The sequence below is a fragment of the Callithrix jacchus genome, chromosome 9 (assembly GCF_049354715.1).
Source record: "Callithrix jacchus isolate 240 chromosome 9, calJac240_pri, whole genome shotgun sequence".
Lineage (NCBI taxonomy): Eukaryota > Metazoa > Chordata > Mammalia > Primates > Cebidae > Callithrix > Callithrix jacchus.
In genome coordinates this window covers 126,331,933-126,565,859 of record NC_133510.1, presented here as the reverse complement: position 1 = coordinate 126,565,859, position 233,927 = coordinate 126,331,933, and the positions used below count along the sequence as shown (strand labels likewise).

General features: G+C 44.1%; 4 protein-coding genes across 78 annotated transcripts; 3 read left to right on the top strand and 1 right to left on the bottom strand.

The window, feature by feature from the left end:
• The first annotated feature begins 14,918 nt into the window (after positions 1-14,918).
• SBNO1 (strawberry notch homolog 1) lies at positions 14,919-96,136 on the top strand. Of its 26 annotated transcripts, none has more exons than XM_035258059.3 (36): positions 14,919-15,090; positions 17,517-17,607; positions 30,380-30,511; positions 32,395-32,499; positions 35,056-35,365; positions 38,910-39,010; positions 43,440-43,536; positions 45,580-45,740; positions 47,217-47,350; positions 48,145-48,235; positions 50,418-50,579; positions 51,287-51,422; positions 51,502-51,607; positions 51,735-51,888; positions 52,938-53,120; positions 53,660-53,757; positions 55,678-55,829; positions 57,918-58,115; positions 58,575-58,742; positions 58,830-59,005; positions 59,398-59,529; positions 61,982-62,117; positions 64,642-64,754; positions 64,857-64,928; positions 66,725-66,824; positions 69,725-69,799; positions 71,132-71,278; positions 71,407-71,501; positions 71,592-71,684; positions 77,848-77,985; positions 79,139-79,215; positions 83,265-83,458; positions 85,473-85,611; positions 95,338-95,457; positions 95,731-95,835; positions 95,999-96,068. In XM_035258059.3, exons 3-36 carry the CDS (start codon positions 30,380-30,382, stop codon positions 96,051-96,053), a joined length of 4,455 nt encoding a protein of 1,484 aa, XP_035113950.2. In that variant the 5' UTR covers positions 14,919-15,090; positions 17,517-17,607; the 3' UTR covers positions 96,054-96,068. The 26 variants fall into 26 exon arrangements, with proteins under 26 accessions (XP_035113950.2, XP_035113948.2, XP_054095038.1 ...); XM_035258057.3 differs by having other exon boundaries at positions 35,053-35,365; XM_078337628.1 differs by lacking the exon at positions 14,919-15,090 and adding an exon at positions 15,490-16,384.
• Positions 96,137-110,867: 14,731 nt separating this feature from the next.
• On the top strand, positions 110,868-122,489 carry CDK2AP1 (cyclin dependent kinase 2 associated protein 1). Of its 10 annotated transcripts, XM_078337621.1 has the most exons (5): positions 112,817-112,903; positions 113,609-113,801; positions 115,734-115,831; positions 117,641-117,767; positions 121,682-122,489. In XM_078337621.1, exons 3-5 carry the CDS (start codon positions 115,763-115,765, stop codon positions 121,747-121,749), a joined length of 264 nt encoding a protein of 87 aa, XP_078193747.1. In that variant the 5' UTR covers positions 112,817-112,903; positions 113,609-113,801; positions 115,734-115,762; the 3' UTR covers positions 121,750-122,489. The 10 variants fall into 10 exon arrangements, with proteins under 10 accessions (XP_009003096.1, XP_035113947.1, XP_035113946.1 ...); XM_009004848.5 differs by lacking the exons at positions 112,817-112,903; positions 113,609-113,801 and adding an exon at positions 110,868-110,951; XM_035258056.3 differs by lacking the exons at positions 112,817-112,903; positions 113,609-113,801 and adding an exon at positions 110,950-111,138.
• A 2,386-nt stretch (positions 122,490-124,875) lies between these two features.
• MTRFR (mitochondrial translation release factor in rescue) lies at positions 124,876-148,658 on the bottom strand. Of its 6 annotated transcripts, none has more exons than XM_054239060.2 (4): positions 148,586-148,658; positions 146,286-146,407; positions 129,620-129,929; positions 124,876-125,985 (listed from the first exon to the last, which is right to left on the bottom strand). In XM_054239060.2, the coding sequence occupies exons 3-4, from the start codon at positions 129,899-129,901 to the stop codon at positions 125,755-125,757; spliced, it is 513 nt and encodes a 170-aa protein (XP_054095035.1). In that variant the 5' UTR covers positions 129,902-129,929; positions 146,286-146,407; positions 148,586-148,658; the 3' UTR covers positions 124,876-125,754. The 6 variants fall into 6 exon arrangements, with proteins under 6 accessions (XP_054095035.1, XP_054095036.1, XP_054095033.1 ...); XM_054239061.2 differs by lacking the exon at positions 146,286-146,407 and adding an exon at positions 139,449-139,499; XM_054239058.2 differs by lacking the exon at positions 146,286-146,407 and adding an exon at positions 130,506-130,622.
• A 321-nt stretch (positions 148,659-148,979) lies between these two features.
• Positions 148,980-233,330, top strand: MPHOSPH9 (M-phase phosphoprotein 9). 36 transcript variants are annotated; one of them, XR_013522195.1, is made up of 24 exons: positions 148,980-149,043; positions 152,343-152,600; positions 157,089-157,198; positions 162,148-162,237; positions 163,067-163,590; positions 166,188-166,311; positions 171,299-171,389; positions 174,274-174,380; positions 189,129-189,254; positions 189,415-189,875; positions 190,180-190,335; positions 195,023-195,110; positions 197,853-198,068; positions 207,886-207,933; positions 209,495-209,559; positions 212,515-212,616; positions 218,064-218,198; positions 220,299-220,474; positions 221,653-221,799; positions 222,871-222,991; positions 223,814-223,891; positions 224,623-224,870; positions 225,159-225,227; positions 231,880-233,330. XR_013522195.1 is itself a non-coding variant. In XM_035258030.3 (24 exons), exons 3-24 carry the CDS (start codon positions 157,142-157,144, stop codon positions 231,979-231,981), a joined length of 3,357 nt encoding a protein of 1,118 aa, XP_035113921.1. In that variant the 5' UTR covers positions 148,980-149,043; positions 152,343-152,600; positions 157,089-157,141; the 3' UTR covers positions 231,982-233,330. The 36 variants fall into 36 exon arrangements, 17 of the variants coding, with proteins under 17 accessions (XP_035113921.1, XP_035113920.1, XP_035113922.1 ...); XR_013522194.1 differs by having other exon boundaries at positions 157,045-157,198; XM_035258030.3 differs by having other exon boundaries at positions 223,788-223,891.
• The last annotated feature ends 597 nt before the right edge of the window (positions 233,331-233,927 follow it).

The following is a 233,927-nucleotide window of genomic DNA, read 5'->3' as shown; positions in this document are numbered from 1 at the left end:
ATTTCAAATTCTCTCTGTTTTCCTAACTGGACAATGACTGACAGAAAGGCCCTAGTAAGACTTAAGATTTTTATTCCAGTCCAATGGGAAGCCATTAAATGGTTTTAAGCAAATGGTAGATTGATAGATTGGCAAATCTGAATAGTAGTTTATTGCAAAGAGTACATAAATTATAAAAATTGACACTGGGCACTGTGCCTCATGCCTGTAACCCCAGCACTTTGGGAGGCCCAGGCAGGCAGATCACTTGAGGTCGAGTTTGAGACCAGCCAACATGGTGAAACCCAGTCTCTACAAAAACAAAAAATTAGCAGAGGGGGTGGCATACACCTGTGACTCCAGCTACTTGGGATGCAGAGGCAGGAGAATCACTTGAACCCAGGAGGCAGAGGTTGCAGTGAGCTGAGGTGGCACCATTGCATTCGAGCCTGGGCAACAAGAGTGAAACTCCGTCTCAAAAAATATAAATAAATAAATAAATAAGCCTGGGTGCAGTGGCTCACGCCTATAATCCTAGCACTTTGCGAGGCCTAGGCGGGCAACTTGCCTGAGGTCAGGAGTTTGAGATCAGCCTGATCAACATGGAGAAACCCGTCTCTACTAAAAATACAAAATTAGCTGGGCGTGGTGGTGCATGCTTGTAATCCCAGCTACTCGGGAGACTGAGGCAGGAGAATCGCTTGAACCCAGGAGGCAGAGGTTGCAGTGAGCTGAGATCATGCCATTGCACTTCAGCCTGTGCAAGAGTGAAACTCTATCTCAAAAAATATGGATAGAAGGTATGCAACTATATATAAATATATATAATTATCATGTTTTTTCTTTTTGAATAGAGACCAGGTTTTGCTATTTTGCCCAGGTTGGTCTTGAACTCCTGGTTTCAAGCGCTTCTCCAACCTTTGCCTCCCAAAGTGCTGGGATTACAGGCCTGAGCCACCATGCCTGGCCTAAAATTCCCTTTCTATATATACACACATATATTAATATGTTTAATATATATACACACAATATGCTGGCATGGTGGCTCACGTCTGTGATCCCAGTACTTTGGGAGGCTGAGGCAAGGGGATCACTTGAAGCCAGGAGTTCAAGGTCAGTCTGGCCAATGTGATGAAACCCCATCTGTACTAAAAACAAAAATAGTTCGCCAGGTGTGGTGGTATGCACCTGTAGTCCCAGCTACTCAAGAGGCTGAGGCAAGAGAATTGCTTGACCTGGGAGGCAGGGTTGCAGTGAGCTGAGATCACGCCACTGCACTCTAGCCTGTGTGACAGAGCAAGACTCTGTCTCAAAAAAGTAGATAAATAAATAAATATTATATATATGTGTGTGTATGTGTGTGTGTGTGTATATATATATGCTGGGAACTAAAGCACATGGGAGTAATACACTAGTGTCTGCCTCATAGGATTACTGTTAAAATGAAATGAGAGAATGACTATCAAGCATATGGGTATGTGGAATTTGAAAGTGGTAGCCATTTAACAGTGAATAAAGTTGCAAAATTTGTGAATCACTGCACTTTGGAGTTATTAATAATTCCTTTCCTGTTCTTTGGTTTCCTCAGAAGGAGACCAAAACTTGTCAAGTAAGTAGCTTTTCAAGAGAGTTTCAGTGGTCTGGCTTCTTGTCCTTGGAGTGCAAAGAATGAAGCAAAAGGCCAGGTGAAGTGGCTTACATCTGTAATCCCAACATTTTGGGATCCCTTGACACCAGGAGCTGAGATTACACCACTACACTCCAGCCTGAGCGACAGAGCGAGACTTCGTCTAAGAAAATATGTATATAAAATACAAAAAACAAAAAAGCACGGTAAAAAAATATATGTGTATATGGCCGGGTGCAGTGGCTCACGCCTATAAGCCCAGCACTTGGAAGCAACACGGCAAAACGCCATCGCTAAATAAATATATATATATATATATGAATATTAGCTAAGTGGGGTAGCACATGCCTGTGGTCCCAGCTACTTGGGAGGCTGAGGTAGGAGGATTGCTTCAGCACAGTAGGTCAAGTCTGCAATGGTCGTGGTCCTGCCATTGAATTTTAGCCTAAGTGACAGAGCAAAACCCTGTCTGAAAAAAAAAGAACAAAAAAGTTTGGTGTCATGACAGGTGCAGTGGCTCACTCGTTTAATCTCAGGACTATGGGAGGCCAAGGAGGGCAGATCACCTGAGCTCAGGAGTTCAAGACCAGCCCAGCAACATGGCGAAACCTCATCTCTACAAAAAATATGAAAAATTCGCTGGGCTGGGCATGGTGGCTCACGTCTGTAATCCCAGTACTTTGGGAGGCCAAGGTGGGTGGATTCCTTGAGGTGATGAGTTCAAGACCAGCCTGACCAACATGGTGATACCCCATCTCTACTAAAAATACAAAAATTAGCCGGGCATGGTGGTGGGCACCTGTAATCCCAGCTACTTGGGAAGCTGAGGCAGGAGAATCTCTTGAACATAGGAGGCAGAGGTTGCACTGAGTTGAGATCATGCCACTGTACTCCAGCCTCCTCAACACTGCGAGACTCCGACTCAAAAAAAAAAAAAGAAAAGAAAAAAAAATTACCCAGGTGTGGTAGTGCAGCTACTTGGAAGGCTGAGGTGGAAGGATGGCTTCAGCCCAGGAGGCAGAGACTGCAGTGAGTTGATATCATACCACTGCACTCCAGCCTGGGCAATAAAGGGAAACCCTGTCTCTAACTATATACATACATATACATTTTTTAATATAAAAATGTATAATATATGTATATACATACATATTTTTTAATATAAAAATATATATGTTTTGTGTATATATAGAGTCAAGAGAATACATTTGGCACCAGATGATATAGATCCAAATGAAATTTGAGACAGGGTCTGGATCCAGCACTTTGGGAGGCCGAGGTGGGTGGATCAGGAGGTCAGGAGATAAGACCATCCTGGCCAACAAGGTGAAACCCCGTCTGTACTAAAAGTACAAAACTTAGCTGGGTGCGGCAGTGCATGCCTGTAATCCTAGCTATTCAAGGGGCTGAGGCAGAAGTGCTTGAACCTGAGAGGCGGAAGTTGCAGTGAGCCGAGATCCTGCCAGTGAACTCTAGCCTGGTGACAGAGAGACTCTGTCTCAGAAAAAACAAAAAAATGGGGGCGGGGGGCGGTTGCGGTGCCTCACGCCTGTAATCCCAGCACTTTAGGAGGCCGAGGCCGGCAGATCATGAGGTCAGAATATTGAGACCATCCTGGCTAATACGGTGAAACCTCGTCTCTACTAAAAATCCAAAAAATTAGCAGGTATGGTGGCAAGAGCCTATAGTCCCAGCTACTCGAGAGGCTGAGGGAGGAGAATTGCTCGAACTCAGAAAGTGGAGGTAGCGCCAAGATTGCACCACTGCACTCCAGCCTGGGTGACAGAGTAAGACTCGGTCTCAAAAAAAAAGACAGGATCTTGGCTGGGCGCAGTGGCTCACACCTGTAATCCCAGCACTTTGGGAGGCTGACGCAGGTGGATCACCTGAGGTCAGGCATTCAAGCCCCACCTGGCCAACATGGTGAATCCCTGTCTCTACTAAAAATACAAAAATTAGCTGGGTGTGGTGGTGTATTCCCAGCTATTCAGGAGGCTGAGGTGGGAGAGAATCGTCTGAACCCTGGAGGCGGAGGTTGCAGTGAGCCAAGATTGCACCATTGCACTCCAGCCTGGGCAACAGAGGGAGATACCGTCTAAAAAAAGGGTCTCAGCTGGGAGCAGTGGCTCATGCCTGTTGTCCTCCAGCTCTCTGGGAGGCCAAGGTGGGCGGATGATCAGAGGTCAGGCATTCAAGACCAGCCTGTCCAACATGATGAAATCCTGTCTCTACTAAAAATACAAAAATTAGGGCCAGGTGAGGTGGCTCATGCCTGTAATCCCAGCACTTTGGGAGGCCGAAGTGGGTGGATCACATAAGGTCAGGAGTTCAAGATGAGATCAGCCTGGCCAACATGGTGAAACCACCACATTCGGCCTGAAAAAATATAAAACAATCAGCTGGGTATGGTGGCTCATGCCTGTAATCCCAGCTGCTTGGGAACCTGAGGCAGAAGAATTGCTTGAATTTAGGAGGCAGAGGTTGCAGTGAGCTGAGATTGAACCATTGCACTCCAGCCTGGGCAACAATACCTAAACCCTGTCTCAAACAAACACACACACACACACACACACACACACACACACACACACTAGCCAGACATGGTGGCACACACTTGTAAGCTGAGCTACTTGGGAGACTAAGGCAGGAGGATCACTTGAACCCCAGTGAGCTGAGATCTTGCCACTACACTTCAGCGTGGGTGACAGAGTGTAAGACTCCATCTAAAAAAAAAAGACAGGGTCACGTTATGTTGCTTGTCTTTCACTCCTGGACTCAAGCCGACTCTCACGTTGGCCTCTCAAAGTAGTACAATTACAGGTATGAGCTACTGCATTCAACCCCAACTAGTTTTACACACAATGAGGCTTTTTATCTCTCAAGTGGATATAGCTACTTTTCTCCACGTTTTCTCTTAAAGAAAAAGTATTATTAAACTAGTTGTACAATATATTGGGAATTCCTTTCCGTTTTAAAAATTACCATTTTGGTTGGATAATAGGATTTGGTGGCTCACACCTGTAATCCCAGCACTTTGGGAGGCCAAGGTGGGCAGATCACAAGGTCAGGAGTTTGAGACTAGCCTGGCAAATATGAGGAAACCCTGTCTATATTAAAAATACAAAAAGTAGCTGGGCATGGTGGCGCATGCCTGTAGTCCCAGCTACTCCAGAGGCTGAGGCGAGATAATTGCTTAAACCCGGAAGGCAGAGGTTGCAGTTACCCGAGATCCTGCCACTGCACTCCAGCCTGGGTGACAGAACGAGACTGTTTCTCAAATAAATAAATAAATAAATATGAAAATTATAATTTTATGGCTGGGCACAGTGACTCATGTCTGTAATCCCACCACTTTGGGAAGCCAAGGCAGGTGGATTGTTTGAGGTCAGGAGTTCGAGACCAGTCTGGCTAACATGGTGAAACCCTGTTTCTACTAAAAATACAAAAATTAGCCGAGTGTGGTGGCTCACACAAGTAGTCCCAGCTACTTGCGGGGCTGACAAAGGAGAATCGCGTGAATCCAGGAGGTGAAGGTTGCAGTGAGCAGAGATCACGCCACTTCACTCCAGCCTGGGCAACAGGGCGAGACTGTCTCAACAAAATAAAAATAGAAAATAGGCCAGCCGCAGTGACTCATGCCTGTAATCCCAGCACTTTGCGAGGCTGAGGTGGGTGGATCACGAGCTCAGGAGATCAAGACCATCCTGGCCAATGCAGTGAAACCCTGTCTCTACTAAAAACACACACACAAAAATAGCTGCGTGTAGTGGTGCATGTCTATAGTCCCAGCTACTCAGGAGGCTGAGGCAGGAGAATTGCTTGAACCCAGGAGGCAGAGACTGCAGTGAGCCAAGATCGCACCACTGCACTACAGCCTGGGCAACAGTGCAAGACTCCGACTCAAAATAAATAATTAAATTTTAAATAAAATTGGCCGGGTGCGGTGGCTCACGCCTATAATCCCAGCACTTTGGGAGGCCGAGGCGGGTGGATCACGAGGTCAAGAGATCGATACCATCCTGGTCAACAAGGTGAAACCCCATCTCTACTAAAAATACAAAAAAATTAGCTGGGCATGGTGGTGTGCGCCAAGGCCGAGAGCAACGTTAATGACCTGGTGTCAGAATACCAGCAATACCAAGATGCCACAGCTGAGGAGGAGGAGTTTGAGGAGTGTGCTGAGGAGGAGGTAGCCTAGAAGATTCCTTTTCTAGGTAAAGGGGGAAGCAGTGTGGATTGTTTAGTGTGTTCTGATAGCCATTGTCACTATGCTCTTCTTCGAGTCTTTACATCTCCTCCTGCTGCATTTTAAATCATTTTCGTAGTAAGTAGTTTGGCCTAATAAAGCACTTTCATAGCAAAAAAAAAAAAAAAAAGTAGTCCCAGCTTCTTGGGAGGCTGAGGCAGGAGAATTGCTTGAACCCAGGAGGTGGAGGTTTCGGTGAGCCGAGATCGTGCCATTGCACTAGAGTCTGGGTAACAGCGAAACTCCGTCTCAAAAAAAAAAATTAAATTAAATTAAAAAATACAGTCAGGCATGGTGGCTCACGCCTGTAATCCCAGCACTTTGGGAAGCTGAGGTGGGTGGATCATGAGGTCAGGAGTTCAAGACCAGCCTGGCCAAGATGGTGAAACCCTGTCACTACTAAAAGTACAAAAATTAGCTGGGTGCCGTGGCAGGCATCTGTAATCCCAGCTACTCAGGAGGCTGAGGCAGGAGAATTGCATGAACTTGGGGGGCGGAGGCTGCAGTGAGCTGATATCGTGCCACTGCACTCCAGCCTGGGCGACAGAATGAGACTCCATCTAAAAAAAGCAATAATAATTAGGCCGGGCAAGGTGGCTCAAGCCTGTAATCCCAGCACTTTGGGAGGCTGAGTCAGGTGGATTACAAGGTCAAGAGATCGAGACCATCCTGGTCAACATGGTGAAACTCCGTCTCTACTAAAAATACAAAAAATTAGCTGGGCATGGTGGCGCGTGCCTGTAATCCCAGCTACTCGGAGGCTGAGGCAGGAGAATTGCTTGAACCCAGGAGGCGGATGTTGCGGCGAGCCGAGATCGCACCATTGCACTCCAACCTGGGTAAGAAGAGCGAAACTCCGTCTCAAAAAAAAAAAAAATTAAGAAATAAAATAAATAAAAAGAATTATTTTACTATAAAATCAGATGGAAAATGTATTTATTGATGAGCAAGGGCATTTTGTTTTTGTTTTCAAGACAGGGTCTCACAATGTTACCCAGGCTGTGGTGCAGTGGTGTAATTACAGCTCATTGCAGCCTCAACCTCCCTAGCTCAAGTGATCCTCCCACCTCAGCCTCCTGAGTGGCAGGGATGACAGGCGTACAGCACCACACCTGGCTATTTTTTGTAATTTTTGTAGAGACAGGGTCTTGCCATATTGCCCAAGCTGGTCTCGAACTCCTGTCCTCAATGATCTGCCCACCTCCACCCCACAGCATTCTGGGATTACAGGTGTGAGCCATAGCTCCCAGCCCAGAATGCAATTTTTTCTTATTTTTCCTGTGTGGGTTTTCATTTATTTATTTACCTTAAATTGGTGAGTTTGAAGGAAGGAATGACCATCATTTTGGTTCTGGGAGATGTTCTTAATAGATGTATGATTTGCTGGTTACTGTAACAAAGTGGCTTAAACCATAGAAATGTATTGTTATTGTGTCTAAACATCCTACTTATACCACAAAGAAAGAAAAAGACTTAAAAAAAATGTATTGTACAGTTCTGGGGGCCAGAAGTTCAAAATCAAAGAGTTGGTGGTTCCTCCCTCCTGAATGCCATGAGCAATGGCCTCTCCCATAGCTTCTGGTGATGAGCAGACAATCTGACATTCCTTGGCTCATAGAAGGTAGAAGTATCTTTTTTTTGTTTTTAATTTTTTTTTTTTTTTTCTTCACAAAAACAGAAAACCAAGAAGGTAGAAGTATCACCCGGATCTGTGCCTGCATCTTCACATAGTGTTCTCCCTCTACAAGGACACTGTCATGTTGGATTAAGGCCAATGACCTCATTTTAACTTGATTAGATCTGTAAAAACATCTCCAAATAAGGTCACATTCTGAGGTACTGGGGGTTAGAAGTTTAACATATGAACTTGTGGGGGACATAATGCAACCTATAGCAAGAGTGTTATTAAAAAATAATTTAGGGCCAGGTGCGGTGCTCACCTGTAAGCGCAATACTTGGGGAGGCTGAGGTAGGTGGATCACGAGGTCAAGAGATTGAGACCATCCTGGCCAATGTGGTAAAACCCCATCTCTATTAAAAATACAAAAATTAGCTGGGCATGGTGGTGCATGCCTATAGTCCCAGCTACTGGAGAAGCTGAGGCAGGAGAATCATTTGAACCTGGGAGGCGGAGCTTGCAGTGATCCGAGATTGCACCTCAGCACTCCAGCCTGGTGACAGAGTGAGACTCCATCTCAAAATAAAATGATAATTATAATAATAATTAAGGTATTTTAAGTCTAAGTGTGGTGGCTCACACCTGTAATCCCAGTGCTTTGGGAGGCTGAAGTGGGAGGATCACTTGAGGCTGGGAGTTCAAGATCAGTCTGGGCAACATAGTGAGACTCTGTCTCCACAAAAAAATCTACAAATTTGGAAAGGTGCAGTGGCTCCTGCCTGCAATCCCAATGTTTTTGAAGCTGTGGTGGGCAGATCACTTGAGGCTGGAAGCTTGAGACCAGACTGGCCAACATGGCGAAAACCCATCTCTACTAAAAATACAAAAATTAGCCGGGTGTGGTGGCACATGCCTGTAATTCCAGCTACAGGAGAGGCTGAGGCACAAGAATTGCCTGAACCTAGGGTACAAAGGTTGAAGTGAGCTGAGATCGCACCACTGCACTCCAGCCTGGATGACGGAGTGAGACTGTCTCAAAAAAAAAAAAAATTAGCTGAGCATGGTGGCAGGTGCCTGTAATCCCAGCTACTCAGGAGGCTGAGACAAAAGAATCACTTGAACCCAGGAGGCGGAGGTTGCAGTGAGCTGAGATTGTGCCACTGTACTCCAGACTGGGTGACAGAGTGAGACTCAATCTAAGAAAGAAAGAAAAATTTACAAATTAGCCAGGCATGGTGACACATGCCTATAGTCCCAGTTACTTGGGAGGCTGACGTGAAAGGATCGCTTGAGCCTCTGAGTTCAAGGCTACAGTGAGCCATTATCTCACCACTTAGTCAAGAGCCTAGGGGACAGAGCAACATCCTGTCTCAAAAAACAAAATGTTTAGATTTTTAAAATGTGATTTTTAAAGGCAAAGTTTATAAACATTAACAGCAATGTTTCCGTTATAAAAATATAAAAGTAATTTTCAGGTTTCTTTTTTTTTTTTTTTAAGCAGAGTCTTGCTCTCTTACCTGGTAGCATGATCTCATCTCACTGCAACCTTCACCTCCTGAGGTTCAAGCGATTCTATGATCCCAGCTACTTTTTTTTTTTATTTGAGACAGAGTCTGGGTCTTTTACCAGGCACCAGAGTGGAGTGCAGTGGCAGGATCTCGGCTCACTGCAGCCTCCGCCCCCTGGCTTTAAGCAATTCTGCCTCAGCCTCCCGCCAGCTACTCTTGACTCAGCCACTTGGGTAGCTGGGATCATAGGTGCATGCCACCATGCCTGGCTCATTTTTGGATTTTTAGTACATATAGACAGGGTTTCACCATGTTGGTCAGGCTGGTCTCTAACTTTTTTTTTTGAGGTAGGGTCTTGAGTAGTTCGGACTACAGGTGCTATGATCATGCCACTACACCCCAGTTCAGCCTGGGCAACAGACAACCGACAGTGGGAAAGCCTACTTTCTTGTGACAATTTGAGTTCATATCAGTCCAGACTCAAAAAAGGTAGATAATCGGGGCCAGTAAAAATCTTTAAAGCTTAGGTTTGAAGATTTAAGTTTTAAGCCCAGGCTGGGTGTAGTAGCGCAATCTCAGCTCACTGCAACCTCTGCCTCCTGGGTTCAAGAGATTCTCCTGCCTCAGCCTTCTGAGTAGCTGGGATTACAGGCACCCGCTACCACACCCAGCTAAGTTTTGTATTTTTTGTAGATGGGATTTCACTGCATTGTCTAGGCTGGTCTCCAAGTCCTGACCTCAAGCAATCTGCCCACCACCGCCTTCCAGAGTGCTGGGATTACAGGCCTGAGCCACCGTGCCCAGACTTCCTTGCTGTTTCTTCTACTGGCTTTGCTTTGCTCTTCGCTGTCTCAGGCCCTTTGCATGTGCCATTTCCTCTTGGCAATGCATTTCCTTCTCTTTACCGAGTTACATCTACTTTTCACATTTCAGCACAGTCATCATTTCCTGAAGGAAGTCTTCTTTTTTTAAACCAAAGTATTTAGAGATGGGGTCTTGCTATGTCACTCAGGCTGGATTACAGTGGCTATTCATAGCCACAATCATAGTACTTTCCAGATTCAACCTCCTGGCCTCAAGAGATCCTCCTGCCTCAAGACTCCCAACTAGCTGAAATAGCTAAGGAAACATTTGACTTTCCCAATCAGGCCAAATTTCTCTATAATAGTCTCTGTTAGCTACTTTGCAGCATTATGACGATTGCAATTTTTTTTTTTTTTTTTTTGAGACGGAGTTTCGCTCTTGTTACGCAGGCTGGAGTGCAATGGCGCGATCTCGGCTCACTACAACCTCTGCCTCCTGGGTTCAAATAATTCTCCTGCCTCAGCCTCCCAAGTAGCTGGGATTACAGATATCTGACACCATGCCCAGCTAATTTTCTGTACTTTTTTTTTTAATTGAGACGGAGTTTCGCTCGTTACCCAGGCTGGAGTGCAATGGCCCGATCTCAGCTCATTGCAACCTCCGCCTCCTGGGTTCAGGCAATTCTCCTGCCTCAGCCTCCTGAGTAGCTGGGATTACAGGCACGCACCACCAGCTAATTTTTTGTATTTTTAGTAGAGACAGGGTTTCACCATGTTGACCAGGATGGTCTCAATCTCTTGACCTCATGATCCACCTGCCTCGGCCTCCCAAAGTACTGGGATTACAGGCGTGAGCCACTGCGCCCGGCCAATTTTTTGTATTTTTAGTTGAGACAGGGTTTCATCATGTTGGGCAGGCTGGTTTTGAATTTCCGACCTCATGATCTGCCCACCTCAGCCTCCCAAGGTGCTGAGATTACAGGCGTGAGCACTGCACCAAGCCAATTGTCTTGTCTTTCAAAGATGCTTTATGTACATGCAAACAAATCATATATAGTCAGTCTTTCACATTATGTGGGTTCTGTATTAGCAGATTTAACCAGCCTTGAATTACAAATATTAAAAAAAATTAATAAACATTTACATTGCATTCTGTATTAAAAGTCATCTAGAGACGATTTAAAGTATACAGGAGGGCTGGGTATAGTGGCTCATTTGTAATCCCAGCACTTTGGGAGGTTGTGGAATGCAGATAGTTTGAGCTGAGGAGTTTGAGACCAGCCTGGGCAATATGGTAAAACCCTGTGCCTACAAAAAAAATACAAAAATTAGCTGGGTGTGGTGGTAAGCATCTGTAGTCCCAGCTACTCAGGAGGCTGAGGTGGGAGAATTACCTGAGCCTGGAGGCAGAGAAACTGAGGCTGTGGCAAGCTATGATTGTACCACTGCACTCCAGCCTGGGTGACAGAATGAGACCCTGTCTCAAAAGAAAAAAAAAGTATACAGGAGGATACACAGGTTATAACACAGGTTATATCCTAATACTATCCCCTTTTATATAAGGAACTTCAGCATCCTTAGATTTTGGTATCTGCTGGGGGACCCTGGAACCCATCTCCCCACAGATGAGGGATGACCGTGTTGTGCGCGCGTGTGTGTATCACACACACTCAATAGAGGTGCCTCATTCTTTTGAGCTTTTTTTTAAAAAAAGTTTACCTTTTTAAGACGAAATCTTACTCTGTGCCCAGGCTAAAGAGCAGTGACATGATATTTTGGCTCACGGCGACCTTCACATCCCAGGTTCAAGCAATTCTCCTGCCTCAGTCTCCCAAGTAGCTGGAACTACTGGTGCATGTCACCATTCCTGGCTAATTAAAAAAATTTTTAGTCTGGGCGCAGTGGCTCACACTTGTAATCCCAGCACTTTGAGAGGCCAAAGCAGGTGGATCACGAGGTCAGGAGATTGAGACCATCCTGGCAAACATGGTGAAACGCCGTCTTTACTAAAAATACAAAAAAATAAGCTGGGCAGGGTGGCGAATACCTGTAGTCCCAGCTACTCAGGAGGCTGAGGCAGGACAATTGCTTCAATCCATGAGGTAGAGATTGCAGTGAGCCGAGATGATGCCACTGCACCACAGCCTGGATGGCAGTATGAGACTGTCTCAAAAAAAAAAAAAATTTTTTTTTTTTTTTAGATAGAGTCTTGCTCTGTCACCCAAGCTGCCAGGCTAGAGTGCAGTGGCATGATCATGGCTCACTGCAACCTTGACCTCCCAGGCAAAAGTGATCCTCCCACCTCAGTCTCCCGAGTAGCTCAGACTACAGACACACCCCATCATTTCTGGCTAATTAAAAAAATATATATATTTTTTGTAGAGATTTCTCACTACATTTCCCAGGCTGGTCTTGAACTACTGGGCTCAAGTGATCCTCCTACTCTGGCCTCACAAAGTGCTGGGATTATGGGCATGAGCCACTTTGCCTGCCAACAATCTTGTATGTAACATTTGCTTATATATATGTCGTGATATATATTTCCTGAAACATCATTTTTCACTTTGGTTCAAGGTGAAGAGATTATGCACAGATGGCAGCAAGGATCTGGTTTGGATGCTCAGCAAGCACCTTCAAAGGTGGTAGTATCTATGTCAGTTCTCACTTTCAGAATCTAATACTCATCTAGTCTTGCTGTGCAACCAGAGCCAGAAGCCAACTGGAAACTGAATTGTGCTAACCAAGCTCTGAAGTCACTGCTGCATTAACTACAATGCCTTAGTTCTCTTTACTGCATTTTTCCACATTTCTTTCTCCTTTCATAACATACAGACTTGTGGCTGGACATGGTGGCTCATGTAATCCCAGCACCTTGGGAGGCCAAGGCAGGTGGATCACCTGGAGTTTGAGACCAGCCTGGTCAACATGGTGAAACCCCGTTTCTGATGAAAAAAACAGAATACAAAAATTAGCGGGGCATGGTGGTAGGCACCTGTAATCCCAGCTACTTGGGAGGTTGAGGCAGGAGAATTGCTTGCCCCTGGGAGGCAGAGGTTGCAGTGAGTCAAGACTGTGCTACTGCAATTCAGCTTTGGCAACAAGAGCAAAACTTCCTCTCAAAACAAAAAAAACCATATAGACTTGTAACTGATTGCTTGTTGTCATCTGCACAAGGCCATAAGCTAGTGATTTCAGTGGACAAGACAGATGAGGTCCTTGTTTTTATGAAAAAAAAAATTTTTTTTTTTTTGAGATGAAGTCTGGCTTTGTAGCCCAGGCCCGGAGTGCAGTGCAACCTCCACTTCCCGGATTCAAGCGATTCTCCTGCCTCAGCCACCAGAGAAGTTGGGGCTGCAGGTGAGCGCCACCATGCCCAGCTAATTTTTGTATTTTCAGTAGAGACAGGGTTTCACCATGTTGACCAGGGTGGTCTGGATCTCTTGACCTCAGGTGATCTGCCTCCCTCGGCCTCCCAAAGTGCTGGATTACAGGCATGAATCACTGAACCCTCCTATTTGTATTTTGAGCAGAGATAGAGTTTGGCCACGTTGGCCAGGCTGGTCTCCAACTTCTGACCTCAACTGATCCACCAACCTCAGGCTCCCAAAGTGCTGGGATTACAGGCGTGAGCCACCGTACCCAGCTAGAGAATATATATATATATATTTTTTCCCCTGAGAGGGAGTTTCGCTCTCGTTGCCCAGGCTGGAGTGCAATGGCATGATCTCGGCTCACTGCAACCTCTGCCTCCTGGGTTCAAGCGTTTCTTCTGCTTGGGCCTCCAAGTAGCTGGGATTACAGGCACCCGCCACCATGCCAGGCCTGATATTTTTCATTATTTTTGTCTTTACAGGTTTCTTTCTGTTTGTCAGAGGATTAAATGAAATAATGTGATTAGTAAAGCGAATAGTCAGCACTTAAAATATTTGTTAATGTACACACAGATATATAATACGTATTTATATATATATATATATATATATACACCAAAGTTTCCCATTCTTTCTATGACTGCTTTTTCCCCCCCTTTCCCCCCATACTTTGTCTCTTGAAAAGTTCACACTGTAACCTCCAACTTTTCCAGGTACTTGGTTTGCTTTCAGCACGAAGCTTGTGGGATGCGCAGCCAGTAGGGGGCAGGAATCACCCAGGCGTGCTTATTACCCAAGCAACGGAGTCAAACAGCACTTTCAGAATGACTTTACAAAAGGGTTACCAACAAGGTAATATGTTTATTGGGTTAGGTCGCTTAATAATAACTAAAAGATGAAAACGAGGAAGTGAGCAGTAGGGACAGCCTTACTCTTCAGCGTTCATTAATTGGGAGCTCCGGTGTGCTTGGCTTGCGGGTGAGCATGTAGACAGGCGGGGGATGGCCGAGCTCACAAGCCTCAGGCTCAGATCCTGGCAGTGGACGAGCCGAGGGCTCCAGATTACTAGCGGTTTCACTGCCAATAAAGTGCTTTGGGCAAGCCTAACAAGCAATGAATATGTAAACATTTTGTTTCTAGGACTAACTAGATGATGACGAGATTTTCCAAGTGACAAAAACGCCGGTGGCTAACTTCCTGGGCCTCAGCTCCCCACCCTAACAGGTTCTGAAAATAGCTCCAGGCCCTTCCTAGCGGGAGTTTGAAAGCAGGCGCGGTGCGCATGCGCGCGGCCCACCGGGCGACCTCCCGGTGGCCCCGGCACGCGGACCTTCTTCCCGACAGCCCGCGGGGGAAACAAGGGCGGGGAAACGGAATTACCGCGAGCTCTCCTTGAGCCGGCGGAAACAGTAATCACGTGACTCTCCTAGGCGGCCATCGCTTTCCCCCTCCCCCTTCTCGGAAACCCGGCCCCCTCACCCCTCGCCCACCCCAGAGCCGCGGTAATGGACCGTTTGGGTTCCGGAATTCTCTTGGATCCAACAACTGGTACCGGGCCTAGGAAAGCCGGCGGAGTCCGTTTTTGGCGAAGGCTGGGGGGTGGTCAAGATGGGAGAGAAATCATCTTCCTTCACCTAGGAGGGAGGCAGGGCGGAGACGGGCACCGAGGAGCGGGTGGGGAGGAGGAAAGAAGTCACGTGAGGGCGCGGCGCGCGCTGCGTGTGCGCGGCGCCTCGTCCGTCGCCCCTCCCCCAGCCCCTCCCGGCGGGGAAGGGGGGCTGGGGGAGGGGCGTCAAGATGGCGGCGGGGAGGTAGGCAGAGCTGGACGCCGCTGCTGCCGCCGCCGCCGCCACCGCCGCCTCCGCTCCAGTCGCCTCTGGTCCTTCAAACTCGCACCTCCCGGGAGGAGCTGTCTTGGCGCCGGGTTCCGCGGGGAAAGTAAGTCCTTCCGTTGGCCCTTTTCTCCTTCCACACTCCCCCCTCCCGGACAGCCTCCCACTCCCACCCTCCTAGGGGGGCCGTGTGGGGCCAGGCTTGGGGGGGGCAGCCACCTAGCCCCGGCTTGGGGCCTCCCTTCCTGCTCTGTCCCCCGCGGCCTCGCGCTCCCGGGCCCTCGGGGGCATGGTACCGGCGGCGGCGTCGCCGCTGCACCCGCTTCCTCCGCCCGTCAGAGCCGGGCCCTGCTGTCGTCGCTCGTGGGGCTTTTGGGCTCCTGGAGCCTCGCTGTCCCGGGCCGGAGGCACCCCCTCTTGGACCGCGGGGCAGAGTCCGTGCTCGTTGGGTTCGCCCCGTTGGCTTTTGCCTCACAACCCGGGGCTGCGGGTCCCGGACCCGCGGGGAAAGTATGGTCTGGATCCTTCCCAAGTCCTCTCTCCTGCCCCAGCTTTGCTCCTGGGTGTGGGCGAGGGAGGGAGGCAAGCAACTGGGTCGTCCTTCCTAAATCTGAATCCCATATCGGCAGTTCCGTGCACGCCCCACTCTTGAGGCGGTGGGGAGTCCGCGGGGCGCGGGGGACACGTGCAGGCTTCCTTCACGCCTCTCCGGGCGACTCGCGTAGTTCTGCCTCGGCGTCACCTCCCAGACCCTAAGGAAACACACGGAGGGGAATGGCAGTTAGAGATGTGCTTACTTTGAGGGCGTCTGGCGTAACGAGCATCCAGAGTTGCCCACAGCAGTGTATGCTGGTGGTTTCCCAGAAGTGGTTTGGGGTCGGTTTAACCGCTGAGGAGATTTGGTTGTTCCTAAACCCTTGTGATTGTTTCTTTCTTGACCCTGGCATCCAGCTCCTCCCCTTCCCACCCCTGCTTTGTGCTTCTGTTTGGTTAATGTTTGCGGACCACTAACTTGATCCTCGCACAGAGAAGCTCTTTTTATATGCGTGCTCGGTTTACTGTGGGAGGCTTTTGTTTTGGGGAGTCGCTGATTGAGAAACGTGGGAAAAGAACGGGCGAGAAAATGAGAGACAAATAAAGCAACGTTTTTATCCTTTGAATTGCGCAGCCAATTGTAAGTGCACCCGGAAGTTTGTACTGAACACGTGTTAAGGGAAGGTTAAAAACTGGTCCCCTCTGACCTTTGAAAGTTGGTTATTAGCATTTTGTGTTAGGTATTTCATATTCTCCAGACAAGCAGAATTAGGTAGAGAGTATGGCTTCTGAAGAGTCAGCCAGGAGGTTCCAGAGAGCTGTCAAACCCGGAGGTGCCCTAGCAAGAACTGACTTAGCACTTGCTGGTAAGTCTATGAGCTGACAGTACAGAGGGATTCTATTTTCCATTATATTTTCTAGCAATCATAATTCATTTTCATAAGCCTGGGGAAAGCTATCATGGTTGCACAAGAGATAGCAGAATTTCCTACTATCTGGTGATTTTAGTAGGACATTAATTTTGCAAGCAAAGGAACATTTTCTCTCATCTTTTAAAGAAGTTGTTTCCAAAATTTTTCGGATGGGAGACGACTTTGCTTTTTTCTTCTGGCTTCTGCTTTTTATTTTCCATTCCAACTATATTTCATATAATTGCCTTTAGAATATTTATGTTATTTTTTAATTTTTGAGACAGGGACCCGCTCCGTTGCTCAAGCTGGAGTGCAGTCAACGTGATCATAGCTCACTGCAGCTTGAACTCCTGGGCTCAAGCGATCCTCCCACTTTGGCCTCCGGAGTAGCTGGGACTACAGGTGTGTACCACTACAGTGGCTAATTTTTTGACTTTTTTTTGTAGAGAGACTGGGGTCTCACCATGTTGCCAGGCAGGTACTGGCCTTAAGTGATCCTCTGGCCTCCGCCCCCCAAAGTGCTGGGATTACAGGCATGAGCCACTATACCTGGCCCCATCAAAATCTTTTTTATTTTATTATTTTTATTTTTTTGAGACGGACTCTCCATTGCCCAGGCTCCGTTGCCCAGTGCAGTGGCACAAACTCGGCTCACTGCAACCTCTTCCCCCTGGGTTCAAGCAATTCTCCTGCCTCAGTCTCCTTAGTAGCTGGGATTACAGGTGTGCACCACCACACTCAGCTCATTTTTTAATATATTTGGTGGACACAGGGTTTCACCATGTTGGCCAGAGTGGTCTCACTGCTTACCTCAAGTGATCTGCTCACCTCGGTTTCCCAAAGTGCTGGGATTACAAGTGAAGCCACCATGCCCAGCCCCGCCTTCAGAATCTTAAATAAAACTTCACTTTAGTTGCTGAAGGGGGAGAGACTGAGTTAGTGGCCTGCTGTTCATTCATTCATTCATTCATTGAATGCTATTATATATCAGGCAATTTTGTATGTTTTAAATGCCCTGCTCAAAATACTATTTAGGGGCAGCATGCAGATTCATTTTATGGTTTAAAGAGTGGTTTGCCTTCACCAGGTGAGGTGGCTCAAGCCTGTAATCCAGCACTTTGGGCCACGAGGCGCGTGGATCACTATGTCAGGAGTTCCAGACCATCCTGGCTAACAAGGTGAGACCTCTCGTCTCTACTAAAAATAGAAAAAATTAGCTGGATGTGGTGGCATGTACCTGTAATCTCAGTTACTTGGGAGGCTGAGGCAGGAGAATCACTTGAACCCAGGAGGTGGAGGTTGCAGTGAGTTGAGATGGTGCCACTGCACTCCAGCCGAGGCGACAGAGTGAGACTCCATCTCAAACAAAACAAAACAAAAGTGGTTTGTCTCAAGGAGTTTAGCTATAGATATGTTTGGGCATTTCTTAGCATCTATTTTTTGTTTTTTATTTTTATTTAATTTCTTAACATCTAAATTGAGCTTACATTTGTTACTGGCCACCTGTGAAGATGGAGAACACTCAAGTCTGGTCTTACTGAGTAACCTCACTTTCGCTCTGGCTCTGTGAGTTCACATGCTTTGCCTGTCAAAACCTGTCGTAAAGATACTTTTTGGTCTTTTTTGAGATGGTGTTTTGCTCTTGTTGCCCAGACTGGAGTGCAGTGGTTCGATCTTGGCTCACTGCAAGCTTCCTCTCCCAGGTTCAAGAGTTTCTCCTTCCTCAGCCTCCTGAGTAGCTGGGATTACAGGTGCCCGGCACCACGCCCAGCTAATTTTTTTGTATTTTTAGTAGAGGAGTTTCACTATGTTGGCTAGGCTGGTCTGGAACTCCTGACCTCACGTGATCCCCCTGCCTCCGACTCCCAAAGTGCTAGGATTACAGGCGTAAGCCACCATGCCTGTTCAAAGATAATTTTTGAGAGGAATTAACTTTTTCGTTGAATACCAGTTAATAGCTGTCTAAAGTTTTTGCAGTTCTTTTTGTTTTTGTATGCTAATTGACAGATCCAGTTTACTGTGGCTTGAATTCATGAAGTATTAAGACAGTCTTAGGAATACCACTGAAATTTCATTAAAAGAAAATTAAGATACAGGTCGGGTGCAGTGGCTCACACAGTAATCCCAGTACTTTGGGAGGATGAGGCAGGCAGATAATGAGGTCTGGAGATCGAGACCATCCTGGCTAACAGGGTAAAACCCTGTCTCTCTAAAAATATAACAACAGCAAAAAAATTAGCCGGGCATGGTGGCATGAGCCTGTAGTTCAAGATTGTTGGGAGGCTGAGGCAGGAGAATTGCTTCAACCCGGGAGGTAGAGGTTACAGTGAGCTAGGATTGTGCCACTGCACTCCAGCCTGGATGACAGAGCCAGACTCTGTCTCAAAAAAAAAAAGTATGAAACCCATCAAATGAACTTGCTTCTTTGTATCTTGGGAGGTAATATATAGATTAGAGCCATGGTTTTCTTTTTTTCTTGTTTTTTTTTTTTTTAGACAGAGTCTTGCTCTGGTGCCAGGTTGGAGTGCAGTGGCATGGGTTCACTGCAGCCTCCACCTCCCTGGTTCATGTTATTCTCCTGCCTCAGCCTCCCAAGTAGCTGAGATTACAGGCACTCACCACCATGCCTGTCTAATTTTTGTCTTTTAGTAGAGACAGATTTTCAGCTTCTTGGCCAGGCTGGTCTTAAACTCCTCACCTCGTGATCCACCCGCCTCAGCCGCCTCCCAAAGTGCTTGGATTACAGCTGTGAGCCGCCTTGCCTGGCCAATTTCCTGTTTTATACACACACACACACTCTCTCTTGCTCTCTCTCTCTCTCTCTATATATATATACACACACACACATACATATATAAATATATGTACACATAATACATATACATATATAAACAAAAAATATATATACACACATATACGTATATGTGTGTATATATATTTTTTGTTTTTTTATTTGAGAAGGAGTCTCGATCTGTTGCCCAGGCTGGAGGGCAGGGGTGCAATCTTGGCTCACTGCAACCTCCTGGACCCAGGAAGCTCCAATTCAGCTTCCTGGGTTCAAGCGATCCTTTTACCTCAGCCTCCTTAGTAACTGGGATTGGATTACAGGTATGTGCCACCATGCTCAGCTAATTTTTTTTTTTTTTTTTTTTTTTTTTTTTTTTTTGAGATGGAGTCTCGCTCTGTCACCCAGGCTAGAGTGCAGTGGCATGATCTTGGCTCACTGCAACCTTTGCCTCCCAGGTTCAAGTGATTCTCCTGCCTCAGCCTCCTGAGTAGCTGGGACTACAGGCGTGTGCCACCTGCTAATTTTTTGTACTTTTAGTAGAGATAGGGTTTTATCATGTTAGCCAGGATTGTCTCCATCTCCTGACCTTGTGATCCGCCCATCTCGGCCTCCCAAAGTGCTGAGATTACAGGCTTGAGCCACTGTGCCCTGCCCAGCTAATTTTTTTGTATATTTAGTAGAGATGGGGTTTCACCATGTTGGCCAGGCTGGTCTTGAACTCCTGGCCTCAAGTGATCTCATCTTGGCCTCCCCAAGTACTGGGATTACAGGCGTGAGCCACTGCACTGGACCTATACCGAAATATTTTAAAATGCTGATACACTAAATTGATTTGACAGCCTGCTAATGTGTTGTGATCGGTAGTTTGGAAAGTAGGTTTGGAAAGGGTTGAGAGTACAGGATCTTGAAGGGGCGTGGCATCAGACTTCCTGAATTTGTAATTCTGCTCCAAGCCTGCTTTGTTGTTACACTGTTGTATTTTATCTTTCTAAGCCTCAGTTTCTTAACTGTGACAAAGGGAATATGGGTAGCATTTGGTAATCATGGGTTATCTTTTTTTTTTTTTTTGAGACGGAGTTTCGCTCTTGTTACCCAGGCTGGAGTGCAATGGCGCAATCTTGGCTCACTGCAACCTCCACCTCCTGGTCCTGGGTTCAGGCAATTCTCCTGCCTCAGCCTCCTGAGTAGCTGGGATTACAGGCACGCACCACCGTGCCCAGCTAATTTTTTGTATTTTTGGTAGAGACGGGTTTCACCACGTTGGCCAGGATGGTCTCGATCTCTTGACCTTGTGATCCACCCGCCTCGGCCTCCCAAAGTGCTGGGATTACAGGCGCGAGCCACCGCGCCTGGCTATCATGGGTTATCTTGAGGGTTAAAAGAAAAAAACCCACTCGAGTATGGGTTGAGCATCCCTAATCTGAAAATTCAAAATCTGGAATGTTCAAAATCTGAAAATTTCAGCACTGACATGATGCCACAAGTAAGAAATTCCACTCCTGACCTCAAGTGAGTGAATGATCACAGTCCAAAACACCATCAAAACTTTGTTTCATGCACATTTTAAGATACTGTATAAAATTACCTTCAGGCTATGTGTATCAGGTGTATATGAAACATAAGTGTATTTCGTGTTTAGATTTGGGTCCCATTTCTTAAGATGTGTGCGGGTATTCCAAAATCAAAAAAAACCCTGAATCACTTCTGGTCCCAAGCTTCAGATAGGGACACTCAGCCTGTAGTGAGAATCAAGACAACTGGCCATCTGAATTTGACTAGTGATAATCAAAAAAGTTGTTTCATTCCCCCCATATCAATTATTTGTGTATTGCTTTTGTAAAGGATTTTTGTGGTTTTGTATATAATTTGCACATTCCTTTGTAAATATCTTGCTACAGGTTTTGCAATGGGGGGCACTTTACCTAACAAGATCCTGTGAAGGGTAGGTGTTGAAAAGTACAGATTACATTCTTTTTTTTGCTGTTTTGTTTGTTTGTTTTGAGACAGAGTCCTGCTCTGTTGCCCAGGCTGGAGTGCAGTGGGACAATCTTGGCTCACTGCCACATCCACCTCCTGGGTTCCAGCAATTCTCCTGTCTCAGCCTTGAGAGTAGGTTGGGATTACAGGCATACACCATGCCCGGTTAATTTTTTTATTTTTAGTAGAGGCAGGGTTTCACCCTGTTGGTCTGGCTGGTCAGATGTTGAACTCCTGACTTCAGGTGATCTGCCTGCCTCCGCCTCCCACAGTGCTGGTATTACAGGCCACCATGCCTGCCCACATTACCTTCTTTTAGGTAAAGGAAATTCTTTTAAACTAATTTTTGTAGCTGCTGTTTCTTCCTCCTGATGTTCTTAAGGAACCTGCGCACAGTAGATGCTTAATATTTGTTGATGAACTATATCTCTAACTGAATCATTATCCTTTAAGCTTTTTTTTCTTTTTTTTTTTTTTTTAAGACAAAGTCTCACTCTGTCACCAAGGCAGTGAGTGGCGCCATCCTGGCTCCCTGCCCTGCAACCTCTACCTCCTGGGTTCAAGTGTTTCTCCTGCCTCAGCCTCCCGAGTAGCTGGGATTATGTATGCGCCACTGTACCTGGCTACTTTTTTGTATTTTTAGTAGAGACGGAGTTGCACCACGTTGGCCAGGCTGGTCTTGAACTCCTGACCTCAGGTAATCCGCCCTCTTCAGCCTCCCAAACTGCTAGGATTACAGGACAGGCATCAGCCACTGCGCCCAGCCATCCTTTTAAGTCTTAAACTAAATGTCAGTCATTGTATCACAGCTGCATAAAAGCAAAGATAAAGCTGAATCTTGAATGCTTAGCACTCTAAATAAGGAGAAAAAAATTCTTTTTGTTATTAGCTAAGTTGAAGATATATTTGCTAAGTGATATTACGTGTGTATATTTTAAAATGTCCACCAGTTCCTTCTAGATTTAATAACTGATTGGTCAAGTTAGATATTTAACAGTAACACTTTTAGATAAAAAAGGGAACTAGTATTTTATATAACTAACATGGGCAGGGTGTGGTGGCTCACTCCTGTAATCCCAGCATTGTGGGAGGCCGAGGTCGGCAGATCATGAGGTCAGGAGTTTGAGACCAGCCTGGCCAACGTACTGAAACCCTGTCTCTACTAAAAAGAACCGGGTGTGGTAGCACTCGCCTGTAGTACCAGCTACTTCGGAGGCTGAGGCAGGAGAATCTCTTGAATCTGTGATGCGGAGGTTGCATTGAGCTGAGATCACGCCGCTGTAGTCCTCCAGCCTTGGCAACAGAGCAAGATTTCATCTCAAAAAAAAAAAAAAGAAAGATAGCTAATAGCTAGTAGCTAACATTTACTCCAGGTACTATCACATTTACTTGACACCACAATCCTACAGAGGAAGCTTTATTTGTATTATTTTAAAGTGTAGAAACTGAGTCGGAGAGGTTCTCATTTGACCATATCATACTACTAGTGGGCCCTGCAGCCAGTATTTGAACCCAGGTATTCTGTCTGACCCCATAATCTCTTCAGCCACTGTGGTATGCTCCTACTGCTATTGCATACATGTCTGCTGAGAGCTGTAGAGATTTATTTTAGGGCTGAGCAAGAGGAAAATTGTCCCTGTTTGTAAGTTTCAGTGTTGGTATTTTGAATGGGAACCGTATCCTTTCATTCTTCTGGTTAGCTATTGTTTTTCAGTATTCTCTTCCTGCCAAAACTTGCTCTTAGTTTCTATCTACTACTGTGTCTTTGTGTCTTATTTATCATAGAAGTTTTCATAGGTGTATTATTTTGAAATAGGTCATGTTTTCAATTACACTTTCTTTCTTTTCTTTTCTTTCTTTCACAGAGTCTCACTCTGTCACCCACGCTGGAGTGCAGTGATGCGATCTTGGCTTACTGCAACCTCTGCCTCCCAGGTTCAAGTGATTCTCCTGCCTCAGCCTCCTGAGTAGCTGAGACTATAGGCATGTGCCACCACACTGGCTAATTTTTTATTTTTGATAGAGATGAGGTTTCACTCTGTTGGCCAGGCTGGTCTTCAACTCCTGACCTCTGGTGATCTGCCTGCCTCAGCCTCCCAAGTGCTGGGATTACAGGCATGAGCCACTGTGCCCGGCCTTATTTTAATTTTTTTAAATTAATTGATTTATTTTTTTGAAACTGAGTCTCGCTCTTTCACCCAGGCCGGAGTACAGTGGCGCCATCTTGGCTTACTCCAGCTTCCACCTCCTGGGTTCAGGCGATTCACCTGCCTCAGCCTCCTGAGTAGCTGGGAACATAGGCGCATGCCACCACGCGTGGCTAATTTTTTAATTTTTCATTGAGATGGGGTTTCACTGTGTTAGCCTGAATGGTCTTGATCTCTTGATCTTGATCTCTTGATCCACCCGCCTCGGCTTCCCAAAGGGCTGGGTTTACAGGCATGAGCCATGGCACCCAGCCAAAATCCTGTTTCTTTTTTGTTTGTTTTTTGTTTTGTTTTGTTTTGTTGTGTTTTGAGACGAAGTCCTGCACTTGTCCCTCAGGCTGGAGTCCAGTGGTTCGATCTTGGCTCACTGCAACCTCTGCCTCCTGGGTTCAGTCAATTCTCCTATTTCACCCCGAGGAGTACCTGGGATTACAGGCACCCACCAGCATGCCTGGCTAATTTTTGTATTTTTAGTAGAGGCAGGGTTTCACCAGTCGGCCAGGATGGTCTTGATCTCTTGACCTTGTGATCCACCCACCTCAGCCTCCCATAGTGCTGGGATTGTAAGAGTGAGCCACTGTACCCAGCCAAGATCCTGTTTCTTTCTTTCTTTTTTCTTTTCTTTTCTTTTCTTTTCTTTTCTTTTTCTTTTCTTTCGTCTAGCTCTTGTCCCCCAGGCTGAAGTACAATATTGCTATCTTTGCTCACTGCAAGTCTCTACGTCCGAGGTTCAAGCAATTCTCCTGCCTCAGCCTCCTGAGTAGCTGGGATTACAGGCACCATCCACCATGCCTGGCTAACTTTTGTGCTTTTAGTAGAAATGGGGTTTCACCAAGTTAGCCAGGCTGGTCTCAGACTCCTGACCTCAGGAGATCCACCCGCCTTGTCCTCCCAAAGTGCTGGAATTAGAGGCATGAGCCACTGTGCCTGGCCACTTCTGTTTCTTTTTCTTTTTCTTTTTTTTTTTTTTTGACCACCATGCCAGGATGATCTCGATCTCCTGACCTCATGATCTGCCCATCTTGGCCTTCTAAAGTGCTGGGATTATAGGCATGAGCCTCTGCGCCTGGCCAATCCTGTTTCTTTAAATAAAAAAAAAAAAAAGGCTGGGTGTGGTGGCTAATGCCTGTAATCCCAGCATTTTGGGACACCGAGGCAGGCGGATCACGAGGTGGATCAGATTGAGACCATCCTGGCCAACATGGTGAAACCCTGTCTCTACTAGCAACACTGTCTCTACTGAAACTACAAAAATTAACCGGGTGTGGTGATGTGCGCCTGTAGTCCCAGCTACATGAGAGACTGAGGCAGGAGAATCACTGGAACCCAGGAGGCGGAGGTTGCAGTGAGCTGAGATCGCGCCACTGCACTCCAAGACTCCGTCTCAGAAAAAAAAAGAGTACTTTTTTTTTTTTTTTTTTTTTTTGGTCCATTGAGAGAGAGACCTTCTGTGGTTAGTAACTTTTGGGTTAGACTGCTACTTAGTAAATGTCATTTGAGGTCTATGAACTCCTTTGTAGACGAACTAACACAGTTCTCTAATACGTAACAGTATTTACTATTTATATTGTGCTTTGAGGCTTCAAAATGAAAATGTTAAATGTTTTTCCTACTATGAGTAGGTCTTATTTGTAAAATGAGGAGGAGATTGACTAATATAACTTTTTAATGGCTCTCTCAGCTTGAGCAACAAAATTCTGTGATTCTGTAATAGTTTCAGAATAGAGATATGATTAAATACTAAGAGTTTTGCCTAATGGAGTTACAGAATGGGATAGATGGTCTCTCTCTATCCCTTTCCCTCCTTCACCCTGCAAAAAAAGAAAGAGAATTTGTGCCCATTTGACTGAGAAGTGATTTCTAGTATTCCACTTTATATATAAGATGTATTTAAGATTAAAATCCCTTTTATTAATAGATCATAAAAGACAATGTCTTTTATAGACATAGTTATTCCTAGTTCATTAATCAGATGAGAGGGTCTTAAATTATTTATTTTAATTGACCAGTAAAAATTGTCTGTATGGTGTACAGCCTGTTTCAGTATATATGCAAATACAGTATATATATGAATTGTGGAATGGCTAAGTCAAATTGTGATTCTTATGGATGAATTCTAAGCTGGTCACTAATAATGTTATTTATAACTGTTACTGTTGTTTCTATATGAATATCAAAAAGTTTTGGGCCGGGCGCGGTGGCTCACGCCTGTAATCCCAGCACTTTGGGAGGCCGAGGCTGGTGGATCACGAGGTCAAGAGATCGAGACCATACTGGTCAGCATGGTGAAACCCTGTCTCTACTAAAAATACAAAAAAACTTAGCTGGGCACTGTGGCGTGTGCCTGTAATCCCAGCTACTCAGGAGGCGGAGGCAGGAGAATTGCCTGAAGCCAGGAGGCGGAGGTTGCGGTGAGCCGAGATCGTGCCATTGCACTCCAGCCTGGGTAAACAAGAGCGAAACTCCGTCTCAAAAAAAAAAAAGTTTCTTACTAGGATTTTTGTACTTTTGTTTGTTTGTTTGTTTATTTGAGACGGAGTTTCACTGTTGTTACCCAGAGTGGAGTGCAATGGCATGATCTCGGCTCACCTTCTGGGTTCAAGCAATTCTCCTTCCTCAGCCTCCCGAGTAGCTGGGACAACAGGCATGTACCACCATGCCCAGCTAATTTTTGTATTTTTAGTAGAGATGGGTTTCACCTTGTTGACCAGGATGGTCTTGATCTCTTGACCTTGTGATCCACCCGCCTCAGCCTTCCAAAGTGCTGGGATTATAGGCGTGAGCCACCGCGCCCGGCCAAGATTTTTGTACTTTTAATGCTCATTAAGAAAATATATTTTAGAAAGCTCTCATGAACTCAATAATACTTTGCAGTGAATATGCATTTCATTAATTAATGGCATTTCTACACTTTTAAGTATTATTAATGGGGCTTGGTGTATAATTAATGGACTGGTGGATCCTGTGGCCTGCAAGGGCTCTATGGGCTGTAGTTTTGGAAGTCACTGTTTTAAAACAATGTACTTCTGTTTCAAATGTAAGTAAGTCATTTCCCATATTTATTAAGATGACACTTTTTAAAAAAATTTTGTTTTCCATCAGAAAGATGACACATTTTAATAGTCTCCGGAGTGCTGTTAATCTGGGTCAAGATTTTATCTGTAGCTGGTAGGCCAAGGCCCCCTGTGTTGTTTTCTTTTTTCTTTTTTTTTTTTCTTGATGGAGTCTTACTCTGTCACCCAGACTGGAGTACAGTGGTATGATTTCAGTTCACTGCAACCTCCGTCTCCCAGGTTAAAGAGATTCTCGTGCCCCAGTCTCCTGAGAAGCTGGGATTTCAGGTGCACACTATCATGCCTGGCTAATTTTTGTATTTCTAGTAGAGATGGGGGTTTCATCATGTTGGCCAGGCTGGTCTTAAACTCTTGACCTCGTAATCCACCCATCTCGCTCTCACAAAGTGCTGGGATTAAAGGTATGGGCCACCGTGCCTGGCCTGTATTGATCTTAATGAAGTATTTTATGGATTGAAAATGTCTTATTTAGAGCTCTAAGTACTTCTTTGTTTTATGCAGTAGGATAATTTGTAGAAGTATGATCAAATCTGTCTTTATTAGAGAAATTAGTTAATTTTGTCTTTTTTTAAAGCATAAGTCATCAGGCAAACAACTTTATTTTAAATCTTTATTGGGACATTTCTCCTTTCAGATGTCATTCAGTTCCTTCATGTTATTTCCATCTTGCTAAATACATTATCCCCCCTCCAATTTTAATCTCAATCCGGCATTTATTCTGAAATAAAATAATGAAGCATCGGAGTTTACCAACATCAACTTTATTACTCTGCGGAAAGAGAATTTACGGACTTTGGGAGTTTCAACTATCTAGTTCCTAATCTTGTACCACTCCCTGCGTGAGTGAACTTGGGTAGATAATTTTTTTCTGAGACTCAGTTTCAGCCCCAAAGTTATATTACCTGTCTCTCTCAGGGTTGTTTTGGGCTTAAATGTGGTAATGTTTATGAAGAGCTTAACACTGTGTTGAGTTTGTTTCCTTCCTTCCTCCCTCCCTGCCCAAAATGTTTTAATTCCTTAGGTTGCTTTTCTTTTTTCTGGAAAATTCTGGAGAAATCTCCTTTGAGAGGCTCGGCCGGGTGGGTTGCCTGATATCAGGAGTTCGAGACCAGCCTGGGCAACAGGGTGAAACCCTATCTCTACTAAAATACAAAAAACTAGCCAGGCGTTGGAGCATGCGCCTGTAATCCAAGCTACTTGGGAGACTGAGGCAGAATCGCTTGAACCTGGGAGGCGGAGGTTGCAGTGAGCTAGATTGCGCCACTGTACTTCTGCCTGGGCGACAGAATTGAGACTCTGTCTCCAAAAAACAAAAAAACAAACTAAACAAAACGTATCTTTGGGGTATCTGTTCTTCCTCCCACCCTTCTACACAGTGGTATTCCTTAAGTTTCATTCTGGATATCTGGTTTCCACTCACGCATTTTTCCATTAGAATATCTGTCCAAATGATACACAAACATAGATGACATAGACACAGTAGAGGATTTCTTTGTTAAATCCTTTCATCTGAACTAGTTCTTACCTGCTAGAAGTCATGCTCAGGCGGGGTGCAGTGGCTCATGCCTGTAACCCCAGCCCTTTGGGCGGATCACTTGAGGTCAGTAGTTGAAGACCCTGCCGGGCCAATGTGGTGAAACCCCATTTCTACTAAAAAAATATGAAAATTAGCCAGGCATGGTGGTGGTGCCTATAATCCCAGCTACTTGGAAGGCTGAGGCAGGAGAATCAGCCCAGTAGGCGGAAGTTACAGTGAGCTGAGACCGCACAATTGCACTCCAGGTTGGGCAAGGAGTGAAACTTAGTCTCAAAAAAAAAAAAAAAAATTCATGCTGATTATGCTCTTGGCTAATGCCATTTTGTAGGATATCATGAAATACTGACATTTAATTTTATCACAGCCTGAGAACAAATGGACTACCTGAAAATTAGTATATTCATGTAACGTGAAATTAGTTTTGTGAGAAGAGTACAGATTTTTCATAAGTATGTTTGTATATGTAAATTGGTTATTTCAGAGAAATTAATGAGAAAAGTTAAAATTGAGAAAGCCCTTTTCTCCCCTATAAAATGGGTAAAAATCCATGGTAGCAGAATATTTTAGTCTGACCCCTGAGACTATAGTTGGAAAAACCCCCAAACTAAAATCTGTTTGCTTGAAATTGGTTTTAGACCACCCCCCTCCCCACTCCATAAAACACATCCTTCAGGTCTTCCGGATTCAGCATTTATTTTTTATTTTCTCTTGGCTTAACTCTAACCATTCATCAGCTCATACTTTTTCTCTGGTGTGCTTCATATTCTCACTTCCATTCTGAGTTTTTATTTAAGCTAAGTCTGTTGGATTCTGCTCCCTAAATGTCTTAGATTCCATTTCCCCTTCTTTCTGCTCCATACAGTTATAATACGGCTCTCTCATGGTCTGTTGTGGCAGTTTCCCAAGATGTCTTTCTGCTTCTGGTCTTATTCTGTGTCCCCTCTTAGTGTTTGTTTTTACATTGCTATTGAATAATAAACTTTTTTTCTTTCTTTACTGAGGGTGGGGGTCTTAACTCTGTAGCCCAGGCTGGCGTGCAGTGGTGATCACAACTCCCTGCAGTCTCCAACTCTTGGGCTCAAGCAATCCTCCCAAGTAGCTGGGACTACAGGCATGCACCACCACACTTGGCTAATTTTATTTATTTTCTTTTTCCTTTTTTTTTTTCTTCTGAGACAGCGTCTTGCTTTGTTGCCCAGGCTGGAGAGCAGTGGCACGATCTCAGCTCACTGCAACCTCTGCCTATCAGGTTCAAGCAGTTCTCCTGCCTCAGTCTCCCAAGTAGCTGGGACTACAGGTGCATGCCACCATACCCGGCTAATCACACTTGGCTAATTAAAAAAAAAAATTGTAGATATGGGGTCTCCGTATGTTGCCGAGGCAGGTCTTGAACTCCTGGCCTCAAGCTAACCTCCTGCTAACCTTCATTTTGGTGCTAGGATTACAGACTTGAGTCACAGTGCCCAGACAAAATCTTTCTAAATCATAAATCTGTGTCAAGTAATCTTCCATTGGAAAACTTGTCAGTAATCCCTGTTTCCCACAGGAGCAAGTGAACTTTCTAGCATGTTATACAAGGCTACAGGTGATAGCTTCATCTCTTGTCATTTCCTGTCTGAGTCCCATACTTCTGTTCTGAGCTTCCATATTGATGTTGAATTAACTCCAGCCAGAGGTTTTTTTTTTTTTTTTTGAGATGAAGTCTTGCTCTGTTGCCCAGGCTGAAGTGCAGTGGTGCAATCTCAGCTTACTGCAACCTCTGCCTTCCAGAATTCTCCCGCCTCAGCCTCCAGAGAAGCTGGGATTACAGGCATCCGCCACCACGTTGGGCTAATTTTTGAATTTTTAGTAGAGGCGAGGTTTTACCATTTTGGCCAGGCTGGTCTTGAACTCGTGACCTCAGGTGATCCACCCACCTCAGCCTCCCAGTGTACTGGGATTACAGATGTGAGCCACTGCACCTGGCCTCCAGCCATAGTTGTTAAAGCGTGTCAAATTCTTTCCTGTCTCCATGTTTTGAATGTGTAGTCCAGAGTATCCTTGTCCACCTGATGATTACTTCCCTGAGGCTCTGCTGCTTTGTAATCTTCATAACATCTCTGCTTCCACAAAGTTCGGTATTTCCTTCTCTGTTCTCATAGCCATTTGTAGACATATGCTTGTCCTGTGATATATGTAATTCTCTATCCTTTTTATTTTAGAGTGAGCTTGGGATCCAGGACTTTTGTCCTCTTTGCCTGACACATGGCAGATTCTTCATAAACACTGAATGAATGGGTCTGGTAGAGATTGTTGGATTGTTTAGAGGGGACTTAATATTTGTTGCTTTTCACTTTTTATGTTAATATTTAATATTTCGTTCTAAAGATGGTGGAACCAGGGCAAGATTTACTGCTTGCTGCTTTGAGTGAGAGTGGAATTAGTCCGAATGACCTCTTTGATATTGATGGTGGAGATGCAGGGCTCACAACTCCAACACCAACCCCTTCAGTTCAGCAGGTAAGTTTTCCAAAGCCTCTCTTTCTTAATTTGTGATTTCCACTGACAGTATTTTTTAAGATAGAGGGTCTTACTCTGTTGCCCAGGCTGGAATGCAGTGGCACAATCATGGCTCCCTGAAGCCTCGACTTCTGAGGCTCAAACAGTCTTCCTGCCTCAGCTCTCCAAGTAGCTGAGACTAAAGGCACGCACCACGACGCACAGCTAAGTTTTGTTGTTTTTGTAGAGATGGGGTTTTGTCATGTTGCCCAGGCTGGTCTTGAACTGTTGAGCTCAAGCGATTGCTTGCCTCAGCCTCCCAAAGTGTTGGGATTATAGGTGTGAGCCTAATTTAAATATACATGTGAAGCCTTAATTTTAAATACAAGTGTGAATGTTATTTTTTTATTTTTTATTTTTTTTCTTGTTATGTGAATGTTATTTTTGTGTTGAGTATTCGTTTTGATTTATTGGGCAGAAAATAATAAAACCAAGACATTATTTTCTGCTTTGTTATTATATATATGTACAGACAATGTAAGAGTATCTTTAATACTGTGGGAGTATCTTTAATTTCCCTAATAGTTGTGTAATTATTTAGGGATATTCTTATGTGATTTCGCTGTATACATTCTCTGAAAGCAAAAATGTAATATTCTAGCTGGGCACAGTGTCTCATGCCTGTAATCCCAGCATGTAGGGAGGCTGAGGCTAAAGGATTGCTTGAGCCCAGGAGTTAGAGACCAGCCTGGGTGACGTAGCGAGGCCTTGTCTCTACACAAAGTTAAATTAGCTGGCCGTGGTTGTGTGCACGTGATGTCCCAGCTACCCAGGAGGCTGAAGTGGGAGTGTTGCTTGAGCCCAGGAGTTGGAGGCTGTTTTGAGTTACCGTGCCACTGCACTCCAGCCTGGGTGACAGAGCAAGACCTTGTTTCTGAAAAATAATAGACTGGTCTGAGTGCAGTGTTGTTTACAACTAATTGATCACAGCCAGTTACAGATTTCTTTGTTTCTCCTCTACTCCCACTGCTTCACCTGACTAGCGTTAAAAATAATAATAATAATAAATTAATTAATTAATTAATTTAGAGACAGAGTCTCACTCTTTCACCCAGGCTGGAGTGCAGTGGCATGATCTTGGCTCACTGCAACCTCCATTTTTCAGGTTCAAGCAATTCTCCTGTTTCAGCCTCCTGAGTAGCTTGAATTATAGGCGCCCGCCACCATGCCCGGCTAATTACTGTTTATTAGTAAAGACGGGGTTTCATCATGTTGTCCAAGCTGGTCTTGAACCTTTGACCTCGTGATCTTCCTGCCTTGTCTCCCAGAGTGCTGGTATTACAGATGTGAGCCACTGTGCCTGGCCTAAAAAATTCGTTGTTGTTTTGGTTTTTTTTTTTTTTTTTTTTTTTAGATGGAGTCTTCCTCTGTCTCCCAGGCTGGAGGGCAGTAGCTCAATTTCACCTCACTGTAACCTCCATTTCCAAGGTTCAAGTGATTCTCCTGCCTCAGCCTCCTTAGTAGCTGGGACTATAGGCTCATGCCACCACGCTCTGCTAATTTTTTATATTTTTAGTTGAAATGGGGTTTCACCATGTTCGCCAGGATGGTCTCAATCTCTCAATCTCTTGACCTCGTGATCTGCCTGCCTCAGGCTCCCAAAGTGCTGAGATTGCAGGCGTGTGACACTGCACCTGGCCAAAAATTTTTTTAAAAAAAGAATTGTTAGTATAGTTTTGTGGAATTCTCGTGCTCGCAAAGACTGTTACATTATATCTTCTGTTAGTGATTTTATATCACTTTAAATGTTAAGCTTGATATTTTTTAATAAATCCAACTCTTGTTCTTGAAACAGAATTTACTGCTGTCCTTTGTTTCTTTCTCTGATGTTGTTTTCTCTCCAGTCAGTGCCACTTAGTGCATTAGAACTAGGTTTGGACACCGAAGCAGCAGTTCCTGTAAAACAAGAACCAGAGACTGTACCTACTCCAGCACTGTTAAATGTGAGGGTAAGAATTATTTAGATTTGGTCTTCTAAAATAGTTTAGAACTGTAGTGAGAAAATAACCTGGCCAGGTGTGGTGGTTCACACCTATAATCTCTGCACTTTGAGAGGCTGGGGCAGGAGGACTGCTTGAGCCAAGGAATTCAAGACCAGCTTGAGCAAAATGGCAAGACCCCATCTCTACAAAAGACGAAGAAATAGGCTAGGCATGGTGGGTCATGCCTATAATCCCGCCTCTTTGGGAGGCCAAGGTGGATGGATCACTTGAGGTCAGGAGTTTAAGACCATCCTGGCCAACATGGTGAAACCCCATCTGTCCCTCCTAAAATTACGTATAGGTGCATGCCTATACTCCCAGCTACTTGGGAGGCTGAAGCAGGAGAATCTCTTGAACTCAGGAAGTGGAGGTTGCAGTGAGCCAAGATCATGCCACTACACTGCAGCCTGGGTGAGACTTTGTCTCAAAAAATAAAAATTAAAAAAAGGAAGAAATGGATAATTAAACAATAATAAAAAATTTCAAAAAAGAACCGTTTAGTGTGAAATAGTTTTCTCTAGTTCTGCTTTTTGCCACTATCCCAGTATTCTACCCTTACCTTCTACTTTGTAACACATTTGTTTCATTCTTTTGGTACTTGTGCTGACCAAAAGATAAAGCAGAACCTATTTTGTTTATTGCAAATGATATAAAATTCATGAAACAAAGATGAAATGCACCTTCCTATTTTCATTTTTTTGTTTATTTATTTATTTTTGAGAAGGAGTCTCACTCTGTAGCCCAGGCTGGAGTGCAGTGGCATGATCTCGGCTCACTGCAGCCTCCTGGGTGCCTGTTCAAGCAATTCTCCTACCTCAGCTTCCCAAGTAGCTGAAATTACAGGCACCAGCCACCATGCCCGGCTAATTTTTATATTTTTTAGCAGAGACGGGGTTTTACCATGTTGGACAGTCTGGTCTTGAACTCCTGACCTTGTGATCTGCCTGCCTCGGCCTCCCAGAGTGCTGGAATTACAGGCATGAGCCACCATGCCAGGCCTATCCTACTATTTTCTATTTTGCTTATCTATTTCAGCTTTTGTCCATTCACATAAAATTTTTTTTTTTTGAGATGGAGTTTTGCTCTTGTTGCCCAGACTGGAGTGCAATGGCGGGATCTCGACTTACTGCCATCTCTGCCTCCCAGGTTCAAGCAATTCTCTTGCCTCAGCCTGCCAAGTAGCTGGGGTTACAGGCATGTGCCACCATGCCCAGCCAGTTTTGTATTTTTAGGAGAGATGGGGTTTCTTCCTGTTAGTCAAGCTGGTCTTAGACTCCTGACCTCAGGTGATCTGCCTGCCTCAGCCTCCCAAAGTGCTAGGATTACAGGTGTGAACCACCGTGCCCAGCGGCATATATAATTTTTCTGTGATTGTAATTGTGCTTTAAATAGAGTTCCTTTGGTCTAACCTTATACGTAAAAATTCTTTATTTTTTTGAGACAGGGTCTCACTCTGTCACCCAAGTGGAGTGCAGTCGTGTGTTCTCAGCTCACTGCAACCTCTACCTTCCAGGCTCAAACAACCCTCCCATCTCAGCGTCCCCAGTAGCTGGGACTACAGATGTGTACCACCACAATTTTTCTGAGACAGTGACTCACTCTGTTGCCAGGTTGGAGTACAGTGGCACCATCTCAGCTCACTGCAACTTCTGCCTCCTGGGTTCAGGTGATGCTCCTGCCTCAGCCTCCTGAGTAGCTGGGACTACAGGTGCCCACCACCATTCAGCCTCCTGAGTAGCTGGGACTACAGGCGCCCACCACCATGCCTGGCTAATTTTTGTATCTTTAGTAGAGACGGGATTTTTACCGTGTTGGCCAGGCTGGTCTCAAACTCCTGACCTCAGGTGATCTGCCTGCCTCAGTCTCCCAAAGTGCTGGGATTACAGGTGTGAGCCACTGCTCCCAGCCACACAAAGATATTTTTAAAAACAGATTTGTGGCCGGGCATAGTGGCTCACGCCTGTAGTCCCAGCATTTGGGAGGCCAGAGCAGCTGGATCATCTGAGGTCAGGAGTTGGAGACCAGCCGACTAACATGGTATATGTTTTAACAAAGTTGTGTGTTTTAACTTTGTAGTTTGCAGCTAATCAAATCAGAAATGAAGTAACAATATTTACGCAAAGCTAAGCACAGTGGCTCTTGCCTGTAATCCCAATACTTTGGGAGGTTGAGGTGGAAGAATGGTTTGAGCCCAGGAGTTTGAGACCAACCTGAGCAACATAGCGAGACCCTATCTCTTAAAAGATTGGCTAGGCATGGTAGTGTGCACCTGTAGTCCCAGCTACTTGGGAGGCTGAGCTGCAAGAATCACTTGAGTCCATTTGGGCAAGGCTGCAGTGAGCTATGATCACACAACTGCACTTCAGCCTGGGTGACAGAATGAGACTATGTCTCAAGGGAGGGAAAAACAATAAAGCAATAAGTCCATTTTAGATTTTTAGTTGCCCTTCCAGGTTTATGAATATAGCTTCATTAGAGAATAAAGCACTTTTCAGTGGCATATTGTTTTTTGTTTTCTAGCAGCAGCCTCCATCTACTACAACATTTGTGCTGAATCAAATAAATCAGCTTCCACCCTTGGCATCTACAATTGTAATGACTAAAACACCACCTGTAACAACCAACAGGCAAACCATCACTTTAACTAAGTTTATCCAGACTACTGCAAGCACACGCCCTTCAGTCTCAGCACCAGCAGTACGAAATGCCATGACTTCTGCACCTTCAAAAGACCAGGTTCAACTGAAGGATCTACTAAAACATAATAGTCTTAATGAACTCATGAAACTAAAGCCACCTGCTAATATTGCTCAGCCAGTAGCAACAGCAGCTAGTAAGTCTGTTTTCAGTAGTCTTAACTTTCTGCCTTTGGTAAGCTATGTCAGCCTCTTTTTTAAACGATTTGCTTGGATTTTTAAAGAACTGGGCATAAAAGGGTGTTATCTGTGCTTGAATCTAGGAGGTGGAGGTTGCAGTGAGCCAAGATCTAGCCACTGCACTCCAGCCTAGGCGACAAAGTGAAACTCTGTTTAAAAAAAAAAGGCGGAGGTGGGTGGGTGTTATCTGCATTATTTTGTGTAGTTATGCTCTTTAACACAATTCAAGGGAAGCAAAAGTTTAGCTGCCTTGGGTAAATTGTGTAGCTTTGAAATGAAATTTGTGGGATTATCAGGTAGCTACATTAGTAACATGAGATCTTACTGGTTTTATATATTGTGGCTAGCGCAGTTAATGTTTTTCTTAATCCTTTACAAATCAGTGCATCTTATACTTCATTTACCTATGAATTATCTATAGATCTTGTTTGAAAGCAGAATCTAATTCACAGTAGACAATAAAGCACTTTATTCTCTACAATATGTTGAATTTTTTTTTCTTTTTTTGAGACGGAGTTTCACTCTGTCAGACTGGAGCGCAATGGTATTATCTCTGCTCACTGCAGCCTCTGTCTCCCAGGTTCAAGCAATTCTGCCTCAGTCTCCCAAGTAGCTGGGATTACACGCACCCGCCATCATGTCCAGCAAATTTTTGTATATTTAGTAGAGACAGGGTTTCACCATATTGCCTAGGCTGGTCTTGAACTCCTGAGCTCAGACAGTCCACCCATCTAGGCCTCCCAAAGGGTTGGGATTCCAGGCGTGAGCCACCACGCCCAGCCTGCTTGAGTTTTTATGAAATAGAGGGATAGGAGCATTCTAAAAGAATGGGCAATATGTTTGTAGGAAGATGTAGAACCTATCTCAAGTGACAGTTGTGATTAAAATTTTCATATAATCTAATTTTTATGTTTGTGTCCTTGTGGCTATAGTTTTTTATTTTTTTGTGGGTTTTTTTTTTTTTTTTTTCTTCTCAAGATCATTGTCCTGAACTGACTGCAACCTGGCAGTGAGATGCCAGTTGGGAAATCATTTTAGCTGTCTTAGGACTGATTCCTTTTTCTGCTGTGGAGTGCAGGACTGTGACCTTGACCTAGCTGAGGCGCAGGGCAGCTTCTGGAATCACTTGTCAGGACTTAGGGATGGTCGACAGTTTGTGGAAGATGCTTCTGGTTAGGGTCTTTGGATTTAATGAGGAAGCCTGTTGCTTATATATGAGTGGCTTCCTGAGGATTGTACTCCTCACATCAGCATATGCCCTCATAAATTAAAGGAGTGCATGTATGCCATTGTGAGGAAAGAGTTTAGAAAACAAAACAAAACAGGATAGATTTGGAGCTGAAGGAGACATCTAGGACAGTAAATTCTCCCACACTGAAGGGAGTAATTTTTAAAAGACAAATGTAGACATTTAAGGCTGCAAATCAAGACTATCCTTGTATGGAAGCCTGAGAAACTGTTAGACTAGATCAGGACTGAGAGATGGTAAATGAATGCTGAAGATAAGCAAAGGTTTGTGTTGGAGATGGTCCTCTTTACTGACTGGGAAGAACATTGAAAATATGAAACTGGCTGGGCGCGGTGGCTCACGCCTGTAATCCCAGCACTTTGGGAGGCTGAGGCAGGTGGATCACAAAGTCAAGAGATCAAGACCATCCTGGTCAACATGGTGAAACCCCGTCTCTACTAAAAATACAAAAAAGAATTAGCTGGGCATGGTGGTGCGTGCCTGTAATCCCAGCTACTCAGGAGGCTGAGGCAGGAGAATTGCCTGAACCCAGGAGGCGGAGGTTGCCATGAGCCGAGATCGATCGCGCCATTGCACTCCAGCCTGGGTAACGAGCGAAACTCCGTCTCAAAAGAAAGAAAATATGAAACTGCAGAAAGCAAGGTGTTGCATGTTTTACCTTTTATCTGTGTGGACGTTGCCCCTTTGGATTTCTTTTTTTTTTTTTTTCCTCAAGTCTCTGCTGCAGCCTCCCGAGTAGCTGGGACTACAGGCGCATGCCACCATGTTCAGCTAATTTTTGTATTTTTAGTAGAGACAGGGTTTCACCATGTTGGCCAGGATGGTGTCAATCTCTTAACCTCCTAATCCTCCCACCTTGGCCTCTCAAAGTGCTGGGATTATAGGCATGACCCACCACGCCTGGCCGCCCCTTTGGGTTTCTAATCTGTCAGTTTTACTCCAGTCTTAAAACAATGAGCTGATTACTGGCTTTTCCACAGTTAAAATAAATGAATCATGCCCCTACATATCATCTCTGTTGTAATTTTCTTATTTTGTTAATACTTTATTTTTATTTTATTTTTTGTGTGTGTGTGAGAGAGTCTCGTTCTGTTACCCAGGCTGGAGTGCAGTGATGTGATCTTGGCTCACTACAAGCTCTGCTTGCTGAGTTCAAGCAATTCTCCTGCCTCAGACTCCCGTGTAGCTGGGATGACAGGTGCTTGCCATCATGCCCGGCTAATTTTTTGTATTTTTAGTAAAAACAGGATTTCACCATGCTGGCTAGACTAGTCTCAAACCCCTGACCTCATGATCTGCCCGCCTTAGCCTCCCAAAGTGCTGGGATTACAGGTGTGAGCCACCGTACCCAGCCAGTTTTGTTTGTTTTTAATGAGTCAAGTGAAGAGTCTCAAAGTAATACTGGCTTTTGGTGTTTTCATTAAACTATTAAATAGTCGTGATTAGGGTATCTTTCTGATAATTTTCAAGTTTCCCATGCACACATTGTTTGTGAATTACTTGTTTTCAGAAGTTTATTCTTTTTTGAGACAGAGTCTCTCTCTGTCGCCTAGGCTAGAGTGCAGTGACACGATCTTGGCTCACTGCAACCTCCGCCTCCCAGGTTCAAGCAATTCTCTGCTTCAGCCTCCCGAGTAGCTGGGATTACAGGCACCTGCTACCATGCCCAGTTAATTTTTGTATTTTTATTAGAGTCAGGGTGTCATCATCTTGGCCAGGCTGGTCTTGAACTCCTGACCTCGTGCTCCGCCTGCCAAATTGCTGGGATTACAGGCGTGAGCCATCACACCTGGCCAAGTTAATTCTTTACTTCCATAAAGACACAAGGGTTTGAATGTTTTCATGCCTGTGCTTAATTTAAAAGAGTCTGGCTATGGTGGCTCACCCCTGTAATCCCAGCACTTTGGGAGGCCGAGGTGGGCAGATCAGCTGAGGTCGGGAGTTCAAGGCCAGCCTGACCAACATGAGAAACCCCATCTCTACTTAAAAAAAAAAAGAGAGGAAAAAAAAAAATTAGCCGAGCACGATGACGCATGCCTGTAATTCCAGCTACTCTGGAGGCTGAGCAGAATTGCTTGGGCAACAAGAGAAAAGCTCTGTCTCAAAAAATTAAGTAAATAAATAAAAAAATAAATTAGTAATAGATTGACATTCTTTGGTTTGTGAAATGGGTAAAGTTCTGGATTTTTAAGTAATGAGAAAATAAGTTGAGAATTTTTTTCTAAAATATAAATTGTCTTTTTTCTCCTCAGCTGATGTAAGCAATGGTACAGTAAAGAAAGAGTCTTCTAATAAAGATGTAGCAAGAATGTGGATAAACGACATGAAAATGAGGAGTTTTTCGCCAACTATGGTGGGTTTCAAATAGCTGTGTCTTTATTTTTGTATAGTTTGAGAGTATACTCAACTAAAAGTATTCTATCTGGAACACCCCTCAGAGAGCTGTTTTTGGGCGGAGGAGAAGCTACATAGGCATTTAAACTAATGGATGAGCTTAAATCTCAGTGGAATAATCTAATAGGTGCTAACCAGGTGGTTAAAACTTGCAGATTTGATGGAATGTGGTACTACATGGAGTACTGATATCTTAGTGTTAAAAAATCTCATTTGAGCAGAAAAGAAGACAATGTGAGGTTAACAAAAACGATTTGATGACTCTGTTCCTTTTAGGATTGAACTTGAATACATAGCTCATACATAATGGTTATTCTTTTGTTTTGTTTTGTTTTTGAGACAGAGTCTCTCTTGCCCAGGCTGGAGGGTGGTGGCACGATCTCGGCTCACTGCAACCTTCATGTCCCAGGTTCAAGCGATTCTCCCACCTCAGCCTCTCAAGTAGCTGGGATTACAGGCACGTGCCACCATGTCTGGCTAATTTTTGTATTATTAGTAGAGATGGGGTTTCACCATGTTGGCCAGGCTGGTCTCAAACTCCTGACCTCAGGTAATCCACCTGCCTCGGCCTCCCAAAGTGCTGGACTTACAGGCGTGAGCTACCACGCCCAGCCTGGTTATGAGTAATTCTTAACATTTTGAAAATGCTGTATGCTTTGGATCAGTTGATTCCATACATTTATTTAATAAATTCTCTCTGTATAACATTGTTAATATGAAGTAGGTTTCTACAAGAAGTATACTCTGTGATTCCACCTATGTAAATAAAATTTGACAACCATCTGGATTAAGGAGTAATAATGAAAATTATATCAGGCTGGACTCAGTGGCTCATGCCTGTAATCCCAGCACTTAGGGAGGCTGAGGTGAGCAGATAACGAGGTCAGGAGTTCAAGACCAGCCTTGACCAAATGGTGAAACCCTGTCTCTACCAAAAATATAAATATTAGCTGAGCATGGTGGCACGACCCTGTAATCCCAGCTACTGGGGAGGATGAGGCAGGAAATTCGCTTGAACCCAGGAGGCAGAGATTGCAGTTAGCCGAGATCACACCACTGCACACCAGCCTGGACTACAGAGTGAGGCTCCATCTCAAAAAAAAAAAAAAAGAAAGAAAGAAAAGTACATCAAAAGTTGTAATGTGCTACTCACAGTAAAGGTTAAGAATTTGGAGGAAGAGGAGACCTTCATGAACTCAAGTGGCCTGGTGCACGTTATGGAGGAGGAGTAATTCAGCTTGAATTTTGAGTATGACGAGACTTTGAGATAGGATTTTAAGAAGTGAGCTAAAGAATTAATAGGCACAGAGGAGGCAACGACTATGTGCTTAGGTGAAAATAAGCCAGGAAGCTTGGCTTGCAGAAAGAATTGGGAATGGCAGATGTGGGCTCCATGGAGGATCCTCAATTGAGAGTTTTTCTCTTTCTGTTTTTGTATTTTTGAGATGGAGTCTTGCTCTGGAACCCAGGCTAGAGTGCAGTGGCCTGATCTTGGCTCATTGTAACCTCTGCCTCCCAGGTTCAAGTGATTCTCCTGCTTTAGCCTCCTGAGTAGCTGGGATTAAAGGTGCATGTCTCCAGACCTGGCTAATTTTTGTATTTTTAGTAGAGATGGGGTTTTACCATGTTGGCCAGTCTTCTGGTCTCAAACTCCTGACCTCAGGTGATCCTGGAGGCCAAAGCACCTTGCCCTGAATTGAGTTTGAAACACTTTGGACTTAGTCCAGCACCATTGAGCCAGTAGACGTGGAGGGACCTGTTAGTGCTTCAGGATAAGTTGGGGTAGGGCAGGCAGAGATTCGGGATGAGTAGGGTTAGGGAAGAGAGGTTGAAAAGTTGGTTAACTTAAAGGGGAGGTAAGAACAAGTATGCTAGAGGCCTTGCGGAGGGGATTGGAAAAGGGAGAGGGGAAAGGAAAAAAGGAGGAAAATATGATATGACTGTACATAACGATACCAAAAAACGTGGTTTTTTTTGTTTTTTTGAGACAGAATCTAGCTCTTGCCAGGCACCAGGCTGAAGTGCAGTGGCACAATCTCAGTTCACTGCAACCTCTGCCTCCCAGGTTCAAGCAATGCTCCTGCCTCAGCTTCCCAAGTGGCTGGGACTACAGGCGCACACCACCACATTCAGCTAATTTTTGTATTTTTTAGTAGAGACGGGTTTCACCATGTTGGTCAAGAGGGTCTCAATCTCTTGACCTTGTGATCCGTCTGTCTCGGCATCCCAAAGTGCTGGGATTACAGGCGTGAGCCATGGCGCCTGGCACCAAAAAACTTGAGACTTGGTTCTGAAATATGGAATTGGAAACAGTGCAGCAAACTGTAGCTGAGATTTTGAGTGTGGACCAGAACAAGTGCTACTGTCAGTACCCAGTTTATTTAGTGATTGTCTACCAGCAGCACTTGGAAGGTGATTTTTTGGAAACTAAGAATGCATATTTCTTGAAGAAATGTTTTAGGTGGTTCTCATGTTTCTGTTTCAGCCTATTATGTACCAAAAGTATTTTATTTTATTGGCCTAGCAGTTAAGTAACACCTCAGAGAGACTGCACACTGGTAGCCCAGGAACCAAACTAGTTGACAAATGTTTGTGTGTGGTTTTTTTTTCTTGAGAGAGAGTTTTGCTGTATAGCCTAGGCTGGAGGGCATTGGTGTGATCTCGGCTCACTGCAACTTCTGCCTCATAGGTTCAAGTGATTCTCCTGCCTCAGATTATTATTTTGAGAAGGAGTTTTGCTCTTGTTGCCCAGGCTGGAGTGCAATGGTGCGCAATCCTGGCTCACTGCATCCTCCGCTTCCCAGGTTGAAGCAGTTGTCCTGCCTCAGCCTCCCAAGTAGCTGGAATTACAGGTGCCCGCCACCACGCCCAGCTAATTTTTATATTTTTAGTAGAGAGGGTTTTGCCATGTTGGCCAGGCTGGTCTCGAACTCCTGACCTCAAGTGATCCACCTGCCTTGGCCTCCCAAAGTGCTGGGATTACAGGCATGAGCCACTGTGCCTGGCCACCCCTGGTGATTTTTAAAAAACTCTAGGTAGGGGAATAAAAGATGGAGTGAGAAAGGAGATTGGTTATCTTAGCATATAATTCATTCCTATTTTATAAGAGAGGATAGGGTGAGAAGTTGGAGGTGGAGAGGACCCAGAATTTATGTTATTTGCCTAAATTAAATAACAGATGACACAATTAAATAACAGCATAATTGGGATTCAGGTCTCTTCCTTTGACCAGACCTATTTTGCCTCGAATTTCTGAAATTGGGTTTTATTTTAGCAAAATTTCTGAGAACATTTGAAGTTCTTAGATTTTATCTAAAGACTCCATGGGTTAATTAATGTTGATCGGATGGTTATGTCCCACCTCTTTTCTGTTTCACATTTATCAGGTATGTATTTGCAACCATATTCTGCTCTAGATTCTGAGGTAAATGAAAAAAGAATCTGTCCTTACCTTTCAATGCTGTCTTGACCTTGCCTTAATTTGCCTTAACCTATAAGTTTTTGTTGTCCTCTTCCCTTGGTATATTGAGTTTCACAATAGTTTTTTTTTTTTTTTTTAATATATCCTTCCCTGAACAAGTACACTTTAATAAACAGTTTCCTAATGATTAAACTGGTAATAAAAATTCCTTTAAGATCCCGTAGAGGAAGAAAAGGAAAGCATAACTATGGTGACCATACTTGGTTTGTCGAAGACAGTCTGGGTTTACTCCTGTTTTCTCAGTGTGATTTCTAATAGCGCCCCAACTCAGATGTGCCGAGGTTTGGAGAATAAGTTATATGGCCATCTTACATATGATCATGATTGTACCTGTGGAGACACGGAAGTCTGAACTAAATTTTCTGTTCTTCATAAGAGCCTTTAAACTCCAGTCTTCTGGGGTTTTAGTATTAGAATATGTAGAAAAGTAGACAAATGGAAGTGAACTGAGAAAAAGGTGGGATGTGGTGCTGAGAGGCACTTTGCTGGGGTTCACTCTAGTTCTAGCACTATGAAGAGCCAGCCACAGTGCTTCCTCTTTCTCCTGAAACTAGAATGAAGGGGCGGTCTGAGTGCAGAGAGAGTTCTGGGCATCAAGGAGGGGTGGTAGGCAGCATTGAAGGGGAAAGTAGCTTAAGATGATGGCGGCTAGAAGGACGTGGAGCCCAGTGGTGACCCATTTATGGGTAAGGGACAGTGTAGGTCCTTGTTGTCTGTGCTCATTATCAGAGAAGCAGGAAAGCCACGAAGCATGGCCCAGATTTTAGGGATTATTGAGGTGGCACATTGTGTTTCCATGATGGAAGATGGTAGTCGTTCCTACAGGAGAGTTTTTCTATGTGTTGGCTGGGTGTTCGGTCCCTGAATTTGGGATCGATTATGCTCTTGTGGTCCTTCTATGTTGCAGAAGGTCCCTGTTGTAAAAGATGATGATGAACCAGAGGAAGAAGACGAGGAAGAAATGGGTCATGCAGAAACCTATGCAGAGTACATGCCAATAAAGTGTAAGTCTTTGGGATTTGTCAAATATTTACATCAAAGTTTTACTGTGTTTTTTTTTTTAATTTTTTATTCATTTGGTTCTTTTTGTTTTGCTGTTTTTTTCCCCATATAAATTAAAACCTTGTTTTTGGTCAAAGTCATTTAAAATTCAAACTAAAGAACCTTAGATTTTATTTTAAGTTAATTTTGTTCATAGGAGTAGTGATTATAAATATCAAAGCTAATTGTAGAGATGTATAAAGCTAAGATACATATTTATATTATATACAGCTTGTCTAAAATTGTAAAAACATTGAAATTATAAAAATGATTTGTGCTATTTGAATTCCGTAGTTGTTAATTTTATTTCTCCCTTTTGTATAACCATGATTTTTGTTTTTTGCAGCCACTATGTGAAGTAGAAAATTAGGTTTTTAGTATTTGCATAATATTTTCACTTTTTTATTATAGGAAACAAATTTGTGTCTAGAATTTGTCTTTTATGTAGTATTGGTTTCTGTAAAAAGCCAGTAATAGGCCAGGTGTGGTGGCTCACACTTGTAATCCCAGCACTCTGGGAGGCCAAGGCAGGCAGATCACGAGGTCGGGAGTTCGAGACCAACCTGGCAACATGTGAAACCACGTCTCTACTAAAAATACAAAAAAAATTAGCCAGGCGTGGTCGCACATGCCTGTAAACCCAGCTACTTGGGAGGCTAAGGCAGGAGAATCCCTTGAATCCAGGAGGCAGAGGTTGCAGTGAGCCGAGATCATGCCACTGCATGCTAGCCTGAGCAGCAGATTGAGACTCCATCTCAAAAAAAATAAAAGCCACTAATAATACTATTTGACTTGAACTATAATTCTCTTTTTATCAACTACTGATAGACTCCAAGATTCCATCAGCCTTTTCTGGTCATGTATAATGAGTTTTAGGGGGCCTACCTGAACTTCTTGTTTTCTTTCTCCCATTACTAATAATCATTTTGCAAACATATTGAAAGAGTTGGGGCTGGGCGCGGTGGCTCACTCCTATAATCCCAACACTTTGGGAGGCTGAGGTGGGTGGATCACGAGGTCAAGAGATCAGGACCATCCTGGCCAACATGGTGAAACCCCATCTGTACTAAAAATACAAAAATTAGCTGGGCATGGTGGCTCATGCCTGTAGTCCCAGCTACTCAGGAGGCTGAGGCAGGAGAATTGCTTGAACCCAGGAGGCAGAGGTTACAGTGAACTGAGATAGCGCCACTGCACTCCAGCCTGGCGACAGAGCAAGATCTCCTCTCAACAAAGCAAAAAGAGAGTTTATGGCCCTTTAAGCCAGAGGACAGCAAACTGAATCTGGACCACACCCTCTTTTATAGTAAATAGTTTTATTGGAAAATAGACATATTCATTGATTTACTCATTCTATGGCTGCATTGACAGTATAACAGCAATGTTAAGTAGTTATACGAGACAGGATGGCCTAAAAAGACAAAATCATTCTCTGATCCTTTACAGAAAAAGCTTCTAGATCATTATTTTAATATATTCATGTTGTATATTTGGGGGACTTGGTTGTTTTATTTTTTTTTCTTGAGGTGGAGTCTTGCTCTGTCACCCAGGCTAGAGTGCAGGCGTGATCTCGGCTCACTGCAACCTCTTGTCTCCTGGGTTCAAGTGATTCTCGTGCCTCAGCCTCCTGAGTAAGCTGGAATTACAGGCATGTACCAACATGCCCAACTAATTTTTGTATTTTTAATAGAGACAGGGTTTTGCTATGTTGACCAGGCTGGTCTCGAATGCCTGACCTCAGGTGATCCCTCCACCTCGGCCTCCAAGAGTGCTGGGATTGCTGGCATGAGCCACCTGTCTGGCCCAAGTCTCTTTTAACCATATGTAGTTTATAAATCATTTTAGTCAAATATGGATAGTACTTTTATCATCAGTGACTTTTTATAGAATCCCAGAGTGAATACTTTCTAATTATTTTTCTTTGTCATAGGAAAAATATTGCAATAGCCTGTAATGAAACTAGCAATGTTTTTATTTGGAATAACTATTTTTAAATTTTTATTTAGTAAAAATTGGCCTACGTCACCCAGATGCTGTTGTGGAAACTAGCTCTTTATCCAGTGTTACTCCTCCTGATGTTTGGTACAAAACGTCAATTTCTGAGGAAACCATTGATAATGGCTGGTTATCAGCATTACAACTTGAGGCAATTACATATGCAGCCCAGGTAAGCAATAATATTTCATAATTTACATAATTATTATTTTATCCTACTCTAGATAACGTAGTTGTTTCAATCTAAAGGTAATTTTTCCTTGCATGAAAAGCTTGTAAATGTGATTTTTATGAACATTTTATGTGTTGGAAAACTAAACTTAGAAGTGTAGCAGAGATGCAAATAGTGTATTTCCAGTGGAAATGACAGATGTCATAACTTTCTTGGAATTTACTGGGAGTATCTATTAAAATTTAAAATGTGTATATCGACTGGGCACGGTGGCTCATGTCTGCAATCCCAGCACTTGGGGAGGCTGAGATGGGCAGATTGCTTGAGCCCAGGAGTTCAAGACCAGTACGGGTAACATGGTGAATCACCATCTCTACTAAAAATACAAAAAATTAGCTGGGTGTAGTGGCATGGGCCTATAGTCCCAGTTTCTTGAGAGGCTGAGGTAGGAGAATCACTTCAGCTTGGGAAGTTGAGGCTGTAATAAGCCATGATCATGTCACTCCAGCCTGGGTGATAGGAATGAGATCCTTTCTCAAAAAAAAAAAAAAAAAAAATTATATATTTATGTGTGTGTATATGTCCATTCCTAGGAGTGTGCTCCCTAGAACTCTTGGAATGTATGCAGAAGGGTATTTGTTGTACCTTTTGTTCCCCCCAGCTGGAAAAGATTTGAGCATCCACATTGTTGGGGGATGATTGTATAAACTGTCATATTATTGGACTGTGAAGTGTTGTGTGGGCTTTTAAAACTATGTGAGATAGAGTTAAACTGTGGTCTTAAAATGATTTCAGTCATACTCCATATCTGTAAAATAAGTAATATCCAAAATAGCCATTTATCCTCTATATTTTGTGTGATGTAAAATGTTTAATTTGGCTGGGCATGGTGGCTCACGCCTGGTAATCCCAGCACTTTGGGAGGCTGAGGCAGATGGATCACCCTGAGGTCAGGAGTTTGAGATCAGCCTGGCCAACATGGTGAAACTCTGTCTCCACTAAAAATACAAAATTAGCTGGGCATAGTGGTGCACGCCTGTAGTCCCAGCTACTCAGGAAGCTGAGGCAGGAGAATCACTTGAACCCAGGAGGTGGAGGTTGCATTGAACTAGAGATTGTGCTACTGCACTCCAGCCTGGATGACAGAGTGAGACTCTGTGTCAAAAAGAAAACAAAAAAACTTCCTATTTGGTTTTGCAAGTGCTGATAGAGGTATGGTGGGCTCCTCACCAATTTGTTAACTTTAGTTATCTGGTACATGGAAGAGTAGCAGGAGATAATATATAGTAAAAATGTAGAAAGTATCCACATTAAAAGCCAAACTGTGTGAAATTTAAGTAAAAATAAATAATGTTACAAAATATATATACAAAACAAAAAACAGATAACGTGAACATATTTGTAAAACAGTGTATAAAAGACTGATCACCAAAATACCTAAAGGATTATGTTAATTACCAGCCTTTTGTTTTTCAGCAACATGAAACTTTTCTACCTAATGGAGATCGTGCTGGCTTCTTAATAGGTGATGGTGCTGGTGTAGGAAAAGGAAGAACGATAGCAGGAATCATCTATGAAAATTATTTGTTGAGTAGGAAACGAGCATTGTGGTAAGTGTTTAAAAATTGGCCTCGGAAGCTTTTATTAGTGAATAATTACTTTAGCATGTGAGGATGAGATCCCCCCTCCTGATCAAGACAGGGTCTCTGTCACCCAGGCTGAAGTGCAGTGGCACATTCACGGCTCACTGCAGCCTCTACCTCTGGGGCTCAAGTGATTCTCCTGCCTCAGCCTCCTGAGTAGCTGGGACTACAGGTGTGCACCACCATGCTTGGCTAATTTTTTTGTTTGTAGAAATGGGTTTTGTTGTGTTGCTCAGGGTGGTCTCAAACTTCTTGGCTCAAGCAGTTCTCCTGACTCATCCTTTCAAACTGTTGGAATTACAGGTGTGAGCCACTGCACTCAGTGGGGTGGGTTGTTTGGGATTTTTTTTGAGACAGAATCTTGCTCTGTTCCCTGGGCTGGAATGCAGTATTCGATCTTGGCTCACTGCAACCTCTGCTTCCCGAGCTGAAGTGATTCTCCTGCCTCATCCTCCTGAGTAGGTGGGACGACAGGAGCGCACCATCATGCCCAGCTAATTTTTTGTATTTTTAGTAGAGACGAGGTTTTACCATGTTAGCCAGGATGGTCTCAATCTCCTGACCTCGTGATCCACCCACCTCAGCCTCCCAAAGTGCTGGGATTACAGGCCTGAGCCACCGTGCGTGACTTTTGAGATGGGTTTTAATTAGTAGGGTTTTTTAAAATTTTTTGTTTTAAGTGTCACAACCTGGCTTTATTTATTCCTGAATTTTGTAATTACATAATTTGTATTTAATTTTTGCTTTTTTTATTTTGGCAGGTTTAGTGTTTCAAATGACTTAAAATATGATGCTGAAAGAGATTTAAGGGATATTGGAGCAAAAAACATTTTGGTTCATTCATTAAATAAGGTATGAAAGCTTTTTATTCAGTTGGTTATTCAGTAAATATTGACTCATCTATGAGATGTCTATATAAGGGAAAACGTTGGACAACTTTGTACGGTTTTCATGTTACTCCACAGAAAGCATAGTGAGTGCAGCCACTGTTGTTGGTTTGTGGATTCCTGTGTGCTAAACACCGTGACAAGCAGTAACCATTCATCACATGTGGCTGTTGAGCAGTATAAATGACCAGTCCAAATTGAGATGTGTTGTAGGTGTACAGTGCACGCTAGTTGATTCTCTCAATAATCAGTGCTATTTTTGTCTTTCTTTTGAAAGTTTACATACCATAAGGATGCAATGTAGATAGGTGGCATACCTTGCACTATAATTGACCAAATCATGTGTGGTGTAGGTAGTTATGGCTTGGGCAGACTGCTATTTGTATTTGTACAGCTGATGGACTTGAGTTACCCGTACCTCTTCTCACATGAAAACAATTTTGTAAGGTGAAAGAAAATGTATGCCAGTGTGTTTCAGAATGTTAAGGTTCAGTGCTGGACGTGGTGGCTCATGCCATAATCCCAGCATGTTGGGAGGCATAGGCAGGTGGATCACCTGAGATCAGGAGTTTGAGATCAGCCTGACCAACATGATGAAACCCTGTCTCTACTAAAAATACAAAAATTAAGGCCGGGTGCGGTGGCTCATGCCTGTAATTCCAGCACCTTGTGGAGGCTGAGGTGGGTAGATCATGAGGTCAGCAGTTTAAGACCAGCCTGGCCAAGATGTTGAATCCTGTCTCTACTAAAAATACAAAAATGAGTTAGGCATGGTGGTGCCCGCCTGTAATCATAGTACTCAGGAGGCTGAGTCAGGAGAATTGCTTGAACCTGGGAGGCAGAAGTTGCAGTGAGCTCAGATCGTCCCACTGCACTCCAGCCTGGGCGACAGAGCGAGACTCTATCCCAAAAAAAAAAAAAAAAGTGTTAAGGTTCATTTAGCAAATCTTTATTGACCTACTATGCCTGAACCAGTTGTTGGTGTTATGAGATTAAAATAGACTGATATGGTTCCTGGAAGTACCCCCTGGTAATTCTTTGAAAATAGGTAACTGTAAATCTACTTCCCATGTGAGTCCTAAGTTGAATTCAGTGTTGCCCTGCTCATCAGTGGCTTGTTAGGATGGGTTTTACTGGGTGAATTTGTAGTTATGAAGTACTGGTGTCTTGAATGACTTTATACACTTCAGAACTAAAAGCATGTAACCGGCTCCTAGAAATTTTTTTAAATTTCAGATTGGTATTAGAAGGGCACATTAATAATTACTCAATTCTTTTTTTTTTTTCTGAGATGGAGTTTCGCTCTTGTTACCCAGGCTGGAGTGCAATGGCACGATCTTGGCTCACCACAATCTCTACCTCCTGGGTTCAGGCAGTTCTCCTGCCTCAGCCTCCTGAGTAGCTGGGATTACAGGCACATGCCACCATGCCCAGCTAATTTTTTGTATTTTTAATAGAGATGGGGTTTCACCATGTTGACCAGGATGGTCTAATAATTACTCAATTCTTATATATTCCTCAGAAATTAATCATGGTATTTTGCATATAGTAAGTGCACAGTAAATACTTGTAAATTGTGACATTTTTTTCTTATGGGGGAGTTTGGTATTCAGTATTTTTTCTTGATGATAAGAGTTTTTAAGACTTTGAAAACTGGATTTTTTTTGTCTTACCACGATCTCAACTCTCACCGAGGCTGGAGTGCAGTGGCACGATCTCAGCTGACTGCAACCTCCGTCTTCCAGGCTTAAGCAATTCTCCAACTTCAGCCTCTGGAGTAGCTGGGACCATAAGAATGTGCCATGACACCTGGCTAATTTTTGTGTTTTTTATAGAGATGGGGTTTCACTATGTTGGCCAGGCTGGTCTTGTACTCCTGAGCTCAAGCAATGTATCTACCTTGGCCTCCGAAGTGTTGGGATTGCAGGCCTGAGCCACTGTCCCCTACCAAAAACTAGATTTTTGTACTATAAAGTTGAGTGCTTGTGTTGTATATAGCTATACAAAAAATTTGTCTGTCTTTGTACTTTTGTGTTTTCTGAAGCCTGTTAAGGGCCTAATGAGTTCCTACTTGGAATGTTTGGTAGGGATAAATGTTTCCGAGAGAAAGGTATACTAATTAAATTCTTCTCTTCTTTTTCTTTTAGTTTAAATATGGAAAAATTTCTTCCAAACATAATGGGAGTGTGAAAAAGGGTGTTATTTTTGCTACATACTCTTCACTTATTGGTGAAAGCCAGTCTGGCGGCAAGTATAAAACTAGATTAAAACAACTTCTACATTGGTGTGGTGATGACTTTGATGGAGTGGTATCCTTTACGGAAAATATTTTTTTATTTTTTAATGACAGCAAAATTATAAAAGGGGAGACCTTTGGGAAACAGGAATCCTAAAATTTAATGAATTGGTGGAGTGAAAACTTTAATTAATGATAAGCTAGAATATCCAAAGGGATTAGAAAGTTAATTGTTTTTTTACCTGTTAGGAGACCAGTATTTAACCTCATGGTTTAGAAAAATATTAATTAGCTATGAGGAATGCTGGATACTATATTCCCCCTTTGGGGATTAACATTGTATATTTACATAGCAAAATACCTGAGAAGGCTAAGGGAAAGAACACTGTTAGAACTTAGTGAGCCCAGACTTCCTTGTTTACAGCATATCTCTGAACTGTCTTGTGTGAGGAACACCACTCTGAAATACTGCTTAAATTGGTTACCCATCATGCTTCTACTTACACAAGTTACCAAATAATAACTTCTTGCTGCAGTGGGTTCTTTTCTCTGTTTTACTTTAAAAGCAAATAGCTGGTTTAGATAAATTCCAAATTCAGTGAATGCCTTTGAGGCCTGAGAGGGAGGAGGATGTAACTGGGGAAAGGCACATAGGACTTCTTTTATATTTGCAGTCATAAAGTAGGCAATTAGAAGGCCTTGGAATAAAAGTTAACTCTTCTTCAAAGACTAGAGACACTTAATAGTAATGTGATACATTCCTTAATTCATTCCATTTAGATAGTGTTTGATGAGTGTCATAAAGCAAAAAACTTATGTCCTGTTGGTTCTTCAAAGCCAACCAAGACAGGCTTAGCTGTTTTAGAGCTTCAGAACAAATTGCCAAAAGCCAGAGTTGTTTATGCTAGTGCAACTGGTAAGTAGTTATTTATTTAAAAACATACATTGCAGGTTATTTTTTCAACTATAATTTATTTGATTTGTGGGTTTTTCAGGTGCTTCTGAACCACGCAACATGGCCTATATGAACCGTCTTGGCATATGGGGTGAGGGTACTCCATTTAGAGAATTCAGTGATTTTATTCAAGCAGTAGAACGGAGGTAATGCAGTTTATAGTATATACCGTTCTCAGTAGCAATCTAAGTAATGTGTTACTCCTATAGCTCGTTCTCTGTATGTTAAAGTTCTACTTTATTGGTAGTTACTGTATGTTTTAAATTTATTCAGAGGAGTTGGTGCCATGGAAATAGTTGCTATGGATATGAAGCTCAGAGGAATGTACATTGCTCGACAGCTGAGCTTTACTGGAGTGACCTTCAAAATTGAAGAAGTTCTTCTTTCTCAGAGCTATGTTAAAATGTATAACAAAGCAGTCAAGCTGGTGAGGAATTTTTCTTAATTCCTGTGTTTATTTTATGTATCTCATAATCTGTCTGTTAGGTTTGGCAATTGTGATGGCTCCTGCCCAAGGGAATGTTTCTGCTCTAAACCAACAGATGAGGCCTTATGCAGTGGCTCACACCTATAATCCCATCACTTTGGGAGGCCGAGGTGGGAGGATCGCCTGAGGTTAAGAGTTCAAGACCACCCTGGCCAGCATGGTGAAACCTCATCTCTACTAAAATACAAAAAAGTTTAGCTAGGCATGGTGGCCTGCACCTGTAGTCCCTGCTGCTTGGGGAGACTGAGGCAGAAGAATTGCATGAACCCAGGAGGTGCAGGTTGCAGTGAGCTGAGATCACACCACTGCACTCCAGCCTGGGCGACATAGGGAGACTCCTTCTCAGAAAAAAAAACCAAAAAACAGATGATACACTGTTTAACCGAAGTAGTTTTTTTGTTTTTGAGGGTCTCTCACTCTGTCGCCTAGGCTGGAGTGCAGTGGTGTGATCTCAGCTTACTGGAACCCCCACCTCCCAGGTTCAAGCAGTTCTCCTATCTCGACCTCCTGAGTAGGAGGGACTTCAGGTGTGCACCACGTTGCCCAGCTAATTTTATGGTTTTTGGTAGGGACAAGGTTTTACAGTGTTGCTCAGGCTGGTCTGGAACTCCTAGGCTCAAGGGATCCGCCTGCCCTCAGCCTCCCAAAGTGCTGGGATTATAGGCATGAGCCACTGTACCTGGCCTGACCAATGTTCTTATATTTCAGATTTTTGAAGTTTTCATTTTGTTAAGGTAATTCATAACTTATAGTCATATATTTCAGTTGCACAGTTTTAAGAATCACATTATTTCCTAAAATGACTGCATTAGATAATAAGAAACTTGAGACAACTGTGAATGCTGAGAAACAAATTCCAAGTTTCTAAAGATGAATTATTAGGTTAATATTAAATGGCCTTGCACTTAACATTATTTTGATTTAGTTGATATTTTTAAATAACTACACTCAAAGATGAAATGTCTGAAATGTTGTTTGTGTATCTTCAGTGGGTCATCGCCAGAGAGCGGTTTCAGCAAGCTGCAGATCTGATTGATGCCGAACAACGAATGAAGAAGTCCATGTGGGGTCAGTTCTGGTCTGCTCATCAGAGGTTTTTCAAATACTTATGTATAGCATCCAAAGTTAAAAGGGTTGTGCAACTAGCTCGAGAGGAAATCAAGAATGGAAAAGTAAGTCAAATAACTCATTAAGAAATTCATTGTTTTGGAGTTATGTTGTTTAGTTTTTGTGGATGCTGAGGTTTTTCTGCTTGCAAAATCTGGTTTTCCTAAATAATAAATTTCTTAAAGTTATAAAGGAAATGTCTGCTTGGAGAATTTAGAGAACTCAGAAAAGTATCACAAAGTAAACATCACTATTATTAGTCATCGGTAGCTGGTACCACTGGTAACATATGATTGTGTATTGCATTAAGGTTTTTTCTTTTGGTGAATATCTACTTAAAGCATTAGGTACTATAAACTCTGCAATGGCAGGGACTCCACTCACGCTTACTACTGTTTGTAATTCTGTCTCCTGCATAATAAGGTTTTGACACATAACCTGTCTCAAATACACAGAAGAAATAACTAAAATGAATGTGTGTTTTATAATACTGAGGACGTTGTTGTTTGAAATTTTTGTTTAACTAAATATTTAAAATATGTATTTGTAAGAAGCCACAAACATTATTATTTGTAATTAACATGTTTTCTTTTTTTTTGTCCAGTGTGTTGTGATTGGTCTGCAGTCTACAGGAGAAGCTAGAACATTAGAAGCTTTGGAAGAGGGCGGGGGAGAATTGAATGATTTTGTTTCAACTGCCAAGTAATGTTTTTTGTTTTTCTTTTTGAGTTCTTTCTTAGATTGGTTCTAGTGTAGGCATTTCCTGGATACAAAACTTTTGATTCACCTACATCCTCTTTAAGTTTTGTTGATCTGAGTATTTGGAATGTGCTTTTCTGTAACAGTATATTTATTAGAAAACAGTAACAGAAATCTCATAATCCTAATATGTTAAGCATTTTGCCAGTATTACACAGAGTATATGACTTAACAGAAGGGCTTAATTTTGTTTGTTTTACATACTGGAAATGTGTGACAGCTTGGTTTAGTTTCAGTTTTAGCATTCTGTATTTGAAATTACCATTATCCAGAGGAGCAGTAACTATAGTTTGTCCTAATATAATGAAGTCTGTTTTATAAGTTGGCTGAGCATGGTGGCTCACACCTGTAATCTCAGCACTTTGGGAGGCTGAGGTGGTCAGTTTGAGACCAGCCTGGCCAACATGGCAAAACCCCATCTCTACTAAAAATACAAAAATCAGCTTGGACTGGTGGCACTTGCCCTATAGTTCCAGGTACCTGTGAGGCTGAGTTAGGAGAATTGCTTGAACCCAGGAGGTGGAGGTTCCAGTGAGCTGAGATTGCACCGCTATACTCCAGTCTAAGTGGTAGAGTGAGACCCTATCTCAGAAAAAAAGGAAAAAGCAACTCTACTTTAAAAGTTGAGAATTAAGCATGAGATCTTCAAAAAATAATGCCTACAATGTTTTAGGTATTGTTTTTGGTTTGCCTAACCTGCAAATTCTAAGTTTGGTAGTAAATTGAGCAAAGTAAACTTGCCACTTAACTATTTTGTACCTCTGGATGCATTCAAATGCTCCTTTTAAAAGCAAAACATGGGACTCACTCCTGTAATCCCAGCACTTTGGGTGGCTGAGGCGGGCAGATCACTGGTGGTCAGGAGTTTGAGACCAGCCTGGCCAACATGGTGAAACCCTATCTCTACTACAAATATAAAAATTAGCCAGGCATGTTGGCAGGCACCTGTAATCCCAGCTACTGGGCACATTGAGGCAGGAGAATTGCCTGAACTCGGGAGGCAGAGGTTGCAGTGAGCCAAGATTGTACCATTGCACTCCAGCCTAGGCAAGAAGAGCAAGACTCCCATCTCAAAAAAGAAAAAAAAAGTTGACAGGGCATGGTGGCTCATGCCTATAATCCTAGCACTTTGGGAGGCCAAGTCGGATGGATGAGGTCAGGAGTTCAAGACCAACCTGGCCAAGCTGCTGAAACCCTGTCTCTCGTAAAAACACCAAAGTTAGTCGAGCCTGGTGGCGGATGCCAGTAATCCCAGCTACCCAGGAGGCTGAGGCAGAGATTTGCTTGAACATGGGAAGTGGAGGTTGCAGTGAGCTGAGATTGTCTAGCCTGGGCGACAGCGAGACTCCATCTCAAAAAAACAAAACAAAAAAAATGCATGCACCTGCTAATATATATTTTTCTGTACATAATTGCCCAGCACTACCCTGTCTGTAATGGCAGCCACTTGTCACATGTGGCTATTGAGAGTTGAAATGACTGGTCCACATTGAAATGCTATATGTGTGTACTAAGCCAGGTTTCAAAGACTCCTTAAGAAAAAATAATGTAAAACATATGTATTGCTGTGGTATATTGAGTTAAATAAAATGAATTACTAAACTTAGTTTCACCAGTTTTTTTCTACTTTTTAATGTAAGCTACTAGAAAATATAATAATTGTGTATAATTATATATGTAGTTTGGCTTGCCTTCTTATTTAGTTGGACAGCCTTGAGCTAGAAAATTAAAATTTGAGCTCATTTATCAGTATTTTGTAAAATTGAACAAGATGTATTTCAATTTGTTTCATAAGACTTTACATATAATTATTTTGTCAACTGAAGCAGTAATTGTTAATTTGTTGCTTTTTCTCTCCCACAGAGGTGTGTTGCAGTCACTCATTGAAAAACATTTTCCTGCTCCAGACAGGAAAAAACTTTATAGTTTGCTAGGAATCGATTTGACAGCTCCAAGTAACAACAGTTCACCAAGAGATAGTCCTTGTAAAGAAAATAAAGTAAAGAAGCGGAAAGGTGAATACTTTTTAAAAAAATAGTTGACGTTGAAAATACCATAAATGTAAGCATTTTAAAGTGGCTGTATTTTGGTAAAAAATGGTTACAAATTTTCACTTTCACTTACACAATTTTGAATGCACAATTAGGACTTGAACAATTCACTGGTCGTTGGCAGTATGTTAATCACTTGCCTATATACATTCTACCATTTAACCTGGCAGAGGTCCATATGAAATTAGGTCTTATTTTTCCAGATTTATAAACAGAAGTCACTAAAGCACAGAAAGATTTAAAAGTTAAAGAGTTTTCCTGGGTTCACAGAGGTAGTTTATGATGCATGGGTAGTAAGACCTGTGTCTTTCTATTGTCAAACCTATTTCTTAGTAGATGTAGAGTTGGGTGTTTCAGTAGTCTTCTTTAAAAGAGCATTTTTTTGAGGCAGGGTCTCCCAGGCTGGAGTGCAGTGGCGCCATCTTGGCTCACCGCAACCTCCGCCTCCCGGTTCAAGGAGCTCGGATTACAGGCATGCACCATCACATCCTGCTAATTTTTTTTTTTTTTTTTTTTAATTGAGACGGAGTTTCGCTGTTGTTACCCAGACTGGAGTGCAATGGCACGATGGCTCACCACAGCCTCCGCCTCCTGGGTTCAAGTAATTCTCCCGCCTCAGCCTCCCTAGTAGCTGGGACTACAGGTGCGCACCACCATACCCAGCTAATTTTTGTATTTTTAATAGAGACAGGGTTTCACTTTCTTGATCAGGATGATCTCTATCTCTTGACCTCATGATCCACCCACCTCGGCCTGCCAAAGTACTGGGATTATAGGCGAGCCACCGCAGCCGGCCAATTTTTGTGTTCTTAGTAGAGACAGGGTTTCGCCATGTTGGCCAGGCTGGTCTCAAACTCCTGGGCTCAAGCAGTGCACCGCCTCAGCTGCCCAAAGTGCTGGGATTGTAGGCATTAGCCATCACCCAGACCTGTTTGGCTTTTAGAAGTTAACTTCAGCTGGGGGCGGTGGATCACCTGAGATCAGGAGTTCCAGACTAGCCTGATCAACGTGGAGAAACCCAGTCTCTACCAAAAAATACCAAAAAAATTAGCTAGGCATAGTGGCGTATGCCTGTAATTCCAGCTACTTGGGAGGCTGAGGTGGGAGAATCGCTTGAACCCAGGAGGCGGAGGTGTCAAGATCATACCATTACACTCCAGCCTGAGCTATAGAGAGAGACCCTGTCTTCAAAAAAAAATAAACAAATAAGTTCTCAGTCTGGGCACAGTGACTCATGCCTGTAATCCCAGTACTTTGAGAGGCCAAGGCGGCAGATCACCTGAGGTCAGGAGTTCACAACCAGCCTGGCCAACATGCCAAACCCCGTCTCTACTTAAAATATAAAACAGCTGGGCCTGGTAGCAGGGGTGCCTTATAATCCCAGCTACACAGGAGGCTGAGGCAGGAGAATCGCTTGAACTCAGGAGGCAAAGGTTGCAGTGAACCAAGATCATGCCACTGCACTTTAGCCTGGGAGACAGTGTAAGACTGTCTGGGGAAAAGAAAATAGCCGGTCATGCTGGCATGTACCTATAGTTCCAGGTAATTAGGAGGCTGAGGTAGGAGGATCACTTGAGCCAGGGAAGTTGAGGCTGCGGTGAGCTATGATTGTGCCGCTGCACTCTAGCCTGGGCAACAGAGTGAGGCCTTGTGTCCAAAAATAAAAAGGTTTTATGAATCAATTTTCTGAGTATGTCTATAAACCTATAATTATTAGACCTCTTCTCAAATAGGACACACAGTCAAATTGTGACTGTGCCAGAGGTTCTGCTTTTACTCTGTTGTCCTGAATTTGTTTTGAAACTTGTGTGCTTGAAAGCGATCTTGACTTAGTACTTAATGTATCTAATTTTTTCTTGAGAATAAATGCTTATAACCTTATTTCTTATGGGAATCCAAAAGGTTAGCACTGATTTTTGAATTCTGTTTGTTCTTTGACTTAAATAACTGCTTTTCCTCTGCACTTTTCATTTGAATTAATTCATGAACTAAATATGTACTGGATCTTAAGAACATTGAATTTGGGCTGACTCTTGATTGTGTTGGGGGTAGGTGAAGAAATAACTCGAGAAGCCAAAAAAGCGCGAAAAGTAGGTGGACTTACTGGTAGCAGTTCTGATGACAGTGGAAGTGAATCTGATGCCTCTGATAATGAAGAAAGTGACTATGACAGCTCTAAAAACATGAGCTCTGGAGATGATGATGATTTCAACCCATTTAGAGATGAGTCTAGTGAGGATGATGAAAATGGTAAGTTCATCAATATATTAAATATATACTAAAGCATGATTAATATTTTAGTGTATTTAAAAATGGGATATTAAACCTTCTTTCTATGCAGTACAAGTGATCACACAGATTCTAATCTTTCCTTGGTGGAAAGCTCCAGGCTTATCTACCTTCTGGAGGTTCTCTCATATATGTAAGAAGATAACCTCAATTTTTGTGCAGTTATTTTTAACCTGAAAACATGGATTTGTACCCCAAGTTTTATCGATGGACCAGTATAGGTGGTGATAAGTTATCAGTTATAAGTTATGCCACTGCACTTTAGCCTGGGAGACAGAGTGAGACTCTGTCTGGACAAAAAAAAGATTAGCTGGTCATGGTGGCATGTGCCTGTTGTCCCAGGTTTCAAAGGCTGCTCCCTTTAGAGAGTCTGTACTTTTTTAACAAATGATTTGACATATATCTTTCCTTAATGCTCAGATCCCTGGTTAATCAGAAAAGATCACAAGAAAAACAAAGAGAAAAAAAAGAAGAAAAGTATAGATCCAGATTCTATTCAAAGTGCCTTATTAGCATCAGGTCTTGGATCAAAACGACCCAGTTTTTCATCTACACCAGTTATCTCACCTGCTCCTAACAGTACACCAGGTATCCACCTAGAAACCTTCTTGTTGAAATACGCTTTTAAACAAAAATAAACTTTGTACTGACTTTTAACGAATGTTCTTTATCTAGCTAACAGTAACACCAACAGTAACAGTAGCCTTATAACAAGTCAGGATGCCGTGGAAAGGGCTCAACAGATGAAGAAAGACCTGCTAGATAAACTAGAGAAGTTAGCTGAAGACCTCCCCCCTAATACCCTGGATGAACTTATCGATGAACTTGGTGGCCCTGAGAATGTTGCTGAGGTAAATATGCCTGTATGTCTTCATGACATCTTTGCCATTTGAACCCCTATAAAATGAGTTGTATTTTGAGTATTATCACATAATAATCTACATTTTTTAGATCGTAGATTTCTTGTTCTACTTTAGTTGCCATCCTAGATCCAGTGAAGTGCTGCCTCCAGTATCTGAGTGTCTGTCCCAAGCCACTGTCCTGGTTACTGCACTTGTCACACAGCTTTTGTGATCGTGACCACATGTCAGCTTTTTCCAGGGACTGTGTTGTACTGTTCTGTATCCTCCAGTGCCTGGTGCAGCACGTGTGCTTTTATTTCCCAAGTGTCTTTAAGGAAAGAGGCACTGAGTCCATGCCCCACAGTCAGATACCTTCATTGTAATGACGTTGGCTCCCTCAGATGACTGGCCGCAAGGGACGGGTTGTGAGCAATGATGATGGAAGCATATCTTATGAGTCAAGATCTGAACTTGATGTGCCTGTGGAAATACTAAACATCACGGAAAAACAGCGATTTATGGATGGAGATAAGGTATGTTTTTCTGGGATGCTTCTCAGTGAAAAGAACAATGCCCATATATTGAGATTATCTTTAGAAGGGATTTTTTTTTCCTTTTAATACAAGTTCATTGAGTATTGTCATTCTGTATTCTTCAGTAATTACACATGCTGAATATTTTACCTGTTTTTATTATTTTATCATTGAATATAGTAAGTATTGGCCTGGTGCAGTGGCTCAGGGCTATAATCTCAGCACTTTGGGCTGAGGCAGATGGATCGCTTGAGGTCTGGAGTTTGAGACTAGCCTGGGCAACATGGTGAAACCCAGTCTCTGCTGATAATACAAAAAATTAGCCGAATGTGGTACTGCATGCCTGTAGTCCCAGATGCTCAGAAGGCTGAGGTAGGAGGATAGCTTGAGCCTGGGAGGTACAGGTTGCAGTGAGCTGAGATCACACTACTGCCCTCTGGCCTGGGTGACAGACCTATTATGCAAATGTTTTTAGTAATTGCACATACTCATTGAATATTTTACATGTTTTTATTACTGTATCATTGAATATAATGAGTGTTGTATATTATGCATAGAATTAGATCTGACTCTTGAGTGCTTTGGGGGCTTTTGAAATATTTAATCGTGTTATAAAAATACTGTGTTCTCTTAGTTCATCTTGGTATTGTGATATCTATTGTTAACTCTAGTGTCATTCTGATTTTGAGTCTAAAATATTTATGCTTGTCCATATTAGTAACTTTGGTTTCACTGTTTATTGCTATATCATGTTATATTAAGATGATTTACTATAAATGGCTTGTAGAGTAGACTCTCATATTCGACCGTTGCAGAGATTTTGGGTGCCTCCAGACAGTCTTACTGTGTCGCCCAGGCTGGAGTGCACTGATATGATCTCAGCTCACTGTTACCTCCACCTCTCAGGTTGAAGTGATTTTTGTGCCTCAGCCTCCTGAGTAGCTGGGACTACAGGCGCATGCCACCATGCCTAGCTGATCTTTGTATTTTTTGATAGAGAGAGGTTTCACCATATTGGCCAAGCTGGTCTTGAACTCCTGACCTCAAGTGATGCACCCACCTTGGCTTCACGAAGTGCTGGGATCATAAGCATGAGCCATCGCTCTTGCCCAGAGACTCTTGCTGTAGACTTTTTGTTTGTTTGTTTGAGACAGAGCCTCACTTTGTCCCTAAGGCTGGAATGCAGTGGCGTTATCTCGGCTCACTGCCATGATCTCAGCTCACTGCCACCTCTACCTCCTGGCTTCAAGAGATTCTTGTCCCTTAGCCACCTGAGTAAGCTAGGAATACAGGCACATATCACCACACCTGGCTAATTTTTGTACTTTTAGTAGAGACAAGATTTCCTTAATATTGGCCAGGTGGGTCTTGAACTCCTGACCTCAAGTGATCTCCCTGCCTCAGCCTCCCAAAGTGCTAGGATTACAAAAGTTCAAGACCAGCCTGGGCAACACAGTGGAACCCCACCTCTACAGGGGAAAAAAGTCATGTAATGGCAAGTGCCCAACAGTCCCAACTACTGAGGAGGCTAAGGTAGGAGGATTGCTTGAGCTTGAGAGGTGAAAGCTGTAGAGAGCTGTGATTGCACCACTGTACTCCAGCCTGTGTGACAGAGTAAGACCCTGTCTCAAAAAAAAAAAAAAAAACATATATATATATATATGTAGATACAAAAGATAATGTTACATATTTTCAAGATTGTAAGTAGAGGTATTAGTTATTTCATATAATTGCTTCACAAATCTAGGCCCATATACGCATTAGGCATTACATTAGTTGGAATTAGTTTTGGTTGTTAAATAACAGAAAATGCAAAGTCTATTAAGTATTGACTTCAATAAGATAGATGTGGCCAGGTGCAGTAGCTTACACCTGTAATCCCAGCACTTTGGGAGCTCAAGACGGGTAGATCATCAAGTCAGGAGATTGATACTGTCCTGGCTAACACAGTGAAACGCTGTCTCTACTAAAATACAAAAAATTACTCTGGCTAACACAGTGAATACTCCTTCTCTACTAAAAATACAAAAAGAATTAGTTGGGCGTGGTGGCACGTGCCTTTAGTTCCAGCTACTTGGGAGGCTGAGGCAGGAGAATTGCTTGAACCCGGGAGGCAGAGGTTGCAGTGAGTTGATATCACACCACTGCACTCCAGCCTGGGTGACACAGAGCCAGACTACGTCTCAAAAAAAAAACTGGGCAGGGCATGGTGGCTCAGGCCTATAATCCCAGCACTTTGGGAGGCCTAGGTGGGTAGATCACGAGGTCAGGAGTTTACCTACACCCTACTGGCTGGAGAATGTTCACACTTATCTGTAAGGAACACTGGGCAATAAAATTGGGAGTCTTTATTGAGAAAGGAGGGAGTAAGTGGTTTGCTAAAGAACTTCTTTCAAGACACTGGCCTGCTTGTTATGCAAAGGTGATTTTATTTCTCTTATATTTGATACAGAATATTGCTATCATCTCAGAAGCTGCCAGCTCGGGTATTTCATTACAAGCAGATAGGAGAGCTAAAAATCAAAGGCGAAGAGTTCATATGACTTTAGAATTACCTTGGAGCGCTGATAGAGCAATTCAGCAATTCGGTAAGTTCCTACACTTGAGTTTACTTAATGAATAGCTAGGAATCATTGGATCATTGGGTAAATTTATGCATATTAAAACATAGGTTTAGGCTGGGCACAGTGGTCTGTAATCCCAACACTTGGGAGGCCACTGTGGGAGGATAACTTGAGTCCAGCAGTTTGAGACCAGCCTGGGCAACATGGTGAGACCCTATTTCCACTAAAAGAAAAAAAACAGCCGGCCGGGTGCCGTGGCTCAAGCCTGTAATCCCAGCACTTTGGGAGGCCGAGGCAGGTGGATCACGAGGTCAAGAGATCGAGACCATCCTGGTCAACATGGTGAAACCCCGTCTCTACTAAAAATACAAAAAATTAGCTGGGCATGGTGGCACGTGCCTGTAATCCCAGCTACTCAGGAGGCTGAGGCAGGAGAATTGCCTGAACCCAGGAGGCGGAGGTTGAGGTGAGCCGAGATCGCACCATTGCACTCCAGCCTGGGTAACAAGAGCGAAACTCCGTCTCAAAAAAAAAAAAAAAAGAAAAAAAACAGCCGAGCGCAGTGGCTCACACCCATAATCCCAGCATTTGGGAGCTGAGGCTGGATCACTTGGGGTCATAGTTTGAGACCAGCCTGGCTAACATGGTGAAACCACGCCTCTACTTAAACTACAAAAAATTAACTGGGTGCAATGACACATGCCTGTAATCCCAGCTATTCAGGAGGCTGAGACAGGAGAATCACTTGAACCTGGCAGGTGGAGGTTGCAGTGAGCCAAGATCGGTACACTGCACTCCAACCTGGGCAACACTGAGAGACTCCATCTAAAAACAATAAAAATTAATAAATAAATGGGTGGATGGATTGAATGGAGAAGCTGGCTGGGTGTGGTGGTGTGTGCCTATAGTCCCAGCTACTCAGGAGGCTGAGGTAGGAGGATTACTTGAGTCCAGGAGAAGGTTGCCATGAGATATGATTGCATCACTGCACTCTATCCTGGGTTGTGGAGCATGATGTTCTCACAAAAAAAAAAAAAAAACTGAAACAAAAATCTATGTTTAATGTCTTTTCAATTTTTTTTTGACGCAGAGTTTCACTCTTGTTGCCTAGGCTGGAGTGCAATGGCCCATTCTCAGCTCACTGCAACCTTTGTCTCCTGGGTTCAAGCAATTCTCCTACCCCAGCCCCTCAAGTAGCTGGGATTACAGGCATGCGCCACCACATCCAGCTAATTTCTAGTAGAGACGGGGTTTCTCCATGTTGGTCAGACTGGTCTCAAACTGCTGACCTCAGGTGATCCGTTTGCCTCGGCCTCCCAAAGAACTGGGATTACAGGCATGAGCCACCGCACCCGGCCAGTGTCTTACATCTTATAACTCGAAATCTCAGATTTTGTCTTTAAGGAGTGTTAGATATACCTTATAGTATATGGTGCATTATGAATTCAATTTTTGTCTATTTGCAAGTTGTAAAAAAATACATACATGATGGTGGGAATTTGTGGGGTCCAAGAACAGGGCTCCTCATAAAACTTTAGGATGTATTAGGTCTATGTCAGTGAAGTTGCTATTTCCATATACTTTTCAAACTTCAGTAGCTTTACCAAAGGCACATAGCTCCTCCCTTCCATCTTTATGTTCTTGTGACCAGTGATTTGAAAAATGATCTGGGGAAAATCATGATACACATAAGCTGTGTATCAGCTACGTGATTAACCAAAATTGGGGTAGCAATGCTAATACTTCTATCATTGAGCAGTTTTTTTATTTTTTTGAGATGGAGTTTTGCTCTTATTACCCAGGCTGGAGTGCAATGGCGCAATCTCGGCTCACCACAACCTCCGCCTCCTGGGTTCAAGCAGTTCTCCTACCTCGGCCTCCTGAGTAGCTGGGACTACAGGCTGCGCCACCATGGCCAGCTAAGTTTTGTATTTTTAGTAGAGACAGGGTTTCACCATGTTGACCAGGATGGTCTCGATCTCTTGACCTCGTGATCCACCCGCCTCGACCTCCCAAAATGCTGGGATTATAGACGTGAGCCACCGTGCCCGGACAATTGAGCAGTTTTTATGAGGTTTAGTGTTACTCTGTATATGGATCTCTTTCAAGCCAGTGTTTTCGTCATCGTCTTTTTTTTTTTTTCCAAGACAAAGTCTTGCTTGCTCTGTCCCTCAGGGCAGAGTGCAGTGGTACAATCTTGGCTCACTGCAACCTCTGCATGTGCTCCCACGCCTGGCTAATTTTTGTATTTTTAGTAGAGATGGAGTTTCACCATGTTGGCCAGGCTGGTCTCGAACTCCTGACCTGGTGATCTGCCTGCCTTGGTCTCCCAAAGTGTTGATATTACAGGTGCGAGTCACCGTACCCGGCCCTGTTTTTGATTTTATAATTCTGTTGTGTTTTGGTAAATTTTACATTCTCTGTAAGTTTTCTTGTTTAATGGTTTCCCATTGCCAGTTTAGTGTTAAATGCCAGGAATACATCTCAGAATATTCTGTCTCTGTCCAGTGAACACAATCAGTGATCTTTAAAAACAATTTTGTTGCAGGACGAACTCACAGATCAAACCAAGTTACTGCTCCTGAATATGTCTTCCTGATTTCTGAACTGGCAGGAGAACAAAGATTTGCATCTATTGTTGCTAAAAGACTTGAGAGTTTGGTGAGTTTTGGAGTTGTGTGGCTTTGTGTAAAAGATGATCTCTGGTACCTGTTTTCTGCTAAAAGGTTACCTATGCCTTGATTGAAATTTTTGTTTTGATAGGGAGCACTTACACATGGTGATAGAAGAGCAACAGAATCTAGGGATCTGAGCAGGTTCAACTTTGACAATAAGGTACATTTCAACTTTCAGTATCTCTGATAGTGTATGGTGTCTGTAGGGAACAAAAAAAAAGTAGTTACTGTCTAAAACAAAACTGCCTCTTCTGTGGGTTTGCTTTAAAATCATGGCTCCCTGTAAGACATAGAATTTCACAAGTAAGTTAGAGCACATGTGAGTGATCAGTACAGCAATATAGTTGTCTTTTCATTGCTTTTGAAAAACAGGAATAAATGGAAATGAATTAACTGAGTTCTCAGAAGTAAAGGAAGTTATTTTTTCTCGTGTTTGTTATATGCAGAGGCATGAACTAGCAGTATAAATAAAATATACGTAACAGCCAGGCAATGTGGCTCACACCTGTAATCCCAGCACTTTGGGAAGCCAACGTGGGTGGATCACCTCAGGTCAGGAGTTTGAGACCAGCCTGGCCAACATGGTGTAATCATGTCTCTACTAAAAAAATACAAAAATTAAGTGGAGGCGTGGTGGCTCATATCTGTAATCCCAGCACTTTGGGAGGCTGAGGCAGGCAGATCACCTGGGGTCAGGAGTTCAAGACCACTCTGGTCAACATAATGAAACCCCATCTGTACGAAAAATACAAAATTAGCCAGGCATGGTGGCACCTGCCTTTACTCCCAGCTACTTGGGAGGCTGAGGCAGGAGAATCACTTCGACCCAGGAGGCAGAACTTGAAATGAGCTGAGATCGGGCCACTGCATTCCAACCTGGGAGACTCTGTCTCAAAAAAAATATACCAAAATTAGTCGGGAGTGGCCATGCTCGGTGGATCATGCCTGTAATCCCAGCACTTTGGGAGACTGAGTCAGGCAGATTACAAGGTCAAGAGATTGAGACTATCCTGGCCAACGTGGTGAAACCCTATCTCTACTAAAAACATAAAAAATTATCCCTTTGTAGTGGCACGCACCTGTACTCCCAGCTACTCAGGAGGCTGAGACTGGAGAACCTCTTGAATCCAGGAAGCAGGGGTTGCGGTGAGCCGAGATTGTGCCGTTACGCTCCAGCCTGGGCAACAATAGCGAAACTCTGTCTCCAAAAAAGAAAAAATAATAAACATGTATAAAGATAATTGAACTGATTTTTTTTTTTTGAGTCGGAGTTTTGCTCTTGTTGCCCAGGCTGGAGGGCAGTGGCTCGATCTCTGCTCACTGCAACCTCTGCCTCCTGGGTTCAAGCGATTCTCCTGCCTCAGTCTCGAGTAGCTGGGATTACAGGCATGCGACGCCTCACCCAACTGATTTTGTACTTTTAGTAGAAACCAGGTTTCTCCATGTTGATCAGGCTGGTCTCAAACTCTCGACCTCAGGTGACCCGCCCACCTCGGCCTCCCAAAGTGCTGGGATTACAGGCATGAGCTACTGTGCCCAGATGAGAATTGATTTTTGAATCTTTGGTACAATAATTGTTTTGTTTTGAGACGGAGTTTTGCTCTTGTTGCCCAGGCTAGAGTGCAGTGGTGCAATCTTGGTCAGATTGGTCTTTTTTAATAAAGACGGGGTTTCACCATGTTGGTCAGGCTGGTCTGGAACTCCCAACCTCAGGTGATTCGCCCGCCTTGGCCTCCAAAGTGCTTGGATTACAGGCATGAGCCACCACGCCCGGCCAAGGTCGGGTTGGTCTTGAACTCCTGACCTCAGGTGATCCAAAAGTGCTGGGATAACAGGCATGAGCCACCACACCCTGCCAGTAGTTTTTATAGTGTTTAGGTGGGGTCATGTGATTAAAGAGTATCCGAATGCTGAAACTGGTTAAAGGTTTGGATTTTTTTTTTTTTTTTTTTGCAGTATGGAAGAAATGCTTTAGAAATTGTCATGAAATCCATTGTGAACTTGGATTCGCCTATGGTATCACCACCTCCAGACTATCCCGGAGAATTTTTTAAAGGTAACTTAAAAATATTCATTATAATGACAAAGATATACTCAAACCTTTTCTAACAGTTCTAACATTTGCTGTCATTTTAGTTTTTTTCTTTGGACATAAATTGTATAAAACTTTCTAATTAATGGTTACTAGTACACGTAAGTGTCTTATTTTAAATAGCTTTATTAAAACAAATTTTACTCAAATGAAGGTCCTCTTACTCTTGATATAGTGAAGGCATGTTTGTCTGTTAATAGATTTAATAGAAGAAAGTCATTTTAGTACATTCAGTAAAATCACTTTGCCAAATAGGTTTTAAAATTTTATTTTAAAGTTGAAAAAGTCCCTAGGTAAATCATTTGTGAGAGTTGATTGGTGGGGATGGGAAGTTTGAATGAAACAAAATTGGCCATGAATTCACAATTGTTTAAACTGGGTGAGATAGATGTGGCTAACAGATTTTTTTTTTTTTTTTTTTTTTTTTGAGATAGTCTTGCACTATTACTTGGGCTGGAATGCAATGGTTTGATCTCAGCTCACTGCAACCTCCACCTCCTGGGTTCAAGTGATCCTCCTGCCTCAGCCTCCCAAGTAGCTGAGATTACAGGCACCCACACCACACCCAGCTAATTTTTTGAATTTTTAGTAGAGATGGGGTTTTACTATGTTGACCAGGCTGGTCTCAAACTCCTGACCTCGTGATTCACCTGCCTCAGCTGCCAAAAGTGCTGGCATTACAGGTGTGAGTCACCATGCCTGGCCGGAAATTTCCATGTTTTTTGAAAAGTATAGGATTTGTAATATAGATCTGATAATTTTTATTTTATTTTTATTTTACTGCCTAAGACTTTTTTATATTTACAGTACAAATCTTGTATATGCAATATCTGTAGAATAGATTATAATCTACCCCATAAGTGTAAGTAGTCTAGATGAATTTGGTAGTCCAGGGAAACTGAATATACTTTCTACAATTAGTAGTTGTAAGATATGGAGACAGAGTCTTCCTCTGTCGCCCAGGCTGGAGTGGTGTGAACTCAGCTCACTGCACTCTCCGAGACCAGGTTCAAAGGATTCTCCTGCCTCAGCCTCCCAAGTAGCTGGGATTGCAGGACCTGCCACCATGCCTGGATCATTTTTGTATTTTCAGTAGAGATGGGGTTTTGCCATGTTGGCCAGGCTGGTCTTGAAATCTTGGCCTCACGTGATCTGCCCACCTTAGCCTCCCACAATGCTAAGATTATATATATGAGCCACCACACCCAGATGGAGTTAGCATTATTCACTAGAAAATCCTTTTGGTATATTAGCACATACCAATATGTGTTATTAACAATTAATATTAACATACTAGTTAGGGGTGTTCATCATTACTCTTGGCTTTCTACAAAAGCAATAAAATATTGACCCTACACCTTCTCTCCTTTCGATTATAAGAGGGAAAAAGAACTGGGTGTGGTGGCTCATGCCTGTAATCCCAGCACTTTGGGAGGCTGAGATGTGAGGATTTCTTGAGCCTTGGAGGTGGAGGCTGTAGTGAGCTGCGATGGCACCACTGCATTCCAGCCTGGGTGACAGAGATCCTGTCTCAGAAAAAAAAAAAAAGAAGAAAAAAAGACTCCTTGATTTATTTCTAACTTCTTAAAATTACACATTATGGCTAGGCGCAGTGGCTCACACCTGTGACCTCAGCACTTGGAGGCTAAGGAAGGTGGATCATTTAAGCTCAGGAGATCAAGACCAGCCTGGGCAACATGGTGAAAACCCATCTCTAAAAAAATAGAAAAACGAGGCCGGGCACGGTGGCTCACGCCTGTAATCCCAGCACTTTGGGAGGCCGAGGCGGGTGGATCATGAGGTCATGAGATCAAGACCATCCTGGTCAACATGGTGAAACCCCATCTCTACTAAAAATACAAAAAAAATTAGCTGGGCATGGTGGCGCGTTCCTGTAGTCCCAGCTACTCCGGAGGCTGAGGCAGGAGAATTGCTTGAACCCAGGAGGTGGAGGTTGCGGTGAGCCAAGATCGCACCATTGCACTCCAGCCTGGGTAACAAGAGCAAAACTCCGTCTCAAAAAAAAAAAAAAGAAAGAAAAAAGAAAAACATTAGCCAGACACAGTGGTGCATACCTATAGTCCCAGCTACTCCGGAAGGTGAGGTCGGACGATCCTTGAGCCTGGGAAGCGGAGGTAATAGTGAGCCAAGATGATGCCATTGCACTCCAGCCTGAGGAACAGAATGAGATCCTATCTCAAAAAAAAAAAAAAAACGTGTGTGTATATATATATATATATATATATATATATATGTATGTATATATATAGATGACTTGTTGTAATGAAAATAATCTCACAGCTGTGCGAGGTGGCTCAAGCCTATAATCCCAGCACTTTGGGAGGCCAAGGCAGACAGATCACCTGAGGTTGGGAGTTTGAGACCAGCCTGGCCAACATGGCGAAACCCTGTCTCTACTTAAAAATACAAAAATTAGCCAGGTGTGGTGGCATGCACCTATAGTGCCAGCTACTTGGGAGGCTGAGGCAGAAGAATCACTTGAATTCAGGAGGCAGAGGTTGCAGTTGCATTGAGCTGAGATCTCACCACTGCACTCCAGCCTGGGTGACAGAGCAAGACTCTGTCTCAAAAAAGGAAAAAAGAATCTAAAAGTAGATAATGAAGAGAGTTAATAATATGGTCCCCACAATCCTTCTTCCACCCTCACTTTCCTAGGTCACAGATGACAGTGTGAACAGGGGCAGTCCTCTCCACATTTTCTCAATGTTTATCTAAAACACCAGGGGTTGGTTGTTTTTTTTTTTTAATGGCATAATATTACTTACAACATACTTTTCTCACTTAACGATACATTGCAGACATTCCTTGTCATTTGTGAGTCAAAATTGATCCTGTTCTTACAGATGTTCGACAAGGACTGATAGGAGTTGGTCTGATAAATGTAGAAGATCGCTCGGGAATTCTTACTCTCGATAAAGGTACTACTATTAACTTTGTGTAGGCATGTAACTGTTGCTATAGTACTAAAGTTCATTATGACATACGCTTTTCAGCTGAAGGGTATGCTTCATGTTTCTGAAACATTCTGGGTGATTTTGGCTATTGTAGGGTATTCATAAGAGATCCATAAATAGAGCAGCGGTTTTCAACACTGGCTGCTAATATGATGAGTTCTCAAGCTTTTAAAAATTACTGAAGAGGACTGAGCATGGTGGCCCACGCCTGTAATCCCAGCAGTTTGGGAGGCCGAGGCAGGTGGATCATGACGTCAAGAGTTTGAGACCAGCCTGGCAACATGGTGAAACCCATCTCTACTGAAAATACCAAAGAAAATTAGCCAGGCATGGTGATAGGTGCCTGTAATTCCAGCTACTCAGGAGTCTGAGGCAGAGAATTGCTTGAACCTGGGAAAGCGTAAATTGGAGTAAGCCGAGATCGTGCCGTTGTACTCCATCCTGGGCAACAAGAGGGAGACTGTGCCTTAAAAAAAATATTTACTGAAGTCAGGGATGGAACTCAGACACTGGTGGCAAAGCTCCAAACTAATTGTGCAGCTACAATTGAGAATTTGGTATTAGAGAACCAACTTTTCTTTTCTATTTTTGAGGTGGAGTTTCACTCTTGTTGCCCAGGCTGGAGTACAATGGTGAGATCTCAGCTCACCGCAACCTCCACCTCCCGGGTTCAAGTGATTTTCCTGCCTCAGCCTCCCAAGTAGCTGGGATTACAGGCATACACCACCACTCCCAATTAATTTTGTATTTTTAGTAGAGACAGGATTTCTCAGTGTTCATCAGTCTGGTCTTGAACTCTCTACCTCAGGTGATCTGTCCCCCACAGCCTCCCAAAGTGCTGGGATTATAGGGATGAGCTGTTGTGCCTGACCCCAACTTTCTTATATACCAAATTGTGTCCATACTTTGCTTTATTTTTATTTTTATTTATTTATTTTTTAAAGACGGGATTTCACTGTGTTGGTCAAGCTGGTCTTGAACTCCTGACCTCAGGTGATTCGCCCGCCTTATCCTCCAAAGTGCTTGGATTTACAGGCGTGAGCCACCACACCCGGCCCCATACTTTTCATAAATAAAGCTGAAGATGCAAAAATTCAATTTGACAAACCTTTTGAGCATGTACTGCAGTGGTGCTAATTGCTAGAGAGAGAAATGGGCAGATTATAGCCTTATTGTGAGGAAAATGCAAGAAAGACTTTTAGAAGAGAAAATGGGACTTGAACTAAGCCTAGATGAATAAAAAATTTTAAATTATTCATTTGAATGCATGAAATCATTCATCTTTTGTCATTACAGATTATAACAACATAGGAAAATTCTTAAATAGAATTTTAGGCATGGAGGTACATCAGCAGAATTCATTGTTTCAGTATTTTGCGGACACGCTTACTGCAGTTGTCCAAAATGCCAAAAAAAATGGAAGATACGATATGGGAATCTTAGGTAAGTAAGGAACATTTCGCCTCAACATCCCCAGGGAACATGTGGAATAGAGAAATTGTTTAAACATGTGTGTACTTGATAAAAATGTTCTTTTTACTACATTTGTATGTTTCTTTTTCTTGTTCAAGATCTTGGTTCTGGAGATGAAAAGGTGAGGAAAAGTGATGTTAAAAAGTTTCTGACTCCAGGATATTCAACCTCGGGCCATGTAGAATTATACACAGTAAGTTTAGAAAATGTACATGTGGAAGTGCTGTCTTCCCACAAGAGGCATTTACAGAAACGAGTTTAAATTTTGTTATTTCCTTTACAGATTAGTGTAGAGAGGGGAATGTCATGGGAAGAAGCTACTAAGATTTGGGCCGAACTGACAGGACCAGACGATGGCTTTTACTTGTCATTGCAAGTACGACTTTTCCTTTACATGCTAGCTACTCAGATACATAATGCTTCTTAATGGCCAGCATTGTAATTGTCTCTTCACTTTGTGCCTGTTTCCTGTTGTGTTTAGCTTTCTCTGTTTTGGTAATTTATCATTGTAATGGTGGGTCTGTCCATTTGTATTACATTTTCACTTAATGCATTTTAAAGGATGTTACTAGATGCAACTTTAGAAATGTTAAATTTTTTTTTTCTTGTTTCAGAATTCCATTCTTTTCACCCAGACTAGAGTGCAGTGGCGCAATCTCAGCTCACTGCAACCTCGACCTCCCTGGATCAAGCAGTCCTCAGTAGCTGAGATTGCAGGTGCCTGCCACCAGCCCAGCTTTTTTTTTTTTTTGTACTTTTAGTAGAGACTGGCTTTCACCATGTTGGCCAGGCTGATCTTGAACTCCTGACCTCAAATGATTCACCTGCCTCGGCCTCCCGAAGTGCTGGGATTACAGGCATGAGCCATTGCACCCGGCTGAATTGTTAACATTATCTTAAATTAAGCCTTTTTTCGTAAGACAAGAGACTTGCTTTAGTCTTAATAATACTTTATATCTTGAAGACTCATTTTTTAGTTAATAAAACAGCTAAGTCTTTTGGTTATGATATATGTCTCTGGACAGAACTTAGGGGTGTGTGTGCACACCCATATCTGTACATATTTGTGTACACATATATGTATATACACACACACACACACATTTACATATGGAACAGTATCTTCAGTTTTATATTGATTTACCGTATTCAAATCCAAGACTACAGAATTTTTATTTCACCAGTTCTCTAAGATATTTGGTGGTGGTGTTTTTTCTGTTTGTTTGTTTTGTTTTGTTTTTGACAGAGTCTTACTCTTTTGACCAGGCTGAAGTGCAGTGGCGGGATCTCGACTCTCTGCAACCTCCACCTCCCAGGTTCAGGTGATGCTCCTGCCTCAGTCTCCAGAGTAGCTGGGACTACAACTGCCTGCCACCACACCCAGCTAATTTTTTGTGTTTCTAGTACACAGGATTTCTTTGCCAGGCTGGTCTCGAACTCCTGACCTCAGGTGATCTGCCTACCTCAGCCTGCAAAGTGTTGGGATTACGGGCGTGAGCCACAGTGCCCAGCCAAGTCTTTTTTTTATACAAGAATCCTTGTTCTCCAGGGCACACAGGTTGATAAAATGTTATACTAGATTTCAGTATTCATGAAAATAATGTGTTTAAAAGGGCTGGGCGCGGTGGCTCACGCCTATAATCCCAGCACTTGGGGAGGCAGAGGCGGGTGGATCACAAGGTCAAGAGATCAAGACCATCCTGGTCAACATGGTGAAACCCTGTGTCTATGAAAAATACAAAAATTAGCTGGGCATGATGGCGCGCACCTGTAGGCCCAGCTACTCAGGAGGCTGAGGCAGGAGAATTGCTTGAACCCAGGAGGCGGAGGTTACGGTGAGCTGACATCGCACCATTGCACTCCAGCCTGGGTAACAAGCAAAACTCCGTCTAAAAAAAAGGGGGGGGGGGGTAAAAAAAAATTTGTTTTTTTGTTTGTTTGTTTTGAGATGGAGTCTCGCTCTATCAGCAGGCTGGAGTGCAGTGGCCCGATCCTGGCTCACTACAACTTCTGTTTTCTGGTTTCAAACAATTTTGCCTCAGCCCCCTGAGTAGCTGGGACTGCAGGTATGCACCACCACACCCCACTAATATTTTTTGTGTTTTTAGAAGAGATGGGATTTCACCATGTTGGCCAGGATGGTCTCGATCTCGACCTCGTGATCCGCCTGCCTTCGGCCTCCCAAAGTGCTGAGATTACAGGTGTGAGCTGGTGCACCTGGCCAAAACTTTTGTTTTTGTATATGCTTCTCCCATCTTAATTGTTCTGTTTCTGCATTGTCAGAGCATAGAGCAATGATGTAATGTGTTCTGCCTTTGACCTTCATTTAGTCTCACTTCTACAGGTAATTACATTTAGTGCTCATCACTCACTCCCTAGTCCTTAGGTTAATCTCTCTCTAATCATGTTGTCTCAAGCAGTGGCCTCAATCAGTTGAACTATTTTATTCATTTCTTTTTTTGTGTCTATTTTATTCATTTCTTTTTTCTGTCCCTCACTCAGCCTGTTGGGCTCAAATGTTCCTCCTGCTTCAACTTCTTTAGTAACTGGGACTAAAGGTGTGCACCACCATGCCTAGGGGCTAATTTTTTAATTTTTCTTTTGTAGAGATGGGGTCTCACTATTTTGACCAGGCTGGTTTGAAACTCTTGGCCTCAAGAGATCCTCCCACCTCAGCCTCCCAAAGTACTGGGATTAAAGATGTGAATCACACTGTGCCTGGCCCCTTTGTTTCTGTTTTACAAGGCTGAGTAATATTTCACTGGTTGTATATAATATATTTTGCTTTCTATTTACAAATATATATGGAATGACTGACTAAAAATAAGGTTCCTGGTTCTTGCTCATGTGAAGTAACTACATGTATGGTGATGCCACAGACAGGATGAAGTCATGAATGACTGGAGTCAGGAGTCTCTAAACCTGTTCTGTGAAGGCCAGATATGTATGGTTTTGTAGGCCATATGTGGTCCACCTCTGTGTTTTCCTTCCTTCCTTTTTTTTTTTTTTAACCACCTTCCTTCCTTCCTTAAACTGTACTTTAGTTTAGGAGCCCCAGGCTAGATTGATTCCACAGGTCTAAGCTGCTGATCCTTGATCCAGAGAAAAGCTCTCAAAGGATCTGGCTCCTAGTTGAGTTGGGGTTTTTTTTGGTTTTGTTTTGTTTTTTTGTAATGGGATCTTGCACTGTCACCCAGGCTGCAGTGCAGAGGCATGCATGATCACGGCTCACTGCAGCCTCAACCTCCTGGGCTCAGACAATTCCCACCTCAGCTTCAGGATGACAGGTACACTCCACCACACTTGGATAGTTGTTTTGTTTTTTGTTTTTTTTTTTTTTAATCTCTGTGTTGTTCAGGCTGACCTCAAACTCCTAGGCTCAAATGATCCTCCTACCTCGACCTCCCAAAGTGGTGGATTAATTACAGGTGTAAGCCACTGCACCTGGCTGGCTTTGGAGTTTTTGAAATACTGATTGAACTGTAGGTTCATTTGCATGTCATATAAGAAACCGTACTGATAAATATTTTGCAAAACTGTAGCGTAATATCACAACCAAGATGTTGACATTGGTAGAATTCACATATTTTACTCAGCTGTCCCCCATAGATGCAATTTTGATTGGTCCACATAGGGTTTTGTTACTGTTTTCAAGACAATCTCAAGCTCCTCCTGGGCTTGATGCACCTCTCACCTCGACCACCTGAATAGCTGGGATTACCAGCATGTACGACCACACCTGGCTCTTGGTTATGATTTTTAATTTGAAATTATTGCCAGAATATTAGTGTTGGTAGATTGTGATGAAAGTCCTGATCCCCAGCTTCCCTTACGTTGAAGGATGTGGTAATGCTGGTCCTTCATTCTCTGTATGGCAGCAGGCGGCTGGGCATGAGGAGTGGTGACCCTAGAGAGTTCATTCCTGGTCTTTGTTTGCCTTTGAGCCTCCATTGCATTAAACAGCAATACTTTTCAGTGTGTAACCTGTACTAACTTTAGGAAGACAATGCAGAATCACTTTCTACTCTTCTGTGATGATTTATAATTAACCTGACACTGTCAAGACAGAGCCCATTGTTAAATGTCTTAAACGCTATCCTCTAAGTTTGGATATTTCCCATCAGCTGATAAACAATTTTTTTTTTGAGACGGAGTCTCGCTCTGTCACCAGGCTGGAGTGCGGTGGCGTGATATTGGCTCACTGTAACCTCCGACTCCTGGGTTCAAGCGATTCTCGTGCCTCAGCTTCCCAAGTAGCAGGGTCAACAGGCGCGTGCTACCATGCCTGGCTAATTTTTGTATTTTTGGTAGATAGGGGTTTTACCGTGTTTGCCAGGATGGTCTCGATCTCTTGACTTCATGATCCACCTGCTTCAGCCTTCCAAAGTGTTTGGATTATAGGCATGAGCCACCACACCTGGCCAAAAATGTAATCTTCACCTTACCCATTGTTTTATGACTTTACAGTAATTACATAAACAATGTTTCTCAAATGCAGTGGCTCACGCCTGTAATCCCTGCACTTTGGGAGGCTGAGGTGGGTCAGGAGATGGAGACCATCCTGGCTAACACGGTGAAACCCCATTTCTTCTAAAAATACAAAAAATTAGCTGGGCATGGTGGTACGAGCCTATAGTTCCAGCTACTTGGAAGGCTGAGGCATGAGAATTGCTTGAACCCGGGAGGGGAAGGTTGCAGCTGGGGGAGGTTACAGTGAGCCGAGATTGTGCCACTGCTCTCCACCAGCCTGGGTAACCCTGTCTGTCTATATATATATAAAGTTTCAAATCGTTGGAACAAGTAAAAGACCAAGGGTCTTTAACATCCACGCAGCAGAAAATAAAATGTGTTTTTTATTATGAGAATTAATATAAAAAGTTAATAGTCCTGCAAACAATGATATATTGTGTAGAGGGCAGGAAACTCCTTTTACTTTGAAACTTTTTTCCTTCAGTTTAGCTCCAGAAATGATTGTTTAGAAGCTGATCAGTCTTCATTAAAGAAGAAAGGAACTTTCCAGTTATTTTCCCTTGTGTTAAATGGAGTTTTAAGAGTAACTCCTTCCTCTTAAAGTTTCTCTTATAAATCCAACACTAAAAAGTTAAAAATATAGGCTGGGCACGGTGGCTCACGCCTGTAATCCCAGCACTTTGGGAGGCGGAGATGGGTGGATCACGACGTCAAGAGATTGAGACCATCCTGGTCAACATGGTGAAACCCCGTCTCTACTAAAAATACAAAAAATTAGCTGGGCATGGTGGCACGTGCCTGTAATCCCAGCTACTCAAGAGGCTGAGGCAGGAGAATTACCTGAACCCAGGAGACAGAGGTTGCGGTGAGCTGAGATCCGGCATTGCACTCCAGTCTGGGTAACAAGAGCGAACCTCCGTCTCAAAAACAACAAAAAAAGTTAAAAATATATACCTGAATCCAGCATTTGTCTAATGCTTCCCTTTCTTCCATTTTTACCTCCATATGTGTGGATAATTTTTTCAACATTTTAGCTTTTTGCTGTCACACATAGCTTTGCTGTTTACAGACCACTTTATCATGTGATCTCTCACTTTGCCCTTCAACACCCTGTGAGGTAGGGAAAGACAGTACTAGGCCAGGCGTGGTGGCCTGTAATCCAAGCATTTTGGAGGTCAAGGCGGGCGGATCACCTTAGGTCAGGAGTTCAAGACCAGCCCAAACAACATGGTGAAATCCCGTATTTAAAAAATAATAACAGCCAGGCACGGTGGCTCAAGCTTGTAGCACTTTGGGAGGCTGAGGCGGGTGGATCACGAGGTCAAGAGATCGAGATTATCCTGGTCAACATGGTGAAACCCCGTCTCTACTAAAAATACAAAAAATTAGCTGGGCATGGTGGCGTGTGCCTGTAATCCCAACTACTCAGGAGGCTGAGGCAGGAGAATTGCCTGAACCCAGGAGGCGGAGGTTGCTGTGAGCCGAGATCGCGCCATTGCACTCCAGCCTGGGTAACAAGAGCGAAACTCCGTCTCAAAAAATAATAATAATAATAGACAGTACTGATGGAATAGACCCGTGCAGAGGACTGGGGCCATCCAAGGCATTCTCTTGGAGGGATGTTAATTCTATTGAAAGGACAGTAACTTTTTTTTCATTTTACTGAGAAATGTTAAATACATACAGCAGAGGTGAAATAATTTTCTATGAAGACTACCCAGATTCTACTGTTACCATTTTATTATGCTTGGTTTATCTTATCTCTCTGAGGCTGCCTGACTGGTATTCTAGGTACAGGAAACAGAAGAAGCTAATTTCAAATAGTTATCTGAAGATAACATTGGCCTTTAACCTTCATCTTTAGCCAGAATTAAGGTCCAGTAACTGCCCTTTGGATGTAGCTTTGTTAAAGTCTTTGAAACAAGTAGTTTCCATTCTTTCTTGAAGTTACTTATCCATGTACTTAGTGTTACAGTCTCAAATGATTATATTTGCTGATGTGATGGTACGAAAACATGTCTTAAAGTGTGTATTGAAAGTGTTTCTATTTTGTCATTTTTTTAAAACAGATAAGAAACAACAAGAAAACTGCTATCTTAGTTAAAGAAGTGAACCCTAAAAAGAAACTTTTCTTAGTTTATCGACCAAATACTGGGAAACAGCTCAAATTAGAAATTTATGCTGATCTAAAAAAGAAATACAAGAAGGTATTTTCTAATTTGTACATTATGTTATATAAGAATACTTATTTTGTCTGGGCACAGTGGCTCACACCTATAATCCCAGCACTTTGGGAGGCCAAGGCAGGTGGATCACCTGAGGTCAGGAGTTTGAGACCAGCCTGGCCAAAATGGCGAAACCTCGTCTCTACTAAAAATACAAAAAATAGCCAAGTGTGGTGGTACACGCCTGTAATCTCAGCTGCTTAGGAAGCTAAGGCAGGAGAATCACTTTAACCTGGGAAGCTGGGTTGCAGTAAGCCAAGATTGCACCACTGTACTCCAGCTAGGGCGACAGAGTAAGATACCATCTCAAAAAAAAAAGAAAAAAGATACTTATTTTATAATAATATGTTCAAGCTGTTTAAGATAGTTGCTCTGGACATGAAATTACTTTTTTCTTATTTGGTTACTGTTTTTTAATGAGGTCTCCTATGTTGCAGAGGCTGCATTGGTCTGGAACTCCTGGGCTGAGGCAATCATTTCACCCCGGCCTTTCAAAGTGCTGGAATTACAGGTGTCAGCCACTACAACCAGCCTGGTTTAAGGAAAATGTCAACTTTTGTTATACTAATACCACAGTCTTAATGTTATCAGCCTTCAACTTTTAAGATGTCTCCTGCTCTTTCCCAGGCTGGAGTGCAGTGGCTTGATCTTGGCTCACTGTAACCACCTCCCCAGTTTAGGTGATTCTCATCCATTGCACTCCAGCCTGGACGACAGAGCAAGACTCTGTCTCAAAAAATAAAAATAAAAATAAAAGTCCTTTTCACTACCTTAGTTTTATTGTGAGGATGCCTCTGTGTTTATATTTTGCAGTGATTTATAGAAAACAGTGAGTGACTATTTTTCCTAACATTTACTATTTCGTTTAATTTTATTAATATTACCTTATGTTACTATACCTAGCCATTCTCATTTGAAAACAATTATAGTTAATTTAGTTATTTGAGAACTTTATTACATAAGAGAAACCAGCATGATAGAACTTTTCAAATGGCATTCAGATTCAGCTAATAGCGAGGGTTAAGTTTTTTTGGGTAGAGATTATTTTAAATTGGCTGCCTCTAGAATTACCAGATTAGTAAGCATTTTATTTAAAGCAATGCTGTTTTCAATGAAATTTCTCTCATTTTTACAGGTTGTCTCAGATGATGCCCTGATGCACTGGTTAGATCAGTATAATTCATCTGCAGATACTTGTACTCATGCTTATTGGTTAGTATTTTCGTGTTTCCTACCATGATTTCCAAAATTTAATCGAGATTTAAATGCACCTTCACTCTTTACCGGTGTGTCCATGAATTAACGAACAGATTAAGTATTGCCAGGCATGGTGATTTCCATGAGGAATATTTACTGGACAGTTGTAGACCGGAAACTAAGTTTATATACCTTCTTACTCTTCACTGATGCTTTTTTATTTCCAACCGTTTTCTGGCAGTATGAACATAACTGTCATCCTTTATATTAGAACTTCCTTACTCAGCTGAGTGCAATGACTCACGCCTGTAATCTCAGCGTTTTGGGAGGCCTGGGTAGCCCAATCACCTCAGGGCAGGAGTTCGAGACCAGAATGGCCACCATGATGAAACCGCATCTCTACTTAAAATACAGACATTAACCAGTTGTGGTAGCAGGCGCCTGTAATCCCAGCTACTCAGGAGGCTGAGGCAGGAGTATCATTTGAACACTGGAGGCAAAGGTTGCAGTGAGCTAAAATCATGCCATCGCACTCTAGCCTGGGGGACAAGACTGAAACTCTTTCTCAAAAAAAAAAAAAAAAAAAAGCCAGGTGCAGTGGCTTATGACTGTAATCCCAGCACTTTGGGAGGCCAAGGTGGGCAAATCACCTAGGGTTGGCTATTTGAGACCAGCCTGACCACCAAGACGGAGAAGCCCCGTCTCTACTAAAAATAGAAAATTAGCCGGGTGTGGTGGTGCATGCCTGTAATCCCAGCAACTCAGGAGGCTGAGGCAGTAGAATTGCTTGAACCTGGGAGGTGGAGGTTGCAGTGAGCCAAGATCATGCCACCGCACTCCTGCCTAAGTGACATCGAGACTCTGTCTAAAAAAAAAAATGTTTTAAAACTTTCAAAAGTTAACCTACAAACATTTTCTTTTCTTTTCCTTTTTGAGATAGGTCTTGCTCTGTTGCCCAGGTTGGAGTGCAGTAGCACAATCTTGTCTCACTGCAACCTCTGCCTCCCAGGTTCAAGCGATTCTCCTGCCTCAGCCTCCCAAGTAGCTGGGATTACAGGTGCCTGCCACTACACCCAGCTACTTTTTGTATTTTTAGTAGAGATGTGGTTTCACCATTTTGGCGTGCTGGTCTCCTGACCTTTGTGATTCACCTGCCTGGGCCTTTCAAAGTACTGGCATTACAGGTGTGAGCCACCATGCCCGGTTTGTACAAACATTTTCTAAAACATTTGCACTGGGGACAGTGCTGAGGCTTTTAGCACTTTGGGAGATCAAGAAGGGAGGATTGTTTGAGGCCAGGAGTTTGAGACCAGCCTCCTCAACACAGCAAGACTTCATCTCTGCAAAAAATTGAAAACAAACATTTGTTTTGAATTACAGCAAGAAGATGTCCTGTATGTGTACATTTAACACTGTATATTTATCTTGAATTAGTGCTAACCAGAAGGACATCTTTATTGATGAATTATAAAAATAATTTTAACCATAAAACAAACATTGGTGGCATTTTCCCTTATTCTCGTTTCTTTTTTGTTTGTTTGTTTGTTTCAAAGGGAGTCTAGCTCTGTCACCAGGCAAGAGTGCAGTGCAGTGGCACAGTCTCGGCTGACTGCAACCTCTGTCTCCCAGGTTCAAGCAATTCCCCTGCCTCAGCCTCTTGAGTAGCTGGGACTATAGGCACACACCACCACGCTCGGTTAGTTTTTTGGATTTTAGTAGAAACAGGGTTTCGTCGTGTTGGTTAGGATGGTTTCCATCTCCTGACCTCGGGATCCACCCACCTTGGCCTCCCAAAGTGCTGGGATTATAGGTGTGAGCCACCACGCCCAGCTTTATTTCTTCTTAAATTTAAGTGTAGTCTCTCCCTCCCCTCCAACCACCCTTTTCCATCTCCTCTCTAGATTGCTGAGTCCTTCCCACCAATGTGATTTTAAAACAGTATATTATTAATTTCATAATATAGAAATAACTGGCAGGATCTTTGCCCCTGCCCCTTCGCTTTGCTTCTCTTTCTTTTTTTCTTTTTTTGAGACAGGGTCTCACTCTTGCCCAGGCTGGAGTGGAATGGTACAGTCTCAGCTCACTGCAACTTCCACCTCCCGGGTTCAGGCAATTCTGCCTCAGCTTTCTGAGTAGCTGGGTTTACAGGCGCGTGCCACCATGCCCAGCTAATTTTTGTATTTTTAGTAGAGGCAGGGTTTCACCATCTTGGTCAGGCTGGTCTTAAACTCCTCACCTCGTGATCCACCCGCCTTGGCCTCCCAAAGTGCTGGGATTACAGACGTGAGCCACTGCGCCCGGCCCCTTCTTTTCTTTTATGCAAGTGTTGTTTGTTTTTTCATGGCAGCATCTTTTTTTTTCTTTTTTGAAACCGCGGGCTCGAGTGCAGTGGCACCATCTTGGCTCACTGCAACTTCCTCTTCCCATGTTCAAGCGATTCTCGGGTCACAGCTAACCTGAGTAGCTGGGCTTACAGGCATGAGCCATCACACCCAGCTAATTTTTTTATTTCAGTTGAAATTGGGTTTCTCCCTTTTGGCCAGACTAGTCTTGAACTCCTGGCATCAAGTGATTCACACACGCCTCAGCCTCCCAAAGTGCTGGGGTTACAGGCATGAACCACCATGCCCATTCTTGGCTAATACTTTTTTCTTTTTTTTTTCCCCTGAGACGGAGTTTTGCTCTTGTTACCCAGGCTGGAGTGTAATGGTGTGATCTCGGCTCACAGCAACCTCCACCTCCTGGGTTCAGGCAGTTCTTCTGCCTCAGCCTCCTGAGTAGCTGGGATTACAGGAACACGTCACCATGCCCAGCTAATTTTTTGTATTTTTAGTAGACACCATGTTGACCAGGATGGTCTCGATCTCTTGACCTCGTGATCCACCCACCTCCCTCCCAAAGTGCTGGGATTACAGGCTTGAGCCACCGCGCCTGGCCGGCTAATACTTTTAAATGTTTTGTAGAGATAGCGCCTGGCCATGTTGCCCAGGCTGATCTCAAACTCGGACTCAAGCAGTACTCCCACCTCAGTCTCTCAAAGTGCTACGATTACATGCATGAGCCACCATGCCCAGCTAACAAGATAATTTTATAAACTAGCAATACAAATAATGGATATTAAAATAACAAATCCTTCAACAGTTAGCAAACATGATAAATTCAACCTTTTTTTTTTTTTTTTTCTTTTTTTGAGATGGAGTCTTGCTGTGTCGCCAGGCTGGATGGAGTACAGTGGCACAGTCTTGGCTCACTGCAACCTCCATCTCCCGGGTTCAAGTGATTCCCCTGCCTCAGCCTCCTGAGTAGCTGGGACTACAGGTGTGTGCCACCACACCTGGCTAATATTTATTTATTTATTTATTTATTTATTTTGCATGTTGGTAGAGATGGGGTTTTCACCATGGCCAGGATGGTCTTGATCTCCTGACCTCATAATCCACATGCAGCAGCCTCCCAAAGTGCTGAGATTACAAGCGTGAGGCATTGTGCCCAGCTAATTCAACCCTATAGGGAAGCAGTCCCCTGAAAAAACTGTTCATTCGAAACCTTACCTTAAATTGGAAACCAGTACCTTAAATTGGAAAGGAGAATTCAACATGCCAACAGAATTATAATCTAAGAAATAATAAAGACAAATAATTCCAAAACATTGTTTATTTGAAATTTGCGTCCTGGCACAGTGGCTCACACCTGTAATCCCAGCACTTTGGGAGGCCAAGGTAGGTGGATCATGAGGTCAGGAGATCAGGACCATCCTGGCCAACATGGTGAAACTCCATCTCTACTAAAAATACAAAAATTAGCCAGGCGTAATGTTGCATGCATGTAATCCCAGCTGCTTGGGAGGCTGAGGCAGGAAAATTGTTTGAACCAGGGAGTTGGAGGTTGCAGAGAACCAAGATCGCGCCATTGCACTCCAGCCTGGTGACAGGGAGACTCCATCTCAAAAAAAAAGAAAAAGAAAAAAATTTGATATGACTTCATAAACCTTGTAGGGGGTGTGTATGTGTGTGTACACATATACTGACAAACACTCACATATATGTATTTCCCATTTTTCTTAGGCGTGGCAATTGCAAAAAAGCAAGCTTGGGGTTAGTTTGTGAAATAGGTCTTCGTTGCCGTACATATTATGTATTATGTGGTTCAGTGCTGAGTGTCTGGACAAAAGTTGAGGGTGTTCTAGCATCTGTCAGTGGCACAAACGTGAAAATGCAGATCGTCCGGCTAAGAACGGAAGATGGGCAACGGATAGTAGGTAAGTCTAATTTTTGTTTTGGTTTGAATTGCAGGAAAAAAATCAGATCCTACTTTTTTTCTTACTGCTAATGTCTTAGCTCTATTCCAAATACATCTAACATTTCTTCTGGTAGTGAGTATGGGATCTGTTTATATTTCTTACAAGGTTGAACAGAAGTTAAGACTTCAAACAGACATTGTTGGTTCTGGTTGAAGTTATGATAGTCATCTCTTTGATGGGGTTCTCAGCTGCTCTTGCTCTCCTTCTCTCCTGTTGCTGTCCGTGCAGGCTCCCTGGTGTGAAGACATCTTAGCCTCCAGCCCGGGAGTTCTCTGTTGAGCTAGCTTAAGACTATGGAACTCAAAAGCCACTGTGCACAGAGGATGGCTTGGTGTCCTGCAGGGAGCAAAGGGCAAACGAGGCCAGCTGTTCTCACCATGTGCTCAACTATAGGTGTCCAGTAAGCCGGCCAGCAATTGGACTCTGTTTGCTTATCTTGGTTTAATTTATAGCAGCCTTCCTCTATATTGGCAGTTCATGGGCCAAAGCCAGTCTCTGAACTCTTTTTTTGACACTTGAGTATTGTGGAATGTTGTAGGTTTTCATTTGAATTAATTATTTATTATTATTATTTTTTTTTTTTTTTTTTTTTGAGACTGAGTCTCGCTCTTTGCCCAGGCTGGAGTGCAGTGGTGTGCTGCTATCTCTTTGCAACCTCTTTCACCTGAGTTCAAACAATTCTCATGCTTCAGCCTTCCAAGTAGCTGGGATTACAGGCATTCACCACCATGCCCGGCTGATTTTTGTATTTTTTTAGGAGAGATGGGGTTTCACCATGTTGGCCAGGCTGGTTTCCTGACCTCAAGTGATCTGCCCACCTCAGCCTCCCAAAGTGTTGGGATTACAGGTATGAGTCACTATGCCTGAGCCTCATTTGAATTAATTGCCAACAGGCCGGGAGTGGTGGCTCAGGCCTGTAATCTCAGCACTTTGGGAGGCCGAGGCAGGTGGATCACCTGAGGTTAGGAGTTCAAGACCAGCCTGACCAACATGGTGGTGAAACCCTGTCTTTAAAAAAAAAAAATAATAATTAATTGCCAACATTTAAAAATCAAGAGGCTTCATATAAAAGTCTGGATTTTGGCCAGGTGCAGTGGCTCACGCCTATAATCTTAGCACTTTGGGAGGCTGAGGCAGATGGATCACGAGGTCAAGCGATAGAGAGAAATTCCGCCTCTACTAAAAATACAAAAATTAGCTGGGCATGGTGGCGCGTGCCTGTAGTCCCAGCTACTCGGGAGGCTGAAGCAGGAGAATTGCTTGAACTCAGGAGGCGGAGGTTGCTGTGAGCCGAGATCGCACCATTGCACTCCAGCCTGGGTAACAAGAGCGAAACTTCGTCTCAAAAAAAAAAAAAGTCTGGATTCTAGTTTAGTTAAACAACCATAAAAAAAACACCCCATCAGCTGGGTATGGAGAAGTGCTGGAGGCCAGGGGTTTGCGACCAGCCTAGGCAACACAGCAACACTTTGGCTCTATTTAAAAAAACGCAGTTTATCTGGAACATTGAGCCTTCAATCCCACATGGCAGGAGTTAAAGTTCCCTTAACCAGCACCCAGAGAGTATCCTTTCTAGTTTGCTAGTATCTACTCTTCAGAGTTGCTAGTTAGCATTTGAATTTGCAACTTTTGTTCTGTGGTCTTTGTGGTGCATTAGTACATGTAGAGGTAATATTTGCATGTTTGTGGAGCTTAAAAGATAATAGAAAAGTACTATTTTTGACCTCCTATTCCTTCGGCAAGATGGCATTACACTAAACACGTATGTACGCCTTAGGTATTTATAAGAAATGCTGTTGAAAAATCAGACTACATCTCAATGGGCCATTTCATTTGTTACATAGCCATTTAATTTTTGTGTGAGGTTCTTGCTTATCGAACTTAATATTATGCCTCATTTGGAATCTGCTGTGAAGCTGTACAGTGTGGTTTCTTCTGGACATAACTTTATAAATTGTTGTACTAATTACAGGTTTGATCATTCCGGCAAATTGTGTGTCTCCTCTTGTAAACCTCCTATCAACTTCAGACCAGTCTCAACAGCTTGCAGTCCAACAGAAGCAGCTATGGCAACAGCATCACCCTCAGAGCATCACCAACTTGAGCAACGCGTAAGGAACAGACAGGTTTCAACATGGATGTATCTGAAATGCTGTTGAAGCATATCATTTGCATAAAAATCAGGGACAGTTTCCAAAGAATTATATATTTTTTTCAGTTGTGCTCTCTCTAGTTAGTTTTTTTTTGGGAGTAAGGACAAACCTGGAATAGATAGCAAAACTGAAAATCAGCAGTGCTGATGGTGGTACATATGTCTTTCCTTTTGCTTCTCCCCTGGTACTTCCCATCTGCTTTTACTTTGGGTGAGCAGAGGGGGATGTGTGTGTGCGTGTGTGTCAGTTCGTTTGTGAGTGTGTTAAAGGCTACAGACCACAGTTGGTTTAAAATGCTTGGAACTTCCCAAACTGGCTTTACTTTTATGTTTATACAGTGCTCAGGGTTAACGCAGTACATCCATGCCATTGCTGTGGGAGGTATCCCCGGATGCATGTGTTTTGAGTCTATAAATATAGAAAATATATATTGGTTTCTTTTTCCAACTTAATAGGTTTATTAAAGCATGAGATGAAAAGTTGCATACCATGCATTCAGGTTATTTTCTAATTTTTGTTCTGACAGTGCATGTCTTTGAAAGCATGCGTAAACAAGATTAACACAGAAGTTGAGTAACAGAGAGAAACATTTGTTAGATGTACAGCATTGGTTATTGCATTTTTATAGTGTTTATACCTGGGTATTGCTTCTAACCCTGCAGACCCCTCCTGCTCCTTTTCCTCCCTGCCCTCTGTTTCTGGTCAAGGTAATGAGTACAAACATTTTTCTGTGATAAAACTCTTAAAATTTAATTTTAATGTATTAATAGTATTCCTAATGTGTGCTGCAGAAATGGCTATAAGCCTCTTAAATTTACATTTTCAACTTAAAGGTAGTTTTAGAAGGAAGTACAAATTGGCTTTCATCCTGCAAATAATTGTTTTTTACTTCATTATCTTAATTTGCTTTGTCACTCTTATAAAGGAAACCGTACTTGAGCTGTAGACAATGAGGAAACATTTGAGACTTCTGCTGTATGTTTTTTGTTCCTGTTGTTATTGTTGTTACTCAGTAACTTGAATATTGTTTAATGTGTTGTAAGACATTGTAGAGTTTATCTCAAGCTGTTAAAAATGGTAATGTACAAATGTGAATAGACACTTATCTATATAATATGGGTAAGTTTTGTTTTGCCTATAATAGATGTTTATAAAAACAAGTGAGGGGACAGTTGGTCTTTTTATTTCCTTTTCCTTCTTTCTTTTGCTTGCACAGGTTGCACTATTGAAAAATCGAGATTGTATAAACCTGGTAAAAAGCTGCAAGATGCCAAAATCTTGTAGATGTCAAATAAAAAGTTATTATACTAACAAGAAGTGGACTCACTGGTGACCTTCAGAAGTAGTCTGTAACGGGGACGCTGCAGAACTCGTGTGGTGCCTCAGCATTCCAGTTAGCCTTATAGTTTGGCTTAAAACCTATTGCTAAAATTTGAGATGGCATTGAGGGAAGGGGTAAAATGATAGGACAAGGGGTAAAATGATAGGACTTCGAATGTTTTTCAAGTTGAATTGTTCGCTTTGTTAACTTTGTAAACTTCTTGCAGAATTGGGTGAGATGTGTGTTAGCTGACAGAAACCTGGCAGAAAGCTTAGGGTGTTCATCATTTGTGTCTCCTTTAGCCTGAGTTCGGTTATGTCAAGCTTACCGTAAGTTTTCTTAGTATTTATTTATTCATGGTGCCTAAAAGAGTAAGTTGAAAGTACTTTCTGTTCTTTGGCACATTTTGCCCAGTGGATGCAACTTCTCTCCTCAGTCCAGTTCATATATCTCAGGCAGTGATACATTTTCTCTCCCTTGTTAGGGCCACTAGACCTGGCTGGCAGCCAAGAGCAGCACTGTCCCCACCTTCAGCAGAACTTCTCAGCTCGTGTGTGTTTTTAAAGCAGTAGTCAGCTTCCATCAGCAATGCAGGTGTCCCCCATTCCAGGGGAGGTACAGTCGCTGGACCTGAGGAAGGGAAGAATTACAAATCCCCCTCCAGTGAGACAGAGTGGCAGGATTGGGAAGGATCTTCTCTTGCAGGCTGTTCGCCCAACTCTTCTTTCTGTGTTATGAGGGCATCTTAGTTTTTTATGGTGTTTTCAAAGCAGCGTATACGGATTCCTTAGCATGCAGCTAATTGACATATCCCCATGGCTCATAATGTAATAACGTTTGCTCTGGACTAGGCATTTTTATACACAGGAGCATATGTATCTTAATGTTCTTGTAGAACAGCTTCCCCCACCCCCCCGCCCAATTAAAACAAAAAGGGCTCTGAAAGCCCTCTCAAAGCAGACCTCAAAAAGGCAACCCATGTGAATGGATGGGAGCTGGGGTGCTGCATGCCCAGGCTGGTCATGGTGTGTGCACTTCCCAGAGTTGCACCCACCCCTTCAGGTGGATATCCAACCTTTACACTGTGCTCTTACAAAAGTCAGCAAGTTCGGGTCAGCTACCCTATGAAGCTTCAGTATTCAAGGTCCTCTTCTATTAAAACCCTACTCTTGGCTGGGTGTGGTGGCTCACACTTGTAGTCCCAGCACTTTGGGAGGCTGAGGCAGGCAGATCACTTGAGGCCAAGAGTTCAAGACCAGCCTGGCCAACATGGCGAGACCCCATCTCTACCAAAAAATTAGCCGCTAACTTCTGTAAAATACGTCCATTTATTCCAGGCTCTAAATGCCACACCTGAATCCAGAGGCCTTGTTTAACCTCATGTCCATTTTGCCTCTGCAATGCCTTTTTCTTCTTTTTAGCAATATGGCTCTGAGCACAAAGATTTGATTGGAAATCATGTTAGTGTTTTCAGAGTTTACAGTGTCAGTTGTACTGAAAACCACTTCCAGAGTCTAAAGCAGCTCAGATGTTATTTTTGGGGGAATTAGTGTTCTCCTAATTTAGCAGCCTCCGTACCACAAGGTCTCTATCTGTAGTTACTGAGATTATCCAGATATACTATCGATGATACAAATCCATAGAAGTATTACACATTTCTTTTAACACAACTTGACTAAGAAGCAGATCTGTTAAGCAGTTTTCTTATTCTGCTAAATTGCAGTTAGACACTTCAGTATCTTCTCTTTACATGTGTATATAAATTAGCAGGAACCTGCATCCAAAGCAATGTAGTAGTGTGTGTGTATCTATGTATATTTATTCTAACTCAGCACTTCAGAAGCCTTTTTGAGTTACAACAATAAATCTCTTAGTTTGCTTCCTCTGTAGAGGTAAAAAGTTCTATATTACCAAGCTCCACAGGAATATAATATTTTAGAGGCACAATTTTCTGGCTGTAGCCCCTGGGGCATTCCTTTGCTGGCCTGCATGGGATGCTATTAGAACAATTGTTCGCAGGCAAGAGAAGAAAGGGTACCAGGACAGCATACACAGTTGTAGAATGGGAGCTTTCTTCCTTCTCCCCTCCACTTTCATTTTAGCATGAAAGAAAAAAAGAAAAAAACAATAGATTCGAAATGATTGTTGCATCTCACTTCATGAAAGTAGGGGCAGAAGTTCCCTTTGGATCCTTTTCTTGACAAGCAGTCAAGAGGAAGGTCTTCATAACACACGTACCTGTGTGGTATTCGGTAGTTTCTAAGATTGGTGCTACGTAAGTGTTGCTGTTAGGCTGGGATGCTGTTAATGAACGTTTGGTTAGTTCAGGCCTCCCAGTGGCAAAGGCAGACACTGTGGTGATGAGCATGTACTGACTCCCCTTCTGTGTGACTTCGGTGGCCCTGGGTAATACCACATCGAGGCTTACTGCACTCAGCCCACTTTGCTGCAGAAATGTAGCAAGCCTTCCATGTCTGGGCTACAGCTGAGAGTCAAAACTGTGCAAAAAAAGGTCTCATTGGATGCCAATTGTCTGATACAAATGCAGTGTCTTAAGTGACAGAAACACTCCTAAATACCTGCAACTCAAGCTCGCTGGCATTTTTGTGTGTGTGTGTGTGTGTGTGTGAATACTTGAGACAGAATCCAAAACCCACCCTCTAATTTTATGCTGTAATTATATATATGTACATAAATCTGTATATATAGAAATGTTGAGCTCTTCTGGATTCTGAATGTAAATAATTCTTGTAAATTGGGACTCCGCCCACCTGTTTCTCCCTTTTCCCTCTTTCCTTCAGCTCTATTTATTCTTTTCTTGACTTTCCCATATGGGTCATCTTAGGACTTTTTTTCATTTAGAAAGTATGGGAAACTTTTCATTTAGAAAGTGTTTGTTTCTGTATTTTAGAATTCAGTTTTGCATCTTTGCTGTAGAATTCCTGTCTGTTTTGTGTTAATGGTTTTTAATATGTCTGATTGTGTTTTACATTTTTATTACTATTTTTATTGTGTGCAATGCATCGTACTGGGGCTGTGCACTTGAGTGCTGTTTCTGATACTGTCATTGTATGACTGGTCTTGCTCATTTATGTTGTTCTTTGGAAGCTGTAGTGAGCCTGATGTTTTCACATTTTAAAAAATGCTTCCTGAGACTTCTTTAAGCTCCTCTAACTTCTTCAGTGCATTTGGGATCAAACTTAGCTCTTAGATCAGCAAGCCTGACTTGCTCCTACTTTTGCAATTTTTCAGGCCTGTACCATATTTCTTATCTTTGGCTTCCCACCTGATAGGAAAATCTTGCAGATTTGAAACAGTGGTTTCTGGCCTGCTGTTGCTGCTGAAATCCCTACGTTTATTTAAGAAGTTGGACCTATACCTCTAACCTATAAATAATGAGTAGTTTCCTTTGCAATGAACACAGGTAGTCTGCTGCTGTTAACAACCTGTCGAGGATGTTTATAGCAGGCAGAAGGCAGGCCTGATGCATTATTGGCAGTTGACTTTAGAGAATGTACATTAAGGAACAATTGTCCTCCAAAAGAGAGCCAGGCAACTGCGGAGCCTCCTGGGCTGACTATGTTGGAGGGTTAGACAGGTGTGTGCCCACTGCCGTGCTGGCCCATGGGGTCCCTGAGCAGCTGTGCTCTCCACTCTTGTATTGGTGAGTGGATCTTGACTACATCAGTCAGAAGCCTAGAAGCGGAGATAGATGGAGGCATTTTTAGTAATTTGAGTTGGGAAGACCTGGACGGCTTATGAAAATGGTGGTGATAAGCATCCGGGAAGCAGACATTGGGTTGTTCACAATTTTGCACCCTGCAAGAAAATGTTCCTCTGTAACTTTCAGGGAGGATTGCTGTGAGCCTCTCTGGGGCCTTTCATTCATGTACAAGTTTCATTCATTGCTATTCAACTTGGTAGACTTGGTGAAAATGTAAAAGCATTCTGCATTTGGATCAGTCTTGGGAACTAAATTTGTCGTGAATTGGGGCCTGTCACAGATTGCCTCCAGTGTGAATCCCCCACTCAGACCCTCTTTGCTTAGCCTCCCTCTGGAGCCCATGGGGAAGCTGCACTGTGGTTGGCAGTGGGGCCATCTGGGCTGCAGCAATGTGGCAGGGCACAGTCCACCAAGCCTGCGTCTCAGTGCAGGGTTGAACAAGGGAAGAGGCAGGAAAAGTTGGTTCTTTTTGGTACTTAAAATTCAGGCATTCTCCAGAGTGAAGGCCACTCTGCAGGCCCCTGGTGAGAACCTGCCTGGCTTTTCCATTGCAGGCCCCTAACCAGTACCCTGCCCTTGTGGCCCATTTGTGCCTGGGCAGCTGTTTCTGGCCAGCAGACACTGAAGGCCTTTTTGCTATGACAGTATTTATGGCACTGAAGAAGATAAAGAAGCTTGAGCCCTCTTTCTGACTCCCACTTTATGGGACAGAGAGAGCTTTTTTTCTACATAGCACATTGCAGTCTTACCGCTATCAGAAAAATATCCTGTTCATGGTTTATACTGATATTTGCAAACTACTGATATGATTTTTCAATAACCACTTGTATCTTCCATCGTCCATGAGAGGTGGGAAGAGGTACACTGTATCTCTGCAATAAAACTTTGACCAGGTTCTACCTCCTCTGAGCAAAGGATACTTTTCTATGTAGGCGTAGATTGTTCTCCTTTCCTAATCTGACATGGTGCATCTGGAGACAACATCTGATGGAATCCAAAGACAACTTGAAGCAAAGGTGGATGTCAGCTCTTGGTTTGTTTTCATTTCGTTCTCTTTTTTTAAAGTCTCCCTTTTGCTATGGCTCCTGCTGTGGAGTATCCATCAGCGTATGAAGGGTCCGCCCTGTTCCAGTGATACTGCACTGCTGCATCCAGCTTTTCGTGGGAACACAGTACCAAGCATCTGGAATTGATTATCCCAAACATTTTTGATATGTAACTTAAAAATTTGGTCTCATGCAATAAAAATGTACTGGCTGCATTTTAGCAAGGTTTACTCTTGCAAGTGAAAATGATCAACCGTGAAGCATAACAAATTCTGTATTTAGTTTTTGTTGTTGTGGTTTTTGTTTTGTTTTTTGTTTTTGTAAGATTCTTAAATAAATTAAATAAGAGTCACTGGTTGTGCTTTCTTTGTCTGGATGCTGTCTTTGCAGATCTCATGGACGTCTTCATAGTGTCTTTATAAAAGTGTTAAGTGCTATCACTGTGCCTTTGCAGATGGCACAGACACTGAGGGAGCCAGCCAGGGTGGGGTGGTACCCAGGCCAGGTGCAGTGTGTGGGCCCGGAGTGGGCTGCTGTCTCAGACTGCCGCGGAAGGCGTTGGAAGGGAGAAAGGGGTGGGATGCAAGTGGATATCTGAGCAGCATTTACTGCATGGCTTGTCTGGGAGCTTCTCTGTGATGTTGGAAATACTTTGGAGAGTCTAGGCCCTGTGACTCACTCCTGTAATCCCAGCACTTTGGGATGCTGAGGCAGATGGATCAAGAGGTCAGGAGTTCAAGACCAGCCTGGCCAAGATGGCGAAACCCCATCTCCTAAAAGAAAACACAAAAATTAGCCAGTCGTGGTGGCACACACCTGTTATCACAGCTGCCCGGGAGGCTGAGAGGCAGGAGAATCACTTGAACCCAGGAGGTGGAGGTTGCAGTAAGCTGAGATCGCTCCATTGCACTCTATCTAGCCTGTGTTCTAGAGCAAGACTCCATCTCAGAAAAAAAAAAAAAGACTAAAAGGAATACTGGGAGAATCATATTCAGTTTGTAGCCTAATGTACATAAGGGTATTAATAGTGTTAATGTTTAGGGGGGATTTAACCTCCCAAATATATGAAATAGTTGAGGATGGAGGACCAAGTGAAAAGTGAGTGTTTTAACTACAATTTGACCAAATATTTATGTGTTGAGCTTGAAAACTGAAAAACAGGTTTTTAAATTTATAACCTTAGTAAATTGGGTATTGGCTAGGCGCAGTGGCTGACTCCTGTAATCCCAGCACTTTGGGAGGCCCAGGCAGGCAGATCACCTGAGGTTAGGAGTTCAGGACCAGCCTGGCCAACATGGTGAAATCCCGTCTCTACTAAAAATAGAAAAAAGTTAGCTGGGGGAGACAGCAGGCGCCTGTAATCCTAGCTACTCAGGAGGCTGAAGTAGGTAAATAATAAATTGGGTACTAACTTGTTTTTGTTTTGTTTTTTGAAACAGAGTCACTATTGCCTAGGCTGGAGTGCAGTGGTGTGATCTCAGCTCACTGCCATCTCTGCATCCCGGGTTCAAGTGATTCTTCTGCCTCACCCTCCCAAGTAGCTGGGATTACAGGTACCCGCCATCTCTCCCACTAACTTTCTGTATTTTTAGTAGAGACGGGGTTTCACCATGTTGGCCAGGCTAGTCTCAAAACTCCTGACCTGAGGTGATTTGCCCGCCTTGGCCTCCCAAAGTGATGGGACTACAGGTGTAAACCACTGCACCCTGCTGGGTATTAATTTGAATAAGAAATAATGGCCAGTCCAGGTGGCTCACGCCTATAATCCCAACACTTTGGGAGACCAAGGTGGGCGGATCATGAGGTCAGGAGTCCAAGACCAGCCTGGCCAATATGGTGAAACCTCTACTAAAAATACAGAAATTTAGCTGGGTGTGGTGGCATGTTCCTGTAGTCCCAGCTACTTGGGAGGCTGAGGCAGGAGAATTGCTTGAATCCGGAGGCAGAGGTTGCAGTGAGTCAAGATCACGGCACTGCACTCCAGCCTGGCATCAGTGAGACTTCATCTCAAAAAGGCCATGTGCAGTGGCTCACACCTGTAATCCCAGCACTTTGGGAGGCCAAGGAGGGGGGATCACTTGAGGCCAGGAGTTTGAGCCCAGCCTGGCCAACATGGTGAAACCCTGCTTCTACAGAAAATAGAAAAAAATTAGCCAGGCATGGTGCCATGTGCTTGTTGTAGTCCCAGCTACTTGGGAGGCTGAGGGGCAGGAAGATTGCCTGAGCTGGGAAGGTGGAGGCTGCAGTGACTCATTTTTACCCGCTGCACTCCAGCCTGGGTGACAAAGACCTGTCTTAGGGGAGGAAAAAGAAAGAGCAAACTGGATTGGCCCCCTTGTGTTTTGCTGTTCCAGGCTGCTTTGACCTTCCCTCAGGGTTTTGTTCTGTGGTCTGTTTCTGCTTCACCTTGGGTTGGCCTGGGACTGCGCTCTGTTGACATTTGGGCTGGGTCATTCTTTCCTGTGGGGGTCCCCTGGGCACTGTGGGATGTCGAGCAGCACCCCTGGCTTCCACCCACAGATGACAGGGGCACACATCATCCCCACATTTGTAACAACCCAAAATGTCTCCGGACATTAGCAAATGTCTCCTAGAGGCAAAATCAACCCTGGTTGAGAATCACTGCTCTAGGCAAAGTAGTCATAGTGGAGAAAGCTGATGTGTGTGTGTGCGCCTGTGTATGTGTGTGTACACGTGCATGTGTGGTTTGTTTTTTTTTTTTTTGCATGTGTGGTTTTTACATAGAACAAGCCTCATGAACAAAGGGCACCACCCCCGAGATACAGAAAATACAAATGGGGTTTGGTGTATGTACAATACAATTAGCTGGCTGGGGTTTGGTGTATGTACAATACAATTTCCATAAGTATGAATATTTATCAGCTAGTCATTTGAGAGCATGATGTAAAGAAGCCATCTGTGGAGGCCTTTATGAGAGAGAAGAGGCTAAAAGAAATGTGCAGAATGCTTATTTTTAGAGTCCAATTCTCAGCAAGTTGGCTTCATCCTCTAAAGCTGCCCACTCTGGGTGGTAAGTACCTTACTGGGTTAAGAGAGGCAAGTGCCACATTATTGGGTCCAAATCATCATCATCTTTTTTTTTTTTTTTGAGACAGAGTTTCACTCTTGTCACTCAGGCTGGAATGAAGTGGTGCGATCTCAGCTCACTGCAACCTCTGCCTCCCAGGTTCAAGCGATTCTCCTGCCTCAACCTCCTACACTACAGGTGCCTGCCACCATGCCCAGCTAATGTTTGTATTTTTTAGCAGAAATGGGGTTTCACTATATTGGTCAGGCTGGCCTTGAACTCCCGACCTCAGGTGATCCCACCTGCCTCAGCCTCCCAAAGTACTGGGATTACAGGTGTTAGCACCACACCCAGGTTATGTTACTTTTTTGATTGACCATTTCCTGTACCTACCAGCACATGACAGAAGACAACAGGCAGGTGAGAATACACAGTGAAAATTGTTTTTCTTTCTGCTCCTGCCACCCTGCCCCTGGCCCCTTTCCAAGGAATGTTTCTCCATTTCTTCAGTGTCCCTTCTTGGGAAACTTTAGAGAGCAATTTTTTTTTTCTTTTTTTGCAACAGGGTCTTACTCTGTTGCCCAGGCCGGAGTACAGTGGCACAATCATGGCTTACTACAACCTTGACCTCCTGGCCCCAAGAGATCGTCCTGCCTCTCAGCCTCTCGAGTAGTTGGGACTACAGGTACACACCCCCATGCCTGGCTAATGTTTTTGTATTAAAAGATTTCTAGGATGGGGTCTTGCTGTGTTACCCAGGCTGGTCTTGAACTCCTGGGCTCAAGCGAACCTCTGGCCTCAGCCTGAGCTACTGCACCCAGCCAGTGTAAATTCTTAGGAGTCACAAAAAATGCTTGAACTTACGTTGCTCACCTTTGGTTTTGGGTAAGATCAGTTTTCACAAAGATCGATGTGCAAGCCTTTAATGACTGGAGAAACCACCACCATGTGGTTGTAGGAAGCTCAACAGCAGGAAGCTGAAAGTCAGGTGTTCTGTGAAGATGCCTCCTAGTCTTAGGAACGAGAGGTCCCTGCAGTCTTTCATCTCCTCTGCTAGATACAGGTAACTTAGCAAAGCTCTAAATTCCTGCATTGATGCTGGATTTCGGTTTAGCTTTCTGTTCCCACAGTTTGTACTTTTTTTGTATATGTCTTATTTGGCAGTATTGATATGAAGATAGGTTTATTACGTCCTCAAATGTCCTATTTTTTTCCCCTGCCTATAGGGAAACAGGCTTAAGAAACAAACTTGTGGCGGGGCGTGGTGGCTCACGCCTGTAATCCCAGCACTTTGGGAGGCTGAGGCGGGCGGATCACCTGAGGACATGAGTTCATGACCAGCCTGGCCAACAAGCTGAAACCCTGTCTCTACGAAAAATACAAAAAATTAGCTGGGTGTGGTGGCAGGCGCCTGTAATCTCAGCTACTCGGGAGGCGGAGGCAGAAGAATTGCTTGAAACCAGAGGGTGAAGGTTGCAGTGAGCTGAGAACACACCACTGCACTCCAGCCTGAGCAACAAGAGCAAGACTCCGTCTTAAAAAAAGAAAGAAACTTGTGTGGACTAAAACGGATTGGCAAACTATGGCCTGTGGGTTACGTCCAGCCACCACCTGCTTTTCATTGGCTTTGCAAGCTGAGAAAGGTTTTGAGAACATTTTTAAGTGGTTGGAAAAAATAAAAAGAATATTTTTTAACGTGACAAATGCGTGAAATTCAAATTTTAGTGTCCATAAATAAAGTTTTATTGGAACACAGCCATGCCCATTCTCTTATGTATTGTCTCTGGCAGCGTTAGAGCTACGACAGTACTGTTGCATAGTTACAGAGCCTATATGGCCTACAAAGCCTGAAGTATTAATACTTGCGTTCCAACCCTTTATGTAAAAGGCTTGCCAGCTCCTGGTCTAAAAACAAAAATAATGGCAGAAAGAAAACTAATAATTAGGGCTGGAAATGGTGGCTCATGCCTATAATCCCAACACTGGGAGGCCAAGGCGGATGGATTGCTTGAGACCAGGAGTTCAAGACCAGCCTGGGCAACATAGGAAGACCCCCTATCAATACAAAAAATAAAAACGGGCATGGTGGCTTACACTTGTGGTCCCAGCTACTCAGGAGGCTGAGGTAGGAGGATCTTGTGAGCTCAGGATGTAAAAACAAAAAATAAGAATTTTTTTTTTTTTTTTTTTAGTAGAGACGGGGTTTCACCTCAGTCAGGGTGGTTTTGAACTCCTGACCTTAGGTGATCCACCCACCTCAGCCTCCCAAAGTGCTAGGATTATAGGCGTGAGCCACCATGCCCAGCCAAAAGCATTTCTTTAGAAAGACTGGTCTCTTTCTTTTTTTTTTTTTTTTTTTGAGATGGAGTCTCGTACTACCACCAGGCTGTAGTGCAGTGGCTCAATCTCAACTCACCGCAATCTCTGCCTCCTGGGTTCAAGCAATTCTCCTGCCTCAGCCTCCTGAGTAGCTGGGAATACAGGCATGCGCCACCACGCCCAGATAATTTTTTTGTATTTTTAGTAGAGGTGGGTTTCACCATGTTGGCCAGGATGGTCTTGATCTCCTGACCTCATGATCTGCCTGCCTCAGCCTCCCAAAGTGCTGGGATTACAGGCGTGAGCCACCGCACCCAAATACCTTTTTTTTTTTTTTACAGGCGTAGACCCCTGATCATAGCCCATGTTGATAAAAGGGATGGGTGTATGTTCCAAGTACACAAACCACATGGGAATCAGTAACTGTGAGGTCTTAGTCATAATGCTTCATCCACAGCTTTTTAGGCTGTCAGATGATGGGTCTGGCCACCTACATGACTAGTTGTTTTTTTTTTTTTTTTTTTGAGACAGATTCTCATTCTGTCACCCAGGCTGGAGTACAGTGGTGTGATCTTGGCTCACTGCAACCTCCGCCTCCCAGGTTCAAGCAGTTTTCCTGCCTCAACCTGAGTAGCTGGGACTACAGGCATATGCCACCATGCCTGACTAATTTTTGTATTTTTTGCAGAGATGGGGTTTCACTATCTTGGTCAGGTCTTGAACTACTGACTTCATGATCCACACACTTCATCTGCCCAAAGTGCTGGGATTACAGGTGTGAGCCACCACACCCGGCTTATGACTAGATTCTTACATCAGTGGTCTTCAAACCTTTTTGGTCACATATTCCAGATATAGAAGATTTCTGGACCAGGTACAGTGGCCCATACCTGTAATCCCAGCACTTTGAGAGGCTGAGGTGGGTGGATCATGAGGTCAGAGGCTTGAGACCAGCCGGCCATCATGGTGAAGCCCCGTCTCTACTTAAAAATACAAAAATTAGCCGGGCATAGTGGCACACACCTGTAATCCCAGCGACCTAAGAGGCTGAGGCAGAAGAATCGCTTGAACCCGGGAGGCGGAGGTTGCCATGAGCTGAGAGCACGCCATTGCATTCCAGCCTGGGCAACAAGAGCAAGACTCCATCTCAGAAATAAATAAATAAACAAAATAAATAAATAAAGATTAGGTGGACATAGTGGAGCATGCCTGTAGTCCCAGCTACTTGGGAGGCTGAGGCAGGAGAATCACTTGAATCTGGGAGGCAGAAGTTGCAGTGAGCCAAGATTGCGCCACTGTACTCCAGCTTGGGCAACAGAGCTAGACTCCATCTAAAAAAAAAAAAAAAAAGGCGGGGGGGTCAGGCACAGTGGCTCCCAGCACTTTGGACGGCCAAGGTAGGTGGATCACCTGAGGTTGGGAGTTTGAGACCAGCCTGACCAACATGGAGAAAACTTGTCTCTACTAAAAATACAAAATTAGCCAGGCATGGTGGTGAATGCCTGTAATCACAGCTACTCAGGAGGCTGAGGCAGGAGAATCACTTGAACCCAAGAGACAGAGGTTGTGGTGAGCTGAAATCATGCCACTGCACTCCATCCTGGGCAACAAAGCGAGAGTCCATCTCAAAAAAAAAAAAAAAAAGATTTCTGGGCTGGGCGTGGTGGCTCACGCTTATAATCTCAGTACTTTGGGAGGCCGAGGTGGGAGGATCTCGAGCCCAGGAGTTCAAGACCAGCCCGGACAACATGGCAAGAGCCCATCTCTACAAAAATGCAAAAATTAGTTGGGTGTAGTGGTGCACACCTGTAGTCCCAGCTACTCAAGAGGCGGGGGTGGGAGGATTTTTTGAGCCAGGGAGGCAGAGGCTGCAGTGAGCCGAGATAGTGCCGTGCACTCCAGCCCAGGTGACAGAGCAAGGGACACTGTCTAAAGAAAAAAAGTTTCCAGGGCATACCTCCACCTCTAGTATTGCTTATGAATTTACTTATAAGCTATAGTGGGCTACTGTCCTGAAATGGACGCTGTATACCCCACATAAATAGAATCTCTACTGTTCCCTCCTGTGGGTCACCTTTCTCACCCCCTGGTGAAGGCACAGCCCATATTGGAGCTGATTGCTTCAGTCTTGGAATCAGTTCCAGAATAATTTAAGGGCTTTCTCTCTTTTTTTTTTTGGAGCCTGAGTCTCATTCTGTTGCCCAGGCTGGAGTGCAGTGGCACAATCTCCGCTCACTGCAACCTCTGCCTCCCAGGTTCAAGCGATTCTCCTGCTTCAGCCTCCCAAGTAGCTAGGATTACAGGCACGTGCTACTGCGCCCAGAAAATTTTTGTATTTTTAGTAGAGCCAGGTTTCACCATACTGGCCAAGCTGGTCTTGAACTCCTGACCTTGTGATCCCCCTGCCTCAGTCTCTCAAAGTGCTGAAATTGTGTGAGCCATCAAGCCTGGCCTGGGCTTTTTTTGTTTGTCTGACACAGGGTTTTATGTGTTGCCCATGCTGGAGTGCAGTGGTGTGACCTCAGCCCACTACCACCTCCACCTCCCAGGTCGAACTGATCATCCCGCCTCACTCTCCCGAGTAGCTGGGATTACAGGCATGTGCCAGCATGCTCAGCTAATTTTTGTGTTTTTGGTAGAGACAGGGTTTTGCCACATTGCTCAGGCTGGTCCAAAACTCCTGAGCCTAAGTGATTTATACACTTTAGTCTCCCAAAGTACTGAGATGTCAGGCGTGAGCCACTGCTCCTGGCCAAGTGCTGGTGTTGTTAGAGAAAATGGCACATGCGTTACCTATCTTCTAAGGACATGAAGTGTTGAGAGAATTCTTAGTGATCCAGCCTATCAAGCCTCCCTGATCTTACAGATGAAACTAAGACCTAAGGAGGTCAGACAAATTCTCTGAGGCCTAAAGAAGTAAGGTTTATGGTAGATCTGGAACTAAAGCTTGTGTTTCCTGATGTTCATGCTACCCTCATTCCCTGGGCTTCCTTCTCTCGCCACTGACCTGCTTGCTCCCTCCCTGGTAAACCACTCTGTGAAATAGCCATTGAACCAGTCAAGAACAACTCTAGGCCAGGCACAGTGGCTCACGTCTGTTATCCCATCACTTTGGGAGGCGGAGGCTGGAAAATTGCTTGAGCCCAGGAATTCAAGATCTGCCTGGGCAACATGGTAGAATCCCATCTCTACTAAAATTACAAAAATTAGCCGGGCATGGTGGAGCACGCTAGTAGTCCCAGCCACTCTAGAGGCTGAGATACCAGAATGGCTTGAACCTGTGAGGCAGAAGCTACAGTGAGCCAAGATTGTGCCACTGCTTTCAAGCCTGAGCAACAGAGCGAGACCCTAGAAAAAGGAGGATGGGCCTGTAACCCCAGCACTTTGGGAAGCCGAGGCGGGCGGATCACCTGAGGTCGGGAGCTTGAGACCAGCCTCACCAACATGGAGAAACCTTGTCTCTACTAAAAATACAAAGTTAGCTGGGTGTGGTCACACACGCCTGTAATCCCAGCTCCTTGGGAAGCTGAAGTAGGAGAATCGCTTGAACCTGGGAGGTGGAGGTTGCAGTGAGCCAAGATTGCGCTGTTGCACTCGTGGGCAACAAGAGCAAAACTCCATCTTAAAAAAAAAAGGAAAAAGGATTTGACTGTCAGTGCTCATGATGGCTCACGCCTGTAATCCCAGCACTTTGAGAAGCCAAGGCGGGTGGATCACCTGAGGTCAGTAGTTCAAGCCTAGCCTGGCAAACATGGTGAAACCTGGTCTCTCCTAAAAATACAACAGTTAGCTGGGTATAGTGTTGCATACCTGTAATTCCAGCTACTTGGGAGGCTGGGGCAGGAGAATTGCTTGAACCTGGGAAGCAGATGTTGCAGTGAGCCGAGATCACGCCACTGGACGAGAGAGTGAGACTTTGTCTCAAAAAAGAAAACCTTTTGACAAAGTCCAACAACCTTACATATTCAAAATATTCAACAAACTAGGAATAGAAGGGAACTTCCAGAGTTGGGCGCGGTGGCTCACACCTGTAATCCCAGCACTTTGGGAGGCCGAAGCAGGTGGATCACAAGGTCAAGAGATCGAGACCATCCTGGCCAACGTGGTGAAACCCCGTCTCTATTAAAAATACAAAAAATTAGCTGGGCATGGTGGCGCGTGCCTGTAATCCCAGCTACTCAGGAGGCTGAGGCAGGAGAATTGCCTGAACCCAGGAGGGGGAGGTTGTGGTGAGCTGAGATCGCGCCATTGCACTCCAGCCTGGGTAACAAGAGCGAAACGCTGTCTCAAAAAAAAAAAAAAAAAATCAACAAACTAGGAATATAAGGGAACTTCCAGAGCTGGGCATGGTGGCTCATGCCTGTAATCCCAGCACTTTGGGAGGCTGAGGCAGGCAGATCACTTGCGGTCAGGAGTTCGAGACCAGCGCAGCCAACATAGTGAAACCCCATCTCTACTAAAAATACCAAAAAATTATCCAGGCTTGGTGGTGGGCACCTGTAATCTCAGCTACTTGGGAGGCAGAGGCAGAATTGCTTGAACCCAGGAGGTGGAGGTTGCAGTGAGCTGAGACTATGCCACACTACATTCCAGCCTGGCAACAGAGACTCTGTCTAAGAAAACACAGAAGGGAACTTCCTTAAAGAAATCTATGGAAAGCCCACAACTAACATCATACTTAGTGATGAAAAGCTGTTATCTTTCCCCCTAGGATCAAGCACAAGACAAGGATCTCTCCTCTCCCCACTTCTATTCACTATTGTACTGGAGGTTCTAGTTCAAGTAATTAGACAAGAAAGAGACATAAAAGATACCTAATTTGAAAAAGAAGTAAACTATTTGCAGATGATGTGATGTTATATATTGAAAACACCAAAAATCCAAACACACAAACTGTTAGAACCAACAAGTGAGTTCAGGAAAGTTGTAGGAGACAAGATCAATATACAAAAATCTGCTGTATTTCTATACACTAGCAATGAACAATAAAAAACAAATTGGCCGGGCACAGTGGCTCACACCTGTAATCCCAGCACTTTGGGAGGCCAAGGCAGGCAGATCATGAGGCCAGGAGTTAGAGACCAGCCTGGCCAACATGGTGAAACCCTGCCTCTACTAAAAATAGAAAAAGTTATCGGGAGAGGTGGTGGGTGCCTGTAATCCCGGCTACTCGGGAGGCTGAGGCAGGAGAATCACTTCCCAGGAGGCAGAGGTTGCAGTGAGCCTAGATCATGCCATTGCACCCCAGTCTGGGCGACAGGGCGAGGCACTGTTTCAAAAAAAAAAAAAAAAAAAAAAAAGGGGAAAAAGTAAAAGGCCACTTGCCATTGCTCACGCCTGTAATCCCAGCACTTTGGGAAGCCAAGGTGGGCAGATCACGAGGTCAAGAGATCGAGAGCATCCTAGCCAACATAGTGAAAACCTGTCTTTACTAAAAATCTAAAAATTAGCTGGGTGTGATGGTGTGTGCTACTCAGGAGGCTGAGGCAGGAGAATCGCTTGAATCGGGAAGCAGGGGTTGCAGTGAACCGAGCTCTCGCCATTGCACTCCAGCCTGGGTGAATGAGTGAGACTCGATCTCAAAAAAACAAAAACAAAACTTCTATTTACAATAGCATCCAAAATAATGAAATATTTAGAAATAAACAAAAAATAAAGGCAGTATGCTGAAAACTATAGAACATTGTTGAAGTTAAAAAAATTAAATAAGACCTAAAATTATGAAAGGAGATCCTGTATTCATGGATTAGAAGACAAAATTGCAATTAAAATAGCAATACTCCCTAAATAAACACACAGATTCAATACAAGCTCATCAAAATTCCAATTGTTTTTTTTTTTTTTAGACAGGGATAAACTGATCCTAAAACTCATATGGAAATAAACGCAAGTAACCCAAAATAGCCAAAAACAGTCTCGAAAAAGAACAAAGTTGCGGGCCGGACGTGGTGGCTCAAGCCTGTAATCCCAGCACTTTGGGAGGCCGAGGCGGGTGGATCACGAGGTCAAGAGATCGAGACCATCCTGGTCAACATGGTGAAACCCCGTCTCTACTAAAAATACAAAAAATTAGCTGGGCATGGTGGCGCATGCCTGTAATCCCAGCTACTCAGGAGGCTGAGGCGGGAGAATTGCCTGAACCCAGGAGGCGGAGGTTGCGGTGAGCCGAGATCGCGCCATTGCACTCCAGCCTGGGTAACAAGAGCGAAACTCCGTCTCAAAAAAAAAAAAAAAAGAACAAAGTTGGAAGTCATACTTCCCAATTTCAAAACTTACTATAAAGCTACAGAAATCGAGGCAGCATGGTACTGGTACAAGGATAAGTAAGTTCAACAACAACAAAGGATAAACAAGTTGACAAGTGGGATGGAATCGAGAGGCTGGAAATACACTGTCACTGTATTGTTGGAAATCAGTTCAGAGGCTGAAATACACATCAACTGATTTCCAACAAGGGCGTCAAGACAATTCAGTGAAGGAATAGTTTTTTAAACAAAATGTGCTGAGAGAACTGGATATCCACATGTAAAGAAAGAGTTCAGATCCATCTTGAACGTTATACAAAAATTAACTAAAAATGCTTTGGGAGGCTGAGGCGGGCAGATCACCTGAGGTCAGGAGTTCAAGACCAGCCTGGCCAACATGGTAAAACCCTATCTCTACAAAAATACAAAAACTAGGCTGGGCGCTGTGGTGGCTCATGCCTGTAATCCCAGCACTTTGGGAGGCCAAGGCAGGCAGATCATGAGGTCAGGAGATCAAGACTATCCTAGCCAATATGGTGAAACCCTGTCTCTACTAAAAATTTAAAAATTAGCTGGGCATGGTGGTACATGCCTATAGTCCTAGCTACTCAGGAGGCTAAGGCAGGAGAATTGCTTGAACCCAGAAGATGGAGGTTGCAGTGAGCCAAGATCATGCCACTGTACTCCAGCCTGGTGACAGACTGAGACTCTGTCTCAAAAAAAAAAAAAAAAAAAAAAAAATTAGCTGGGCATGACTGTGGGTGCCTGTAATCCCAGCTACTCAAGAGGCTGAGGTGGGAGAATTTCTTGAATTCAGCAGGCAGAGGTTTCAGTGAGCCAAGATCAAGCCATTGCATTCCAGCCTGGGCAACAGGGTAAGACTGTGTCTTTTAAAAAAAAAAAAAAAAAGCCAGGTGTGGTGGCTCACACCTGTAATCCCAGCACTTTGGGAGGCCGAGGTGGGTGGATCACCTGAGGTCAGGAGTTCCAGACCAGCCTGGCTAACATGGTGAAACCCTGTCTTTACTAAAAATAATAATAAAAAAAATTAGCTGGGTATGGTGGCGGGCACCTGTAATCCCAGTTACTTGGGAGGCTGAGGCAGGAGAATTGTTTGAACCCTGGATGCAGAGGTTGCAGTGAGCCAAGATCGTGCCATTGCACTCCAGCTTGGGCGACAGAGTGAGACTTAGTCTCAAAAATTAAAAAGAAAAAGAAAAAAAAATGGATCAAAGACCTAAATGTAAGAACAAAAACTATAAAACTCTTTTTTTTTGAGACGGAGTTTCACTGTCGTTACCCAGATTGGAGTGCAATGGCAAGATCTCGGCTCACCAAAACCTCTGCCTCCTGGGTTCAAGCAATTCTCCTGCCTCAGCCTCCGGAGTAGCTGGGACTACAGGCATGCACCACCATGCCCAGCTAATTTTTATATTTTTAGTAGAGACGGGGTTTTACCATGTTGACTAGAATGGTCTCGATCTCTTGACCTCGTGATCCACCCTCCTCGGCCTCCCAAAGTGCTGGGATTATAGGCATGAGCCACCGTGCCCAGCCTATAAAACTTTTTAAATAAAATGGGTGATACCGGGTAGGTGGCTCATGCCTATAATCCCAGCACTTTGGGAGGCTGAGGCGGGAAGATTATGAGGTCAGGAGTTTGAAACCAGCCTGGCCAGCATAATGAAACCAGGTTTCTACTAAAAATACAAAAAAAATTAGCTGGGCCTTGGTGGTGCACGCCTGTGGTCCCAGCTACTATGAAGGCTGAGGCAGGAGAATTGCTTAAACCCAGGAAGCGGAGGTTGCAGTGAGCTGAGATCATGCCACTGTTTTCCAGCCTGGTGACAGAGGGAGACTCCATCTTAAAAAAAAAAAAAAAAAAAATGCGTGCAGTTGCAGTTACTATGGAAAGCAGTTTGGCAGTTCCTCAAAAAGTGAAAAAAGAGTCATTATTTGACTCACCAACTCCATTCCTGAGTATAAACCCAAAGGAAGTGAAAACATTCTCACAAAAGCTTGTACACAAATGACTATGGCAGCATTCTTCATCATAGCCATCATAGCCAAAAAGCAGAAACAACTCAAATGTAAACCAACTGATTAGTGGATAAAGCAAGTGCAGTACATTCGTATGATGGAATAGTGTTCAGAGGAAAGCATCGCTGCAGTGCTACCTGCTACAGCGCGCATGACCTTGAAACACGTATGCCAAGTGGAAGAAGCCAGACACAGGACGATGCAGCATATCCTCGTATTTCCATTCAATGTCCTGAATAGGAAATCCACGTAAATTAGTAGTTGCCTAAAGCTGGAGAGAATGAGAAGTGACTACTACTGGGTTTGGAGTTTATTTTTATTTATTTATTTATTTATTTATGAGACAGAGTCTTGCTTTGTCGCCCAGGCTGGAGTGCAGTGGTGAGATCTTGGCTCACTGCAACCTCCGCCTCCCAGGTTCAAGTGATTCTCCTGCCTCTGCCTCCCAAGTAGCTGGGATTACAGGCTTGAGCCACCACGCCCGGCCTTTTTTTTTTTTTTTCTTTTTTTTAATGATTAATGGATGTTTTATTTAGGCAGGAATGCATATAGTCATCATTGCGAGATTTAATATGAGAGTCTAAATATTCGATCCAATTTTCCTTCCCAGATAAGTTTTTCTTTCCTATCCTTGTCAGTTTTCAAAATATAATACCAGATGAGGTGCCAAATCCAAACACAGCTCCCATGAGTGAGTTTTTAGGAGTGAGTCTGAAATTAGGATAGACATTTGTTGTTCTTGCATGGGTCCAATGAACCAAGGCAGGATTTTCGACAGGTCCTCTGCAGTTGGGGTTGTTGTACTGAAGCAGGTACTCTCGTTTCAGCCGGGCTCTAGTGGCCAACCGCTCGACTTGTGCCCGCCGGGTTTCCAAAGATATGTTTATACTTTGGGAAGGACATCTAGGCGACCCAAGGCACAACTGCACCTGCGCAATTCTCCAGCCTGTATTCTTAGTAGAGGATGAGGCGGGCAGATCATGAGGTCAGGAGTTTGAGACCAGCCTGACCAACATAGTGAAACCCTGTCTCTACTAAAAATACAAAAATTAGCTGGGTGTGGTGGTGCCCTCTTGTAATCTCAGCTACTCACGAGGCCGAGGCAGGAGAATTGCTTGAACCCTCGAGGTGGAGGTTGCTCTGAGAGATTGCACCTTTCCACTCCAGCCTGGGCCACAGAGCAAGACTCAATCTCAAAAAAATAAAAATAAAAATAGGCTGGGCACAGTGGTTCACACCTATAATCCCAGCACTTTGGGAGGCCAAGGTGGGTAGATTGTTTAAGGCCAGGAGTTTGAGATCAGCCTGGGCAACATGGTGAAACTCCATTTCTACTAAAAATACAAAAATTATCTGGGAATGGTGTGAGGCGCCTATTATTCCAGCTACTCAGGAGACTGAGGCAGGAGAGTTGCTTCAACCTGGCAGGCAGGTGCAGTGAGCTGAGATTGTGCCACTGTACTCTAGCCTGGGCGACAGAGCGAAACTCCATCTCTAAATAAATAAATAAATAAAATGGGGTGGGCCGAGTGCAGTGGCTTACGCCTTCAATCCCAGCATGTTGGGAGGCTGAGGTGGGCGGATCACCTAAGGTCAGGAGTTTGAGACTTGCCAACATGGCAAAACCCTGCCTCTACTAAAAATACAAACATTAGCCAGTTGTGGTGGTGGGCACCTATAATCCCAGCTACTGAGGAGGTTGAGACAGGTGAATCACTTGAACCTGGGAGGTGGAGGTTGCAGTGAGCTGAGATTGTGCCACTGCACTCCAGCCTGGGCAACAAGAGCAAGACACCATCTCAAAAATAAATAAAATAAAATGGGGTGATGAAAATGTTCTAGAATTAGATAGTGGTGATAGTTTTATACCTCTGTAACTATACTAAAAATCACTGAATTGTATACTTTTTTCAGGGTGGAGGGACAAAGTCTCACTCTGTCACCCAGGCTAGAGTGCAGCGCCCCAATCTTGCCTCACTGCAGCCTCAGCCTCCCTGAGGTTAGGGTGATCCTCCCACCTCAGCCTCCTGAGGAGTTGGAACTATAGTTATCCTCCACTTCTGGATAATTTTTGTATTTTTAATAGAGATATTGTCTTGTTATGTTTCCCAGATTGGTCTCAAACTCCTGGGCTCAAGAGATCTGCCCACCTTGGCCTCCCAAAGTGCTGAAATTACAGGTATGAGTCACCACTGTGCCAGCCTGAGTTGTATATATATATATATTTTTTTTGAGACGGAGTTTCGCTTTTGTTACCCAGGCTGGAGTGCAATGGCACGATCTCCGCTCACCGCAACCTCTACCTCCTGGGTTCAGGCAATTCTCCCTCCTCAGCCTCCTGAGTAGCTGGGATTACAGGCATGTGCCGCCATGCCCAGCTAATTTTTTGTATTTTTAGTAGAGATGGGGTTTCACCATGTTGACCAGGATGGTCTCGATCTCTTGACCTCGTCATCCACCCGCCTCAGCCTCCCAAAGTGCTGGGATTACAGGCTTGAGCCACCGCGCCTGGCCTGTATACTTTTAAATGGTGAATTTTATGCTAATTGAACAATATCTCTATTAGAATAAACAATGAAAACTCTTTTTTTTTTTTCAAGACACAGTTTTGCTCTGTCACCCAGGCTGGAGCAGTGGTGCCATCATGGCTCAGTGAAACCTCTGCTTCCTGGGGTCCAGTGATCCTCCACCTTCCGGAGTAGCTGTGACCACGGCGTGTCTCTATGCCCCAGCTAATTTTTGTATTTTTAGTAGAGATGGGGGTCTTTCTATGTTGCTCATGCTGGTCTTGAACCCCTGGGCTCAAGTGATCTGCCTGCCTTGGCCCTCCATAGTGCTGGGATTACAGGAGTGAGCCATGGAGCCTGGCTGCAACAATTCCTTTTTTTTTTTTTTTGAGACAGAGGCTCACTCTCTCGTCCAGGCTAGAGTACAGTGGCACGATCTAGGCTCACTGAAACCTCCACCTCCTGGGTTCAAGCAAGTTCCCTGCCTCAGCCTCCCAAATAGCTGGGACTATAGGCATACACCACCATACCCAGCTAATTTTTGCATTTTTAGTTGAGAGGGGGTTTCACTATGTTGGCCAGGCTGGTCTTGAACTCCTGACCTTGTGATCCGCTCACCTAGGCCTCCCAAAGTGCTGGAATTATAGGCATGAGGTGAAACTTTTTTTTTTTTTTTTTTGAGACGGGGCCTCTCTCTATCACCAGGGTGGAGTGCAGTGGTGTGATCTTGGCTCACCACAACCTCCACCTCCCGGGTTCAATCGATTCTCCTGCCTCAGCCTCCTGTATAGCTGGGATTACAGGCATGCGCCACCACACCTGGCTATTTTTTTTTTTGAGACGGAATTTTGCTCTTGTTACCCAGGCTGGAGTGCAATGGCGCAATCTTGGCTCACCGCAACCTCCGCCTCCTGGGTTCAGGCAATTCTCCTGCCTCAGCCTCCTGAGTAGCTGGGATTATAGGCACGCGCCACCGTGCCCAGCTAATTTTTTGTATTTTTAGTAGAGATGGGGTTTCACCATGTTGACCAGGATGGTCTGGATCTCTTGACCTCGTGATCCACCTACCTCGGCCTCCCAAAGTGCTGGGATTACAGGTGTGAGCCACCGCGCCCGGCCCTTTTTTTTGGATTTTTAGTAGAGGCAGGGTTTCTCCATGTTGGTTAGGCTGGTCTTGAACTCCCGACTTCAGGTAATCCGCCCTCCTCGGTTCCCAAAGTGTTGAGATTACAGCTGTGCAAGTCTCGCCCAGTCTGAAACTTTTTTTTTTTTTTTTTTTTTTGAGACGGAGTTTCGCTCTTGTTACCCAGGCTGGAGTGCAATGGCGCGATCTCGGCTCACCGCAACCTCCGCCTCCTGGGTTCAGGCAATTCTCCTGCTTCAGCCTCCTGAGTAGCTGGGATTACAGGCACGCGCCGCCATGCCCAGCTAATTTTTGTATTTTTTAGTAGAAACGGGGTTTCACCTTGTTGACGAGGATGGTCTCGATCTCTTGACCTCGTGATCCACCCGCCTCGGCCTCCCAAAGTGCTGGGATTACAGGCGTGAGCCACCGCGCCCGGCCTGAAACATTTTTTAAATTATGCCATGGACTTAGATCGAAGAGTGGGGACAATGGGGAAAAACATAACAGTATTGGCAGACGCCTGTAATCCCAGTGCTTTGAGGGAGAGGGGCAGGCGGGAGAGGCTACAGTCAGCTATCATCAAGCCATTGCACTCCACCCTGGGTGACAAAGGGAGACTCTGGCTTTTAAATATATATCAATATGAAAACAGAATGGCTCAGAACACTCATAGAAGGGAACTGGCCTGCCACTGAGATCTGGATTCTTGCCCTGAGGAAATGGCGGCCTAGTCAAACATCCAGTGGGTGGTGGAGCCAGAGTCAGTACCAGGGTGTGTCCGTCACAGGAGCTCTGCACTGTCCAATATGGTGACCGCCAGCTATGGTGGCTACTGAGTGCTGCAACATGGCTAGTCTGAATTAAAATGCGCTGTTAAGTATAAAACACACTCTGGATTTTGAAGACTTCATATGATAAAGAGAATGTAAAGTGTCGTATTAATAATTCCTTTTAATTCAGCATATAGTGAAATCACGCTGTTCTGGAGCTATCATGTTAAATAAAACATGTTAAAATCAATTTCACCAGTGTTTTTTGACTTCTCAAATGTGACTCCTGAAAAACTGAAAATTGCCTGTGCTGCTGGCATTCTGTTTTCTTTGGACAGTGCTGCTCTAGAGGACTGGGCACCCCGGGCCAGTCACATGGGTGGCATTATTAATGGAATAAGGTTTCACTGAGCATCCTTCGCTAGTGCTGGCCTACAGCTGATCTCAAGGGTGGGGGTCAAGCTGGGGAGGGGGTGTCGTCGCCTGCACCTTTGGTCCTAAAGGAAGAGGCAGGCCTGGCTGGGTATCCCGAGGTGGGTGCCTTTGTCACCAGATCTGGAGATGATGCTTGCATGCCTGTGTCTAATTAAATCTACAAACCATGGCGATTAAAAACAACAGAAAAGGGTGGGCCTCCTATGTATTTCAACGAGCTTTACTACTTCGGCAGAACTCCAAAATTAAAAAAAAAAACAAAAACCACAACCTTCAGGTTATTCATCTAAACCAAATCCAAAATACACTCCATGGTTACGTTTCAATCAGATCCGAGGATGGGCTGGGGCTGGGGTCGAAGGAGGATCAAAAATTGCCATGTAAACTCCAGGGATAGAAACTTTGCCAAGTTCTTTCTTGTATCCTTAGCGCTTGGAACGGTGAGTGGCACATAGTAGGTGCTACCCTTAAATACTGGAGTGAATCTATATGTGGAACTGTGTGGATGCAGGTGTTTTCCTGGGAGGGGTTGGGGGGTGAAGGCCTCTAGCTTTTGTCAGTCTCAAAGGAGTCTTGGGTCCCCAAAGGGTTAAAAACCACTTCAAACAGACAGAGAGATGAAATTTATTTGAAATCAATGTCAAGCATCGGTTATTCTAATCTTGGGGCTTGGCCAGACCTGGGCGTCTGGAATGATCTACGTGCTTAAATACACCACTCGCCACCATTTTCTCCAGGTAATTTTCCATCCCTGCCCCCACCGTCAAGAGGAAGAAAGTGCTCCTCGGATCCCCGCTCGCCCCGGCCTCCCGCAGCCGCTGCGGGGGCGGCCACCAGCGGACCCCTGAGGCGCCCGGCCCTGGGCAGCCGCCCGGACGCGCGCGGACCTCGGGCGCCGCCAGGACCCCAGCCCCCCAAACTTTGGCAAGTTGCGGGCGCTGAGCGCACCCGGAGGCGCGGGGCGCGGCCGCGGGCGGAGCCGCCCCCTGACGCCGGGCCGCCCCCTCCCGGCCCCGGCCGCCCCGCCGGCTCCGCGGAAAGTTTGCGGCCGCCCCTGCGCCGCGCCCGGGGCCTGGGTGAGACTGCGGCGGCGGCAGGGCGCAGACGGCCATATTTGCCGGCGCGGCCCGAGCAGCCGACAACAAAAAGTGCGCGGGCGCTCGGCGGGCGCTCGGACCGGCGCGGGGCCGCCGGGGCCGCCGCGCCGCCGCCCGGCCTCGCCACCGCCGCCGCTGCCCTCGCGGCCTGGTCTCGCCGCGCCCGGCGCACCCGCCGCCCGGGGTGATGTCTTACAAACCGAACTTGGCCGCGCACATGCCCGCCGCCGCCCTCAACGCCGGTGAGTGAGCCGCGTGCGCCGCGGCCCGAGCACCGCCAAGTTGGGGGCCCGCGCGCCCAGCCCCGGCCCGGGGCTCCCGGGGGCGCCCGCAGAGGCCAGGAGCAGCGGGCTCAGGGTCCCGGCCCGGGGCAGCGCTGCCGCCGCCATGATTCCCGAGCCCGCGCCGCCAAAGTTCGCGGGTGCGCCCCGCGCGCGGGGGCCTTGTCTGGGGGTGCGGGGCGGGCGGCCCGGGGTGACCCCCGCGCCGGCGGCTGCGGATCGCATGGAGCGCGGCGGGCGAGGGCGAGGGCGGGGGAGGCTTGTTCTCGGCTCCTTTTTCTCCCGCTTCTGGGCGGCTCGGCGAGGGCCCCTGCCGGCGGGAGTCGGGAGCGGTCCGGGCCGCGCCGGGCGCGGGGCGCGGGGTTCTGCTTGCCCTGGGGAGCGGGGAGCGCGGAGCGTCGCGGGCCTGGGGCGCTGGGGGCGGGGCCAGGCCCCACGCGGGCGGGCGCGGGCGGTGGGGTGCGGGGCTGCCGCGGGCCCTGAGGTCTCCGGCCTGCGGTGATCCGGACCGGGACGGGGTCACGGGTGGGCAGCGAACTCGGAGGCCCGGGGGCCTCGGCCCGGCGCGTGGGAGCAGGGGCTGCCTCACGCGGGCACGCGCGGATCCCCTCAAGGTGTGCGCGGAGTGAACGAAGTTGGCTTATCCCTGGGACTGCTGGGGCCCGAGCTCGGGCTTAGGGGCAGCGGGTCACGCATACGCCCCATCTGGGATCCCGCAGGGCTGGGCCTAGAAAGCCCTCCATGCAGAAGCCGGGAGGGCCTCTCCTCGCCCTTCCTGGGGCTGTGGCAGCAGCCAGGCGCTCGCAGGAAACTCCTCCAGAAGTTGTCAGGCAGCTTCAGGCTGAGTCCAGGGGACCAAGGGAGCCATGGAAAGTGGGTGCGGCGAGGGATTCGGAGGTGCCGGGCTTTCTGCCCTCACTGGGGCCCCTCTTCTCTGACACTTGGTCGGAAACAGACTTCCCAAAAGGTGCGTCGTGGGGAGAGGGGGAAAGGCCTCGAGGGGGAGGGGAGGTGGCCCCGTTGGTCACCGGTGCCACGCTGGCTCCTGCTCGAGTTTTGGGCCTTGTCTGCAAACGTCGATTTCGTAACTCCCCAAATCCGAAGTTGGAACCCATACAAACGATATTAGAAAGACCTTGGACACTGAGGTGTACGGGCTCGAAAGGGTTAAGCGTCTGGGTGCGGAGGGAGAGTTGAATTGCTCACTTTTGGGCTCCAAGTCCCAAAGAGCAAACAGCCACTGTTTTCCTCTCAAACATTCTCACCTCCTCTGGGGTCCGCAGACCTTACAAAGACGGGCTTTGTTGCCAGGTAGGAATGCCAGCAGCCTTCTTCCTCTTGGCCTGTGGGGAGGGCAGGGGCTGGTGTTGCCTGCCCGCGCAAGGCTGACATCTCAGGCTTGCCCTGCTGTCATCGGGGCCGGGACCCTAAACTGGGACCTTAGGGGTTTGGGGTTACAGGGACGGCGGCACTCAGAAGGACCGGTGAAGTCATGTTCTGGGCTGACTGCACCTGTACTCAGCTTTTCTTCTTTCTCCTGTGGAGAATTCCAGGAGTGCCGAGATCCTCAGATCTGGGCTTTTTCGTGCCCCCCCCCCCACCATGGGTCCCTTTGCCGAACCCCAGCTCCCCTCCTGCCATTTGCATCCAAGATGGACTCTCCGCTGCCGCCGCTCCTCCGGCTTCCTTGTCATCATCCCTCACGCCCTGCAGCCCTGCCTCCTGCTCACGGGTTGCCAAGCCGCGGCCTGGCCGGTGGTGGCAGTGGTGGAGTTAGACAAAGCCCCCGCCTCCCCGGCCCCAGAGCCCCCCAGGCGCCCCAAGTGGCGGGAAGGCCGCCAGCTCCCCAGGCCCTGGCGCTCTTTGTCTGGCGTGGGGGCGGGGAGCTGCGCCTGGCCCCAGGAGCTTCCTGGCCTCTGCCAACCCCTCGCTCCTACACACTGCGCTCATTGTCTGAGATACGCCGAGACGGCCTGCGCTGACGCGGTCCCTGTGTCCCGGTCCCTGTGTCTGCAGGAAGGAGTGACCAGGAGTGGAACTCAAGGCCCTTCCGCCAGCTCTCTCCAGGACCAGACACCACTCCCAACCCTGAACAAGGAACTGTCCTGGACTGAGCACTGGGGTTACCGAGCTATTGCTCCGGTCGCCCAGCCAAAATGGGACGATTTCTCATTCCTCCTCCCTCACAGCCCTGCAAAACCTAACCCTGGTACATCCAATAGTAGAATCTGGAGCCTGTAGACCTTCTCTTGAGAAGCACCGCCCCTAACAAATGGAGAAACTGAGGACTGGAGAGGGAGGGGCACTGTATGAGGTCACACAGCTAGGAGTGGCACAGCTGGGCTGGTGCTGACGGGGGTGGGGGGAGGACAGAAAAGGGGAGGCGAGGATCAGTGGGCAAAGCAGCTAGGGAGGAGGACGAGGGCACACCCAGGGGACGACGTGAGGGTGCATGGGGAGCAGTCAGTGCTCTTCCTGCCAGGGTGCTGGGATCTTCCAATGCCCAGGGTTCTGTCCACGATGCTCCCCCCAGCGACTGGCCCTTGATGCCAGAGGGGTGTAGCGACCAGGATCGGAACCCAGATCTGTGCCCGTAGAGCCTATATTCCCCTCTCCACATTTGCTGCCACATCAGAAGCTCAGGAAACGGGGGTTAGGCTGATGTGGTGAGGAGGCTCTGGGGGACACCGCCCTGGCCGATTCCTGCAATGGCCGTTAACGTGGCCAGAGGTCATGGGCATAATTGCATCCCCATTTGAGCAGCCGGTCCCTGTAGCGCACGTGTCTTGTCATCCTCACGTGGGAGGCATGGAAACGGAGGCTTGGAGTGGCACAGCGCTCTGCCCAGTTCAGGTCCAAGTCCGCATTTCCCAGTCCAGCCCAAGCTGGAGCATAGCCATGGGCTGCAGTGGCGGCATCCAGGGCTGGCCTGAGACCCAGGGAGATAGCTGGGGGCTGTCCCTGCTCCCAGACGAGAGGCAGGTGCCGGGGTATCTGGCTCCCTGCGTTGGCCTCCTCTGTGCTGTGAGGCTTGGGGCCATCCCCTCAGGTCTCCACAGTGAGGGGCCTGGAGCCGGGGTTCTCCAGGGCTCCTCCCAGCTCCCCCAGCCCGAGGCCCTGAACTTCCTTCTTCCTCTGCCCCTCCCCTCGCCCACACCAAGCGAGCAGCTGGTGGGTTTGGCCAGCCTGGCACCAGCTGTCTGTCCCCGGGGCCAAGTCTGCTGCGCCCGCTGTGTGTGAGAGAACGTGTGGCTCTGGGGGCGGCAGGCGGGCAGCTGCCGAGGAGGACTAGGTAAACTCTCCATGGTTACCGCTGTTTGTCATTCTGCAGGATATCCTTTACCCGCTAATGGCCACTGGGACGCCATTGCGGGGCTGCGTGCTCCCAGCCACGGACTCCCCTCCCACATCCAGGGGGCTGCGTGCGGGCTGGGCCCTGCTTGGTCCCTGACTGCGGCCCTGGACAGGCCCCAGTGTTGCCTCCCATATGTGGGGCCTCAACCCTCCTGTCTGGGATGCAGAGCCCTGGGGATGTAGACTGCCAAGGGTCTGGTCCCCTCTTTGGGGAAGGGGAGACAGGCACAGAGAGGTTGAGAGGCTTTCTCTGGGGCACACAGAGGCCGTGGTAGGGTTGGGTCCCAAATACTGCAAGGCCTCCCCGCGTCTTCCCCATCGTTGAGCACAGTGATTTGGGTACATAGGAGCAAAAAGCCTTCGTGTGTTAGGAAGCTCCGCTTCGTGTGGACCAGCCTCCATGGCAGGGGGCACTTGTGGTGTGATGTGGCCTTGAGGTTCTCAGCCTCTGGGGACCAGGACACAGGGAGAAGGGATGGGCAGGGATGAGGCTGGGAGAGGCATGGCAGTAACTTTATCTTTGGGAGCAGCCCTGCTCCTTGGAAGGCTCTGGCTGGTTGGGAGGGAGCTCTGTGAGGACCAGTGGCCCCTGCAGAGCTGGGGATGGCTGGGTGCCTTCCAGCTCCATTCCACTAGCAGTCTTCTATGCTGCTCAGACCAGAGGTGGAGAGCGGGGTTCTCTGTCCTGCCGCAGTTGGTGGCGGGTCCTGGGCGGGGGTTGCTGCAGGACCCGGAGTCCCTGCCTTGGCACAGCTGAGCTGACTCCTGGTCTCTCCCTTCCCTGTAGCTGGGAGTGTCCACTCGCCTTCCACCAGCATGGCGACGTCTTCACAGTACCGCCAGCTGCTCAGTGACTACGGGCCACCGTCCCTAGGCTACACCCAGGTATGACAATGCGGGTGACGGCTTGGTGGGAGGGCTGCCGGGAAATGTGCTCCCCGCCATCAGAGGAGAAGAGCTGGTCGAAGAGGTGAAGGAGCAGAAAGGATGGGATGGAGCTTTCTCAGCCCAAGGCCCTGGCTGGGCTCCTGCTCAGAAGACATCAGAATGAAGGGTGCTGGGGACTGTGCTTCATGGGGTCCTGTGAGGTGGTGGGCACAGAGCACCAGGAAGTGGCAGCAGCCCCAGCTGCACTGAGCCCCCACGCCATGCGCTTCTCTGGTGGGTCTTCTCTTTCCTGGGCAAGTGAGGCCTGCCCTTGGCCCTGGCTCCCAGTTGCTCTCCACAGGGAGTGTGCCCCGCAGAGAGGAGGCGGCTGTGTCTTGGGAGCCAAGCTGCCTCTTGTTGAGGGCCAGCGTTTCAAGGCGTGGCCTGGGCGAGGCCGCTCCCTCGTCACCGCCTTCCAGACTGACTCCCACTTGGTAACTGCCCAAGACCTGGGCTCCTCATCAGCCCAAGGGTGATCCTGGTACCCCCATCCCAGGTTGGGGAGTGGCAGGAATGGGGTAGCCTCCACCTCAGCTGCACCCCCGAATCTCCAAGGGGATGAGCCATCTCTGGGGAAGGTCCCAGTGGAAAGATGCTCTCCCTGACTGGGCCCCAGCGCCAGTGTTCTGAGGTTGCCATGGAGCCTGTTCCTTGCCCAGTGGCCGGCTCCCTGGCAGTGCCCCACCAGGCTGTCCTGGCCCTGGAGCAGCAGATGCGGGCCCATGAGCGGGACCTGCTGAAGAAGTGGCAGCTGCGGGAGGCCAGGCAGAGGCACTGCCTAGAGGGGCAGTGCCACATCCCGGCCATCCGACTGCAGTGCTGGGACAGGCGGGAGGCCCGTGAGGCCTGCAGGCGGTGTCGTGGGGAGGCCAAGCAGCCAGACTGGGATGAGGCCAGGAGGACAGAGCGAGAGGCCAGGGGACAGAGGCGGCCGTGCAGGAGGGAGGAGGCGAGAGCCTTGCTCAGGGAGCTGGCGCAGCTGTGGGAGGAGGCGGCCGAGGAGCAGGCGGCCTGGGCTTTCAGGCCTTCTGGGAGCTTAGCCTCTCTGATCCAGGTGCTTGCCTGCGGCTTCCTGGTGATGGTGGGAGGAAAGGTTTTTTGGGGGGTGGGCCCCGTTGGTGGTATGACGAGAGAAGGGAATGCATTCCAGGCTCTGGCCTGGCCGTGGCCAATGGCTGTGGTCCTGGTGGCCCAGGTGTGGCCTCTGTCTCTGCAGTGGCTCCGAGGCTTGGCCCTTGGGCTGCGCCCTCCTTCCTGTCTGCCTCCTGGGAGATGCTCTGTGACTCTTTCTTGCCAAGAAGAGCTGGTTCCCTTGTTCTGTTCATTGGAGGTGATAAACTTGCTTCCCGGAGACAGCTGGGTGGTCTCCCAGGGTGTGTGAGGATAGGCGCCTGAGGACCATCTTCTTAACCTTCTTCCACTAGAATGGGGCGTGCTTCAGCCCAGCTGAGGTGGGCACTCCGGGAGTCTGAGGCTGGGCTGTGTTCCCTCCCTTGACCAGCCCAGGATCCTCTCCACCCACCTGCCTGTGGCCTTGGGTAAGGTTCAGTCTGCTGAACCCATTTTTTTTTTTTTTTTTTTTTTTTTTGAGATGGAGTCCCACTCTTGCCCAGGCTGGAATGCAGTGGTGCGATCTTGGCTCACTGCAACCTCTGCCTCCTGGGTTCAAGCAATTCTCCTGCCTCAGCCTTCCAAGTAGCTGGGATTACAGGGACGCACCACCACACCTGGCTAATTTTGCTGAACCCATTTATTTTCTGCTTCTAGGGAACTGGGAATAGCCAGGTGCCCCAAAGCAAATATGCGGAGCTGCTGGCCATCATTGAAGAGCTGGGGAAGGAGATCAGACCCACATACGCGGGCAGCAAGAGCGCCATGGAGAGGCTGAAGCGTGGTAAGCCTGGCCCCACTGCCCTGCCGGTGACCACAGTCTAGGCCTTTAACTCTGGAAAGACTTCTGGGGAAAACTTGGGAGGGTGGGCTAGGGATGGGGCTCACCCACTGGGGCTCCTGTCTTGTTACAGAGTTGCCGTCTGTTGTGGAGGCATCAGGCAGGCAGTGGTTCTGGTGGCGAGGGGTCTTGGGGGCCAGAAGTCTTCAGAGGGGGCTTCTGGGAACAGCAGTCCAGACAGGGAGCCTTTTGTACCCTGCGTGCTGCCAGAGGGTCTGCTGGCTTTCAAGGGGGTGTTCGAAGCCCCCTGACCCTGCTGCTCCCCTTCTTGCCTGGTCTGCTTCTGTTGGCTGACACTGGTCCTAGGGAAGCCAAGCTCAGGGTCATTGGTGCCTGCACTGTCTCTGCTGTCCCCTTTTTGGAGCTGGACCCAAAGAAGCGAGGGCCGGCGGCGGGGAGAGGCTGAGAGCACTTTGTTCTTTTTTTTTTTTTTTTTTTTTTTTTTTTTGTGACGGAGTCTAACTCTTGTCTCCCAGGCTGGAGTGTGCAATGGTGCAATCTTAGCTGACTGCAACCTCCGCCTCCCTGGTTCAAGCAATTCTCCCGCCTCAGCCTTCCAAGTAGCTGGGATTACAGGCACACACCACCATGCCTGGCTAATTTTGTATTTTTGCAGAGATGGGGTTTTGCCATGTTGGCTAGGCTGGTCTTGAACTCCTGATCTCAGGTGATCCGCCCACCTTGGCCTCCCAAAGTGCTGGGATTGCAGGTGTGAGCCACCGTGTTGTGCATGATTGGCTGATTTCGGAAGGATGTTAAATAGGTTGCTACCTCCTGAAATGAAAGAGTAGAGGAAGAGTAGGATTTCTATTTTAGGCTACAGTACAGTATAGTGCAGCCGTAGCCCGTGATCTCATTCCAGATGAGAGGGAGCTTGGGATTCTCTAAAAGGCAGGAGAAGCAACCTTGGAGAAGAACATTCTTTGGTTGTAAATATGTGGCATGAATATGGGCTGTAGTTGACGTCATGACCCCAGTGACACGAGGGCTAGCTGAGGACAGGCTGCTGCCAGGAGCAGGGTTGCTTTGGAGTTGATGAAACCTATGTGAGGAGGTTGACAGATCTCAAAGCTAGGTTGGGACTGGCAGGGTTATAGGATGTGATTGAAGAGGCTTGGGGAAGGGATGTGGAGCCCAGCCCTGGTCTTGCCCAGAGAGTTGGGTGGTCCCAGGGCCGCTTTCTGGTAGCTGGGGTGCTGGTTACCAGAATGGAAATTCCTGGGAAGGTGCTGGGTCCCAAAGTCCAACAGGTGATTCGCAGCCACCCATAAAAGGCACTGGTTCAAGTCAACAAAATGGGTATAAGCTGCCAACCTTTCAGTAATAAGGAAGACCTAGTGTCATTCCTTGGCCAACAGCCAAGCTTGAGCTGACCAAGCTCAGGCCACAGCAGGGTGAAAACATGTCATAGACGGCTTGGGGAGTTAGGAGCATTGTAGGTAGGTAGGCAACTGTAGCCCATGAGCCAAGAGCCACAGGAATAGTGTTTTTTTTTTTTGAGATGGAGTCTTGCTCTATCACCCAGGCTGGAGTGCAGTGGCATGATCTTGGCGCAGTGCAACCTCTGCCTCCCAGGTTCAAGCAATTCTTCTGCCTCAGCCTCCCAAGTAGCTAGGATTATAGGTGCCTACCACCACACCCAGCTAATTTTTGTATTTTTAGTAGAGATGGGGTTTTACCATGTTGGCCTGGCTATTCTTGAACTCCTGACCTCAGGTGATCTGCCCTCCTCGACCTCCCAAAGTGCTGGTGTTACAGGCATGAGCCACCTCACCCGGCCCCAAGAATAGTTTTTATAGTTCTTTTGTTTTTACTTTTTTTGAGGTGGGAGTTTCGCTCTTAATGCCCAGGATGGAGTTCAATGGTGTGATCTCGGCTCACTGCAACCTCTGCCTCCTGGGGTCAAGCGATTCTCCTGCCTCAGCCTCCCGAATAGCTGAGATTACAGGCACATGCCACCATGCCTGGCTAATTTTATATTTTTAGTAGAGACGGGGTTTCTCCACGTTTGTCAGGCTGGTCTGGAACTCCTGACCTCAGGTGATCTGCCCACCTCAGCCTCCCAAAGTGGTGGAATTACAGGCGTGAGCCGCTGTACCCGGTCTTGTTTTTGTTTTTTTGAAATGGTGTCTCACTTTGTTGCCCAGGCTGGAGTGCAGTGGCATGATCTTGGCTCTGCAACCTCTGCCTCTGGGGTTCAAGTGAGTGTCCTGCCTCAGCCTCCCAAGTAGCTGGGATTATAAGTGCCCACCACCACGCCTGGCTAATTTTTGTATTTAGTAGAGATGGGGTTTCACCATGTTGGCCAGGCTGGTCTTGAACTCCTGACCTCAAGTGGCCAACCTGCCCTGGCCTGCCACAGTGCTGGGATTACAGGTGTGAGGTACTGCACTGTCATGGTTCTTAATGGATGAAAAAAAAAGTGATTTGGGGATGTGTGAAAGTTATGTGAAATTCAGACTTAAATGTCCAGAAATAAAGGTTTGTGAGGCCGAATGTGGTGGTGCACGCCTATAACCCAGCAGTTTGGGAGGCTGAAGCCAGGAGCTTGAGACCAGCCTGGGCAACATAGTGAGACTCCCATCTCTACAAATAATAATAAAACAGCCGGGCATGGTGGTGTGTGCCCATAGTCCCAGCTACTTGGGAAGCTATGGTGGGAAGATCACCTGATCCTGGGAGGTCGAGGCTGCAGTGAGCTGTGATCACGCCACTGCACTCCATCCTGGGCGATAGAGCAAGGTGCTGTCTCAAAAAAAATTGGAAGTGGTTGTGACAGAGACTGTGGAGCCTGCAAAGCCCAAAATATTTGCTGTCTGGTCCTTACAGAAAACATTCTCCAAGGCTGTGGGTTACCTTCTAAGATTTGTGAGGTGATGATGTGGGGATGTCATTCCCAGTGGCCTCTGGGAGTCATTTATTAGAAGAAATAGAAGGCCGGGCATGGTGGCTCACGTCTATAATCCCAGCACTTTGGGAGGCCTAGGCGGGTGGATCACGAGGTCAAGAGATCGAGACCATCCTGGTCAACAAGGTGAAACCCCGTCTCTACTAAAAATACAAAAATTAGCTGGGCATGGTGGTGCGTGCCTGTAGTCCCAGCTACTCCGGAGGCTGAGGCAGGAGAATTGCTTGAACCCAGAAGGCGGAGGTTGCGGTGAGCCGAGATCGTGCCATTGCACTCCAGTCTGGGTAACAACAGTGAAACTCCATCTCAAAAAAAAAAAAAAAGAAAGAAATAGAATTCTTGGTGTCTATTAAAAGATCATAAAAGAAATAGAATTCTTGGTGTCTATTAAAAGATCATATTTCATGAAGTTCAGTAGTGACAGCAAAAAACGGTAAGCACCAAACCATAGAGACAAAAGACAGGGGAAAATTCATAGGACAGAAGGTAGCTGCAGAGTTTTGTGGGGATGTCCTGGTGGACCAGGCAGCAGTCAGTGCTCTGTGCCCTCGAGTGTGCAGCTAGAGGCATTCTCTTGCTTGACACTCGTCAAGCTCTTTCTAGAATTTAGACTGAAGAAGCCGGAGAAAAATCTCCACAGTGGGTCAAGCATAAAGAATTTGGGTGGAGACATGTCTTTCACCCAACAATGTCATGGAAGGACAGCTTGCTGGTGCCACCGTGAGTGCAGGAAGAATGTTTAGAGAGACATGGAGTTGTGAGGAGGGAAGGGCTTTAGAGGGGTACGGGGTGGTTAGCATCCTTCAGGGTTGCTTGGATCTAGCTGCCCCCAGTTCCCTTTCTGTCTGAGGGCTTTGTGGCCAGGCATGGAAGGATGGATCCTCTTCCTGTTCCAGAATGGCTGGCTGGCTGTGCACTGGCTGATCATGGGTCTCTACTTCTCTTTCAGGCATCATTCACGCTAGAGGACTGGTTCGGGAGTGCTTGGCAGAAACGGAACGGAATGCCAGATCCTAGCTTCCTTGTTGGTTTTGAAGGATTTCCATCTTTTCATAGGATGCGAAGTTACAGTTCATCTCCCCTGTTCAGATGAAACCCTTGTTTTCAAAATGGTTACAGTTCGGTTTTTTCCTCCCATGGTTCACTTGGCTCTGAACACACAGTCTCAAAGTTGAGAAGAGACTTTGCAGTTAATTAGGATTTGCAATTTAAGTAGTTAGGAACTGCCCAGGTTTTTTTGGTTTGTTTTTTGTTTTTAAGCATTGATTTAAAAGATGCTTCTAAAGTTATCTTACAGCAAACTAGTTTGCCTCCAAGACACCATTGTCTCCCTCTAATCTTCTCTTTTGAATCCACTTGTTACTCACAGTGTTCTCTGTTCCTTTTCATAAGCTAATACCACCCTAGGGGTTTTGTTTTTAATGCATATTGACAGCCCGCTTTACTTAGTAGCTGTTCCCATTTGCCATACAGTGTAGATTCTGCTGAATGTAACTTCTTTTTCGCTTAAGCATTTGCATGACTGTTAGTGCTTCAAAGTCAGTTTTTAAAAATGCACAAGTTCTAAATACAGAAGAAAGAGCAACCCACCAAACCCAACAGGGACCCCTGAACATTTTCATACTAAGACTGTAAGTAGATCTCAGTTCCTCGTTTATTGTAAGTTGATCAAAACATCTGGAAGAAAATGACTAAAACTGTTTGCATCTTTGTATGTATTTATTACTTGATGTAATAAAGCTTATTTTCATTAACAATTTGTATTAAAATGTGAGTTCCTGCAATTCTTAAGTGCTGTTTTATTTTTTTGAGACAGGGTTTTGCTCTGCCACCCAGACTGGAGTGCAGTAATGTAGTCTTGGTTCACTGCAGTTTCAACCTCCCGGGCTCAAGCAGTCCTCCCACCTCAGCCTCCCTAGTGGCTGGAACTACAGGTGTGTTCCACTACGCCTGAATAGTTTTTAAAAGACTTTCTGTATTGAATGAATGGGTGTGTGGGGAAAAAAAAAAAAAACCTTTTTGTAAAAATGAGGTCTCACTATATTGTCTAGGCTTCCACCTTGGCCTCTCAAAGTATGGGGATTATAGGTGTGAGCCACCATGCCTGGTCTTTTAAATAATGTCTCATTAGAGGTAGGAGATACCTGTTCAAAGGGTATTTTTCCCTCCTGACCCGGAAACATTTTGGTGATGACATCACTAGCACACTTGGTTGGGGAAGAATGTGTTTGCTAAGTCGGAGGTAGGGATACAGTGAAGTTGAATTATGGGTATATTTTAAGTGCAGCAAACTTAAGTGTATGCTAGGAAAAAAAAATACCAGAAGCAGTTTTTCTTTTTTTTAAGATGGAGTCTCCCTCTGTCACCCAGGCTGGAGTGCAGTGGCTTGATGTTGATTCACTGCAACCTTTGCCTCCCAGGTTCAAGCAATTTATCTGTCTCAGCCTTCCGAATAGGCTGGGATTACATGTGTGTGCCACCATACCTAGCTAATTTTCATTTTTTAAAATAGAGATGGGCTTTTTCCATGTTGGTCAGGCTGGTCTCGAACTCCTGACCTCGGGTGACCCACCCGCCTTGGCCTCCCAAGTGCTGGGTTATAGGCATGAACCACTGCACCTGGCCTGAAGCAGTTTTATTGACTTGGCCTATTACCCCATGGTTAGGCCGTTCTCAGTTCATAGGTACTTATCCTGTGAGCTTTTGCTGGGTGCTACAGGAGTCTTTCATAAAATATGACCTCTAAATTCAAGCTACTTCATCTGTTGCTCACTGGAAGAATTACCTGCTCTGGTGCCAGGGAAAAAATCGGCTGCACTGGAGAATCCACATGGTGGTCTCTGATAGTGCCTCCCAAAGGGATTTTAATTCTTATTCTATACCTTAGGCACTAGATGTGCAGTGAGAATTTGCTGAGCAGTAGACAAAGGCAAATGAGGGACTTGTCTTTGATGCAGGCATGAGGCGAAGTCTCAGCCATGACAAGGCTGGAGGCCAGTAGGAACGGGCTCTAGGGCAATGGGTGCCTGCATCCGTTCCTGCCTGTGGCAGAAAGGTGCAAGGGTATGAGAGAGGAGACAAACGGAAACCACTGTCCCTTGTCTCCAGCTCCAAATTTCCCTTCCCACTATTACTGGTTTCTTATGTGTCATTCTAGAGATTTTATCTTCTAAAGGGAGTTTAGGCTGGGGAAAGGTCCTGGACACTCCAACAGGAGGTGCAGAATGAGTCCTGCATTGAACATGTAAGCATCCAAAGCTGTCACTTTGAGGCAAGAGTCTTCATTGGCAGCCTCAAAGAGAAAGGTGTACTTGGATGTATGCACTGGGCATGCAGCCTGGGTCTGCTGGATGGACTGCAGAACTGAGGCAGGCCCTGCGACTGGCAATCTCACAGTGGTCTTCTCAACTCCTAGTATTTTTCCATTTGTTTTCTATGTGGATTCCAGAAGAGTTCTAACAAGCCAAGCTATTAAGCATGGCTAAAAAAAAAAAACAAAAAAAAGCTGGGCGCGGTGGCTCACGCCTGTAATCCCAGCACTTTGGGAGGCCAAGGTGGGTGGATCACAAGGTCAAGAGATCGAGACCATCCTGGTCAACGTGGTGAAACCCCGTCTCTATTAAAAATACGAAAAATTAGCTGGGCATGGTGGTGTGTGCCTGTAATCCCAGCTACTCAGGAGGCTGAGAATTGCCTGAACCCAGGAAGCGGAGATTGCGATGAGCCGAGATCGCGCCATTGCACTCCAGCCTGGGTAAAAAGAACAAAACTCCGTCTCAAAAAAAAAAAAACAAACCACAACTTTAAGGTCAAATCCAGCTTGAGTGATGCAAATTCACAAGCAAATTGGATTCTGGAACCTCACCTTTACAAATCTACCTGCAAACCAATGTGCAGGGAATGTGTTTCTACATCAGAGGCACAACTGGGCAACATACAGCCTAGAAGCTAATGGAGCACATGGGCAAGGAACATAACCTTTAACCCTTCCAACCATCTAGTTCTCTTTTACTGTCTTGAGCTGACATCGGGATAACTGATGTTTAAGTGTCAGTGGGCAGTGGCCTCCCAGCAGATGATAAATTGCCACCAAATGCTATTAATGTTTGACTCAATTCTCCAGTTCTCCATAAAAATTGACCTTATGAATCTCAAAAAAATTTTATTACAAAACAGATATAATCACACAGACAAAGGTATAACTTGAAATATGGGAACAGGCTGGGTGAAGTGGCTCACACCTGTAATCCCAGCACTTTGGGAGGCCAAAGTGGGAGGATCACAAGGTTAAGAGATGGAGACTATCCTGGCTAACATGGTGAAACCCCGTCTCTTAAAAATAAAAGAAATATGGGAACACACTTCTAACTACCACCCAGGGGAAGAAACAACTTCGTCAGGCATCCCAGAGCCCCTCCAAGTGCCTATCTTTGTGTAGTACTGATTTTGTGTTTCTTTATAGTTTTATTTATTTTTTTCACCACTTCCTCCTCCCTCTATAGTTTTATTTTTTAGAGACATGGTCTTACTCTGTCACACAGGCTGGAGTGCAGTGGTGCTCACAGCAAACTGTAATCTCGAGCTCTTGGGCTCACGCGATTCTCCTGCCTCAGCCTCCCAAAATGCTGGGATTATAGGCATGTGTCATTGTGCTCAACCTAGTTTTCATTCTTAAGAGATGGAGTCTCGGTGTTGCCTTGGTATTGCCCAGGCTTGGGTGCAGTGGCGCGACCTCAGCTCACTGCAACCTCTGCCTCCCAGGTTCAAACAGTTCTCCTGCCTCAGCCTCCTGAGTAGCTGGGATTATAGGTGCCTGCCACCACACCTGGCTAATTTTTTGTACTTTTTAGTAGAGATGGGGTTTCATCATGTTGGCCAGGCTGATCTAGAACTCCTGACCTCAAGTGATCTGCCTGCCTCAGCCACCCAAAGTGCTGGGATTACAGGTGTGAGCCACTGCACCTGGCCGTTTTATTCTTGAATCGTGGAGGTCTCTGTTCACTGTAGTTTAAGGTGTACCACTTAAATAACTTTGTTATCTTCCTTTTTACTTGATTCCCATAGTTCTTTCAGTAGCTTCTTTTTTTCCAAGGTTTCCTTTGCTCTTTTTTTTTTTTCTTGCTTTTTCTTCGCTGCTTCTTGTTTTTCTTTGTGAACAGAACTGTTTTCACCATTGTAGAAAATATCCACTTTCTCTTGCAGGATTTTCCGAGCTAGCTTTCTGTTTTGATCAACCGATCTTGTCTGATGGCACTGTAAGAGAATATTTTATAATGTGAAAACAACAATGTTATAAAATGGACAGGACCTCAGAAGTTATTAAATTCAACCTGTTTGCTTTTATTTATTTATGTATGTATTTATTTTTTGAGACAGAGTTTCATTCTTGTTGTCCAGGCTGGAGTGCAATGGCGCCATCTCAGCTCACTGCAACCTCTGCCTCCTGGGTTCAACCAGTTCTTCCTCAGCCTCCCAAGTAGCTGGGATTACGGGCGCACACCACCATGTCCAGCTAATTTTTGTATTTTTATTACGGATGGGGTTTCACCGTGTTGGCTGGGCTGGTCATGACATCCTGTAAGCTTTACAGAGAGGGACAAGCCTAGGAGGGAAAGCCCCTTATCAGGAGTTCCCATGAGTCAGTGACAGTGAAGACCAGCCCCGTTCTTGCCTCTGCCCATGGCCTCTGCTGTGTCCCACACTCTTGCTGTATTATGTGGCTTTCGCTGTGATTCTTTTAATCATTAGGAGTACTATTTTGTTTAGAAGCAACAGTGGCCTTCAAATATCTTAAAGTCCCACCATAATTCTGAAAGTATCAACTGACATATCTAGTTTGTGGCCAGTGAACAACCACTTTGTGTGCACCATTCCTAAGCATAAAGTTCTGTCTGAAGGAAGAAAATGGCATCTTTATTAGTCAACCATAACTCATTCACTGTGTAATGCCTTAGTTATTATAGGTGAGTGAGTGCCTTGCAAAGCTGTTTGATAAAAGATAAATCCTAAGCCAGGCGTAGTAGCTTATGCTTATAATCTCAATGCTTTGGGGGTGCCAAAACAGGAGGATCACTTGAGGGCTGGAGTTCGAGACGAGCGTGGGCAACCTAGTGAGAACTCCATCTCTGCCAAAAATTTAAAAATTAATTGGGTGGCCGGACACAGTAGCTCATGCCTGTAATCCCAGCACTTTGGGAGGCTGAGATGGGTGGATCACTTGAGGTCAGGAGTTTGAAACCAGCCTGGCCAACATGGTGAAACCCCATCTCTAGTAAAATTATAAAAAAATGAGCCAGGCACCGTGGCAGGCACTTGTAATCCCAGCTACTTGGGAGGCTGAGGCAGGAGAATCCCTTGAACACAGGAGCAGAGGTTGCAGTAAGCTGAGACTGCACTACTGCACTCCAGCCTGGGTGACAGAGCAAGACTCTATCTCAAAAAACAAAAACAAAAAACAACAAAAACTGAGTGTGGTGGTGCATGCCTACAGTCCCAGCTACTCAGGAGGCTGAGGTGGGAAGACTGCTTGAGCTCAGGCGTTTGAGACTACACTGAGCCCTGATCGCACTATTGCACTCCAGCCTGGGTGACGAAGCAAGACCCTGTCTTTTAAAAACAAAAACAAAACAAGAATGGCCAGATGTGGTAGCTCACACCTGTAATGTCAGCACTTTGGGAGGTGAAGGCGGGCGGATCACAAGGGCAGGAGTTCAAGACCAGCCTGGCCAATATAATGAAACCCCAATCTACTGAAAATACAAAAATAAGCTGGGAGTAGTGGTGGGTGCCTGTAATCCCAGCTACTTGCAGGGGCTGAGGCAGGAGAATTGCTTGAATCTGGGAGGCAGAGATTGCAGTAAGCCGAGATTGTGCCATTGCACTCCAGCCTGAGTGATGAGCGAGACTCTGTCTCAAAAAAAAAAAAAAAAAAGAAAATTCTATGAAATTAGGGTGAAAGAATAATACTGAAAGCAAATTTGGAATGAGTTATGTAAAATACATTAAACAAAAATTAACTCTCAGGTTTCAGAATTTTGTTACTCATGAATGACATTTTTCAAAGAGGAAAAGAAAAGTGATTAAGGTTTTATATGAATCTCTCTTGTGGCTCAAAATCCTGGCAGTGAGGCCGGGCATGGTGTCTCACTCCTGTAATCCCAGCACTTTAAGGGAGGCTAAGGTGGGCAGATGACCTGAGGTTGGGAGTTTGAGACCAGCCTGACCAACATGGAGAAACCCTGTCTCCACTAAAATACAAAAAAAAAAAAAAAAAAAAAAAAAGCTGGGTATGGCAGTGCACACCTGTGATCCCAGCTGCTCTGGAGGCTGAGGCAGGAGAATGGCTTGAACCTGGGAGGCAGAATTTGCAGTGAGCTGAGATTGAACCATTGCACTCCAGCCTGGGCAATGAGCAAAACAAAACCACCCAGCAGTGATGTGCAGCTGTTAGGAATGTGGACTTGGGGTATGGTGTGAACTGACTACGAAGTTGCAGGACCTTGGGCAGGTCATTTAATGTCTCTGTGCCTCAGATTTCACACCTGTACAGTGATGGAAATCATGAACATGGGGTTATGGGGATTGCAGAGTTAATGCTTCTTAGAGGCCAGGTGCGGTGGCTCACGCCTGTAATCCCAGCACTTTGGGAGGCCGAGGCGGGTGGATCACGAGGTCAAGAGATCGAGACCATCCTGGTTAACATGGTGAAACCCCGTCTCTACTAAAAATACAAAAAAAAAAAAAAAAAAAAATTAGCTGGGCATGGTGGCGCGTGCCTGTAATCCCAGCTACTCAGGAGGCTGGGGCAGGAGAATTGCATGAACCCAGGAGGCGGAGGTTGCGGTGAGCAGAGATCGCGCCATTGCACTCCAGCCTGGGTAACAAGAGCGAAACTCCGTCTCAAAAAAAAAAAAGAAAGAAAAGTTCCTCCCACACATTTCCATGACGTGTAAGTATCTGCTGCCAGTATCGTTATACACAGAACACCTGCTGTGGCTATCTCTGTGCTGCTTCCAGGACTCTCTGGTGATCCATGAGGCAGATGGACTGGGAGCCCCTCTGACCAGGCTTGGCTTTTTTTTTTTTTTTTTTTTTTAATTTTTTATTGGATTTTAGGTTTTGGGGGCTTTTTTTTTTTTTTTAAAGAAGGAGTCTTGCTCTATTGCCCAGGCTGGAGTGCTGTAGAGTGATCTTAGCTCACTGCAACCTCTGCCTCCTGGGTTCAAGCGATTCTCCTGCGTCAGCCTCCTGAGTAGCTGGGATTACAGGCTCATACTACCATGCCCAGCTAATTTTTGTATTTTTAGTAGAGATGGAGTTTCACCATGTTGGCCAGGCTGGGAGGTATTGCCAACATTTACCAAAGGGGACAGAGAGGCATGGAGGATGTGGCCACCCTAATGTTAACCAGCTAGGTCAGCTAAGGGCTGGGACTGCTAGCCAAAAACCCAGGCCTGCTTGCTGCCTCCTCAGGGACTTGGAGCCCACAGTAATGCTGGAGATCTCAGCAGCCACCCTACAGTGGGAGTAGCTTTGAAAGAACCACACTGCCCGGGCGCCTGCCTTTATCAGCCGCTGCTTAGCTTTGTCAACTTGCTGCTTCCGGGGCAGCAGCCAAGCACCAGTACTGTCTGCCAGGTGCCATCAAGGATGGCTGCCATACCCTGGCTCCAAAAGATCGGGGAAGCAGGCTTCCCAGTTTGTTGTAGGTGGAAAGGCTCAGGGATGGGATGACATCTGCAGTGCCCTCTACTGCCCAGCTGGTAGAGGGGGCTCGCGCCAGAATGAGATAAGCACTTCAGCTAGTCCCATTCACACTCGGGACAAATCTCTGGGGCCGTGGAACCCTTGGGCGGGGCCCCTCCCCTCAGTGGCTTTTGTCCTCTACCTTTACGACGATGCCTGAGGGGATGTGCTTTAGTACCACACAGTTGCTGGTTTTGTTGGTTGCTTGGCCCCCTGGACCGTGTCCTTTCACAAACTGCTCTTCGAGTTCATTCTCATCCAGGGAGAGCAGTGCAGGATAGTCCTTCTTGCCTGCAATCTGGACTGGAATGACAGCTATTCCTGGGGATAACAACCTCAGCTTCTCCCAAAGCCGGAGTCCCCATGGCGCTGGGCATATTCGGGTCAGTGGTCTAGGAAAATGAAATAAACCTGCGGTGCTCATAAGGAACGTGGCTCTGCTGGCTGAGGACCTGGGTTAGATGAATAAAGAGAGCTTTCAGTAAGAGGCATCTGCCCTCAAGATTATGCTTCAGATTCCAAGATGGCTTTTTATAAAGCAATTCAAACGATGACCCATCTGTTACTGGGGGATTTAGGAAATGAGTGGAGACAGATTATTCAGCAAGACACCCCTCTCCTCAGCCTTGTACTGTCTGCCATGTTACCGCTCCATGCCCTGCCAGTTAATACATATTTTCTTGCAATAGACCAAAAATATCTTCCAAGCACCCAGAGGTGCTGTTTTCTAAGGAGAGGTTTTTTTTTTTTTTTGTCAACATTGTTTATGATTGTGCTTTTTTTTTTTTTTTAATTGCATTTTAGGTTTTGGATTCCATGTGAAGAACATGCAAGATTGCTGCATAGGTACACACATGGCAGTGTGATTTGCTGCCTTCCTTCCCATCACATATAACTGGCATTTCTCCCCATGCTATCTCTCCCCAACTCCCCACCCCCGCTGTCCCTCCCCTATTTTCCCCCCGACAGACCCCAGTGTGTGATGCTCCCCTCCCTGTGTCCATGTGTTCTCATTGTTCAACACCCACCTCTGAGTGAGAACATGCAATGTTTGATTTTCTGTTCTTGTGTCAGTTTGCTGAGAATGACGGTTTCCAGGTTCATCCATGTCCCTACAAAGGACACGAACTCATCGTTTTTGATGGCTGCATAGTATTTAAGGAAAGGTTTTGAGTGTGAAATTCAGGCTGGGTATGGTAACTCATGCCTGTAATCCCAGTACTTTGAGAGGCTGAGACAGGTAGATCACGAGGTCAGGAGTTCAAGACCAGCCTGGCCAAGATGGCGAAACCCTGTCTCTACTAAAGATATAAAAATTAGGTGGCCATGGTGGCGGGTGCCTGTAATCCCAGCTACTTGGGAGGCTGAGGCAGAGACTATTGCTTGAACCCCGGAGGCAGAGGTTGCAGTGAGCAGCGTTTGCGCCCCTGCACTCCAGCCTGGGTGACAGAGTAAGACTCTCTCAAAACAAAACAAAAAAACCAAAGAAATTCAAAGGAATGGGGCTGTAATTTGATAAAGGTATATTAAATAGTGCATCAAGTAAGAATTAGGATCTGGGTCAAATGCTTGTATTTTAAATGTTTGAGAATCTCTGAAATAAAAATGTAAAGATGACAGTATGAGAGTCTAATTTACTTACTTATTTATTTAGAGACGAAGTCTCACTCTCGTCCCCCAGGCTGGAGTGCAGGGGTGTGATCATGGCAACCTCTGCCTCCTGGGTTCAAGTGATTCTCCTGCCTCAGCCTGCCCAGTAGCTGGGATTACAGGCGCATGCTATCACGCCTGGCTAATTTTTATATTTTTAGTAGAGGCGAGGTTTCACGATGTTGGCCAGGCGGGTCTTGAACTCCTGACCTCAGATGATCCTCCTGCCTCAGCCTCCCGCAGTGGTGGGATTACATGCGTGAGCCACTGCACCGGGCTGAGAGTCTATTTTATAGCTGAGCTTAAACAGTCTGACATAGTAAACATCACTATCAATCAATGTCATGATTGTTGTTTTTTTGTTTCCAGTTTCATGGATTTGAATGGGAACATCTGTTCCCCTGGATGCACTGCCAGTAATATGGTCCAACTGGTACTCATCATTGGAACTACCAAGTCAACTAATTTTTTTTTTTTGAGACAAGAGTCTCACTCTGTCGTGCAGGCTGGACTGCAGTGGCGTGATCACAGCTTACTGCAGTCTTGACTTCCCCAGGGTCAGGTGAGTCATCTGGGACTACAGGCACACACCACCACACCTAGTAATTATTTTTTTTGTAGAGATGGGGTTTCACCATGTTTCCCAGGCTGGTCTTAAACCCCTAAGTTCAGGTAATCCACCTGCCTCAGCCTCCCAAAATGCTGGCATTATAGGTGTGAGCCAGTGCACCCAGGCTGTCAACTTTTTTTTGTGTGTGTGAGACGGAGTCTCGCTCTGTCACCCAGGCTGGAGTGCAGAGGCATAATCTCGGCTCCTGCAAACTTCGACTCCCAGGTTCAAGTGATTCTCTGCCTCAGCCTCCCAAGTAGCTGGGACTACAAGCACCCACCACCACACCCAGCAATTTTTGTATTTTCAGTAGAGACAGGGCTACACCATCTTGGCCAGGCTGACCTTGAACTCCTGACTTCATGATCCACCCGCCTCAGCCTCCCAAAGTGCTGGGATTACAGGCATGAGCCATGGCGCCCAGCCTCAACTAACTTTTAATAAGGTCCTTGTTAGGCATAGTGAGGGACCTGAGATGAAAAAGAGCTAGGCTGTCTTCATGGAACTTAACAGGTTAGTTAGAGAAGATTTTAAAAGACAAGACAGGCCTAGCCTCTCAGCCTACATCTTTCTCCCATGCTAGATGTTCCCTGCCCTTGAACGTCGGACTCCACGTTCTTCAGTTTTGGGACTCGGACTGGCTCTCCTTGCTCCTCAGCTTGCAGACAGCATATTGTGGGACCTTGTGATCATAATTTATTTGCGTGGAAGCTTCTGAGATCATGGTGGACAGGAGGCAGGACTAGATTGCAGCTTCAGACAGAGCAGCATGCAGAGGCTTGCACTGTGAATTTTAGCTCCAGATCGACTGCAAGAACCAACCAGCAATCCTGAGAGGATCCACAGACTCTCTGAAGGAAGTAGACTGCTCCTGCAGGACCTGGGAGACCCCCAAATAATGTGAGTGCCTCAATTGTGAAAATGGGAAAGGGAGACCCTCCTCTCCTGAACATACACCCTCCACTGGAGAAGGTGAAGGTCTGTTTGCGGGAGAATTTTCAGACTATCAGAGCTGAGTTAGACCTAGCTGATCAAAACACAGGGGTAGAGTAAGCAGCAGAAAGGCCCTGGGAACTCACTGGGTCCCCAAGCAGCCCATTCCTGCATGGCACCACAGGGATCCATTGGGAGGGAGGGTGGTCAGAGAAGCAGGGGGTAAAACTCCACAGGGAGAAGGGATTCTCTAGTTGAACTTTGTAACAATTTGAATAAAGCAAGAAGCCTCCTGGCCAGGACTTGGGGAAGGGCACCAATCCAGCATGCAGACTTCACAGGTAGGGAAAAACTACAGCCCTTTTCTTACAGCTGGGAGGCAAACAGACTTGGGCAAGTTTTTAAGCCTGTTTCATCTCTGCCTGGAAACAGACTGGGGGCTGTTGGGGGGATATGGTGGGAGTGAGACTGGCCCTTCCATTTGCCTGGGAGCTGGGCCTGTGACTGCTGGCTTTCTCCCACTTCACTGATAATCTGCATGACTCAGCAGAGGCAGCCATAATTCTCCTAGGTACACAATTCCAGTGACCTGGGAATCTCAATCCCATCCCGGACAGCAGCTGCAGCAAGATCTGCCCAAGGAGAGTGAGCTCAGACACGCCTAGCCCTGTCCCACCCAATGGTCCTTCCCTATCCACCCTGGTAGGAAAACAAAGGGCTAATCTTGGGAGTTCTAGGGCCCCACCCACTGCTGGTTCCTCCCGAATACTACCACAGCTGATGCTTTCTGGAAAGCACCACCTCCTGGCAGGAGGCCAACCAGCACAAAATAGAACATTAAACCACCAAAGCTAAGGACCCTCACAGAGTCCACTGCACCCTCTGCCACCTCCACCAGAACAGGCACTGGGATCCATGGTTGAGAGACCCCGTCGACGGTTCATATAACAGGACTCTGTGCAGATAACCTCCAGTACCAGCCAGGAACTAGGAAGACTTGCTGGGTGGCTAGACCCAGAAGAGAGACAACGATCACTGCAAGTCCGGCTCACTGGAAGCCATATCCATAGGAAAAGGGGTAGAGTACTATGTCAAGAGAACACCCTCTGGGACAAGAGAATCTAAACAGTCTTCAGCCCTAGACCTTCCTTCTGACAGAGCCTACCCTAATGAGAAGGATCCAGAAAACCAACCCTGCTAATATGACAAAACGAGGCTCTTCATCCCGCAAAAAACACACTAGTTCACCAGCAATGGATCTAAACCAAGAAGAAATCCCTGATTTACCTGAAAAAGAATTCAGGAAGTTAATCAGGGAGAAACCAGAGAGAGTGAAGCCCAATGTAAGGAAATAAAAAAAATGATACAAGAAGTGAAGGGAGAAATATTCAGGGAAATAGATAGCTTAAAGAAAAAAGGCTGGGTGCGGTGGCTCACGCTTGTAATCCCAGCACTTTGGGAGGCTGAGACAGGTGGATCATGAGGTCAGGAGTTCCAAACCAGCCTGTCCAATACGATGAAACCCTGTTTCTACTAAAAAAATAGAAAAATTAGCCAGGCATGGTGGCGTGCCCCTGTAGTCCCAGTGACTCGGGAGGCTGAGGCAGGAGAATCGCTTGGATCCGGGAGGCGGAGGTTGCAGTGAGCCAAGATCGCTCCACTACACTCCAGCCTGGTGACAGAAGATATACAAATTCTCAAAGAAGATACACAGATGGTTAACAAGCATATGAAAAAATGCTAAATGCTGGGCGCGGTGGCTCAAGCCTGTAATCCCAGCACTTTGGGAGGCCGAGGCGGGTGGATCACGAGGTCAAGAGATCAGACCATCCTGGTCAAAATGGTGAAACCCCGTGGTCAAAATGGTGAAACCCCGTCTCTACTAAAGATACAAAAAAAAAAATTAGCTGGGCATGGTGGCACATGCCTGTAATCCCAGCTACTCGGGAGGCTGAGGCAGGAGAATTGCCTGAACCCAGGAGGCGGAGGTTGCGGTGAGCCGAGATCGCGCCCTTGTACTCCAGCCTGGGTAACAAGAGCGAAACTCCGTCTCAAAAAAAAAGAAAAAATGCTAAACATCACTAATGATCAGGGAAATGCAAATCAAAACCACAATGTGATACCATCTTACTCCTGCAAGAATTGTCATAATCAAAAAACAGTAGATGTTGGCATGGAAGAGGTGAACAGGGAACATTTCTACACTGCTGATGAGAATGTAAACTAGTAGAGCCACTATGGAAAACGGTGCAGAGATTCCTTCAAGAACTGAAAGTAGAACTACCATTTGATCCAGCAATCCCACTACTGGGTATCCACCCAGAGGAAAAGAAGTCATTATACGAAAAAGATACTTGCATGTTTATAGCAGCACAATTCACAGTTGCAAAACTGTGGAACCAACCCAAATGCCCATCAATGAGTGGATAAAAAAACTGTGATATATATATATATATATATATATATATAAATAAAACAGGCGTGAGCCACATATATATATACATATATACATGACAGAATACTATGCAGCCACGAAAAGGTACGAATTAACACCATTTGCAGTGGCCTGGATGAGATGGGAGACTATGATTCCAAGTGAAGTAACTCAGGAATGGAAGACCAAACATTGTATGTCCTCACTGATAGGTGGGAGCTAAGCTATGAGGACGCAATGTCATAAGAATGATATACTGGGCCAGGTGCAGTGGCTCAGCCTGTAATCCTAGCACTTTGGGAGGCCAAAGGGGTGGATCACCTGAGGTTAGGAGTTCAAGACCAGCCTGGCCAACATGGTGAAACCCTGTCTATACTAAAAACATGAAAATTAGCTGGGAGTGGTGGTGAGTGCCTATAATCCCAGCTACTCGCGAGGCTGAGGCAGGAGAATTGCTTGAACTTGGGGTGCTGGTGGTGGTGGGGGTGGAGTTTCAGTGAGCCAAGATCACAACACTTCACTCCAACCTGTGCGAAAGAGCAAAACTCCCTCTCAAAAAACAAACAAAAAAAATGATACAATGGACTTTAGGGACTCCGGAGGAAGAGTGGAAGGGGGCAAGGGATTAAAAGACTACAAATATGGCGCAGTGTATATTGGGTGATATGTACACCAAAATCTCACAAATCATCACTCAAGAACTTATGTAACCAAATATCACTTGAACCCCGATAACTTAAGGAAAAAAAGAAAAAGACAGTGTTATTTAACAATAAAAGATTTAAATAGCCACTGGCAACATAAGGTTGAAACGACTTAGTTAACAAAAGAATAGTAGCTGTAAGGATATGGCAAGTCCCACAGGTTTTTTTTTTGAGATGGCGTCCTGCTTTGTTGCCCAGGCTGGAGTGCAGTGGCACTATCTCGGCTCACTGCTATGCAATCTCTGCCTGCAACCTCCGCCTGCCAGTATTCAAGCAATTCTCCTGCCTCAGCCTCCCAAGTAACTGGGACTACAGGTGTGCGCCACCACACCCAGCTAATTTTTTGTATTTTTAGTAAAGACAGGGTTTCACCATGTTAGCCAGGATGGTCTCCATCTCCTGACCTTGTGATCTACCCCCCTTGGTCTCCCAAAGTCCTGGGATTATAGGCGTGAGCCACTGCGCCCGGCCTTGTTTTTTTTTTTTGAGATGGAGTTTCGCTCTTATTGCCCAAGCTGGAGTGCAATGGTGTGATCTTGGCTCACTGCAACCTCTGCCTCCCAAGTTTGGGTGATTCTCCTGCCTTAGCCTCCCAAGTAGCTGGGATTACAGGCACCATGCCCAGCTAATTTTTTGTACTTTTAGTAGGAATGGAGTTTCACCATATGTTAGCCAGGCTAATCTCAAACTCCGACCTCAGGTGATCCGCCCACCTTGGCCTCCCAAAGTGTGGAGATTACAGGCGTGAGGCACTGTGCCTGCCTGGCCGGTTTTTGTTTTTAAGGGGCAAAAGGTAGAAGGATCTGAAAGGTCTTCCATGCAAAGAGGGGCAAGTTGCAACCTGGCCTGCTTTCTCACCTGGAAAATGGGTGAATTAGCCCTCTCATCTATTTCATATATGCTTAAAAAAGATCAGAGAGGCTGGGCGCGATGGCTCACGCCGGTAATCCCAGCACTTTGGGAGGCTAAGGCGGGCAGATCACAAGGTTAGGATTTGAGACCAGTCTAGCCAACATGGTGAAACCCTGTCTCTACTAAAAATATAAAAATTAGCATAGTATGGTGTTGCACACCTGTACTCCCAGCTACTCGGGAGGCTGATGCAGGAGAATCCCTTGAACCTGGAAGGCGGAGGTTGCGGTGAAATCTTGCCACTGCACTCCAGCCTGGGCAACAGAGTGAGACTCCACCTCAAAAAAAAAGAGAAAAAGGTATTCTGGAAAGGGCTTTGTTGATACCTTTCAAGGCCTGAGACTGATTTGTAGTAAAATCTGTCACCCAGGTGGATTATGGGAACTGCAAATGTACCACTTGTTTAGAGCATCTTTATTGAGGATTACATAGGCACTAAAAACACAGATGTGCTGCCTTTTTTTTTTGAGATGGAGTTTTGCTCTTGTTGCCCAGGCTGGAGTGCAATAGTGCAATCTCAGCTGACTGCAACCTCTGCCTCTCAGGTCGAAGTGATTCTCCTGCCTCAGCCTCCCGAGTAGTTGAGACTACAGGCATGTGCCACCACGCCTGGCTAATTTTGTATTTTTAGTAGAGACGGGGTTTCTCCATGTTGGTCAGGCTGGCCTCGAACTCCCAACCTCTGGTGATCCACCCACCTCAGCCTCCCAAAGTTCTGGGATTACAGGTGTAAGCCACCATGCCCAGCCTGTGCTGCCATTTTAAACAACTGCCTCATGAGGCTCTTAATAGCTTCTTTTACCATTTGAAACCTTGTAAACTGTAGTCATGGCAACTGGCCTCTGATCTAGGTGGGAGCCAGCTTCTAAGGTAACTGGATATCCAGCAGATTATTCCCCAGGTTTGCTTTCAGCCTGTCCTCCTCATCCTTGGTCAACTTCCCCTGGGCCTGCTGCAATCTCCTGAGCCCACTGTGAAATCCAGATACCCACCCACGAGGAAGCTGGATGGGGACACAGAATCAGGCATTGCTTTCTTGTAAACATGTGCATTTCCTGCCTGTTACATGTAAGCTTCTACATTAATAACCAGTATAGCTGATACTGAGATGACACTGGTCACCTTTAGAATGACAATACAATATTCTTCATCTCTACTTCTGCTGTTTTTTTTTTTTTTTTGAGATGTGAGTCTTTACTCTGTCGCCCAGGCTGGAGTATAGTGTTGTGATCTTGGCTCACTGCAACCTCTGCCTCCCGGGTTCAAGCCTCCTGCTTCAGCCTCCCGAGTAGCTGGGACTACAGGTGCATACCACCACGCCCAGCTAATTTTTGTATTTTTAGTAGAGACGGGGTCTCACCATGTTGGCCAGGCTGGTCTCGAACTCCTGACCTCATGATCCATCTGCCTCGGCCTCCCAGAGTGCTGGGATTACAGGCGTGAGTCATCACGCCTGGCCTGCTTCTGCTGTTTCTATGGGAAATAAATATAATGCCAATGCTAGTTTTTAGTTCCACGACTAACATCACGATCTAAACCCATGTGTTCTTCTTGTGATAATCAATGTGTTGTCAGTCCTAGTGGGTGATAATTAAGACGGTACTGCCTATACTTGTGTTGTGTAAAAAAAGAAAAGCAAAGCCTGGGCAACATAGTGAGACCCCACCTTTACACAAAAATAACAAATTAGCTGAGTGTGGTAGTCTGAGCCTATAGTTCCACTACTCAGGAAGCTGAGATGGGAGGGTGGCTTGAGCCTGGTAGGTTGAGGCTGCAGTGAACTGTTATTGCGCCATTGCATTCAGCCTGGGTGACACAGTAAGACCCTGTCTCAAAAACAAAACAAAGTAAAAGCAATTAAAAAGTCAAAGAAAAGCAAAAAAAAATTGTTTTTTATTTTTTTTTCTTCCCCAGACTGCTCAGCAGGAAAAATTTTTTTTTAAAAGATGGTATTGGCAAGGTGCTCCATGACTGTGAAGGGATATACTTCAAAATGGAGCGTGCCAAGGAAAGTGGTGTTTTAAAAATTGGTTTTAATGTGTATGAAATGCATATAAAATGAAATGGCTTAGAAAAACATAAATAATAAACCCGGGCACTTCTTCTGAACTCTCTACAACAAAGAATCTCCTTACCTACGAATAATTAAGTGAATAAACTAAGTCAATATCCAAAACTTATCTTTCCTTATTCCTGTTTTCGATCCACAAAACAAAATCCCTTTGTGTATCAGGCAGCCTGTAATGCCAGATTCAATTCATTAAGGAACATGAGCCCCACACCTCTCTGAGTTTCTCATCCGCTAGCTGGTAAATCTGACCTGGCAGGACAGCGCTGGTGCATAGTATAATGACAAACAGAGGAAGTGATCCCAAGACAAGGCGAGACTCCCAGACAAAGGATGGAGAGGAAAGTGCTTTTATCGACGCTTTGTCACCAGTCCAGTGTTTGAATCTCTACCTTTTTGTCCTAGTTCAGAGCTGCCAGACACACTGGAAGGTCTCCCACCCAACTGGGGTTCAAGAAGGTTCCCTGTGTTCAGTTACTGGCTGCTTTGTTTAACAGTTAATTCCAACAGCCAACCAGACAATTCTAGACACTTTTAGCATCTCCTGGAGCTCTGGCCCTACTCCAACAACTGCTAAAAATGACAAACACACCCATGGTTCCACTTCCCCAAAGCCCCCCAAAAAAAACCGAATTGGATTTCAGTTTTTGCGATACTCACAGAATGATCCAGTCTTTAGGGAACAATAAAAGCAGCTCAAATTATAGCTCACTGTGACATGAAAAAAGAGATAAAGAAAAATGGTACACAGAAGTGCTAGTAAGAGGAAACCAGCAGTCATGACAGCTCTGCCCCAGTTCCTTTCTTCAAATGTGAGCTTCAGTGTAGGGCTGGTGCTCCACCCTGACTCCCTCGGCTCTACTTTTCCTTTGAAGATGGCTTCTGTACTGAATGGCTGATTGCCGTTAAGGTGAAAGCTCCCATGGTTGCCTGAGTACCTTACAATTTGGTTAAGTTCAGAGATAACAGGTCTAAGGAATTTACAAAAAGGAACATTAATTTGTGCAAGAATATTTTAAACATCTATTGAGTGTTAGGCATGGGCTTCAGGGAGCTTGGAGAGTTTGCAGCAAAAAAGAGAAATGAAGAAGTGCACAAACCGGATACGTGCCATAGCTGAGGATGGAGCACATACTACAGAGCAGGGGTTCTCAAACTTTCTATGCCCCTCAACCTCCTGGAGAGCTTACTGTCAGACTTGAAACCTATGTGCTACTGAGTGGCCTCCTTCATGACTAGATCTGGTCATCATACCCCCTCCTCCATTCAACCCAAACCAAGACAGACTATCTGCAGGGATGGCATGTTCAACTCTGCAACAAGGCCTGTGGCTGAAGCAAACAATCACAGATTAAAACTAGAAGATATAGCCTACAGTCCCAGCTACTTGGGAGGCTGAGGTGGGAGGATTGCTTGAGCACAGGAGCTGTGTCCAGCCGTGCAACATGGGGAGATCTCATCTCTAAAACACAAAATAGGCTGGGCATGGTGGCTTGCGCCTGTAATCCCAGTACTTTGGGAGGTCGAGGCAGGTGGATCACCTGAGGCCAGGAGTTCGAGACTAGCCTGGCCAACATGGCGAAACCCTGTCTCTATGAAAAATACAAAAAATTGGGCTGGGTGTGGTGGCTTGCGCCTGTAATCCCAGCACTTTGGGAGGCCGAGGCAGGCAGATCACCTGAAGTTGGGAGTTTGAGACCAGCCTGACCAACATGGAGAAACTCTGTCTCTACTAAAAATACAAAGTTAGCCAGGTGTGGTGGCACATGTCTGTAATCCCAGCTACTTGGGAGGCTGAGGCAGGAGAATCACTTATCCCGGAAGGTGGAGGCTGTGGTTAGCTGAGAAAGCACAATCGCACTCCAGCCTGGGCAACAAGAGCAAAACTCAATCTAAAAACTAAATTAGCTGTGTGTGGCTATGGGCGCCTATAATCCCAGCTATTTGGGAGGCTAAACTGGGAGAACTGCTTGAACTGGGAGGCAGAGGTTGTGGTGAGCTGAGATCATGGCATTGCACCCCAGCCTGGGCAATAAGAGTGGAACTCCATCTCAGAAAAAAAATAAATTAGTTGGGTATGGTAGTAGATGCCTGTAATCCCAGCTACTTGGGAAGCTGAAGTGGGAGTACTGTATGAGGCTGAGAGTTCAAGATCAGCTTGGGCAACATAGTGAGACTCCATCTCTCTGTTTTGTTTTTGAGACGGAGTCTCGCTTTGTCACCCAGGCTGGAGTCCAGTGGTGCGATCTTATCTCACTCCCGGGTTGAAGCGATTTTTCTGCCTCAGCCTCCCAAGTAACTGGGACTACAGGCACGTGCCACCATGCCCAGCTAATTTTTTGTCTATTTAGTAGAGACGAGGTTTCACCATGTTAGCCAGGATGGTCTCAATCTCTTGACCTCATGATCCACCCGCCTTGCCCTCCAAAATTGTTGGGATTACAGGCATGAGCCACTGTACCTGGCCTATCTCTTTTATTAAAAAAAAAAAAACAAAAAAAAAACCCAAAATAAAAGCCTAGATGTAGGAGGTGATACTGTGTCACCAAGAGCTCTCTGGAGAGAGTAGGATGGTAAAACCTTTGATTTAGTGTCTCTGAAAAGGATAAAGGATAGTTGAGGCCGGGCATGGTGGCTCATGCCTGTAATCCCAGCACTTTGGGAGGCCGAGGGGGGCGGATTACCTGAGGTCGGGAGTTCAAGACCAGCCTGGCTAACATGGTGAAACTCCATCTCTACTAAAAATACAAAAAATTAGCCAGGTGCAGTGGCACACGCCTGTAATCCCAGCTACTCGGGAGGCTGAGGCAGGAGAATCGCTTGAACCCGGGAGGTGGAAGTTGTGGTAAGCCACGATCATGCCACTGCACTCCAGCCTGGCCTACAGAGTGAGACTTTGTCAAAAATAAAATAAAATAAAGGATATTTGAATCTATTTTCAGGAAAGCATGAGATGTCAGTCTCTAGACCTGCTTTCTGAATGCCATGTATCTAAAATTCATTGTTTAAGCGTTTTTTTTTTTTTAAAGGTAAAGCACTAGTTTTCCTTAGCTACAACTTTCATGGTACATCAACCTTGCAGAAACTTAATTAAAACTAACTGAAGGAACAGATGTGGAGACTAACTGAAACAGGGTGCTTTAGGAAAGATGATTGTTAAAAAAAAAAAAAAAGGAAAGATGATTGTTAAAGTGTTCACCAGCCAGTCTCACCATGCAAACTTTAACATGCATAAAAATCACCTGGGAGTCTTGCGAATTGTAATGCTGGTTCATTAGGTCTGGGGCAAGGCCTGAGGCTCTGCATTTCTTCTTTTTTTTTTTTTCTTTGAGACAGAGTCTCGCTTTGTTGCCTAGGCTGCAATGCAGTGGCATGATCTCGGCTCACTGCAACCTCCACCTCCCAGATTCAAATGATTCTTCTGCCTCAGCCTCCTGAGTAGCTGGGATTACTGCCATGTGCCACCATGCCTGACTAATTTTTGTGTTTTTAGTAGAGACAAGATTCACCATGTTGGCCAGGCTGGTCTCAAACTCCTGACCTCAGATGATCCACTGCCTCGGCTCTGAAAGTGGTGGGCTTACGGATGTAAGCCACCGTGCACAGCTGAGGCTCTGCATTATTATTTTTTTTATTTTTTGAGACGGAGTCTCACCCTGTCCCCAGGCTGGAGTGCAATGGTGTGATTTCAGTTCACCGAAACCTCCGCCTTCCAGGTTCTACTGATTCTCCTTCCTCAGCATCCCGAGTAGCTAGAATTACAGGCACCCCACCCCGCCCCACCACCACGTCTGGTTATTATTATTTTTTGTGTGTGTATTTTTAGTAGAGATGGGGTTTCATCATGTTGCCCAGGCTGGTCTCAAACTCCTGAACTCAAGCAGTCTGCTTGCCTCAGCCTCACAGAGGTGACAGGGATTACAGTCATGAGCCACCATGTCTGTTTCTTATATTTATATAACATTTAAGAGGTTGAGACAAGAATTCAGGAGGGCCAATTACCTGCTTATTCAGTCTTGTCTCTTCCTTAAAAAGGAGATGAAACCATAGATCTCAAAACAATGACCTAATAAACAGCTAAGGGCCAGATAACATTGAGGTTAAACAGACCAACGTGCAACGTTGCAGCTTTGAAAAAACAAAATGGCCAGCAGGTGGTGCCAGAAGCTAAGTGAGGGGAGAATGATTTTCTGAGAAACGCTTAATAATTCATGTTTCAAAAACCTGTTTTGGGCCGGGTGCGGTCACTCACATCTGTAATCCTAGCAATTTGGGAGGCTGAGGTAGGCAGATTGTTTGAGATCAGGAGTTTGAGACCAGCCTGGGCAACATGGTGAAACCCCCCCTCTCTACTAAAGTAGAGCACCTTTAGTCCCAGCTATTTGGGAGGCTGACGCAGGAGAATTGTTTGAACCTGGGAGGCGGAGGTTGCAGTGACCTGAAGTTGCGCCACTGCACTCCAGCCTGGGCAACACAGTGAGACTCCATCTCAAAAAAAAAAAAAAAAAAGTGTTCTGCTGCTCTCTGTAAAATGGGAGTTAAAAAAGAAAGTAGCCTTTCTCTGTCTTTCACATCTTCCTGTTAGCTCATCCTCCTGCTGTAGGTGCCTGAAATCCTTAAGGGCTGAAACCTCTCTAGTGGAACCAATGAGTATCAGTGGTCAGGCTTGAAACAGATTTTGCCATTTCCTAGACTTCAGGTTTTACAATGAAGATAAAGCATGCTTCACTCACAGTGTTTGGAGATAATTATTTCTCTCTCTCTTTTTTTTTGAGACAGAGTTTTGCTCTTGTTACCCAGGCTGGAGTGCAATGGTGCAATCCTGGCTCACTGCAACCTCCGCCTCCTGGGTTCAGGCAATTCTCCTGCCTCAGCCTCCCGAGTAGCTGGGACTACAGGCGTGCACCACCATGCCCAGCTAATTTTTGTATTTTTAGTAGAGACAGGGTTTCACCATGTTGACCAAGATGGTCTCGATCTCTTGACCTTGTGATCCACCCGCCTCGGCCTCCCAAAGTACTGGGATTATAGCTGTGAGCCACTGGCAGATAGTTATTTCTCAAACAAGGAAAGCAAAATAGATTGAGCAGGAAAATACAGAGCTGCTAGCTGGGCATGGTGGCTCATGCCTGTAATCCCAGCACTTTGGGAGGCCGAGGCGGGGGGGATCACCTGAGGTCAGGAGTTCGAGACCAGCCTGGCCAACATGGTGAAACCCTGTCTGTACTAAAACTACAAAAATTAGCTGGGTGTGGGGGCAGGTACCTGTAATCTCATCTACTTGGGAGGCTGAGCCAGAAAAATTGCTTGAACCCAGGAGGTGGAGGTTGCAGCGAGCTGAGATTGCACCACAGCACTCCAACCTGGGCAACAAGAGTGAAACTCCATCTCAAAAAAAAAAAAAAAAGAAAACAAAGGAAATGCAGAGCTGTTGTCTTTGATTTTGGGGGACAGGAGGAAAAGAAGACTATTCTAGGTCTGGTCTAAACTTAACAGGCTTAATGCTTGAAAGCTTAATGCTGCAGAATTCAAGAGACAGCTAATGAAGTAAAAAGGAAAACATTCACTTTACACAATCCCAACATCTCGTTCATTTAAATTTTATTTTTGAGCTGGAGTTGCGTTCTTGTCACACCGGCTGGAGTGCAATGGCTGGATCTCGGCTTACTGAAACCTCTGCCTCCTGGGTTCAAGAGATTCTCCTGTCTCAGCCTCTCAAGTAGCTGGGACTACAGGCACCCGCCATCATGCCCGGCTAATTTTGTATTTTTAGTAGAAACAGGGTTTCACCATGTTGGCCAGGCTGGTCTCGAACTCCTGACCTCAGGTGGTGTGCCCACCTCGGCCTCCCATAGTGCTAGGATTACAGGTGTGTCCCACTGTGCCCTGCCCCGTTTATTTTTTTTTTAAGCAGAAAACTTTGAATCTGCAGAATTAAACCTGTCCTATTTGTGTGTATCATATTTCTTCTTCTTCTTCTTTTTTTTTAGCCAGAGTCTTGCTCTGTCGCCCAGGCTGGAGTGCAGTGGCTCAATCTAGGCTCACTGCAACCACCACCTCCCAGGTTCAAGCAATTCTCCTGCCTCAGCCTCCTGAGTGGCTGGGACTACAGGCCCGCGCTGCCACGCCTGGCTTATTTTTTGTATTTTTAGTAGAGACAGGGTTTCACCGTGTTGCCCAGGTTGGTGTCAAACTCCTGAGCTTAGGATATCCCCCTGCCTTCGCCTCCCAAAGTGCTGGGAGGCATAAGCCACCATGCCCTGCCCCATATTTCTTCAATTCATAACATCTAACAGGATCTTAACAATTTATCAACTACACCAATAAAACAGAAACAAATTAGCAAAGCAGCAATAACAACACAGTATATTTTCTTCTAAAAGTCTCAAAGTCTATATTACTATTAATGATGGCTTGTATTTGTTTAGGACTTAAACATATCCAAACCAAAGCACTTTCTTTTTTTTTGGAGACAGGGTCCCCCTCTGTCGCCCAAGTGGAGTGCAGTGGCATAAAAATGGCTCAGTGCAGCCTTAATCTCCTGGGCTCAAGCACGCCTCTTTGCCTCAGCCTCCCCAGTAGCTGGGACCACAGGTGTGTGCCACCACACCTGGCCTGTTTTAAATTTTTTGTAGAGACAGGGTCTTGCCATATTGCCCAGGTAGGTCTCGAATCATGGGCTCAAGCAATCCTCCTGCCTCACTCTCCCAAAGTGATGGGACTATAGATGTGAACCACCACATCCAGCTGCAGAGGACTTCAAATACATTATTGTATTTAATGCAAATAAAGAAAATAAGAGATACCCACTTCCTGATTATCTCAGGAAGATCTATCTTGGAAGACCATTAGGTTTTTAATTTTTGAAATTAAATTATCCTTTCTATAGTTTGTTCATTACCTTTCATAATATCTCCAGATCTTTTTCCAGTTCCTTAGGCAATGTTAGCTCCTTTTCCTTAACTTTTTATTTTTTAAATTTTTATTTATTTAGTTTTTTGAGACAGAGTCTCACTCTGTTGCCCAGGCTGGAGTGCAGTGCCATGGTCTTGGCTTACCACAACCTAGACCTCCTGAGTTCAAGCAATTCTCCTGCCTCAGCCTCCTGAGCAGCTGGGATTATAGGCACTAGCCACCATGCCCAGCTAATTTTTGTATTCTTAGTAGAGACGAGGTTTCACCATGTTGACCAGGCTAGTCTTGAACTCCTGACCTCAAGTGCTCCATCTCCTCGGCCTCCTGAAGTGCTGGGAGTACAGGAATGAGCTACCACGCCCGACCAACTCTCTCTCTCTCCATTTTTTTTTTTTTTTGAGACGGAGTTTCGCTCTTGTTACCCAGGCTGGAGTGCAATGGCGCAATCTCGGCTCACTGCAACCTCCGCCTCCTGGGTTCAGGCAATTCTCCCGCCTCAGCCTCCTGAGTAGCTGGGATTACAGGCACACACCACCATGCCTAGCTAATTTTTTTGTATTTTTAGTAGAGACGGGGTTTTACCTTGTTGACCAGGATGGTCTCGATCTCTTGACCTCGTGATCCACCCGCCTCGGCCTCCCAAAGTGCTGGGATTACAGGTGTGAGCCACAGTGTCCGGCCTCAACTCTCTCTTTTTAAAAAGACTAGTCAGGTAGAGTAGAGAAGAGGGAAAGAGTAGAACAAGGAGTTTGATCTGTGACTATAAACAATCAATTAAGATAACTTACTACTTAAAAAAAACAAAAACAAAAAAAAGATAACTCTCTACTATTGGACCAGCCTGACTTTCTCTGTCTGACGACTTCTCTCATTTCTTCTTTTGTCCCAGAAAGGCCCTACTGCTGAGGAGTGTGAGCTCTGTGGCCAACAGATCTGCATTCAGTGGGCAACTTTGGCCCTATTTCCTCATCTGTAAAATGGAGACACTACCACCTAGAGAACAAAATCATACATGTTGCCACAAATGTAAAGCACTTAGTGCTCACTAAATGGGAGCATGTCAGACCTCTCAACTACAAGGCTGAGGAACTTTAGAATGACACACCACATATGCTGTGGTAATGACACAAACCCAATCTGGGAACTGATTATGTCATGGGCTTTTGTTTTAGCGCTTAGGGTGAAAAGGCATCTAGAACAGTGACTTGCCAATTATTTTACTTGGTACAGTAAGAAGTACTTGAAAACCGTGGCATTACTGAAAACATGCTATTTGGTGGGGTCATAATTCTGGTCTGTGCAATCAAGTACCAAGGAGATCATTGTGATGTCAAAGAAAAAAGGCCGACTTCCCAGGAGGCTCATGCTGAAAGATAAAACCATTTTCAGTGAAGCAAGTCCTAGTTTAAACAAATATCTTCTGGAATTATGTCATAGAATAAAAAGACAGGAAATACCAAATTCGCAGTTTAAAAATTGACAGGTGCAGTGGCTCATGCCTGTAATCCCAGCACTTTGGGAGGCTGAGGCAGGATGCTGACTTGAGGTCAGGAGTTCGAGACCAGACTGTGCAACGTGGCAAAACCCCATCTTTACTAAAAATACAAAAAAGTAGCCGTGTGTGGTGGCAGGCACTTGTAGTCCCAGCTACTCGGGAGGCTGAGGCAGCAGAATCGCTTGAACCCAGGAAGCAGAGGTTAAAGTGAGTTGAGATCGCACCATTGCAGTCCAGCCTGGGTGACAGAGGGAGCCTCTGTCCCCCTGCCACACAAAAAAAGTAAAAAATAAAAATAGGGCTGGGCGAAGTGGCTCATGCCTGTAATCTCAGCACTTTGGGGAGGACGAGGCGGGCAGATCACAAGGTCAAGATATCGAGACCATCCTGGCCAACATGATGAAACCTCGTCTCTACTAAAATACAAAAATTAGTTGGGCGTCGTAGCATGCGCCTGTAGTCCCAGATACTTGGGAGACTGAGGCAGGAGAATCGCTTGAATTCGGGAGGTGGAAGTTGCAGTGAGCCGAGATTGTGCCATTGCACTCCAGCCTGGCGACAGAGCAAGACTGTCTCAAAATAAATAAATAATAAATAAAATAAAATAAAATAAAAATAATTGATAAGTATACCTAGGAAGCTCCAAGGAGATGGAACGCCTCCTGGCAGATCCGTTATTCCAAGGGCAAATCCATTTCCTGTGTCGTGGAGGACTAAGTGATAGTCCCAGGGAAGTCCCTTTACTGTGAGCCAGGACTCCTGGAGGGAAATCTAGGACCTTAAAGGTTAACTAGCATGAAGAACGTGGCCTGCACAGTGCGCATGAAATGAGCTGGAAACCCATGGGAAGGAGAGCGGGTTCCTTGCAGTCCTTTAGAAGTAGGACGCGGTGGCTCATGTCTGTGATTCCACCAGAGCTTTGGGAGGCTGAGGAAGGAGGATCGCTTGAGGTCAGGAGTACGAGACCAGACTGGGCAACATGGTGAGACCCTCCCCATCTCTTAAAAAAAAAAATCTCCACAAAAGCCCAGCAAGGGCAGTGCTGACCCCTACTATGTGCCAGGCCTTAAAGAGCACCTGATGCGTGCTCACAGCTCCATTCCGCTCAATTAAGTACGTGAAGATCTTTCCGTTTCGCCTTGGGCCTCCGTGGCACCGTTTTCTCCAAGACGGTAGTCTCTCTTCTCCTCTGCCCTGAGTGCTTGAACAGCCCCAGAGCCGACCCCACCCCACAGACAGAGGGGCCTCAGGTTAACTGGCTGCGCCACTCGGGGTCGCAAGCCAGGAAAAACCAAGCGTCCCGGCTCCCAGTCCTCTCTCCGGAGCCCTTGACAGGCGTGGGCAGCCGTAAGGTTACCTGTTACCTAGCTTCTTCGCGGAAGCTTACCTGGTCTCAGGACCCGACTCCTTCACTCAACGTTTTAGGGGAACCGAATCACCGCAGCAGAGGACTGTCAATCGCGTTCCCTGAGCTGCGCACGCGCTCTACTCTGGTCGCGGTTTCCCTCATCTGCCAGAGGCTCAAGTTTACTAACTGCGCATGCGAGAAACTGAGGCTTCTTTCCCGCGTGGCAGCGGCAAGCTCTCAGAGAGCCAATCAGAGAAGAGACCTTAACAGCAATACCTCCCCCTCGTCACGCCCCTGGGGTTGGACATCTCTCTTTGGCTGGAGCTGAGCGAGAAGGAAGGGCGAGGTGGACGCGCGCGCCAAGCTCGGCCGTCTCCCCCTACTTCCGGGCAGCCAATCACTGGGGAGACGCCGGACGCGCGCACGCTCCTTCGAGTTTAACGGTCGCGAGAGGCCGCGGGCCTGACTCTGACATTTGCAGCGGGAGTGGCTGCCAGGTAAGAGGCCGCCGGCCTGCAGGAAGTGGTAGACCGCGGGGGACAGGGGACGAGACTTAGGAGACACCGTCTTAGCGGTCCCGAGTGTGGTGATGGGCTGAGGTGTGCGGAGACGACGGAACCCTGCAGCGTGCGGAAGCTCTGGTCCTCTGCGGTGCACCTTTTCTAGACTCTGCGCCCTTGAGTGACACTCGCGCGGCCCAATCGCAGAGCGCCCTTTCCGAGGGGCGGGGGTGTCGGTGGGATTTTTCTTTTCCCCCTATTTTTTGACGAGATGTCCCGGCTTCCTCTTGGAATCCCTATTGTAGTTGCATGAGCGGTGGCTTTTCCCCGTCTTCCCTGCTTTCCGTAGCTTAGGCGACTGCATGGATTCTCCCTCTCCTTCTCACTTTGACCGGATAGCCGCCCCCAACCCTCGCGGGCTGGATCTGAGTGCCAGTGTCCAGGATCTTTCCTCACCCCCATCTCAGATCTCCTCCCGGCGAGGCACAGCGCCCAGTTAACTTTCATGTTTCATGGCCACCAATCGTTCCTTTTCTTCAACTCCTTTTTTTTTTTTTTTTTGCTAGGGGCTGGGGACACCAAAAGCGTCATATTTTGTTGCTGGGAAATATAAAAATGTCTCTGTTCTTATTATTCATTCTGTATCAAGTTAAAAAAAATTTTTTTTTTGGCATTGTATATGTGGGTGTTTAAGGATTTTTTTTTCCTCTTAATTCCCTGCCCTCCCCCAGCACCTCCACCCCAGTGGAGAAGCCTCCTTGAATTTCTAGTGGTTTTCCATCTGGATCTGCATCCGGATCCGGATTACCTCAACAGGGGAAATAATAGATGGGGTTGCAGGTCCATCTCCCTGGAAAGCCGTGGTTTCCTGGTATAACAGCATGGTGATTGGAATCCAGATATTTCTGTTGCCATTTGGAAGGCGGTCCTTGACTATTTCAATGCCCCGTTTGTCGTGGGTGATGGGCTGAGCCAACTGGGGAAAAGTCCATTTAGTTAGGTCCGGTTACCCTTTGCTTTCACTCCTGTCGCTGAAGGAAATGGTCCCTGTTTTAGTGTAGTGCTTTATAAACGCAGGCCCTATCTAGCGGAGGCAGAATACTAGACAATACTATTGTCTAGTATTAGACAATACTTAGAGCCTGTTGCTCTAAGCTTTTTAGTTTGTAAGCAGCTGAAGTTGTCTTTTCTTTTTTTTCTCTTGTTCCCTCGATTTTTTTTTTTTTTTTTTGAGACAGAGTTTCTCTCTTGTTGCCCAGGCTGGAGTGCAGTGGTGCGATCTCAGCTCACCACAACCTCTGCCTCCTGGGTTGAAGCGATTCTCCTGCCTCAACCTCCCAAGTAGCTGGGATTACAGGCATGTGCCACCACGCCCTGATAATTTTGTATTTTTAGTAGAGATTGGGTTTCTCCATGTTGGTCAGGCTGGTCTCGAACTCCTGACCTCAGGTGATCTGCCCACCTCAGCCTCCCAAAGTACTGGGATTACAGGCTTGAGCCACTGCGCCCGGCTAATTTTTATATTTTTATTAGAGACAGGTTTCGCCATGTTGGCCAGACTGATCTCAAACTCCTGACCTCAGGTGATCTGCCCACCTCAGCCTCCCAAAGTGCTGGGATTATAGGCGTAAGCCACCGTGCCTGGCTCCTTGCTCTTTTTTTAAATGCATGAACTCCCCGGGAAGCAGGCATCTTGTTTGGCTTGTTACAGCCAATTTGACATGATATATGTTCAGCTTAAGTGAAGTTTTAGTTGATCTGGAAAATAATTTATTTCCTGTATTTCCTTTTTTTTTTTTTAAGAGATGGGGTCTCGCTCTGTTGCCCAAGCTGGAGTGCAGTGGCAGGATCATAGCTCGCTGCAGCCTTGGACTGGGCTCAAGTGATCCTCCCACCTCAGCCTCCAGAGTAGCTGGGACATGCTCCCGGTAGCTGCAGGCAGGCTCCACTGTCCCCAGCTGGTTTAGTTTCTAAGAATACCTGCACAGAGACAAAAGATCATATAGTTCAAAATGTACTTTCAGACAATAGGGGAGGCTATGGTTGTCAATCGTTTAATTGGCTCTTTTGAATACAAATCAAATATTAAGTAGTTCAGTTCTTCTTGTCTCTGTATATGTCAACAAACACATATACTTGGTAGAATTTATTAAACAAATGGACAAGGCATGCAAGTATTCCATTTGTTGCATAACAGAATTGTATCTAGAACCTTCATTGTAAAGCCTGGCAAAATGGTTTGTACTGTAATCCCAGCTGCTCGGAAGGCTGAACACTTGAGGCCAGGAGTTGTAGACCAGCCGCGGCAACATAGCGAGATGCAGTTTCTAAAAAAAGAAAAAGGAAAAATAAAAAAAGAACCTTGATTATTAAATGTACAAAATTCTGAAATATTACCTGAAAAAGGTGATGCTGGTTTTGCAAATAATCCTTAATGTAGATTTTTAGTTGAGATACATAATTCACATACCACAAAATTCAGCATTTTTTTTTTGAAACAGAGTTTCATCTTGTTGCCCAGGCTGGAGTACAGTGACGCAATCTCAGCTCACTGCAACCTCTGCCTCCTGGGTTCTCGTGATTCTTCTGCCTCACCCTCCCAAGTAGCTGGGATTACAGGCATGCGCCACCATGCCTGGCTAATTTTGTATACTTAGTAGGGACAGGGTTTCTCCATGTTGGTCGGGCTGGTTCTAAACTCCCGACCTCAGGTGATCTGTCCCCTCTTGGCCTCCCAAAGTGCTGGGATTATAGGCATGAGCCACCGAACCTGGCCAAATTCAGCTTTTTAAAAGTGTACAGTTCAGTGGGTTTTAGTTCACAAGGTTTTGCAGCTATCACCAATATCTAATTCCAGAACTTTTTATCACCCCAAAAAGAAACTCTATACCAATTGCCGTCACTCCCATTTTGTCCTTACCCCAGCTCCTGGCAGCCATTTGTCTATGAATTTGCCTATTCAAGATAGTTCATATCGATGAAATCATACAGTCTCTGGTCTTTTGTGACCAGCTTCTTTTACTTCGCATAGTATCTTCAGTGTTCATCTATGTTGTAGCATGTGTCAGTGAGTCATTCCTTTTTTGACTGAATCCTATTCCACAGATATGCTTCATTTATCCATTTATCTATTGATGGACATTTGGGTGGTTTCTACATTTCAATTATTATGAATACTGTTGCTATCCTTAATGGAGGTCTGTGTGAAAGAAGTCAAGGTTTCCAAAGTCATGAAAAAACAATTGCTAGGATTAGTGGCTTTTCATAGTAGTATTTTTTTCCCCATTCGTTTTCAGACTCCCTTGGAAGTTTAGGATATTCACAGTTCTGAATGTTAGCCACTGAAAATGCCAGTAGACGATGAAGCCTCTGAAGATGACATGGATTCAGTTTCCTCAAACAGTCCCGGAACCTCTATTTTCAAATACGAGAGCATAGCAATTTCTGTACACTATGGAAGAATTTGACTTGGTGAAAACCTTACACAAAACTTCATCTGTAGAATCTAATAAAAATTCTCTTCATTTTCTTGGACTGAACTTAAATACTGATAGGTAAGAATGAGATTTTAAAAAATGTAACAAATCAGAATAACTTTATTTGCATAGGTTTACCAACTTATCTAAATAGTGTCATAGTTACTGATTTGAATTATTATTTTTGAGACAGAGTCTTGCCTGGTTGCCAGGCTGGAGTGCAGTGGTGCCATCTCAGTTCACTGCAACCTCCACCTCCTGGGTTCAAACGATTCTCCTGCCTCAGCCTCCTGAGTAGCTGGGACTACAGGTGCATGACACACACCCAGCTAATTTTTGTATTTTTAGTAGAGATGGGGTTTTACAATGTTGGCTAGGATGGTCTTGATCTCTTGACCTTGTGATCTGCCTGCCTTGGCCTTTCAGAGTGGTAGGATTACAGGTGTGAGGCACTGTGCCCAGCCATTATTATTATTATGATTATTTTTGAGACGGAGTTTCGCTCTTGTTACCCAGGCTGGAGTGCAATGGCGTGATCTCTGCTCACCACAACCTCCGCCTCCTGGGTTCAGGCAATTCTCCTGCCTTAGCCTCCCGAGTAGCTGGGATTACAGGCACGCGCCACCACGCCCAGCTAATTTTTTTTTTGTATTTTTAGTAGAGATGGGGTTTCACCATGTTGACCAGGATGGTCTCGATCTGTTGACCTCGTGATCCACCCGCCTCGGCCTCCCAAAGTGCTGGGATTACAGGCTTGAGCCACCGTGCCCGGCCCATTATTATTTTTTAACCTATCATTGAGAATGTTCAGGGAGGCCAGGTGTGGTGGCTCATGCCTGTAATCTCAGCACTTTGGGAGGCTGAGGCAGGTGGATCGCCTGAGGCCAGGAATTGGAGACTAACATGGTGACACCTCATCTCTACTAAAAATATAAAAATTAGCTGAGTGCGGTGGTGTGTGCCTGTCGTCCTTGCTACTCAGGAGGCTGAGGCAGGAGATTCTCTCGAACTCGGGAGGTGAGGTTGTAATGAGCCAAGATTATGCCACTGCACTCCAGCCAGGGCGACAGAATGAGACTCTGTCCCCTCAAAAAATGAATGTTTTGGGACAGTTGTTTAAGTCAGGAATAGATACAGTCTTTTCATGTTTTTCATTTCTCCCAGACATACGTACTTTTGCATGGAAAGCATTCTGAAAAAGGACTTGTTTTGTTGTTGTAGTTTCCTTTATACTTTTTTTGTGTTTGTTTTTAGTAAATTACAAGCATATCTTTAACATTTAGTTGCCTAAATATTATTTCTACATTTTTAAATTAATGGAACAAATGATGTTTTATGTTGTAAAAATTCTTTATCAATGTGGATGGAAAGTAGCACTTAAAGTTGAGTATTGCTAGGTGCGGTGTTGTGCGCCTGTAGTCCCAGCTACTCGGGAGGCTGAGGCTGGAGGATCACTTGAGTCCAAGAGTTCTGGGCTGTAGTGCGCTATGCCGATCGGGTGTCCACACTAAGTTCAGCATCAATATGGTGACCTCCCGGGAGCGGGAGGACCACCAGGTTGCCTAAGGAGGGGTGAACTGGCCCAGGTCCGAAATGGAGCAGGTCAGAACTCAGGGCTGATCAGTAGTGGGATCATGCCTGTGAATAGCCACTGCACTCCAGCCTGGGTAACATAGCAAGACCTTGTCTCTTTAAAATAAATAAATAAATAAAGTTGAGTATTAGGAAGTTAAGACAGAAACAGACTAAGTAGACAAAATAGTGGACTAAATAGATGTCATCAAAGTGTATTTTACTTATTTTTTTAAGATGCATTTTATTTTTAAGCTATCCCATGATCTGTTTGTTTTTATTTAACGGTCTTAACACAGATCATGGTTAGCTTATTTTTCATCAGAGCCTGCTTACTCTCAATTTGCACATAGTCTGATAAGCTTGGTTATTTTGGTTATTAAATTTATAGTAGTGTAGAAACAGCAAAGAGGAAAAGACTGTTAGAGAGAGTATCGATAAACAGCAGGTACAAGAAAGGAAAACACAGCATTTTGGGGGCCTTACTGGTAAAGAGGCAAGGAGCTAGCCGGGCGTGGTGGCTCACACCTGTAATCCCAGCACTTTGGGAGGCTGAGGCAGGCAGATCACGAGGTCGGGTTTGAGACCAGCCTGATAAACATGGTGAAACCCCATCTCTACTTAAAAATACAAAAATTAGCCAAGTGTGGTGGCATGCATCTGTAATCCCAGCTACTTGGGAGGCTGAAGCAGGAGAATCACTTGAACCCGGGAGGCAGAAGTTGCTGTGAGCCGAGAGTGCGCCGTTGCACTCCAGCCTGGGTGACAGAGAGAGACTCCATCTCAAAAAAAAAAAAGGAGGCAAGGACCTTTAAACACAGTAGGTCTTGAAGAAATTGTGTATTATAAATAAATACATTACTTAAAAAATTGTTAATTCTCTGCCCTTTTCAGAAGGATTTAAGGCAGCTTATAAGAGTATATAAAACAGTGGGGGTGGGGAGTTGTAAAAAACAAAGCAGTATATGAAATAAAATGAGAAAAAGATGGGAAATGGTTCTACAGTAATCTATATGCACTTGATAAAAGTTGGCCACGCATTTTGGTTCTTGTATTACTTGGTGGTCCCCTTTCTTTTTTGAGACACAGTCTTACTCTGTCACTCAGGCTGGAGTGCAATAGCATGATCTTAGCCCACTGCAACCGCCATCTTCTGGTTTCAAGCAATTCTCTTGCCTCAGCCTCCTGAGTAGCTGGGATTACAGATGCCTGCCACCACGCCTGTCTATTTTGTATTTTTGTATTTTTTTTTTTTTGAGACAGAGTTTTGCTCTTGTTACCCAGGCTGGAGTGCAATGGCTCGATCTCGGCTTACCACAACCTCCGCCTCCTGGGTTCAAGCCATTCTCCTGCCTCAGCCTCCCTAGTAGCTGGGACTACAGGCATGCGCCACCGTGCCCAGCTAATTTTTGTATTTTTAGTAGAAATGGGGTTTCACCATACCAGGATGGTCTCCATCTCTCGACCTCGTGATCCACCCGCCTCGGCCTTCCAAAGTGCTGGGATTATAGGCGTGAGCCACTGCGCCCGGCCTTAATTTTTGTATTTTTAGTAGAGGTGGGGTTTCACCATGTTGGTCAAGTTAGTGTTGAACTGCTGACCTTGTGATCTGCCCACCTTGGCCTCGCAAAATGTTGGGATTACAGGCATGAGGTACCATGCCCACCAGTGTTCCCTTTAAAGTACAGTTCTAGAAGATATTCCTGTTAGAACACAGTGTTTGATTTGGCTGGAGGAACCTAACTGTGCTTTGCTAGTGAAAATTAGGCAATTAAACTTGTCTCCCTTTTCATTGTGACTGGTAGTTAAACTGGCCACATTTATTTTTTATTTTTATTTATTTATTTTTTTGAGACGGAGTTTCGTTGTTGTTACCCAGACTGGCGTGCAATGGCACGATCTCGGCTCACTGCAACCTCCGCCTCAGCCTCCCGAGTAGCTGGGACTACAGGTGCATACCACCATGCCCAGCTAATTTTTGTATTTTTAGTAGAGATGGGGTTTCACCTTGTTGACCAGGATGGTCTCGATCTCTTGACCTCATGATTCACCCGCCTCGGCCTCCCAAAGTGCTAGGATTATAGGCGTGAGCCACCGTGCCCGGCAGCTGGCCACATTTAAAGGCGATTATTACAGCTATGTAAAGTCCTTTACTGGCAACATATGTTCTTTCCTTTGAATTTTTATTAATATTTTCACCGGTCCTAACTATTATTTTACTATTTTCATTTATTTAAAAAAATTCTTTGTGAAAGAAAGCAGTATATCAAGCAGGAAATAAATGAAAATGATCTTTTGGTGACTAGATTTTAAGTACATTTTAATATCCTGAAATACACTGTGCGTTTATAAAACAAATCTGAAATAACTTACCTGAAGTCTGGAAAAGCAGTACTCCTGGAAAGAATCAGTGCTGTTTTGCATACTGAGTAGGCTAAGTCCTGAATATCTGCTGTTAATTTGCTTGGCACAACTTTTATTCAGAGATAGTGCAGAGATAAGCATCAGCTTATCACACCAAATTAAGGATATCCAGTGAACAAGATTTGACTGTCATTTGGGGCAGTGGAGAAAGAATCCCCACTGCACAATGAAGGGCTGTTCTTAAGGAGGGGGAAATAATCCTCTGGAATAGCTGAGATCAGAGAAGCTGGAAATTAATCTTATTGTTTAGCACAGACTTTTTTTATTTTCTGCCGATCCTTTGGAGTGTTCCCTCACTTCTGGAGAAGGTCTTTCTGTTGTGTTCTTAAAAAGAACACAGTGTAGTCTTTTTACTGCCTTTTTCCTTTTGTGGACCAACTTGTGATCAGATTTTCAACCAATGAGGTGCCATTAGAAGGATAAAATATCAGTGGTTTTGTACTGCTCTGCTAAATCTTGAAGTGCTGAATTATTCAACACTTTGATAGAATCAAGAAAACCATTTGAATTATTTATGTTTCAACAGAAGTAGTCCCCACCTTAGTACAAATGGGGTATCCTCTTTCTCAGGGAAGACCAGACCATCTGTAATTCAAGGTACAGTTGAAGTCCTAACTTCTTGAATGCAGGAGCTACAAAACAGTGGAAAGACTGATTCGGAACTTTGGAAAAACTGTGAGGTATCTAATTTTGTTTTGTTTTGGAATTTTGAAATAGTTATATTAAAACATATCTCTACTAAACTCTAAATTCTTAGAAATTTATGTCCTAAGAGCATACACTTTAAGTTAATGCTAAAGTGGCCAAGTATATTAATTTGGGAATGATACTGAATGAATGGGAAAAAGGTGATCAAAAGTATTTTTTAACAATATAGTACTGATTAGACATAACTAATTTATATATTAAATATGAACTAAAACATTGTCTTTGTTCAGAGGCCAAGAATGCCAGAATTATTAAAATTGTTACTAATTGTAATGTTGTCAGTATCTTAATGGAATTGTCATCATTTTGAAAAACCTAAATCCACTTTGATATATTTTTAATGTTCTAATTATAAACTTAAGCTTCTATTTAGTACCTTATTATATTCAGCTGTGATACCGTGCATTCTATTGTTTTCAGATCAGTGGTTCTTTCTTTGGTCCATAGGATAAATTGGGATATAAAAATTTAACAGTTCAAAGAATACTTACATGGCTGAGCACAGTGGCTCACACCTATAATCCTAGCACTTTAGGTGCCCACGTGGGAGGATTGGTTGCCGCCGGGAGTTTGAGACCAGCCTGGGCAACATAGGGAGACCCTGTCTCTACAAAAATAAAAACATAAATAAATTAGCCAGGCATGGTGGCATGGTGTCTATAGTCCTAGCTATTTGGGAGGCTAATGTGGGAGGATCACTTGAACTCAGGAGGTTGGAGTTGCAGTGAGATCACAGCACTGCACTCCAGCTTAGGTGACAGAGTGAGACCCTGACTTTCCATATATATAAAAAAAGAGAAGCTATTATCCCGGCACTTAGGGAGGCAGAGGTGGAGGATAGCTTGAGCCCAGGAATTTGTGACCTACTTGGGCAACATAGCAAGACCCACTCTGTTTTTAAAAAAAAAAAAAAAAAAAGAAAGAAAGAAAATACTTATATATAAATTTTGTTTCGTAGAATAATGCTCAAGATAGACTTTCCTAAGGTTGGATTTGATAGTTTTTTTATAGAAATGTATAAACCAGGCTGGGCGCGGTGGCTCACACCTGTAATCCCAGCACTTTGCGAGGCGGAGGCGGGAGGATCACAAGGTCAAAAGATTGAGACCATCCCGGCCAACATGGTAAAAACCCGTCTCTACTAAAAATACAAAAATTAGCTGGGCATCGTGGTGCACACCTGTAGTCCCAGCTACTCGGGAGGCTGAGGCAGGAGAATTGCTTGAATCCGGGAGGCGGAGGTTGCAGTGAGCCGAGATTGTACCACCCCAGCCTGGCGCCTGGCGACAGAACAACTCTGTCTCAAAAAAAAAAAAAAAAAAGAAATGTATAAATCATTATTAATTCTTAGAAAGCATTAGATCTTGTTTTAAACATTATACTTTTAGAAGCATAATTTGTGTTATTTTTAAGAATGTAGAGTAAGCAAAATGAAAGATTACCTGATTTAAAAATTCAGTAGCAACTGCTAAGTGTAATTTTATATTCATTATCCATAATTATTGAAATTATAAAAAAGTATTACCAAATGTTTAAAAAATTGAGTTTTCAGTTTTTATACTTTTTTGTTTAGCTGTAACTATCAGTATGCACAAATGTTAAAGACCTTTAAAAATGCCCATGCAAATGCAATTAAAAATGGAATGTTTTATTAAGTGTATTAAATGTTTCCCCTAATTTATCTACTCATTAGCTTTTTGTTTGTTTGTTTGTTTTTGAGACAGAGCCTTGTTGCCCAGGCTGGAATGCAGTGGCGTGATCTCAGCTCCCTGCAACCTCTGCATCCTGGGTTCAAGTGATTTTCCTGGCTCAGTTTCCGGAGTAGCTGAGATCATAGGTGTGTGCCACCATGCTCAGTTAATTTTTGTATTTTTACAAAATTACAAAAGAAATGGGGTTTCACCATGTTGTCCAGGCTGGTCTCAAACTCCTGGCCTCAGGTGATCTGCCTGCCTTGACCTCCCAAAGTGCTGGTATTACAGGTATGAACTACCATGCAGGGCCTTCATTAGCTTTTGATACCTGAATTAACATGCTTTGGGACAAACTACATTGCCACAATGTAGTTTAACTTCTGGAAAATTTGTGTTTAATAGGAATCATTACTTTCTTTTTTTCTTTTCTTTTTTTTTGAGACAGAGTCTTGTTTTTTTGCCAGGCGCCAGGCTAGAGTGCGGTGGCGCGATATCGGCTCACTGCAACCTTCGCCTCCGGGGTTCAAACAATTCTCCTTCCTCAGTCTCCCGAGTACCTGGGACCACAGGCACACGCCACCATGGCCAGCTAATTTTTGTATTTTTAAGTAGAGACGGGGTTTCACTGTGGTCTCAATCTCTTGATCCACGAACCTTGGCCTCCCAAAGTGCTGTGAATACAAGCGTGAGCCACTGTGTCTGGCCAAATTGTTACTTTCAGTAATTTGAAATTTGAAATCAACATTCTTTTGTGACATTATCATCTTAAGTCAGAATCAGAATATATTTGTGAATTTAAGATACAGATTTTTTTTTTTCCTAATCCAACCTGCTCCAGGATAAGATACAGATTTTTGTGTTGGAATATGAAGTAGCCATTGCCATCTTTTAACATTTGAACTGGCCCCTCCCCTCCCTTTTCTCTCTTTCTTTCTTCCTTTTCTTTGTTCTTTCTCTCTTTCTTTTTTTTTTTTTTGAAATAGGGTCTCATTCTGTCATCCAGGCTGAAGTGCAGTGACAATCTCTGCTCACTGCACCCTCAACCTCTTGGGCTCAAGCCATTCTCCCACCTCAGCGTCCCAAGTAGCTGAGACTACAAGTACACACCACCATGCCCAGCTAATTTTTGTATTTTTTGTTGAAACAAGGTTTCGCTATGTTGCCTAGGCTAGTCTTGAACTCATTAACTCAAATGAGCCATCCACCTTGGCCTCCCAAAGTGCTGGAATTACAGGCATGAGCTGCTGTACCCAGCCTGTGAGCTCTCTTTTTATAACAGTTTTCAAAATAACATCAATTTACATTATCCTTAAATGAAATTCATAGATTATATAACCTACCTGTAACCACTTTAAAAAATCAGGGTATTATTTAAATGTGACATAAAGGAGAAATAAAAGTTACTTATAGTAAAAGAATATGTACTTGGATATATACATGTCAGGTACGTGTTCATTAGAAGACATAATGAGGGCTGGGCGCGGTGGCTCACGCCTGTAATCCCAGCACTTTGGGAGGCTGAGGCAGGTGGATCACGAGGTCAAGAGATCGAGACCATCCTGGTCAACATGGTGAAACCCCGTCTCTACTAAAAATACAAAAAATTAGCTGGGCACGGTGGTGCGTGCCTGTAATCCCAGCTACTCAGGAGGCTGAGGCAGGAGAATTGCCTGAACCCAGGAGGCGGAGGTTGCGGTGAGCCGAGATCGCGCCATTGCACTCCAGCCTGGGTAACGAGCGAAACTCAGCCTCAAAAAAAAAGAAGACATAATGAAATAGTTGTGTTTACCTGTATGTAGACTTACTGTGAATTCAGCAGCTAAACACAGATCAATACAGCTATGGTGTGATGATGATCCAGATATTGTGGACAACACCTCCACTGGTGACATGCTTTTCTGAAAGGGTGACCAACTTCTCATGAGATTTTGAAACAAACTTGTTTGTTTTGGTGATATGAATACTATGCAAAATATTTATTGTTTTGTAATGTAAAATGGACACAGGACAATTCTTCATTGTGGGGGACTGCTCTATGATCTGCATGCTTCGACCGTGCCCACTAAGTGCCAATGATGTCCCCCCAGCTTTGTCATGACTGTGACCTCACAGATTTCCAATATGCAGTTCCTTCCCCGTGGAGATCACTCAATCATATTTAAATTTAAAACTTAGGCCTGTAATCCCAGCACTTTGGGAGGCCAAGGCAGGTAGATCACTTGAGGTCAGGAGTCCAAGACCAGCCTGGCCAACATGGTGAAACCGTGTCTCTACTAAAAAATACAAAAATTAGCCAGATGTGGTGACACGCCTGTAATCCCAGGTACTTGGGAGGCTGAGGCACAAGAATTGCTTGAACTCGGGAGGCGGAGGTTGCAGTGAGCTCAGATCATGCCACTGCACTTTAGCCTGGGTGACAGAGCGAGAGACTCTGTCTCAAAAATAAATAAAACTTAATTTTCTTAGCTACCTATGAGGTGTTATTATTTCCATTTTATAAATTTGGAAACTGAGGTACAAATTAATTTGTCCAGGATCCCAAAAGTTTTCAGTGGAGAGCTTCGAGTTAGAGTAGGGTAGGGATAGGAGACAGAATTCACAAAATGAACAGATAGGAGACTTTCTAATGTGGCAAATGCTATGAAGGAAATAAATAGGATGACAAGAAAGGAACTGTTAGGATGTTTTGAGAAGATGACAATTGGACTGAAATTGTAGGGTGGAATACAGCAGTCATGGTGAGAGCTGTGCAAGAGCTTGCCAGGTGCTCAGCTGTGAGGTGGGAGACGGTTTTGGCGTGCTCAAGAACAGAGGATGCCCGTGAGGCAGGTGCATAGCCGGCAAGGCACAGAGAGGGCTCAGATGAAGTGGGGAGGTGTGTATGAGCCAGACGATGCAGAGCCCTCTAAGGAAAGATTAGGAGTGGAAAGATGCTGAAAGGCTTTGTGCAGGGCAGGCAGTTTTCATAACCACTTCCTGATGTTTTGTATTGCTGCATACGGTCTGCGGCTGAAAGTCTTCTAGCCTTGAGGCTGAATGTAACCTTCTGTAGAACTCCTTGCTCCCTTAGTGTGACGCACTGGCATACTCTAGTTATGAGAGTGCTGATGGCTCTTGGGAGTTGGGATGGATCATGACCTAAAAAGGACTCTTTTATACTGGAGGAATTGTTCTGTGAAATGTTAAGTCAGGAAATTATTTTTAATAAATGTTTTATAATTTAATAGACCAGGTGGTTACAGCTATTCAATTTGGTGGAAAAACAATGCCAAGAACAGATAGTTGCCCAGCAGGAGCAGTTTCACAACCAAATTCAAGTAAGTTGTCATTTACATTGATTCCATATATATATATATATTTATTTATATTTTTACTGTTTTTTTTTGAAGTGGAGTCTCACTCTTGTCGCCCAGGTTGGAGTGCAGTGGTACAAACTCGGCTCACTGTAACGTCTGCCTTCCTGGTTCAACTGATTCTCCTGCCTTAGCCTCCTGAGTAGCTGGGATTACAGGCACCCACCAACATGCCCGGCTGATTTTTGTATTTTTAGTAAAAATGGGGTTTTGTCCTGTTGGCCAGGCTGGTCTTGAACTCCTGACCTTGTGATCTGCCTGGCTTGGCCTCCAAAAGTTCTGGGATTACAGGCATGAGCCACCATGCCCAGCCTCCTTTTTTATATTTGTAAGAAAATACATTATATTAAAAAAAAATTTTTTTTTTGAGACAAGGTCTCACTCTGTCACCCAGGCTGGCGTACAGTGACACGATTTTAGCTCACTACAACCTCCACCTCCTGGGTTCAAGCAATTCTACTGCCTCAGCCTCTTGAGTAGCTGGAATAACAGGCACATGCCACCATGCCCAGCTAATTTTTAGTAGAGACAGGGTTTCACCATGTTGGCCAAGCTGGTCTCGGAACTCCTGACCTCAAGTGATCCACTTGCTTGGGCCTCCCAAAGTGCTGGGATTACAGGTGTGAGCCACCGCACCTGGCCTCTATTTTGTTTATAAACTAAAGATAAAGCATAATATTATCTTTTAGAATAACATTTCATTATATTTTGAAACATGATATTCTTGTAACAGTCATAAAAATATGATGTTTAATATACTTTCTTACCCAAATCTATAACTTTTTATTTCCAGCATATACAGGAGGAGATAAAAAATTTAGTCAAATTACAGACCAGTAGTGCTTCCTGGACTTCCTGTGATAGAAATTCTTCAAGCAAACAAGTATCTTCAGAAAGTCAAATGGGTTTTTTTTCTGAAAGCAGTGAGAAAAATGAATCTGTTATCAGTTATCCTGAATCCAAAGAACCGGAAATGCAGCAAGAAATGTCCACATCACAACTAGACTGCAATGTGGATAGTAGCTCAGTGAGCAGTGGATATGGTACTTTTTGTATCTCAGAATTAAATCCATACAAATCTCAAGACCCTAAGGAGTTCATGGAGCACGAAGACGTTCCCAAAGGACAGTATGTAGCACCTGTGGTGCCGGCCGATTCACTTGTAGATAATGTGAAAAATGAGAGTTTTTATATACAGACTCCTGAAGAGTGTTGTGCATCTCTAAGGGAAGATGTTTCCCTTTTTCCTGGTGAATTTGAACATAATTTTCATGGTGAAAATAAGGTTTCTGAAGTATACAGTGGGAAAACAAATAGGTAAGTAGAATTTCCATCATTTGAAGGAAGTTTATACATTTAGAATCTAGTGGATAAAGTTCCTTTTAATGAACTATAATAGGATGAGATGTATTTAAACATTTATCAGTTTCTTGCCTATAGAACACTGAAATAAAGCACACTGTATTCTTTTTTTTTTAAGCCCTGGGAAATTAAAGCAATTAAAGGCACACTATGTTCTAATGACACTGACTTTCTTCCATCTGTAATGTTGAAAAAGACTAAACTCTTTTTCTTTTCTTTTTTTTGAGACAGCATCTTGCTCTGTCACCCAGGCTGGAGTGCAGTGGCACAATCTTGGCTCACAGCAACCTCTGCCTCCTGGGCTCAAGTGATTCGCCTGGCTCACCTCCCAAGTAGCTGGGACTACAGGCACGCGCCACTATGCCTGGCTGATTTTTTTTGGTATTTTGAGTAGAGACGGGGTTTTACCTTATTGGCCAGGCTGATCTCGAACTCCTGATCTCGTGATTTGCCCGCCTCAGCCTCCCAAAGTGCTGGGATTACAGGTGTGAGCCACTGCACCTGGCCAAGACTACAAAACTCTTAAGGTGGGAAGCCTTGCCAGAAAATGGAACAGATATTTTTAGCAGACAGGGCTGTATTATTAGTGGAAGGTTGTCACACATGTTCATGTAATTTGAACAGTTTTTTTTTTTTTAAAGGTAGGGGGTCTTGCTTTGCTGCCCAAGCTGATGTGCAGTGGTGCAATCATAGCTCACTGCAGCCTAGAATTCCTGGGCTCAAGTGATCCTCTTGAGTAGTTAGGACTGTGCTACTATGTTCAGCTGAAACCGAAAATTACATACAGGCTTACCCAATTTTTGTTTGTTTGTTTGTTTTTTGAGTCGGAGTCTTGCTTTGTCTCCTGGGCTGGAGTGCAATGGTGCAATCTCAGCTAACTGCAACCTCTGCCTCCCTGGTTCAAGTGATTCTCCAGCCTTAAGTCTCCCGAGTTGCTGGGACTACAGGTGCATACAACCACACCTGGCTAATTTTTGTTATTTTTAGTGGAGACAGAGTTTCACTGTGTTGGCCAGGCTGGTCTCTCTCCCAGCTCAGCCCCGCAAAGTGCTGGAATTACAGGTGTGAGCCATGGCGGCTGGCCCCAGTTTTCTGTTTTCTTTTGTCCAGTCTGTATTCTGCCAAATGTGTTTGTTTTTTTGTTTTGTTTTGAGATGGAGTCTCGCTCTGTCATTCAGGCTGGAGTGCAGTTGTGCGTTCTCAGCTCATTGCAACCTCCACCTCCTGGGTTCAAGCAATTCTGCCACCTCAGCCTCCTGAGTAGCTGGCACTGCAGGTGCATACCACCATGCCTAGCTAATTTTTGTGTTTTTAGTAGAGACGGGGTTTCGCCATGTTGGCCAGGCTGTCTTGAACTCCTGACCTCAGGTGATCTGCCCACCTCAGCTTCCCGAAGTGCTGGAATTACAGACCTGAGCCACCTCGCCTGGCCTGAATGTTTTTTATGTGTAAGAAGAATTTTTATAAATGTAATGACATTTCATGACATAGGAGACTTTTTATAAACTGTGGCTTAGTTTTTGTAAAATAAATAATCCTTAAAAATTTCCCTAATTTTTTAGTTTTGTATCTCTGAATTGTGTCACCTAAAGCAACACAGATCTCATCTACATTCAAATATAATGAATGATTTGTGCCAACAAATATGCTCTCATTGTAGAGATATATTTAGCACTTGGAAGGGCAAATGTGGTGGTTTTTGTTCTAGTATATGGCTACAGACTTCGTGTAATATAAGTCACTGTTAGTCTTTTTGTTTACTTTGCCTTTGATAATAAATTGAAAAGAGTAATGTAGGTGAATTAATAAAAATTCATTATCTTACCACTATTAGAAAAAACAACTGGCTGGGCACAGTGGCTAACGTTTGTAATCCCAGCACTTTGGGAGGGTGAAGCAGGTGGATCACTTGAGCCCAGGAGTTTGAGGTCAGCCGGGGCAACATGGCAAGACCCTGTCTCTACCAAAAAAATAAAAATAAAAATTAGCTGGATGTGGTGGTTCCTGCCTGTGGTCCCAGTTACTCAGGAGTCTGAGGTGGGAGGGTCACCTGAGCTGAGGAAGGTCAAGGCTGCAGTGAGCTGTGATTGCATTCTACCCTGAGTGACAGAGAGGATCTCAAAAAAAAAAACAACCCAGAAAGCATTTTACGCTGACACAGTATCTACCGGTGGTTAGCTTTATACGTGAAGTACAGTATTTGTGTGAAGTCTTGTCTCTAAAGAAAGTAATGTTGGAGCCCAGCGTGGTGGCTCATGCCTGTCATCACAGCACTTTGGGAGGCTGAGGTGGGCAGAGGTCAAGAGTTTGAGACCAGTCTGGCCAACATGGCAAAACCCCATCTCTACTAAAAATACAAAGCTTAGCTCTGAGTGGTGGTGTGCCTGTAATCCCAGCTATTCAGGAGGCTGAAGCACGAGAATTGCTTGAACCTAGGAGATGGAGTTTGCAGTGAACTGAGATTGCACCACTGTACTCCATCCTGGGCGACAGAGCAAGACTGTCTCAAAAAAAAAAAAAAAAGATAATTTTGTTTTTCTCTTCTTAAATAGTAAATTTATAACATCATGGGCACAAAAACTGAAGCAGAACCAACCAAAGAGAGCACATGTAGAAGATGGAGGTTCAAGAGCTAAACAAGGAAATGAGCAAAGCAAGAAGACACCAATTGAGAAAGTAAGTGACAAGTCACTTTCCCTGCGGGCTCCAGTACTGATGATTACATGGGTTTAGTACACACTCATGAAAAAAATTCTTGTGCCCTTTCTTTCGTATTGTTAATTTGTTCATTTATGCATCTTTTTTTTTCTTTTTTGAGATGGAGTTTCGTTCTTGTGGCCCAGGCTGGAGTGTGATGGTGTGATATTGGCTCACTTCAGCCTCTGCCTCCCAGGTTCAAGAGATTCTCCTGCCTCATCCTCCTGAGTAGCTGGGATTACAGGCACCTGCCACCATGCCCAGCTAATTTTTGTATTTTTAGTAGAGATGGGGTTTCACCATGTTGGCCAGGCTGGTCTTGAACTTGTGACCTTAGGTGATTCACCCACTGCAGCCTCCCAAAGTGCTGGGGTTACAGGCATGAGCCACTGCTCCTGGCCCATTTATACATCTTTCTTTTGGTGTTTCAGAGGATTAGAAATACTTGCTGTAAATGTTGCTTTAGTAGACTGGAAATCAAAGCTAATAAGGGATAAAATATTATAGAAATGAATAATTTCCAAAGTTCCTATTTCTCTTTGTAGTGCAAATGTTTACATTTAGTCACAGAGTAATCCATTTAATTATTTAAAACAAACTTTCAAATAATTTGTACTACTATTAAGTTATAAGAAGTAATACTGTAATCTTAAAATTGAATACTTTAAGATGCCTTTATGAAATTTGGACAGTTCTGAATTTATAATCGAAATTATGAGAGATTAAATTTTGAAATTCTGTATGGCCCTTTTGCTAACCTAGCAGCTACTTTAATTAAAATATTATAGATATTGAATAAGGTTTTTAAAAAATTATTTACATTTGAGTTTCAGATAATTAAGATCTTAATTTTTTTTTTTTTTTTAAATTTTTGAGACAAAGTCTCACTCTGTTGCCCAGGCTGGAGTGCAATGGTGCGATCTCTGATCACTGCAATCTCTGCCACCTGGGTTCAAGTGATTCTTCTGTCTCAGCCTCTCAAATAGCTGGGATTATAGGCGCCTGCCACCACACTGGCTAATTTTTTAAGTTTTAGTAGAGATGGGGTTTTACTATCTTGGCCAGGCTATTTTTTTTTTCTGAGATGGAGTATTGCTTTGTTGCCCAGGCTGGATTGCAGTGGCATGATCTCAGCTCATTGCAACCTCCATCTCCTGGAGCAATTCTCCTGCCTTAGCCTTTCAAGTAGCTGGAACTACAGGTGCATGCCACCATGCCAGGCTTATTTTTGTATTTTTAGTGGAGATGGGATTTTGCCATTTTGGTCAGGCTAGTCTTGAACTCCTGACCTCAAGTGATCTCCCCACTTCAGCCTCCCACCCCAAGTGCCTAGATTATAGGCATCAGCCACTGTGCCTGGCCAAAAAAAATTTTTTTTTAAATATACTTTTGTAGAGACAGGGTCTCACTATGTTGCTGAGGGTGGTCTCAAACTCCTGGCTTCAAGTGATCCTCTTGCCTTGGCCTCCCAAAATGCTGAGATTACAAGCAGGAGCCACTCTGCCCAGCCAGATAATTTTTAATATTCCTGTATAGCCCTTATTGGTCTAAATTTGTTACAGAATAGCATTGTTTTAGTATAATGCATTGAAATTGCAAAATCAGGTCCCTCTACAAATGAAATACCTTTAGAAACTGGACATGTTTTATCATCCTGAACATAGTCTTTCTGTCATCCTATGAAAAACTTCTGTTTAAGAGACCAAAAGAAGATAGTCCTTCAGCTTTCATAAGGCATTACTTCTCTTATAACAAATTTTCTTTCTTCAATTTGTGGTATTTAGGCTTCCTGTTATCACCATTCTTTGCACTTTTTCAGATTTGTGTTGAAGAGGAGGGAAGTGAAGGTAAATGAAGTTCTATGAACCGCAGAAGCTTCTGTGGTCTAGGAAAGCCCTATAGCACTGTGTTGCTAGTTTTACCCTAGAAAAGCCCTTTAGTACTATATTGGTAGCTCTACAAAAGCCATTCAGTACAGTGTTGTTAGTTTTTTGTTTGTTTGTTTTGTTTTGTTTTTTGAGACAGAGTTTTTCTCTGTCCCCCAGGCTGGAGTGCAGTGGCTCAATCTTGGCTCACTGCAACCTTTGCCTCCCGGGTTCAAATGATTCTCCAGGTTCAAGCGATTCTCCTGCCTCAGCCTCCTGAGTAGCTGGGATTAGAGGCATGTGCCACCATGCCCGACTAATTTTTTTGTATTTTTAGTAGAAATGGGGTTTTAGCACGTTGACTAGGCTGGTCTTTAACTCCTGACCTCAGGTGATCCGCCCGCTTCAGCCTCCCAAAGTGCTGGGACTACAGGTGTGAGCCGCCGGTTAGTTCTGTTCTAGAAAATCCATTCAGTCCTGTTTTAGAGAAGTCATTTAGTACTGTATTGGTAGTTCTGTTTTAGAAAAGCCCTTTAGTTTAGTACTGTGTTGGTAGTTCTATTCTTTTGACTCTCTGTGCAATCAAAGATGGTATATCCTTTCTTGGTATGACAGCAGAAAAACATTTGGAGACTGGGTAAAAATTGCTTTTTCTCGTTGGGATAGATTGGCATAAAGAATGTTTTCATACACATTAGTTTATTTTCTTCTGTTTTGACCAAGATTACAGCTCTTTTTATGCAGACTTCCACTTCTAATAAACTTTGGGCTTGTGGTTATGTACTCAGTGGGTTCGCTGGTTTTTTTGCTGTGCTTTGTGATTGTGGCTCAGTATATGCCATGTAGCCCCATGATGCTGCCTCTGCTGGACATTAGACTCACCTGAGGAGATTTAAAAATCTACTTCTGGTTTCCAAGCCCAGGTGCTGACCTGTGTGTTGGGACTTTTAATCAGGTGATACTGATGTGCAGTAGAGTCTAGGAGCCGCTGGTCAATTAGGGCACCACCTAATTTTCCTTCTCTGTTCAGTGGAGAATCAGACCAGCTGCCCATGGTCTGGCCTTGCCTGAGAAATGCCCTTCTGGTAGCGTCTTCTCCATCTTGTGATTATAGGGCAGAAAGCGGAGGCTGTGAGGAGGCAGTGATTCCCTCAGAGTCTTTCTTTGATCATCCCTGGACAAGTTTTAGTTTTCCTTTTGTTGGGTAATTGAAATATTTGGTATTAAATCACTAGGGAAAATCAAGTTTCTTTGATATTTCTGAGCCCTAAATGATTTTGAGCTCATGGTGGTTGGTCCCTGAAATGCATTTCTTACTTGCATGATTCTGGATTCACAAAAGTTAGAACTTTACTTTTTATTTAGTCTTTTTTCTTGTCTTACTGGTTTCAGTTTCAGTCTAAAGCAGAGAATTCTTGTTATCAGGATTATCTTCTGATCCAATTTTCTTTTTATACAATGGTGGTTTATTTTGTGTAAATAGCAGCTTTGAAGTAATTTTGAAATTGCATGTTGTTTAGCAAAAGGGTTCTCCAGGGCTTGAGTTGCTCTTTGTTTCCTTGGTTCTTTGTCTTGGACAGACTCTCCCATTTCACAGGCCAAGGGGCTTCTGTGGTGGTTTTTCAGATGGGCTAATAGACGGTTACTAAAACTCATTGAGGTCCTTGTGCTAAGCTTAGTCTGGCTTCTTGGGCTAAGAGGGTTTATATTTAGAAGGGCTTTTCATTGCATCCTACTTTTATTTTTCATTAAAAGCTGGGCCTGTTTTCTTTAGTGGATGCCTTGTTTGCCCAGAAGAGTGCAGCAGGCAGCTTTGTAAGGTAAGCCCCTGCCAGCCCACTGTGTGTGTGCCACAGCCAAGTGCACTGAATTTGCACCTCAGAATCCAGACGAGGACAAAATATTTTACTTGGGATTATTTGACTTGGACTTTTCAGTCACCTTCTCTTGGTCTTAAGTACTGAGACAAATTCAAACAGGGAGGAGTTAGTTTTCTAAGAGGCAAAAGATGACTTTGGAATTTGTTTCTTGATGAGAAAGAAAATAAGTGGTACCTTATAAGGTTGATGGGTTAATCCCCCTTCTTGGTAGGTAGTATTATCTCAGTGTGCTTTTACTTTGGCAGTGGGTTCATGGATGGTTACATACTCTTTACAGGAATTGAAAGTTTGATAAGGAATCTGATAAGATAAATTGATAGAAATGTTCTCATTGCATATCTCTGTTTGGAAAGATATATTTCTTCTGACAGTGCCAGAGATGTTGTAAGGAGGGATTTGCTCAGATTTTTTACTAGAATTAATAAGTAAGCAGCGACTAGTAACCAATTGTTTGTATATAGGAAGTAGTCTACTTAAGGTTCATATTATTGATTTATGGTTTCTAAAGTTAATCTGATTTATTGTAATTATAATGATAAAAATGAATTGCTAGAGCTTTTACATTAATTTTTATATTAATGCCTTTAATTCTAGGCACCTCAAATTCGTTTTGGAAGTAAATGGCAAATACATTTTATATTTGAACTCACGAAATAATACCTGCCCCCATTTTTCTTCCAGCTCTACAGAGAACCGAAATAAACTTGTAAATTCCACAGGCAAAAAAAAAAAAATTCAACAGTGAATATTTCACAGTAAATTCCTCTCAGCATTCTTGTAACCGTGGGGAAACCAGGCTTTTTTTTTTTTTTGAAACAGGGTCTTGCTCTGTTGCTCAGGCTGGAGTGCAGTGGCGAGATCTCGGCTCACTGCAACCTCCCCCTCCTGGGTTTCAAGCAATTCTCCTGTCTCAGCCTCCCGAGTAGCTGTGATTATAGGTACCCACCATCGCACCCAGCTAATTTTTGTATTTTTAGCAGAGATGGAATTTTGTCATCTTGGACAGGCTGTTCTGGAACTCCTCACATCGTGATCCACCCACCTTGGCTTCCCAAAGTGCTGGGATTACAGGTGTGAGCCACTGCACCTGGCCCGGGTTTCTTCTTGTGAACCCTCTGAAAGTTTCTCTACACCTGGTTTGATGCCCGCTCTCATTCCCTGAGTCAGCAGTTTGTGCCTAATGACTTTTAAGCTGTCAACCAATAGTCTTCTTTCTTCTAGTCTGATTTTGCTGCTGCTACACATCCTCGTGCTTTTTACCTCAGTAAAGCAGATGAAACTCCAAATGCTTGGATGTCTGATTCAGGAACAGGTATGACACTCAAATCTTTATTTTTTTAACCTAAACTACCTCAGAGGAAGGTACTTAGATTTGTAGAGTTATTTTTAAAAAACAATTTGCCTGCATTTCTCCTTATAGGATGATGCTGCATAGTAGTATGGTTTTGTTAATCTATGATATGGTGTGGTGTTCTCCGGTAGCACCCTTACCTTTGTTTGTTTTGTTTGTTGAGACAGCGTCTCACTCTGTGGCCCAGGCTGGGATGCAGTGGTGCAATCATGGCTCACTGTAGCCTCATCCTCCCATGCTCACTTGATCTTCCCACCTCAGCTTCCCAAGAATAGTTGGGACAACAGGCAGTGCCAACACACCTGGCTAATTCTTGTATTTTTTTTGTGGAGACAGGGTTTTGCCATGTTGCTCCAGCTGGTCTTGAACTCCTGGGCTCAAGCAATCCACCTGCCTCAGTTTCTTAAAGTGCTTCAGCCATCATCACGCCTAGCCACCTTTCTTTCTTGTCTAATTTGTGTTATAAGATCTGTAAAGAGGATGATGAATTACTTTTGCAATTACTTTGAACAGCTGTAAAAATGATTAACCTTTTCCAGGTAGTCCAAAATGAATTAAATTCAAACCCTTTGAGCCATTCTTTATACCCTACGGTGAGTTTATTCAAGTCTTAATGACTTTATATACAGATTGTTTCATATCCCACATCCAATTCATCAGGATAAATTAGCTTTGCCTTATAAAACTTTCTTTTTCTTTTTCCCCTCTGAGATGGTGTCTCGCCCTGTTTCCAGGCTGGAGTGTAATGGTGCGATCTTGGCTTATTGCAGTCTCTGCCTCCTGGGTTCAAGTGATTCTCCTGCTTCAGCCTCCTGAGTAGCTTGGACTATAGGCACACACCACCACACCTGGCTAATTTTTTGTATTTTAGTAGAGGCGGGATTTTACCATGTTGGCCAGAATGGTCTTGATCTCCTGACCTTGTGATCCGCCTACCTCAGCCTCCCAAAGTGCTGGGATTACCTCCGTGCCCGGCCACCTTATAAAACTTTCTAGAACCCCACCACTTCTAAAAAACAACAACAACAAAAAACAAAAAAAGAAATTGTATATTTTAAAATACATTTTAAGGCCAGGACTGGTAGCTCACACCTATAATCCTTGCACTTTGAGAGGCTGAGAAGGGTGGATTGCTTGAGCTCAGGAGCTCAAGACCAGTCTGGACAACATGGCAAAGCCCTGTCTCTACTTAAAATACAAAAAAATTTAGAGGGCTTGGTGGTATGTGCCTGTAGTCCCAGTTTCTTGCAGGGCTAAGGCAGGATGATGGCTTGAACCCGGAAGGTCGAGACTCCAGTGAGCTGGGCAAGGCACAGTGGCCCATGCCTGTAATTCCAGAGCTTTGGGATGCCAAGGGGGGCGGATCACTTGAGGTTTGGAATTCCAGACCAGCCTGGCCAACATGATGAAACTCCGTCTCTACTAAAAATGTAAAACTTAGCTGCGTGTGGTGGTACATGCCCGTAACCCTAGCTACTCGGGAGGTTGAGGCAGGAGAATCACTTGAACCTGGGATGCGCAGTTTGCAGTGAGCCGAGATTGCGCCATTGCACTCCAGCCTGGGCAACAGAGTGAGACACTGTCTCAGGAAAAAAAAAAAAGAGACTACAGTGAGCTGAGATGGTACCACTGTACTCCAGCCTGGGTGACAAAGTGAGACCCTGTCTCAAATAAAAAATAAAAAAATATATTTTAATTAATTGTTTTTTTCCAAGACAGAGTCTTACTTTGTCGCCCAGGTTGGAGTACAGTGGCGTGATCTTGGCTAACTGCAACCTCTGCCTACTGGGTTCAAGTGATTCTCCTGCCTCAGCCTCCCGAGTAGCTGGGATTGCAGGTGTGCCACCATGTCCAGCTAATTTTTGTATTTTTTAGTAGAGATGGGGTTTTACCATGTCGGCCAGGCTGGTGTCGAGCTCCTGACCTCATGATCTGCCTGCCTTAGACTCCCAAAGTGCTGGGATTACAGGCATGAGCCACCGTGCCCAGCCTATTTTTTTTTTTGGTGGGGGAGGGAAGTGTCTGACTCTTATCACCCAGGCTGGAGTGCAGTGGTGGCATCTTAGTTCACTGCAACCTCTGTCTCCTGGGTTTGAGCAATTCTCATGCCTCAGCCTTCTAAGTAGGTGGAGTTAGAGGTGTGTGCTACCACACTTGGCTAATTTTTGGATTTTTTTTTTTTTTTTTTTTTGAGACGGAGTCTCTGTCACCTATGTTGGAGGACATGGCGCAATCTTGGCTCACTGCAACCTTTACCTCCTAGGTTCTAGCAATTCTCCTGCCTCAGCCTCCTGAGTAGATGGGATTACAAGCGTGCACCACCCACACCCGGCTAATTGTGAATTTTTAGTAGAGACAGGGTTTCATCCTGTTGGTCAGGCTGGTCTCAAACTCCTGACCTTGTAATCTACCCACCTCGGCGTTCCAAAGTGCTGGGATTACAGGTGTGAGCCACTGCACCTGGCCAATTTTTAGATTTTTAGTACGGACAGGGTTTCACTGTGTTGGCCAGGCTGGTCTCAAACTCCTGATTTTAGGTAATCTGCTTGCTTCAGCCTCCCAAAGTGCTGGAATTACAGGTGTGAACCAGCATGCCCTGCCAAAAATATATATTTTAAATTGTACCAACTCATCTTGACTTTCTATATTTCAGTTTTAAACATTTGCATCCAGTTAGGACACTTACATAATAAGGACTTTGGATAACTTTTTTATCAAAATTCAAATTACTGTAACCCAAAATTAGTTTATTTCCATATTTAATTTCCTTTAGGTAGAAATAAGTTATTCTATAAAGCATTTTTGTTTTTTCCTAACTCTCCTATTCTGTGTTTGTGCACATCAGGATTGACTTACTGGAAACTAGAGGAAAAGGATACATACCACTCTTTGCCTGAAACTATAGAGAAGACGTTTGTATCACTGTCTTCCACAGATGTTTCACCAAACCAGGTAATTTAAAAACACATTGTTGGCGGGGTGCGGTGGCCCACACCTGTAATCCCAGCACTCTGGGAGGCCGAGGCAGGCAGATAATCTGAGGTCATGAGTTCGAGACCAGCCTGGCTAACATGGTGAAACCCCGTTTCTACTAAAAATACAAAAAAATTAGCTAGGTGTACACTTGTAATCCTAGCTACTTGGGAGGCTGAAGCAGGAGAATCACTTGAACTTGGGAGGTGGTGGTTGCAGTGAGCCAAGATTGCACCATTGCACTCCAGCTTGGGCAACAAGAGTGAAACTCTGTCTCAAAGATAAAACTCTTTGTGTTTGTGTTTGCAATTTTTGCTAAGTACTCCAGTATAAATTTTATTTTGAACTTCTGAAATTCTGGAAAAAGCATGGGGTTTAGAATCATACTCACTTGTTTTCAAATTCAGTCTGTCATTTATTCCTTATGTAATCTTAGCAATGCTTCTTAAAAGTCGAATTAAAGGCTGGGTGCCATGGCTCAAGCCTGTAATCGCAGCACTTTGGGAGGCTGAGGCAGGTGGATCACCTGAGGTTGAGAGTTCGAGACCAGCCTGGCCAACATGGCAAAACCCAGTCTCTACTAAAAATGTAAAAATTAGCTGGGTGTGGTGGCATGGACTTGTAATCCCAGCTACTCAGGAGGATGAGGCAGGAGAATCACTTGAACCCAGGAGGTGGAGATTGCAGTGAGCCAAGATTGCGCTACTGCACTCTAGCCTGGGTGACAGAGTGAGACTCCGTCTCAGCAACAACAACAAAAAAGTAGAATTGGAACATCCAAGATGGCTGATCTATAACAGCTCGGGATTGCAGCTCTCAGTCAAAGCGCAGAGAACTAGAGGACACCACACTTTCAGACAGATTCTGGTCGCTCATGGAGCAGAAGATCCCCAGTGGAGGAGCCACACGGGTCGCCAGCGTGACTCTTGTAGCCGGCACAGCGGTTTCGCCGGCACCTCGGCACGGCAGCTCTCGGAGCAGAGTAAACAGGGCTGGCTCCCCTTCTGACCGAAGTTTGGAGCCAGGGGAAGGCAGACTCACCCATTACAGACACAAGAAGGAAGCCAGACAGGAGAATCCTGGGCAGAAAAGCACCATCAGTCTTAACATCGCCGTTCTGGCCCTGAGAACTAACAACTTGGATGTCCAATCAAGAGACCTAATCTGAAAGCTGGTAATTTCAAAGACGACAGGAGGATAAAATTACAATGATGGGAAGAAACCAGTGTAAAAAGGCTGAGAATACTCAAAATCAGAACGCCTCTCCCTCTAAAGATGATCACAGTTCCACATCAACAATGGAACAAGGCTTGATGGAGAACGAGCGCATCCCAATGCTAGAATCACGCTTCAGGGAATGGATAATAACAAACTTCGGTGAGTTAAAAGAACATGTTGTAGCCCAACGTAAAGAAACTAGGAACTTTGAAAAAAGGTTTGATGAAATCCTATTGAGAATAGACAACTTAGAGAGGAGTATGAATGAATTAATGGAACTGAAGAATACAATACAGGAACTCCGAGAAGTTTGCACAGGTTTAAACACTCGAATTGTTCAAGCAGAAGAAGGGATATCAGAGGTCAAAGTCCAACTTAATGAAATAAAACACGAAGAAAAGATTAGAGAAAAAAGGATAAAAAGGAACGAGCAAAGTCTCCAAGAAATGTGGGACTATATGAAAAGATCAAATTTACGTTTGATAGGTGTACCTGAATGCGACGGAGAGAATGAATCCAAGCTGGAAAATACCCTACAGGATATTATTCAGGAAAATTTTCCTGAACTAGCAAAGCAGGTCAATATTCAACCCCAGGTAATACAGAGAACACCACAAAGATATTCCTCAAGAAGAGCAACCCCAAGGCACATAATCGTTAGATTCACCAGGGTTGAAACGAAGGAGGAAATACTAAGGGCAGCCAGAGAGAAAGGTCAGGTTACCCATAAAGGCAAGCCTATCAGACTTACAGCAGATCTCTCAGCAGAAACTCTACAAGCCAGAAGAGAGTGGGGGCTAATATTCAACATCCTCAAAGAACAGAACCTTCAGCCCAGAATTTCATATCCAGCCAAACTAAGCTTCACAACTGAAGGAAAAATAAAATCTTTTATGAACAAGCAAGTACTCAGAGATTTTATTACCACCAGGCCTGCTTTACAAGAGCTTCTGAAAGAGGCATTACACACAGAAAGAAACAACCAGTATTAGCCTTTCTAAAAATATACCAAAAAGTAAAGAGCACCAACATAAAGAAGAACTTACATCAACGAATGGATAAAACAGCCAGTTAACATCAAATGGCAGTAACCCTCAATTTAAATCAACTAAATCCCCCAATCAAAAGACACAGCCAAAACCCAATGGCATGTTACATCCAGACCCGTTTCACATGCAGGGATACACAAAGACTCAAAACAAAGGAATGGAGAAAGATTTACCAACCAAATGGAGAGCAAAAATAAATAAATAAATAAATAAATAAATAAATAAATAAAAAGCAGGAGTTGCAATTCTCGTATCGGATAAAATAGATTTTAAAGCAACAAAGATATAGTGGTAAAAGGATCAATACAACAACAAGAGCTAACTATCCTAACACCCAGATACCTAGAGACTTGGATTCAATGAGACAGAAAATTAATAAGGATATCAAGGACTTGAACTCAGATCCAGAACAAGTAAACTTAATAAATATTTCTAGAGCTCTCCACTTCAAATACACAAAATATACATTCTTGTCAATACCACATCACACCTACTCATAGGTTTAAATGAAACATTGATTGGTCATTATTATACCCATTTTTTTTTTTTTCAGAATAAAGCAATATTTCCATTCACCCTCCCTCTCTTTCTTCCTCTTCCTTTCTCTCCTTTACTCATTTTTTTTTTCTTTCCTTCTCTCAAAAAAAGATCTCAACGTGTAAACCTCTAGATCCAGGTCGGCAATGTCTCTCTTATTGCTTGAATTCCTTCCCTTCCGTCACTCCCCCCCGCCCCCCGCTTCCTCCCTTCCTTCCTTCATCCCTTCCTTCCTCCCTCCCTTCCTCCTCCCCTCCCTTCCTGCCTTCCTCCCTTCCTCCTTCCCTACCCCCCCCCCAAAAAAAAAGTAGAATTAAAAATTCCACTTTTAAAAAATTCTGGCTGGTTTGGGCTGGGGGTGGTAGCTTACACATATAACCCCAGTACTTTGGGAGGCTGAGGTGAGAGGATCACTTGAGCCCTGGAGGTCACACCATTGCACTCCAGTCTGGGGGACAGAGTAAGACCCTATCTCAAAAAGGAAAAAAAAAAGCTAGTTAGTGTTTTGTGAAATTAAATGGATTGTGCCTACTCTTTTATATGTAATAGGTCCTCAGATTTCTTTTCCTTTTCCTGGGTGTTGAATTTTCATTCACCTCCATTCGTTTTCATTTGTTACATGACCCATTTGCAGCATAGTTATGAGCAACTTAGTTTGCTGTATTTTGTTTTTTATGACGAGGTTTTACCATGTTGGCCAGGATGGTCTCAAACTCCTGACCTCAGGTGATCCACCTGCCTTGGCCTCCCAAAGTGCTGGGATTAGAGATGTGAGCCACTGCGCCCAGCCATGTTTTCTTTTTTTTAGATGGAGTCTTGCTCTGTTGCCAGGCTGGAGTGCAGTGGTGTGACCTTGGCTCACTGCAACCTCCGCCTCCTGGGTTCAAGTGATTCTCCTGCCTCAGCCTCCCGAGTAGCTGGGACTACAGGCACCTGCCACCATGCCTGGCCAATTTTTGTATTTTTTTTTTAGACATGGGGGTTTCATCGTGTTGGCCAGGCTGGTCTTGAATTTCTGACCTGAGGTGATCTGTCCACCTTGGCCTCCCAGAGTGCTGGGATTACAGGTGTGAGCCACTGGGCCTGTCCTTCACTTTTGTATTTTGATCAGGCAATGAGAGAGTAACTGGGGAAAAGGAGAGATACTATTAAAGTAACCAAGAGACATAGAAATGAACAACATGTACAGACAGACGGGGCAATGTACTTGTAAGCGTCGGAGTTTCAGAGAGTGACAGAAACCAATGTTCCATACCTCATGAAAGGAACAAAAAGACACAGGTCAACACAGAGAAATGAAGCCTGAGGGAGGTAAGATTATAGGGGGCATGGCAGGCTTAGTAAGCTTTGCAGTTGCAGGGCTCAGAATATTACCCCATCTTGAATATCAGTAAGTGAATACTGTAGTTGTTGAACACTGCATTCTGTTGACTCTAAGGTATTGTCAACTTTAAGGCTTCCTATTTCATGTTCTACCAAAATTTATAAATTAGACTGATACAATGCTTTTTTGCCACTTTAAAATTTATATTTTGTTCTTATGGAAAATCTTTAGGCTTAAACATAGGTTTTATTATGTATTGATAATTTTTAATAGAGACTGGGTTTTTGCTAAGTTGCCTAGGCTGGTCTCAAACTCCTGGGCTCAAGTGGTTCCCCTGCCTTGGTCTCCCAAAGTGCTGAGATTACAGGTATGAGCCACTGTGCCTGGTCTATTATGTAACTCTTATACATACTTTAAAAAGGAAAACATAAGTGAAATAAAAGTGGCTAAAATTCTTTCCTTCTCAGAGGGTTATACTTCTCTTTTTTTCTCTCTTTTTTTTTTTGAGGTGGAGTCTCCCTCTGTTGCCAGGCTGGAGTGCAATGGCGTGATCTTGGCTCACTACAACCTATGACTCCCTGATTCAAGCAATTCTCCTGCCTCAGCCTCCCAGTTAGCTGGGATTACAGGCACTCACCACCATGCCCAGCTAATTTTTGTACTTTTAGTAGAGACGGGGTTTCACCATTTTGGCCAGGATGGTCTCAATCTTCTGACCTCATGATCTGCCAGCCTTGGTCTCCTAAAGTGCTGGGATTATAATCGTGAGCCACTGTGCCCAGCCATTTATCTCTCTCTTTATTTTTTACCTTGAGACAGGGTCTGTAACTCTTGTCCAGCTGGAGTGTATAGCAGCTCAATCATAAATCACTGCAGACTTGACCTCCTGGGCTTAAGTGATCCTCTTGTCTCATCCTCCTGAGTAGCTGGGACTACAGTTGTGTGCAATGACACCTGGCTCTTTTTTTTTTAATGTTTTTTAGTAGAGATAAGGTTGCCCAGGCTGGTCTCTCAAACTCCTGGATTCCAGCAATCCTCCTGCTTCAGCCTCCCAAAGTGCTGGGATTACAAACATGAACTACTATGTCTGGCCACTCACTCTTTTCACCTTGGTGTTAGTTTCTGTGTTTTCCCACCTAATCTTCCTTTAGGTCACCAATAGCATTGGTGATTCTGTATTTTTAAAAAAATTTTTTTGTTTTTGTAATTTTTTTTTTTTTAAATGAGAGAGGATTTCTCCATGTTGGCCAGGCTGGTCTCAAACTCCTGACCTCAGGTGATCCACCCTCCTTGGGCTCCCAAAGTGCTGGGATTACAGGCGTGAGCCACCGTGCCCGGCCATGCATTTCTTTAAAAAGAATGGAAAGGCCTTTCTGCTTTGTACCTGGCTTAGTAGTGTGTAGAACTATGGTGCTTTGGACTCCCATGTGGAAAATGTTGTTAAATGTGTCTGATTCACTCTTTTCTTAGGTACTGGTGTTCAGGAGTTTCATTGTAGTGTCTAGGTTTGTCTTCCAAGCTGCTGACACCTCTTTGGCTAATTTTGATGGTTTTGAGCTTATGAGCAGGGAATGACAGTGTCACAACCACTACTTGGCCCAAAGCAATTACAAGGTACCATTAATTACAAGAGGCGTTTTTTTTTTTTTGAGACGCAGTCTCGCACTGTTGCCCAGGTTGTAGCTCAGTGGCGTGATCTTGGCTCACTGCAATCTCCGCCTCCTGGGTTCAAGTGATTCTCCTACCTCAGCCTCCCAAGTAGCTGGGACTACAGGTGTGCGCCACCATGTCCAGCTGATTTTTTTGTATTTTTAGTAGAGACGGGGTTTCACTGTGTTGGCCATGATGGTATTGATCTCCTGACCTCGTGATCTGCCTGCCTTGGCCTCCCGAAGTGCTGGTATTGCAGGCGTGAGCCACCTCGCCAGTCATAAGAGGCATTTTTACTTGAGAGATGTTAACATGACAAGAGCATGATAAAAGTGGTGAAAAGTGGTACTATCTATTCCCATGAGCTTTGAATAGAATAACTCCAGCTACTCCCCAAGGCCACCAGGCTGTGGCCATAGTGGAATACTGCTACTTGTCACAGGCTTTAGGACTTGAAAAGGCTTCTTTAGGTTGTTGGCATGTAAGGAATGAATTCTATAGCAGGATTATGGAATTGTAGTTCCTGTTTTTTGAGACAGAGTCTCATTCTGTGTTTTTTTTTTTTTGGTGCTCAGTAGATGTTTATTATTTATTTATTTATTGCATTTTAGGTTTTGGGGTACATGTGAAGAACATGCAAGATTGTTTCATAGGTACACACATGGCAGTGTGATTTGCTGCCTCCTCCCCTTCACCTATATCTGGCATTTCTCCCCATGCTATCTCTCCCCAGCTCCCCACCCCCTGCTGTTCCTCCCCTATTTCCCCCTGACAGACCCCAGTGTGTGATGCTCCCCTCCCTGTGTCCGTGTGTTCTCATTGTTCAATACCCGCCTATGAGTGAGAACATGCAGTGTTTGATTTTCTGTTCTTGTGTCAGTTTGCTGAGAATGATGGTTTCCAGGTTCATCCATGTCCCTACAAAGGACACAAACTCATCCTTTTTGATGGCTGCATAATATTCCTTGGTGTATATGTGCCACATTTTCCCTGTCCAGTCTATCATTGATGGGCATTTGGGTTGGTTCCAGGTCTTTGCTATTGTAAACAGTGCCACAGTGAACATTCGTGTGCATGTGTCCTTATAATAGAACAATTTATAATCCTTTCGATATATACCCAGTAAGAGGATTGCTAGGTCAAATGGAATTTCTATTTCAAGGTCCTTGAGGAATCGCCACACTGTCTTCCACAATGGTTGAACTAATTTATACTCCCACCAACAGTGTAAAAGTGTTTCTATTTCTCCACATCCTCTTGAGCATCTGTTGTCTCCAGATTTTTTAATGATCGCCATTCTAACTAGCATGAGATGGTATCTCAATGTAGTTTTGATTTGCATTTCTGTAATGACCAGTGATGATGAGCATTTTTTTATATGTTTGCTGGCCTCATGTATGTCTTCTTTTGTAAAGTGTCTGTTCATATCCTTTGCCCACTTTTGAATGGGATTTTTTCTTATAAATCTGTTTTAATTCTTTGTAAATTCTGGATATCAGCCTTTTGTCAGATGGGTAGACTGCAAAAATTTTTTCCCATTCTGTTGGTTGCTGATTCACTCTAATGACTGTTTCTTTTGCCTTGCAGAAGCTGTGGAGTTTGATTAGGTTCCATTTGTCTATTTTGGCTTTTGTTGCCAATGCTTTTGGTGTTTTGGTCATGAAGTCCTTGCCTATGCCTATGTCCTGAATGTTTTTGCCTAGATTTTCTTCTAGGGTTTTTATAGTGTTAGGTCTTATGTTTAAGTCTTTAATCCATCTGGAGTTAATTTTAGTGTAAGGTGTCAGGAAGGGGTCCAGTTTCTGCTTTCTGCACATGGCTAGCCAGTTTTCCCAACACCATTTATTAAACAGGGAATCCTTTCCCCATTGCTTGTTTTTGTCAGGTTTGTCAAAGATCAGATGATTGTAGATATGTTGTGTTACTGCTGAAGCCTCTGTTCTGTTCCATTGGTCTGTATCTCTGTTTTGGTACCAGTACCATGCTGTTTTGATTACGGTAGCCTTGTAGTATAGTTTGAAGTCTGGTAGTGTGATGCCTCCTGCTTTGTTCTTTTTGCTTAGAATTGACTTGGCTCTGCGGGCTCTCTTTTGGTTCTATACGAAGTTTAAGGTGGTTTTTTCCAGTTCTGTGAAGAAGGTCATTGGTAGCTTGATGGGGATAGTGTTGAATCTGTAAATTACTTTGGGCAGTATGGCCATTTTCACGATATTGATTCTTCTTAACCACGAACATGGAATATTTCTTCATCTTTTTGTGTCCTCTCTTATTTCATTGAGCAGTAGTTTGTAGTTCTCTTTGAAGAGGTCCTTTACGTTCCTTGTTAGTTGTATTCCTAGGTATTTTATTCTCTTTGTAGCAATTGTGAATGGCAGTTCATTCTTGATTTGGCTCTCTTTAAGTCTGTTATTGGTGTATAGGAATGCTTGTGATTTTTGCACATTGATTTTGTGCAAAATCCTGAGACTTTGCTGAAGTTGCTTATCAGTTTCAGGAGATTTTGGGCTGAGACGATGGGGTCTTCTAGATATACAATCATGTCGGCTGCAAATAGAGACAATTTGACTTCCTCCTTTCCTATTTGAATACCGTTTATTTCTTTTTCTTGCCTGATTGCTCTGGCTAGAACTTCCAGTACTGTATTGAATAGGAGTGGTGAGAGAGGGCATCCTTGTCTACTGCCAGATTTCAAAGGGATTTGCTTCCAGTTTTTGCCCATTCAGTATGATATTGGCTGTTGGTTTGTTGTAAATAGCTTTTATTATTTTGAGATACGTTCAGTCAATACCTAGTTTATTGAGGGTTTTTAGCATTAAGGCTGTTGAATTTTGTCAAAGGCCTTCTCTGCATCAATTGAGATAATCTTGTGGTTTTTGTCTTTGGTTCTGTTTATGTGGTGAATTATGTTTGTAGACTTACGTATGTTGAACCAGCCTTGCATCCCTGGGATGAATCCTACTTGATCATGGTGGATAAGCATTTTGATGTGCTGTTGCAATCGGCTTGCCAGTATTTTATTGAAGATTTTTGCATCTATGTTCATCATGGATATTGGCCTGAAGTTTTCTTGCTGAGTCTCTGCCGGGTTGTGGTATCAGGATGATGTTGGTCTCATAAAATGATTTGGGAAGAATTCCCTCTTTTTTGATTGTTTGGAATCGTTTCAGAAGGAATGGTACCACCTCCTCTTTGTATGTCTGGTAGAATTCGGCTGTGAACCCATCTGGACCTGGGCTTTTTTTGTGTGGTAGGCTCTTAATTGCTGCCTCAACTTCAGACCTTGTTATTGGTCTATTCAGGGTTTCGACTTCTTCCTGGTTTAGGCTTGGGAGAATGGCAAGTGTCCAGGAATTTATCAATTTCGTCCAGGTTTACTAGTTTATGTGCATAGAGTTGTTTGTAATAATCTCTGATGATGGTTTGAATTTCTGTGGAATCTGTGGTGATATCTCCTTTATAATTTTTTATTGCATCTATTTGATTATTCTCTCTTTTCTTTTTTATTAATCTGGCTAGGGGTCTGTCTATTTTGTTTATCTTTTCGAAAAACCAGCTCCTGGATTTATTGATTTTTTTTAAAGGATTTTTTTGTGTCTCTATCTCCTTCAGTTCTGCTCTGATCTTAGTTATTTCTTGTCTTCTGCTAGGTTTTGAGTTTTTTTTATTTTGCTCGTCTAGCTCTTTCAGTTTTGATGGTTAGGGTGTCAATTCTAGATCTCTCCTTGCTTCTCATGTGGGCATGTATTGCTATATATTTTCTTCTAGAGACTGCTTTAAATGTGTCCCAGAGATTCTGGTATGTTGTGTCTTTGTTCTCGTTGGTTTCAAAGAACATCTTTATTTCTGCCTTCATTTCATTGTTTATCCAGTCAACATTCAAGAGCCAATTGTTCAGTTTTCATGAAGCTGTGCAGTTCTGAGTTAGTTTCTGAATTGCAAGTTCTAACTTGATTGCACTGTGGTCTGAGAGACTGTTATGATTTCTGTTCTTTTGCATTTGCTGAGGAGTGATTTACTTCCAATTATGTGGTCAGTTTTAGAGTAGGTATGATGTGATGCTGAGAAGAATGTATATTCTGTGGATTTGGGGTGGAGAGTTCTGTAAATGTCTATTAGGTTTGCTTGGTTCAGGTCTGAGTTCAAGTCCTGGATATCCTTGTTAATTTTCTTTCTCGTTGATCTGTCTAATATTGACAATGGGGTGTTAAAGTCTCCCATTATTATTGTGTGGGAGTCTAAGTCTCTTTGTAAGTCATTAAGAACTTGCCTTATGTATCTGGGTGCTCCTGTATTGGATGCATATATATTTAGGATTGTTAGCTCTTCTTTTTGCATTGATCCTTTTACCATTATGTAATGTCCTTCTTTGTCTCTTTTGATCTTTGTTGGTTTAAAGTCTATTTTATTAGAGACAATAATTGCAACTCCTTTTTTTTTGCTCTCCATTTGCTTGGTATATCTTCCTCCATCCCTTTATTTTGAGCCTTTGTGTATCCTTGCATGTGAGATGGGTTTCCTGGATATAGCATACTGATGGTTTTGGCTCTTTATCCAATTTGCCAGTCTGTGTCTTTTGATTGGGGCATTTAGCCCATTTACATTTAGGGTTAATATTGTTATTTGTGAATTTGATCCTGCCATTTTGATGCTAGCTGGCTGTTTTGCCCGTTAGTTGATGCAGTTTCTTCATTGCATTGATGCTTTTTACCATTTGGTATGTTTTTGGAGTAGCTTGTACTGGTTGTTCCTTTCTATGTTTCGTGCCTTTTTCAGGAGCTCTTGTAAAGCAGGCCCGATGGTGATGAAATACTTGCTTGTTCGCAAAGGATTTTATTTTTCCTTCACTTATGAAGCTTAGTTTCACTGGATATGAAATTCTGGGTTGAAAGTTCTTTTCTTTAAGGATGTTGAATATTGGCCCTCACTCTTCTGGCTTGTAGGGTTTCTGCTGAGAGATCTGCTGTGAGTCTGATGGGCTTCTGTTTGTGGGTAACCCGACCTTTCTCTCTGGCTGCCCTTAGCATTTTCTCCTTCATTTCAACCCTGGTGAATCTGACGATTATGTGCCTTGGGGTTGCTCTTCTTGAAGAATATCTTTGTGGTGTTCTCTGTATTTCCTGGTCTTGAGTATTGGCCTGCCTTGCTAGGTTGGGGAAGTTTTCCTGGATAATATCCTGAAGAGTATTTTCCAGCTTGGATTCATTCTCTCTGTCACATTCAGGTACACTATCAAACGTAGCTTAGGTCTTTTCACATAGTCCCATATTTCTTGGAGACTTTGTTCATTCCTTTTTACCCTTTTTTCTCTCATCTTGCCTTCTCGTTTTATTTCATTGAGTTGATCTTCGACCTCTGATATCTTTTCTTCGGCTTGGTCAATTCGCCTGTTGAAACTTGTGTATGCTTCGCGAAGTTCTCCTGTTGTGTTTTTCAGCTCCATCAATTCACTTATATTCCTCTCTAAGTTGTCTATTCTTGTTAGCATTTCGTCAAATCTTTTTTCAAGGTTCTTAGTTTCTTTGCATTGGGTTAGAACATGTTCTTTTAGCTCACAGAAGTTTCTTATTACCCACCTTCTGAAGCCTGATTCTGTCAATTCATCACACTCATTCTCCATCCAGCCTTGTTCCCTTGCTGGTGAGGAGTTGTGATCCCTTGTAGGAGGAGAGGCGTTCTGGTTTCAGGTGTTTTCATCCTTTTTGCACTGGTTTCTTCCCATCTTTGTGGATTTATCCACCTGTCGTCTTTGTAGTTGTTGACTTTCGGATTGGGTCTCTGAGTGGACGTCCAGTTTGTTGATGATGAAGTTATTTCTTTCTGTTTCTTGGTTTTCCTTCTAACAGTCTGGCTCCTCTGCTGTAGGACTGCTGAGGTCCACTCCAGGCCCTGCTTGCCTGGGGATCACCTGTAGTGGCTGCAGAACAGTAAGGGTTGCTACCAGTTTCTTCTTCTGCTATCTTTGTCCCAGAATGATGCCCACCAAATGTCAGTCTGATCAGTCCTTTATGAGGTGACTCTTTGGATATACGGGGGTCAGGGAGCTGCTTGAGGAGACAGTCTGTCCTTTATAGGAGCTCAAGTGCTGAGCTGTGAGCTCTGTTGTTCATTCAGAGCTGCTGGGCAGGTATGTTTAAGTCTGCTGCAGCAGAACTCATAAACCCCTTTTTTAATTTTTATTTTTCCCAGGTGCTCTGTCCCGGGGAGTTAGGGTTTTATTTATGAGTTTCCGTTGTGCTGCTACCTTTTTTTCAGGGCTGCCCAGCGAGGAGGCAGCCTAGTCACTGCGTGCCTGCAGAGGCTTTGCTGAGCTGCTGTGGGTTCTGCACAGCTGCTGTGTGAACTTCCCTGCAGTCCTGTTTATACGGGTATAGTCAGAACTGCCTTGGCAGTGGTGGTGCACCTCTGTAATGGCAGACTCTCTCTGTAATGGTGGGTTGCCTCAGCAATGGCGGACTTCCTCTGTAGTGGTGGACTGCCTTGGTAGTGGTGGACGCCCTTCCCCCACAGAGCTGGAACTTTCTGGGTTCAGCTGTGCTTGCTATGAAACTCAACCCAGGGCCTTTCCAATTGCTGTTTCTTTTGTGGGGGTGGGACCAGCTGAGCCTGATCACCTGGCTCCCTGCCTCAGAGCCTTTTTTTCAGTTGAACGGTCAACTCTCTCACAGGTGTTCCAGTCGCCTGTTGAAAAGGTGCCGGGATCTGTGTGATTTCCGGTGTGGTGACCCACTGTACCGGCTGAAACAGCCGCCCTGAGATTCTACTAAGAATTTCATTTTTTTGCCCAGGAATCTCCTGGCCTGGCTCCCTGTTTCATTCCCCTTTTTAATCAGATGAATGGATGACTCTGCCTTCCTGGAGCTCCACTCGCTGGCTAAAATGGCTCCCAGACCCGTGTATTTTGTATGGAGAACCACCGCGCTGGGGTGCTGGCAAAGCAGCCGTGCCAGCCAAACCAGCCGTGCTGGCAACCCGTGGGGCTCCTCCGCCTGGGAATCTCCTGGTCTGTGGGCAATAAAAATCCTTCTGGAAATGTGAGTGGCATCCACTCACCCTCCACGCTTTTGCTGGGAGCTGTAATTGTGAGCTGCTCCTAATCAGCCATCTTGGATCCCTCCTTCCTCATTCTGTTTTCAAAGCTGGAGTGTGAGTGCAGTGGTGAGATCTTGGCTCACTGCAACCTCCACCTCTCAGGTTCAAGCAATTCTTCTGCGTCAGCCTTCTGAGTAGCTGAGGTTACAGGCATGTGCCACCATGCCTGGCTTATTTTTGTGTATTTAGTAGAGCTGTAGAGATGGGGTTTCACCATATTGGCCAGGCTGGTGTCAAACTCCTGACCTCAAATGATCCACCTTCCTTGGCCTCCCAACGTGCTGGGATTACAGGTGTGAGCTGCTGCAGTATATTTTAAAGGTTTAGATTTAGCAAATTAATGCCTTTGAAGCACACATTCGCAAGCTAGTTATAAGATTTTTCAGAATGTATATTCATGGTGCTCTGAGCCTATATGGGGTCTAGAAATGGGATATGAATTTAAAGCTACATAATTAATGTGTTCTTTCAGGGTTTTCAGTGTATCTATTGTTGAATGTGTAATCTCATTTGTGGCAGTGTTCACAGGTTAAATTTGAGGCCCAAGGTTAATTGGTTCTCCTCTCACACCCTATAATATGTCCCACCTTGAAATAATTTAAGCCCGAAGTTTTAATGTTTAGAGCCTAAACCTCTGTGCAACATTTTTAGTGTAGTGTAGCCCTGATTTCAATTTTTAGAAATTAGGGTTGTATCTTCTGTGTTTTTTTTGTTTGTTTGTTTTTGAGACAGTCTTGCCCTGTTGTCCAGGCTGGAATGGAGTGCAGTGGTATGATCCCGGCTTACTACAGCCTCCACCTCCTGGATTCAAGTGATCTTCCCACTTCAGCCTTGCTGAATTTTTGTATTTTTTTAGTAGAGACGGGGTTTCACCATGTTGGCATGCTGGTCTTGAACTCCCGACCTTAGGTGATCTGCCTGCCTCAGCCTCTCAAAGTGCTGGGATTACAGGCGTGCAGCATCGTGTCCAGCTTAGGGTCATGTCTTCTTATTTTACTAATGAATAAAGGGACTAATTTCGACTTGGTCTTTGCCAAAAGGTCGAGAAGCGATAGGGGGGACTTATTTTCATTGGGTCACTTTGTGACACCTAGTTTTGGTTGGCCAACTCTTTAAACAAACATGATTATAAATATATAGATAAGTAACCCTGCCTCTTGGTGCTTTTTTTTTTTTTCAGTCATATGAAATTAGTTTGACCAGAAGTTTTCTCCTTCTATCATTCATTATGAAGTATTTGCTTATGTCAAAACTTGGTTCTTGGCTAGGCATGGTGGCTCATGCATGTACCTAGCACTTTGGGAAGCTGAGGTGGGAGGATTGCTTGAGCTCAGGAGTTGGAGACCACCCTGAGCAACATGGCAAGACCCCGTCTCTACAAAAAAATAGAAAAATTAGCTGGGCATGGTGGTGCATGCCTGTAGTCCCAGCAACTTGGGAGGCAGAGGCAGGAAGATCACCTTAGCCTGGGAGGTTGAGGCTGCAGTGAGCCATGATCACACCACTGCACTCTCACCTGGGCAACAGGATGAGACCCTGAATCAAAGAAACCCGCAAAACTTGGTTCTTATTTTCAGTGAGAGAACTACTAAGAATTTCATTATTTGGAAGTATTCATAGGCTGCTAAATAATTAATGTTCACGTTATCCCCTTAGTGTCTGTTGTTAGGAGATGCAAACATCTTTTCATTCTGAGGTAGACTCATCATACTAGGCAGTGACTTCCAACTTTGTATTATAAATCTGACAGTCTACAATTTGCTTAAAGTCTTTCAAAAATCTTTTTATGGTGCTTATTTTGATATCACTAATTTGTTTCATTATTGATAACACCATTTAATTTTGTTTCGTGTCTTTAAGTCTAATACTAGTAATGAGATGAAGCTACCATCACTGAAGGATATTTATTATAAAAAACAAAGGGAAAACAAGCAGTTACCTGAGAGGAATCTCACTTCTGCTTCCAACCCAAATCATCCACCAGAGGTAAAGTTGTCCACATTCTGCCGAGTGAACGTGAATGATGCTTCCTGACTCTTTTACCTCAAGCTTCATTTTCCCTAGGAGATTTAAAGCCTACTCACTTGAAAGCAAGCAAAGTAAAACCGAGTTCTGAGGGTGAGACTTCCCTTTGTCTTGTTTCTAGGTCCTGACTCTAGATCCTACGTTACACATGAAGCCAAAGCAGCAGATTTCAGGGATTCAACTCCACAGCCTTCCGAATGCCCTGGATGACAGAATATCCTTTTCCCCGGACTCTGTTCTAGAGCCTAGCATGTCTAGTCCCTCTGACATAGACTCATTTTCACAAGCAAGTAATGTCACTTCTCAGTTACCTGAATTCCCAAAATATCCTTCACACCCAAAATCTTCTCCTGTGGACTCTTGGAAAAATCAGACATTCCAAAATGAAAGTAGGACCAGTTCTACGTTTCCATCAGTATATACCATTACTAGTAATGATATCTCGGTCAACACTGTAGATGAAGAAAACACTGTCATGGTTGCTTCGGCCTCAGTCAGTCAGTCCCAGCTTCCAGGTACAGCCAACAGTGTCCCAGAATGCATTTCACTGACTTCCTTGGAAGATCCTGTGATATTGTCTAAGTATGTATTTCACTGAATGGCTTGTAATGTTAGTAGATTTTCTGTGATGTCTGATTGAAACTGATTTTTATTGAACTTTAGTATTGCCTAAAATCTTAGAGGTTTAGCATTGATAAGATAGAGCATATAAAAACTCTTTCACTCGATTGTCAACTTCTTGTGTATTAATCTATATATTTGGTGGCATGGAAAGAAAATATGCTATATTTTTGCCCACGAGAATCATTGTGTTCTTGGTTTCTTTTGTGGGATGGAGATGGAGGATAGCTTTCATAACATATATTTTTCATTCTCACCGGATAAGGATTAGGCAAAACCTGAAGGAAAAGCATGCTCGACACATAGCAGATCTTCGAGCTTATTATGAATCAGAAATAAATAGTTTGAAGCAGAAGCTGGAGGCAAAAGAAATCTCTGCAGTTGAAGATTGGAAGATAACCAATCAAATTCTTGTAGACAGGTAAAATTTATAATTTAGCTGTGAAGTTTTCTCTACCTTGGATTTATTATTTTCACAGAAGTATATTGTGATAAAACACTTTGAAAACATATACTTTGGATTTGAAATTTTAATAGTCACATTTGCCTAAGTATTTGAAGCTATGAACCCACCTCTTTTTTTTTTTTTTTTTTAAACGCAGTCTCATTCTTGTCACCCAGGCTGGAGTGCAATGGCTTGATCTCAGCTCACTGCAACCTCCACCTCCCAGGTTCAAGTGATTCTTCCGTCCCAGCCTCCTGAGTAGCTGGGATTACAGGCATGCACCGCCACGCCTGGTTAATTTTTTTTTTTATTTTTAGTAGAGATGGGGTTTCTCCATGTTGGTCAGCCTGGTCTCAAACTTCTGACTTCAGGTGATCTGCCCTCCTCGGCCTCCCATAGTGCTGGGATTACTAGCATGAGCCTGCACCTGGCTGAACCCACCTCTTCTAATACACTAATTACTGGCAGGGAGCCATCTGTTTTCACATGGCAAAACACTGAAACGGTTTAGCGATTTTGTATGTGAAGAGTAATGCCATTGATGGGAGGAGCAGTACTATGGACTTCCTGATATTTATGGCTTATGTCCTATGGCAGTTCTCAACTTTTTAAAAAGGCCCATTAAAGTACTATAGTTCCCATTCCAAAAAATATCCACAAAGAAATATAGGGGAGAATGGCCTTATATTCAGGATAGCTTCACACCTATTTTAGAATCACTTAGAAAATTTGATGCTTTCACTGGTATTAGCAATAGAGTCCTTGCCGTACTTTATAATTAAACAGGACTTAGTCAGGCATGGTGGCTCACATCTGTAACCTAGCACTTTGGGAGGCTGAGGCATGTGGTCTCTTGAGCTCAGGAGTTCAAGACCAGCTGGGGAAACATGGTGAAACCCTGTCTCTACAAAAAATTGAAACATTAGCTGGAGTAGTGGTGTGTACCTGTGGTCCCAGCTGCTTGGGTGGCTGAGGTGAGAGGATTGCTTGAACTTAGAAGGTCAAGGCTGTGGTGAACTGAGGTTGTGCCATTGCACTCCAGCCTGGGTGACAGAGCAACATCCTGTCTCTAAATAAATAGGACTTAAATAGATTGAAAATTGATGAAGGCCTACCTGATAGCAAGGAGTTCTCTAAGGAGAAAAGACAAAGCTCGCTTCAAAGAGCTAAGGAGGGAACTAAAATCTTCCATCTGGTTAACAGTTTAACTTTCAAAGTTATGGGAAAACTAGCCTTTCTACTAAGTAGTTTTGGCTATCTTATTCCGGAATGTTTTTACAGCTTTCATTTTGGATTTGGTGGTGTGGGGGTACAATGGTAGGGAAAAGTAATTTGAAAAAGAGCCAAACAAGAAAAGATACAGGTTTAGGTTTTTTAGGACAAAAACAGTAGATGACAGGTTATGAGAAGTTGGATTTTTTGGTTTTTGTTAAGAAGGCAAAGATGGCCAGGCATGGTGGCTCACACCTGTAATCCCAGCACTTTGGGAAGCTGAGGCGGGCGGATCACGAGGTCAAGATATCGAGACCATCCTGGACAACATGGTGAAACCCCATCTCTACTAAAAGTGCAAAAAATTAGCCGGGCCTGATGGTGTGTGCCTTTTGTCCCAGCTACTCGGGAGGCTGAGGCAGAATTGCTTGAAATCGGAAAATGGAAGTTGCAGTGAGCCCGGATCATGCCACTGCACTCCAGCCTGGTGATAGAGCAAGACTCTGTCTCAAAAAAAAAAAAAAAAAAAGATGAAGATGTGGTTGGGTGTGGTGCCTCACACCTGCAATCCCAGCACTTTGAGAGGCCAAGGCAGGCAGATCACTTGAGGTCAGGAGTTCCAGACCAGCTTGGACAACATGGTGAAACTCTACTACATATACAAAAAGTAGCCAGATGTGGTAGTGCACACTGAAAAATCCCACCTACTCGGGAGGCTGAGACTAGAGAATCGTTTGAACCTGGGAGGCGGAGGTTACAGTGAGCTGATATTGCGACACTGCCCTCCAGCCTGGGCGACAGAGTGAGACTCAGTCTCAAAAACTAAAAGGCAAAAATAACTGCAGTTTCTTCCCATAGGAAAACAAGTATGAAAGAAGCCCACCAGTGAACTTTTGAAGATTAAAGACAGAGTGCTAAGGAAGGCACCTAGAGTAAATTATAGCCAGTTAAAACATTTTTGGCTGAGTGAGGTGGCTCAAGCCTGTAATCCCAGCACTTTGGGAGGCCGAGGTGGATCACAGATCACCTGAGGTCGGGAGTTCGAGACCAGCCTGACCAATATGGAGGAACTCTGTCTCTACTAAAAACACAAAATTGGCTGGGTGTGGTAGGGCATTCCTGTAATCCCAGCATTCAGGAGGCTGAGGCAGGAGAATCACTTGAACCTGGGAGGCTGAGGTTGCCATGAGCTGAGATGGCACCATTGCACTCCAGCCTTGGCAACGAGCGAAACTCTGTCTCAAAAAACAAAGAAAAAAAAACAATTTTTATGATTAGAAGATGTTTGAGCACGTAGAGCAATGAGCAAATATAGGTGGAGCAAATTGGAAGCCAGGGTTTTAGTAAATGGCTGTGTTGCAGTGGTTAGCAACAGTGGCAGGTGTGGTTTCTGGAGTAACTGTAATCACTGTGCAAATGAATAGCAATACATTATTTTCTCCTACTTCCCAAAAAAGACTGGGTCTGGCTTATGGTAAAAAAAAAAAAAAAAAAAAAAAACCTGTGTAGAGGACAGTGGAAACAAAATAAATTGCAGTCATTTAGAACTGGAGAAATGATTCCTCCAAGCTACAAACCATTTTTAGCAGCCCATATATGCTGGTTTTTTTCAAACTTAAAATTGCAAATTTGAGAATCTCCCTGGTGTTACAAATGGGGCTATTAGCCAGCTGTGATATCAGTTATTATGTCATGGATTTGGAACTTGGGACAGTGATCTCTGGCACATTAGGATCTGTAGTACTGAAAAAAGTCAAATACAGTTTACACACTTACACTTGACTATTTGACTTTTCTCAAGAATAGTCTTATTCAGGTTTTTGTGCTAAAAAAAAAAAAAAAGAATAGTCTTACCACAGCTACTCCGATGGTAGTGCGTTATCAGAACTTATTAACATTAGTGTCTCTAAAGTTGGCATACAACCCCCACTGCTAAATTTAACTGGCTTTAAAAAAAAAACAAAAGAATAGTCTTATCACTGTTTCATGTCTGAGATGCATTAATGCACAGCGGTTAGGAGCATGAACTCAGAGTGCCCAACTTACACTCCCAGTGTGACTGCTTATAACCTGTGTGACTTTCAGTGAGGAACTGAACTGTCTTGTTTTCTCCATTCTAAAATGGAGTCAATGATAATTTTTTTTGAGGGGGATGGAGGGAGAAAGGCGGCAGGTCTCCCTCCTCTCCCCTTCCATTGATAATCTTAATTCACAGAATTGTGAGGATAAGTGGAACATGCTTAACAAAGACCTGGTGTATACAGTCAGTGCTAAATAAATACAGCTTTTATTATTCACAGTATGTGAAACACCGAGTCAAAATGGTCATTGAATTCTTCTATGTATTTTGTTATTTTGAGCGTATGTAATAATTCACTTTACAAAGGAAGTTAATTATAAGAATAGTTATATTTATGCTAAGTTTGAAATAGTACAGAAGGATATAATATGAAAAGTTAATTGGATCGCTTGAGCATAGAAGTTTAAGACTAGCCTGGATGATAAAGTAAGATCCCATCTCTACAAAAAATCAAATTAGCTGTATGTGGTGGTGCATACTCAGGAGGATGAGGCAGGAGGATTGCAGAAGGTTGAGGCTGCAGTGAACCATGATTGCACCACTGCACTCCAGCCTGGAATGAGATTGCACCACTGCACTGTAGCCTCTCATATGGAATGAGATCCTGTCTCCAAAAAAAAAAAAAAAGTAAATCTCTTTTCCCAATCTCTAGTCTCAAATCCCAAATTTAATTTTTTGTATTTTCCCAGAAGTCATAATGCATTTTGTAGATAGATTTTTTTTTCCATAACTAAGATCAAGCTATTCTATGCATGTCTTTTTTTTAGTATCTTTTAAAAAAATTAATTTTTGGCTAGGCATGTTAGCTCACGCCTATAATCCCAGCAAGGCTGAGGTGGGAGGATCACTTGAGGCCAGGCTGGACAATTTAGGGAGACCCTATCTCTACAAAAAAAAGAATTTCACTCTGTTACTCAAGCTGGAGTGCAGTGGCATGATCTTGGCTCACTGAAACCTCAGCCTCCCACATTCAAGCCACCCTCTCACTTCAGTCTCCTGAGCAGCTGGAACTACAGGCACATGCCATCATGCCTGGCTAATTTTTGTATTTGTATTTGCAGTAGAGATGGGGTTTCACCATGTTGGCCAGGCTGATCTTGAACTCCTGGCCTCAAGTGATCTGCCTACCTCAGCCTCCCAAAGTGTTGGTATTACAGGCGTGAGCCACTGTGCCTGGCCAATTTTGGTGTTTTCTTTACATACTATATTATCAGATTCATTGGGATATATTCTACTAAGATGGCATCCTGAGTCTTAGCTAACGCTGGAGAATTTGTCTTATGTTACATATTAGAGAATTGGTTAGATTTATGTAATACTTTAAGGGTAATAATTTTATCTTCTAATTGAAACTAAATTTATGGTTTTTAGATGTGGCCAGTTAGATAGTGCTCTGCATGAAGCTACTAGTCACGTGAGAACACTTGAAAATAAGAATAACTTACTGCAAATTGAAGTGGTAAGTACGCTTTTTTTTTTTTGGTGGGAGTTCTGGTGAGACAAATGAAGTATTTCACAATAACATTGATTATGTGTTTCTTGTCTTTTTAAGAAAGGCTTATGAAGTTTATGTTTTTAGTGCTGTTGGCTTCATATAGTACTAAAAACTTTACCCTTTTAAAACTTGCCTTTTGGCCAGGTATGATGGCTCATGTCAGTAATCCTAGCACTTTGGGAGGCTGAGGTGGGAGAATTGCTTGAGTCCAGGAGTTCGAGACCAGCCTGGGCAACATAGAGAGACCCCTGTCTCTACAAATTAGCTGGGCATGGTGGTGCATACCTCTGGTCCCAGCTACTTGGGAGGCCGAGGGTGGAGAATGACCTGAGCCCAGGAAGTTGAGGCTGCACGATTGCGCCATGGCACTGAGCCTATGCAACAGAGCACAGCCCTGTCTCAAAATATGTTTTTAATTGAGGTAGAGTTTGCATACCATAAAACTTACCCTTTAAAGGGTACAATTCCATGAATTTCAGTATATTTAGAGTTGGGCAGCCACCACCACAATCAATTTTAGGACATTTTCCTCAGTCAAAAAAACAAAACAAAACAAAAAAACCTCACACCCCTTGGCGTCACCCCCACACATTCTGTCCTCCCACGCCCTGGCAACCACGCCTCAGTTTTCTTTCTCTGTGCATTTGCCTTTTCTGAACATTGATATAAATGCAGTCCTAGACTGTGTGGCCTTTTGTGTCTGGCTTTTTCACTTAATACAATATTTTCAAGGTTCATCCATGTTGTAATATATCAGTCTTTATTCCTTTTTATGGCAGAATATATTTCATTCTGTGAGTAATACCCCATTTTTGTTAATATTCATCAGGCAATCTTTAGATTATTTATACACTTTCTGGCTATTTAAATTATTTTGCTATGAATGTTTATCTACGAGATTTTACATGCCAAATAAATTTTTTGTTTTCTTGACTATATCACTAGAAGTGCATAAACTTTTTATGCTAAATTTACTTTTTTCCCCATGCATTACCAAGTTTTATTTTTTTACATGTAACTTTTTTTCTTTCCAAACAAAGACCTTTATTACATCATTCCCAATCTTTTGGTGTAAGGCAATCTTTTTAAGTGTAAAAAATTTCTCAAAGTCTGAGTTTGCAAGTTTTATTTTAATATCTATTAGAAGATAAAATGCATGATAGCTATCATAGAATAGCATGTATATGTATGTGATACATGCAACTTTATAAACAAAATTTTGGTGGAAAAATGTCTTTTGTTTTTTTGTTGGAGTCTTGCTCTCGTCTAGGCTGGAGTGTAATGGTGCAATCTCGGCTCTCACTGCACTCTCCGCCTCCTGGCTTCAAGCGATTCTCCTGCCTTAGTCTCCCAGATAGCTGGGATTACGGGAGCCCTCCCTCAAGCCTGGCTAATTTTTGTATTTTTAGTAGAGACGGGGTTTCACAGTGTTGGCGAGTCTAGTCTCAAGCTCCTGACCTCAGGTGATGTGTCTGCTTTGGTGTCCCAAAGTGCTGGGATTACAGGCACCCAGCCTATTTTGTTTTATATGTTTTTATCTTTACCTTTTTTCTTTTTTTTTTCCGAGACAGGGATAACTGTCGCCCAGGCTAGAGTGCTATGGAGCCGTCATTGCTTACTGCTGTCTCGAGCTCTCCTCAGGCTCAAGTGATCCTCCCACCTAACCCTCCTGAGTAGTTGGGACTACAGGCACACACCACCACACCAGGCTGATTTTTAAAAGTTTTGGAGAGATAGGGACTTCCTATATTGCCGAGGCTGGCCTCAAACTCCTGGGCTCCAGCAATCCTCCCAAAGTGCTGGGATTTTCACTGTGAGCCACAGTGCCTGGCCTGTTGGCTTTTTTAGTTCTTTGTCTTCTCCTAAGCTTCATGACATTAGGGACTATTTATTTGTTTATCTTACATTTCTAGCACCGTAGTGCCTGGCACCTAGTAGGAATTACAGAAATGATTGTTGAATAAATATTAACATATCAGATGGGTTTTAAATTTCTTGTATTTTCATAATGTGAGGGTACAAAATGTTTTTCTTCTCCCTAAATGTTGATGTTGGGCAACGAAGTCTAACTGGGCTTTCAAAATAATTTCCCTAATAGCAGTGGTTATTTTTCCTTATTAAAGTTATCTGTAGGAGCTATTGTCTTAGGTGAGTCCTAGAATCAGTGCCACAGACAGTAGTTTCCTGTATACCTTATGATAATGTCAGGGGCTGGTATTCCAGTAGAACGATTCTTTCTGGACTCTCCATCCCAGAATACAACAAAATAGATTTGTTCATTTCTGTTTCTATTTTTTGTTCATTTTTTAATGCCCCCAATTTATTAGCTACTTTTGAGGCATTGATTTTTTTCATTTAAGATCAATTTTCGGCTGAGTGCGGTGGCTCATGCTTGTAATCCCAGCACTTTGGGAGGCCACGGCCAGTGGATCACTTAAGGTCAGGAGTTTGAGACTAGCCTGGCCAACATGGTGAAACCCTGCCTCTATTAAAAATACAAAAAATAAGCTGAGGGTGGTGATAGGCACCTGTAATCCCAACTACTCCGGAGGCTGAGGCAGGAGAATTGCTTGAATCTGGGAGGCAGAAGTTGCAGTAGGCTGAGATTGCACCATTGTACTCTAGCCTGGGCAGCAGAGTAAGACTATTTATTTTTTTAAAAAAATAAATAAATAAATAAAATTTATGTTTGTCTTTATTTTGTAGAATGATTTGAGAGAACGTTTCAGCGCAGCCAGCGGTGCTTCCAAAATTTTGCAGGAACGAATTGAGGAAATGAGAACAAGCAGTAAAGAAAAAGACAATACCATCGTTCGACTAAAATCTAGACTGCAGGATTTAGAAGAAGCATTTGAGAATGCTTACAAACTCTCAGATGATAAAGAAGCCCGACTAAAACAAGAGAACAAAATGTTTCAAGATGTAAGTAACAAATAATAGTAACTGTGTTTTTTTTTTTTTGAGATGGAGTCTAGCACTGTTGCTTAGGCTGGAGTGTAGTGGCGCAATCTTGGCTCACTGCAACCTCCGCCTCCTGTGTTCAAGCGATTCTCCTGCCTCAGCCTCCTGAGTAGCTGAGATTACAGGCACCCCACCACTGTGCCTAGCTAACTTTTTGTATTTTTATTAGAGACGGGGTTTCACTATGTTGGTCAGGCTGGTCTCGAACTCCTGACCTCATGATCTACCTTCCTTGGCCTCCCAAAGTGTTGAGATTATAGGCATGAGCCACCGCACCCAGCTGAATAATAGTAACTTAATGACATGGTTGGCTAAAAGTAATTTAGGTTTTGTACTATTACAAGTACATATTACAAGTGATTATGATTTTCTAGGTTTATTTTGTTTGTATGTACGTATGTATGTGTATATATATTTATTTATTTATCTGAGACAGAGTCTCACTCTGACACCCAGGCTGGAGTGCAGTGGTGTAAGCTCAACTCACTGCAGCCTTGACCTCCTGGGCTCAAGCGATTCTTTCATCTCAGCCTTCCAAGTAGCTGGGAGGTATAGGCACCCACTACTGCACCCGGCTAATTTTTGTATTGTTAGTAGAGAAGGGGTTTCGCCACGTTGGCCAGGCTGGTCTCAAACTCCCAACTTCAGATGATTCGCCTGCCTCAGCCTCCGAAAGTGTTGGGATTACAGGCATGAACCACCATGCCCGGCCTGTAGTTTTACATAACTTTGCAGCAGCCGTGAATATGTACCTTCCTGATGGAGTCAATTGGGTCCTGCCGCAGCAAGAAGTCAGATACTTGGAATGATGGCATCACTCCCATATCTTTACTGTTTCTAGAAAACACTCATGGTGTCCCAAGTTTGGCCATTGGGAGACACGTCAGGCTGGTCCTGTGTCCTTTTGACATGCTTTTGTTATTCTTTGAGCATGTCCATATTTCCTGTCACAGCACTATGTTCCATGCTTTTCTTGTACTTTTCCAAGCCCCAGGCCTAGGATCAGTCATTTTTTCTGTTAAGCTCTGGTTCCTTTTCATGGAAACTGGTATTCAGACAATAAGATCTGGTACTAGGCCAAGTGTGGTGGTTCACACCTGTGATCCCAGCACTTTGGGAGACTGAGGCAGGAGGATCACCTGAGGTCAGAAGTTTGAGACCAGCCTAGCCAACATGGTGAAACCACATCTCTACTAAAAGTACAAGAAATTATCGGGGAATGGTGATGCATGCCTGTCATCCCAGCTACTGATGGGGTGGGGTAAGGGGTGCCTGAGGCAGGAGAATCACTTTAACCTGGTAGGTGGAGGTTACAGTGAGCCGAGATCACACCACTGCTCTCCATCCTGAGTAAAATAGTGAGACTGTCTCAAAAAAGAAAAAAAAGATCTTGTACTAAGTATGTTCATTGCTACTGGGATGTCATTGTTTCTAATTATTCAAAAACTCACCTCAATTATGTTTGAGTAGCAGTGAAGCAGCAAAGGATAGCTGGAATGTGTTGTTTTAGCTGAAATTATATTAATATAGCCAGTGATACACTGACTTTGCATTTATCATATCTAACATTTCAAGCATACAGAAAAGTATAGCGAATACCGTTCTAGCCTTCTCTAGATACAGTAAAACATTGTCTTCCATTCCTCTCTTTCCCACCCTAGAGGTACCCACATTGTTAAATGTGCTCTGTTATCCTCATGCAGTTCTTTTTCCTTTTACTACATATACATGTTTGTAAATAATATTTAGTAGTATTACTTGTGATCTTGAGCTATATATGAATTACATTGCATATATCCTTCTGCAGTCTTTTTTTTTTCCTTTCAACATTGTTTCTGAGATTTGGCATGTTGACACAGTTGACTTTTATTTACTAATTTTAAACATTTACATTTGAAATATTTTAGGTATATAAAAAGATATAAAAATATACTTATGACTCTACTACCTATCGTAATAAATAAAATACTACAGATGTGGTTGACACCCTGTGTACCCTTTGCTGATCACTTCTGCCATGCTGGGAGTAACTGATCTAAATTGTGTGAATATCATTCCCTTGTCTGTCTTTGTATGGTCACATGCGTATGTATGTATCCTTAATTAGTGTTACTTCTTTGGCAGATCTTCAAACTTTTATAAATGCTATCAACACTGTCTTTACTGTTTTGCAACTTTTTTCACTTGTGATACATGTAGTAGCACAACTTTATTTGTGTTCACTCTTGTGTCATCCATCACATGGATCTTTTTTTTTTTTTTTCCTCTGTCTCCTAGGCTAGAGTATAGTGGCCTGATCTTGGCTCACTGCAACCTCTGCCTCCTGTGTTCAAGCGATTCTCCTCCCTCAGCCTCCCAAGTAGCTGGGATTACAGGCACACGCCACTGTGCCCGGCTAATTTTTGTATGTTTAGTAGAGACAGGGTTTCACCATCTTGGCCAGGAAGGTCTTGAACTCCTGACCTCATGATCCACTCGCTTTGGCCTCCCAAAGTGCTGGGATTACAGGTGTGAGCCACCGTGCCTGGCCTTATCATGTGAATCTTCCACAGTATATATATCCACTTTCCTTTTGCTAGTTTGTTATTGCTGCTAGGAGAAACACTACCATGAACATTCCCCTATGTGGCTTCTTATGTCAGTATGCGCAAGCACCTCTAGGGTATTGTTCTTGCTGCCATGGCTGCAAAACTCATAACCTGAAATCTTGACATATTCTGCTCATGGACTCTGTTGTCCAGGAACTCGGACTGGGCACAGCGGGGACAGCCTGTCTGTTCTGCAGTATCTAGGACATCAGCTAGAAACTTAAAGGCTGGAGCTGGAATCTTTTGAAGGAGATGTTTCATCATGAATGGTGGCTGTCAACTTAAGGTCACAGTTCCTCCCCTGTGGGCTCGGTTGGATTTCTTTGCAACATGATGGCTTAGTACTAAGGACAGGTGTCCTGAAAGAGGACCCCAACAGCTACATTGCCTTTTATGACCTTGCCTTGCAAACTGTACAGCATCACTTGTACCACGTTCTATTTTTTTGAGACAGGGTCTCACTCTGTCATTCAAGCTGGAGTGCAGTGCCACGATTGTAGCTTACTGCAGCCTTGAGGTTCTGGGTTCAAGTGATACTCCTGCGTAACTAGGACTACAGGCATATGTTACCACACTTGGCTAATTATTTTTATGTTTACTATTTATTTTATTTTATTTCATTTCATATTTTATTTTGCTCTTGTTGCCCAGGCGGGAGTGCAATGGTGTGATCTTGGCTCACTGCAATTTCTGCCTCCCAGGTTCAAGTGATTCTCCTGCCTCAGCTTCCCAAGTAGCTGGGATTACAGGCATGGACTACCACACCCAGCTAATTTTTTGTATTTAGTAGAGACAGGATTTCATCATGTTAGTCACGTTGGTCTTGAACTCCTGATCTCAGGTGATCCACCCACCTTGGCCTCCCAAAGTGCTGGGATTACAGGCACGCACCACCATGCCTGGCCTATTATTTATTTTCTGAGACAAGGTGTGGTTCTATCACCCAGGCTAAAGTAAAGTGGTGCAATCTTGGCTCACTGCAGTCTCTGCCTCAAGTCATCTCCCACCTCATCCTCCCAAGTAGCTGGGACTACAGGTGCATGCCACCACAACTGGCTAATTTTCGTATTTTCTTGCAGAGACAGAGTTGCCATGTTGTACAGGCTGGTCTTAAATTCGTGAGCTCAAACAATCCTCCCGCTTTGGCCTCCCAAAGTGATGGGATTACAGGTGCAAGCCATCATGCCTGGCCAGTCTGGCCAATTTTTACTTATTTATTTATTTGTAGAGATGGGGGTCTCATTACGATTGCCCAGGCTGGTCTTGAAATTTTGGTCTCAAGCAATCCTCCTGCCCTAGCCTCCTAAAGCTCTGGGATTACAGTCCTTAGTCAAACATGCCCAGCGTATTCTATTCTATTTTTTAAACACTCTCAAAGTCCTGCATAGGTTCAAGTGGAGGGGAAATGGATACAACCTCTTAATGGAAGGTAGCAAGGTTCTGCAAGAGCTTATGGGACTGGAAATAATGCTGTGGTTGTTAGTGGAAAATACAGTCTGTTATAATAATCTCTTTCTCTGAGTATAGTGGCTGGGACATAGACTATGAGCTTTGCTATCTTTTTTAGATATTACTAAATTGCTCTCTGAAATGGTTGTACCAGTTTATTTTCCTGCCAGTAGTGTATGAGAATTCTTATTTTTCTAGATTATTTCAAGTGCATGGTATTGTCTGGAAATTTTTCAGAATGTCTTTTAATTTTTCCAGTGTGATTAAGAGGAAATGGTTATACGTATTGCCTTAATCTTCTTTTGGCCCGTGGCTTTTCACTTTATTTGTGGAATACAAATAAAGTGAATTTGTAATTTTCACTTTATTTTTTTGGAATACAAGTTTTGGATATTTTTTGTTTTTGTGTTTTTTTGAGATGGAGTGTCTTGTTGCCCAGGCTGGAGGGCAATGGTGCCGTCTCAGCTCATTGGAACTTCTGCCTCACAGGTTCAAGCGATTCTCTTGCCTCAACCTCCCGAGTAGCTGGGATTCCAGGCACCCACCACCATGCCTGGGTAATGTTTTTTGTATTTTTAGTAGAGACAGGATTTCACCATGTTGGCCAGGCCTGTCTCAAACTCCTGACCTCAGGTGATCCACCTGCTGCAGTCTCCCAAAGTGTTGGGATTACAGGCGTGAGCCACCGTGCCTAGCCCAGAATTACTTCTTATGTAATATATGGTATGAGGTAGGAATTGAACTTGATCCCCCGCTAAAGCCCCGATGATTAACCGGTTGTCCCAGAATCATTTTTTAATAGATTATTCTTCCCTTACTGACTTCTCTTGTATATTTTATTTCCTTCTCATGTAAATCTCTTTTGAGGCTCTGAGCTGTACCATCGGTCTGTCTCTGAATTGGAACCACATCATGTAATGATTAGTATTTTATAACAAAGTGTTGGTTTTTGGTGATGTTTCCTTATCTCGGTTTTTTGTTGTTGTTGTTGTTTTGCTCTTATAAAAATTATTTTGCCCTTGGCTTTGTTTTGTTTCATATAAATATTACTGTCAGCATGTCACTCTGCGTTTGATTGGAATTGCACTCAATTTACAGATTTATTTGGAGACAGCTGAAACTAGACATATTGAATCTTCCCATATGTGAACATTGTTTAAATATCTAAATATTAAAATAAGTCAAAGTATTTTTCTTTTTAAAAAATTAAAACCTTTTACACCCTTTGTTCTTTTTTTCTCGAGGTATACCGTATTCTAGTATTTATGTATTTCTAAATAATGTACTAATATTGTTCTGTTCTGTTTTTTTTTGAGACATTCTTGTTCTGTTGCCTAGGCTGGAGTGCAGTGACATGATCTCAGCTCACTGCCACCTCCACCTCCTGGGTTCAAGCAATTCTCCTGCCTCAGCCTCCCGAGTAGCTGGGATTACAGGCACCTGCCACCATGCCCAGCTGATTTTTATATTTTTAGTATAGATGGGGTTTCACCATGTTGGCCAGGCTGGTCTCAAACTCCTGACCTCAGGTGATTCACCTGCCTTGTCCTCCAAAGTGCTGGGATTATAGGAATGAGCCATTGCACCTGGTCTGGTATTGTTATTTCTCGAATTTTACATATCATCTATAACTGTGATAGATGAAGATCTAGGTCTTAGCTGAAGATGAAGATCTAGATCCTAATTGTAATGTTTTCTTCAGATTTGAAAACTTTGTTTTATTGCCTATGACATGATCAGTTCTTTTCCTTTTTCTCCCTTCCCATGGCTTTCAAAGTTTCAAGCCTACAGAAAACTTATAAGAATGATACAGTGAAAACCCATGTATATTCATTACCTAGATTTATCAGTTGTGAATATCTTACAGCATTGCTGAGAGTAAATTAGACATTATGATAATTTACCCTTAAATACCTCAACAGGTATCTCTGAAGAACAGAGACATTCTCCTGTGTAATCTCAACGTACTTTTCATTCTCAGGAAATTTAACATTGATATAGTACATTTTAACATTGATTTAATATGTAATATACATTCTGTCTACATTCAAATGTTGCCAATTATCTAAATAATACCCTTTATAGATGTTTTGGTTTTTGCTTTTTAATTCAGAATCCAATCAAGTATCACACATTGCATTTATTATTTTTACTTTTTTGAGACAGGGTCTCACTGTGTCACCCAGGCTGGAGTACAGTAGGCATATTCATAGCTCACTGCAGCCTCAACCTCCAGGGCTCATTATCCTCTTACCTCAGCCTCTCGGGTAGCTGGGACTACAGGCACTACAGGCCTGTGTTACCATGCCTGGCTAATTTTATTTTTTTGTGGAGATGAGGTCTCACTATGTTGCCCTTGCTGGTCTCCCAACTCCTGAGCTCAAATGATGCTCCCACGCTGACCTCCCAAAGTCATGAGCCAGAGTGCCTGGGCCACATTGCATTTAATAATCATGTTTCTCATTCCTTCAGAATGTGGTTATTTTTTCTTTCTGGAAGTTTTTAAGGATCATCTTTTTATCCTTGTTATGCCGAAATTTTGTAACAATATTTCTTTCTTTTTTTTTTTTTTAAGCCAAGACGTTACTGCTAATTTTTTTTTTTAAGCCAAGACGTTACTGCTAATTTTTATTTTTAAGGCGAAGTCTCACTCTATCACCCAGGCTGGATTGCAATGGTGCGATTTCAGCTTACTGCAACCTCTGCCTCCTGGGTTCAAGTGATTCTCCTGCCTCAGCCCTCCAAGTAGCTGGGATTACAGGCACCTGCCATCACGCCTATGACCGAGTCATGCACCTCGTTTCTTTTTTTGAGACGGAGAATCACTCTGTCGCCAGGCTGAAGTGCAGTGGCGTGATCTTGCTTAGCTCACTGCAACCTCCGCCTCCTGGGTTCAAGCAATTCTCCTGTCTCAGCCTCCTATGTAGCTGGGATTACAGGCGCATGCCACTATGCCCAGCTAATTTTTGTAGTTTTATTAGAGACAGGGTTTCACCATGTTGGCCAGGCTGGTCTCAAACTCCTGACCTCGTGATCTGCCTGCCTTGACCTCCCAAAGTGCTGGGATTACAGGCGTGAGCCACAGCACCTGGCCTTTTAAAAAACATATATATAATTGTTTTTTGAGACAAGAGTTTTGCTTGTTGCCCAGGCTGGAGTTTCAGTGTTGAGATCTTGGCTCACTGCAACCTCTGCCTCTTGGATTCAAGCAATTCTCCTCCCTCAGCCTCTCAAGTAGTTGGGGCTATGGGCAGGCACCATCACACCCGACTAATTTTTTTTTGTAATTTTAATAGAGACAGTTTCATCATGTTGCCCAGGCTGGTCTCGAACTCCTGACAGAAAATGATCTGCCAGCCTCAGCCTCCGAAAGTGCTGGGATTACAGGCATGAGTCACTGTGCCTGGCCTGTAACAATATTTCTTTTTTTTTAGACGGAGTTTTGCTGTTGTTACCCAGACTGGAGTGCAATGGCACGATCTCGGCTCACTGCAACCTCCGCCTTCTGGGTTCAAGCAATTTTCCTGCCTCAGCCTCCCGAGCAGCTGGTACTACAGGCGCGTGCCACCATGCCCAGCTAATTTTTGTATTTTTACTAGAGATGGGGTTTCACCTTGTTGACCAGGATGGTCTCGATCTCTTGACCTCATGATCCACCCACCTCGGCCTCCCAAAGTGCTGGGATTATAGGCGTGTGCCACTGCACCCAGCCAGTCATTTTCTCTTTATCCTCTGCCTCCCACTGCACTGTTATCATTGGATTTCTCACCATTTTTCTACCCATTCATTTTCTCCTACTGTTGTGCCACCAGCTAAAGTCTACTGCTGTATGGGATGGGAAAGTTTCCTGGGCTCTGACTGTTTAGGGAATTTCAATCAGTTCTCTATGGTCAGCCCTGTGCCTCAACCCTGTCCACCTCTAAACCTGGGTTTCAAGGTGGGTGCCTCTCACAGTTATGCCGACATCAGCCAGCTTTTCATCAGCATTCCTGGATTCAGGCACTTCGGGTTGTATCCCCTTCCACTCTGCTAAGGCAATTTATTTCTTTTTAATCTTCTAAGACTTTGTTGAAATCTCTCACCTGTTACTGTCACCTCTTTTGTTTTTCTTTGATTTCTTCATTGTTAATTTAGTGTACTCTCAGGATGAAGAGGAGAAAATTCTATTAATCTGTCATCTTTAACCAGAAATCTCACATATACTTTATTTTAATTTTTTAAAATATATTTTTGGTAGAGATGGGGTTTCACCATATTGGACAGGCTGGTCTTTGGACCTCAAGTGATCTGCCTGCCTTGGCCTCCCAAAGTGCTGGAATTACAGGTGTCAGCCACCATGCCCAGCCTCTTATTTATTTTTGAGACAGGGTCTTGCTCTGTCACCCAGGCTGGAGTGCAATGGCACCCTCTCAGCTCACTACAACCTCCGCCTCCTGGGTTAAAGCAATTCTCCCACCACAGCTACCCAAGTAGGTGAGATTACAGGTGCGCACCACCCACCCAGCTAATTTTTTTTTGTATTTTTAGTAAAGATGGGGTTTTACTATGTTGGCTAGGCTGGTCTCGAACTCCTGACCTCAAGTGATTGCCTTCCTCGGCCTCCCAAAGTGCTGGGATTACAGGCATGAACCACTGCGCCCAGCCTCACATATATTTTTAAATAAAGACTTTTGCACTGTGCCTTTACTGTGTAGAACTAACAGGAAAAAGTAATATACTGGCCAGGCGTGGTGGCTCACGCCTATAATCCCAAGACTTTGGGAGGATCATTAGAGGTCAGGAGTTTGAGACAAGCATGGCCAACATGGTGAGACCCTGTCTCTAGTACAAGTACAAAAATTAGCTGAGGATGGTGGCACATGCCTGTAATCCCAGCTATTCTGGAGACTGAGGTGGGAGAATCGCTTGAACCTGGGAGGCAGAGGTTGTGTTGAGCTGAGATCATATCACTGCACTTTAGCCTGGGTGACAGAGCCAAGCGAGACTCCATCTCCAAAAAAAAAAAAAAAAAAGTAATTTCAAAAAGAACAAGGCAAATTTTAGCCTTTTAAAATATTTAAATGGTATTGATATTTTGAGACAGGACCTCACTCTCTGGACCCTGCTGGAGTGCAGTGGCGCGATATCACTGCAAGCCTCACTACAAGCTCACTGCAGTTTCAACCTCCCAGTCTCAAGTGAGCCTCCTGAGTCTACAAGCATGTGCCACCATGTTCAGCAATTTTTTTTTTTAAGACAGGGTCTCTCCTTGTCCCCCAGGTTAGAGTGCAGTAGCATGATCATAGCTCACTGGAGCCTTGAACTCTTCAATTTTCAGGGTCAAGCAGTTCTCCCACCTCAGCCTCCCAAAGTGCTAGGATTACAGGTGTGCCCGGCTGTTTGTTTTGTTTCATTTTTTGTTTTTGTAGAGCTGAGGTCTTGTTCTGTTCTCTTGGCTGGTCTCCAGCTCCTGGCCTCAAGTGATCCTCTCTCCTCAGCCTCCCAAAGTATTGGGATTATGGATGTGAGCCACTGCATCCAGCTTTATTTATTTTGAAATAATTTCAAATGTATAGAAACTGTTCAAGAAATTGAGAATTGTTCCATTCCCCTTACATTGAATCACCAATTCTCTATTGCCCTTTCTCTTTCATGACATGGCATTTTTGAAGGATATGGGCAGTTATTTCATAGAATATCCCTCTGTTGATATAATAATGTTTAATTTTCTGGTGCATTTTTTTTTTTGTTTTTCCTTGTAGCTTTTAGGAGAGTATGAGTCTCTTGGAAAAGAACATGGAAGAGTAAAGGTAAGGGGTAATGGTTCCTGTCTAGATTTCATGCAGAGGCAGAAACATTGGATTGGGAATCAAGGGTACTGACCCTTCCTCCTTCTTGCACCCTTCCTGTACCCTCCATAGCTGTTGGAACTGGAACTTTGCTTATCCTGTTTCATTATCCTTAATTTCAAATATCTGCCCCATTTAACTCACCAGTTTGTGAGATTCATTAATTTAACAAATACTTACTGAATGGCTATTACATTTGAAATGAAATTGTTCAAAAGAGTATAAGGTACCATACTGATGAAAATAATTACTTAGTACTGTTTATTTGTTTTGTGTTTTCTTTTCTTTTTTTTTTTCTTCAAAGATGGAGTTTTGCTCTTGTTGCCCAGACTGGAGTACAACGGTGCAATCTTGGCTCCCTGAGACCTCCGCCTCCTGGGTTCCAGCGATTCTCTTGCCTCAGCCTCCTGAGTAGCTGGGACTACTACAGGCGCCCGCCACCACACCAGGCTAATTTTTATATTATTAGTAGAGACAGGGTTTCATCATGTTGGCCAGGCTGATTTCCAATTCCTGACCTCAAGTGATCCACCTGCATCAGCCTCCCTAAGTGTTGGGATTGCAGATGTGAGCCACTGCACCCGGCCATTTAATACCGTTTAAATATCAAGCTTTGATTTTCACTGGGTCAGCTGTTGGTGGGGTTGAATTTGTGAATTATGTTTGAATTCTTTTTTTTTTTTTTTTTGGAAACGGAGTTTCGTTCTTGTTGCCCAGGCTGGGGTGCAATGGCGCAATCTTGGCTCACTACAACCTCCACCTCCTGGGTTCAAGCAATTCTCCTTTCTCAGACTCCCAGGTGTGGTGGCACATGATTATAGGCATGTGCCACCATGCCCGGCTAATTTTGTATTTTTAGTAGAGATGGGATTTCACCATGTTGGTTAGGCTGGTTTCGAACTCCTGACCTCAAGTGATCCACCTGCCTCAGCCTTCCAGCATACTGGGATTACAGGCGTGAGCCATCATGCCTGGCCGTGTTTGAATTCTTGATGAAAGCTCTGTTTGGGGACTACATATTTGCATTCAGTAAAACCCTTCAGCGATGCTGTAAGTGAGGCCCATGTATTTCTGTTGCACAGAATGCAGGGTTGTGGTTATTGAAGCTTAACAAAAAGGCCTGCATAGCTTGGCAGCCAAACCGTTCTGAGGGTTCAGGAGCAGATCCCATGATATCTAAATCTCATTGAAATTACTTGTTTTACCATCCTTCTGAGGTTTTAGTCAAGTTTGTGGTTAAATATGTTTATTTTAACACTGGTTTGTTCCTAATTAAGCAAAGTATAATGGGCTGTATCTGTTACCCAGGGAACTTATGCAGAGTGACTTGTGTAGGCTGGTGCTTTGCTCTTACATGTTTTCCTTGAACTGTCGGTCCTGGCTCTGTGGTTGATGCCATACTTGCTGAGTATAGTTTGTAGCTAGCTGGTTTAGCCTTAGATTCCTTTTCTTTTATGCATTTAAAAATGATATATCTGAATATTTATCTTCAGTTATCTAAGTTTTTCTTTTGTTTCCATAGGATGCATTAAATACAACCGAGAACAAATTGCTTGATGCATATACTCAGATTTCTGATTTGAAAAGGTAAAATGTATTATCTTACTCACGTACACATACCCCAGTTGTTCTTTTATGTGTCTGTATTGAACATAATGAGAAAGAAGTTTTTCTTGAGGATTTTTAAGCAGTTTGAGAACTAGTTTTATGTTAGATTTTCCCTGACATGGAAATACATTTCATTTCAGCCAAACAAGATTTCTTTTCTTTTTTTTTAAAAGAGAGAGGGTCTTACTACATTGCCTAGGCTGGCTTGTGAATTCCTGAGCTCAAGCAATCTGCCTGACTGATTTTTTTTTTTTTTTTTTTTTTTGAGACAGAGTCTTGCTCTGTCACCCAGGCTGGAGTGTAGTGGCACAGTGTCGGCTCACTGGAACCTCCTCCTCTTGGGTTCAAGCAATTCTCCTGCCTCAGCCTCCCGAGTAGCTGGGACTATAGGAGTGCACCGCCAAACCCAGCTAATTTTTTTGTATTTTTGATAGAGACATGGTTTTACCATTTTGGCTAGACTAGTCTCGAATTCCTGACCTCAAGTGATCCACCTGCCTCAGCCTCCCAAAGTACTGGGATTACAGAAATAAGCCACCCAGTCCAGCAAGCCTGGCTGATTTTTAAAAACGTTTTGTAGACGTAGGATTTTGCTATGTTGCCCTGGCTGTTCTCAATCTCCCAGCCTCAAGTGATCCTTTCGCCTCATCCACCCAAAGTGCTGGAATTACAGGCATGCACCACTATGCACCTGACTTCAAACAAGATATTTTAAATAATTAAAATGTATTGGTGGTTGTGCCTCAAAGGTTGGTATTTTCCCAAACATTATGTATTTTCTTAGCATAGGTTAAAATCCAAATGATATTTAACCACTGGAAAGAACTTTAAGAATTATTTTTGTGCTTCAAAAAGAAAACAGCATTAACACCAAAATTGTGGTCATCTACTTTCAGAAAGACCTGGTTTGGAGACTGTATTAATGATCTGATTTGTTTAATTATGTGGGGAAAGAATCATACATGGTATCTATTGCAAATGATTAGAAATATCCAACTGGGCTGGGTGCAGTGGCTCACTCCTGTAATCTCAGCACTTTGGGACTCTGAGGTGGGTAGATTACCTGACATCGGGAGTTCAAGACCAGACTGGCCAACAGGGTGAAACCCCATCTGTACTCAAAATAGAGAAGTTAGCCGGGCATGGTAGTACAGGCCTGTAATTTCAGCTACTCAGGAGGATGAGGCAGAGAAACGCTTGAACCCTGGAGATATAGGTTCAGTGAGCTGAGATCACACCTCTTCACTCCAGCCTGGGTGACAGAGCAAGACTGTCTCAAAAAAAGAAAGAAAAGAGAAATATTTAAACTGGTTTGAAAGCAAATATTATATTTGTATTTGGATGTAAGTAATGTCCCTTATTTAGAAATTTTATTGCAGTCTTAAGGATTTCCTATAGAGAAGAACAGAAATGCTGTCTAGATTTCTCATCTGCCTCTCTTCTGTGATTCATTCAATTCTAGTGATAACTTTCTTATCAGATTGGTATAAAACATCAGCCTTGTTAGAGCTGTTATTTCTCAAATTTTCCTTGCGTCAAAGTAGGTAAGAATTTGAGTTGGAAAGATGAGATAAAGTCATATGCAGAGTTTAAAAGATCAAGCCAGGCATGGTGGCATGTACTTATAGTCCCAGCTACTTAGGAAGCTGAGGCAGGAGGATCTCTTAAGGACAGGGATTTGAGGCTGCAGCAAGCAGTGATGCCAGTGCACTCCAGCCTGGATGACAGAGCAAGACCTCATCTCTTAAACGAAGGGAAAAAAAGAACAGCGTGAATGCCAGGATATCTTAAAAACAGTCAATTGGCCAGAGTAGTCATTTCCTGTTGGTAAACTTGAAAATAGGCTTTTGTTTTGAACATGGTACAAAGATGAAATACTTATAGTTTGTTTGCAATATTTTAGCCTCTGCCTCTTTTAAAACTTAGAAGGTTTTTTTTTTTTTTTTTTAAGAAAAGTTTTTTGAAGTGGGCATGGTGGCTCACACATGTAATCCCAGCACTTTGGGAGGCCGAGCTGGCAGATCACGAGGTAAAGAGATTGAGACCATCCTGGCCAACATGGTGAAACCCCGTGTCTACTAAAAATACAAAAATTAGCTGGGCATGGTGGCGCACCCCTGTAGTCCCAGCTACTCGGGAGACTGAGGGAAGGAGAATTGCTTGAACCCGGGAGGCTGAGATTGCAGTGAGTCAAGATCGTGCCACTGCACTCCAGCCTGACACCTGGCGATAGAGTGACACTCTGTCTCAAAAAAAAAAGGTTAAAACTCTGTTTTTGGAAATTAAGCCAGGTTCCTCATTGTGAAAGTGTTACCTATTGTATGCATGGTTATATACATATTAGGATTAAACACATTAGAATGCAGTTTATTTGTAACTTTAATTTTATTTTTATTTAATTTATAAATGTGATGTTTTGATCTGTAGTCAACTTTATATAACTTGTGATACTAAGTTTGTTTGTGGTTCCCTTTTTATTCAGTTGTATGGAAAATGTTTCTTTGTAGAATTTTACTGTATTTGTTTTTCTATTTATAGATTCACTGGTTTTTGTTTAGGTTTTTTTTTGAGATGGAGTCTCACTGTGTCACCCAGGCTGGTGTGCAGTGGTGTGATCTTGGCTCACTGCAGCCTCCACCTCCTGGGTTCAAGACGATTCTCTTTCCTCAGCCTTCTGAGTAGCTAGGATTACAGGTGTGTGTCACCACACCTGACTGATTTTTGTATTTGTGGTAGAGATGGGGTTTTACCATGTTGGCCAGGCTGGTCTCAAACTCTTGACCTCAGGTGATCCACCCACCTATGAAAAGGGTTTATGGACTTGCAACTCTTTTGTCACCCATTTTCTAGAAGGGTCTGTTAAATAAACTGTAGTTGAGCTATATTTTAAATTTGTTGAAATGTACTTAATTTATCTTATTGCTTTTGAATTAGAATGATTTCAAAACTTGAAGCTCAGGTCAAGCAAGTAGAACATGAAAATATGTTAAGCCTTCGTCATAATTCTAGAACTCACGTGAGACCCTCGCGTGCCAGGTAAGTGATTTCATTTACTCTCTATAAAGCTAGAAATAGGTGCACTCTTCTATTAAGACCAGAAGCTCACCTGTCTAAATCGTAAGAAAGTCAGGGTTAAATGTCATTAACCCTGAACTTAGATGTGTTAAATAAATTACTGGATATTACAAACTCTCTTGTGCAGACGCATTTGCTAAAATTAAGAAATGCAGTAGGATCAAATTGGGAGTAAGGAAACTTGGAATGTATTTTGTTCTTTGCCCAGCTGTGTGACCTTAGGCAAGGCACTTACCTTTTTTGGAATTCATTTTTATTATCTGTAAAAATAAGGACAAGGGGCTAGAACATCTCAAAAGGTCTTTTTGCCTCAAATTTCAGACATTTTATTCCCATGTTAATGAAAGGAACTACAAAGATGCATCTTCGTTAGGTTGGATGGGTTTTCTTTTTAGTTTATTTAGTTCTTTCAGAAATAGCTTGGCTATATCTCAGCATTGTCTTGATGATATCCTTACAGAATAAATTGTTTTCATATTACACCTGGCTTTTATTATGATTTTAGTATAAATAAAGAATAAGTAAATTATAACTTTATAATGACATTTGCCAGAAAAATGATTTTAAATTGTAATTTGTGACCCAAGTTGTAATTGTCAAATGAGAAGCTTTTTCTAGGGCTGGGCACAGTGGCTCATGCCTGTAATTCCAGCATTTTGGGAGGCCCAGGTGGGATGATCACTTGAGCTCAGGAGTTTGAGACCAGTCTGGACAACATGGCAAGAACCCATCTGTATAAAATAAAATAGATTTTAAAAGAAGCTTTTTTCTAGGTCTTTGTTAATTAATCTTAGTAAAACATAGCAAATTCTTTTTTTTAGAGAAAAGATGTAAGTAACAAATTGAACATTTGAGAGAAATAAAAAGAAGAGCCTCGGGTTGGAGGCCAGGGAAGGCCTTTCTTTTTCTTTCTTTCTTTCTTTTTTTTTTTTTTTAAGACAGGGTTTCACCATCTTGGTCAGGCTGGTCTTGAACTCCCGACCTCAGGTGATCTGCCCGCCTTGGCCTCCAAAGTGCTTGGATTACAGGTGTGAGCTACCATGCCCAGCTGGGAAGGCCTTTCTTTAGAGAGGAGGCTAATAAGCAGAAGAGTCACCTGTGCATAGAGTTGCTGGAGCAGAAGGTGTGGGGTGAGGGATAGGCAGGGTGGGGTGTCTGGGAGGTGGCCCATGTAGAGAAATTGCCTTGCTAAGTCCTCAGGTAGGAAAGAGCTTAGCATGTTTGAAGAGCCTAAGGGAGGCTAGCATGGCCTGAATATTTCCAGCAAGAGGCAAAATCGCCCTAGATGAAATCAGAGATTGATCATTGATAGCTTTCTTTACTTTCTCTTTTTCTTTTTTTAAGATGGAGTTTCACTGTGTTGGCCAGACTGGTCTCAAATTCCTGACCTCGTGATCTGCCTGCCTCAGCCTCCCAAAGTGCTGGGGCTACAGGTGTGAGCCACTGCGCCCAGCTGATCATTTATAGCTTTCTAAGCCATGGTCAAGGGTTTGGATCTTGCCCTAAGTCCATTGGGAAGCCTTTGAAAGTTTTTGTGTGATAAAATGATGTCATTTAGTTTTTATTTTATTAATGTACCTGCCATGAGAAGATGGAGAAGGAAAGAATGGAAGTAGGAGACTAGTTAGGCTGGTGCAGTGCTAGGAGAGAGATGGTGTTAGCTGGGTGGTGGTCACAGAAATGGACAAAAGAGAATCTTCGGGAGAGATTCTGGAGGTAGGATCTATAGGACATGGTTGTGAATTGGATGGCAAGGCAAGAAAAGAAAAGGAGGTGTTAGAATAATTCCTTGGTTTCTGTCCCAAACAACTAAAGGTACCCAGTTCATATGTTGAACTAGGGAAGAGATCAGAATTTCCATCTTGAATATTTTTGTTTGAGATTCATGTCGATTCTAAGTGGAAATCAAGTAGCCAATTATAAATGAATTTGGAGCTCAAAAATAAGGTTTTAGGATGGAATGATAAATTTTGGAGTTGTCTCTTTCTAGATGGTGCCTAAAGCTATAGGATGGATGCAGACTGAGTGTGTTTAGTTATAAGTAGGCCTGGGGCAGGAACTCTGACACTTTGGTGTCTGATAAGAGAGCTGGCAAAGGAACCTGAGAAGGTGCTGCCAAAAAGCTAGAGGAAAACAAGCAGCTACCGGGATTGAGTGCAAAATCCACCCTGTGTTTTCCCTGTGCTCTCATACCAGCACAACCATCAACTCAGAAGACTTCTGTGATTTAGGATATGTGGCGTTTCTCCTCACCAGCAAGCAAGCAAGCAGTTAGTTCTTCTGGGGACCTAGCCACTTGTCCTCCCATTCGTTTCTGATACTATCTACCCAAAGATGGGGTCAGATCCCATAAACTCGGGCCTCAGTCCACAAGACTACCCCCACTTCAGACACCATTTGCAAGTCCAGACCTCCGGCATGTCTAACCAACTGGCTTCAAGTTGAGGTTCCCATGACTCTCTTTTTGGGTTCAATTAATTTGCCAGAGTGACTCATACAACTCAGAGAAACATGTTTACCAATTTATTACAGATGATATTTTAAAGGATACAAATAGCCAGTTGAAGAGATACAGGGTGAGGTCTGGAAGGATCTCCAGTACTCTAGTTTCTGGCCCAGTGGAGTTGAGGTGTGCCACTCTCTGCACATGCATGAACTCTTGTTCAGCTCTCCAGAAGCCCTGGAGCCCTGGTCCTCTTGGGCATTTTATGGAGGCTTCGTTCCATGGACCTGATTGAAGCTTGGACAACTGTGTTGAAATGTAACTGGACAGAAAGGATGTGATCTAAACCCAGCAAGGCTTGTCTGTTCAGATCCTTCTAGGCCTCTTTGTGCAGCATTCTTTCCTCCAGAGGATGTGGCAGGATCCTCTCTGATTCAAATGAGGGTCTTATGACCCATAATTAGAGTCCTGCCCTGGTAAGGTGAAAGGAAGACCTGAGAAGGTTAGAGATTCTGTTGACAAGGGATATGGGAGTTATGAGCTAAGAATTGTGGATGAAAACTGATGTATAATATATGTCCTAATCTCACAGTGCTGCTTGAGAGATCAAGGTGAAGACTGCAAGGTCTTTGTAAGCTGGAGGCTAATGCTTATTGAACAGTTTGGATAGAGTGATAGCAGCAGAAACCCATTCAGAGTGTACTTGAGTGAATTAAGGCCAGGTGCAGTGGCTGCAGCCTATAATTCTAGCAATTTGGGAGGCCAGGGTGGGTGGATCACTTGAGGTCAGGAGTTCAAAACCAGCCTGGCCAACATGGTGAAACCCCATCTCTATTAAAAATACAAAAATAAGCCGGGCATGGTGGTGTATGCCTGTAATCCCAGCTACTTGGGAAGCTGAGGAATCCCTTGAACCCGGGAGGCGGAGGTTCCACTGAGCCAAGATTGTGCCACTGCACTCCAGCCCGGGCAACAGAGCAGCACTCTGTCTAAAAAAAAAAAAAAAAGTGAATGAAAACAACCTGAAAGTCTAACAGCTAGAAGATGGAAAATATTGTCATACAATCAAGCATGATACTGCAGCGTGACAGTGCAGGCAGCAGAGCTGGTGTTGGCAGACTCCAGCCTGTGGGGTCACATCTGGCTTGAACCACTTGTTTTTGTAAGGCCCCTGAGTAAGGCATGGTTTCTACACTCTTACATGTTTGGGAAAAAAAGAATATTTTATGACACATGAAAATTGTATGGTAGACCAGGTGTGGTGGCTCACACCTGTAATCCCTGCACTTTGGGAGGCTGAGGCAGATGGATCTTCTGAGGTCAGGAGTTTGATATTAGCCTGGCCAACATGTCAAAACGCTGTCTCTACTAAAAATACAAAAATCAGCCAGGTGTGGTGGCACATACCTGTAGTTCCAGTTACTCGGGAGGCTGAGACAGGAGAGTCACTTGAACCCGGGAGGCGGAGGGAGCCTGCAGTTAGCCAAGATCACGCCATTGCACTCCAGCCTGGATGGCAAGAGTGAGACTCCATCTAAAAAAAAAGAAAATTATATGACATTCAAATTTTAGTGTCTACAAATAAAATTTTCATGAAACACAAGTTTATTAACTTATATATCATCTATAGCGGCCTTTGTGCAACAGCAAAGTGTAGTTGCAACTCGTTGCTGTGCTGAAGCTTGAGGGCGGGAGGCAGAATGGGGTGGAGTCTTTGGAGTATTGGTTTTTTAAGGGGAATGTGTCCTCTGGTTATGACAAAAGCCAGTGAGTACCCTCTGAGGTGGCTGGCTGAGGAGTAGAGGGTCATCTCACTGGAGAGAGCAGTCAGGAAGTTGCCTAGTGTGAGAGCAGGAATAGGCGCGGAGAAAATGAGGCAGGCTCTAAAGTCTGGGGAATGACTGGGGGTTAACATAATGACTGTTGAGAACCTCAGATGAGCTGTGGGGGAGTAACCGTCTAGAACTACACTGTTCAGTACAGTCCTGCCAACAGCCACATTACAATTTAAAATCAATCATGTCAACCTAAAATGAGTGACAGAGACTGACTCTCCAAAGTAGTTTATCTGGAAATGTTGGAGGTTTGCAATCTGGAGTATGCATGCTATGGTACTGTGCTATGGTACTATGCTTATGGTATAAGCACGTCCAAAGGGGTTGGGACACAGGAAACTTTAAAAGACAAAAGGCAGTCCACAGTGCACTAAACTGTTCTGAAACAAAGACCACTGGTTACGGGAGCATGCTGCAGGCATTAGCATTAGCTCATTGGTGGAGACATCCCTTGTTAGGGATGCTTCCTTGTACAAGCAGCTTATTATCTGGAATACTGTGGTTCTGAGGAATTCCTTTAATAGTTCCCATGATTGGCATCTGTGTGAGAGGGCTGCTCCTTTGTGACCTCCCAGCTCCATTTTGTGGAAGTTTGACATTAGTGACTCCATTTTGATACTGAAAACTTTCATTACTGAAATTAACATTTTAAAACTGGTTCTTCAGTCTTACCAGCCACATTTCAGGTGTTCAGTAGTGACATAGGACTTGTGACTGCTGCATTGGACAGTGCAGACAGCGTTTCTGGTTTTGCAGAATATTCTGTTGGACAGGGCTGGTCTGAAGGGTTCAAGGACAGCCCTGTTTAATTCGACACCTCCCCCTCATCTGCAGTAGGGCACAGAGTGTAAAGGGTGTGAATGCCTGAGAGGCAGTGAGGGGAATGTTCAGAGCCACAACTACTTGAATCTTGACTGCGATTCAGGAGCAACAGAAACCTAGAAGAACAATTAAGTTGAATCATAAAACTGTAAAATAGAGTTGTATCTAAAATATAGATTGTTATGTGTGGTTTTTAAATTACTGTGCGAATGTGTAAATACTGTTTGAGAGCAGATTGTTTTATATGCACATACAGTCTGAATTGAAGTGCAGACCTTTGCAGTTCCTGAACTTTCTCGTTCTAATAGCACACTAGCAACTTCAGACGTCAGTAGGCGGAAGTGGCTGATTTCAGGTGCAGAATACTCCATCTTTACTGGCCAGCCTCTGGATACCCAGGACAGTAACGTGGATAACCAGCTGGAGGAAACCTGTAGCCCTGGGTGAGATAACTTTGCTAAAGATTCTATTTAGGGATGTTATGTTTTATTAGAGATTTCAGTTGCTTTTAAATGTTCAGGAAGCCTTCTCTTTGGTTCTTTAATGTCTTAATTTTGAGAACCTGACTTTTATTTTACTTCAAAAGGCAACTACTATTAGAATACTTTACTTCCATGAGCTCTGCAGAGCTTCCCCACCTGTGCTCAGTGGCACAATATGGGTTTGTGATTAGGATAGGATGTCGATCCTCAGGCCGGGCCTGGTGGCTCATACCTGTAATCCCAACATTTTGGGAGGCCAGTGTGGAGGGATCGCTTGAGCTCAGGAGTTCGAGACCAGCCTGGGTAGTGTGACAAAATCCCACCTCTACAAAACATATATATATGTTAGCTGGGCGTGGTGACACGTACCTATAGTTTCAGCTACTTGGGAGGGTAAGGTGGGAAGATGACCGGAGCCTGGGTAGGTCAAGGCTACAGTGAGCTGTGATTGCACCACTGCACTCTAGCCTGGGCGACAGAGTGAGATCTTGTCTAAAAACAAATGAGGCTGGGTGCAATGGCTCACACCTGTAATCCCAGCACTTTGAGAGGCTGAGGCGGGCGGATCACCTGAGGTCAGGAGTTCGAGACTAGCCTGACCAACATGGTGAAACCCCATCTCTACTGAAAATCCAAAATTAGCCGGGCATGGTGGTGCAAGCCTATAATCCCAGTTACTCAGGAGGCTGAGTCAGGAGAATCACTTGAACCCGGGAGGTGGAGGTTGCGGTGAGCCGAGATCATGCCATTGCAGTCCAGCCTAGGCAACAAGAGTAAAATTTCATCTCAAAAATAAATAATAAATAAAACAAAAGATGTTGATCCTTTCCCACTTCAGATGGCTCTGGACAGCCTGAGCCCCAAGCCTGCATGAGCAGCCTCAGCCGCTTACTCCAGGGTGCTGTGCAGATGCTGTTCCTCTTAAGTGTAGGATGTTAGAAGGATTGGAAAGCACTGTATGCAGGTTTAATTTATTTGCATTGCAGCCGGGCGCGGTGGCTCAAGCCTGTAATTCCAGCACTTTGGGAGGCTGAGGTGGGTGGATCACGAGGTCAAGAGATCGAGACCATCCTGGTCAACATTGTGAAACCCCGTCTCTACTAAAAATACAAAAAATTTAGCTGGGCATGGTGGCGCGTGCTTGTAACCCCAGCTACTCAGGAAGCTGAGGCAGGAGAATTGCCTGAACCCAGGAGGTGGAGGTAGCGGTGAGCCGAGATCGCGCCATTGCACTCTAGCCTGGGTAACAAGAGCGAAACTCCGTCTCAAAAAAAAAAAAAAAAAATTATTTGCATTGCAAAGCATACTCATTGTGGAGTATAATTGTCAACTCTGTTATTTTCCTAATAACCCCTGTAAAGTATGTGGTTTAGCTTGGACTGTTATAACAAATTACCACTGATTAGGTGGCATAAACAACACACATCTCTATCTTTGAAGGCTGGAAGTGCAAGATCAGGGTGCCGAGTGTTTGTTTGGTGAGGGCCCTCTTCCTGCTTATGTCCTCACATGGCCTTTCCTTGGTGTCTGTGCACAGAGAGATTGCTCCTGCCTCTTCCTTTTTTTTTTTTGGAGATGGAGTTTCACTCTTGTTGCCCAGGCTGGAGTGCAGTGGTACCATCTCACTTCAGTGTAACCTCTGTCTCCCGAGTTCAAGCGATTCTCCAGCCTCAGCCTCCTGGGTAGCTGGGGTTACAGGCGTGCGTACCACACCCAGCTAATTTTATATTTTTAGTAGAGATGGGGTTTCTCCATGTTTGTCAGGCTGGTCTCAAACTCCTGACCTCAGGCGCCTGCCTCGGCCTCCCAAAGTGCTGGGATTACAGTGTGTGAGCCACTGCGCCCAGCCCTCTTCCCCCCCCTTTTTTTTTTTAGTAAAGGCATTAATCTCATTGTGGGGGCTTCACCCTCATGATCTCATCCAACTCTAATTACCTCGTAAAGGCTCCACCTCCAGATACCATCACATTGAAGATTAGGGCTTCAATGTATATGTTTGAGATGGGGGTGGGGTGAGATGTTTGGTCCATAGCACTGTATGTCTTAAAATTATTGTTTAAGGTACCATTCACCTCCAGAAAAGGATTCTTCACCTGGAAGTTCATCAACAAGCTTGTTGATAAAAAAGCAAAGAGAGACTTCAGATACGCCGATCATGAGAGCTTTGAAAGAAGTTGATGAAGGAAAAATATTTAAAAATTGGGGGACACAGACAGAGAAAGAGGACACCTCAAATAGTGAGTATTTCCATGTTTGAGATAGATGGATATAGATATATTTTCCCCATTTATATTGTCTTCTTTCCAATTAAAATCTTTAGGTAATGAAATTAAAAGTTTTAACTCTGTAAACTTGCTATTTTCCTGCTACTTCAGCCTTGTTTCATAGATAATTGAATGTCCTAGTTAAATAATTTATCACAGTTCTGGCATAACATGTACCTTTTGTACAAAGTAAACCGCGTGCTACATTCTGATTATGAAAGAGGCTTACATGCATTCTGGGTTTTGTTTTCTTTTTTTTTAGAGACAGTCTTGTTCTTTCGCCCAGGCTGAAGTGCAGTGTGCTACAGCTCAATGCAAACTCCACTTCTGGGTTCAAATGATTCTCCTGCCTCAGCCTCCCCAGTACCTGGAATTATAGGTGCCTTCTACCATACTCAGCTAATTTTAGTATTTTTAGTAGAGACGGAGTTTTACCATGTTGGCCAGGCTGGTCTCGAACTCTTGGCTTCAAGTGATTCACCCACCTTGGCCTCTCAAAGTGTGGGATTACAGTGGTGAGCCACTGCTCCTGGCCTTACATGGCATTCCTAAGGATATTTGAGACATTTCTGTCAGTTTGTCTTACTTGCACACAGCAGAAAGCTGTGATAGGCATTTGGTATATATGAAGTAAGATAGAATATTTCCTATTCTTTCTTCCCTTTCTTAGTTACCGAGCATCTGTAGATAAGGCAAGCAGTGTCTTTAATACTGTGTTTTTTCACAGGTCCAGGTTACCAATATGTTTCTTTCCTTTTCCTCTATGCTTGCTTGCTTAGACCTCTTAGTCATTCTGCTAGTGCCTTTGGGGTTACATCTCCCAAACAGTGTCGTAGTAAATAAATTAGTAACCTGCTTTCTAAAAATAACCCTCTTGAAAAATCACCTTCAATGCCGATTGTAAACAGGGAACCAGAATGAATTCATTTAAAACTCCTACATATTTCTTCATCAAACATTTTTTATCATTATAATGCGGAGCATTTGCAAATAGTCATATAACCTAGCCGGTGAGAATAATAAATGCTTTGAGCAGAACCTAAGCTGCATAGAGGACCTGGCTTGGTGTGTAACCACCTGTTAATAAAGGTGGATAACTGAAACTTAGGCTTGTTTTGATTTGTTTTTTTGTTTTTTTTGGTCTGCTGTAGAATTAGTAAATCCTCGGCAAACTGAAAGTTCAGTCTTTGCAAGTCGTTCTCCAGAAAAGTGTGCCCAACAGAGACAAAAGAGACTTAATTCAGCCTCACAGAGATCATCATCTTTACCACCTCCAAATCGTAAATCAAGTACTCCAAGTAAGAGTTGGATGTGTACATCTCTTGGGTTCAAAAGCATGACCTCTGAGCTGTGCCTGCTATTTGCCCATTTCCTGTTTCTCTTGTATCCTTAGCACCCTAGTAGAGTACTCTGAGCAGAAGACCCCTAAATAAGATCTTGTTCATAAATGAATTTGTCTGATCACACAGATACTACAAATATAAATGAAGAAATCTGCTTATTAAAGCGAGATTTTTTTATTGTGTCCAGTAAATTGTTTGCAACTAATACTTAAAAATAATTGAGTTTTTTTTTTTTTTGGGATGGAGTTTCGCTCTTGTTACCCAGGCTGGAGTGCAATGGCGCGATCTCGGCTCACCATTCCTCCGCCTCCTGGGTTCAGGCAATTCTCCTGCCTCAGCCTCCTGAGTAGCTGGGATTACAGGCGCACTATTTTTTGTATTTTTAGTAGAGACGGGGTTTCACCATGTTGACCAGGATGGTCTCGATCTCTTGACCTCGTGATCCACCCGCCTCGGCCTCCCAAAGTGCTGGGATTACAGGCTTGAGCCACCGTGCCCGGCAAAATAATTGAGTTTTAAAGATACTAGATTGCTATCCAAAGATTAATTCAATCAAATTAATTCAAGCTAGTCTGCAAAAATACTTCTTACATATTTGATATCAAGTACTCAGCATTAGTCACTATTTTTCTTTAACCAATTATAGGTTTGGTTTTAAAGTTGAAGCACTGAATTTCTGTCCTAAATGTTCATTTTCACACCAGCTAAGGAGATTCTTACTGTGTTATAGGAATGTTCAGTAGTGTACTGCCGTTTCCATCTTATTTCCAGTCGACTTCTAAAATCCTGAAAAACCAGTTTTGAGTCAAAGTGCTGAAAGTACAGTCTGATATGCTACAGTGTTGCAGTGGTTACCTCTGAGTGTTAGGGTTATGAGTGATTTTACTTTTTTGTACACTCATTTCTCAAAGTTTTACATTGAAATTATATTCCTTTCAAACTTAGAAAAAAAAAACTGAAGAAGACACTGTTATGCTGATATAACATATATAGAAGGAAAAGAATATTTTCTCATTTTCTCTATAGCAAAAAGAGAGATTATGCTAACACCAGTGACGGTGGCTTATAGTCCAAAGCGATCCCCTAAAGAAAACTTGTCCCCAGGATTTAGTCATCTGCTTAGCAGAAATGAAAGCAGTCCAATTCGGTAAGTTCTCTAAAATTGTAAAATAAAGTTAACTATATTAGTGATTTTTTTTTTTCCAAATGCTGACTTATGTCTCTAGCTATCACTGATTTTTCAGTTATCAGTGGGAACTCTGCGGATTTCATTTAAATCATTAGTGAATGTCATACTACAGCTAAAGTACTACAGTACAATGAACAGTTTTTAATTATGTAAACTTGCTGCTACTAGATTTTAAATATCACCTCAGCGCCCCATTCAGGTTTTGTATGTAGAATGATAGTTCTTTGTTTTCCTGAAAAGGTTTATGATACAGGAAAACTTCTGGGCCATTTGTACAGGAAAGTAGGCTTTACTGGTATGGCCCTGGCACCAAATACAGGTTTACCCGTGCTGCTGAGACATCGTCTCCTCCAAAGTGTGAGCAGCTGTGTGTGCTGTCTGTGGGGAGGGTTAGTGCTTTTTGGTTCTAGACCCAACTCCGACAGGCTCTTGGGGAGATGAGTTAAGCACATTGAACCTCAGTTTCCTCTTCTATAAAACGGGGATAATAATAACAACCCTGCTTATTTCATAAGGTTTTTATAAAGATCAAATGAGATAATGTATGGGTAAGTGTTTTAAGTCTTTAGTATGTAAATGCAATTTTGTTAGAAACTAGAAATGAAATTTCAGTTTTAGAAAATTATATAACCAGTTTTCTTTTAAGAAAATACATAAATATGTGAGTTAGCTGGATGCCAGCTCATCTTTCTAGTGGAGATAGGGAAAATCAGTTAACTTTTTTTTCTCACAAGTAACTTGCTTCATTCAATAGATTTGATATACTTTTGGATGATTTAGATACTGTTCCTGTGTCAACATTACAACGTACCAATCCAAGAAAGCAACTCCAGTTTCTTCCTCTAGATGACTCGGAAGGTATTTTTTCCTAAAAAATATTAGTTATGGTTTTAGTCATTCATTTTTTGAGATTATGGTATCTCTCAATGTTCTAAATATTATAATATTCTGCACTCAAATATTTTCCTACTTAAGGGCCTCTGAAACTAAGCACTCATGATGCTATGTGTTGTTATGTCAATGTTGTTATCCTCATTGAAAAGTTGGGAAACTGAGGTACAGGGAATGTTGATGTTTAATTACCAGGGCCATACTGTTCAGTTATTCTCTTTACTTTTATTCTCTATATGCAGCATAGGCTTTGGGTAACTTTTTTTTCTCATTTATATTCTAAATATGGAATAAAGCTATAAGACAATGTATGTGAAATGACTTGGGTAGGCCCTCAAAATGTTAAATGTTTAGTGTTAGTGTATGTCCACTAAATGTGATATACTAGTTTTTAAACTTTTTTTTTTTTTTTTTTTGCTTTAAGTTTACTTAAAGTTAATTTACGTTTACATGAAGTTTGCTTAAGTTCATTAAGGGACGTTGTGAAGCTTGTCAGAGGGCAAATCTCTTTGGAGATTTTTGTCTCTTTGGAGAAAAAAGCACTGAGTAAATGTGATTAATTATTATCTCTTTTCATTACTTTTTTGGACCATATAGCAGCTATGTCCAGAAAGTTAAATTGGGCAACATATTTAATATGTATGTAGTCTACTGAAAAAATAGATAAGAAATATAAGCAATTCTTTCCTCTCTAACAGAGAAAACATATTCTGAGAAAGCCACCGATAACCATGTTAATCATAGCTTTTGCCCTGAACTGTTGCCAAATGGAGTGAAGAAAGTATCTGTGAGAACTGCCTGGGAGAAGAATAAATCAGTTAGCTATGAACAGTGTAAGCCGGTTTCAGTAACTCCGCAGGGGAATGATTTTGAATATACAGCAAAAATTAGGACCCTAGCTGAAACAGAACGATTTTTTGATGAACTTACAAAAGAAAAGGACCAGGTAAAAACCAAGAAATATTTTTAAAAAATTGTTTTCTGAACTTAATGCTTATGTCTAAGGAGAAGGAAATTACTGAGTCAAACCTGTCTCAGGATATTACAAGGGGATAGCATACCAGGGCTGTGCTAGTCACGGATTTGAGCCGTGTGGTTGTTACTAATTGACAGAGGGAAATTAAGTTGAGATGAAATGGACAAGGAAATACTAAGGCAAAATCTTTTCTTTCCATTCTGTGTGACAAACCTCCCTGCCAGTAATTTAAACATATTTTTTTCGTTGTGTTAACAGATTGAGGCAGCACTAAGCAGGATGCCTTCTCCTGGAGGACGAATCACTTTACAGACAAGATTAAATCAGGTGAAATGTCTTAGCTTGAATCTGCTTTAGATGCTTGATGCCAGTCAGTGTTCCATTTATCTAAGTGGGGTTTAAAAAATCATGGCACAGTGAAAATTAGACACACTGAAGTAGCAGTCAAAACCTTTAGCTTTTATAGGAAGTATTTGATTATAGCAATTTTATAACTGCAAACTAGCTTTCAGGAATAAAAATTGATTTTACCTTTAGACTTAGAGAAGAAGGTGTTGATGTCCTTGTATTTTCAAGAAAGTAACTTGAGAGCAAATGGCAATCTGCTTTTCAACAGATCTTACCTTAAGTTAGTGCTCACAGATTGCCTCCCTTTTTGTTTAATTTCTCTCTGCAAATCTGTAATTTATTTCTGAACTCCTTTCCATTAGCAAGCATATAAAATGGTTACACTTTGCAAATTCAATAGCTGTAGAGGTTTAAACAGTGAACTGTGGGCCGGGCGCAGGGGCTCATGCCTATAATCCCAGCACTTTGGGAGGCTGAGGCAGGTGGATTACCTGAGGTTGGGAGTTCCAGACCAGCCTGGTCAACATGGTGAAACCCTGTTTCTACTAAAAATACAAAAATTAGCGGGGCGGTAGTGGTGGGTACCTTTAGTCTCAGCTATTCAGGATGTTGAGGCAGGCAGGAGAATCACTTGAGCCTGGGAGGTGGAGGTTGCAGTGGGCCGAGATCGCACCACTGCCCTCCAGTCTGGGGGAGAGAGTGAGACCCTGTTTCCAAAAAAAAAAAAAAAAAAAAAAAATGGAGAGCTGTGAGCTGTGATTTCGTTGTTGAGCAAAAGGTGGTGCAGGTGATGTGGCCTGAGCATTTTTTTTAGTTGCTTTTCAAAGAGAATTACAATATAGGAAACCATGGGACATTTAAAATCTGCTCTTTTAGGAACAGTAACATTTTAAACATAATAGTGAGTGTGTATCTCTTCTATAACCACGTTTTGGCATCCCATTGGCTTTACTTCAGTAAAAGTTAATTTTCAGATCTGTGATATCAGAAAAACAAAACATCAAGGACTTTTCCTGGGGTGAATATCCCCAACTTATTATTTATTTTTTTTGAGACGGAGTCTCGCTCTGTTGCCCATGCTAGAGTGCAGTGGTGCGATCTCGGCTCACTGCAGCTTCCGCCTCTCCGGTTCAAGTGGTTCTCCTGCCTCAGCCTCCCTAGCAGCTGGGACTACAGGCACGCACCACCACACCCAGCTAATTTTTGTATTTGTTTTGTTTTTTGAGATGGAGTCTCACTATGTCGCCCAGGCTAGAGTGCAGTGACACTCACTGCAACCTCCACCTCTCAGTTTCAAGCGATTCTCCTGCCTCAGCTTACTGAATAGCTGCGATTACAGGCCCCCGCTACCACGCCCAGCTAATTTTTGCACTTTTAGTAGAGTTGGGGTTTCACCATGTTGACCAGGCTGGTCTTGAACTCCTGACCTCATGTGATCCTCCCACCTCGGCCTCCCAAAGTTCTGGGATTACAGGTGTGAGCCATTGCACCCAGCCCCTAACTTCTTTTTTTCTGATTTTGTCCTTTTGTTCTGATAAATTAGTCAATAATTTATAAAACTCAGTTAACACATGAAATTTTTTTTTTTTTTTTTTTTGAGATGAAGTCTTGCCGTGTCGCCTAAGTTTGGGTACAGTGGGCCCATCTCGGCTCACTACAACCTCTGTCTCCCAGGTTCAAGTTATTTTCCTGCCTCAGCCTCCCGAGTAGCTGGGATTACAGGTGCGGGTCACCATGCCCAGATAATTTTTTTTTTTTTGAATCTTTAGTAAGGACAGGGTTTCACCATATTGGCCAGACTTTCACCATGTTGGCCAGGCTGGTCTTGAACTCCTGACTCGTGATCCATCCACCTCGGCCTCCCAAAATGCTGGGGTTACAGGTGTAAAACACTGCGCCCAGCCATGAAACTTTTTTTTTTTCAGACAGAGTTTGACTTTTGTTGCCTAGGCTGGAGGGCAATGGTGCAATCTTGGCTCACTGCAACCTCCACCTCCAAGGTTCAAGTGATTCTCAGCCTCCTGAGTAGCTGGGTTTACAGGCATGCACCACTACACCTGGCTAATTTTGTATTTTTAGTAGAGACGGGGTTTTTCCATGTTGGTCCGGCTGGTCTCAAACTCCAGACCTCAGGTGATCTGCCTGCCTTGGCCTCTCAAAGTTCTAGCCAATATGTTTTTATATAATGAATAGCATAAATTTGTTCTGACTCTCAAAATAAGACTTAATGGGGGCCAGGCATGGTGGCTCACCTGAGGTCAGGAGTTCGAGACCAGTCTGGGCAACATGGTAAAACCCTGTCTCTACTAAAAATACGAAAATTAGCCGGGTGTGGTGGTGCACACCTGTAATCTCAGCTACTTGGGACGCTGAGGCAGGAGAATCACTTGAACCCAGGAGGCGGAGGTTTCAGTGAGCTGAGATTGCACCATTGGATTCCAGACTGGGCGACAGAGCAAGATTATATCTTTAAAAAAAAAAAAAAGGCCCGGTGTGGTGACTCACACCTGTAATCTTAGCACTTTGGGAGGTTGAGACGGCCAGATCACAAGGTCAGAAGTTGGAGATCAGCCTGACCAACATGTTGAAACTGTCTCTACTAAAAATACAAAAATTAGCTGGGTGTGGTGGCACGTGCCTATAATCCTAGCTGATTGGAAGGCTAGGGCAGGAGAATCACGTGAATCTGGGAGACGGATGTTGCAGTGAACCAAGATTGCACCATTGCACTCCAGCCTGGGTGACAGAGCATGACTCTGTCTAAAAAAAAAGAAAAAGAGACTTAAAAGTCATTAGGCTAAAAACTGTTTCAATTCAGTAAGAAGACAATTGGCAGCAACAAGGGGCTGAGGTTGCTCTTGTATGATTCATAAACTGGGCCAAAAGATGAAAAGTTATCAGTTTCACTAATGAATAAAAGCAATACATGTTTAAACATCTTTTCTTGGGCCAGATGCAGTGGTTCGTACCTTTAATCCTAGCACTTTGGGAGGCCAAGGAGGGAAGATCTCTTGAAGCCAGGAGTTTGAGGCTGCAGTGAGCTATGATCAACACAATTGCCCTCCAGCTTGAGTGACAGAGTGAGACCCTGTCTCTGTAAAAAACAAAAAAACAAAACAAAAAAAACACCGTGGCTGGGCTCATGCCTGTAATCATAGTGGCTCATGCCTGTAATCCCAGCCCTTTGGGAGGGAGAGATGGGAGGATGGCTTGAGCCCAGGAGTCTGAGACCAGCCTGGGCGACATAATGAAACCTTGTCTCTACAAAAAATAAAAGATTAGCCAAGACAACCCCATACCTTTTAAAAACCTATAACTTTGGCAGGTTTTTTTGTTTTTCTTTTTTTAGCCATAACATTAGCACACAGTATTTTTTTCTTTCTTTTTTGCGGGGGGCGGGGGGAAGACGGAGTCCTGTTCTGTTGCCCAGACTGAAATATAGTGTCACCATGTCGGCTTACTGCAACCTTCACCACCCGGGTTCAAGTGATTCTCATGCCTCAGCCTCCCAAGTAGCTAGGACTGCAGGAGTGCGCTACCACACCCAGCTAATGTTTTGTATTTTTAGTAGAGACAGGGTTTTGCCATGTTGGCCAGGCTGGTCTCGAACTCCTGACCTCAGATGATCTGCCCGCCTTGGCTGTCCTGGGATTACAGTCATGAGCTACCACGCCTGGCCGTGGCAGTTTTTTTTTTTTTAAAAAAAAGGTTTCAGGATGAAGAAGAGCTTATCTTCATACACTGCAGGTGGAAGTAGAATTGTGTCAAACATCCCGGGTTACAACTTGACATATATCCAGAGCCCTAGAAATTTGCATTTCTTTGGACCTGGCATTTTTATTTCTGGGAATGATTCCTAAGGCAGTACTTACATGTGCAAAGAGATATGTTTAAGAACTTTATTGCAGCCTTATTTATGATATCCAAAATTAGAAGCAACCCAAATTTCTACTAAAAGATTCTTGGTTAAATATGTTACTGCTGATGGAATATTGTATATTAACTTAAAAGGATTTGTTTGTTTTGTTTTTTGAGACTGACTCTTGCTCTCAGGCCAGAGTGCTGTGGCGTGATCTTGGCTTACTGCAACTTCCACCTCCTGGGTTTAAATGCCACCTTGCCCGGCTAATTTTTATATTTTTAGTAGAGATGGAGTTTCACTATCTCGGCCAGGCTGGTCTTGAACTCCTGGCCTCAAGTGATCTGCCTGCCTCAGCCTCCCAAAGTGCTGGAATTACAGGCATGGGCCACCGTGCCCAGCCTAATTGAAAGATATTTTGAGGCCGGGCAAGTGGCTCATGCTTGTAATCTCAGCACTTTGGGAAGCTGAGGCAGGCGGATCACTTGAGGTCAGGAGTTCAAGACCAGCTTGGCCAACATGGTGAAACGCTGTCACTACTAAAAATACAAAAATGTTAGCCAGTTGTGGTAGCGTGCCTGTAATCTCAGCTACTCGGAGGCTGAGGCAGGAGGTTCGCTTGAACCCGAGAGGTGGAAGTTTCAGTGAGCCAAGATTGTGCCACTGCACTCTAGCCTGGGCAACAGAGTGAGACTGTCTCCGTCTCACAAAACAACAACAACAAAATTTGAAATAGAGTTTGATTCTCTTTTTAGGTTTCTTTCTTTCTTTTTTTTTGAGACAGAGTCTCTCTCTGTCGCCCAGAAGACCGTCTGGAGTATAGTGGCTCAATCTCGGCTCACTGCAGCCTCCGACTCCGGGGTTCAAGCAATTCTCCTGCCTCAGCCTCCTGAGTAGCTGAGATTACAGGTGTGCGCCATCATGCCTGGCTCTATTTTTAGTAGAGATGGGGTTTCACCATGTTGGTGAGGCTGGTCTCAACCTCTTGACCTCGTGAACCACCTGCCTTAGCCTCTCAAAGTGCTGGGATTACAGGTGTGAACCACCATGCCTGTCCGGTTTCTTTTTTAATTTTTTTGAGACAGGATCTCACTCTGACTCAGGCTAAAGTGCATTGGCACAATCATAGCTCACTGTAGTCTTAACCTCTGAGGCTCCAGCAGTTCTCCCACCTTAGCCCCTTGAGTAGCTAGGACTATAGGCATGCACCACCACACCTGGCTAATTTTTAAAATTTCTTTGTAGAGGCAGGACCTTACTGTGTTGCCCAGGCTGGTATAGAACTTCTGGCTGCAAGTGATTCTCCCTCCTTGGCCTCCCAAAGTGCTGGGATTACAGGCATGAGCCACCATGCTAGGCCTTATTTTTCTTTTTAAAAATGGTATGCGGCTGGGTGCAGTGGCTCATGCCAGCTCCCACCTTTGGGAGGCCAAGGTGGGCAGATCATCTGTGGTCAGGAGTTCAAGACCAGCCTGGCCAATATGTTGAAACCCTGTCTCTACTAAAAATATAAAAATTAGTCGGGCATGGTGGTAGGCACCTGTAATCCCAGCTACTCAGGAGGCTGAGGCAGGAGAATTGCTTGAGCCCAAGAGGCAGAGGTTGCAGAGAGCTAAGATTGTGCCACTGCACTCCAGCTTGGGTGACAGAGTGAGACTCCATCTCCCCCACAAAAAAAGAAAAAAATGTGATATGCATATATATGTATGCAGAAAAAAAATAGGAAAGAGGAACAGTTATTTCCTTTTGCTTATTTGTCTTCTAAATTTTCTATATTCTAAGTGTTTTAGAATGAATCCTTTTATAATTAAAGCTAAAGAAAAAAAGTAAAGCTTTATTTCAGGACACCATTGGAATTAATACTGAATAAATTATCTAAAATAAAGCTGGGTTCGGTATGGCTTATGTCTATAATCCCAGCACTTTGGGAGGCCGAAGTGGTTAGATCATTTGAGGCCAGGAGTTCAAGACCAGTCTGGGTGACATAGTGAGATCTTGTCTCTACAAAAAAAAAAAAAAGTTTAAAATCAGCCAGGCATGGTGGTGCCTGCCTTTAGTTTCAGATACTCGAGAGGCTGAGGTGGGAGGATTGCTTGAGCCCAGGAGTTTGAGGCTACAGTAAGCTATGATCGTACCACTGCAGTCCAGCCTTGGGTGACAGAGGACGACCCTGTCTTAACAAAAACACGAAAGTATCTGTAGTGATATATAGTCTCGGTACTATTTAACAGTAATATTGTTTATTTTAAAATAGCAATTGTTAGGTCAATTCATTGTCAATTTTTTTTTTTTTTAAGAAAAGTATCCCTTCAGTGTTTTTTGTTTTTTCCTTTTTAACTTAGAAATTTTGCTGAGAATAAAGTTATTTGATCTATGTATGTGTGGGATTCAGCAGTGATCAGATGTGTCCGTTTCTTCTGGTGAAATGTGTGAAGCCCCTCCTGGGCTTCTCTTGTACTGTTCTCACTTCAGCAGAGCCAAAGAATTATCCCCTTCCAGTTGGTTGTATTGCTATTACTAGAATTTCCACATACTCCATGTGCCAAACATATTGAGAATACTTTAAAGTGCAGCAGTTATTTTGAATGGTTGAAAAGCTAATTTGTATTGTTCAGTTGAAAAGAAATCATAAGATGATTTGTGTTGAAAGCAAAAAATAATTTTAATTTTAATGTTTATACTTGCTCTTTTGCTAAAAGAAAGGTCAGTTTGGTAGTGATTATAGACTTGATGAAGAATTCTAATTAAACTTTTCCCATTGTTTTCATCTAGGAAGCCTTGGAAGATCGTTTGGAAAAGATTAACCGAGAACTGGGTTCAGTTCGCATGACGCTAAAGAAATTCCATGTTTTGCGCACCTCTGCAAATCTTTGAGATCTGTAGCCATTAAATTTTGAGATGTTTTTGTTTGCACTAATGTATAATTATGCAGTCAGAAAAGGCAAACTATTTTGTACTGTTTATAGGCCTTCAAACAGTAGTTTTACAATCATGCTATTCTTACACTTGCTATTTTATACTTCAAATGGCCACATATTTTCAAGATATTTTTGTTATGCTCAGGAATCTCTTGTATATTTTACTATTTAAAAAGTATTATTTTTAAATAGTATATGTCTCCAATTTATATCAACAAGAAAATGTAAGCAGGGGAGGCAGCTTGTTTCTAAACAAATAGTGTTATCCTTTTACAATTAACTTTGCACACCAATTTTATAAACTTGTTCTACATTGTAAATACAGTTCATTTTTTAAAAATAAAGCTTAATAGCGTCCGTAATGATAGACTATTAGATGTTGAATCCATAAAAAAACAATTACAGTGTATCTTAGATTTCAGTTGTGTTGAGGTTTTTAAAAAATGATAATGGGATTCCTATTTGAAACACGTCTTAGAGTGAATGTCAGTCAGCATAGTAATAATGGACTATTGGAAAGGTTTGAAAACTGTGAATGTAACTTATTTTGTTTTCTTTAAACTTTATTGTTCATAAGAAAAATGAGAGGGATTGTAATTCTCTAATTTTATCTTTCTAAAAAAGTTAAACAATTGGAGAGGCATATAGCTCTCTGGCCATTGTTCTGAATTAACTTGTATCCCACCCTGGACAATAAATGGACAGATAAACCCTTTGAAATACAAGCCCACCACCCTGTGAGGGATTAAGAGAGCAGCCTGGTTTTCTTAGCATGCATGACTTCAGCTGTCCGTCAGAGTTGTCATCTGGACATGTTCACCCCTTTCCAGGCCCTTTCACCCTGGCCATAAAGAGAAACAAATACTTCCATTGTAGGTGCTGTAAGAACACTATGCTTTAGATCATCACAATCTACTCTGTTTGTTAATGGACAGGGAGTGTGTCTGGATGGAGCCTGGTGCCTTCCCCTTGGCTTTGCAGAGGGCCCCAGCCCACTGCCTCTGGTAGCCACTGGCTCTCAGAAGTAGTGTGTGGGCAGGAGGCTCTCCTCTGATCCAGGAGCTTTGGCAGGTTTGTGTTGGGACTGCTGGTTAAATTGGAGCTGTGTAGCCATAAACTTTTTGGCAGCCAGTTGGAAGAACACCAGTGCCCCACATATTCATTCCAGCTCAGTACATGTTGATAAACAAATTCATCCAAACTTTCAAAGTGAATTCATACTAAACATGCTCATGTTTTAAATTTTGGTTTGCTTTTGAGCTTTTCCTTCTTATGTGGCTCTTAATAATAAATGATTAGACTGAACCAAGCCATCTCAGTTATTCCAAGCAGGATCTCAAATGATCTTTGAGTGCCCTTCACCTGAGTTTCACCACAGCCCTGCTCCCTTCTTAGCAAGGAGGGCAGCCTGTCTTTGCTCCCTACTCTTGCAACTTTTGAAGACTTCAGGCTAATCAAAATTACTTATAATTAGAATCAAGTGCCTTTATTTATTTATTTTTTTAAGACAGAGTTTTGCCCTTGTTGCCCAGGCTGGAGTGCAATAGAGCAACCTCAGCTCACTGCAACCTCTGCTTCTTGGGTTCAAGCAATTCTCCTGCCTCAGCCTCCTGAGTAGCTGGGATTATAGGCACCTCCCACCACGCCAAGATAATTGTGTGTGTGTGTGTGTGTGTGTGTGTGTATTTTTTTTTTTTAGTAGAGATAGGGTTTCACCATGTTAGCCAGTCTGGTCTCAAACTCCTGACCTCATGTGATCCACCCATCTTGGTCCCCCAAAGTGCTGGGATTACAGGCATAAGCCACTATACCCAGTCTATTCTTGGTATTCTTTATTCTTGGTTTTCTAGCCTTAAAAAAAAAGTCTAGTCATGGTTAAAAAAACATTCATTTTAATAAAGC

What these genes read in the sequence shown, in the direction of transcription:
- SBNO1 (XM_054239062.2), top strand. Translation starts at nt 30,380, where the DNA reads ATGGTGGAACCAGGGCAAGATTTACTGCTTGCTGCTTTGAGTGAGAGT. An exon ending in CAGCACTGTTAAATGTGAGG is followed by an intron (nt 32,500 to 35,052) that starts GTAAGAATTATT and finishes TTTGTTTTCTAG; the next exon opens with CAGCAGCCTCCATCTACTAC. An exon ending in ATCACCAACTTGAGCAACGC is followed by an intron (nt 85,612 to 95,337) that starts GTAAGGAACAGA and finishes TTTTTGCAACAG; the next exon opens with GGTCTTACTCTGTTGCCCAG.
- CDK2AP1 (XM_078337619.1), top strand. Translation starts at nt 116,466, where the DNA reads ATGCTCTCCCTGACTGGGCCCCAGCGCCAGTGTTCTGAGGTTGCCATG. An exon ending in GCTTAGCCTCTCTGATCCAG is followed by an intron (nt 116,928 to 117,640) that starts GTGCTTGCCTGC and finishes TTCTGCTTCTAG; the next exon opens with GGAACTGGGAATAGCCAGGT. An exon ending in CATGGAGAGGCTGAAGCGTG is followed by an intron (nt 117,768 to 121,681) that starts GTAAGCCTGGCC and finishes CTTCTCTTTCAG; the next exon opens with GCATCATTCACGCTAGAGGA.
- MTRFR (XM_054239058.2), bottom strand. Translation starts at nt 130,585, where the DNA reads ATGGATGAACCTGGAAACCGTCATTCTCAGCAAACTGACACAAGAACA. An exon ending in TTGCATGTTCTCACTCAGAG is followed by an intron (nt 129,930 to 130,505) that starts GTGGGTGTTGAA and finishes CATCTAACCCAG; the next exon opens with GTCCTCAGCCAGCAGAGCCA. An exon ending in CCTCAGGCATCGTCGTAAAG is followed by an intron (nt 125,986 to 129,619) that starts GTAGAGGACAAA and finishes ATTCTCTTACAG; the next exon opens with TGCCATCAGACAAGATCGGT.
- MPHOSPH9 (XM_035258031.3), top strand. Translation starts at nt 157,142, where the DNA reads ATGCAGGAGCTACAAAACAGTGGAAAGACTGATTCGGAACTTTGGAAA. An exon ending in ACCCAAATCATCCACCAGAG is followed by an intron (nt 189,255 to 189,414) that starts GTAAAGTTGTCC and finishes TCTTGTTTCTAG; the next exon opens with GTCCTGACTCTAGATCCTAC. An exon ending in TCGTAAATCAAGTACTCCAA is followed by an intron (nt 221,800 to 222,870) that starts GTAAGAGTTGGA and finishes TTTTCTCTATAG; the next exon opens with CAAAAAGAGAGATTATGCTA.